This window comes from Hypanus sabinus, chromosome 8 (assembly GCF_030144855.1).
Source record: "Hypanus sabinus isolate sHypSab1 chromosome 8, sHypSab1.hap1, whole genome shotgun sequence".
NCBI classification, from domain to species: Eukaryota; Metazoa; Chordata; class Chondrichthyes; order Myliobatiformes; family Dasyatidae; genus Hypanus; species Hypanus sabinus.
Window position 1 is genome coordinate 104585380 of NC_082713.1, and position 285935 is coordinate 104871314.

The 285935-nt window shown below is 50.9% G+C and overlaps 1 protein-coding gene and 1 pseudogene across 8 annotated transcripts; both read left to right on the top strand.

The window, feature by feature from the left end:
- Positions 1–16909: 16909 nt before the first annotated feature.
- Positions 16910–148952, top strand: LOC132398302 (ubiquitin carboxyl-terminal hydrolase 15-like). Of its 8 annotated transcripts, XM_059977523.1 has the most exons (23): positions 16925–17030; positions 29819–29968; positions 31269–31396; positions 33890–34020; positions 40070–40196; positions 46506–46651; positions 70046–70107; positions 88977–89063; positions 109089–109233; positions 116794–116967; positions 122302–122460; positions 123217–123441; positions 125801–125884; positions 125970–126064; positions 129778–129969; positions 130378–130493; positions 134274–134552; positions 136128–136198; positions 136760–136875; positions 139681–139830; positions 142822–142925; positions 145866–145954; positions 147635–148952. In XM_059977523.1, the coding sequence occupies exons 3-23, from the start codon at positions 31342–31344 to the stop codon at positions 147812–147814; spliced, it is 2787 nt and encodes a 928-aa protein (XP_059833506.1). In that variant the 5' UTR covers positions 16925–17030; positions 29819–29968; positions 31269–31341; the 3' UTR covers positions 147815–148952. The 8 variants fall into 8 exon arrangements, 6 of the variants coding, with proteins under 6 accessions (XP_059833504.1, XP_059833505.1, XP_059833508.1 ...); XM_059977521.1 differs by lacking the exon at positions 29819–29968 and having other exon boundaries at positions 16910–17030; XM_059977522.1 differs by lacking the exons at positions 29819–29968; positions 88977–89063 and having other exon boundaries at positions 16910–17030.
- An 11166-nt stretch (positions 148953–160118) lies between these two features.
- Positions 160119–285935, top strand: part of LOC132397651 (uncharacterized) — a 191382-nt pseudogene continuing 65565 nt past the window's right edge.

The window sequence follows — 285935 nt, forward strand, 5'->3', positions numbered from 1 at the left end:
GCTCCATGTAGCCATCCAGGAGTCTCTTAAAAGACCCTATCATTTCCACCTCAACCACCACTGCCAGCAGCCCATTCCATGCACTCACCTTTCGCTGTGTAAAAAACTTACCCCTGACATCTCCTCTGTACCTACTTCCAAGCACCTTAAAACTGTGCCCTCTCATGCTAGCCATTTCAGCCCTGGGGAAAAGCCTCTGACTATCCACACGATCAATGTCTCTCATTATCTTGTACACCTCTATCAGGTCACTTCTCATCCTCCGTCGTTCCAAGGAGAAAAGGCTGAGTTCACTCAACCTATTCTCATAAGGCATGCTCCCCAATCCAGGCAACATCTTTGTAAATCTCCTCTGCTCCCTTTCTGTGGTTTCCACATCCTTCCTGTATTGAGGCGACCATGACTGAGCACAGTACTCCAAGTGGGGTCTGACCAGGGTCCTTTCTAGCTGCAATAGAATAATAACTATAATAGAATCAATGAAAAACCACACCAACTTGGTCATTCAACCAGTGTGAAAAAGACAACAAACTGTGCAAATACAAAATAAAAGAAATAATAAATAAATAAATAATTAGATAGATAGATAGATAGATAGATAGATAGATAGATAGATAGATAGATAGATAGATAAATAGATAGATAGATAGATAGATAGATAGATAGATAGATAGATAAATAGATAGATAGATAGATAGATAGATAGATAGATAGATAGATAGATAGATAGATAGATAGATAGATAGATAGATAGATAGATAGATAAATAGATAGATAGATAGATAGATAGATAGATAGATAGATAGATAGATAGATAGATAGATAGATAAGGAATAAATACCGAGAACATGAGATGAAGAGTCCTTGAAAGTGGATTGGTTGTGGGAACATTTCAATGATGGTGGGAGTGAAGTTGTCCCCTTTGGTTCAAGAGCCTGATGGTTGAAGGGTAGCAACTGATCCAGAACCTGGTGGTGTGAGCCATGAGGCTCTGGTACCTTCTTCTTGATGGAAGCAGTGAGAAGAGAGCACGTCCTGGGTGGTGGGGGTCCCTGATGATGGATGCTGCTTTCCTGCAACAGTACTCAATGTAGATGTGCTCAATGGTAGGGAGGGCTTTACTAGTGAAGGACTGTGCCATATCCTCTATTTTTGTAAGATTTTCTGCAAGGGCATTGGTGTTTTCATACCAGGCTATGATGCAGCCAGTCAATATAATCTGCACCACACATATACTGAAGTCCGTCAAAGGTTTTGATGTCATGCCAAACCTTCGCAGAATCCTAAGGAAGTAGAGACAGTGCTGTGCTTTCTTCATAATTGCACTTACATATTGGGCCCAGGACAGATTCTCTGAAATAATAACAGGGAGGAATTTAAAGTTGCTGACTCTCTCCACCTGTGATCCCTCGATGAGGACTGCTTCATAGTCCTGCAGTTTCCTCCTCCTGAAGTCAATAATCATCTCCACGGTCTTGCTGACGTGGAGTAAGAGAATGCTGTGGTGGCATCAGAATCAGATTTAATGTCATGGTATATGTTGTGGGATTTGTTACAGATCACTCAGTCAGGTTTTCAGTCTCCCTCCTATATGCTGATTCATCACCACCTTTGATTGTGCCTGTGATAGTGGTGTTGCCTGCAAACTTGAAAATGGCTTTGGAGCTGTGCCCGTGCTAATGGAGGTTGTGGAGGACAGCAAAGATTCATGCATCAGGATGTTCTCTATCCACTAAAGCTCAGCATTCAAAGCCATCATTCCCCCAAAACTAATCAGTAAGGCCTCAATACCCCCTTGAGCAATTGGATCCTGGATTTCCTCAGTTGTAGACCCCAGTCAGTTTGGATTAGCAACAACATCTCCTCCACCTCGTCTTTGATGGTAGAAATTAGAAGGGGGCATATCCATGTCCTGTGCCAAGGTCAATGTATGTGAAATATTCTTTTCATCTAAACTACAGCTACTTTGGCCTGTTGTGTTGCCTCTTCACAGGATCTTGAAGAATTAGGTGAAGTCTATTGGACAGAGTTTAATTTCTCTGCCACAGCTCTGTGTAACAGTTAGTTCTGTCATTGATTTCACTTTGGAAATGCATTAGATGTTCAGAATGTCCTCAGTGAGGAGCTTCATTGCATCGTCAACACTTTGAGAAGCTTTTGACAGTGTTTTATTCAGAATCAGAATCACATTTGTTATCGCTGACTTAGATAGGATGAAACTCGTTTTGCAGCAGCCATCATACTCATTGTTACCATGGTGTCACTTTAACTTTCTTTTGTCTTCTGCACTTCACATTTTCAGCTGCTGTAAACTTCCTTTGATAATTCAAACCGCAGAGTTCAAAGTAAATTTATTACCAATGCCACCATTTACTACCTTGAGCTTCTTTCTCTTGCGGGCATTCACAGTAGAACAGAGAAATTCAACAGAATCAATGAGGAACTGCACACAAAGACCGACAAACAACCAATGCGCAAAGACAAACTGTGCGTTGATGAATAGATAGATGGATAGACAGGTTGACAGGTAGGTAGATAGTTAACACTGAAAATATGAGTTGCAGAATCTTTGAAAGTGAGCCCATATTCTCCCTGTGAGTTTCAATCAATTCCACCACATCAGCCTCCTTCAAATCTGCCTTTTCTAATATGATCATGTAGGTTTTCGCAAATAAAACAACGTGAGGAATCTTATGTTTAAGAAAAACTGTAACAACTCACTTATTGTACTTCAAATCTGAACACAAAGTGCAGTAAACAAACCATAGTCAGACCAGCCATTAAAAGTGAACCCCAACTCTACATTGGTGTTTGTGAATTATGTACTTTTCTCCCAGTTACATCACCCTACAAGGCCCCCCTAGTATTCACTAAAACCAGAATTGTGAGCCTGTCCACAGCTCGGATGAGCTGCCCGGCTTGGATGGAGGAACAGCAGGTGCCTCTGCTCGAACTGAAACGTGATGATATGGTCACATCATGATGACAGGGGCATGGTTGCAGAATCCTCCAAATCTTGGAGGGCCAGTTGAAGGCAATCTACCAAAATACTTTCAGATTTACGCCTCTTAACTATGACAAAAGTCTTTTCTCCCTGTTCCAAAATGCGAAAAGAGCCATTGTAAGGGGACTAAGGGGTACAAAATCAAATGAGGTGGAATGTAGGCCAACAGGAATCCAGTGTGCTGTACGCCATCATGGGAGTGGGAATATGTGCAAAGGAATTAAATTTGCTGAGGAGGGTGGAACCCTGTTGAGAGGCCGACCAGGTGGTCATGACACCAGAATTAGAATCACCTGGTCCTCGTAACGGCTGCCTGTGTACCAACACAGACGTGGATGACCACAGGCCCTCTTTTGGAGCTGTTCTGAGCCTCAGCGGGACCCACAATACTCATCTGTCAGGGAAGCCCCCAGAGCAGCCTTTTGCTCAAAGAAACCATTTGCATAGGCCAGTAAACTGTGGGTGATACTCCGTGGTGTGATGTAGCCTAATGCACAGGTTCTGGGCCATCGCTGCCCAGAGGTCAGATATGAACTGGGGATCGCAGTCAGAGGAAATAACAGATGGGGTACCAAACCGAGTAACCCAGGTGCTGTTGAATGCTCGAGCCATGTCTGTGGCCATCGTCGATGCTAGGGAAACGACTTCTGCCCACCTGGTAAAGAGGTGTGCAAACCATGGGGGGGTGGGGGACGAGGATCAACCAGGTCCACATTGACATGGTCAAACTGTCACTCAGGGACCTCTAAAAGCGCCAATGGCATCTGAACATGACAATTAAGTTTTGCCCACTGGCACTCCACACAGGCTGCAGTCCAATCACATATATCCTTTCTAAGGCCATGCCACACAAAGAGCAACTAGTTTCTGTGAGGCCTTCCATCTTGGCCACGTAAGGAGTCAAAAACAGTCAGCATCCAGTTTGTGGGCACTGTGAGGAGAGGGCAGACGGTTGAGACAGGACAGAAACCCTAACTTCCCTGAACTTAAGATCAGCCAACCACAGGCTGGCGATGGCTGTTCAGTTAGCTTGGACTTCTGGGTTAGTCACTTGCTGCCTGCATGGTCAGCTGGCAAACTCAACTCCTCTGTGTAGGGCGTTGATGGCTAGACGTGAGAGGCAGTCAGCCACAGCATTACTTAACCATATAACAATCACAGCACGGAAACAGGCCATCTCAGCCCTCCTAGTCCATGCTGAATTCTTAATCTCACCTAGTCCCACCTACCCGCACTCACCCATAACCCTCCACTCCTTTCCTGTCCATATACCTATCCAATTTTACCTTAAATGACACAACTGAACTGGCCTCTACTACTTCTACAGGAAGCTCATTCCACACTTTTCCCCTTGGTGTGTTGTATATCCGTTGTGAACTCGGATACGTGGGCCAGGTGGCATTGCTGCCGTGTGGATGAAGGGTCAGATATTTTGGCCATCGTGTGCACGAGAGGTTTGTGGAATGCTGTGAATTAGCGACGAAAATAGCCAGAAAGAGACAGAGAAGCTCACAGTCAAACGTGCTGTACTTCCTTTGGGGGGACGGAGCTACCGGCCAAAGAAAGCGAGTGGCTGCCACACACCTCCAGCCAACTGTTCGTGCAGAGCACTCACAGCATGGTCTGAGGCGTCAGTTGTAATGGCTGTGGGAAATGGCACTGTGGGAATTAGCTAGCTTGTCTGGTGCTATCAAATGTGTTGCTCATGTCAGCTGACATATCAAGCACATGATTAAAGGTATTGCCTTTAAGCACACTATAGTATGAGTTCAATAGCTCATGGAATGAAACAGTGATGGAAATTCACTATGCATAAAAACTCCTGTAGCTTTTCAGTAGTGCAGGGTGGTGGGAAATCCATAATAGTGGCTATTTTTGACAGCAAGGGTTTCCCACCTTTTTTGGAGATATGATGGCTGAGAAAGTCAATGGCTGGCATCCCAGACTGGCATTTAGCAGGGTTAGTAATCAACCTGTGTTGGTGTAAGCCCTCAAAAAGCATGTGGAGCTGAGAGACATGTTCAGACGTGGATACACTGGTGACAAGTCAGCCAGATAAACAAAAAGGAAGTCGAGCCTTTTAATACAGATTGCATCAGCTGCATTTTTCAGCCCAAACAGCATACACGGAAACTCAAAGAGGCCAAACGGTGTTATTTCACCCAATTTGGGAATGTTCTCCAAGCACACAGGCACCTGATGATGGCCCCTAACTAGACTGACTTTGGGGAAAAAATGACTTTCTGGCTAAACGTTCCAAAATGAGTGGGACCGGTTAGCTATGGGGTGGTGGTTTCAGTAATCGCACATGGGCAGCAACCACCATTGGACTGAGGGACCATATGGAGAGGCAAAGCCCAGGGGCTAGTCAAATGACGAACAATGCCAAGTATTCCCAATTTGGTAAACTCAGCATTTATGGCTGCCAGCTTTTCTGGGTCCAGTCGACATGCGCGGGCATGGACTGGCAGTCCAGATGTGGGAATGTGGTGCTCGACCCTGTATTTTGTGACTGTAGTGGAGAATGTGGGCTTGCTGAGGTTTGGGAATTCACCCAGCAGTCGAGTAAACTCACATGTGGTGGTGCATGCACTTGGCAGAGTCGTTGTGGGAAACTTACTGGGGGAGCAGGGTAACGATCCAAAGTCCTTGACATCCACAAGCCAAGAATTCATAAGATCAACTAATAGTTCTTGGGCACACAGGAAATCAGCCACTTCCTTGCATTCCAAAGTGAGCGTGGTGAAAACACAGGCCCAACATAGTCTGTTTCGCAGCATTAGTTAGTAGACTGTCATGTTGGAGGACTTGCTGACTGGGCTTAGTGAGGCAGAGAAAGGAGGAGGAATGATGCACCTCTGTCTCACTGACTATCAGCCATTTTAGCAAGCTCCCTATAGTCCTTCACGGGTGAACTAGCAAGGGCTATGCAAACTTGACCAGCCATTTGATGCATAAAGAGTTCCTTAAAAATAAAACAAGGATGGTGATTTCCCAGGAAAGACAGCATGTGGTCAATTATCTCTGACAGTTTATCATCGCCGAGACCAGACAAGGAGAGCAACTGTTTGGCACTCTGACTCCAAAAGTCTGTAAAAGGTGAGTTTTCAGCGATCAGTATTTATCGTCTTCAGGCGAGTGTTCTAGTAGACTCACCACTCTCGCAGAGCCAGAGTTTCCAGGCAACACCACCGTTTAGTAGAATTTGATGTGGCCCATGGTGATTTCTCACGGGGCAAATTAAGCAACAGCTTGTACAAACCAAGCAACGGCATTTTGCTCCCCCAACTCCAGCAATTTCAAAGTGACTGTGTTGGCAAACATGTTCAATAAGTCTGGAATCGTCCAAGAGCATTCGGGACCATCAACGTAGACCTTCTCAAATCAAACAATGTGAGGTTTTTTACGTTTAAGAGAACTGTAAAAAATAATTTATTGTACTCGAAACACTGAACACAAAGAGGGATAACTAAACTTCTCATGATTACATCATCAAGTCAGACCAGACTCTTAAATGAAACCCCAATTCAATGTTGGTGGTTGTGAATTATGCACATTTCCACCAGTTCTATTACCCTACAATAATCTTCCATTGAACTTCTTGAAGTTGCTTACATATTTGATAATGCTGTTTTCTACATTTACGTATATCATCCCATGAATCAGCAATATTTTCAGTACATGTAGCCCCATCATACATCCCTGATTAGTGACTTGAATGCCACAATCGCCCATTGATGTGCGGTCCATGGCAACATGGTGTTGGATCCTGACGATTTTATGATCCAAAGGTTCTTCAGAAGTCAAGAATGAGGCATAAAACTTGTTGCTTACAGTCGTTTAATTAAATATTACAACAGCAAAGAACTGAAAGGAAGAAACATAGCGAGAGACAAAAGAAAGAGAGGGAGAACAGACAAAGGGAAGAGAGGGCAAGAGAAAGACAAAGGTGGCATGGCCTTCTTATACCGGACTGCTGATAACAGTAAATTCCATTGATAAATGTCAACCAATCAAATAGCCAGATTCAAGTAATGTGACATGCACCACTGAAACCAAGAAGTTTCCAGAAATATACAAAGGCAACTGTAACCACCGAAAAATTCACTGAATAATTATGTGAATATCAGTGATTTTATAAAAGTACAAACAAGCATAAAAAAGCTAAACTACAAGAAATAAAACAATTTTACAGCCCAATCCAACATGGGTCCCAGTGAGTGACAGGTAAACATTATTAACCTTTTCTGATTAGTCATCATGGTTGTTAGGAACTCCTAATGACTTTTGCTATCTTGAACAAGAAAGTTTATCTTGCATATTATGCATTCTACACAGAGTTGGCATTTAGAGAGAAGTGTCCGGGAACACATATTGCCATTTTTTAAATCTTTTTGACCTCTGAAATACAATCAGTTCTCCTTTAGAATAGCTTTCAAGTCCTTGGTCTCCAACTTTAATGCTTGAGCATGTTATCTCCAACATTACTAACAAACTGAGGAGATTGGGCCATCTGGGTTAGGTTTAAATTCTTTTGCCGTTTTTTTTCCCACTTTCAACAGGTATATTCTTTGCAACATGTATTTTCAATAAAGTTCTTTTGTATAATTCAAAAATAAACTTTATTCATAATAAAATACCTAATAGGTGAGGAACAGTGCAAAACCTTTACATTCAGACCCATTATATTCAGTAGTATAATTCACTTTGAAGACCATTGTGCCACTACCACTCATGGGTAATACACCTGTCATTGCAGAGGGGCTTCCCCACACAACTCAGTAGCAGAAAGAGGTCCTTCTCCACAGGGTTCCTGTGTTGGCTGCACCAACTTTCAATGTATTCTTGCACCTCAGCGCATCCTCCTGCAGCGTGGAATGTGCCAGTCGGCAGCACTCTCTTACCGATGTCTCACTCTGCTGGAAGACCAATAAGTGTCCGGTAGACCAACGAGGGTCCTTCACCAAACTGGTGATCTTCCAGAAGCACTTCAAGTTTATTGTCATTCAACCATACAAATGTATACAGCTAGATTAAACAGCATTCCTCTGGGGCCAAGGTGCAAAACACCATATATAGAGTCAGACACAGCCCATAAACTTATGATCCTGCACATATGGTGTGTGCTCTGGGTTATCAATACTGCCTACTAAAGCCACATGCCTATGATACTGCAGCAAGTAAGCTTTTTATTGCCTCTGTGCATACACGTACTTATGCAGATGACAATAACCTCAACTTTGCCTTGTTTCAGTGAATAGACATTTCTTCAACTTCTTCAGAATCAGGACCATGTCCATCATCTGCCACATTTTTAACATTGCCAATTGCAATCAAACCAGGTACATCGTTGTTTTAATCATAAAGTCTCATTCTTAAGTCAACATGCAAGATTTTAGTTTGGACTCAAATGAGCATCACAATAAGGGGTTACAGTGTATTGTCTTTGGAATTTGATTCAGAGTCTCTGTCCAAAATATTGTTTCCCACTATGTTGCTTGCAATGGTTTGAGGGCTGATACTCAATGTGTTTTATTTGACATTATCAATATTACCTTAACTTAGTGAGTTAACAGAGCATGACCTGTTTGTCCTGACTAAGGGTTTTGGTCCTAAATGTTGACTCTTTATTCCTCTCCATAGATGCTGCTTGACCTGCTCAGTCCCTCCAGCATTTTGCGTGTGTTACTCTGGATTTCCAGCATCTGCAGAATCTCTTGTGTTTATGATATGTTTACTTGTTTCCTTGTTTATCTTATTGAAATCTATCGAAAATTGAAAAGCCTAGATAGAGTAGATATTGAGAAGATGCTTCCAATATTGGGGGCATCTCAGACCACAGGGAACAGCTCTAGAATACAAGAGTGAAGTTGAGTGAAATAATCTCCTTTGGCTCAAGAGCCTGATAATTGAGACATAATATCTCTTCCTGAACCTGGAGGTGTGAGTTTTGAGGCTCCTGTACCATCTTCCTGATGGCTGTAGTGAGAGAAGAGCATCACTTGGGTGGTGAGGGTCTCCCTTGATAGGTTCTTGATTAGTAAGGGTGTCAAAAGTTATAAACAGAAGGCAGGAGAATTGGGCTGAGAGGGATAATAAATCAGCTACAACCAAATAGTAGAAAAGATTTGATGAGCCAGATGGCATAATACTGCTTCTATATCTTATGATGCTATTTATTTATTTATTTATTTATTTATTTATCTATCTATTTATTTGTTTATTTATTTATTTATTTATTTATCTGTCTATTTATCTATCTATCTATTTATTTATTTATTTATTTATTTAATAGACCCTTCCAATCCAATGAGACTGCATTGCCCAATTACACCCACATGACCAATGAACCTACCAATCCAGTCATCTCTGGAACGTGGCAGGAAATTGGAGCACACAGAGGAAACCCGAGAGGATGTACAATCTTCTTGCAGCGGAATTGAAGCTAGGTCACTGGCGCTGTAATACCTCCATCCTCATCCTCATTTTTATCCCTCCCCTGCATTCTCATTCTGTCTTCCTGTTACCCACACAGTTCACCCATCAGATCCCATCTGGCTCTGCTTCAACTTGCCTTTCCCCTTCTCCCCATCAGTATTACCTTCCCTGCTTATCCAGCACTAGCAGCCCTTTGAGTTGGTAATAGGAAGAAATTATTTCCACCAGCAGATTCAAGGAATGATTTAAAATTTAAGTTAGAAGATAAAAGGAAAGTATTCTTATTTGGCAGGTCTGACACCCTGGATATTGGAAAGAGACCCAATCAGTGTCTTTGAAAGGAATTGCACAATTTTTTTTTTGAGAAAGATTCGTATGTATAGTAGTGCTAAAAATAAAGGTGAGCAGAGTAGGGCTGAAGGGAGCCATCTCAAACTCAAAAGTCTCTGATTTATGATTTCAACTCATAACTTTCATGATACCATTGCAACATACATTTTAGTGATAACCATATGGGTATGTGTACAAAATTGGGAGCTGGATTTCTCTAAATACAAAAGTGCCCCTTGTTCAGAAGTGATCAATTGATAATAAAGTGCTGTATAACCAAAGTACAAAGTAAATTTATTATCAAAGTATATATAGGTCACCAAATACAACTCTGAGATTCATTCTACTGTCGGCATTCACAGTAAATATAAAGAAACACATAGCATCAATTGAAAGACCGCACCCAACAGGACGGGCAAGCAACAACAAATTGTGCAAATACAAAATAGATAGATAAATAAATAGATAGATACACAAATAAATACATACATATATATAGTATTGAGAATATGAGTTGTAGTGTCCTTGAAAGTGAGTCCTTGGTTGTGGTCTTATACCATAAGATATGGGAGCAAAATTAGTCCATTCAATCATGGCCAATTGTTTGGTCAACCCCATTCTCCCACCTTCTCCTTATAACATTAACCCCTTTACTAATCAAGAACCTAACAATCTCTGCGTTAAATACACCCAGCGGTTCGGGTTCCACAGCAGTGCTCTGTGATACTGAGTTCTACAGATGCACCTCAGCTGAAGAAATTCCACCTCAATGCAATTTTAAAGGGATGTTTCTATTCTGAGGCTGTGCCTTTGGATCCCAGACTCTCCTACTAACGGATACACCCTCTCCTTGTCCACTCTATCCACATTTTTCTGTGTTCGGTAGGTTTCAATGAGAATACCCTTCACCCTTCGAACACAAAATCCAGAGATGTCAAATGCTCATCATACGTGAATATAAACAGATCAAAGAAACTCAGTGTGAACTTATAAAGAGTGAACTGTTATGTTTTGTAAGTCCAAAACATAAAACGAATCCAAAGAAAAACACAGAGACGGGTGAGATGTCTCTACTCGTTCTTTACGCACGCTTATGATGTGGTGGTGTAATGACGTGTGCCATTCACATACTTTTACATGTTTTAAATTAATATTTACTGTATACCTGTAACTCCAGAATACACATTAACATACATATATAAGCCATAATGAATTAAACAAACAAAGAATGCTTAATCAAACAACATATTTACAATATTACTCGAATATTGCTGAATATTAAATGCACAAAATGAACCTCCTCAAATGAAAACAGCTGTTTGTGTTCGGCGCAGACATCATGGTCCAAAAGGTTCTGCTTCTGTGTTGTACTGATCTATGCTGAAAATATTAAAGTAATACAGTAATTACATTACTTAAAATTCAGAATCCTGGACAATTAGTCTGAGAAGATAAGTTCAAAACTCCACCAATACTGGTATGATTTTAATGTTTTGCTTGAGTGATATTTGTCCTCGAGACAGTCATAGAGTTACACAACATGAAAACAGGCCATTTGGCCCAACTGGTACTTGTTGACCATGATGTCTTATCCAGGCCAGTTCCACTTGCCAACATTTGGCTCATAACCTTCAAAATCTTTCCAACTGTATGTCTCCAACTCTTTTAGAAGTTGTTATTGCACCTGCCTCAACCATTTCCTTTGGTGGCTGATTCCACAAAGATACTACCCTTTGTGTAAAAACATCTCCCCGAATTCCTCTTAAATCTTTCCCCACTCACCGTAAACCTAAGCCCTGTAGTTCTTGATTTCACCAATTCTGGGAAAAAGACTGAGTGCATTCACCCGATCAATGCCCCTCATGACTTTATAGACCTTTGTATGACTATTTTTCAGCTTGCTATGTTCTAAGGAATAAAGTCCCCAGCCTGTCCAACATCTCCCTATAACTCAGTCCCTCAAGTCCTGGCAGCATCCTTGTAAATCTTTTCTGCACTCTTTCCAGTTAGTAATATCTTTCCTATAGAGGGGCAACCAAAACTGAACATGATTTTCCAAAAGTAGCCTTACCAGCATACTGCAAGAACACAACGCAACATCCAAACCATTAAATTCAGTGTACTGACTCATGAAGGTCAGCTTGCCACACTGCATATCTGTGACTTCATTTCCAGTGAGCCATTTCAGTGAATGATCCGGTATCTCATGATGGAACCTTACCATTTGAAGTAGGAACAGGGCATATCGGTAGGGAATTTTTATCTTGGGAGATTCCTCAATTCTGCCGTTTAGCAAGAATAAGGAGCACATTTTAAAGAGTAGTGGATTCTGGTTAATTAGTCCATCAGTTCATCAGTGAAAGCTGCTTACTTGGGACAACTCTTAAAGAACAAGAGCTAGTCAGGGAAGTGGGTGGGATTTCTTTCACATCTGGGACACGATGCCTCTTAGTTGGGTCAGGACACCGTTGCCTAACAGCTTCTAACTAGTGCCAGTCGTGTCGCTTATGTGACCGGTAGACACTACACCATGCTCAGAGTGAACAGTTTTTAAATTGCATCAGTGGCATATGTTTGTGTTCAAAAAGCAGTGATTTGGTGAGAAATAAGCTGTCAGACAAATTAGACCAGTCTCGCTCACTGCAGTTTCAAGCATTCAGTCTTGGAGATGCCAGAAATGGCCGGGAGGGAAAATGAAATGAGTTCAACGTTAGGAACGGTGTAGAATTTGAAGGTATTGACAATGATCTTGAATGTTACAATGCAAATGAAGATTTGGAGGACACAATTAACAAAAGCATTGTATGAAAGCAGTCCGTTATTCCCAGTAGGTGTTGCAACACTGATATTGTTCATTTATAATCAATCATCGGACATGATGGACAACACATTGTCCGTCGTGTTCGATGACAACAGTGAGAACTGTGTGGGAGAGTTTTTTAAATGGAAAAAATGTTGCACTGGGTCAGCTCCACTCTCAGACCTAGGAAGTCCAGTTCTAGGTATGAGTAGTCATCGCAAACTGAAGTCTTCCTCGGTTACAGTGGATGACCATGACTCCTTCTGTGCCTTATCAAGACTCCACAAAGCGCTGCTGAGCCACTGCTTGGCCATTGGATCTCACTGTAGATCTCATCTGCCTAGTCCAGCAGATTTGACTTCACATGCAAAGACAGCCATGTCCCTGTTTCACCGGGGTCTGAGATCCACCAACAATCCTCACCTGGTTTAGCCCGCTGGTCAAAGCGGTATACTGGGATGTGGCCGCTGTCTCATGTAAGCAACATGAACTTGGACCAGTGGGGATCAGAGGTGAGTGAGCTCCCCCGAGAATGGACATGACAAGCCCCTTCACCAGAGGGGCCACCCTTCTCTGGACACCCCATACACGGGCAGCATGCATGGGATGAATTCCTCCATTGATAACTATTGGAAAGTAATACAAACCATTCAGTACTGTAGTAGCAATGGCAGTGTTCTAATTTGTTCTGTATTTCATTTAAACGCGTAATGTTTTACTCAGTTAAATGGTAGTTTGCCTTTTTTTAAGCCTTTTTAACTATTTCCATGAAACTTCGTCTAATTGGGACAGCCACTTGATTGGGCCAAACAGTGCTGGTCCCAATGCGTCCCCATTAACTAGCATCCACTGTCTCTCGTTACCTCCACCAACATCACTAATACTCTCAGCAGCCAGGTTGTTCAGTACACCTGCACATCAGCAACTTAATACAATTATCTAATCAGCCAATCACGTGGCAGCAACTCGATGCCGAAATGCTCGCAGACATGGTCAAGAGGTTCAGTTGTCGTTCAGACTGAGCATCAGAATGGGGGAAGAAATGTTATCAGTGACTGTGACTGTGGAATGATTATTGGTGCCAGACGGTGGTTTGAGTATCTCAGAAACTGCTGATATTCACACACCAGTCTCTGAGAATGGTGTGAAAACAAAAAAAAAAATCACCCAGTGAGCAATAGTTCTGTGGGCAAGAACACCTTGTTATTGAGAGAGGTCAGAAAAGACTGAGCAGGCTGATTCAAACTGACAGAAAGGCAACATGAACTCCAGTAACCACGCGTTACCGCAGGAGAGCTTCTCTGAATGCACAACACGTTGAACCTTGAAGTGGATGAGCTACAGCAGCAGAAGACCACATCTGGGTCCACTGGCTGTAGAACACAGAAATGTACAGCACAGTATGCAGCCTTTTAACCAAGACATTTGAATTAAACTAGATCTTTTCTGCCTGTACATAACCTATAATCCTCCTTTCCCTGCATATCCATGAGTCTGTCTAAAAGCCTCTTAAACACCATTCTGCTATCTGGTTCTACCATTACTGCTGGCAGCCTGTTCCAGGTCCCCACTGTATACCTCTGTGTAAAAATAAAACTTGCCACTCATTTAAGCTTCCCAGTCTCACCCTAAATATATGTTCTGTAGAATTTGAAATTTGTACTCCAGGGAAAAGATCCTGGCTGCCTACCCTACTTAATACACTACTTGGTCATTCAAGATTATATATATGATAAAGTAGTGGTGGTCGAGGGTGTAGAGGGGTCAATGGGCTGATCGCCCTTACCACTTGGGGAAAGGAACTGTTTCTGAGTCTGGTGGTCCTGGTGTGGATGTTATGTAGCCTCCTCCCTGATGGGAGTGGGTCAGAGTTCATGAGGAGGGTGAGTTGGATCTTTCATGATGTTACTGGCCTCTTTCCAGCACCTTCACGTAGATATGTCCTCAGTGGTGGGTAAGTTGATGCTGGTGATGAGTTGGGCAGTTTTTTCTACTCATTGTAGAGCCTTCCTGTCATCCACAGTGCAGTTTCCGTACCAGGCGGTGATGCAGCCTGTTAGGATGCTCTCTGCTACACATCTGTAGATGAGGTGAGTACAGATGTGTATGGTCCAGCTGGCCTCAGCCTCCTCAGAGTGTGAAGGCATTGGTGAAGAATGTGTTCTGGGACTGTGTAAGGTTGTGTGTGACGTATACTCCCAGGAGTGCTCTGGTTGCCTGGCACCAGAACTCGACCTCTTCCACCTTCGCTCTGTAGGCTGTCTCATCGTCGGTGATGACCCCACCACTGTCGTGTCATCAGCAAACCTGACAATGCGATTGTTTGTGAGTTTGGCCGTGCACTCACTCATGTGTGAGCAGAGTGTACAACAGTGGGCTCCGCACGCAGCCCTGGTGGGGACCCGTGTTGAGGATGATGGGGAGAGAGGAGCAGTTGAGATCCTGACTGAGGTCTGTTCATTAGGAAGTCCAACACCCAGTTGCACAGTGGAGTATTTAGACAGAGGGGTAGGAGTTTGTTCACCAGGGTCAGTGACACAGTGGTGCTGAATGCTAGACTGAAATGCAGAATCAGCATTCTGACATCAGTGTCCCTTGTTGTCTCGGTGTGTCAAGTCAGAGACATGCTGTGGCATCTGTCGTAGAGTGTTCCATCAGTAAGCATATTGGTGAGTGTCCAATGTGGCAGGAATGAAGTGCCATTTTCAGCCATCAAAGCACTTCATGTTGATTGGTGTGAGTACCACCGGGCATTAGTCATTTAGTTCTGAAGGTAGAGTTCTTTGGTACAGGGATAACGGTGGCTGATTTGAAGCATGTGGGGACAACAGCCCGGATGAGTGAAGTGTTGGAGATGTCAGTGAGCTGGTGTGCACACTCCCTGAGTACTTGGCCTGGGATGTTGTCTGGCCTGACACCTTAAGGAGGTCAACTCTCTGCAGAGTCCCTCTCACATCTGATACAGTGCCTGGTTCCCCTGGAAGGAGGGTGGCTATTGTGGCTGGCATTGCGTGGCATGTCTTCAGTTGCCCAGTCACATATGCCAGGATCATTATCAGACAGGTGTTCCTGAATTTTTTTGTGCATAGGTGGTCTTTGCCCTCTTAATTCCTAAAAGGAGGCTTCTCATGGCGGTCTGAAAGCTGGTCTGTCTCCAGACTTGAAAGCAGCATCCCGGGCTTTTGGTAGGGACTGCAGCCCTGGGTTCAGCCAGGTCTTCTGGTTGGGCCGTGGGATGATGGTTCCTGAGGTACCAACATCAGCCGCACAATCAACGATGTAGCTGGCGACAAATGAGGCCTATTCCTCAAGGTCTGCGGCAGCCCAGCCTCCTCGAACAATTAGACTGTTCAAAACAGTCCTGAAGCCTACAGATTGCCTCATTAGCCGTACAGTGATGGTCCACTTGACCGGTTTCTCCATGCTGGGATTAACGTCATGGAGATTTGGTCACATTGAGGCCGTGGGCAGCTTTATAAGTACCGCCACAAACAAGAGAAAATCTGCAGTTGCTGGGAATCCAAGCAGCACACACAAAATGCTGGAGGAACAGGGCAGGCAACATCTACAGAAAAGAGCAGTCGACATATCGGACTCTCCATCAAGACTGGAGATAAAAGAAACGTGCCTGCTTGTTTCTCTCGTGGCCACAGTGATGTGTGAGTGGAATTCGGGTGAAGTAATCTGTCCTGCCGGTTAACATGACTGAAGTCTCCTGAAATTATTGAGAGACTGTCCAGAAGCGTGTTTTGATGTCTTGCTGTTTGTGCTCGGGGGAACGTAGACAATGGTGATCAACACAGCAATAAACTCTCAGAGCAGGTGATGTCAGATGTTGAACTCAAAGTCCTGTTTATTGTCAGGTGCACAAGTACACCTGTCAGGTTTATTATCAGAGCCTCGTAAAATGTGAAATTTGTTATTTTGCTGCAACAGTACAGCTCAAACACAAAAAATACAAAATAAAGATAAAATAAAAGTAAAGGAATACCGAGGTGCTGTTCATGGACCATGCAGAAATCTGATGGCGGAGGGGAAGAACGGGTGCAATGAAAAAGAGCAGCAGATGCATGAAAATCACAAGAAAAACATTAACAAACATCATAAATTACGCAAGAAACAACACAAACAAAAAAAGTAATCACATTTCCAAAAAAAAAGCCGCAAAACGCAAGTGCTGAATGCAAACGCAAGTCCTCCAGCAAATGTGCAGGGTCGCTGTGAACTTGAAGTGCGGGAAGACTGGGAGGTGCGCTGGTCCTCCAGCGGGGCGATCCACTCGGTCCGCCCAAGGTGTTCTCTTGCCCGCTCGTTGGCGCGGGCGGCATGACGTGGGCTCCCGGCATGCCCCAGCCGGTTGCTGGCGAACATGGCGGAAGGCGGAGTGGCCGAGCTGGAGACGCAGCGCGCTGACACGGCGGCTCTGATGAAGACCCCGCTCAAGAAGGGGGACACCTGGTGAGGACGAGCGGAGGAGGTGGGGAGGGTGGTTGGCGGGTAGGAGATGGGCGCTGAGCGGGCGGGCCGTCTCCCTGAGACCGGAGCGCAGCGCTCGCCGGGGCTCCCAGGCCGGTATTCCCCCCTCCCCCCGCGGTTACTCCGCGCCCGGGCGGGCGGGGAACCCTGCGGCCGCACCCACCGCCATCCCAGCACTCTAAAGGCCCTGGCGCCCTCCGGGACAAGTAAGCGCTGGCTGTGCGGGGCCGTGGACAGCTGCAGTCGGCCCCGCTGGTTCTTGGGACGCTCCGTCGTTGTTTCAACATCGGCTGTTTAAACGGTCCAACAAAGCAATAAATTGCATGGTTACCAAAGGGGAAAGAGAAACGAGTCGGATGTGCACAGAGTTGAGTGACCAACTCCTGTAGACTCTTCAGTTTTGAGAAGTGATACCGTCATTACTTCCTTTTTTTATTCCAATACCTTGAAGAGTCTGTATTTATAATTTGAACTTGTCTTCCCGCATTGTATCATTGTCAGACCGCCAGAAGGAACTTGCTCACTGAAAGGAAGTACCTCGCAGAGAATGTCTTTTATATTGGTTGATGTAAGATCTAGCAAGGACAGTGGGTGAACTCTCTCCATGTCATTGACTTGTACGGAGATGCCTTTGCTAAAGATGTTGTTTGCATTCGAGCGTTGCCCTAGATTTTTGTGCAGTCGAAGCCTCGTCCAAGGCATTTTAACTCTGAGACAAGTGTTCTACAGACGGAGTTGTGGTTGTCATTATGAAGTGATGTGAAAAATAAGCAATGTGAATCAGGGCACTTTTGGTTGAATTGCCACTGTACATAATGCAAACTAAAATGGAGTCAGAAATACAGCGTGGAAAACAGGTCCTTCGGCCCAGCTTGTCTGTGCTGATCGTTTGCCAATGTAATCCCATTTGCCTTTGGCCCAATACCCCTCCCATCCATGTACCTGTTCAGATGTCTTTTAAGTGTTGTTAATGTACCTGCCTCAACTACTTCCTTTGGCTGCTCATTCCACATATGCATTACCCTCTCAGTGAAGAAGTTGCCAGTCGGGTCTCTTTCAAATCTTAAACCTATGCCCTCTAGATTTCAGTTCCCTTTCCCTGGGAAAAGCACTATGTGTATTCACTCTATAGCCCTCTTGATTTTATACATCCTTGCACCTCTATATGGCATGAGACCCTTTGCCTCCACTAGAGAACTACTAAGGCTTCCGAAGCCACTGATTTGGTATGAGGCATGGAAAAGATGCTAACTCTGTCCCACATGCATTTTGGTTTGGAACAAAGAATGACTTGCTCATAATGAATATTCTGATAATGTTGTTGCAGTTTAGGCAAACGTCTCTTATTTAGACCATAAGACGTAGGAGCAGAATTAGTCCATTCAGCCCATTGAGTCTGCTCTGGTATTCCATCATGGCTGATCCCGGATCCCACACAACCCCATACACCTGCCTTCTCACCATATCCGTTAATGCCCTGACAAATCAGGAGACTGTCAACTTAACATGGACTTGGCCTCCAGCATAGTCTTGCAGAGCCACTGTCTGGCTAAAAAAGAAATTCCTCCTTACCTCTGTACTAAAAGGTTGCCGCACAATTTTGAGGCCGTGCTCTCTAGTTCTGGATATTCCACCATAGGAAACATCCTTCCCACTTCTGCCTTATCCAGTCCTTTTTAACTTTCAGTGAGATCCCCCCCCAACATTCTTCTAAGTTCCAGTGAGTACAGGACCAAAGCTGCCAAATGCTCCTCATATATTAACCCCTTCTTTCCTAGAATCATCCTGGTGAACCTCCTCTGGACTCTCTCCAAAGACAGCTTATCCTTTCTGAATGGATGATATCTGTACATTCGAAGTGAGGAGATTTAAAGGAGTACTTCAATAATGTGGCAACATTATCAAAGTGACTGAAATGCCACAGTTACAATTTGCATTGTCAGTTTGCAAGTTCAAAGAACATTTATTATCAGAGTATGTATACCATATGCAACCTTGAGATGGGTCATCTTTTCAGGCAGCCACAAAACAAAGAAACAGTAGAATTCACGAAAAACCCCACACCGCAAAGGCAGTCAAACATGCAGTGTATGCAAAACAAAAGAACAAATCATGCAAACAATTTAAAAAATAATCCATAGACCATGAACTGCAGAATCCTCAAAAGCAAGTCCGCAGCCATGTAACCGATGCAACGCTGAGGTGGGTTGAGTCTCATGGAATAGTGAGCTGAACACCAGTTTGCATTTCGCCCTTGGTCTCGACGCTTTAATCTTTTTAATCTGGCTTGGCAGTTAAATCGACCAATCATCGGTTCATTACCCGCTCTCAGGCACAAGCTCCGCTGCTTCAATCCAGCCTGAAGCTTCAGTTCAGCTCCAAGTCCACTCCAGCAATGGCCACAGCTGTACCTGCATTCTCAAATCCTTCAGGACACACAAAAACACCACGTCGTGCAGACAGTTCAAAGCCATTCCTTCCAGCAGGAAATTGCAGGCTGCAGATCGTAGTCCTGGAAAAGGTAGAATTGTTAGTACTTTTGTTAGCTGCTTGCAAAGAATCACCTTGTCTCACCAGTGCCATCATCTTCCAGCTTGTCTTTGCTGACCATGGTGCTTGCCAATCTAACCGGCAAATCAAGTATATTCTATTAAAGGTTAGCTTTACTTCTTGCATGTACATCAAAGCATACGGTGAATTGATTCGCTTTCTGTGAATGACCAGTACAGCTGGGAGCAGTGCACAAGTCACCTTGCTCCTGGTGCCACCATAACATATCTACAACTTTTTAACCCTAACCTGTATATTTTTGGAGTGTGCGAGGAGACCCACGTGGTCATAGGGAGAATGTACAAACTCCTTACAGACAGTGATGGAATTGAACTGCATTGCTGACACTGTGTTAATGTTACACTAACCGTTATGTCATCAGGTACTGCTGTTGAGTTGCTTTACGGATCTGTTACCATGTAATCTGTGTATGGAAACTGACATTCTCATTTCTGCTATGTTAAAGAACCAGAAGAAAATACTCAAACGGAAAGTTCTCTAACTGTGATACCGTGCTGCCTGTACAGCAGCCTCCATTTACATTGTCTTTAACAGCACCAAAGTTGGAACAAGCGTCTCAAAAACATTTATTACAATCTTTGAATCAGAGGTGGAGAGGGTCAACAGTTTTACATTCCTCAGTGTTATCATTTCAGAGGACCTGTCCTAGGCCCGGCATGTAAGTGCAATTGCAAAGAAAGCACAACAGCACCTCTACTTCCTAAGGAGTTTGTGAAGATTTGGCATGACCTCTAAAACTTTGACAAACACCTATAGATGTTTTGTGGCCAGTATATTGACTGGCTGCACCACAGCTTGGAATGGAAACAACAATGCCCTTGAATGGAAAATCCTACAAAAAGTAGTGGATGCGGCCCAGTCCATCACGGGTAAAGCCCTCCCACTGTTGAGCACATCTACATGGAGCGTTGTTGCAGGAAAGCAGCTTCCATTATCAAGGACACCCCCCCCCCCCCTTCCAGGCCATGCTCTCTTCTTGCTGCTATCATCAGGAAGAAGATACGGGAGCCTCAAAGCTCACACCACCAGGTTCAGGAACAATTTTTATCCCTCAAACATCAAGCTCTTGAACCAAAGGAAATAACTTCACTCAACTTCACTTGTCTCATCATTGAACTGTTCCCACAATTTTTGGGCTCACTTTCAAGGACCCTTCATCACATGTCTTCAGTATTTATTGCTTATTTATTATTATTTCCTTTTTCTTTCTGTATTTACAGTTTGTCTTTTGCACACTGGTTGATGTGGTTTTTCATTGATTCTATTATGGTTGTTGGATTTATTGAGTATGCCCGCAAGAAAGTGAATCTGAGGGTTGTATTTGGTGACATGCATGGACTTGGATATTTATTTTGAACTTTGAAAAATGGAATCTGTAATCGGCTCACTGAAAGAGCCGGGATTTGTGTCGACATTGCATGCAAATTTGACATGTCCAGCAAATCATCACCCAAACACATAACGTTGGGAATTGAGGCTGAAGTCACTGTTAAAGAGATATGTTGAAGATTTTTTTTTTGAGAGGAACTGTCAGGATCTGGGAATTTGCATCATTATGGGGGAAATGCTGTCTATGGTGAATGACAAATGGAGAGATTTATTTTTAAAGAAAGATTAGCTTTATTTGTCCCATGTACATCAAACAGTACAGTGATAGGTGTCGTTTGCATCAAAGCAAATCAGTGAGAGCAGCTGGCAATTGCCATGCTTCTGATGCCAACGTAGCATGCCACAACATTCTGACCTGACTGTACATTTGGAACCCCAAAAGGTGATTGCTTGTGTTGTAAAACAATTGCGCTAACAGCTAGACTATGGTGCCACCCTTAGTAATTCAGAGTTAAAGGAGGATATTTAGAGTCAAAGAATATTACAATACTGGAGGTTTGAAATAAAATCAGGAATGTTTGAAATACTTGTAAGTTGGACAGGATTGAATGGAATTGCCATTTAGCCTGGTAGAAGCAGTGGAACATTTTGCAAAGTTGGATGGCAGCTGAGAAGTTGTGTTAAGTTGTTTGTAAAATTTAATTTTGTAAAAGATGATGAATTGGCAGGAAAGTCTTGGCAAATGTCTGTTCTTACTGGGAGTGAATCTGCCTATTTAATTGGTTTGTGCAAGACTGGAATGACATTTGAACTGCAAGTAATATTGAAACATAGATGTGCTTTAAATAAGGGTGTGTATATTGCCAATAGTTACCATTGCCAAATTCTCACTCTCATCTTCCCAGGGTATCACCATTGGCCAGTACTGGAATCAGCCACAAATGTAAGCAGGTTAGAGCCGATAACTTTGTTGCAAATGGCTCCCCTCTTATTAACTTTAAGCAAGTACAACAGCACTTTTTGGATGAATATAACAAGAACAAAGCTCAAGGACCAGAGCGCCATCCATGGCAAAGTAACCCAATTGATTTGTATCCTTTCAGCACCCTTGTATTTACTCCCTGCACCTACTATAGCAATACAGCTATAAAGTGCAGCATCATAAAGTGGCCTTCAACATCTTGATAAGGCTTCTCTGACATTATCTCACAGACCAGTGACTTCTATCAGCTGGATAAATAAATGCAGCCTGCTTATGGGGTTACCACTGCTATGACATACATGTTTCTGAAAATATCACCATTCTTCATTAGTTGGTCAGAATTCTGAATCTTTTTACCTAAAAAGTACTTGTATTCCGTCATAACCAACTGATGAATTTTCTATTCCATTCCACTTTAATACTGCTAGTTTACAGCAGGCAATACTATTTATAGCTTGGTGGTGCCCTTTAATTCACATATTGGTCAGTGAGATATGGTTTGAGACATCTTGTGTTAGCAATCCAACAATCTTGAAATTCAGCAATGAAAAATTAATACAAATATTCAGCCACAAAAGAGCAAATGTTGCCATGACAACATTTATGCCACCAATACACACACTGTACAGTTTAACATGAAATCATGACACAAGCACAATTCTGTTACCTAATTTCAGAGACATGAATCCTCATGAATTGATGTGTATGTGATTTGCCATCACCAATGTGGCTTTTCTTGGAATATTTTCAGGTTATATAAATGGCATGAGAGGAATGTATACAGTATAGTTGTAATGTTGAAACTAATTTCATAAGACTTGGTTGCCCTAGTGGTGGTCATGTTTAACTGGTAGCATTGTTTTAGGTATTGTGCTCCCTTTCCAGTCTCTGGTATAAAATGTTAGCTGCCGCCTGTGGCATTTTTGGAGCTATCCATCTTTGATTAAGAAATTAAATTGATTTTCTTGACACTTAGTCTAGTTAGAGGTCCTGTGGCATGTTTGAAGAAAAATGGGGAGTTAACTTAGTGATCGGCCCTTTCTGGCTCAATGTCAACAAGTCATTTGTTCAGTTTGAGTAATCATGCAGCATAAAACTTGTATCATGATTGCATTCAATAGTTACTGTACTGTAATTCATTTTTTGGTAAAAAGATATAAAGAAAATTCTAGTGGAGTGGCTGCGCAGTAACTAATGCTCCTGCACAGATAACCTTTGTTGCTGTGCAGCTGGGATTTTCTTTTATGTAGTGTTAATTTGTCATTTCTGAGAAAGTTAAGTTTGGTTCAGTTAAGATGTCCACTGCTTAGAAACAAAGAATTTGAAGAACTGTCAATTCTTGTTGACATCGTTGGAACATTTCAAACTTCTAGTGGTGACTGTGAGCCTCAGCTTTATGAATTCAGTCAAACGTAAATCCAGAAACAGACTAGAAGTGGAACCTTTGGATGATTCAATGAGAATTGGATGTATCTTTCATTTGGATGTGAAATTAGTCTGGACAGTGTTTACAAGCAATGGATTTGTAATAAAGACAGACAAGAAAAAGTTTATGAAACAAAAAAGATTTTCTTGGTTCTACTTTATTCCATTATTCCATTTAATAAATACAATCAAAAGTATGATTATTTTCATTCTAAATATTCATAGTATGCATTTAAAAGCATTTAAAGTGCAGCGCGGTTTTCAGATGTGTTAAAATTTCTTGCTCAAAGCAATCGTTGGTTTGCACAACCTTTGCCCGTGACCATAATGGATATCTCCAATAATGTGACTAAACGTTAATTTAAAAAAGTGACTTCATTGTTAAACACTTCCCTGTTGATTAAAGCATTTGAATGCCATAAAGTTTCATTTTACAGTAGTGGAAAATTGTGCAAAGTAAATGTCTTAAAGTTTGAAAAACTAGGAATCGTCACTGCAGAAAGTGAAGGTACATGCAAACCAAGTGGTGTCTTGTGTTAAAGTGTGAGAAGAAAAGTACATCAGGCAGCTCCATTTTTTAAAAAGTTTGTCTTCACTCATTTTGTACTGGCCTATTTATGATGTTTAATTTTTGCTTCTCAAGTAACACATGGCAATATTGGAAATCAGAAAATTGTTGAGTCGGAAATGATAAACAAAAATCATGCTGGAAATCCAAAGTAACATGTACAAAATGCTAGAGGAACTCATCAGGTCAGGTAGTATCTATGGAAATGAATAAACAGTCAATATTTTGAGATATGACAGCCAGAGGGCTGAGCGCCATGAATGACTGAGGCATGTTGTGGTATGAGTGACAGTCCTGGTGAAGGGTCTCAGTCCGATATGTTGACTGTTTATTCCTCTTCATAAATGCTGCCAGACTTGCTGAATTTAGCAATATTAGCATGGCTGTACATTGTTTGACTTTCAGATAAATGTGTTTCTATTTATGTTATTTGAAAAGGTGATATAAGAAATTATAGGCAACCAATAGTGATATTTAATTTGCTCCAATCTTCATTACAGAGGTCTAGCACTTAACACATTTATAATTCTAACACATTGTGCGTTGTCTTCATTGTGCCCGACATTTTGCTCTGAACTTTGGTTTATAGCAATATGTCGCAACCTTGGGCATTGTAGTTAAGGCCATTACACCTTGCTATAAATAAAGGCACACTTAGCAGAGAACAGATAACCAGCCAACAATGTTATCTTAATGTTCCTGATATTCCTGGATTGGTGATGGTGTTTGAATTTTATTTAGAGTTTGTTCCACCATGATCCCTTGACATTAAATGTCAAAAGGTATTTCCTTCTATGGTTACAACTTGATAGAAACACATGGCAACATCAGAAACAAGGCAAGAACAAGTAAAGAGGGGAAAATATATATTTTATTACTTCATTTGTAATGTAGCGAGGAAATTAACTCACGTTTAGTCCATTAGTCAAACTATGAGCAATTCCCCTATATTTTGTTAGGAAATGTAGCTAGATTGGGTAGCAGGTGTTTCATGACAGGGAACTAGACTGTCAGGCTCTTTTTAAATGAACCAATTTATTGATTATTGTGTTATTGTTTGTTTATTCAATCAAACTAAATCAAGGTTATTGGGAAATTTTAATGGGCATAGCAATCAAGTATGCTGTTTAAACATAAGTCTAGAACTATAAATGATTAATTCTAGTTGCATTTTTCATTAATTTTACTTTATAGTATAACGTGGAGTCCACAGGCCCCCTCTATTAATGGTAGGGGTCCATGGCATAGAAATAGTTGGGAACCCCTGTCTTATAGCAATACTTGTGTATCTCCCCCTGCACAGTGAAATAGCAGGATGGCAGTATTGCCTTGCTTAAGGATCTAATTCTGCTTGCTACCTTCCATAAGTGATGCTGCTAAGATAGAGGAATTACCTGTTATCAGGACTTTGTTTAAAGATTCACTATGTTTTGCAAGCTGGTACCATCTCAGTTTAATATCATTTTCAAGGGAATATGCTGATTTTTGTTTGAAAGTGCTAATTAGACAACTTTCCAGTGCCTGCATATTGATTGGCAGCTAAATATTGAAAAGGAGGTTGTATTTCGTGCTGAGCTGCTACTCTAGAATATCGGTGTTAGTTTGGTACTTCTCAAAAAAACTTGGCCGTGAAACCTGCAGTGGAATAAAGTACCCATCACTTGAAGGATAGATATCAGAAAAAGTAAATTTTTCAAACCTATTGAGATGGAGTTATGAATATACAACCTCTGGCACAGAGAACCAACTTTTGCATTTACAGAATTTCATTTCTTAATTGCCAGAAATGTTATCATCTTTATTATACTTTTATCCCAACCCCATCTATCTTTCTCTCACAGTGTGGTTGGGCATTAAATTCACATATCTAATTTTCACCTCATGGCTTAATTTTCCACAAGCTGTGGTAAGAATTTTTCAATCTGGTTAGATATGGAGATAATGTTTGCCTGCTCTGCTTTCCCAGGTAGACATTGCACTTGTTTTGAATTTTTAACTATTGCAGACCATACCATGAAGATGCAGTCTGAGCAAGTGTAGATGTATGAATGTGAGCACAAGTCTCTGTGCATTGCTACTTGGTGAAAGCATCTGGATTCCTCACTTAGAGGAGTATGATGCATGTTCTGCAACTGTAGGTTAATGTTTCTTTTAATCCATTTGTTCTAAGGATTTTGTAGCGGCTGTCAGATCTTCTTTCACTAGATAGTGAATAAGGAATAGAGTGATCATTTGATCGATTTAGTTAATCAGTTGACTAATCTGTTTACATCCTGCTATCTCCCATCACATCATTAGTTCCAAAATAATTCCCTAGCTCTCTTGGAACTTCAGTCCATATTTTGTCTTCTCTGTGATGAGACACTTCTTGATATTGATCATACTTTTACTGTTACCTAGTTTTAATATAAAACAAAAGCAGAAAATTCTGGAAATAGATTTTCTAGTTTCAGTTTAGTCCCCTTGTCTTGGTCTGACTTGTTTCAATTTTTGTTTTTTGTTTTACTATAAGAGTAGTATGGTTTTGAGAAGAAAATAGTAAACTCTGGAGGTATACCTGGATTTTTCAAGAAAAAAATAAATTACTTTAAGGCAAGCCAATAGTAATTGTGAATTAACTTTAAAAACTGTTTCCCTCTGAGGAACTTAATATGTGGATGGAAATTCTAATTTGACATGGTTTATAGAGCTTGTTCAATAAAAAGCATAGCAGAATCTTGTCACTAGAGACAGATAAAGGTAGGCACAATGATACAAAGGTTTTCACAAGACAACAAGGCAGCATAACACAGTTACAGCTTGGATGTCGGGAGTTCAGTTCTGGTAACATTTAGAAGGAGAATGTATGTTCACCCCACGACCGCATGGGTTACCTCCAAGTGTTCCGTTTCCTTCCACAGTTCAACATGTGCGGGTAAGTAGGTTAATTGGACATTGTAAATTGTCCTGTGTTAAATAGGTGGGTTGCTGCACCGTGCATCTCACTGGGCCGGAAGGGCCTGTTCTACGCTGTGTCTCTAAATAATAAATACCAGGAAAAGGTTAAAGTGTTGTACTTCAGTGACTAGTGAAAAATGAACCTCTATTTCCATAGAATTTGCCGATGTAGAGTATTATATTGGCAGCTGGGTGTGCTGACCTTGGGCTTGAGCTTTGCTGACAACATTAGTGGAAGAGTTTAGACAATCAAAGCTATAAAATACCTCACTGATTTAGACTGGTAACAGATGGAGAAATGAGAATATTGTGTGAAGTAATGTATTCCCTCTTTGAGAAGGTGCAGAATGCAAAAGCCTGGAGGTGAGTTATACAACTCAACAGTTCCATGCAAATGTAATTGCATTTCATAAGTTGGGTATGAAATGCATATGAAAAGGTTTGAGACCAGGCATAGGTCAAGAATCATGCTGTTTATTGGTTCTGTCATGGAAAATGCCTGGATTTGCTGGTGAAGTAATGACCTTCAGAGCAGTTCACAAATTCATGTCACTTGATCCCTGACATCCAGTAACATCAAACTGGCTGAAGGGCCAACCATATTGAAGAATTCCTGCATCAAACCACATCATTTTCTAAGAAATATGTTTATTCATTTTTATGCAAGAAGTAATTTTGGAGCATTTGATGAAGATAAAGTATAAGAATTTTGGAAAAAAGTATATATTTTTTAAATCCAAGATATATTTTCACAAACAGCAGAACAGGTAGAATTTGTTAGGTGATAACTTAATAAATAAATAATCTGTACGGATGACATGCAAAATGGAAGTTTTTCCATGCACTTATAAACTTTGTTTTGTATGTCATCCATACAGATAATTTCATCATATCAGTGCATTGAGGTTGTACAAAAGAAATAACTGAATACAGTGTTACAGTTGCAGAGAAAGGCTATATGCGTAGGAGCATTTCAGTTACTGCACAGCCATACACCAGTGCAGCTTAGAGGGAACAGTGCTTGCAAATCTATTTAAGCATTTATCAACATTTCATATACAAAGCATAGATTTATGGAATACCCTTTTAGCACTGGCATTTTATAAATATAGAAGTTTTGTTAGTTCTCTGTTTTCAGGTCATTATGTTAGAGAAGGCTGCAAATTGATCTGGAGAACTTTCCTCTGGTTAACAATAGATTGGTGAAGTTTAAATTGGTTACAGGATAAGTGAATGTTACCTATAATTAAATTATCTTTGCATACACACATTGAAATAAAAATTAAGATGAGAGTATTTAATATTCTCTCCCAGCCATCATAAATTTGAGGACATCTTAATTCTCACAAGCTAGTTCATCTGTTGTTTCTATTCTAAACAGCAGCTCTTAAGTTCCTCCATGCCAAGCCCATTTGTCCTCTCCACCATCACCTCTAGATCTACACCCTTTCATGTTCTGGATTCTTCTCCACCATTGGCAACCAATTCGTCAGCTGCTTATAACCTAAGTTTGTTTTCTCCCACCTCCGTTTCTCAGTATTTCTTTCTTTATAACACACGGGTTAAAAGCAACTTGCCGATGATCCCTTTATACTCCTTGTGCAACTTTGTACTAAATTTAGTTTGGGAAACACATTGAGACTTTCCACTTCATCAAAGGCTATACAAGTTGTCATATCCAGAGATTATTAGAGCGCCAAAGAGTTTGCTACAGGAATTGTTGAGTCATACATCATTGTTTGCATCTCTGATCGAAATCTCATTAAATATTTGAAGCATGTAGGTGGAGGAAGAGGGTAAGGAAGGTGTTGGAATTCACCCGGAACGTTCAGAAATAAACCAATGTGGTGCTCACACTAGACTTTTTAGAAATTAAACATATTCTTAACTTTGTTAACTTGGGATCTCTGATATTCTCAGTGCTTGCATCTTTACTGATGCAAGTGTATCTGTAATTTTAAAATGAGGTTTCTAATGATCTGTTAATAAACTTCACTAACATTTGTAGATTTCACTTGAAAATTGTGTAAAGATTTCTTAAAAATTTGCAAATCAATAATTGGCTAAAATATCTTTAGAGATTATATATATATGTGTGTGTGTGTGTGTGCATGCATGTATATGTTTGGAATGCCATGAAGTTTCTTAATTTTGAGCCAACTTTGCAGATAAGGTGCTTTTTGCATTGGTTTAGGTGTCACTTGCATGTGTTTGACTATGCAGATAATTTTATTATAGGAAATAATGTTTTGCCTTCTGCTGCATATGAGCATATTTTGTTAATGTCAGTTAAACAAATAAAAGCTTGCATAATACTCAACCAAGTAGCTGTGTTTGGAAATGTTTGTCCCAGGCAGCTTACTAAAACAAAATTTCTGATTTCTTTTCTAAAAAAAAGATTTAAGACAAAAAACTGGAACGGTCTTGACTTGAACTATATTGGGTCTTTTGTTGTGTACAGGTTCAGCACTGCTGCGGTATAATCAAGCAAGTGTAAAGAAACTGAAAGACAAGGGACATAAGGGAGGACAGATTGTTCAGATTTTAAAATGTTTTAAGATAATGGGGGGCGAAATGGCAAATGAGATTTTAAAATTTGTATTTTCTGCTTTTTCTACATTTGATTCTGGGGTTTGAGATATTGGAAGAAAATGAGCATTGAGCAGATTTTGCTCAACTCACTTTGGATTATCAGATGTATTCTGTGTCCAACTCAGGAGAACATTTCTGGACAATGTATGTGGCTTACTCAACTGTTTGTAGAAAAGTTGTGGAATTGAGGCGATGATATTTTTTGCCTTTCTTGTTCAGAGCTGTGCCCAGGAACTCCCTTTATCTCACTTCTTACAGATTGTTAATTTATACTTTTGTAAAAGATTTCTATTCAGTTGTACATGAATTTAAAAGCAGTTAAAATTCAGTAAATTCCATAGCTCTTTTTGGTTGTTCCCAAAACAGGAAGTGATGCAAAAGAACTTCCTGGGCACATCTGCGAAGAAGAAATACAAAATGGCATCTCCTTGTGTTCATAGCCTAAGTGAACTATCTCCAATTACTGATACCAACAAATTTTGTCAATTGGACAAGGGGAAAAAAAATGAAATAGCGGTAAGTAATTATTCAGCATGCCCTATTGGAATTTATTTCCTACCCCATTTTGTATCTAATGAAAGTGCCAGATGTTCAAAGGCTAGTCAATGTATCAAATTCTGGACACGCAGAGCAAAGGTATATTTCGCTTGAACAGCACAGTAACTTCAAACCTGAGCATGGTGCACACTGCTCTGTAGTACCTTCCTTTGAACTTTTCCAAAGATTGATTTTTTTTCACCACTTTCCCCTTCACCTGAACTTGATCTATGCAATGAATAGAATTGTGGAGCATGTAATCCTCTTCACCTGAACTTGATCTATGCTAGGAATAGAATTGTGGAGCATGTAATGTGGGTGGTCAGTATTTCCCTGAAGCCTTGTCCAAATTGTGGTCTGAGTGATTGTAATCAGCTGTTAAGTCATTGGTTGTCTTAAGATAAGTTTTTGTGTTGCATTTGGTGCTCATAATGTGGTCTCCTCAACTTTGGAGAAACCAAACATAGATTGAGTGACTGCTTTGCATTCCACAAGGGCCATCATGAGCTTCAAGTCATCTGTCACTTTAATTCTCCTTACCTCTTTCACTCAAGCAGAATAAAGGCCTTTCTTCATTCTCCTATGTTGCTCCAACAATTCCCAATGTCAGCTCAGGGAAACACCACCTTATCTTCTGCCTTAGGCATATTAAAGCCATTGGAACTTAATGTCTGAACTTAACAGTTTTAGATCACTTTTTTTTCTCTTTGATTTCCACAGATATGGGTATACCTTCATTTTTTTTTCTGTTTTTCCAGTCTTCATCTAGTTTTTAAAATTATTATTAATAATTATCACTCTTGGTTTGTATCTCTTCTCTATCCTTTCCACCCTTCCCTTTTCCTCCCAATGTTAGCTCACTTTTCCAAATCTAATGATGAAACCTTGATCTGAAGTGCAGATGACATCTCTCCCCAGCTTGACCTGCTGAGTGGTTCCAGTATTTGCTGTTTTGGTTCCTCTTTTTCTATCATTCATTTGTGTTTTTAAGCAAACAAGGAGCATTGGCCAAGGTTGATTTCTATCCTCCAAACTGGTAATTCCAAACTATATGAGCCTGGGTCCTTTCTAATCTTATCTAATTCAGTTCCAAGCTGGTTCATGTCACTGAGTCATCTGGATAACCTTTAACAGTACTTGTTTACCTAAGGTGTAGTTGCTTATTAATCAAAGCTTTGATTATTATATATGTAATCCAATTTGAAAACCCCTCTCCTTTTAAGTTTTCTTACCTATGACAACAGCGTTCTTTTAACACAGCTCTCATTTATCATCACAGGTATCTGGTGGATAGCCGCTGGTTTAAGCAGTGGAAGAAATATGTTGGTTTTGATAGCTGGGACAAATACCAGATGGGAGATCAAAATGTGTATCCTGGTCCTATTGACAATTCTGGGCTCCTGAAAGGTTTGGCTACTTGTTTTTTTTTAATGCAAAAAAATCCATGCATGAATAACTTGATAATTTGTTTACTTTGTAATATAAGCAGCACCATAGAAGATTGGTGTGTAGTTGCTAGCCAATATGTCTTCAAGATACATAGATATATGTAGAGTGGTTAAAAACAGTTGTGGATAAATACTGTTCAATTAGCTCTGCCAAAGATCATTTTAAGTCTTCACAAATAATACTTGCCTTGCACTGAAAACTTTAAATATTAAGCTGACCTACCTGAGCTGATGAACTGGGCACCAGTAATATTATTAATATATAAATTATTATCTGCAATTATTGTTCTCTGTTTTTGGTCATCTTTAATGCATTTTCATCACTTTACAAATGCAACAACCTGAAACCTCTTTGGGCCTAAACTTATGCTTGTTATTGAATAGAGATGACGGCAGCATTGGCTCCAGTCCTAAGAGTCTGAATGTGGTTGAAATGGAATGAGACCTTCGGCTCACTTTCACCAACTAGTATGCCGCATCAGTTAGTGTCGACGTAGTTGTGTTTGCGTTTGTGGAAAGGTGTACTAGTTCCGTTGTTAAATGTGTACCTTCACATGAAACACACCTATTTTACTTAATCATTTATTCAGTCACATAAACAGTTTGAAAACAATTAATGTTAAGCGGATTTTCACTTGGAAGCCCTGTCATAGAGCATCAGCAGCTGGCATGTTTAGTTGTGTTAAGCTTCAATTGTTCATGTTGTTCTAGCCCAATAGTATGTTGCTGCCGTGTGGTACTCTGCAGTGCAGTACTTGCTTTCTGGCAAGGCAACTGAAAAAAAATCTTCAAGATTCTGGATTATTTAATGTCATTTCTAGCACAGGAGAATGAAATACAGGTAATTGTGACTCCAGATCTGATATAGCACAAAAAGAAATTCTATTAGATAAAGAACAAGATAATAATTTAAAAAGTACAATAAATATAAGTACATAAGAAGGCTTTACTATACATTGACTGTATGTACATAAAGTAACACTAGGTACAGGAGTATCTGTGCATAAGGTGACTGATAGGAAAAGATGAAGTAGTGGTGATGGGGGTGCGGAGGGGTGGATTATTTGAAATAAATCATTATTAAGTCATTGTCAATGAAATGGGTTATGCTCATAAGTGTACTATTTGTGGGTGCTGACTATGCACATTGGCTGCTTCATTTCCTATCTCACAGTCATTGAGAGATAAAATTAGAAATAAAGCCAGGATGTAGTATTACATAGTAATATATTTAATATGAAAAGATTGCAGTGGAAAATAAAGTACAACTTTTTATTTCAATTAATATGCTTCCAAATAGACATTAAAATCAGCAAGTTTACTTCAGAGATTGTGCAAAGGTGTCTAGTTTAATCTCTTTTCATACTAGAGGAAGAAAATCAATATGTGATGTTTGTTGACTGGAATGAACTATTTGGGGAGAAATGCAAAAATAAGAGTTGTTGCAGAATGTAAAGCTATGCAAAATTAGGAGGCTGTAAGGAAGGATTTAGAAGTGGGACCTGGAATGAGTCTTAACCAAGAGACCCTGCAGATGCTGAAAATCCAGAGCAACACACACAAAATGCTGAAGGAACTCAGCAGGTCAGGCAGCATCTATGGAGAAGAATAAACAGTGGACATTTCGGGCTGATACCCTTCATTGACTGTTTATTCCTCTCCATAGATGCTGCCTGACCTGAGTTCCTCCATCATTTTGTGTGTTGACCTGGAATGAATCTCCACTGTTACCTAGAGGTGAGGAGATGGATTCCTGCAGGCATACCTGCACAAAAATTTGCTGAATGGTTGGTACATGCATGGAATGGACTTGTTTAGAAAGTGGTGGTGTCCGTGCACAAATTCCATCCTACCCCATTCCCCCCCCCCCATTCCAAAACTAAAGCACTGTAAGATAAAGCCCATCTATAGCGAAGTTACACATAGGGAAGGTGAATAGTTGGATATTTTTTAGGCAGAATGAATGTGCTTAATGATTTGCTCATTATAAATGTTTAATTTTTCACATTTGATTATAATTTATACTCAGAAATGATATTGTAGGTTTAATGTAAATTTTACATTATTGAAAGCAATTACAAAGCATAACTGTATGCTTAGAAGTGGTAAAGTAAACACTGGTATGTTTAGTATCAAATTTACTAGGATGCAAAAAACCGTTTGTACAGAATGATAAAGTTAGTACAGTTTAGAATCTGGCCATTCAGTCCACCGTACCTGTTCTTTCTCTTTGGTAGAGCTATTGAACAAGTCCAATTCCTCTATCTTATGGATATAGCGAACATTGTCTCATAAGACGCAAAGCAGGTGCAAAACTATGTAAATGTTATTAAATAGACCTAATTCTAGCTTAATTGATGATTTTACTGTGTTGGATTTCTGAATGAGCAGATTAGAATATATTGACTTTGACCTTTCTGAGATTTGTGTTTCTGCATTTGCTCTATTGTAGATGGTGATTCACAGGCCCTAAAGGAGCATCTCATAGATGAGCTGGATTACATACTGGTGCCTACAGAAGGCTGGAATAAGCTGGTCAGTTGGTATGGACTGACAGAGAGTCAGGAACCTATTGCACGAAAGGTATGCAGTCTGTCATGGTACAGTGTTTTGCTTCAATGATAGAAGTCATATATTTTGTGGATGTTAGGTAAGCAATTTGTAAGGGAAAGAATAGAATGGTATTCTGATAGAAGGATGAGAGATGAGTCATGTGGCACATATGTCGGCATTGGCAATTAAGCCCAAAAGGTCTTTGTGCATACTGTAGATTCCATGCAAAACCTGACTGTCTAATAACCTTAAGAGTAAAAGTATTTACATCACTATTTTTGATTTTGACATTAGATTTCCAGAAGAGCTGGGCTAAAATATTGCACTGTTTAATAAACAGTAATTCATTTTATTTTAAAGATTAGCTTTATACATTGAACTGTAAAGTGAAATACATTGTTTTGTGTCAGCATCCAACACAGTGCATGGATGTGTGAGGGCAGCCTGCAAGTCTTGCCAGGCTTCCTGCGCCAACATAGCATGCCCACAATTTACTAACCTAAAGTGTAACCATACTTTGGAATTTTGGAGGAAACCAGAGTACCCAAAGGAATCCCAAGCAGTACATGGGAGAACATTCAAACTCCTAACAGCAGAAGGAATCAAACCCTGATTAGTGATTGCTGGCACTGTAAAGTGATGGCACTAATTGCTACACTAACCATATAATCTAGAATCTGTTCATGTTCATAACTCTTCAAATACTGCTGAAATGTGTTATGATAATGCTGTTCTGATACTGATTAAGTCAAAGTGTGCATTGTTATTTTATTAATTCCTTTCTAGTGCATGTATTAAGTGTCAGAAAGATTTTTGTGCTAGGTATTCTAGAGTGAGTTCTAGTATCTTCCATCACCATCTATATCAGGACTGTTGCTAAATTATGCTAGAAGTAATTGGGATTATAGTTTTCCTGAGAATTTATTATAGGTTCATTTTTTAATTAAGTTTCTTACTCCTTGCAAACAGCTTATTACGCAGTTGGATCTTTTTGCTTCCTTGATATAAATTTATTACATTCGATTTGATATACCTGTGTATGTGATTGTACTTGTTTCCCTGCATAGATAGATCTCACCCCGTGATTGCACGTGCATTTTGTCTTACAGCTACTTGGAAGCCAAGTCTAACAATGATGGTTGAATACGTAAACATTGAAATAAATGGTCTATTCCATGTAAATATTGTCTTCTGATCACAAAACATTTCTGTGCAATGATGCTAGCCTGCTATTATGCTTTTTGACATGATTTCCTTTCTACTGAATTACTTGAAAATGGAAATAAGCTTGCAAATGGAAAGCTGCTTACATGTAAAGGCATCTTTATGGCCAGTTACTCTTTAACGTTGAAATGCATTTAATAGATGCTAGTCTTTAATGAACTTACTAACGTCTTGGGATCCATGTCCATAGCCCCTCAAAGTTGGTAGGGTGATTAAGAAGGCATATGGTGTGTTGGCCTTCAGTAATTGAAGGATTGAGTTGGAGCCATGAGGTAATATTACAACTCTACAGAACATTAAATTGTACTTTGTAACTGGTAGACCACACTTGAAGTATTGTGTTTAGTTCCAGTTGCCTCATCATAGGAAGCTTTAGAGAGGGTTCCAGAATTTATCAGAATACTACCTGGATTAGATAGCATGTCTTTTGAGGAAAGGTTGCACAAGCTAGGGCTTTTCCGATTGGAGCAGATGCTGAGAGGTTACTTGTTAGAGGTGTATAAGGTAGTAAGAGGTATACGTAGAGTAGGCAGCGAATGACTTTTTCCAGAGTGGAACTAACTAATATGAGGTGTTGTGGTGACCCATTTCCTGGCACATCCGAACCGGCTCACAATTAGATAGCCTACAGGGGTTTGCGAGCACAGAGCTTTGGAGCCTCTGCGCCACGGGGGGCAGGTTGAGGGAGGCTTAAAAGTGAGGCTGAAGATTTTGAATAAAGTTTTTTCCTTCGACTGCAGTTACCGACTCCGTGTCGTAATTTTAGCGCTGCATGTAGCACACCGCTACAGTGTATTGTTTTAAGGTGATTGGAGGAAAGTATAGGAAGTAGCTTTTTTTTTTACACAGAATGGTGGGTGCATCAAATGTACTAAGGGGATGGTGATAAAGGTGGATACCATAGGGACATTGAAGAGATTCGTAGGCACATAGATAATAGAAGAATGGAGGGCTTACAGCACTGTGCAAAAGTCTTAGACCACTAGATTTTTATATATATTTTGTCTTAGGTATTTTTTGTCTTCTGCAGTAGTGTGTCAATAGAGAAGAGCAAATTTTAAGATTTCTAAACATGCATTTTCCAAAAAAATTCAGTATTACAGAGAAATTTTTGTTAAAGAAAGTAACATATTGAGTAATAGACCACTTTTCAAATTTAAAACTTGGTTACAGCCCAGTGCATGATTAAACAAAGATAACAAGCAGGTGCTAATGATCAATGGCATAGTAAGTTGAATGAACTAAAGTGATTAATTAAAACAGAAGCGAATGTAGAGGAACTGGGTGAAGGACAACCGAACTAAAACATGGGCAAGAGGCCAATGTGACAGTTTAACCTCCAAATCATCGAGTCTTGCACTCTGGCAAGAGTGAGCATAACAACACGCACAAGGTGGTCATCTTGTGTCAGCAAGGAATTGTCCCTCCCAAGCACCATGGGTGGGAGTTCCAAGATGCGCTGTCCAAGCTCTTCTGAAGAAACATAAAGAATCTGGCAAGTTTGAGGACCAGAAATGCAGTGGTCGGCCAAGGAAACTGTGCAGCGGATGAGAGAACATCAAACTGGTGTCCCTATTAACTCGGAAGAAGCCCAGCACTGCTATCAGCTCGAAACTCTCAGAAACCACTGGAACCCCAGTACACCCCTCTACAGTCCGGCGAAGTCTTGTCAGAAGTGGTCTTCATGGAAGAGTTGCTGCCAAAAATCTAGTCCTCCAAATTGGAAACATAGCTGAGAGACTCATCTTTGCACAAAAGCACAAGGACTGGGGTGCTGAACAATGGCAGCAAGTGCTATGAAGTGAGAAGTCAAATTTTGAAATTTTTGGCCCAAACAGGAGGCAGCTTGTCCAAAGAAGAGGTGAAGAGCGCTACATGGATAAATGTCTGCAACCAACAGTGAGGCATGGCGGAGGTTCCCTGCAGGCTTAGGGTTGCATTTCTGTAAATGGAGTTGGTGATCTGGTCAGAATTAATGGAATCATCATTGCTGAGTACAAGCAGATTCTTATCCATCACATAATACTAGAGCATCTGATTGGTCCCTAGTTCATTCTGCAGCAGGACATTGACCTCAGTCACACGACCAAGGTTATAAAGAACTAACCGGTGAAAAGAAGAATGAAAGAGTTTTGCAACAGGTGGTATGGTTTCCATAGAACCCTGATCTCAGCATCATCAGAACTGTTTGGGATTACCCAGAGAGACAAAAGCATGCGAGACAGCCAAAGTCTGCAGAAGAATTGTGGCAAGTGAAAGTGAAAATTTGGCAATTTGCCACATTTTCTTAAATCAGCTGATTTTCTAATAAAACTGCATGGCAGTGTATCAATGAAATATGACGCAGTTTTAAAAGCAAAGGGTGGCCACACTGAATATTGACTTGATATGATGCTTTTTTTTTACTGTTTACTGCTCTTTGTAATTTTTTTTGGTGTTTAGAGACTTTTCATTATTTTTGAAAGCATCTTTGCTTTTCAATTTTTTTTTCCTCATCCCTATGACTTTTTGCTCAGTTCTGTATTTGAGAGGGAAGAGTTAGTTTGATCTTAAAGTAGGTTAAAAGATCAGCACATCTTCATGGGCCAAAAGGCCTTTACTGTGCTGTGTGCTGTTCTATGTTCTAAGGGTGAGATAAATAGCAAGTTGGTAATGATGCTGTAAGTGGTTGATGTGTAGTCACTCAACACCATTATTTGGGTGCAAAGTATTGGCCTGAATAACGCCCAGGATGTGTCTTGAATTGGGTAAGAATGTTATCACTTTCAAAACGGATAATTTGATTTATGCAGGTGCTCTTTACATCCAGTATACTGTTTCCACTTTAAAAGGGAAGATGATTGCAGGAAAGCCCACTTGACTGACTACATAAATCTTCCCATGCAATATTAAAGCAAATAATAAATGGAGTAAAATTGTTTCTTCTGTACAAAAAAGCTGTAATGGTGGTATTCACTTACTATAAAACATGTACAGTGCCTTGATAAAGTATTCAGCCCCCACAACTATTTTCACATTTTTACTATCTCATTTTCTAAATTAAAAATATATTGAAGTAGGATTTTTGAGCTAATCTGCAAAACATTGTGTATCATGTCAAATCATATGAAAATTTCCAAAACCCATCAACAACTAACTAAAAATTAAAAACCAAAATTGTGAGGCTGAAAAAAAGCATTAATTCCCTTTGTAACTATGTTAACTTCCCTCAGGTGCAATACTATATATTACCTTACCGACTCACCCAATTTGTTGATGTAAAAGATTGGAGTATTATTGGTTTTCAATGAATTCATACAAATAAATACCTCCACTATTTGTAAGGTCCAACAGTATGGTAGATTTTCAACAGACTAAACCAAAATGAAAACGAAAGAACATTCAGGACAAGTCATGGTAATGGTAATAGAGAAGCACAGATTTAGGGAAGATTACAAGACCATCTTAAAGTCATTGAACATACCTTGGAGCTGAAAAAGTGAAAAAAATATGAAAGCACCATCACACTGCCTAGATCAGGCTATCCTTTAAACTAAGTCACTGAAGAAGGACGGCACTTGTAAGAAAGGCTGCTGTGATGGCGACAGTCAGACTTGAGTGAGCTGCAGCAGTCAACTGAAGATGAAGTTCGTGGCTCCACAATCTCTTAAGGTCTTGCTCAAAAAGTGTATTTATGGAAGAGTGGCAAGGAAGAAGCCCTTGCTTTCAAAAAAGCTAATCTTTGTCCATCAAGACTTTACAAAACATCACTTAGAAGATGCTGTGAAGATGTGGAAGAAGGTCTTGTGATTGGATGAGACTAAAGTGCAACTTTTTGACCTCAACAGTTAGTGATCCAATACTGTGTAACACCATCCCTACCTTGACCCAATTTTACATCTCTGGCAAGACCTCAAGGTTGCTGTCCATCACTACTCCTCAACTAACCTGACACAGCTCGAGCAGATCTTGCAAAGAGGAATGGGTAAATCTTGCTCCATCACAAGGTGATAGGGATTTTTCCAAAAAGACTACAATATCTGCAAGAGGTGCAATATAGATGCAAAATTTGCAAGAGGTGCTTCAACTAAGTACTGAGCAAAGGGGGATGAATACTTTTCAACTACTGACATTTCATGTGTATTTTTAGTTTTCCACTCATTACAATGTTCCTTGTTTTTTGGATTCTTACTGTGGGGGCGGGGGAAAGAGCATGTGATTTACAAATTAAAAACTCTCAGTTAAATTGATCAAAATCCCTGATTGTATACTTGATTGCCTAATTTCAAATTTCCCACGTCACCACACCAACCCTTTTGCCTGTACCATACTTCAGTCAATTTCACTTGCTTTTCATTTGTCGTTTCTTTTTCTTTATTATTCAAGGGTGAGGTGATCATCAAGTGGGTTAGAGGTTTATTTAACCTAACTACTTGTGATTTGGCACTGCACAGGTTCCAATTCCAGATTTGTGTGAACAAAGGGTTGAGAGCTGAATACTTTTCCAAAGCACTGTAACTGTTGGTACGTAGAATTAGGAGTGCGCTGGAGTTTGGGACTGAACGTAAGGAACACAAACAAGTTTGAAATTTAATTTGTTTCACACTACTTCAAACTTGTTAATGAGTTCCTTTTTAAAAGAAAAAGTCTCGGTATTCTGCACAGAAATGGAGTAAACGTATGAAGACTGACTTTTCATGCTCTTCTACTGATCATTGCTTCAGAGTGCAGCAGTTGTAATTTACTACATGAGGCAATTATAAGAGTTCAGGTTAATGAACATTAATCTGGTGTTAGCGCTACAGTATTTCAAAGAAACTTGAATGGAATGTTATTTCTATGGCTTGATTGCAGATATATTGATTTATCTTTTCAGGTAGTGGAACAGGGTATGTTTGTGAAGCACTGCAAGGTGGAGGTGTATCTGACTGAACTGAAATTATGTGAAAATGGAAATATGAACAGTGTGATAACAAGGCGATTTAGCAAAGCCGACATCATAGGTATGTGATTAGTCTCAAGTGTTTAATTTTTCTTTTTGCTGCTCTACTTTGCTTCCTTTTGCTGAAGACATTGTTTTCTCTTGGATGCAACTTAAAAACTACTAAATGGTTTATGGTACTGAAGCATGTGAAAATCTTTGTTTTACATGCCATCCATGCAGCTCATTCCATTACACCTGTGCAGTGTGGTAGTATAGCACAAAGCAATGACGAATGCAGAACAACAGTGTTACAGTGGAAGTGCAGTGCAGGTAAAACTGCAAGGTGCAAGGCTATAATGAAATAGATTATGAGATCAAGAGTAATGTAGCAGGATTGAAGCAGATCTCGACCCTGGGATATATACTTCCAGGCTTTTGTATTTTCAGCCCAATTGGATGGGAGAGAAGAGAGAATGTCCAGGCTGGGTGGAGTCTTTGATTATGATAGCTGTCCTATCGAGAAGTGCAGGCAGAGTCCATGGAGTGTAGGCTAGTTTCCGTTATGTGCAGGGCTATATCCACAGATCTAAGCAGGTTTTCATGCAGTCTATATGGTTGGACCAGAATAGGCTGTTGGATATGTCCACTCCTGGGATATTCTTGTTCCTGGCACCATTGATGTAAACAAGGGTGTGTGTGCATCGACCACCCCCCATTTCCTGAGTTAATGGCCAGCTGTTTTGCTTTGCTGAGATTGACAGAAGGTTGTTATCACAGCACCATGCCACTAGGCGAGCTCCTTTGACTCATAACTTGAGAGTTGATCCACTACCTTGGTGTCATCTGCAAGCTGAAAGATGGGGTTCAAGCAGGATCTGGCCATGTAGTCCTGTGCAAATGGGCAGAACAGACACAGCTTACTAGAAACTTGGAACAGAATCATTTTGTATGGGTCACTTCACTCAGTAAAGGAAGCTGGATGGACTCTACAGTTTTAAAAAAATGTCACAGCTGCTGGGATAATCATCCAGAGGCACATGTTCAAATCCCACTCTGCTAACTGGGGATTTAAATTCTGTTAACAATGTGGGTATGGAGTAGAAATAATATCTGTAATAGTATGCATGAAGCTGCCAATTTGTTATTAAAATCTTGTCTGAAATACTGTTTTGGCAAGTAAATCTGCCATGTTTGTATTATGTGGTCTAGGTGTGACGAATAATAGTTGTGCATAATCGGAGTGATATTTTTATGGAAATTATTTTTAAAAGACATTTCTTAGAAGTTCTTTAAGGCAAAAACTCACCGTCTGGATGGCAATTATAAAATACTAAATTTATTTGCGTCTACTGTGTGTGGCAGACAGATCTCACTAATTTTGTATCTTCATCGATGCTGCATGACTTGCTAAATTTTCTAATGTTTTTTTACTAATCGAAATCATTCATCAGAACTGTCACTTACTTATCAACCTTTAATAATAGGGTAGAACCATAGAACGTTACAGCACAGAATCAGGCCTTTTGGCCCTTCTTGGCTGTGCCGAACCATTTTTCTGCCTAGTCCGACTGACCTGCACCTGGGCCATATCCCTCCAAACCCCTTTCAACCATATACCTGTCCAAGTTTTTCTTAAATGTCAAAAGTGAGCCACATTCACCACTTCATCTGGCAGCTCATTCCACACTCCCACCACTCTCTGCATGAAGAAACCCCACTTAATGTTCCCTTTAAACTTTTCCCCCTTCACCCTTAACCCATGACCTCTGGGGTTTTTTTTCTCCCCTGGCCTCAGTGGAAAAAGCCTGCTTGCATTTACTCTATCTATACCCATCATAATTTTATACCTCTATCAAATCACCCCTCATTCTCCTACGCTCCAGGGAATAAAGTCCTAACCTATTCAACCTTTCTCTGTAACTCAGTTTCTCAAGTCCCGGCCACATCCTTGTAAACCTTCTCTGCACTCTTTCAACCTTATTAATATCCTTCCTGTAATTAGGTGCCCGAAACTGCACACAATACTCCAAATTCGGTCTCACCAATGTCTTATACAACCTCACCATTACATTCCAACTCTTGTACTCAATACTTTGATTTATAAAGGCCAATGTACCAAAAGCTTTCTTTACAACCCTATCTACTTGTGAAGCCACTTTTAGAGAATTATGTATCTGTACTCCCAGATCCCTCCTTTCTACTGCACTCCTCAGTGTCCTACCATTTACCTTGTCTGTTCTACCTTGGTTTGACCTTCCAAAGTGCAATACCTCACACTTGTCTGCATTAAACTCCATCTGCCATTTTTCAGCCCATTCCTCCAACTGGTCCAAATCCCTCTGCAAGCTTTGAAAACCTTCCTCACTGTCCACTACACCTCCAATCTTTGTATCATCAGCAAATTTGCTGATCCAATTTGCCACATTATCATCCAGATCATTGATATAGTTGACAAATAACAATGGACCCAGCACTGATCCCTGTGGCATACCACTAGTCACAGGCCTCCACTCAGAGAAACAATCCTCCACTACCACTCTCTGGCTTCTTCCATTGAGCCAATGTCTAATCCAATTTACTACCTCTCCATGTATATCTAGCAACTGAATCTTCCTAACTAACCTCCCATGTGGGACCTTGTCAAGGTCCTTACTGAAGTCCATGTATACAACATCCACTGCCTTCCCTTCATCCACTTTCCTGGTAACTTCCTCGAAAAACTCTTAATAGATTGGTTAAACATGACCTACCATGCACAAAGCCACGCTGACTTTTTCTAATAAGTCCCTTCTATCCAAATATTTGTAGATCCTATCTCTTAGTATTCCTTCTAATAATTTACCTACTACCGATGTCAAACTTATTGGCCTATAATTTCCCAGTTTACTTTTTGAGCCTTTTATAAACAACGGAACTACATGAGCTATCCTCCAATCCTCCGGCACCTAACACATGATATCTACATTTTAAGTATTTCTGCCAGGGCCCCTGCAATTTCAACACTAGTCTCCTTCAAGGTTCGAGGGAATACCCTGTCAGGTTCTAGGGATTTATCTACTCTGATTTGCCTCAAGACATCAAGCACCCCCTCCTCTTTATTCTGTATAAGTTCCATGACCTCCCTACATGTTTGCCTTGTTTCCATAGACTCCATTCCAGTTTCCTTACTAAATACAAATGCAAAAAACCCATTTAATATCCCTCCCATTTCTTTTGGTTCCATACATAGCCGACCACCCTGATCTTCAAGAGGACCATTTTTGTCCCTTACTATCCCTTTGCTCTTAACATCCCTGTAGAAGCTCTTAGAATTATCCTTCACCCTGACTGCCAAAGCTACCTCCTGTCTTCTTTTAGCCCTCCTGATTTCTTTCTTAAGTATTTTCTTACTCTTTTTATACTCCTCAAGCATCTTATTTCCTCCCTGTTGCCAATACATCTCTCTCTTCTTTATCAGAGTTCCAATATCCCTTGAGAACCAAGGTTCCTTATTCTTGTTCATTTTGCCTTTAACCCTGACAGAAACATACAAACTCTGCACTCTCAAAATTTCTCCTTTGAAGGCCTCCACTTACCAATCACATCCTTGCCAGAGAACAACCTGTTCCAATCTACGCTTTTTAGATCCTTTCTCATTTCTTCAAATTTGGCCTTTTTCCAGTTTAGAACTTCAACCCGAGGACCAGATCTATCTTTATCCATGATCAAGTTGAAACTAATGATGTTATGATCACTGGAACCAAAGTGTTCCCCTACACACATTTCCGTCACCTGCCCTAACTCATTTCCTAATAGATCTAATATTGCATCCTCCCTAGTTGGTGCATCTGTATATTGATTTAGAAAACTTTCCTGAACACATTTCACAAACTCTAACCCATCTAGACCTTTAACAGTATGGGAGTCCCAATCAATGTGTGGAAAATTAAAATCCCCTACAATCACAACTTTCTGACTCCTGCAGTTGTCTGTTATTTCTCTGCAGATTTGTTCCTCCAATTCTTGCTGACTATTGGGTGGTCTATAATACAACCCTATTAATGCGGTCATATCTTTTCTGTTTCTCAGCCCCACCCATATGGCCTCAGTAGACAACCCCTCTAATCTGTCCTGCTGAAGCAGTGCTGTAATATTTTCCCTGACTAGCAAAGCTATCCCCCCCCAACCTTCATCCCTCTGCCTCTATCACATCTGAAACATTGGAACCCTGGAACATTAAGCTAATGCCTATGATGTCATAATTCCACGTGTCAATCTAGGCCTTCAGCTCTTCTGCCTTTCCCACAATACTCATATATATATATATATATACACACCTCAGAAGATTATTACCACCACACACAACGTTACTATTTGTGACTTTGCATGAACTACTAATATCATTTATTTTTACCCCCATTCCACTATCTGCTCTAGCACTCTGGTTCCCATCCCCCTGTAAATCTAGTTTAAACCCTCCTCAATAACACTAGCAAACCTCCCTGCAAGTATATTGGTCCCCTTGTAGTTCAGGTGTAACCCATCTCTCTTGTACAGGTCCCACCTGCTCTAGAAGAGGTCCCAATGATCTAGAAATCTGAAACCCTGCCCCCTACACCAGTTTCTTAGCCACGTGTTCAACTGCCAGAGCATCCTACTCTTACCCTCACTGGCACGTGGCACAGGCAGCAGTCCGGAGATTACTACCCTCGAGGTCCTGTTTTTCAACTTCCTACCAAACTCTCTGTACTCACTTTTCAGGACCTCCTGACTCTTTCTACCTATGTCATTGGTACCAGTTGTGTACCACGACATCTGGCTGATCACCCTCCCACTTCAGAATGCTGTGCACGCGATCAGAGACATCCCTGACCCTGGCACCCGGGAGGCAACAAACCATCCGGGAGTCTCTGTCATGACCACAGAATCTTCTGTCTGTACCTCTCACCATGGAGTCCCCTATCACTACCGCTCTCCTCTTCTTCCCCCCTCCCTTCTGCACTGCAGAACCAGACTCAGTGCCAGAGATCCGGCTGCCGCAGCTTGTCCCAGGTAAGCCATTCCCTCCCCCCCCCCCCCCCCCCCCCACACAACTGTATCCAAATCAGTATACCTGTTTTGGAGGGGAATGGCCACAGGGGAACCCTGCACTACCTGCCCTTTCCTCTTCCCTCGCCTGACGGTAACCCAATTACCTGTACCCTGTTCCTTAGGTGTAACTACCTCCTGGAAGCTACTATCTATAAACTGCTCAGTCTCCCAAATGATCCAGAGGTCATCCAGCTCCTGCTCCATTCCCTAACGCAGTCTGTTAGGAGCTGCAGCTGGTTGCACTTCTTGCAGGTATCGTTGTCAGGGAGACCAGAGGTCTCCCTGACTTCCCACATCCTGCAAGAGGAGCATTCCAACATCTTGCCTGGCATTTTCTCTAGTCTGAACAAAAAAAAGAAGAAAACAGAAACTTACCGGAACCTATTCTCGCCTCTGCCTGTTTCTTGCCAAAGCCTGATTGAGCCAACGCCGTCCCACTCAGACTCAGGGTGCATTAATTTTAAATCTTAGTTACCCAAGATGTAGGCTAACAGTCTAGGTGCAGGGTTACTGCCATGTGGGTGTCATTTGTGAATTATGAACATTTAAAGTTTTGTTCCTTCCAAGTGGTTTTCAGTTCTGGATTGAAAGTGCACATTGTATCCAGGATCACAGATTGAGGGAGCCTTAAACATCAAATATTCAGAGGCTAATAACCAGTGGTAGGGGGTGGTAGACAGGATAAGCTCCTACTACCTATTAAATCCTCCCAGTGGTGTGTGTCTCAAGTAGTCTTTGACAACCAAGTCCAGCTCCTGGCCTTCACATGTGGCTTAGCTACTAAGCCTAGCGGAACTGTGTCTACTGACAAGAGAGTGGGCAACAGTGGGTTACTGATGCCTTAAAACCAGTTGCTTCAGTCTGGTGGGGCTCAGCAACCATAGTTGGCAGCTCATCTAGGGGAAGGAAAACTAATCTCAAACTACCACTGCCTTGCGGCTATATCCACTCATGGGAAAGGTTTCTGGACTAAAGCCCGAGGAAAAGTCCAGAGCCGGAGTCTATGTTGAGTTTAACACTGAGTAGCAACTCCTGTGACACTGCTGGTAGCAATCTGTATCAGTGTCTGCTATTCCTCAGTGTGCATGGACAACATCTTACTTTCTATTATCATACTGCCCTGGTTTGCATGTCACATAGACAGCTGGGACGCAACATCCATGGTCGACCCCAAACAAATGTGGGGAGCCTCAAATAATGAGAAAACACAGTTCACACCACTGAATAAGTAAACTGATTACTTTTGTCAAACGCTTGAGAGTCTTGCAGTAATTCCTGGGAAGAAATTACTAATGAATGATTCTGCTTTAAATTTCAGATACAATTGAAAAGGAGATGCGAAAATTGTTTAGTATCCCAGATGAAAAGGAAATAAGATTGTGGAATAAGTACATGAGCAACACATTTGAACCCCTGAATAAGCCTGATAGCACAATACAAGATGCAGGACTATATCAAGGGCAGGTATAGTAGTTTAAAATATGGTGTTTTACAATTAAGAATGAAAAGACTTGTTTGATTCCTAAAACCAATGACAGTTTCTGATCCCAAATGTCATAGTGGATTTTAACAACTTCAAAAGAAATGAGTAACAGGAAGGAAAATAGACTTGAGGCAGAACCTTATTGGACTAGATGAGCTTATTCATTTTTGATTTTGCATGGTCTCTTCAACAGTAGAAATATCAAAGACACTTTCTGAATTTACTGTATGTAAGCTTAATTTCTTGATGTTATGATTTTTGATTTTGCTTGTATCCAGTTCCTAATTTTCTCAGCCGCTAGATGGTGCCATGGAGTCACTCAGATTTTAACAAAACAAACTAGGTATTGCCATGCTGCAATATAAATTTACCTAAAGTAGTTGTTCTCAGCATCTTTAATACCATTTAAGATCATTCTTTAAAAATCTAAAGCCTTCAATACAAAACGCTGAGCTGTAAAGTATTGAAACTATGCCTACCAATTTATCTAACATAAGCTCTCCAAGTCACATGTGCATTCAATGTCCTTAATTTTGGATTATAAATCAGGTGCCACAGTAGCACAGCAGTTAGCATGATGCTATTACAGATCAGGGCGTTGGAGTTTGAAGTTAATTCTGATATCTTCTGTAAGGAGTTTGTTCGTCCTCCCTGTGGAATGCATTGGTTTCCTTTGCATGCTCTGGTTTCCTCCCACAGTTCAAAGACGTACCGGTTAGTAGGTTAATTGGTCATTGTAAATTGTCCCATCATTAGGGTAGTGTAAAATTGGGGTTTTCTAGGCAGCGCAGCTCAAAGGGATAGAGGGACTTGTTCCCCACTGTGTCTCATTAAATAATCAAACAAACAAGGTTAAAGTGGCAAGTTGCACCTCTCTCTTTCAGTTTAACTAATCCTTTCAGTCTATGCAAAATCTATATTTCTCCATTCTCAACACATTCACATGCCTATCTGAGATCCTCCTAAGTGCCTCTTGTCATATTTGTCTCTGGTGGAGAAATGTCTCTACCAAAAGAGCTATAAGACACTCCTTCCCTCCACTAGCCTGCAGGTCACTCTTGGACAAAGTGTAGCACCTAGTTAGCACCCCTCTTCCCCAATCAGGGCAATTTAAAGACATGGGAGCAGCTGCTGGATGGTTGTATGAGCAGCTGATGCATATCACAAGTCCTGGTTATGCAACCACTGACGCCAGACAGACAATCTCTGAAGAGTATTGATAATAGCAGGGGTCATCTGTCTTGTAAAGACATTGTCTAGAGAAATACAATGGCAGACCATTTCTGTAGAAAAATTTGCCAGAAACAGTCATGTTCATGGATATGGATAGACCCATCATCTCCCACATCATACGACATGGCACATGATGATGAGTGCCATTGGCAGTACATTTCAGGTACCCACTACTTGCTGTGTATAAATGGATAAATAAAAAAATAATTCCCTGCACATACCCTCTGAATTGCCCCCGTCACCTTAAATGCATGTGCTCTGGTTCATTTTGACCCTGGGAGGGAAAAAAAAAAGATAGTGGCTGTCTATCTGTGCCTCTCATAGTCTTATAAACTTGTAGGACATGGGAGGAAACTGAATCATCCAGAGGCAATCTGCATTCTCACAGGGAGAATATAGAGACTGAACACAGACAACATCAGAGATCAAGTTCAGGCTTGGCTCTTTGAAGTTTAGAAACATAGAAAATAGGTGCAGGAGTAGGCCATTCAGTATGATCCTGGCTGATCATCCTACTCAGAACCCTGTACCTGCTTTCTCTCCATACCCCCTGATCCCTTTAGCCACAAGGGCCATGTCTAACGTCCTCTTAAATATAACCAATGAACCGGCCTCAACTGTTTCCTGTGGCAGAGCATTCCACAGATTCTCCACTCCCTGTGTGAAAAAGTTTTTCCTCACCTCAGTCCTAAAAGGCTTCTCCTTTATCCTTAAACTGTGACCCCTCGTTCTGGAGTTCCCCAACATCGGAAACAATCTTCCTGCATCCAGCCTGTCCAATCCCTTTAGAATTTTATACGTTTCAATAAGATACCCCCTCAGTCTTCTAAATTTCAGTGAGTATAAGCCTAGTCGATCCAGTCTTTCTTCATATGAAAGTCCTGCCATCCCAGGAATCAATCTGGTGAACCTTCTCTGTACAAGAATGTCTTTCTTTAGATTAGGGGACCAAAACTGCACAAAATATTCTCCCTGCTCCTGTACTCAAATCCTTTTGCTATGAATGCCAACATACCATTTGCCTTTTTCACTGCCTGCTGTACCTACCTGCCCACCTTCAATGACTGGTGCACAGTGACACCCAGGTCCCTTTGCAACTCCCCTTTTCCTAATTGGCCACTGTTCAGATAATAATCTGTTTTCCTGTTCTTGCAACCAAAGTGGATAACCTCACATTTTATCCACATTAAATTGCATCTGCCATGAATTTGCCCATTCACCTAACTCATCCTGCATCCTGTTGGCATCCTCCTCACAGCTAACACCGCCGCCCAGCTTCGTGTCATCCGCTAACTTGGAGATGCTGCATTTAATTTCCTCGTCTAATTCATTAATATATATTGTAAACAACTGGGGTCCCAGCACTGAGCCTTGCGGTACCCCACTAGTCACTGCCTGCCATTCTGAAAAGGTCCCGTTTACTCCCACTCTTTGCTTCCTGTCTGCCAACCAATTCTCTATCCACATCAATACCATACCCCCAATACCGTGTGCTTTAAGTTTGCACACTAATCTCCTGTGTGGGAGATTGCTCCTTGTCAAAAGCCTTTTGAAAATCTAAATATACCACATCCACTGGTTCTCCCCTATCCACTCTACTCGTTACATCCTCAAAAAATTCTATAAGATTCGTCAGACATGATTTTCCTTTCACAAATCCATGCTGACTTTGTCCGATGATTTCACCTCTTTCCAAGTGTGCTGTTATCACATCTTTGATAACTGACTCTAGCATTTTCCCCACCACCAATGTCAGACTAATCAGTCTATAATTCCCCGGTTTCTCTCTCCCTCCTTTTTTAGAAAGTGGGGTTGTATTAGCCACCCTCCAATCCTCAGGAACTAATCCAGAATCTAAGGAGTTTTGAATAATTATCACTAATGCATCCACTATTTCTTGGGCTGCTTCCTTAAGCACTCTGGGCTGCAGACCATCTGGCCCTGGGGATTTATCTGCCTTTAATCCCTTTAATTTACCTAATACCACTTCCCTACTAACATGTATTTCCCCCAGTTCCTCCATCTCATTAGACCCTCGGTCCTTTACTATTTCTGGAAGATTATTTATGTCATCCTTAGTGAAGACAGAACCAAAGTAGTTCAATTGGTTCTGCCATGTCTTTGTTCCCTATGATCAATTCACCTGTTTCTGATGGTAAAGGACCTACATTTGTCTTGACCAATCTTTTTCTTTTCACATATCTATAAAAGCTTTTACAGTCAGTTTTTATGTTCCCTGCCAGCTTTCTCTCATAATCTTTTTTCCCTTTCCTAATTAAGCCTTTTGTCCACCTCTGCTGGTCTCTGAATTTCTCCCAGTCCTCAGGTGTGCTGCTTTTGTTTGCTAATTTATATGTTTCTTCTTTGGACTTGATACTATCCCTAATTTCCCTTGTCAGCCACGGGTGCAATACCTTCCCTGGTTTATTCTTTTGCCAAACTGGGATGAACAATTGTTGTAGTTCATCCATGCGATCTTTAAATGCTTGCCATTGCATATCCACCATCAACCCTTTAAGTATCATTTGCCAGTCTATCATAGCTAATTCACGTCTCATACCTTCAAAGTTACCCTTCTTTAAGTTCAGAACCTTTGTTTCTGAATTAACTATGTCACTCTCCATCTTAATGAAGAATTGCGCCATATTATGGTCACTCTTACCCAAGGGGCCTAGCACGACAAGATTGCTAACTAACCCTTCCTCATTGCTGAATACCCAATCTAGAATGGCCTGCTCTCTAGTTGGTTCCTCGACATGTTAGTTCAGAAAACCATCCCGCATACATTCCAAGAAATCCTCTTCCTCAGCACCCTTACCAATTTGGTTCACCCAATCTATATGTAGATTGAAGTCACCCATTATAATTACTGTTCCTTTATTGCACGCATTTCTAATTTCCTGTTTAATGCTATCCCCAACCTCACTCCTACTGTTAGGTGGCCTGTGCACAACTCCCACCAGCGTTTTCTGCCCCTTAGTGTTATGCAGCTCTACCCGTTCACGGACCACAAACCGTTGACCTTCACATTCACGAAGGTGTCCGCTCCCTAGTCAGCTCACCAGCAGCGACATCTGTCCTGCATCTCCGAATACACGACGGACATCCAGTATGCCTTGGGAAAGGACAATGTCGTGGAGGATGCACTCTCCAGACCTGCTGTCCAGGCCCTGTCCCGGGGGGTGAACTATGCAGCACTGGAAAATGCGCAGCAGGCAGGCAGACGAGATGCCCAGCTACAGGACCGCAGTCTCAGGTTTGCAGCTGCAGGACTTTCTCGTAAGCCCAGGTGATAGGACCCTCCTGTGCGACGTGGCTACCGGCCGACCTCGCCCCATCGTCCCGGCAGCGAGTTTTCAACTCCATACACGGTTTGGCGCACCCATCTATCAGGACAACCGTCCAGCTGGTCTCCAGCAAGTTCGTGTGGCACGGACTTTGCAAGCAGGTCAATGAATGGGCCAGAACGTGCGCGCAGTGCAAAACAGCCAAGGTGCAGCGGCACACTAAAGCCCCGCCGCAGCAGCTCGAACCCACCCACTGGAGTTTCGACCACATTCATGTGGATATCGTGGGCCCCCTACCAGTGTCCTGAGGAGCGTGGTACCTCCTAACTATGGTAGACCGGTTCACGAGGTGGCCAGAGGCGGTCCCGCTCACTGACACATCTGCCGATTCCTGTGCCCGAGCACTGATTGCAACCTGGGTAGCACGTTTCGGGGTACCAGCTGTCGTGGTTTCTCGTGCCCCACAAACGACCAGGAGATGCAGAAGATTCTTTAAGAAATATTAAACTTTAATTTGCAAATCAAAGCTGAGACAGTCATTGAGCTAGTCTCCGATTGCCCACCGATCCTTGTACATAGCATTTTTATAGCAATCTCCTGGTTTAGTTGTATTAGCATATCCAATCGGTCTATAGTTGCGTATCACAGCCACTATTGTTTCTACCTATTGACTTAATCATGTTCTAAATCTACATCTCTTAGCTACCTCTCATTAACACACCATTGTCTTCTAGATTCTTAAGATTTCATTCTCCTACTAAATTGGATACATGCATAGCAAATAGCAAACTCAGACTACATAATCTACATCAAAGCTGACTACATAGTTTTGGTTACACAGCAAACAATGCAACTTTTATACTCCAATATATCCCCCCTTCTCTCATACAGAGGAAGAAGACTAAGAGTCCGCGCACAAAAGCCCCCTGCGCCAAGACCTCGAAGTATTCTCTCCCTGTTACCCTGGGCCGCTGAGCCAAAAACCTGTCCCTTTGTTCCTGAGACAGGGAAAAAAACTCAGAAGCCCTTACAATCTACTCCCACACTGTTGTTTTGCTCTTGTTCATCCTGCAGGTGTTGTAGGCTGTAACGATACATTTTCGGTGTTTCTTTCTCCACTAAGCTTGCTTCAGTAATTGCCACGAGCATCGGAAATTGTTTGGTTGCAACACGCACTACAAGAGATTTGAGACAAGGGAGATAACAGCACAGCACAAGCACACAGCTCAACAATACAATACTGACAGTTATTGCCATTTTAGTCAGCCATGCTCCCCATTTTAGTCAGCCATGCTCCCCATCCTCCAAGTCTACTTTCTAACCCAGGGGTGGGCAAACTTTTTGACTTGAGGGCCATTCTAAAATTTGACAGGAGCAGATGGATGGGCATATGCCAAATCGGTATAGATGTCTACTTTCTCACCTTCCATTATTTCACACGCAGCTGTCAGGGCTTTGATTTCCGCTAGTTGGGCAGAACACGGTTGGGGACAGGACTCCATCCTAATAATCTTATAGCTCAACTGATCCTGCTGCACTACTGGGAACCCTGCATGATTTCCATCATAATCCCTATAACAAGAGCCATCTACGAACAGAACCTTCTTATCTGCATCCTCTAGTGGTTCTGACCGTAAATCTGCTCTCAATTTGGCAAATGCCATCGTCTTCTCTACACAATCATGGGGTTCTCCTTCATAGCCCAAAGGGACAAAATCGGCTATATTACTTGGTAGTGCATCTTTGTATAGTTATGTCTGGAAATGTCAATAGCATCTAATACGCTGCTATCCTGGCTGGCGTCGGTACAAATTTCCCTCTTTCCAGCAATTCTGCTACTTTGTGGTGTGTGTACAGAGTCACAGGATAGCCCAGGGTTACAGATGATGCCTTTTCATATGCATAGTACAGAGCCGCCAATCCCTGATAACAGGGTGGATACCCCTGAGCCACCTCAACTAGTCTGGTACTGTAGTATGCTATCGGCTGCTTTGCTTTTCCTGTGCCTGTCTCTTTTGTTAGAACTGCTGTGACATAACCCTCCTGTTGGTTGGATACGTACAAATGAAAAACCTTCTCGTAGTCAGGCAAAGCTAATGCTGGTGCTGACTGCAATTCCTGCTTAATAGTATTGAAAGCTATCTCCGCCTCTTCATTCCACTGTAAGCCGTTCTTCAAATTTGTATGTCCTGCTTCTTTCGTTATCTTTCTCAAAGGTGCCACAAACTCAGCATATTCTCCTATCCAATCTGAGCTGTACCCTGCCATTCCCAAAAACGTCATTATCTGCCCTACAGTCTGGGGTTTTGGGGCCTTAGTTATTGCCTCAATCTGATCTGTTGCCTTCACTCCCTTGGGTATTACCCTGCCTAAGTATTCCACTTGCTGCGTGCAAAATTGCAGTTTCTTTTTGAATACTTTACGTCCTCCGTGCGCCAGCTTCTCTAATAGAGTTATAGTGTCCTGCTCACACTGTTCCTTACTGTGGGAGCAAATCAACAGGTCATCCACATACTGTAACAATGTACTTACCAATGGTATGCCCTTTAGGTCTGCCTTCAACACCTGATTAAAAACGTGTGGTGAATGTTTAAACCATTGCGGCATTCTGGTATAGGTATACTGAGCACCTCTGTAAGTAAATGCAAACAGATACTGACACTGGTCGGCCAGTGGAATGCTGAAGAAAGCCAAACACAAATCAATCACTGAAAAGTAACTTGCTTCTGGTGGAACATTAGTCAAAAGTGTGTGTGGGTTGGGGACTACTGCTGGCCAGTCCTCTACCACATCATTTACCGCTCGCAAATCATGCACCAATCTCCACTTAGATTTATCTGCTTTTAAGACCAGCAGCAACGGGGTATTGCATGGACTGTGTTCTTTTAAGCACTCCTATTTCAAGCAACCCCTGTACTGTCGATGCTATTCCCTCTTCTGCTTCTGGTCTTAGAAGGTATTGTGGTCTCCTGGGTGGAATTGCTCCCCTTTTCAGCCTTATTTCCACCGGGCTAGCTGTTTTTATTTTCCCTACGTCCGTGTCATGCTGTGACCACGGAATAGATGGCAACTCATCTAACCTTCTATCTTTCTGCTGGCCTCTTTCCTTTCCCAGCAAGGGCAGGTGTGGTTGGGGAGTTATTTCGACCTCTCTCACTGTCCCTACCATATCTACACTTACCATTATTTTAATGCAATTGTTGTCTTCTGATATCCACACTTCTGGCATGATTTTCCTCCACACTGTTATGGTTTCCGCACTCTTAACTAAGGGTCCTAAGTCTTTAGACTGATATCCCTTGTTTACCAACAACGTTACGTGGGGCGCAGCCTCCGGTATCCTGTACCATTTTTCTAAAAAGGTGTTCCACTTAACTTGTAAAGCTGCCCCTTGCTTTCCAATTATCACAGCCTCCCCTTCCAGGTGCTGTTGGGTACATGCCTCCAGGTGCCATCTCTCCTCTAACTCCCTGTTCTCAGTCTCGTCAAAAATCACTGTACAATGTAGCTCAGATTTGGGCATTACAGCCCTGGGTAATATAGCCTGCACGCCCTTTTTCCATTTTTCCCAGTTTTCCTGAATCTGATCTGCGATGTCTCCTATCCAAAAGACATTAGCCGCCTTGTCTTCTCGCACTATCAATTGAGCCCCTGCTCTTTCCACACTCAGCTCATTTCTAGTGCATTCTAATTTTAATTCCAGTTTCAATAAGGCCTCTCTGCCTAACAAATTAATCGGAGTTCCTTTAAATACTAGCACCGGCAAAGCAATTCCTTTGTTTCCCATTCTCAGCTGCACTGGAGCCGTGCACTGTGTCAGCTGTGTTTTCCCCGAAAACCCTACCGTCTTAATAAACTTTCCTGACATGGGAAGGTGAAGGGCATACTGTGGCTGTACACAAGTGTACGTGGCTCCAGTATCTGTCATCATTGGCGTCAGTTGCCCTTCTAACATAACCTGAACAATGGGTTCCTCATCTGCCTCCCTTGTTATCATTTGGTAATGTCCCTTCCCACTCAAGTTCTCGGGGCACCCCTAATACCTCGCATAAGGGTTCACAGGTCCGTTGGGCCTGTGGGGGCTGGTCCTTGGCTAAACTTTAGTTCCCTTCTTATCGGTTCCTGCTGGTGTGTGACAGGCCATGGTGTAAATGGACAATCTCTTCTCATGTGACCTGGCTGATTACACCCCCAGCACAATCTCTCTACCTCTCTTTCCCCCTGTTTCCTCACTGGTCCCCTCTGCCCATAGCTCCTCTGTCCCCCTCCTTAGGACTTCCAGTCCTGACTGGGCTGTTTGAATTTAGTCTGTTCCTGATAGGGCATTGGTGGGAATGCTCCTCCAAAGACGTTGATTGTTGGCATGGGGTTTTCCAGCCCTTGTCTTACAGTATGATCGGTTCCTCCATATAGCAGTGCTTCATCCAGTTCGATGGCTGTACTCGGACCGGTGGTTGCTGGCAGCATCTTTTTGCTTTTCTCTTTTTCCTTCTTTTTGAGTTCTTCAAGCTGCATTTGTATTAACTTTCTTTGCACCTCTTCCTGCTGCTCAGCAAACCTTCATTTGTCTTTCCGGTATTTCTCAACCGCATGGACTACATGGTCTCTAAATTCTTGTGGGGTCATTGACGTTAGCCCAACCACTTCCTCCAGTTTGGATTTTACTTGCGGAGGCATTGCATCCAAAATGCTATGTCGGAACAGTGAGGTCATAAATAAGCTATACTCCACCTCTTGCTCAGTCTCCAGTCTCCACCTTTTCAACTGGTTTTCTACGTAGGCTGCTGGGTTTTCAGTGTCTCCCAGTGGATCCTCCTTTAAGGCTTTGGGGTCCACTTTGGGTGGATAAAGCTTTCTGAGGGCCTGCCATACCCTCTGCCTCACTCTCAAACCCGTCTCCATCAGTTCTCGGGTCGTTCAAGTTTACTATGCCAGCCATTTCCATTAGTTCGTTAAATTTAGAGGTTCCCATCAACCTTATCAATAGTGCCTTCAAATCTCCCATAGCCAATAATCGTCCCGCCGTTTCTTCTTCAAAGGCTCTAATCCAGTTCCCTGCTCCTTCATGTAGATTGGGCAGAGTGTTGTTCAGCCCTTCTAGGTCCTGGGATCCCCAAGGGATGTACTGCACTTGTCCTGATCCTTTAACTGACAATGGCAGCATTCTTCCTCCTCCTTCCCACCTGCCCTGGCTCTCCTCCTCGCCTGACTCCCATCTGTCTCAGGGTACGTCTTTACTGCCTCCCACACAAATTTCTCCGGGGTCGTCTTCTTCTTCCCTCGGTCTCCCTGTGGAGTCCTTCCTTTCTGTCTTAATTCAATACTTGGTTGGCCCCTGGAGTATTTTTCGCATCTCCTCTGGCAATCCCCTCTCAGTAACTTATCTAGCTCTCTCTCTACTTCCACAAGTCGCTCCCCTACCGCCTCCTTCTGCTCTTCTAGGCTTCTGCCTACCTCTTCCCCACAAATTCTCACCTCCTCTCTCTCTCCACTTAACTCTTGCTCCTCCAATGAGTCACTTTCTCTTTCTTCCTGTCCGTGTCTGTACACCTGTGGCAGGGACTCCTCATGATCCTTACTCGTGCTTGATTCCCTTCTCTCGTGTTTTTCCAGGACTCTCATTTCCTATCTTTTTTCTACTTCCTCTTGAATGCCTCATCTCTTCCTGCCCTGATGAGCCACTTTCTTTTCTAGTCTGTTTATTTCTATGGTATAATCGATACTCCTCGTACTCCTTTTCCTCTCTCAAGTATTTCATCCGTTCAATCTCTTCTTTCATTTCTCTCTTTACCTGTTCCACCTTTATCCTTTCTGCCTGTATCTCTTTCCATATTGCCGCTTTTTCCTTCTCGTATTGTTTTTTATCCTCCTCATTATCCCAAACTTGTACTTCTCCCTGCATGTTTACTGTTCCCGTCAGCAGGGGGCACTGCTTAGGGGTTCCTTCCTCACTATAGGGAGGGGGCTTTTCTGTTTCTTTAGCATCCGGGTACGGAGCTGAAGCCAGTTTCTCACTGTACCTTCCTCTCTCTCTAACAGGCTGTTTCTCCAGCACCTTAGTGTCTTCCTCGCTTGTAACCAATATTCTACCTGTCCTCCTCAGCCTTTCTCCCTCCGTTCTGAAGAGTTTCAGCACTTCCATTTCTCGTTCTCTTTTTTGCCCTCTTTTCTTAGATTTATCTTTTGGTTTGTAATTTTTAATTAGTGCCTCCATTTCTTTGCACAAGCTTACATCAAACGTTCCTTCTCTTGGCCATTTTGTGACCAGGTTTTTGGTTCTCTTTTCCCATTTTTCTGAAGTTTTTGTGATCTCATATTTATTTACTGGGATTTTTTGCTCAGAATCTCTACTGCCGTTTGTTTACTGGATAATATTATTTACTCTAATTCTATGCCCAGTCTATAGTCTATCTACCAGCACTTTAAACTATATATTGGACTGTTCTTGTTTCCTATTCTGTTCTGCCCGTACAGACCTCTATTCAGAGCGGTATACACAGAACTTTCTCTTTGCACCTCGTCTATTCAGACCCTTATTTCTTAAGGCAGTATCCACAAGGATTTTCTCTATTTTCCTTTCCCTGCCCGTTCAGACCTTCGTTTCATACAAAGCAGTATCCACAGGGATTTACCAACACCACGTGGAATTTTTTTTAACTTCTTATTAACTTATTTGTACTTACCCTCACTGCAGTGTTCTTGATCAATCCTCTAAGCCTCCTGTTAACCCCCGATTCTGCCAGATTCTTTGGACCGGAGAGACCCTTCGGCAGTGGTTCCACACTTCTGAGACTCCAAGACCTCCCCAAAACCAACAGAATTCTTAGTCCAAATTGTCGCAAAAAGCGCTTACCTTTTGTTTGGGTGCACCCTTAATTCTGTTAGCCTTGTGGGGGTCCCTAGAGGACTGGGAAGCGTCCCCGATCTGCCGTTTCCTTTCCGCGGGTCTCTTTCCGGTCCTGCCGCGGTCGCCAATTTTGTCGTGGTTTCTCGTGCCCCACAAACGACCAGGAGATGCAGAAGATTCTTCAAGATTACACTTTAATTTGCAAATCAAAGCTGAGACAGTCATTGAGCTAGTTGCCGATTGCCCACCAATCCTTGTACATAGCATTTTTTATAGCAATCTCCTGGTTTAGTTGTATTAGCATATCCAATCGGTCTATAGTTGCGTATCACAGCCACTATTGTTTCTACCTATTGACTTAATCATGTTCTAATCTACATCTCTTAGCTACCTCTCATTAACACACCATTGTCTTCTACATTCTTAAGATTTCATTGTCCTACTAAACTGGATACATGCATAGCAAATAGCAAACTCAGACTACATAATCTGCATCAAAGCTGACTACATAGTTTTGGTTACACAGCAAACAATGCAACTTTTATACTCCAATACGGCCCACGTGACCTTCGACAGAGGCGCCCAGTTCACCTCCAGCCTGTGGTCGGCTGTGGCCAGCCTGTTGGGAACGCAGCTACACCACACAACTGCCTACCACCCACAGTCGAATGGACTAGTGGAACGCTTCCACCGTCACTTGAAGTCGGCTCCCATGGTCCGCCTGAGGGGACCTAACTGGGTGGACGAGCTTAGCTAGGTCCTGCTTGGAATTCGCACAGCACCCAAAGAGGATCTGCATGCCTCGTGGGCCGAGTTGGTGTACGGCGCACCCCTGGCCATCCCAGGAGTTCATACCAGCCCCAAGGGGGCAAGAGGAAGAACCCACAGCAGTCCTGGACAGACTACAGGAAAGGCTTAGCAACCTGGCCCCCGTGCCGACTTCACAGCACGGACAGACCCCGACCCATGCACCCAAAGACCTGCAGGACTGTAAGTTTGTGTTTGTACGAAGGGGCAGACACCGGGCACCGCTACAGCAGCCGTACGAGGGGCCGTTCAAGGTGATCAACAACAACAGGTCCACGTACGTTCTGGACCTTGGGGGGAGAGAGGAGGTATTCATGGTGGACCGACTCAAACCAGCCCATGTGGACTTGGCGCAGCTGGTCGAGGTTCAGGCACCGCGGCGCAGAGGCAGACCTCCCAAACAGAGGCTGATCCAGACTGTGGACATTGGGGGGTGTATCGCCGGTTCTGGGGGGGGTGGTGGTTATGTGGCGACCCACTTTCTGGTCAGGTGAACTGGCTCACAAATAGCCAGTGCGCGGGGAGAGACTTTGGTAATGCACCTCTGATGTCATTTCTGTCTGGAGAGGGCGGGCTCTAGGGATTAAATGCCAGTGCCACGAAGTTTGAATAAACTAGTCTCAAAACGACTTACCGACTGCGTATCGTCTCTAGCTCTGTACATCGCTACAGTACATTTATTATCAAATTATGTATACAACATAAAATCTCGAGATTCATCTTCTTACTGGCAGTCACAAAACAAAAAAAAACAAGAATCCATACTAAAAATGTCTTTAATTCCTTTTTGATTGTTAATGTTAAAATAAATTATTTTTCCAATATATTTAAATCTGATAAAATTGTTCCAGCATTTTGAAAATCATTTTTCATTTGAAGCATTAAAAGAGACTAATGCACTGTATTCTAAACATAGAAACCCTGTAGCAAAATATAGGCCCTTCGGCTCACAATGCTGTGCCAAACACGTACTTACTTTAAAAATTACCTAGGGTTACCCATAGTCCTCTATTTTTCTAAGCTCCATGTACCTATCCAGTAGTCTCTTAAAAGATCCCATCGTATCCGCCTCCATCACCATCACCATCACTGGCAGCCCATTCCATGCACTCACCATTCTCTGCGTTTTACCCAAAAAATTTACCCATTGCATCTCCTCTGTACCTACTTCTAAGCACCTTAAAACTGTGCCCTCTCATGCTCGCCATTTCAGCCCTGGGAAAAAAACCTCTGACTATCCACACAATCAATGTCTCTCATCTTACACACCTCTATCAGTTCACCTCTCATCCTCCGTCACTCCAAGGAAAAAAGGCTGCGTTCACTTAACCTATTCTCATAAGGCATGCTCCCCAATCCAGGCAACATCGTTATAAATTTCCTCTGCACCCTTTCCATGGTTTCCAAATCCTTCCTGTAGTGAGGTGACCAGAACTGAGCACAGTACTCCAAGTGGGGTCTGACCGAGGTCCTATATAGCTGTAATGTTACCTCTCGGCTCTTGAACTCAATTCCACAGTTGATGAAGCCAATACACTGTATTGCCTTCTTAACCACGCAGTCAACCTGCACAGCAGCTTTGAGTGTCCTATGGACTCAGACCCCAAGATCCCTCTGATCCTCCATACTGCCAAGAGTCTTACCATTTATACTATATTCTGCCGTCATATTTGACCTACCAAAATGAACCACCTCACACTTAACTGGGTTGAACTCTATCTGCTTCTTCTCAGCCTAGTTTTGCATCGATGTCTTGCTGTAACCTCTGACAGCCCCCACACTATTCACAACACCCCCAACCTTTGTGTTATCAGCATATTTACTAACCCATCCTTCCACTTCCTCATCCAGGTCATTTATAAAAATCACGAAGAGTAGGGGTCCCAGAACAGATCCCTGAGGCACAACACTGGTCACCAACCTCCATGCAGAATATGACCCATCTACAACCACTCTTTATCTTCTGTGGGCAAGCCAATTCTGGATCCACAAAGCAAGGTCCCCTTAAATCCCATGCCTCCTTACTTTCTCAATAAGCCTTGCATCAGGTACCTTATCAAATGCCTTGCTGAAATCCATATACACTATATCTACTGCTCTTCCTTCATCAATGTGTTTAGTCACATCCTCAAAAAATTCAATCAGGCTTGAAAGGCATGACCTGGCTTTGATAAAGCCATGCTGACTATTCCTAATCATATTTTACCTCTTCAAATGTTCAGGATCTTCTCCATCAGCTTACCAACGACTGAAGTAAGACTCACTGGTCTATGATTTCCTGGGCCATCTCTACTCTCTTTCTTGAATAAGGGAACAACATCTGCAACCCTCCTGTGGAACCTCTCCTGTCCCCATTGATGCAAAGTTCATTGCCAGAGGCAATGGTGGTCCCAGTGACGTATCCGACTTGGCAAAAGCTCCAGCTCTTCCTCTTTCTTAATATCTATATGCTCAAGCTTTTCAGTCAGCTGTAAGTCATCCCTGCAATTGCCAAGGTCGTTTTCCGTAGTGAATACTGAAGCAAAGTATTCATTAAGTACGTCTGCTACCTCCTCCGGTTCCATACACACTTTTCCACTGTCACACTTGATTGGTCCTATTCTCTCACATCTTATCCTCTTGCTCTTCACATACTTGGAGTTTTCCTTAATCCTACTCACCAAGACCTTCTCATGGCCCCTTCGGGCTCTCCTAATTTCATTCTTAAGCTCCTTCCTGCTAGCCGTATAATTTTCTAGATCTCTACCTAGTTTTTTTTTAACCTTTTGTAAGCTTTTCTTCTTGACTAGATTTTCAACAGCCTTTGTACACCATGGTTCTTGTACCCTACCGCCCTTTCCCTGTCTCATTGGAATGTACCTATTCAGAATGCCACGCAAATATCTTCTGAACATTTGCCACATTTCTGCCGTACATTTCCCTGAGAACATCTGTTCCTAATTTATGCTTCCAAGATCCTGCCTGATAGCTTCATATTTCTCCTTACTCCAATTAAATGCTTTTCTAACTTCTCTGTTCCTACCCCTCTCCAGTGCTATGGTAAAGGAGATAGAACTGTGATCACTACCTCCAAAATGCTCTCCCACTGAGAGCCCTGACAGCTGACCAGGTTCATTTCCCAATACCAGATCAAATACAGCCTCTCCTCTTGTAGGCTTATCTACATATTGTGTCAAGAAATCTTACTGAACACACCTAACAAACTCCACCCCATCTAAGCCCCTTGCTTTGGAGATGCCTATCAATATTAGTGGAATTAAGATCTCCCATCATGACAACCCTTTTATTGCACTATTCCAGAATTTGTCTCCCTCTCTGCTCCTTGATGTCCCTGTTACTATTGGGTGGTCTATAAAAAGCACCCTGTAGAGTTATTGATCCCTTCCTGATCCTAACTTCCACCCACAGAGACCCAATAATCCCTCCGTGACTTCCTCCTTGTCTGCAGCCATGACACTATCTCTGAACAGCAGTGCCACACCCCCAGCTCTTTTGCCTCCCTCCCTGTCCTTTCTGAAACATCTAAAGCCTAGTACTCTAAGTAACCATTCCTGCCCCTGAGCCATCCAAGTCTCTGTAATGGCCACAACATCATAGCTCCAAGTACTGATCCACACTCTAAGCTCATCTGATTTGTTCATGATACTGTTGAAAGTCTCATGTTCCAGATGGAATTTCTTAACTCATCTGCTCTGAGGTAAATTGCCACCAGCAATATCTCTGTTTTAGAATCCATTGCAGGGTAGCATTGAATGCTTTTTAAGTTCAAAGTAAATTCATTATCAAATTACATATTTGTCACCATATACAACCCTGAAATTCATTTTTTCCCTGCAGGCAGATGCATTAAATCCAAGAAACACAATAGAATTAATAAAAATAATAAATAAGCAATAAATATTGAGAACATGAGGTAAAGAGTTCTTGAAAGGGAGTCCATAAGTTGTGGAAACAGTTCAGTGGTGGTGTGAGTGGTAGTTGAATGAAGTTACCCTCTCTAGTTCAAGAGCCCGATGGTTGAGCAGTAATAACTGTTCCTGAATTTAATGGTACTGGGTGGCTCCTGTGGCTCCTGTACAGTTGCAGAAAGGAAGTTTGTGAACCTTTTGCAGTTCCCTGGTTTTCTGCATTAATTACTCATAAAGTATGGTCTGATCTTCATCTAAGTCACAACAATAGACAAACAATCTGCCTAAGCTAATCACACACAAACAATTATATTTTTCATGTCTTTATTGAACACAATCATTTACAGTCCAGGCTGGAAAAAGTATGAACTGTTGTATTTAATAACCAGTAGAACCTCCTTTAGCAGCAACAACCTAAACAACTAAGCATATCCTGTAGTTGCTGATCAGACTTGCACAATGCAAGGAGGTATTTTAGACCATTCCTCCATATGAAACTGTTTCAGTCCATCAATATTTCTTGGATACTTTTCATGAACAGCCCTCTTCAAGTGATGCCACAGCATCTCAGTTGTGTTAAGGTCTGCACTCTGACTTGGCCATTCCAATACATGAATTTCCTTCTTTTTAAACCATTCTCTTGATTTACTCTTGTGTCATTGTCTTGTTGCATCATTCAACTTCATTTAAGCTTCAAGTGATGAACAGCTACCTTGACATTTTCCTGTAAAATGTCTTAAGATAATTTTGAATTCAGTGTTCTCTCAATGATTGCAAGCTGTCCAGGTCCTGAGGCAGCAAAGCAGCCCTAAACCATGATGCTCCTTCCACTATGCATCACATTTGGGATGAGGTTTTGGTGTTGGTGTTCAGTGCCCTATTTTCTCCAAACATAGCGGTGTGCATTTTTGCAAAAAACTTCAATTTTTGTCTCATCTGTCCACAGAACATTGTTCCAGAAGGTGAGCTTTTGCAAACTTGAGACATGCAGTAATGTTTTTTTTTGAAGAGCAGTGGTTTCCTCCCTGGTGCCCTTCCATGAACACCACTCTTGTTGAGTGTTTTTCTTACAGTGGACACATGAACAGCTGCAAGTTTGAGAGATTTCTGCAGATCTTTGGCTGTTACCCTTAGGTTCTTTTTCATCTCCTTCAGCATTGCATTTTGTGCTCTTGGTGTGATCTTTACAGGGCGCCCATTCCAATGGAGAGTAGTAGCAGGACTGAATTTCCTCCGATCGTAGACAATTTCTTGCTATGGACTGGTCTTTAGAATTTTAGAACACTCAGGTCTTTAGAAATGCCTTTGTAGCCTTTTCTAGCTTCATGCATCTCTACAATTATTCTTCCTATGTACGTCTGAAAGTTATTTTGATCGTGGCATGGTACACGTAAAAAAATCTTTCTTGCAAAGAGCAGACTCTGTCAGTGTATCTTTTGTTGTAAGGCAGGATACCTCTACAACCCACGTCTCCAATCTCATCCCATGTGTTAGTCCACCTGACTCCAAATAGAAGGCATTACCCTGGAAGTTAACATACTTTTTTGAACCTAGGCTCTAAGTGTTTAAATAGAGTACTCAGTACTGACGGGAAGTTAAGTTGTTTGTATGTTATTAGTTCAGGCAGATTGTGTTTATATCTATTATTGTGACTTAGATGAAGATCAGACCACATTTTATGAGTAATTCAGCAATCCAGGTAATAGCAAAGGGTTCGCAAAATTTTCTTGCAGCTTCCTGATGGTAGCAGCGAGAAGAAAGCATGGCTTGGGTGGTTGTGGTCCTTGATGGTGGATGCTGCTTTCCAGTGACAGTGCTCCACGTAGATGTGCTCACTACTGGGGAGAGCTTTACCCATGATGGACTGGGCTGTATGCATTGCTTTTTTTTAGGATTTTCCATTCAAGGGCATTGATATTTCCACACTAGGCTGTGGTACAAACATTATCACTAGTTTTTAATATTTTGTATAGTTACTTCGGCACAAATTCAATAAGTTGAGTACTCTAACAAGGAGAAAATGTAGACATTTCAGACTGGTGGACTAGTTGGTGGATATATACAAATACAAATGATAAGAAACTCAAACTGGGAGGAAATTGTCGAGTTGAATGCGATGAAGTATATTCAAAGTAATTGTGAGAGTCATTGGGGTTGCTTCAATGTCATTGTAACGTTCTCCTTCGGGTGTAACGAAACGCCGAATTTAACGTCCGGATAAACCACAGCCAATGCAAACCAGATCGCAGTAAGATTAACCATTTACTGTTCACTCTTCACATTAACATATGGTGAAAACTGTTGATAAAACAATACAAGATTGATACAGTATTTGTTCCTTCCTTAATATCACATTTCAAGTGTAAATACTTGCAAAGGTGACTATAACTACATTACACTAAGGTGCAGTATACAGGGAGAGTTTACCTGCTCCATTGACTACTTTAAATACACTTCCATGCAAACTATCCGCGACTCTTTAACTAACGAAAGCATAAACATTATCTACCGTCGTTACTTCTAACAGGATCGGCATTAACATCTTAGTTCAATATATCGATTATCTATTAACTTACAGCGTTGCTCTCACTGTGATTTCTCATGCCTGCAAACAACTTCTGCTCAGGTGAGCCTCGTGGAAAGCCCCCACCCTCGCGCTAATTTCAAACCGGTATTTTCCCACAAGACGCGGCGGAACCGGATGTGACGTCATCGCATGCCGATATATTTTACATGCAATGAATACACTTTAAACACTTCTAATTCTAACTAGAAAATACTATTGAATGAATTACTAAGCGAAAATATTATAAACTAAATAACTGTCGTAAAGACAGCACACTCCCCGCTTGACCTTCGTAAGGTCACAATGAGCAGAGTACAAAACTTAGTCTCTTAATCAGTCATTGGGTAGAAGTAGAATAACTTCTGTAACTGGCCCTTGATAAATTTTCACATCGCCTTGGTCGGTAGTCTTCAATTCGATCTTCCTGACATGTCCATCCTCGCTAGGGAATGTAGCAGTGATTCTGGCCATTGGCCTGCTGTTGCGGGTGGCTTGCTTGTCCCTGAGCAGGACTAAGTCTCCAACTTGAAGATTCCTTCGGGGTTCTGTCCACTTTTGTCTCTGTTGCAACGAGTGTAGATATTTTTGTCTCCAGCGAGGCCAGAACTGATTTGCCAGAGCCTGGACTTGTCTCCATTGCTTTGTGTACAAATCCTTGTCTGAGAAGTCTCCTGGTGGAGGAGGTGCTCCTGCCTTCTGCGTAAGGAGCGTTGATGGCGAAAGTATAAAGGGGTTTTCTGGGTCAGAAGACACAGGTAGGAATGATTGTGCGTTTATAATGGCTGTGACCTCTGCCATTAGGGTGCACAGTACCTCGTGGGCCAATCGGGTGCGTTGCTGCATCTCGGGTTTCCTTTTCCGGGTTTTCCGTAAGGACGTGAACCGTTTGACTGCCTGCTCTTTGTTATCTGGTGAGCGCTGGCGTGGTTCTCTGATTGGCAATGGGGCAACCCCATTATTTGCTTCATCTCTGAAGACCTTGGTGTCTTTGGTTTTTAAAGAAATGGTATCTTGAGCTGATTGTGCAAGTTTGTTGTCATACTTCGTTAGAGCGAAGACTGACTGGCCCAGCGACTCGTCGCTTGCCTCGCGCTTGTTAACGCCTTGTTGTGCTTCCTTGATGCACGGGACACTCGGGCAGGGTTGAAAGATTGAATGGCGGCCACTCTCTAGCACATTGGTCTTGAGTGTGTTAACCATCGGTTTGTGTACGTCACCGAGACACACCTCTCCTATCACCACCCAGCCCAGATCCAGACGTTGCGCGAAGGGGGCGTTGAGTGGTCCATTGATCTGCTGCCTAACCTTGTGTACCTGGATAACATCTCTTCCTAATAGCAGGAGTATTTCCGCTTTCGGATCCAGTTCTGGGATGTGTTTGGCGATGTGGTGGAGATGCGGCTGGTGTAGCACCGCACTTGGTGTCGGGATCCCAGCGCGGTTATTCATGATTTCATTGCACTCTAAGAGCGGAGGGAGACAGATGACGACTTTACCATCCAGGGACTCGATCTGGATGCCTTCTGCCTTCCTTCCTTGGGTTTCCATGTTGCCTGAGCAAGTTTTGAGGTAGTATGGGAACCGCTCACTCTCAATGTTGAACAATTTAAAGAACTCTGGACTGACTAGTGAACGATTGCTCTGATCGTCCAGAATCACATAGGCTTTGATGGCCTTGTCTTTGGCTCCTTTAGGGTACACCTTAGTGAGGCAGATCTTGGAACAAGAACGACTTGACTGAGCTTGACCGCAAACTTCTGTACAGTTCGTGCTGACAGCTATTGACCTAGAGTGAGCCTCTCCCTCCCCGCCGTCCTGTTGTGGGGGTGAAGGAGCGCTCTCGGTTTGTGGTGACAGGTCGGGATGCATGGCCTCGACGTGATCTGGGCTGCCACATTCCGGACACTTCACGGCGATCGTACACTCTCTGGCAAGGTGAGAGGTTGAGGAACAGCATCTAAAACATATTCTTTTCTCCTTGAGAAGAGCCGTCCTCTCTTCAAGGGGTTTTTCCCTAAACATTCTGCATGCTTTCAGGGGGTGAGGTTTGTTATGCAATGGACAATACTTGCCAGGGTCGTTGTTAGTCGTAAGGGCTTCGGTCTTGAGCACTGACACGGGTTTATCAATGTTGAAAACATTCGAAACGGATCTGCCTGGCTTGGTGTAAATCGAACTGCTTCCTGGACCTACAAGGCTAGGGTCGTTTCGCCTCTTCGCCTCCTTGCACACAAACCTAGTGAGGTGCTTAAAGGGAGGAAATCGACCATCGTGGTCTTCCTTGTACTCTGAGGCAACAGTCAGCCACTTGTCCTGCAGCCCAAATGGAAGTTTGTCCACAATTGGTCTAATCCCGGATGGAGTATCTAGGAATACTAGACCAGCTGAATAGCCATCTTCTTTGGCGCCTTGGATCTCCATGAGTAAATCTCCGAATTCTCTTAACTTAAAGTGATCTTTGGCTGACACCTTAGGAAAGTTTTCCAGACGTCGATATAGCGCCGCTTCAATAATGTCGGGGGCCCCATATCTCTCCCAAAGTCTCTCCCACGCTTCGCTTAAGGCTAGCTCAGGTTTGTTGATGTACACTGAACGCATGCGTCTCACCTGGTCGCGTGATTCTTTCCCCAGCCATTTCGCCATAAGGTCCAACCTTTGGGTTGCACTGAGCTGGACCCCGTCAATCACGTTGGTGAATGTGGAGAGCCAAGCACGGTAATTTTCGGGTTTATCGTCAAACTGGTACAGTCCCGAAGTGACGAGATCCCGTCGTGCTAAATACTGCAGCGTGGGATCTGCTGCAAGCGGCATGCGGGCTGGAGAAGTACGTTGGCGCCTATATGACTGAGAACGCACGTTTCTCATGGAATTTGCCATCCTGGATTCAACCTCCGCGTCTCTTCGCATCGAACTTTGTAACTTTGGTGTCAAAGTATATTGGTTGTCAGCTCTTTCATTCTTGACTTCATCGCGGGGCCGCGAGGGTAAATTCTCTTCCTCGTAGCTGGGGAAGTTATCGAATAGGTATGGAGAGGGGAGACGAGCCTGCCTGTCTGCTTGATATTGTACATAGTCGCTCGTGCGTTCCAGTCTGGTCCTTTCTAAAGCAGAACTTGTTTCGGTCAGATCACGCGACCCTTCAGCTTCTTCTATGTACTCTGCTTCCACCATGGCAGCTTCTCCTTCTCCTTCCAGCTGCAGCACTTGCAACTCTGTCGATATTTTTGCCATTTCCAACTGGGTTTCGGCTTCTCTGGCGGCCTTTTCGGCTTCTTTGGTGGCCAGTTTCATTTTCAAAACTGCTTCTTGTTTGGCGTAATGCAGTCGCACCTTGGCGGCTTCTGCCTTGGCTCTTGCCTGTGTGGACTTACTTGATGTCGTTCTACTGCCCTTGTCGCTGGGCGCCATCGACTTGATCCCGGATCGAGCTGACATTGCAGCACTTGGAACACCTGATAATGCCGCTTTTTCACTGTAACGTTCTCCTTCGGGTGTAACGAAACGCCGAATTTAACGTCCGGATAAACCACAGCCAATGCAAACCAGATCGCAGTAAGATTAACCATTTACTGTTCACTCTTCACATTAACATATGGTGAAAACTGTTGATAAAACAATACAAGATTGATACAGTATTTGTTCCTTCCTTAATATCACATTTCAAGTGTAAATACTTGCAAAGGTGACTATAACTACATTACACTAAGGTGCAGTATACAGGGAGAGTTTACCTGCTCCATTGACTACTTTAAATACACTTCCATGCAAACTATCCGCGACTCTTTAACTAACGAAAGCATAAACATTATCTACCGTCGTTACTTCTAACAGGATCGGCATTAACATCTTAGTTCAATATATCGATTATCTATTAACTTACAGCGTTGCTCTCACTGTGATTTCTCATGCCTGCAAACAACTTCTGCTCAGGTGAGCCTCGTGGAAAGCCCCCACCCTCGCGCTAATTTCAAACCGGTATTTTCCCACAAGACGCGGCGAAACCGGATGTGACGTCATCGCATGCCGATATATTTTACATGCAATGAATACACTTTAAACACTTCTAATTCTAACTAGAAAATACTATTGAATGAATTACTAAGCGAAAATATTATAAACTAAATAACTGTCGTAAAGACAGCACAGTCATTGAGAAAAAAAGTATGAGGTGGTTAATAAAATGGAGAACAGGAAAAATATCAGATGATTCAAGGATTATGTTCCTAAAACAATATAACCCAGTTAATCTCTTCACAGATGGACCGATACATTTTGACATGTGCAGACTTTTGACATTTGCATTGCTTTATATTATATAACTGGTTCCATATCAGAAATGCAAGTATAGTCATTAGACTGGGGTGTAAAACATTATCAATTTTCCATTTGGGAATTTTTTATGTAAATATATATACTACTTTTAGGTTGCCTTTTTAAATTACCATGCCATGATTAGTAATCAAAATTTACTACATAAATCTGTTGTACTATAGTTGAAATTTAGCTACAAATGGGAGGAATGTACAGTAATTGCAAGATGCCATGCTTATATTGGGATTTTACGCTAACTTTTTTTTGACAAGAAGGGAAAAATAGATGTAATATTTGGGATGTTTATAATTTACCCTTCATAAAGATTAATGCACAATTTGCCAAGCATATGCACATAATTGACTTCTGGATTCATTGTTTTCAGTAGCCTAATTTAACTCTAATTTTATTGAAAGGTATTGGTAATAGAGCAGAAAAATGAAGATGGTACCTGGCCAAGAGGTCCTTCTACTAACAAGTGAGTTTCCTTTCTGTCACATTTTCGTTGTTTTAAAATATTTCTTAGAAATTTGTTGCTAAAATATCTGAACAATGTCAATTCAATTTTCAATACCCATGACCTCTATAAACAGCTAGTAGCTTTCTCACATATATTTCTGCTTTATAAGCAATGGCAACTTAACAGAATTCATTTAATTTTAACTTGTTGTAGCATTTATTGCCTCAAGAAGTTGCTGAAGATGCTATCTTCTTGAAATTGGGAAATCTACTGTGTTGTTTGAGGCTGAGATGTTTGCTGTCTGACAAGAGCCAGCAGAAAGGAAGGTGGTTGTTGGACACCAGTGCTTTTCTGAGGGAATCAAAGCTGAAAGTGGTGGTGGAACTGTGGGGAGAGGAGCAGAGCCAACATTTCAGGTTGATCAGGGAAAGGGAGGAAAAGAGCGATGCTAGAACAGATAATGCAGAACACATTTGGAAATCTGAAATAACTCCTGACCTTAATCCTATAGAAATGTTGTGGAAAGACCTGAAGCAAGCACTTTGTACAAGGAAGTCCACTAACATCCCAGTGTTGAAGCAGTTTTGTAAGGAGGAATGGCCTAAAATTCCTCCAAGCTGATGTGCCAGCCTGACCGATGGTAACTGGAAACGTTTGGTTAAAGTCAATGCTGTACAAGGGGGTCACGCCAGTTACTGAAAACAAAGATTCACATAATTTTCCCACAAATACATGTAATATTGGATCATTTTTCTCAATAAATGAATAAGTATAATGTCTTTTGTGTTCTTTATTTAATTGGGTTCTCTTTATCTAATTTTAGGACACTTGAAGATCTGATCACATTTTAGGTCATATGCAGAAACAGAAAATTCTTCACGGTTCACAAATTTTCTAGCAGCACTTTATGCTAAATGTCATCTTCACTATCTGGTCTATATCTTGCAGATTTTGGAGTTCCCTGTACTTGTACACTGGGCTCTGTTAGTCCTTCAATACACCTTAGGGCCCTCTCACTCATTGTCTGTGAAGTACTCTTACAAACAGTTCTTGCAAGGATCAGAATTAAATTCTGTTTGGCAGTTTCTGCTCACCTTACCACTATTCAATATCATACAAGACTATTCTCAATCAATACAAAATGTTGGTGGAACACAGCAGACCAGGCAGCATCTATAGGGAGAAGCACTGTCGACGTTTCGGGCCGAGACCCTTCGTCAGGACTAACTGAAAGGAAAGATTGTAAGAGATTTGAAAGTAGGAGGGGAGGGGGAAATGCCAAATGATAGGAGAAAACCAGATGGGTGGGGTGAAGCTGAGAGCCAAAAAGGTGATTGGCAAAAGGGATGCAGAGCTGGAGAAGGGAAAGGATCATGGGACGGGAGGCCTCGGGAGAAAGAAAGGGGGAGGGGAGCACCAGAGGGAGATGGAGAACAGGCTGAGAGGGGAAAAAAAAGGAGAGGGGGGAAACTAACTGAAATATTTAGTTTTATTCTCCCCTCTTTTTTTCCTCTCTCTCTGCCCATCACTCTGCCTTTTCTTCATCTCCCTCTGGTGCTCCCCTCCCCCTTTCTTTCTCCCGAGGCCTCCCGTCCCATGATCCTTTCCCTTCTCCAGCTCTGTATCACTTTCTCCAATCACCTTTCCAGCTCTCAGTTCACCCCACCCCCTCTGGTCTTCTCCTATCATTTCGCATTTCCCCCTCCTACTTTCAAATTTCTTACTATCTTTCTTTAGAGTTAGTCCTGATGAAGGGTCTCGACCTGAAACGTTGACAGTGCTTCTCCTTATAGATGCTGCCCGGCCTGCTGTGTTCCACCAGCATTTTGTGTGTGTTGCTTGAATTTCCAGCATCTGCAAATTTCCTTGTGTATTCTCAATCAATAATTCTGTGTCATTAGCAAACTTGCTAATGATACTTCCTATGTTCATATTCAAATTGTTAATATGTGTAACAAACAACAAGGGTCCAGGCACAAATATCTGTAGTACATCATTGGTCACTCGCTTCCAGTCACAAAAGCAACCTTCTGTGGCAAATGAAAGAGGAGTAGTTACGGAAACAAGAAAATTAAAAAGGGTTTGTGAAGTGCACAGTTGACTCCAGATGTTGAAATGGGAGGGAGCAATCTGTCTACAGGTGAAAATTCTTTAAAAGCAGTCAAAATAATATTGAATTTAAGGCATTGAAAACAAAAACAGTGAAAAACATTGAATCTGATAGTGGGTAGAAGATGATCTCTGTCGCTTTCCCCCTTACATATTGTTTTCTCATCTTTGCGAATTTTGGTGGAAAGTCATTGATTTAAAGCATGAACTTCAGCCATTGTAGCCCTGAAAGGAGATTGAGCTGAAGAGTTAATTGCTTTTCTCCGTCTCTAAAATACAGACCAAGAGGAACTGTTAGGAAAAAAGGGCAACAGGTTAAGTTAATGACAAAAAATCGCTTAAATTTTGTAACTCTTTGTAAAATGGTGTCTTTGGACATGGATTGTGAATAATAGCTCAAAGACATTGCTCTTGAGTCTGATCAGAACAAAGTGGATGTTGAACCAACACACACAAAATGCAGAAGGAACTCAGCAGGCCAGGGAGCATCTATGGAAAAAAGTACTGTCGATGATGAGAAGTCACAGTAAGAAGGTGGGTGGGGGGGAGTGAAGGAAGAAATAGAAGGTAGTAGGTGATAGTTGAGACTGGCCTAGGAGGAGGAATGAAGTAAAGAGCTGGCAAGTCGATTGGAGTAAGAGATAAAGGGCTGGAGAAGGGGGATTTTGATAGGAGAGGACAGAAGGCCATGGAAGAAAAGGAAGGGAGAGGAGCACCAGATGAAAATAAGGTGAAAGATTGCAATAGGGATCTCCCAGTGGCCACCCACTTTAACTCTACTTCCCATTCCCATTTCAACAAGTCAGTCCATGCCCTCCTCTACTGCCGCAATGAGGCCACCCTCAGTTTGGAGGAGTAACAACTTGTATTCCGACTGGGTAGCCTCCAACTTGATAGCATGAATATCGATTTCTCGAACTTCCGGTAATGGCTTCCCCTCTCCTTCACATTCCCCTCTGACCAATCAACTTCCCTGCTCTTTACTTCACCCTCCCTTCCCCCCCCCGCCCCCCACCACCTTCTTACTCTGACTTCCTGTCTTTTTTCCTCCAGTTGTGATGAAGGGTCTCGGCCGGAAACGTCAACTGTTTACTCTTTTCCATAGATGCTGCCTGGCCTGTTGAGTTCCTCCAGCATTTGGTGTTTGGGGCTTGGATTTCCATCATCTATAGATTTTCTCTCATTTGTGATTGAATGTTGAACCAATGGAGATTTTCAAGGGGCAACTAAACACTTGACTAGAAAGATGAGTTTTAAGCTGCCTTTTGGAGAGGAATTGCCTATTAAGTAGTCTCAGCACCTAAAGTTAACCTGCCAGAGGAGGATTAGTGGATGCATGCACAAGAAGGCAGAACTGAAGTTAAGAGTTGTGCATAAGTTTGAAATGTGATTGTGAAAATTACAAAGATATTTAAGAGAAAGTGAAGCACTTCAATTAACTGAGGTAGAACAAAGATGTTCAGTATTTACCCTTTCTCTATGTCACATTGTAAATAATGTCAGTTTTATTATCTTCCTCTTGTATTAGTATTATGTTACTGTGGCGACCCACTTCCTGCGCAGGCGAACCGGCTCACAAATAGCCAGCGCACGGGGGAGACTTTGGTAATGCATCTCTGACGTCATTTCTGCCCAGAGAGGGCGGGCGCTAGGGATTAAATGCCAGCGCCGCGAAGTTTGAATAAACTAGTCTTCAAATGACTTACCGACTGTGTGTCGCTATCTCAGCACTGTGTGTAGCACACCGCTACATTGGTGACCCTGACGGTCCAAACAGGATTTGAACCAAAGATGACCAACACTTCATCTGTTCACGCAGTTTCGCTAAAACTGCCGACTTTCTGGACGCTGCGACCACGCGTGTGGTTTAGCCAAGCAGAAGCCCAGTTCCAGATTTGGCAGATATCCTCTGATTCCACACATTACTACCACGTGGTGAGCGCCCTTGACCAGGAGAATGCCGCCCAGGTTGCGGATTTCATACAGTCGCCCCCGGAAGAAGGCAAATATGAAGCATTCAAAGCTCTGCTCATTGGGACCTTTGGCCTCTCACAGTGTGAGCGAGGTGCCCACCTGCTTCACCTGGACGATTTGGGAGACAGACTGCCATCAGCATTGATGAACAAGATGCTGTCCCTCACTGACAGACACAAGCCCTGCCTCATGTCCGAGCAAGCATTCCTAGAGTGACTGCCCGAGGACATACATCTGCTGCTGGCCGACGCAGATTTCAGCGACCCCCGGAAGGTGGCGGGCCAGGCAGACGTGCTGTGGAAAGCCAAGAGGGAGAGCGTGGCGTCCATCGGTCAGATTACCAGGCCACGCACCCAACAGCAGATCAGACCAGGCCTGGCAGGAGCTGCACACAACACAGAGGCAGGAGCGAGGAGGCCAGTGGTGGTGTTTCTACCACCAGCGGTGGGGCACAAAAGCCTGCCGTTGTCGCCTGCCCTGCAAGGGCCAGGGTCAGCTGCCGCTAATGACGATGGCAGCTGGCCACCAGGACAGCCTCTTGTACGTCTAGGACAAACAGTCGGGACGCCGGTGTTGACCGGTTTCTTGGTCAACACCGGAGCAGAGATCAGCGTCTTGCCCTCGACGGGGTACGACACCCGCAACAGGAAGCCAGGACCCACCCTGAGGGCCGCAAACGGCAGCACGATACGGACCTACGGCACCCGCACAGTGCAACTGCAGTTCAGCGCCAGCTGGTTCTCATGGGACTTCACACTGGCCGCTGTGGCCCAACCGCTCCTGGAGGCGGACTTCTTGCGAGCTCACAGCCTGCTGGTCAACTTGAAAGGGAAAAGACTGGTACATGCCAAGACTACAGGTGTTCTCCCTGGTGAAGCCAAGTTGCCAACCCCACACCTGGAGTCCATTATACTGTCAGACAACGAATTCACCAAAATCCTGGCGGACTTTCCATCAATTCTGGCACCGCAGTTCACAGCAGCCATGCCCAGACACGGGTTACAGTACCACATCCCTACCAAGGGATTACCCCTCCACGCCCACGCAAGAAGGCTCCCCCCGGAAAAGCTCCGCCTGGCGAAGGAGGAGTTCAAGAGGATGGAGGAATTGGGGATCGTACAGAGGTCTGACAGCCCATGGGCCTCCCCCCTGCACATGGTGCCCAAAGCAGCCAGGGGTTGGAGACCATGCAGCGACTACCGCAGACTGAACAAGGCTACCACTCCAGACCACTACTCCATGCCGCACATACAGGACTTTGCAGCAAACCTGCACGGTACAAGAATCTTTTCCAAAGTAGACCTCGTACGGGGATACCATCAAATCCCGGTGCACCCTGAAGACATCCCCAAAACAGCACTCATCACCCCGTTCGGCCTGTTTGAGTTCCTCCGAATACCGTTCGGCCTGAAGAATGCCACACAGATGTTCCAGCGGCTAATGGATGCGGTGGGACGCGACCTGGACTTTGCGTTCATCTATTTGGATGACATCCTTATAGCCAGCAATTGTCGTCAGGAGCATCTGTCCCACCTCCACCAGCTCTTCTCCCGCCTGAGTGATTTTGGCTTCACGATCAACCCGGCCAAGTGCCAGTTTGGTCTCGATACCATTGACTTCCTGGGCCACAGGATTACCAAAGACGGGGCAACACCTCTGCCCACCAAGGTAGACGCAATCCGCCACTTTGCCTGGCCCAACACGGTCAAAGGCCTGCAGGAGTTTATTGGTATAGTGAACTTCTATCACCGTTTCCTCCCCTCAGCAGCCCGTATCATGCGCACTTTGTACACCCTGATGTCGGGTAAAGGGAAGGACATTACTTGGGACGAGGAGGCTGCGGCCACTTTCGTTAAAACCAAGGAAGCCTTGGCAGATGCCACGATGCTGGTGCACCCCAGAACGGACGTTCCAACCGCACTCATGGTGGACGCATCCGACACAGCAGTCGGTGGGGTGCTGGAGCAGCTCATCGAGGGGCGCTGGTAACCCCTGGCGTTCTTCAGCAAGCACCTATGACCGCCCGAACTCAAGTACAGTGCTTTTGACTGGGAGCTGTTGGCACTGTATCTGGCAATCTGGCATTTCAGGTATTTCTTAGAAGGCAGGCCGTTCACTGCGTTCACGGACCACAAACTGTTGACCTTCGTGTTCACAAAGGTGTCCGATCCCTGGTCGGCTCGCCAGCATTGACATCTGTCCTACATCTCCAAGTACACGACGGACATCCAACATGTCTCGGGGAAGGACAACGTCGCGGTGGACGCACTCTCCGGACCAGCTGTCCAGGCTCTGTCCCTGGGGGAGGACTATGCAGCACTGGCGGAGGCGCAGCAGGCAGACGACAAGATGCCCAGCTACAGGACCGCAGTCTCGGGTTTGCAGCTGCAGGACTTTCTCATAGGCCCAGGTGAGAGGACCCTCCTGTGCGACGTGGCTACCGGCCAACCTCGCCCCATCGTCCCGGCAGCCTGGAGGCGGCAAGTTTTCGACTCCATACACGGTTTGGCTCACCCATCTATCAGGACAACCATCCAGCTGGTCCCCAGCAAGTTCACGTGGCACGGACTTCACAAGCAGGTCAGTGAATGGGCCAGAACGTGCACGCAGTGCTAAACAGCCAAGGTGCAGCGGCACACTAAAGCCCCGCCGCAGCACTTCGAACCCACCCACCGGAGGTTCAACCACATTCATGTGGATATCGTGGGCCCCCTACCAGTGTCCCGAGGAGCACGGTACCTCCTAACTATGGTAGACCGGTTCACGAGGTGGCCAGAGGCGGTCCTGCTCACCGACACATCTGCTGATTCCTGTGCCCGAGCACTAATCGCAACCTGGGTAGCACGCTTCGGGGTACCGGCCCAAATTACCTCCGGCATAGGGGCCTAGTTCACCTCCAGCCTGTGGTCGGCTATGGCCAGCCTGTTGGGAACGCAGCTACACCACACAACTGCCTTCCACCCACAGTCGAACGTACTGGTGGAACGCTTCCACCGTCACTTGAAGTCAGCTCTCATGGCCTGCCTGAGAGGACCTAACTGGGTGGACGAGCTTCCCTGGGTCCTGCTTGGAATTCGTACAGTGCCCAAAGAGGATCTGCACGCCTCGTCAGCCGAGTTGGTGTATGGCGCGCCCCTGGCTGTCCCAGGAGAGTTTATATCAGCCCCAAGGGGGCAAAAGGAAGAACCCGCAGCAGTCCTGGACAGGCTACGCGAAAGGCTTGGCAGCCTGGCCCCCGTACAAACTTCACAGCACAGACTGACCCCGGCCCATGCACCCAAAGACCTGCAGGTCTGTAAGTTTGTGTTTGTACGAAGGGGCGGACACCGGGCACCGCTACAGCAGCCGTACGAGGGGCCGTTCAAGGTGATCAACAACAACGTACGTTCTGGACATTGGGGGGAAGAGAAGAGGTTTTCACTGTGGACTAACTCAAACCAACCCATGTGGACGGCGCAGCCGGTCGAAGTTCAGGCACCGCGGCACAGAGGCAGAACTCCCAAACAGAGGCTGATCCAGACTGTGGACATGGGGGGGGGAGGGTGTATCGCTGGTTCTGGGGGGAGGGGGTTATGTGGTGACCCACTTTCTGCGCAGACCAACTGGCTCACAAATAGCCAGTGCGCGGGGGGAGACTTTGGTAATGCACCTCTGATGTTATTTCCACCTGGAGAGGGCCGGCGCCGTGAAGTTTGAATAAACTAGTATCGAAATGACTTACCGACTGCGTGTCGTTATTTCAGCGCTGTGTGTAGCACATCGCTACATTACACATCAAATAGTTTGAGATACTTATGCAGTTTTTCAGGCATCTATCTCCTAGACAACACTAAATTTATGCAAAGTTAATCTGAGTTATGACTTGAATAAAACTTTGTTCTAGGCATTATGTGAAATAAGGGAAATAAGACCATAAGACATAGGAGCAGAATTAGGTTATTTGGCTTATTGAGTCCGCTGTGCCATTTAATCATGGTTGATCCTTTTTTTGTTCTCCTCAACCTCATTTTTTGGCCTTCTCCCCATAACCTTTGATACCATGTCCAATCAAGAACCTATCAATCTCTGCCTTGTATACCCTACAACCTGGCCTCCACAGCTCCACATGGCAACAAATTCACCACCCTTTGGCCAAAGAAATTCCTCCACATCTGTTTTGAATGGAAGCCTTTCCATCCTGAGACTGTGCCCTCTTGTCCTAGACTCTCCCACCATGGGAAACATCCTTTCCACATCTACTCTGTCTAGGCCTTTCAACATTTGAAAGGTTTCAGTGAGATTCCCCCCCCCCCCCCATCCTTCTAAATTCCAGCGAGTAAAATAGGTCATGATGTTATCAGTTAAAAGGCATTTTAAAGAGATGATCAGTTGATAAATTTATTATAATTTATAATGCAAACCTAAAAATGGCAGGAAGGCTCAAGATACAAGGCTGTGTTATTGTTCCATGGTCATCTTCATCTACATACTTATCTAGCTGAAGCTGGAAAGTGCAAAAACATGGAAAGTTATTATGCTTGATGTTCAATGCCATATTCAAATAGTTTGCTAATAGTCACTGATCAGGCAGAATGGCTGCTGGGAGGCATTAACAAAAGCTTGTCGCATCAAAGGGAGCAATTATAAAATTGCTATACCAAAAGGATCTGGGGGTGATACAGGGTTCTCTTATAAAGAATTGACTTGAAATCAGGTAGGTGATTTTACTCCTTTAGCTTATCTAGTTTCTGCTTCACACTGCGACTTCCACTATAATTCTTGCTCAGATGATCTCTTCCAATAGTGAAGAAAATCTGAGTGAAGCTGAAGCTTCCATAACTTAGTTGTGTGCTTTTCTCATCTTGTACTTTTGCATTATTATTATTATAATTAACTTTATTCAATAGATAAAAGCAAATGTCTAGAAATACAATTATATTGCATGTATTGTTTCAAATGAATGAGGACCACCACCTTGATTGCAGTGTTGAACGATATTGAATTGTTCAGGGTCTCACTACCATAGTGTCATTTTGTTGATGATTTCCTCCTTGTGTTTTCATGGAACAAAATTAACTAGATTTATCTTTTAATAAGTATGCATTTGCAAATCTTCTCTGGGCATTAATAGCACTTCAGTGCTTTCAATGGACCATCTTAAAAGAGAGTGTGTAGCCATTTCATATTTTCTTATTACTTAGAAAGAGCCCATTTGGCCCGCTTAATTTATGCTGACTTTCAGAGCATTCTCCCCAGTTATATTCTCCCATTTACTTCCCTGTAACCTTTTCACTCTTGCAAAAACCCCTGACTCTCCTGTTATCCACCTTTACTCGAAGAGACTTACTCTAGTCAGTTAACCTAACAGCATGATTTTGGGGTATGGGAAGAGACTGGAATATTCAAAGGAAACCCAACTCAACGTTGGAAAATCTTGCAAACTCAACACAGTGACCAAGCTCATAAATTTTACACTAGACCCAAATGTTGATGCATATTGACATATGTGATTCTGAATGTCACAAACCACTGAGAGTTAAAATTTAATCTCTTTTTAGACTTTTAAATAAGAAGAGTTCATTGGATGTACTTTAGTTAGCATGGTGTTGATTTGAAGTGTAGTTATTTCTTTATTTCTGAGTACACAAACCCTGAAAGGAAAGACTCCCCTTGGCAGTTTAGAACTTTGTATGGATTCCAGTTCCTTATTTTGAAGAAAAAGACAGTAAAACTGAGTTAACATGGAGTTAGCAGTCAGAATGCATACTGACAGCATTTATTGTTGATTTTGCTTTACGGAGTTAGTAACTGTCAGGTAACATGAGAACAGCACACACAAAATGCTGGAGGAAAGCAGGCCAGGCAGCATCTATGGAAAGGAGTACAGTTGACGTTTCAGGCTGAGACCCTTCAGCAGGACTCAAGGAAAAAACATGAGTAGATTTAAAAGGTGGGGGCAGAGGAGAGAGACACACACAGGGTGCTAGATGAAACCGGGAGGGGTGAAGTAAAGAGCTGGGTAATTGGTGAAAGAGGTACAGAGCTGAAGAAGGGGGAATCTAATAGGAGAGGACAGAAGGCTATGGAAGAAAGAAAAGGGGGGAGGAGAACCAGAGGGAGTTGCTGGGCAGGCAAGGTGAGAGAGGGGAAGGAGGGTGGGGGGAAGGCATTACTGAAAGTTCAAGAAATTGATGTTCATGCCATCAGGTTGGAAGGTAAGGTGTTGTTCCTTCAACCTGAGTGTGGCTTCATTGCAGCAGTAGAGGAGGCCATGGATTGACATATCAAAATGGGAATGGGAAGTGTAATTAAAATGGGTGACCACTGGGAGATCCTGCTTTTTCTGGAAGACGGAGTGTAGGTGTTCGGTGAAACAGTCTCCCAATCTACGTCGGATCTCCGTCGTACTGGGAGCACCAGACACAGTAGATGACCCCAACAGACTCACAGGTGAAGAGCCGCCTCACCTGGAAGGACTGTTTAGGGCTCTGAATGGTAGTGAGGGAGGAGGTATAGGGGTAGGTTTAGCACTTGTTCTGCTTGCAAGCAAGTGCCAGGAGGGAGATCATTGGAGAGGGATGAATGGACAAGGGAGTTATGTAGGGAGCAATCCCTGCGGGAAACAGAAAGTTGGAGTGGGAGGGAAAGTTGTGCTTGGTGGTGGGATTCCGTTGGAGGTGGCAGAAGTTCCGGAGAATTGTGTGCTGGATGTAGGGGCTGTTGGGGTGGTAGGTGAGGACAAGAGGAACCCTACCCCTGGTAGGATGGTGGGAGGATGGGGTGAGAGCAGACATTCATGAAATGGAAGAGATGCAGTTGAGGGCAGCATTGATGGTAGAAGAAGGGAAGCCAATTTCTTTGAAAAATGAGGACATCTCCTTTGTTCTAGAATGAATAAGCCTCATCCTGAGAGCTGATGTGGTGGAGATGGAGGAATTGGGGGGGGGGGGGGGGTTGGCATTTTTACAAGTAACAGGATTGGAAGAGGAATAGTCAAGGTAGCTCTGAGAGTTTGTAAGTTTATAATAGACATCAAGATAAGCTGTCTGCAGAAGTAGAGACAAAGAGATTGAGAAAGGCGAGGGAGGTGTTGGAAATGGCCCAGGTAAATTTGAGGACAAAGTGGAGGTTTGAAGCAAAGTTGATGAAGTTGACAAGCTCCGCATGGGTGCAAGAAGTCCCACCAATGCAATTGTTGATGTAGTGTAGGAAAAGTGGGGGGCGGACATAAGTGTAGCTAACACTTATTTAATGGAAATATAGTTTCCCATGTTACTCCATTAACTTAATTTCCCAAGCTGCTTCTGTCTCTTGAATCTTTACCATGTCAAATTATATTTAAGACTGATGACTTTGAGATTTCTCAGCGTTAAGAGATGGAACAGATAATGGGTTCATTACGGACAACAAATACACACGAGGTATACGAAAGAACTATATGATCAGTAACTGATGTTTGTCTGTCAAGCGACAGCATGATTGTATGGTTCAGTTCTGCAGCAGGCAGAGAGTAACACCTTTTTTCTGCAGTCTCCTTGAGCTAGTTGAGGTGAGGTTAGCATGAGCTCTATCTCAAAGCTTCCTTTTAGATTCTGGTCAATTTTAGGGACAACAAAGACCTTCAGATCAATCACAGATTTAGAAACTCACCTATGCAATTATAAGAAATCTGATTGAAATAGTTGTGGACTTTCCTCAAATACTGTTCCAAAACACCTTTCTTTAGGCATCTAATTTACATAGGAAGATGAATTATGTTTGAAATTACATCTTTTTCTACCTTTATCAAACATATGTGCCCATGCCCCATCCCCATTTAATAACTTCTTTAAAGATTTTTAATCTATAGTCTCCAGCCCATCCACCCACCCAGTGACCCTCCCCCCCCATGACCTCTGGTCAATACAAACATTATTATGCTGTATCAGGAGTTGCATAAAATTAAACTGGCAATTATTGATCACAATCCTAGTTAATGTTTACTTTAATATTATTACTTACAATTGAATATGTTATGGTGGCATAGTGGTTAGTGTGATGCTTACAGCTCAAGTCGTTCCAGAGTTTGAAGTTATCCCTTTGGAGGCTATTGCTGTGCCATTCTATGAAGATTCGCTGTACGCCTTCTTTTGGAATATGTGGGTTTTTCCACAGGTCCTCTGGTTTCCTCCCATGGTCCAAAGACACATTGGTTAGGTTAATTGGTCATTGTAAACTGTCCCATGATTAGGCTAGGGCTGATTGGGTTGTTGCGGGTTGCTGGGGTGGCATGGCTCAAAGAACCAGAAGGGCCTACTCAGTGCTGTATCTCAAAATAAACAAATAAACATAAATTGGTGCACTTGCATTAAGTGGTGGAATATTTACTGTGAAAGGAACAAGCTGTAAGTGTTGCCTTACCATGAAACTCCCAAGTGTAGAAATAAAAACTAACCTAGACATTTCTTTCCAGTCCTGATGAAAGATCTTGGCCCAAAACATCAACTGCTAATTTACCTCCAGAGATGCTGCCTGACCACCTGCGTTCCTTCAGCATTTTGTGTGTGTGGCCTGGAAGTTCTTTTCTAATTACATCGGATTTCTTCCAGTGCATTTTGATGCACCCAGCTTAAAGATGCATAATTTTAAGGGCAAGTTATATTCAGCCATCTTTCAAGTTTTCCAAGCATCCCACTACATCAGGCTCAAAAAACAAGTCAAATCCTCAGGTTGAATTCATAACCATTAGGAGTTTCAACTACTATTTATTTCATGTCTTTAACAAGGCTACTAAAAGTTAAATAGATACAAGATGCTAAGGTATATTCAATAGTTTTCAATATTTTTGTATCCTTTGAAACTACCATTGAATCTTTAATCATACGTGCTGTAATTTTGCATTTCTTCCCCATCCCATCCCATCCCAACCCTAGAAAATTGCTTATGACATGTCTGCAACTGTCCATAATTTTGAGGCATTGGATATATTTCTTGTATGGTCTTTGTCAAAACTTGAGACATTGTGATAAAGTAATTTAATGGCATTCCATGTTTCCAAGTATGGAACTTTTGAGATAACAATTAAATCTTTGCTTTATCTTTAAGAAGGGTACTTATTAATACCCTAGCAACATTAGTTTTCAATAAATATGTGAGCTTACACTTTCATTAAGATTAGATAAAGCCCAAGCCTTCACTGTCAGAGTCCTTCACTTTGTATTTTCCAAAATGAAAGCTATTTGCCAATCTTTGGCCCACTTATCCAACTGATCAAGGTTTCTCTATAATTGTTGATGACCTTCTTCACTATCTATGAGACTGCCTATTTTGGTAGTATCCAGATTGGATCTCCGGTCTAAGAAGCAAACTTTGACCATCATTATCTGCTTCCTACTATTGAGCCAGTTACAAATTCAATTAACTATCTGTCCCTGGATTCCATGCTACTTATTCTTCCAGATTGGCCTGCCAAGCGGGACATTGTCAAAGGCCTTGCGTTCATGTAGTAGTTTTTGTTTTCAGCTTAAAATATTCCCTGCATTGTTTAAAAGCAGAATTGTGCTTGAAATGCTCACCAGGTAGTTTGCTCATTTTTGGTCAAAGCTGTGTTACATACCCCGTAACTGGGTCACTTACCAGCAAAGATAGAGAGGTCTGTTGAAGTCTGATGGTACTATTTTTAACAGTATTTATTGATAAAAATACACAAAAATAATATCAATGAAAACATACATATAATATACGTCGTCAATACTAAATCTAAAAGCGCGGGTATAATAATAATCAATAAAAAATAGCTCTATCGTTGTCTAGGGGATAATGTATTGTCCGATGGAAATATAAAAGTCATTAGCTCATTAGCAGCCTTTGGTTGGAGTCAAGAGAGACAGATGTTTAAACTTGCCAGCTTTTCCTTTTTATGATGTCGATCCTTCGAGAGTTCCGTTTTTTGTAGTCGGTCCTTTTATCTAAGCCGCTCCGTGGAAGCCCGCCAATTTCTAGGCAAAGGAAAAGGACGCATGCGAGCCCCACCGGCTGTCGCTATTAAATGCTGTCACGGGATTTCTAGCGTTTCTCCGGGTGCGTCTAAAGGGGCTGTTCCCCAGACCCTCTTTTATCCTGACTCACAGGGTCTCAGATGTCAATCAGGTTGGGATGATGCAATCCCTCAACCAGACCACTCTGGTCATTCCCTGAGGGCTTCCATGAAGTACAGTACTCAATACACAATTCCGTCTCCAAGAGACAATGGCCATTTCCCGTGGCTTTGTATCGCTGAGGGGCCAGGACATCCCAAACCCCTTTGGATTTGAATTAACATCGATCTTGTGATACTCAAAAAGGAGTGGGCTACTTTGTACCCTTCGGCCCCTCAGAGCTGGGGCACAGGCGTAACAGCTGAAACGGCATCTGTGGTGCATGCTATTACTTCAGTCTCCAGTTATAATTACAGGCAAGGTAGACTTTTGCAAATCAACATGTTGATGAAGCTTCCACTTGAATGTTTTTGATGACTGTAGCTAAAAGTGTGTACATGTGCAGTATTGTGAAGGTCAAGACTAGGTTTGGCTGTTCTGCCACTTGGGGTCAGCTCACTGTGTTACACATAACTAATGGGTACAGAGAATGTTTGTTATGGAATTGTTGCATAATTAAAATCAGGAAAGCAGATCAGGAGAAGCCTGACTAAAGGTGCATGTTACACTGAATAAAAAGGGATGAAATTGTCTTCAAATGCATCTTTACAATACTCTGCAAAAGTCTTTGAAACATGTAAAAAAAATGTTCTGTAAAGCAAATATGCTTTCAAACATAATGAAATGAAAAGTTTCTAAATATCAAAAACATTGCTATGAAGAGCAGTAAACAGTAAAAAAAAACTAAATCAAATCAATGTTTGGTATGACCACCTTTAAAACTGTGTCAGTTCTCTTATGTACACTGTTGTACAGTTTTATAAGAAAATTGGCTGCTGGTTGTTCCAAGCATCTTGGAGAACTTGCCACAGCTTTTCTGCAGATATTGTCTTGCTTGCTTGCTTCCGTTTCTCCAGGTAATTCCAGATAGTTTTTTATTACTTTGGCCATATGTTTGTGGTCACTGCCCTGCTGTAGAATAAAGTTGAGACCATCAGATGCCTCCCTGATGGTATTGTGTGATGGGTGAGAATCTGCTTGTACTTCTCAGCATAGAGGAATCTAGTAATTCTGACCAGATTACGAACTCCCTCTGCAAAAATGCAGCCCCAAATCTGCAAGAAAACTTCATCGTGCTTCACTTTGTTGCAGACACTCACCCATATAGTGCTTACCAGCTCTTCTATGGACGGACCGCCCCCTGTTTGAGCCCAAAATGTCAAGTTTTGACTTGTCAGTCCAGAGCACTTGCTGCCATTGTTCACCCCAGTCCTTGTGTTTTGTGCATAGATGAGTCTCTTGGCTTTGTTTCCACTTAGGATGATTGGCTTTTTGGCAGCAACTCTTTCATGAAAACGACTTCTGACAAGATTTCTCTGGATTATAGAGGGGTGTACTTGGGTTACGGTGGTTTCTGTAAGTTCAGAGCTGATGGCAGTGCTGGAAGGGACATCAGTTTGATGTATCTCCCGTCTGCCACACTTGGCTTCTGTGGTTGACCAATGTAATTCTGGTCATCAACCTTGCCCATTTCTTTGTGCTTCTTCAGAAGTGCTTGGATAGCTCATCTTGAAACTCTTGGATGACCACTTTGTTTCTTGTTGCTATGCTCACTGTTGACATGGGGCAAGAATTGATGATTTGTAAGTGAAACTGTACATCTACCACACCCTGACCTTTTAGTTTGATTGTCCTTTGCCCAGTTTGATTCCTTCTATACCAGTTTCTGTTTCGGGCTACATCCACACTAGACCTGATAATTTTGAAAACGCCAGTTTCGCGTAAAAACGATAGGCATCCACACTATGCATTTTTAAAAAGTTCTCTATCCACGTTGAAACGGAGATTTCAGCGAATCTCCTCCTCCTGCGCATGCGCAGGACACATCTACAGAAAACAAGTGACATGTTTGGTGTCGAATCTTGCTGTAGAAGTGCGTGTTTGTGTAGTTACAGACTAGAAAAACTTAAAACGACTGACAGCTGTTGGCTTTCGTGCTGGAGAACTTAAAAGTTAAAAAAAAAAACAAATACTGGAGCATATGGAGGCAACCGACAGGGAGTTCATGGACAGATTGACCTGGCTGATGACAAACATTGAAAAACTGACTAACTCTGTTGCATTAATAAAACACCTTGTTAGATGTATAATGTCTGCTTCAGTGTTATCTTGTATTTCCATACAGTGTTACATTAGGCTGTTACACATCTATTGACAGAGAAGTACTTGCATGAATAAGTAAACCACGTTCATACAAGCAAGGACAGAAAACAGGGCAAAATGAGTATACTTATTTATTCAGTAAGTTATGGGTCAAAGTATTTGGTGAGTACATTTCTAACTCTTCTGGCGTCAGTCTCATTGCCGTCTGTTCTGAAATTGTTAGGTTGCGTTCAAGAAAACAATGAAATAGCGTGTTGCCGTCTGACAGTGTTTTCAGAAGTCTACGGTTACCCCATCCACACTGATCCAGCCAATCTGGCGTTTTCAAAAATACACACTTTGGTGAGCATTCCTGAAAAGCTCCAGTTTTGGGGGACGAAAATGCCGTCTTAGTGTGGACAAAGAATAAAAACAAAGAGAAAAAGCTTCGGTTATGGATTTATCCGGTGTAGTGTGGACGTAGCCTCAGTTACATTTTAGTTCATTCAACTGATTGTTGATCATTAGCACCTGCTTGTTATCTTTTGTTTGAACATGCACTGGGCTATATTCCTATAAAGTAATTAAGTTTTTATTTGAAAAGTGGTCTAAAGGGTCCTAGAACAAAACGTCGACTGTTTACCCTTTTCCATAGATGTTGCCTGGCCTGCTGAGTTCTTACAGCGTTTTGTGTGTTGCTTGGATTTCCAGCATCTGCAAATTTTCTTGTCTTTCTTTTTCTTAATATGTTACTTTATTTAATGAAATACAAAAAAATTCTCTGTGGCATTTGAAGTTTTGAAAAATGAATGCTTGGAAATCTAAAACCTGCTCACTTCTACTGACAAGATGACACTGGCAATCATTGGCAATGTGGGCCACAGAAAATTGTACACAGGGAGGAAGCTTCTAAAAATTCTCTGGAGGTTCAGGACTAAACTTAAATAGATTTTAAAAGTTATGAAATTTTATAATTCTTTAAATTATAAATTGAGTGGAATTATCAATGGAAGAATGAAAAGGGGAGTAATTTTTTATGCCATATGGTATTGGAATACTCAGTGCTGAGAGTAATACTGTTTAAAAACAACAAAATTTACAAAGGAACAATTGTGAAAGATAGTATAGGAATGTGTGGGAATCCTACATGACAGCAAATCAATTTCTATTAGTGCTGAGTTCTGGTCAATAGCAAGGAGAGAAGGAAAAAGGGTGTAGCAAAGCCAGTTAGCATTGTAGAGATCTAAACAAGTTATAGTTGGATGCTTCTAAAATCTTCAGTGCAAATAGGAAAACTTTTTAATTGCTTTGAAATTTGACATGTTCATAGTTGAGCAGAAACTTGGGGGGGGGGGGGTTGAATGATAAAGCAATTTTTTTATGACTAGGGGATAAAAGAAACATTGGAAGTACTCTAGGTTAAGCAGCCTTTGTGAAGGCAAAGGGATGGCCAACGTTTGGGTCAAATCCCAATACTGGGACTGAGAGTGTAGAAGGAAGATGTCCAGTATATAGAAGTGAGAGGGAGGAGTAAGGCAGAGATTAGTGGCAGATAGTGGAACCAAACTAAAGGGAGGGGAGAAGAGAATGATAGGCAGATAGAACTAGGAAGGGAGTGTAGATTCAATGGATGGTAGGTGGAAAACATGAGAAGAAGAGAAAAGAAGCAAATGGAGTTGTGGGAGAGGGAGTAAAGGGTGACTGAAATTTTTCTGTTGTATATCAAGTTCATATTCATAAATGAGCTCATTACCTCTTTAATTCCAGTCTCATTTCACCCCAGAAAGAAGGCCAATTTGTGTTGAGTCTTTATCAGGCCAGAAATTATGTTAAACTTCCACTTCTGCAGAATCAACTTCAGCCTAGGATCTGTGATGTTTTCAGTTTTTGCTTCACTGGGGATAAAACCATTAAATGGACTGATGAAGGCAAGAAATAACCAGGCTTTTCCAGGATGGCCTGGTAATTTTAGATCCATTCTATTGGAAGATATTTGAGTTCTTAACTAGTTTAGTGGGAATAAATCTCTTCCTGGTATAACTCAATGACAAAAAGAAACAGTTTGTATGACCTCTGGAGCATCTTCAACTGTTCAGCAAAATCATGGCAAATGCCTGCCTTGATCTTTATTTTCAGTCCCGTCATTCTTAGTTTAAAAATTTATTTCAGCCTCAACAACCAAGTCTTCAAAAACTTTGGGGTATTATGCTCCAAAGATTCACTGATGGCTGAATAAAGAAACTTGGCTAAATGCCCAAGCCATTACCCTAAGATTAATGCTCCCTTGTTCTTAAATTGCTAAGTAGGAGAATCAACTTCCTGTTCCCCCCCCCCAGAATCTTGTGTTTTCTTGAAAGTGTTCCTCATTTTGGTAAACCCATCCTCTTGATTAAAGAAAGTTCATAAACTTGCTATCATTTGAATTTTGTGCAAGTATTAAAGAGATTTATCCAACATGTTTTTTATTTATCTTATGCATTGATGCTTTTAACGTTTGTCATGAGCATCTATGTAAAAAAGATTGTTTCCCCATTTTTATCAATTGTCATAATTTCATTATTTTTCAAGGTCTCCAAGTACTTCAAATTTTTCAACATTGCAAAAGGTTTCCCCTTCATCTCTGTCAAATAATTATAGCAATTTCAACAACAGAAAGTAAGTAGCCTCTCTTCAGACTTGTGTGTAAATGTCTCTGCATGCCTTTATTGAATACATTTTGGTTTGTAAATGGTGTGATGACCACTTTTGGATGTTCTTGGTCACAGTTCTTGGTTGTGTAGCAGGAGCACTTGTCATCTATATTAACATTTTTAGCAATGCAATAAAAGTGATAAAACAGTTTTGGTGAAATGTGATTTATGAGGAGATCATGAATGTTACATTTGTATATATTAGGGTGAAATTGGCAGAGATAATTTGTCCCTGAGAAGATGGTACTGAAGGTGATTCAGGAGCTTTATGATGAAAGAATACTGAGATATTTCTAAATTAAGATGATGTGTGACCTGAAATTGATTCTGTTACTGCTTGAATGTATCTCTTGCTGTTGGTCAAAGGCTTGGATTTGGAAGGAGTTGTCAAAATAACTTCTATTAAGCAGTTACAGTGAATCTTTCAAATTGTATTAAGTTTTGGTTCAGCCATTGTGGTACAAGTTTGTACTTTCATACAAAGTTTGTACTTTCAGATTGTACTAAGTTTGTATTTAAGGGTATAACACCTGGCAAGCAGATTGTTTTGTGGTTTGTGCCTATTTTTGAGTTGTAGACCTGCTCACGTTCATTAAAGTGGAGAACATTCCATCACATTTTTGCATCTCTTGCAAACTATGAAAAGATTTTGAGTCTAAATGTAAATTATTCACAGCAAGATACCTAAATTCTGATCTTCTCTTCCAACTATGTTGTCGATGCAGCTAAGTTGCTGGTGGATTCATTTGCAATAATACCATTGAAAGTCATAGGGTACTTGTGCACTACAAAGCATTTATCATGCTAAACCATGAACATAGTTTGTTTTTAATTATATTCAATAGCACTGTTCTGCTCATCATTCCACTACAGGCCTGCCCTGGGTAATGAAGACCCAACCCATACATACAAGCATGCTCCCCTTAAATATTAAATTCAGATGAGAACCAGTCCTGCAGGGGGTCAGTGGTGGTTTGGAGGAAGAACCTTCAGCAGTAATCAGATACGATTGTCCCTGAAGAACATGGGCTACCAGTTTCACTCAGGAGGTCAGTTAAAAGAGTTGTAGCAATCACTTCTGTTGATGCTTTTAATCACTATTAAACAATGAAATTGCCACTGATACTTCAAGGCTTTTCAGGTGCGCTAGGTCTGCTCCTTGTATGATCCTCAGCACTCCCTAATGAACCAACATTGATTGTCTTGATGTTGATGATTAGACAGTTTAACGGAATGTAACTCCTTACTACTGCCAATGGCATTTGGCACTTCATTGGTACTCTTGTTTTCAGTTGCCATCCCAATCCTAGTCAGATTGTGTATGTCCTTAGTGTGAAGTAGACTTCATTTCCATATGTACTGTGCTGTAGTCACTATTTCTGTGTTGGTGAAGAATACATGCATCGAGCCCATTCTGGTAGCTGAATCATTGCCATCTCTAGATGAGGGAAGTAGAAGGCTAAAAGTGCATTTGACCTCTTTGCTGTCATAGGTGGTGATCTGCTAATGTTTGACATGCTTGTGGGAATAACCCCCTCAATTTTGGGGCATGTACTGAGATCATGCAGACAGGCAGACATACTTTATTAATCCCGAGGGAAATTGGGTTTCGTTACAATCGCACCAATCAAGAATAGTGTAGAAATATAGCAATATAATTAAATAATGATAGGTAAATTATGCCGTGGAAATAAGTCCAGGACCAGCCTATTGGCTCAGGGTGTCTGACACTCCGAGGGAGGAGTTGTGAAGTTTGATGGCCACAGGCAGGAATGACTTCCTATGACGCTCAGTGTTCCATCTCGGTGGAATGGGTCTCTGGCTGAACGTACTCCTGAGCCTAACCAGTACATTATGGAGTGGATGGGAGACATTGTCCAAGATGGCATGCAACTTGGACAGCATTCTCTTTTCAGACACCACCGTCAGAGAGTCCAGTTCCACCCCCACAACATCACTGGCCTTACGAATGAGTTTGTTGATTCTGTTGGTGTCTGCTGTCCCAGCACACAACAGCAAACATAATAGCACTGGCCACCACAGACTCGTAGAACATCCTCAGCATCGTCCAGCAGATGTTAAAGGACCTCAGTCTCTTCAGGAAGTAGAGACGGCTCTGACCCTTCTTGTAGACATCCTCAGTGTTCTTTGAGCAGTCCAGTTTCTTGTCAATTCGTATCCCCAGGTATTTGTAATCCTCCACCATGTCCACACTGACCCCTTGGATGGAAACGGGTCACTGGTGCCTTAGCCCTCCTCAGGTCCACCACCAGCTCCTTAGTCTTTTTCACATTAAGCTGCAGATGATTCTGCTCACACCATGTGACAAAGTTTCCCACCGTAGCACTGTACTCAGCCTCATCTCCCTTGCTGATGCATCCAACTATGGCAGAGTCATCAGAAAACTTCTGAAGATGGCAAGACTGTGTGCAGTAATTGAAGTCAGAGGTGTTGATGGTGAAGAGAAAGGGAGACAGGACAGTCCCCTGTGGAGCCCCAGTGCTGCTGACCACTCTGTCTGACACACAGTGTTGCAAGCGTATGTACTGTGTCTGCCAGTCGGGTAATCAATAATCTATAACACCAGGGAAGCATCCACCTGCATCGCTGTCAGCTTCTCACCCAGCAGAGCAGGGCGAATGGTGTTGAACGCACTGGAGAAGATAAAAAGCGTGACCCTCACAGTGCTTGCTGGCCAGGTGGGTGTAGACACGGTTCAGCAGGTAAACGATGGCATCCTCAACTCCTAGTAGGGGCTGGTAGGCGAACTGAAGGGGGTCTAAGTGTGGCCTAACCATAGGTTGGAGCTGCTCTAGAACAAGTCTCTCCAGGGTCTTCATGATGTGGGAGGTCAATGCCACTGAACTTGACAGTGCAGCGTGAATTGCTTAAACGTTCTGATGTGTGTGAATCTAACGCCTAGATTATTGTAGGTGGTCTATCTGGTTCCATCCCTTCCTAATTTTTCTTGTAACAATGTTATACAATTATGTGGATTTCGTAGATATTCCTCTTAACTATTGGTGTGGAGTTATGAAAAATGTTTGGCAGGGAAGGGCAGTTCTTTGTGGGATCTGATCTCTGTCAATATCTAATCAAGTCTTTGGGATTTCCACTATCATTAATTTGTTACTGGACTGTGGCAGAGTTTACGATTGACGTCATGGTTAGAAAAATATCCTTTTGCATGTGTGTGTCTTAAGTAAACAACACTGATAATTTTGACCACTTTGCTCTGAAATAGATGTTTTTTGTACTAATTGTGCATTCTTGTAAAAAAGTGTAATTTATAATTAATTTGTTTTTTGCTCATATGAAGTTCTGTGCCTGTGATGAATCTGTAAGTATATTTCTCTTTGCACCTGTGCAAAGATATGCATAAGACAATAAACTGGACTTTGTACATCACAGCTTGGAAAATTAACCATATTACAATCACCTCTCAAGTGGAGATTGAAGAACTTGCTTCTGCCATCCAATTGCTCAAAACGATCTAGATCCACGGTTACCTGAGCGTTGTATTGTTCAAATAATCTTGTCCCTCTGAATTTCCATTTCAACAGAAATGACCCATTAAAGCTCTGGTTCCTCTCTGTGTTAAAAAAAATGTGTCCTGTTGAAGGGTCTCTACCCGAAACTTCAACTGTTTATTGTTCTCCATAGTTCTCCAGCATTTTGTGTGTATTTCTTGGGATTTCCAGCACCTGCAGAATTTCTTGTATTTATGCAGCCAGTCACTGCAGCTTTGTCTTTTTCTCTGGAGTGTACCAAAATAGGCTTCTGCATCTCTGCATCTTACACAGTTGGATTTGGCAGTTTAAGCTGTCTTGGGAATTAAACACAAACAAGAGAAATCTGCAGATGCTGGAAATCCAAGCAACACACACACACAACGTGCTGGAGGAATTCAGCAGGCTAGGCAGCATCTATAGAAAAGAAAGTACAGTCGATGTTTTGGGCTGAGACCCTTTGGCAAGACTCAGCCTGAATCATTGACTGTACTTTTTCCCATAGATGCTGTCTGGCCTGCTGAGTTCTTCCAGCATTTTGTGTGCTGTCTGAAATTAAACAGATTCTTTTTATGGAACCATTGTTGTATGACATAGTTGGCAAGAGAGGGACAGCATAAATATTTGGGAGAAATGATCAAAAACTGCATGAATTTACTTACTTGTGCATGACTTTATGAACTGATTTGCCTTGTTAAATTATTAAGCAAGCAGGTTTATGAACTGAGGGAGAGTGAGGTTGGATTTTGGTGATTGCATGCACAGTATTCATATATAGACACTTGTTCAGACCTTTGTAATATTTGAGTAGACAGAGTATTAGGACACAAGCTGTTATTACATGCAGAATGCCACTAGGTGGTGCTTGATGTATGGATCAGATAAAATGCTATATTGCAAGTACACCGTTTAAAATACTTCTATATTTTTAGTGAGTTATAGTACTTTGGTGTTTTACATTTTATGTATAAATTGCATAGAGTTTTACAGATTCATTGAAATCCAAAAGCATCAACAAAAATGAAAATCTAAAGGCATAATGCAATTTTAAGAAGGGAATGATTCATGTAAAAGAGACAAAAGATTGACAGGTAGTATTTGGACACAAACGGAAATCAGGGGAACCTTGAATGTAGCAGGATTGATGGTGACTGACCAGAGTGTCTTCAGTAATGAGTATCACAGTTGAAAGTTTCCACCCCACCCTGTATCTGAGTAGTGAATGCAAGAGTCCCAGTCCCAAGAATCCAAGTCCCAGATTTCATTTGTGCAAGTACAAGACTTCGTTTAAATCTGAATAGGTGAAGCCTCCTTAGGACAGTTTAAGAAACGCTGAAAGGAAATCTTTGGTTTGGAAGAGGAAAGAAGTTCCTTTACTGATGTCGGAAGTTAAATTATGCCATTTGAATCAAGAAGTGAGTGCTAGACCAAGAGGAGAACGATCCAAGATGTCCTGACAGAATCTTCAAGGAAGAAAAACATGTTCCATTGTCCTTTTTTGAAAAAAATGTTGGTTTTGCATTTAAATTTTTTATAATTATTTGAGTAATATTGGAAATGTTTGATTAAGCATTCTTTGCTTACATAATTCATTGTGGGTTATATGTACAAAGTACATGAAAGCATGTATCATTGCGCCTGCCACACTGAAGTAAAAACGTACACAAGTTGCCTCTGTGCTCCTGTGTTTTTATTGTTAGGTTTCACATTGTAAATCGCAACAGTATCCAGTCCTATGTCATTTTTATAGTTATCAGAATTTTCAACAATATGCAGATTAGTGCTCTTTCTGAAACTACTTGATTTTTTAAATCTTTTTCTCTTTTCTGTGAAGTCTGCCTGCCATGCTCTTTGTATGTGTTCTACTTTGTTGCATTTTCTGCAAGTTTCACCTACAAACCTGCATTGGTCTGGTGCATGTGAGCTTCTGCCGCAACAGTGACACATCTTGCTCGGCCAGGCAGGCCTCCATCTAGACACTACAATTTTGTTCGCGCTTACTTGCATTTCTGATTATACTCAATTGTGTCTCTGCTGTTTCCATTGATAGTTATTTCAACTGCTTCTTCAGATGTGAGATGTACTTCAGTTAGGAGCTTTTTTCTTAAATGTTTTCTTGTAGAATTCCACAAACTAAACAATCTCCCGGTGCATCAATAGGCCTATCACTGAAATAACAATGTACAGTCTTTTCAATTCAACCATGCAAGCTGAAATGGATTCCCCTTTTTTTCATTCTGCTTACGAAACAAAGTGTCCTGCAATCACCAATGGTTTCAGATCTAAATGTTCATGCATTACTGCCACAATATCAGAATCGTTTAATATCACTGGCATATGTCGTGAAATTTGTTAACTTTACGGCAGCAGTACAATGAAATTGATAATAAATAAATAGAGAAAAAAGCTGAATTACGTTAAGTAAATGCATGTCTATTAATTAGTTAAAATAATGCAAAAAAAAAGAAATTAAAAGTAGTGAGATAGAGCTCATGGGTTCAATGTCCATTTAGAAATTGGATGGTGGAGTAGAAGAAGCTGTTCCTGAATCACTGAGAGTGTGCCTTCAGGCTTCTGTACCTCGTTCCTGATGGTAACAATGAGAAGAATGCATGTCCTGGGTGGTGGTAATTCTGGTGGGTTTGGTTGTAGTAGTCAAGCTTCTAAGCAAACTGTATGCTTTTCCACTTATTACACTCAGCACTTGTGTCTCACTGGCTCTTTCATTTGCTTCAAAATACTACTCAACTCGTTCAGTATACATCAGCCACTTATCTTTAGCGAAATCAAACTCATCTATCTTTCCAGATGTAGCTAGCCATTTCTGTTTTTATCTTTAATTATGATTATCATCATCCCGTACTCACTGCTTATGAACCCATGAATTTTGTCTGTTTTCTGTTTTATTTTTAAATCAACTGTCTTTCTCCCTTTGTGAAGAAAATAATGTGGTGTGCGTCTTGCTGTGCTCCAGCTGGTAGGTAGTTGTTTCGAGCTTGTTTTAAAACTTATCGCCACTTTTATGTTTTGTAACTCCTGAAATTAATGTCATACCCCTTGGGAAAGGGCATGAACGGTAGGGCGAGAGAGCGCATCCGCCACGACATTGTCCTTACCCGAGACGTGCCGGACATCTGTCGTGTATTCAGAGATGTAGGACAGGTGGCGTTGCTGGCGGGACGACCAGGGGTCGGACGCTTTCGTAAACGCAAAGGTAAGCGGTTTGTGGTCCGTGAACGCGGTGAAGGGCCGACCTTCTAGGAAGTACCTGAAATGCCGGATTGCCAGGTAGAGCGCCAGCAGTTCCCGGTCGAAAGCACTGTACTTGAGCTCGGGTGGCCGCAGGTGTTTGCTGAAAAATGCCAGGGGTTGCCAGCGACCTGCGATGAATTGCTCCAGCACCCCACCGACTACCGTGTTAGATGCGTCCACTGTGAGGGCGGTAGGGGCGTCCATTCTGGTATGTACTAGCATTGCGGCGTTCGCCAAAGCTTCCTTCGTTTGAACAAAAGCGGCGGCAGACTCCTCGTCCCAGGTAATGTCCTTGCTCGGTCCCGACATCAGGGCGAACAGGGGGCGCATGATCCGTGCAGCTGAAGGGAGGAAGCGGTGGTAGAAATTGACCATACCTACGAATTCCTGAAGGCCTTTGATCGTGGTGGGTCGGGGGAAGTGGCGTTCCGCATCTACCTTAGCGGGCAGAGGGGTTGCCCCGTCTTTAGTAATCCTGTGGCCCAGGAAGTCAATGGTATCGAGTCCGAACTGGCATTTGGCGGGGTTGATTGTAAGACCGTACTCACTCAGTCGGGCGCAGAGTTGACGGAGGTGGGACAGATGCTCCTGACGACTGCTGCTGGCTATGAGGATGTCGTCCAAATAGATGAATGCAAAGTCCAGGTCCCGTCCCACCGCGTCCCATTAACCGCTGGAATGTCTGTGCAGCATTCTTCAGGCCGAACGGCATGCAGAGGAACTCGAAAAGGCCAAACAGGGTGATGAGAGCCGTTTTGGGGACGTCGTCAGGATGCATCGGGATTTGATGGTACCCTCGGACGAGGTCTACCTTGGAGAAGATCCGTGCGCCGTGCAGGTTTGCTGCAAAGTCCTGAATGTGCGGCACAGGGTAGCGGTCCGGTGTGGTAGCCTCGTTCAGCCTGCGGTAGTCGCCGCACGGTCTCCAGCCTCCCGTCGCTTTGGGCACCATGTGCAGGGGGGAGGCCCATGGGCTGTCGGACCGCCGGATGATCCCCAATTCCTCCATCCTCTGGAACTTCGCCTTCGCCAGTCGGAGCTTGTCCGGGGGAAGCGGGCGTGGAGGGGTGGTCCCTGGGTCGGGATGTGGTGCTGTACACCGTGTCGGGGCATGGCCGCTGTGAACTGCGGTGCCAGAACTGATGGGAAATCCCCAGGACCCTGGTGAAGTCGTTGTCGGACAGTGTGGTGGAGCCGAGGTGAGGGGCTGGCAACTGGGCTGCACCCAGGGAGAACGTCTGAAAGGTCTCGGCGTTTACCAGTCTCTTCCTGGGCAGGTCGACCAGTAGGCTGTGAGCCCGCAAAAAATCCGCACCCGGAAGCGGTTGGGCTACGCCGGCCAGTGTAAAGTCCCACGTGAACTGGCTGGAGCCGAACTGTAGCTGCACCTGACGGGTGCCATAGGTCCTTACTGTGCTGCCGTTCACAGCCCTCAAGGGGGGCCCCGGTGCCCTGCTGCGGGTGTCGTAACTCATCGGACTTAAAACGCTGATCTCGGCACCAGTGTCAACCAAAAACCGGCATCCCGACCTTCTGTCCCACACATACAGGAGGCTATCCCGATGGCCAGCTGCCGTAGCCATCAGCGGCGGCTGGCCCTGGCGTTTCCCGGGAACTTGCAGGGCGGGCGACAACGGCGGGCTTCTGCGCCCCACCGCTGGTGGTAGAAGCACCAGTGTTCATTGGGCTGGGGGTTGGCGGGCTCTGTGGCCGGGCCTGGACTGGTTTGATGCTGGGAGTGTGGCTGGGAGATCTGTGCGATGGACGCCCCACTCACCTTTTTGGCGTTCCACAGCAAGTCCGCCCGGGCTGCCACCTTCCGGGGGTCACTGAAATCCGCGTCGGACAGCAGCAGGTGTATGTCCTCGGGCAGCTGCTCCAGGAATGCCTGCTCAAACATGAGGCAGGGTGTGTGTCCGTCGGCTAGAGACAACATCTCATTCATTAAAGCCGATGGAGATCTGTCGCCCAAGCCGTCCAGGTGCAGTAAACGGGCAGCCCGCTCGCGCCGTGAGAGTCCAAAAGTCCTGAGGAGCAGGGCTTTGAATTCCGTGTACTTGCCGTCTGCCGGGGGCGACTGTACGAACTCCGCGACCTGGGCCACTGTGTCCTGGTCAAGGGAGCTCACCACGTAGTAGTAGCGGGTGTCTTCTGAGGTGATCTGGCGAACGTGGAATTGGGCTTCAGCTTGCTGGAACCATAGGTTCGGTTGCTGTGTCCAGAAACCCAGCAGTTTCAACGAAACCGCATGACAGAGGCGGCGTCGGTCATTTCTGGTCCAAAAATCGTTTGGACCGACAGGGTCACCGATTGTAGCAGTGTGCTACATGCAGCGCTAAAATTACGACACGGAGTCAGTAACTGCAGTCGAAGGAAAAAATTTTATTCGAAATCCTCAGCCTCACTTTTAAGCCTCCCTCAACCTGCCCCCCCCCCCCCCCCCCCGTGGCGCAGAGGCTCCAAAGCTCTGAGCTCGCAAACCCCCGTAGGCTATCTAATTGTGAGCCGGTTCGGATGTGCCAGGAAATGGGTCGCCACATTATCAAGTTTTTCCATCCAAACTCCCTCCACTTCCATTGATATCTCCATATTGTTCATTCTTCCTCAGATATAATTATCCCTCCTTCCTTCTCCCATTTTGTCTTAATGTATGAAGTCGAATGTGTTTTAAGATTTGAGAACCCCTTATACATGCTTGAAATGATTCTACTCCCATTATCTGAATACTATGTTTTTCTAAAGAGCCCTATCAAGCATGTATTTGCCTTGGTTACATTTTTAAGCGTCTTATTAACATATTGTCGCATCTGTAAATACTGATAAAAATCTTAAATAAGTGTTTCTCTTTAAGCATTTCAAAACTGAACAGTGTTCCTTCTTTCATTATGTTGCAAAGAACTGTCATTCCTTTAGCTGTCCGGTCCTTAAATCTAGCATCCAATTTAATTGGTGTGAAATCAGAGTCATATGCACACCATTTAAGAATTGCAGTATCTCCTTCTAGATTATATCCTTTTATAGTAGGTTTTACCCCACCAAATATACCTTGATAGCATCTTGTTCCATTCATTGAATTGATTTTGATTAATCTCTATTGGTAGGGTCTGAAAGAGATATAACAGTCTGGGCAGTATATTCACTTTAATAGACTCAATCCTTGAACTGAGACTGAAAAAAGAAATCAGGTTCTATCTTGCCACATCTTCCTTAATTTTTTTTTATATAAAGGCTGATAATTACATTCTGATAATTTTGCCAAATCTTTTGGTATAATGATGCCCAAATATTTGAAAGACTCTGTGTGCCATGCCCTGGGGTATCGACTTTCAATTTCTCTTGGTGGGCTACAGTAATATGAAAGTAATTGCGTTTTATCTATGTTGATCTTGTATTCTGATAATTGACCATTTGTTCAAAGGATTGCATCAATTTAGGTAAAGAGTATGTTGGTTGCCCTAGATCAGGGGTCAGCAACCTTTACCACTGAAAGAGCCACTTGGACCCGTTTCCCACAGAAAAGAAAACACTAGGAGCCACAAAACCCGTTTGACATCAAAAATGAAATAACACTGCATACAACATTTTTTTTACCTTTATGCTATGTATAAACAAACTATAATGTGTTGCATTTATGAAATTGATGAACTCCTGCAGAGAAAACAAAATTACATTTCTGCATGCAACAAAAACATTTTGAACTCCGAAAAAAAGACGTTGGGTTGAAGGTTACTTTTAAGTAAAATACTCAACGTCTATTTGAGTCCTTCTTGTATTTATGAAAAACGCCGAACTTAAATTTTCTGCCAGCAGCAAACCAAAAATAACGTCAGCCAGCTGTCAACCTGAAAAATAAAAGGACTATTTCACTGAACAATGAAAAAATATGAATATATGTAAAATAATAGGCAATTAAAATATTTATCATACTTGGTTAATAGGATTTCTGCTCCTGGACCTCAGCGCACAGCGTCTGCACATTAGGGCTGTATGACATCACCTTCATCTTTACACAGGATCGCAAGCTGTCATCTGTGAGGCGTGCACGATGTTTGTTTTTAATAAAGTTCATGTTGGAGAACACCTGCTCACATACGTATGTGGATCCAAAGATCGACAGGACTCCAAGCACATACTTTTTAATGTTTACATAAATGTCGGGGATAGCATTCCATGTTTCGAACACAAGTTTGTCCGGTTTTGGGAGGTTTTCAATATCACTCCATTTGTTATTCTGAGCAAGAACGGCCTTCTGACGGGCAACATCTTCAAGGTCTGCTGTCAAGCGTCTAAACTTGGACACCCATATGTCTTTGTCGGCCAGTTCCATCTCAAGATCAGGTTGACTCACACCTGCCAATGCAGTCGTATTCAGTAGGGATGGATCGATGCTTAGGGGAGTGACCGGGAAGGATAATGTGTTTTTTTCCTCTCTGAACTCACAGAAGCGTTTCCCAAACGATGTTTGCATTGCGATGATTGCAGAATGTAAATACTCCCAAGTTTATCATGTCGTGACCTTGTTTGAACTCTGTCAAATTGGGGAAGTGAGACAAAGTGCCTTTCTGTAAATCTCTGGCAAGCACTGTCAACTTGCGCTCGAATGCCAAAACATCCTCCAACATGTGTAGGGCTGTACGTCCTTTCCCCTGAAGAGCTGTGTTCAGCGTGTTCAGGTGCGCTGTCATGTCTACCATGAAGTGTAGCTTTTCCAGCCACTCTGGCTGTTCCAGCTCAGGAAAGGTGAGCCCTTTGCTACCCAGGAAAGTTTTCACTTCTTCCAGACACACGACAAAGCGTTTCAGCACCTCCCCTCTGGACAGCCACCGGACTTTGTTGTGCAGCAGGAGATCAGAATATGCGCTTTCCAGCTCGTCCAGTAACAAACGGAATTGACGGTGATTTAAACTTTTTGCCATTATTTTATTGACAATCTGAATAACAACATCCATTACTTCTGTGCATTCTGGAGGAAATGTTTGAGCGCACAGTGCCTCTTGGTGCAAGATGCAGTGAAAAGTCAGCAGCTTTCTGTCCAGCGACTTCTGCAGTGAAGCCACAAATCCCTTGTGCGCTCGCTGCTATCATACCCATCAGTAGCTACTGACACCAGGTGGGTGGTCTTTATTCCTTTGGCTCTTAAACAATTCAAGACAGCCTCACAGATGTCCTCCCCCCGTGTTTGGTCTTTTAGAGGTATCAACTCAATCAGTTCTTCCTGTGGCCCAGCAGAGTTTACATACCGGCAGAACAGCACTATTTGTTCAATACCACCTTTGTCTTTAGACTCGTCACAGGCAATCGAGTAGGCCACAGCTGAATTGATGTCTTTAATTTGCTGTCTTGTGATGTCTTCTGCCATTTTTATGGTTCTGTCTTTGACAGTCTTTGCAGAGAGGGGCATATCCCTGATTTTCTGCACAATTTCACTCTTGTTTTTAAAGTCCGTGAATAGATGTTCTGAAATCTTAATGAAAGATTCTTTTATATATTCACCATCTGTAAACTGCTTCCCGTGCCTGACTATTTCCTGAGCGGCAATATAACTAGCGTATGTAGTTGATTTTCCAGACTTCATCCATTTCTTGAAATGATTTTTGCTCAACCTTCCGCATCAGTTCCGAAACGGCTTTTTTTCTCTCATCTCCATCCGGATATTTTTGAGCAAAGGCTGCGTGTTTACTCTGGAAATGCCTTGCGACATTTGACTTTTTGTTGTTCGCTAGTTTCTCATTGCATATTAAGCATACCGGTAAACCAATCTCGTCAACAGTGAAAGCAAATGAATCTGTCCACTTATCATTAAACGTTCTGTTTTCTTCAGTCACTTTTCTTTTTTTAGAATTCTCCATAGTTAGCCTACCTTGGATCGAAAAATTAAAGAAATCGCGCACTGACGGGTGTCAGGTATTGGCAGTGGTGACGTATATTAATAGCGATAAAAACACGTTGTAGCGGTGTGCTCACGCAGTCAGTAAACAGTCGAATAACTTTATTCGAACTAAACAGCCTTGCTTTTAAGCCTCCCTCAACCCGGCCCCCATGGGCGCGGATGCTCCAAAAGACACATACTCACAAACCCCCGTAGGCTATCTCCCTAGCCTAATTGTGAGCCGGTTCCAATGTGCCAGGAAATGGGTTGCCACAACGTCTTATTTAGATTGTACAAGATCAGCATAATCTTCAAATTTAGAATTACATTTCAAAAACTAACAAACTAACATAAAATACATTTTAATTAAATACTGACCATTTATTTTCCAAAGCCACAGGGAGCTTCAGCACAGAGGTGAAAGAGGCGCATGCGGCTCCGGAGCCGCGGGTTGCCGACCCCCGCCCTAGATAGATCAAAATGTCATCTGCATAACAAGCCGATTTATGCTCTGTCCCATTAATAGTAATTCCCCTGATATCTTCATTTTGTCTGATGTATTGAGCTAATGGTTCCAGATATAACGCAAAGAGTAGTGGTGACCATGCATAATCCTGTCTCGTGCCCCTTTCTAGGGTAAGACTATTTGATAAATATCCATTGATTTTAATCCTAGCAGTAGGATTGTCATATAGTATCTGTATAGTTTTAATAAATGTGTCTTGGAAACCAAATCTATGTAAAACTCTGTAAAGAAAATTCCATTTAACCGAATCAAATGCTTTTTCAGCGTCCACGCTTATCACTATTGCTTCGATTTTATTTTTTTTGTATATGATCCATAATGTGAAGTGTCCTTCGTATATTGTCTTGAGTCTGGCATCATATAAAACCTGTCTGATCATTACATATCAGTATGGGTAGAAACTCATTTGGCCATGTTTCTACCCATATCATTTGACCATGATGGAGGTAAATAACCTATAATCTACATTAAGAACGGATATTGGTCTAAATGATCCGCATTCCATTTTATCCTTGCCTTCTTTCAGTATAGCTGAGATTATCGCTTCCTTCCAGCTGGGTGGCATTTGTGTCATTTTTAGAGCCCAGTTCAGTGTGGGGAGTAAAACAGGAATTAACTCATTTTTAAATTCTTTGTACCACTCTGCTGGATACCCATCTGATCCTGGTGACTTGCTTAATTTAAGCCTACTAATTGCAGCTTTTAATTCAACTTCAGTTACGTCAGCAGTCATCCTTCTATTTTGTTCTTTGCTTAAAGTGGGTAACTCTAGAGAATTCAAGAAGGTGTCAATTTGGGTTATGCTTCCCCTGGAACTTTGGAATATAGAGTTTTGTAAAACACTTCAAAAGCTTCTTGAATTTCACTTAGCTTATTTTTTTTATTATTTTTGTTCTTGGGTCCCTAATTCTATAAATTTGTATTTTCTGCTATCTTTTTTTTTCAGTTTCCATGCCAGTATTTTCATATATTTCGATTCACTTTCATAATGTCTCTGTTTCAGAAACATTAAGTTTTTCCTGATTTCTTGCGCAGCCAAATTATTTATTTTATTCCTAATTCTTTTAATTTCCCCTAATGTATCCTGTGCCAAATTCAGTTTGTGTTTTTTCTCTAGTTCCTTCAGCTTATTTTGTAATTCCTCTAATGTTTTATTACTTTTTTTTCTTATATGAAGACATCGCTATAATTTTCCCTCTTAAGACCGTCTTCAGAGTATCCCACAAAATGGAGGTGAAATCTCTCCATTATCATTAAATTCTAAGTAGAGACCAATTTATTTTTTAGTTTGTTCCTTAAAGTACGGATCATTGAGTAGACTTAAATTTAGTTTCCAAATAGTATTCTTTGGTTGTAGGTCAAAATCAACAGATAAATATATGGGTACATGGTCACTTACATCTATTGTCTCAATTCCACAGGTGTTTATTTTGTCTTTGTCTTTTCCAAATGTTATGAAATAGTCTATTCTTGTATATACAGAATGGGGAGCAGAATAATGAGTGTAATCCCTTCTGTCAGGGAAAAGGTCCCTCCATATATCAATTAAACCAACATCCTCAAATAGTGGATTAACTTTCTTATGTAAAGATTTTGTTTCATAGGTTTTTCTGTTGGAAGAGTCTAAGTTTGGTTGTAATTGTAAATTTAAGTCTCCCCCACATATCAGGAGACCTTCTGTTTCTGTGACCATAATATCAGTAATTTTCTGAAAGAAACAATTATCACTTCCCGGGGGTGCGTATATATTCAATAGAGTAACTGAATTGCCATCTATATTCCCCCCGTACCAGAATATACCTGCCCTCTTTATCTCCCATTTCGAATACTTTTTCAAAATTTAGCTTACTTGAGATAATAGCAAATCCTCTCCTATGTCCTGATTTATATGAGAAAAGCAGATTAGTGAAGCCCATTCTCTTTAGTTTTTTATGCTCATTATCACTTAAGTGAGTTTCCTGTAAATATACTACATGGGCTTGTTCTTTTTTCATTTTGGATAAAATTCTCTTACGTTTGATTGGATTTAATAGCCCATTTACATTAAAAGAAATTAATTTTACGTTGTCTTTAGCCATCTGTATTTATCTGTCAATGTATCATTGAAATTAGAATAAAACTTAATCAATCTACTCACTGAACAAATAAGAAACATGAAATGCAAATAATAACAAAAATGGCAACGAACTTGTGATTCCAAGGCGGAGGTCTCTAGTAGATGACCCTGCGTTGAGCTAGAGGAAATGTCTAGCTGTGGAGGATAATCCCTCCTACTTGTGATTTGAGGGCCCCCGTTGCAGTATTCATAAAAGTCAATGGACAAATCCATTACACAGAAAAGATTTCCCTGTGTACTCCTCCAAAATATATATATCTGTGTGTGCGTGTGTAAAATATACACACACACATATACATATATGCACACATATATATATTCTCATTTTGGTGGGGTTAAAGGAGTAAGTGAGTGAATAAAGAATAAGTAATATAAAATCTACATTATAATAAGTATTTCTCGAGATAGGTATATCACCGTGTACTTTTGCTTCTGTTTAGCTTCTCAACATTTTTAAGGTTAGCCAAACTTTATGGCTCTTCTGAAGGGGGTGAGGACTGACTTTGGAAAACTCCCGGTCTCTTCCTGATATATTTCCCTCGGCCGCCTCCCATCTCCTGCCTTCTCGATTCTCGCATTATTTCCCAAGCGGAGCGGGATAATTCCTCAGTCAGGCTTTCCCTCGTTTTGGTCATGCTGATGGGCAACCCTCTGGCCGTCATGTCTGTAGTCACCTCTTCCACTGTCTGGTACAACCGCGTCCCGTTGTCATAAGACACTCGAGGTTTAGCAAGGTACGGAGTTTGAAATCTAATCTTATTTTGCTTTTATACTCTCTTTACTTTGGAGTATTCTTTGCGTTTCTGGAGGACCGCAGGGGGGTAACCTTGGTCGAAATATATTTATTTATCCTCTAAAAATACTCTCTTCTTACCCCATGCCCTTCGTAGAATCTCCACCTTGGTGCTGTACTGTAGGAATTTAATTATTATTGAACGTGGCTTTCTATCCTGGGTAGGTTTTGGGACTAATGAGCAGTAGGCTCTTTCGACTTCCAGCTTCGTAGCCGGGGGAAGATCCAGCGCGTCTCACAGTAACTTTCTGACAAACTCCGTCACAGACAAGCCCTCCGCTCTTTCGGAAACGTTGTAGATTCTGATATTTTTCTGCCGTGATCCTCCGTCCAGGTCAAGCAGTTTACCTCCTTGGTGATGTATTATTTTTACTGTCTTGCTCAGTATCCGTTCCACATTTTGAACACCACCTTCCACCTTCTCAATTCGAGTCACCACTATTTTTTGATTAACGCTTGCGAGCTCTGCCTTAATATCACGGAGCTGCTGCTTTATATCTTTCTGGACCTCCATTATTTCTTTCAGGATTTCGAAGATATTCGCCACTTCGCCTGAACGAGGCCCAGCGTCCGCCTCACTAGCACACGGTCGGGTAGGAGAGCCACTCACTGCACTGCTCTCGGACGCAGGCTCCGCAGTGTTGCTTATTTTATTTCCATTTCTTTTCCCCATTGTTGCCCCTATTTATACCAAATATTTTTTGAAAAATATTATATTTGATGGAATAACGGGGCTTAATATGCGTTTTTCCAGAGGAGCTAATGACTTAAGCTGCCATTCTCGATGATAACGTCACCGGAAACCTCTTCAACCACACTCTTAAGTTATGGACACAAGATTCTGTAAATGCTAGAAATCTAAGCAATGCACACTAAATGCTGGAGGAACTCAGCAGGTCAGGCACCATTTAGGAAGAGAAATAAACTTTCAGCATTTCGGGCCAAGCCCCTTCATCAGGATGGGGACTGAGTTATGAGCTTGTATAGTATGGCACCGGGTCTTTTGGACCAGTGAGGCCAAGCCAACCATCAACACCAGTTTGCACTAATCCCATTTTTCATTCTCCTGATATTTCCACTGACTCCTCCAGAAGCTACCACTCCTCGACAAACTGTGGCCAATTTACCTACCAACCTGCACCCCTTTGAGATGCATGAGGAAAGCACGGAGTCCTGTGTTTGTATGATCATTGGGAGAAGGTGCAATCTCCACATAAACTAGATCAGAATCAGATTGTGCCTGGGTTGCTGGAACTGTGGGGTAACAGCTCTACATCTTAGAGGCTGCTTTGGTTGCCAATTGGATTTCTTTATCTTGTTCTGTAATTTGGATATTTCTCACATGGAAATATTCTGTATTTACTGTATCCAAACCTTGCATCAATTATTAAAATAAAGAAGATCCAGGCTGTTCATCCTATCTTGATTTTATATTAAATATCTGGTTTTATCTCTGTTAATCTCTGCATCCTCTTCATTGTCTCTGTTATCCGATGATCAGGATTGCACATGGTATTCCTAATGTAGCCTAGTCAATAGCTTCCATACCTGTCAATTCTATCACCAGTGCTTGTTTGACTTTATAACCTGGCAGCCTCATGTCTTTACATATTTTTTTCTACCCCACCTACACTTGCACCTTCTAAGTAACAAGTGATCTTGCTATTCTTACTTGCAAAATGTACACCCCCAACATTCCCTTTGATTTGTGTTTTACAGCTGCACAGACCAACCATTGCTTCGAGCAGAAAATTTGTACACTGCCTGATAACTGTGCGGTGCTTTAATAAAATATATAAAAGCAGTGCAATATAGGCAATGTGCACCACAGGATTTCAGTTACTATGCGGCCACGCAACTGGGAGGGAACGGTGTGGGCATCCATAGAATTATGTGATTATCTCATTCCACTTAGCATGGATGTTGCCCAAAAACTTCCTTCCCACCATTCTCGTCCCATTTACAGTTGCAAGTTCTCCAGTATATACCTTACAATGGAGCTATACACTCCACTGGAAAGCTGATCTGATGGAATCTTTCCTCCAGTATACAAATCTGAGCTTCGTGGTCCTTGTATATGTGAGAATGCAACCAGTGATCGGTCAATCTATACACTTGAATCAGTCCCTGGAGCTGTCATATTCATTAGTGGAAAGTACTGTAACATGCACAAGGTTTGCCCATGTATCTTTTTATTGCCTGGGACAATATTCTTCCTCTGTATTGTAGTTGCTGTGTTGTAATAATTAAGCTTTGATTTTTTTTAAACCTTGGACTTGGTTACATTCTTCAAACTGATATTATTTAACGTAAGCAATCCAACATCAAAGAAAGGTCAATCTACTGTGCTTCAAGTGAGATATTCAAATGAATACTTGGAACTATTCACCACAAAGGGTTGGTGGATTGAGGGCTGGAATCATGTATTTAAGACTGTATGATCAGTGAAGGAATCAAAGTATATGGAATTGGACTTTAGTAATGTCAGATAAGTAATAATGCTATTGAATAGCCTACTCCTGTTCTTTCTACTTAGCCTTAATACTTTTCAAGATAACTGCTGGTTATCTTGCTTCATATCTGCATGAAGGTTGTGCAAGGTTGGAATGAATTTTAAATATGCAGAATCAAATGAATTTAAAGATGTATTTGGTAATTGCTTGCCCCTCCTCTTTCTCATCCACCCCATCCATCCCATTACTTCCAAACCCTCATACATCAATCTTAACTTCAAAAAATAGTTCTCTGCATGCAAGTTCTCAAAAAATGTACTACAGTAACATCTATCTTGTGCATGTGTTTTAAAGAGCACAAATTAGCAAAGGGGCAGGAAAATGAGGTTATCCAAAATGGTATGTTCCTTTGCTGTATAGAGGTGGGGTTGGGGAATGAACTGCAGTAAAATATTTGTGGGAGTATTTATAAAGTTTTAGTGTGTTTTTATTTTGCTAGTTTCATTTTGGAGCATCCCTTTAACCAGAGAAATCTGACTTTAAGCTGGTTCTTTGCAGTTACTCTGCTTGTGTACCAGAGTGATGCCTTCAAGTCAGTGCTCAGTGTAAGTCACCTTGAAAGACTTAATTGATTCAGTCTTTGGGTGGATTGTTTAACAAATGCTAAAAAAAAAATAAATTGTAGTCGTATATTATTTGTTTTTATGATTTCTATAATAATAGAGATGTCTTGGAATTGCTGATATTGAAGCTCCTGAGATTATAATGCTTATTTACTATGAGTGCAATCTACAGTTCATTGCCATGTTTTCTCTCCAAACCTTTGTATCCTTTCCCATATCACTGAAGTAAGAGCAGTTTTTATTTCCCTCTTCTCAAATTGACAGAGGCGTTGCTTTTCTGCACAGCTTTTTTGGCAGGATGCATTAGTCAGTCCCCTGTTCCACCACAGGCTTCTCACTGCATGTGAAACCCAGATTGTGCTGCCTTAGCAGAGTACACTATAAATAGAAGCTCTAATGTACTGAGTCAGTGATGTCATGGAGGCCCTTTGGAATGCCTGCACCCTCACCTGGAACCGAAGTACTCTCTCCTCTCCTAGATTCCTTTCAGCCTTGCCTCCATGATGGTTTCATGCTGTAAGAAGGAAGAAATGAGATGATTCTATGTTGCTGGTGTATAAAGTCAAACTGTTTAAACTTAGACGGAGAAGTGGAAAAGAAAGTGAGCTGTGAGAGAGCCTCTATAGATGAATGGTAGAGATCCCAGTAATTTTGTGGGAGATCTGGTGGCGCTATAGATTTATGCATTATGACAGTGATACTTGCAACTATTTCTGTGTCCTGCAGTGCATTTCTGAACTTAAGTTTAATATTTCCAACTATAGTTGTAAATAATCCCTATTTTAAATGTTGTCCAATGAAAAGGGGCATTTAATCTTTTGACTAAATACTCCATCTTTTTTCTTTCAGTGTGAAAAATTCAAACTACTGTATTCCCCCATACTCTGGCTATAACAGCTACGATTACCTAGAACCAGGAAGACACAGTGAACAAGCTGGTCTCTGTGGCCTCAGTAATTTGGGTAACACGTGTTTTATGAACTCAGCAGTTCAGGTAGGTCATTATGGAGAGACCTCGTATCATTCAGTGTTGTAAATACTTAAGGACTTGAAGGCTGTGTCCCATAGCCTAGTTTTGAAGATTCTTGTCATGAGAGTGAAAGAAGTAGAAAAAATATTCTACTATTAATTGACCATTTTGACTATTCATGGTTGAGCTGAGGGAAGGGCTGGGATTTGCAAGTAAATTCCACTTATTAGGATATAATTTGCTTCTGATAGGTGGACAGCATCAAAAATGTAAACTTGCATTCCTCTCAATCCAGTAGTCTAACAACGTGTAAAAGTTTTTTTTTTCCTTTCCTATAAAATGATGAGGTTAAAAGTGGTAACCTGGATCAACAGTTAATACTAAAAAATAAATAAGATATTTAATGTGTTGTGTGCTAGAACTGTAACTGACCTTTCCCTTAAATCACAGAAGGTGGTTTAATTGAGTTTTTAATGAATGAAATGAATGAATGAAATACCTTTACTGTCATTGCACAGTACAATTTGTCATGCGCCAATACAGCGAAAATGTGTTTGCAACTCTCGTACTCAATGCTATAAAACAACAAATAAATAAAATAAAATAAATAAGCAATAAATAAAGTCAAGTAACCAACCAGTACAAGCAATGTCCAGCAGTACAAAAGTGCAACTCAGGTGCATGACAGCCATAAAACCAGTATTAAAAGTAGCAATACAACAAATTTATGGATGATGCTTGATCGTTTGGTTCAGAACAATTATAGCTCTGGGGAAAAGGCTATTTTTCAGTCTGGAAGTGCGGGCATAGAAAATCTTATAACATCTGCCAGATGGAAGAAGTTCAAACAGATGATTGCATGAGTGTGTATTGTCCTTACAGATGCTTGTAGCTTTCCTTAGGCAGTGTGAGCTGTAGGTGTCCTCTAGGGCTGGGAGCTGTGTCCAGATGATCTGTGCGCTAGAGATGACCTGTCGAAGTGCTTTCCTATCAGCTGCTGTACAGCTGAGATACCACACAGAGATGCAGTATGTTAAGATGCTCTCTATGGTGTAGCGGTAAAAGGTCACCAGCGTCTGTTCAGGTAGACCAGCTTTCTTCAGTGTCCTGAGGAAAAACAAGCATTGCTGTGCTTTCTTAACTATTGTGGTGTTAGTGGACCATGTAAGGTCTTCTGAGATGTATATTCCCAGAAACTCCATCCATTGTGTACATTACTTGGTTTTGAAATTAAGTATGTTTTAAATGAATACTCTCAAGTTGTCCATTAGTCCCTACCTCTCTAAGAAATTGGATGTCATTTGAATTCATTCCTGAACTAACCCTATCTATAGATACATAGATACTTTATTGATTGTAAAGGAAATTACAGTGTTACGGTAGCATTACAAGTGCACAGATAAACAAATATCAGAAGAGAAGTAAGGAAGAATAAAAAATAAGTTACCTCAACCAGTCTAAAAGGAGGAGGGAGGGGTCCTCACTTCCCTGGCTATAGGTTGACTTATTATAGAGCCTAATGGCCAAGGGTAAGAATTACCTCATATAGTGCTCTTTGGAGCAGAGCAGTTGTCTTAGCCTCCTCTGTTCAGCCAAGCTGGCATGCAGAGGGTGAGAAACATTGCCCAGAGTTTCCAGGATTTTCCGTAGGTTTGTGTGTCCAGTTTGACTCCCATAACAGAGCCAGCCTTTCTAATCAGTTTATTGAGCTTTTTGGTATCACCCATGTTGATGTCATTGCCCCAGCTGGCCACCGCATAGAAGATTGTACTGGTGACAGCAGACTGGTAGAACATGTGAAGGAGAGGCCTGCATATGACAAAGGAGTTCAGTCTCCTCAGGAAGCAGAGGTGACTCTGGCCCTTCTTGTACACAGCTGCTGCGTTGGTGCTCCACTCAAGTTTGTCATCCAGGTACGCCCTGTAGAAGCCTACAATCAGAATGGAAGGAGGAGTGTCCATTTAAAAAAAACTGCTTTTCAAATAATGTAAAAGATTGCAGAAAACAAACAAGATTTTCCTGTCATTAGTAGACAGTGAAGGAACAAACTTCCATTTCAGTACTGAAGAAGGAAACTGAGGTAATTAACAAAAATTTTATCAGAGTTGAGAGCTTTAGTTAACGTTGTCTCTATTTTTTTCCGCGGCACAGATCAACCATTGTTGTGAGCAGGAAATTTTCACATGGTCTGAAAACTGCACGGCACTTTAAATTTTTTTTGTAATGAGCATACTATGAATATTTATGATAAAAATTGAAAAAGCATATCCTTTTTGAACTATTTATTAATTGAAAGGTGTAATGAAATTTACAGAATTATTTACAGTTTTTCCACATCAAATAAACACAAACCGCAGCTCACATCCCAAGTAAGTAACGTCAAGCAGTCAAAACAATTGACAGGCACAATGGCAAAAGTAAAATGTTGTGACTGGGCAGTGTCAGCATTCAGGGGCCAGCGGTTTATTACCAGTGAGCTACCAACTTCCATTCTGTGTTTATTGTTACAATTTGTAACAGTGTTGTAACTTGTATCTCTGACAATGTGAATACGTTAAAGTTCTAATATGTTTCTAAGTAAAGGCTGTGGTACATTTATTATTTAGAAACTTTATGGATAATATTTATTAGCATGTAGTTACAGTGGATTTCACAATTATATTAACATATAAAAGGAAATTCCAGCTGCACTGGAACAAAGGCTGTGTGTGCAGGAGCATTTCAGTTGCTGTGCAGTCATGCACCCACACAACTTAGAGGGAACAGTGGCTTTAGTTATGGGAGTTGATTGCCATTCCCACTTTGTTTTCCGCAGAACCAAGGCTGATCGAAAAATTAATTCAGCTGCTTAAAAACAGATAGGACTAGATTTGGTACGTAGGAAGAGCTAATTGTCCTTTAGTTCGTAGTGTTTTTCATGCAAATTGTGGGTGTCTTGCTTATGAAAGGGTAATGGAGACAGAAACTGTATCCACTTAAAAGGAAGCTGCAGTTAATGAACCCTGTCCTTCAGAATAAGAACAGGAAGGATTAGTCTCGGTAATTTCTTATCAACAGGCATCAGCACAGTGGGCCAAATGCTAACCTTCTATGCTATAGGTTCATTAGTCTATCCCAGAAACTCCAAAGAATTATTTTTGTTGAGACTTACTGATCCTGAAATATCTTCTGTGCAGTTTTTCTAACTCATTTTTACATTTCCGCTTGTACCCGTAAAATTGTTTTTGAAGTGTTTCTGGAGATGTAAGTAGAATTACAGAAAGTGAAATCAATTAAGTAGCCATTTCACGTTTAACTTTCTAAACCTTCTGTCTTGTTTTCAGACAATCTATTTAAAGAAAGTTATCCCATGTGAATTTTGTCGATGTTAAACAGATTTTATAGGTTCTGTAAAATTGATAAGTTAATTGACAAGTGAGAGAGTACACAGTGCCTTTTCCACACTTGTAGAAGGCAGGTAGAGTTTATTTCACACAGAGAGTGTGGTGGGTGTGTGTAACACGCAGCCAGGGTTAGTAGTGGTGGAGGGAGATACATTAGGGGCATACAGGCACTTGTTGCATGTATGTTAACAGAAGAAATGAAGTGTTCTTTTTTCACTGCAATTTGTCTTTGGCATTTTTAATAAAATTCTAAGGCAGCTGCTAAGTATGTTCAAAGTGCATTGAGGATAACAAGTAGAATAGGTTGTAAGCCACTCTTCATCTTCAGAGACTTATCAAGCACTCTGTACTACTTCATGGATTTGTAAACTGAAAGATTTTCCGGTCTGGAGAATTGGGACTTGTGGCTCTTTAGTGAAAGGTTGTTCATTTGGGACCAGATTTGTTTACTCAGAGGGTTAGGGTAAAGTCAATGAATTTCTCCACCTTTTGAGAGCAGAGGATGTTCCTTCATTGTGCAGAATTTTGAATTGGAAGGAATCTTGTAAAAAGAGGAATTGGAAGTGTTTTCTTGCTTGAGCATTAATCCATAATGTTCATGCTGCGGGGAAATAAAATTATTCATTACCAGGCTGTTTTAGGAAGTGGGCAAAGTTTAAGAAAGTCTGTCCAGTTTGTATTTGAGTCCATCTGAAAAATTAAGGAAGACTTGCATTTATGGATTTCAGAACATATGCAAAGCACTTTACTGTAAGGAGAAAACTTCTGTTGTATATCCACTGTCATAATGTAGGAAACTGAGCAGTCATTTGGGCATAGAACACTACAGCCCTTCAGTACAGGATTCTCAGCACATGATGTTGCAACGACCTTTGAACCTACTCCAAAATCAATTTAACCCTTCCCTTCCACAAAGCCCTCCATATTTCTTTCATCCCTGTGCCTATCTAAGAGTCTCTAAAATGCCCCTAATGTATCTCCCTCCACCACTACTAACCCTGGCTGCGTGTTACACGCATCCACCACACTCTCTGTGTGAAATAAGCTTAACTCTGTCATCCTGTTAAAAATGTCAATTGAATAATAATTATCCGGTAGGATGCCAGGGTTCACTCCCATGCTCTTCAGAATAGTGCTGTGGCATTCTTTTTTTCCATCTTGGGCAGCAGATGGGGCTTTGATTTAATAATTCACTTCCAAATGTGCAGCACTCCCTCTAAACTGCAGAGGAGTCTTGGACTAGGTTTCTCTAGACTGGAACTTAAGGTTCCAGTGGAACCTGACTGGAACAAGAGTGATTCAAGCTGATATTTAGTTATATATTACAGATTCTTTGGATTTGTTGATACTTGCCTACTGGAATTCAAACTGAACAGGGTTTGTATTTAACCAATACTGTCCAGTCCAGTCTGATACAGTGCCTCAACCTGACTGTCTGAGTAGGCCGATTGATTCTGCCTGCTCCTGCCCCACTAAACTCGTGTCTTCATACTAAGACCCCATTCTATCCTGCTTGTTTCAGTCCCTTCCCACCTACATCCACAACACTTCTCATGCTCTCAATCTCCTCATTAACTTTAAATTCTCTGGTCCTGACTGCCTTGCTTTCACGATGGATGCCCAGTCCCTATGCATTTCTCTCCCCCTTCAAGAACGCCTTAAAGCTCTTAGCTTCTTTCTCAATAAAAGAGCCAACCAGTTTCCCTCCACCACTCCCCTTCTCCATCTGGGAGAACTGGTCTTCACCCTTAACCATTTCTTCTTTGGCTTCTTCCACTTTTTCCAGACTCGAGGAGTAGCCATGGGCACCCATATAGGCTCCAGCTATGCCTGCCTTTTCATTGGCTATGTGGGACAGTTCATGTTCCAAGCCTTCCCCAATAATGCTCCCCAGCTCTTCCTGCGCTACATGCACCCATGCTGAGCTCATCAACTTTGCCTCCAACTTACACCCTGCCTTTAAATTCACTTGGCCCATTTCTGACATCTCCCCTTTCTCGATCTTGTCTCCATCTCTGGAGATAAATTGTAAACCGACATCTTTTATAAGCCTACTGATTCCCATGGCTGAATTCACTATACTTTCTGCACAGCGCTTATCCCTGCAAGCTGACAAAATGTTCCTGTCCATTCACTTCCTCCCTTACCTCCATTTAGTCCTTCCAGCTGAGGCAACACTTAAACTGAAGATCTGCTGGGGTTGTCCATTTTAACCAGCGCTCCTGATGTAGCCTACTCTACACTGGTGGGCTGCTTTGTCAAGCACCTGTGCACCATCCACCAAAAGTGGAACTTCCCAGTGACCCAACATTTTAATTCCCATTCCTATTCCTGTTCCAACATGTTGGTCTGTGATCCCCTCATGTCACGATGAGGCCAAACTGAGTGGAGGAGCAACACATTATTCTGTCTGGGTAGCTGCCAACCTGATTTCTCCTTCCATTTAAAAAAACAAAAATTCCTTCCCCCTCCCCTCTTACTCTATTCCCCATTCTGGCCTCTTACCTCTTTCTCACTCACCTATCATCTCCTCCTGGTGCCCCCCACCTCCCTTTCCTTTCTCCCATGGTCCACTCTCCTCACCTATCAGATTCCTTCCTCTTCAGCCCTTTACCTTTCCCACCCACCTGGCTTTACCTACCACCTTATAGCTTGTCATCCTTCTCCTACCCACCCCGTCTGTTCTTGTGTTTCTGATACATTAATTGCCTCTCAAATGGTGTAAAATGATGCTTCAATTGTACTATACAACTAAGAGATACCTCTGTTACTATTTTGCTCTAATTACACATGCACCTCAGCATGTTTTTTTTTCTTTTTTTGGCCAATGTTTTTTATTTAAGCTGTGACTTTTTTAATCTACATTTGACTCTTTGACCATTCCTTTCTTCTTTTGAGATACTGACTGACCCATGTTTCACCCATGTTGTTTGCTCAAGATGCCCACTGAATATTTCTGTCCATGTTCCAAATCTCTAGAGAATATATTTAATACATGTCCCTGATAAGTTCAGCATTTAGACTGAAAACTAAATTTCCATAAGAAGTGGCCAACAAGCAGGCATTAACGGATAAGAATTTTGTTTTCCTCAACATTTATTGAATTAAATTATTCCTATCAAACTTTATTATTTTGAGCCATATGAATTGTTAAACAACAGTGCTTTATTTACAGTAATTAGAGAGGGAATGGATAAACACAACAAGGTGACTTTGTCTCTTAGGACTTGCTTCGCTTTTCTCTGGTTGATATGGTAACAGTGTTTTCAATTATTGGTTGTGTTTTTCATTTCTGCTGTACATTGTCTGGTTTGTTAATCCGGTTGTTGCTACTTTTGGAGAAACACCAGTACATGTTGCCTAGAGTAGGGAATATTTGCACTCTTGAATGAAAATCGAATTACCTCTATTGGTTATTTACATCTGTAAGATGAAATTGGACCTTTGGCCCATCAAGAATGGTTCAGGGATGAAAAGGTGAGAATCATTTCACAGTTCTCAACTTGTACTTGCAGGAGTCTAGAAGGATGAAGAGGGATCTCATTGAAACCTACCACATATTGAAAGATCTAGAAAGAATGGGTGTGGAGTTTACAGTGGTAGGAAAACCTACAACTTGAGGACACAGCTCAGAATAAAGAACATCCCTTTATATCTAAGATGAGGAATGATTTCTTTGCCAGGGAGTGCTGAATTTGTGGAATTCATTGCCACAGTTGGCTTTGGAGGCTAAGTCATTGGGTATGTTTAAAGCAGAGGTTGATGTGCCCTTGGATAGTAAGGGTATTAAGGATTACAGGCCAGAGAATGTAGTTGGAGAGGGAATAATAAATCAACCATGATCAAATGGGAGAGCAGACTCAATGGGCTGAATGGCCTGCTTCAGTGTCATATCTTTACCCGATAAAGACCGAAGTCAATGCCAGCTCAAGTTCAAGTTTTCATTCATTCACAGCCAATTATTCTGCCAGTGACACATTCATGGAGCAACTAAAACACCAAGTGTAATTTTATTCCTTACTAAATAGCTAAATCATTGGAGGAAGATGATGTAAACACTTCCTTAACAGGCATTCCACAACACCATTGCATCAACTGTAGTGAAGCTAAAGTGGTCCATCTTGTCAATCAAAATGACTAGTTGATAAAAAGTGATTATTTTGTATCTTACTCTTTTGTGTTTGTCTTTGCTTTCTTTAAGTGTCTAAGTAATACCCCGCCACTGACAGAATACTTTGTGTCCGATGAATATGTGGATGAATTAAATCATGATAACCTACTGGGAATGAAAGGAGAGATAGCCAACGCTTATGCAGATCTCATCAAACAGATGTGGTCAGGCAAATATAGCTATGTTACTCCAAGGGCATTTAAGGTATGTATGAAGTAAAAATAGCTGTCTAAAGTTAACTTCAGTATGATGGAATTTCACACTGCAAGCTTAATACAATTTACTTTAATCCTTTTGTTTATTCAGTAGTAACAAAAGACATGTTTAATTGTAGCGTTCTTTTTCTTCTTGACTGTCATGGTCTGTTGCAACTGAAGGAAAAAGCTAATAATTGCAGAATTGTTAATTGAACAGCTAAGCTGGCACTGACTTTAAAGAACAAAAATAGTCTGGTCTCAATTTCATGTACACTTCTTACTACTGCATCCTGCTTGTTGCTAATCCATGGTATCTCATTGAAGTTCAAAGTAAATATATGTCACCATATGCAACCCTGAGATTAATTTTCTTGCAGGCATAGTCAATAATTCCATTATAGAATGATAACCATAATAGAATCAATGAAAGACCACACCAACTTGGGCGTTCAGCCGGTGTGCACGTGACAAGAAGCTGTGAAAATGCAAAAAAAAAATAATAAATAAATAAATAAATAAACAATAAGTATCAAGAATGTGAGATGAAGAGCCCTTGAAAGTAAATCCATAGACTATATCAAATTCTTTGGGAACACCATCTTGTCAGCCTGGACCTTATGCAGCTACCCCAACAAGCTCTGGATCACCAGTGACCTGAAAGAACTTTTGAACAGGAAGAAAGCCTTCATGTCCAGAGATAGGCGAGTACAGAGTGAACTGAGGGTAAAACTGAGGGCGTGCAAGAGCAAGCTGGAGTACAAGCATAAGGGACATGTGGTCGGGCATGAAGCTGATCACTGGCTTCAAGGTTAAGAAAAGGAAGATCAAGGACTGCCTGGATAGGGCCAACGAATTGAACTTGTTTTTCAACAGGTTCAACACTGGACCTCTTGCTGTCCCCTCCCCCACTCGCCCAAACCATATACCCTCCCTGCCCCTGAAGCCTTCTCCCTCCATCCACACCCCCTCCAGTGAGTGCTTGTGTTCCAAACCCCCCCCCCCCCAAACTTTGGAGTATCCTGCCTCCATGGGAAGGACTGCCCTCTCCTGCCTCACTGTGACTGCAGGTAAGATTAAGAGACAGCTGGAGAGACGACATCATGGCAGGGCTTCTGGACTGAACAGTATCAGTCCCAGGGTACAGAAGGTCTGTGCGAGCCAGCTGTTTGGCATTTTGCAGCACCTTTACAATCTGAGTCTGAGTCAGGAGAAGATACCGGTGCTATGGAAGACTTCCTGCTTGGTTCCTGATCCAAAGAAGACAACTCCATCTGAACTTAATGACTACAGACCAATTCCCCTCACATCTCATATGTTAAAGGTGCTGGAGAGGTTGGTCCTGACTTACCTTGGACCACAGGTGAGGTCTTCATTGGACCCTCTACAATTTGCCTACCAGCCTCATGTGGGAGTGGATGATGCCATCATCTGCCTGTTGCAGAGACCTCACCCCCACCTGGATGATGCTGGTGGCATTGTGAGAGTCACATCTTTCTCTAGTGCCTTCAATAGAATCCGGTCACTTCTGAGTGTGAAGCTACAAAGGATGGGTGTAGATAAACCCACTATCTCCTGGATTACTGACTGACAGATGAACCCCAACTTGTACGGCTGGGTAGTTCTCTGTCTGAGATGGTGGTGAGTGGCACTGGGGCGCCATGAGGGACTGTCCTGTCTCCATTTCTGTTCACACTGTACACCTCAGACTGTCAATACAACCCTGAGCCTTGTCACTTGCAGAAGTTCTCTGATGACTCTGCGGTGGTTGGGTGTATCAGAGATGGGCAGGAGTCAGAGTACAGAGGACTGGTGGACAAGTTGGTGGAGTGGTGTGGAAGGAACCACCTGCCCCTGACCGTGGCCAAAACCAGAGAAATGCTGCTTGATTTTAGGAGGAAGAGGACTGTGACGAGTCCTGTATACATTCTGGGAGAAAGGTTGTGGTGGAGAAGTACAAATACTTGGGTGTTTACCTCAACAATAGACTTGACTAGAAGACAAACACCAAGGCTGTTTACAAGAAGCGGATGAGCAGACTCTTTTCTAAGGAAGCTGAGATCCTTCAATGTGTGCAGCAGGATGCTGGAAATCTTTTACCAGTCTGTCGTAGCGTGGGCAGTCTTCTTTGCGGCTTTATGTTGGGGGAGCAGCATGGTGATGCAAAAAGACTAACTAAACTCATCAGAAAGGCTGAATCCATCCTTGGTTACAACCCAGACTCTTTTGAGTTAGTGATGGAGAGGTCACTAAACAAACTGTTACCTATTATGGACAATCAGGCACATCCTCTCCATGAGCTACTGAATAAGCAGCGGAGCACCCTTTCGAACAGACTCATTCAGCTCTCCTATCACAAGGATCATCACAGAAAATCTTTCCTACCAAATGGAATAAGCATATACAAGAGTTCATCTCTGTGTGACAGGAGTCACACATCATAGTGCAATAGTCTCTGTTTTATTATTTCGTACATTATTATTGCACATTGGTAAATTATTACAGTGACTGTTATTCTGTATTTATTGTTAGGTCTGCACCCTGCTAAGTGTGTTTTTAAATGTTGCTGCTGTAATGAAAGAATTTTCCACTCGGGATCAATGAAGTACTTATTATTATAGGTTAAACATAGAACAATACAGCACAGTACAGGCCATTTGGCCCACAGTGTTGTGCAGACCCTTAAACCCTGCCTCCCATATAACCCTCCACCTTAAATTCCTCCATATACCTGTCTAGTAGTCTCTTAAACTTCACTAGTGTATCTGCCTCCACCACTGACTCAGGCAGTGCATTCCACGCACCAACCGCTCTCTGAGTGAAAAACCTTCCTCTAATATCCCCCTTGAATTTCCCACCCCTTACCTTAAAGCCATGTCCTCTTGTATTGAGCAGTGGTGCCCTGGGGAAGAGGCATTGGCTGTCCACTCTATCTGTTCCTCTTTATATCTTGTATGCCTCTATCATGTTTCCTCTGATCCTTCTTCTCTCCAAAGAGTAAAGCCCTATCTGATCGTAATGCATACTCTCTAAACCAGGCAGCATCCTGGTAAATCTCCTCTCTACCCTTTCCAATGCTTCCACATCCTTCCTATAGTGAGGTAACCAGAATTGGCCACAGTACTCCCAAGTGTGGCATCATTACCCCGCGACTCTTAAACTCTATCCCTCAACTTACGAGAGTTAACATTCCATAAGCTTTCTTAACTACCCTATCTACCTGTGAGGCAACTTTCAGGGACCTTGTGGACATGTACCCCCAGATCTCTCTGCTCCTCCACACTTCCAAGTATCCTGCCATTTACTTTCTACTCTGCCTTGGAGTTTATCCTTCCAAAGTGTACCACCTCACACTTCTGGGTTGAATTCCATCTGCCACTTCTCAGCCCACTTCTGCATCCTATCAATGTCTCTCTGCAATCTTCGACAATCCTCAACACTATCCACAACACAACCAACCTTTATGTCGTCTGCAAACTTGCCAACTCACCCTTCTACCCCCGCATCCAGGTTGTTAAGAAAAATCACAAAAAGTAGAGGTCCCAGAACTGATCCTTGAGGGGCACCACTAGTCACAACCCTCCAATCGGAATGTACTGACTGATTGAGGTTGTGGGAGCAGTTCAGCAATGGGGCAAGTTCTCTGAGAAAGCAGATCAAAGCAGTGGTTAGAAATTACAAATGGGCAATGATAGCATATGATCATTTATTACAAGGGGACTGGAGTTAAGGGTACTTGTGAGGACACATCTGGAGTATTGTGCATAATTTTGGACCCCTTATTTAAACAAAGATAGCGGAATTGGAAGGAATCCAAAATGATTCACTCGGTAAACTTCTGGAATGTGGGTTTTGTTTGATCATTTGGAGTTTAGAAGGATGAGGACTGATCGTGTTGAAACATAATAGGAGCAGGCAGTTTGGGTTAGATGTCAAGATATTTCCACAGGCAGAAAAATCTTTAATGAGGGGACATACAGTGCCTTGATAAAGTATTCAATCCCCAACCCTGTGTTCACATATGTGAGTATTAAAACCAGGGATTTTCATCAGTTTAACTGAGAATTTATATCTGTCAATCATGTGCTCCTTTTTTCACAGCAGAGCCCAAAAAATATGGAAAATTATAAAGCATAAAAAACTAAAAAATGTCAGCATTTTAAAAGTACTTTGTTCAGTACTTAGTTGAACCACCTCTTGCAGCTATTACAGCCAATAATCTTTTTGGATAAGTCTCCTAGCTTTGCACACTTTGATGGAGCAAGATTCACCCAATCCTCCTTGCAAAATTGCTGAAGCTATGCCAGGTTAATTGGGGACTGATGGTTGACAGTCATCTTGAGGTCTTGCCAGAGGTATTCTATCATGTTAAGATCAGGATTCTGACTGGGCCTCTCAATGACATCAATCTTCTTCATTTGAAGCCATTCTATGGTTCCATTGGCTGTGTGTTGTGGGTTGTTGTCTTGCTGAAAGATGAGCTTCCTCCCCAGTTTAATCTTTCTGGCAGAGGCTAGCAGGTTTTTATCCAGGACATATATATATTATGTGATTGAAGAACAGCAACCAACCATCTCTCTCCCCCCTCTCTCCCTCTCCCCCCTCTCTCCCTCTCCCCCTCTCTCCCTTCCTCCCCCCCCCCCCCCACTGGAAGTTTATTTTGAATTTTAGACATGGATAGTAGAATTAGATATTTAAACACAAGGCTAATTTCACCAAGTAAGTTTAATATTCAGAGAGTACTTGTGTAGTGGTTGACCCATTTCAGCCACAATATTCGCTAGGCACTTTCAGGACTTGAGTCTCTAAAGACCTTGTGTTAATTAGTCTGGTGCTGTATTTCTGCAGAATCTGTGTTTTTGTGAATATATCTCTCTTCCTGAATTTCTGGAAATAGGGATCAGATTGACCAAAACCACTGTTGTTTGACCTTCACGATCAGGGGATTGTTGTCATGATTTACAAGTGATTTGTTGCATTTAGGCCTAGTGGCATCCTGATTTATGAGCCTGGTTCTAAATCTGTCACATATCAGGTTGTCTTTCCCTGGAAATAGATATAATGAGTTGTTCCTCGATCATTAAAACAAGAAAGACAAAAAATTGGTTCATTGGTTAAATGCTTCAGGTCATGACGTGAAAGCATGAATAGTTACTGCAAAAGGCAAAGGAAACAGGACTAATGTCCTCATTGTCACAAGCGCAAGGGCCAACTGATGGGTGTGACGATGTCTGTTTTATACCTCATTAATTGAAACTATGCCTCTGCCATTCTTCCTTGTTGGTTGCTGTACTTCAGTCACATAATTAACTATATAAAAGCTTTTATCCATTTCATCCTCTAGACTCAAGTGGGTCGATTTGCTCCTCAGTTTTCTGGCTACCAGCAACAGGATTCTCAAGAACTTCTCGCCTTTCTGCTTGATGGTTTACACGAAGATTTGAATAGGATTAGAAAAAAGCCATATATTCAACTGAAAGATGCAGAAGGAAGGCCTGATGAGGTGCAAACAATTATATTTTCATATTTTAGTAAGGAACTGTTTTGAAGTAATTTCAAGTTGAAATATTCTCCCTCCACCTTCGGTTCATTGCTAAACTTGGTGCTTAGACTCCACAGTGATTTAAGACATCAAAACCATCTCATTAGCCTGTGAATCTTTGGCCCTTATCCTCCTTAACCTTTTCTATCTATGTACCTGTCCAAGTGTATTTTAAATGTTTTAATGTACATTTAAATGGCAGAGTGGAGATGTAAAGAAGTGTAAGGCACTCCTTCCCTCTGCTAGCCTGCAGGTCACCCTTAGGCAAGGTGCAGCAGTCTGAAGACTATTGATAATGGCTGGGGTCACTTATCTCGTAAGACACTGCCCAGAAGGTAATGGCAAACAACTTCTGTGGCAAAATTTGCCAAGAACTATCATGGTCATGGAAAGACCATGATCGCCCACGTCATACGAGGCGACACATGATGATGATATACAGTACCTTTCTCAACCACTTCTTCTGGCAGCTCATTCCATTTACTAACTATCCTCTGAATAGAAAAAGTTGCCCAGTTAGGTTTCTATTAAATCTCCACTCTCATCTTAAACCAGTTTAAAGAAAACTTGTCCATAAATGTCTCTGACCAAATTTCATTCCTAGAATGAAATGGTAATTTGTGAAATAGTCATTGATAGATGAATAGTTGGATCTTTTGTTTTATGCTCCAGTAGCGTCTATCTCAGTTTGTTTTTTCTCCCCCCATCTTTTCTAAGGTGGTTGCTAAGGAGGCATGGGAAAACCACAGAAAACGAAACGATTCCATCATTGTAGATATTTTCCATGGTCTTTTTAAATCTACACTCGTTTGCCCTGAATGTTCAAAAGTTTCAGTGACGTTCGACCCATTTTGTTATTTAACGCTTCCATTACCCTTAAAAAAGGAGCGCACCTTGGAGGTTTTCCTTGTTGGAAATGATCCACTCAGCAAACCTATGCAGGTATGAGAAGCACAGTCTGATGCAACATTCTTTATAGTCATCTAGCTGCTGAATAGATTCAATAAGGCATTATATTTAAATAGTAAAATTTAAAATGTAAAATTCCTGAAGTCTTTTTTTCTGAGACAAAAAAAGGACAAGAGAAATAAGGATTGAATTAGCTGGGTTTTAAGGGAGGGGTGTAAGTTGGGGAAGTAATGGACAAGTATCAGCAACAAAGTCTTGGCAAAATCCTCTAAATCCATTGTGAGAATGGGTGAATCAGTGTGCGCATACTTACCAGCGGCAAAGCATGTTTAACAGACCTGATTTTTCCTGAAATGTGAGTTCCTATGGGAATATGATGAATGTTTGCAGCAGGACATCAGAAATGCTTTAAAGGTTTTCTCAAAACCCTGAAGTTTTTAAAAACTGTCACATCTATGCCAACTCATGAAGTTCCCTGAGCCACAATCATCAAATGGAGGAGTATTTGAGAAGGCATTTGGCCACTACTAATCTCAGTGATGAGAAAGCCATTCCCAAACAGTAGAAGTGGTGCACGATATCTGAAACTTCCACCACCTAGGGCAAAGGTCTACAACTTCCACATCAACCTTAACCACCTCAGAGCGAGTGGAAGCACGAGACTCTGACTGAGGGGGTGCCTAATGGGCCACCGGTAGGAGTAGGGAATAAAGGGTAAAGTGAGTGCGTTTAGTGTATAGTAATGAAGATTCAGCCTTGGTGTGAAGTAAAAACGCAGAATGGAGAGGTGAAATGATCATGGCAGGAATTGCAGGTGATTGCATAAAGAGGACTGGTGTAGAGGGGAGGAGGAGAGAGGGCCAGTGACAGAGAGAGGAGAAATGCAGATTATCATGCCTTGTTCTTTTCTCAGTTTAAATGTTCTGTTTTAAAGTAAAAGGTATTCAGTCACGGTGAGGGTATCTGAGATTGAGTTTTAAGGTATTTCTAAGATAACTTTTTAATACTCTAGCTCCTCTCATACTCTAATTTGCTAACTTGTTTCAGTAATCATTAAACACCATAAATGTATCATTTTAGAAAAAAATTTATCCCATTTTGGGATGAGCACAGAAGGGTGCCAGTACAGTTTGATTAATTAAGGAGAAAACTGGGGCTTTCTCTATATATTGGTGGTATGTTAATTCATGTAAGCTGGTTAATCCTTATGAGCTAGCATGACTTTCTTTGACAGGTTGACATAGGTTGTATTGTTTTAACTATGTAAGTCCAATCATTACTGCTGCTCTGCACTTTCCTGCCCTATGCCAGAAAGTAGCAGGGTCATAGGATCAGCCATTTTACCTGGCCCAACTTCAGTGAGATTAAACAAGTGAAAGACAAAAGTTACTGGATAGGATGACAGGGTAGTAAGCACGCTTTGCAATAATCACAATTTGAAATGCAAAGATTTGGATGTAGTAATTTAGTAATTATCAAAATGCACTGGAGGTGAGGTGGGCACTTGTGTGGAGTTGGTAATTTGGACTAAAGACTTGAGGTGGAGGGATATGTGACTTTGACAAATGTTTAAGAAGGAGATGTAATTGGTGTAAAGCAAGCATACCTCATTGTAGTTCCATAAAACTACTTCTCAGCTGACAGAAATTTGATGTATCTATTACCCTGTATTGGGATAATAATAACAAAAATCATGGCACTTGGCACAAAATGAAAATCAAAATCTTCAGATGCTGTAAACCTGAAACAGAAACAAAATGTTGGAGGCAGACAGATCAGGCAGAGCATGTAAAAAGAGAAACCCTTGACATTTGTCAAACAAAACTTCTCTAACCTGAAGTTCTTAACTCTTTTTCATGCCATCGATATTGCCTGCTTAATTGTTTCTTACATTTTCTGAAAGTTAATTGGACAGAATATTTATGGTGTGCAGCAGTTAATGTTTAGATGTGATGTCCTTTTGTCACAGCTGGAGGATTTTGAGGGTAGGGAATAGATTGCGTAGATTCACAGGTAACCATTGAAGACTTAAAGATACTGGACCGTGTTGTAGAGGACTATGCCATCATTAGTGTTGAACAGACAGTTTGATGGCACCAGAGTGTCTCTAAGTAGTGGACTGATCCCGTGCTTGTACATAACATCACCAGAAAATAGGTAAGCAAAGGTCATAACTACAATTTTTAGGGGTACCTGAAGTGGTAGTGAAGCAATGGGAGTGAATCCACTGGGAGAATCTGTCAATACCAAATAGATATGTCTTATTATGTAATGTATACTGGTTTATATAACAGTTCACTAAAATCTTGTATGATATATTCAAAAGTGCAGAACATGTTTTCACCAAAGACAAAATAAACAAATGTTGAATTGAAGTTCTTTTTTCTTCCAGTATAAAGTAGTTGTTCCAAAAATCGGCATAATTTCTGATCTGTGTGCTGCACTCTCTACTCTTTCCCATGTCCCTGCAGACAAGGTAAGAATTGCAGTTATTCCACGTTTGAATAATTGATTTTTTATGCTTTGGGATAATTGAATCATCTTTTAAATTTCATATTCAGATGGTTGTCACGGATATATACAACCACCGGTTTCACAGAATATTTTCCATGGATGAAAACCTGAGAAGCATCATGGAACGAGATGATATCTTTGTGTAAGTAACTGTATATTGCAACTCTTTAGTATTGTCCTTTTAATACTCCTAAAAGCAAGGGACAAAGGGATTTGCAAATCAAGACTTTTCATTTTTAAAAGTACACCTAACATGGAAATGGGAGTGATCACATAGCTTAGGACTTTATTACTGGAATGTAGAAGATTACGGAGAGATTTGAGGTAGACAAATTTATGATGGGTATAGATAAGGTAATTGCAAGTGTCCTCTGAGGTTGGGTGGGACTACAATTAGAGGTCATGGGCTACGGGTGAGAAGTTTAAGGGGAAAGGAGGGAAAGCTTCTTCATTTAGAAGATCGTGATAGTGTGGAACGAGCTGCCAGCGCCAGTGGTGAATGCATGCTCAATTTCACTGTTTAAGAGAAGTTTGGATAAGTACGTGGGTAGTAAGGGTATGGATGTCTATGGTCCAGATACAGGTCAGTGGGACTAGGCAGGCAGTTTAAATGGTTCAGTATGGACTAAATGGGCCATAGGGCCTGTTTCTGTGCTGTACTTTTCTATGACTCCATACCATAATACGCATGTGCCAAAGAGCAATGTACAGTTCACATATCTTAGAATGAGACTGATAGCTTGATTACCACAATGAAATAGGTGAGTTGTTTTTGAACTGAGGTTTGTATTTACAGTTCTGCTGAAAGGAAGATCTCAGTGATGCTATTGATTAGTCCTAAATCACATTTTGCAACCCACCTCTCTCCCCAACACCACCCCAAAGCTCTGTGCCATATTCCATCTGCTGCCAACCCTTGGGCAACCTATTTCCAGTTATTCATTTATTCCACCTTTATACACATAAGAGCAGCCAAGAATCAATAATGCCTTTTGTAGAACAGTCAACAACATTAACCTGGATGTAAAAGGGGCTTTTATTGTATATCAATGGAAAGTAGCAGTAAAGATGTGCTCTTAAATAATGCCTTTCACAATAACTTGCATTTCTATAGAAATACATGAATTATGTTTGAGACTGGGTTACTTGGCTTCTGAAAAAGGAGAGATTGAACAACCAAAAGACCCAACCAGTAACCACAGATACCAATTACTCATGCCCTCACTGCATTAGAATATGTGGATTCTGGGTCAGCTTCTAAACTGAGGGCCCATCAATATACACCCTTCGGAAAAGCACCACACTCAACTTGAGTGATCACCTTTAATTCCTGCTACCATTTGTTAAGAGCATGATGGATCTGATTGTAACTTCAGTTCAACATTTCTTTCTATTGAGAGCTATCCTTTAATCCCCTTTCTTAACTATCTGCCTTAAAGGTGTTCAAATATTAGTTATATCATCCTTCAGAAGAAAGTGTTAGTGAGTAACAACCTTACAATTGACAGAAAGAACTCTGCCTCATCAAATGAGGTAAGTCACCGAACGTAGGAGTGTTGTATGACTCAACTTGTCTTGAGTTAAGTTTTGATCAACCTTGAATTTACAGTGGAGAACAAAAAACATTTAGCCAAGAGTGTAGTGGAATTATCAATTCTGGAGAAGAGAGGCATTCACCATCAAATCAACTGAGGGCTTGGGAAGTCCTGAGTGTTTTATTGCCATTTAACTGCTTTAAAGTCTTTGTTCTTATTACTTAACTAGATAAATTTGTTGAACTCTGGTGTTTAAGTCCAAGGTTATTTTAGAAGTCAGGAATGAGACATAAAATGATCATTTTATTAAGAGCTGATGGAACAAAAAGAACAGGAACAAAACAGAGACAGGAATCTTACTACTTGGAAGAAGAGAGGATCTAAAGATGGTGCTTGGCATAAAACAGTTACTTTTATACCCAGAGATAAGATTTTTCTTTAGATACCAATAATCCAATTAGAAAATACTTAATTCAATACTGCTGTAAAATCAACCAATAAGAAGATACTAGCCGCATAACATAGGACAGCCAGAGCTTTCCAGAATTATACTTTTGTATAACCACTAGAGGCATACTAGGCTGTTATGAATATAAAATACAAACAAATAATTAATTGTCAAACTGCAAAGAAAAGGACAATTAAACAGTCAGATCCAATACAGTCAAAATAGTTCTTTCCATGACTGTTAATAGATGCAAAATTAATTCATCTCAACTGCATCACAGGCTCTTAATTACTACTGTCAATTTAAAACTTACACAAATATTTGCTACTTTATAACACTTCAGAAATTACTTCATTGGTTACTTTATACAGCCAATCAGTGTTATCCAAATGATCTCTTTAAAAGTCACAAGAAATTCCTACTTGCCTTTAGGCCTGTTTACTGGCAGTTGGTGACTGTTTCACTGGAGGGAGGAGGGGTGTTCTTGCAGTGCCCTGGTTCCGTGCAAAAGTTTTCCTTTAGGGCTTAGATTTTTCTGGTTTTTACCTTTTTTTAAAAAGCTCAACTTAGGAAGACAAATCTAGCTTTTCATTGATCACCTTTGCACTGGTTAGAATATACTGTATATATCTTGTCATATTATCCATGCATTTTTACTTCGAGAATGCAGCTTCCAAAATCTGAATGCAGCTATTTATTTATCTATTTATAAATATTCTCTTCAGAATTTTCTTCAAGGTACTTGCCTTTAATGTACAAAACTAATCTTCACTATCTGCCACTCTTAAGCATAGCAGTATCCCATACTTTAAAAAGTCAAACTGCATTTTACAGAGCTTTTTTAATTTATTAAAATTTTATTGAAGATACATTTCAGGAACTGAATCCGTTCATAAATAGACAAATACTTGCATTGTCCATTGACTACTGACTAATTGTATTTATTTGTGCATTTAGAAGTTTATAACTTGGTAGCTTAGAAAAATTAAAACATTCATAAAAGCATGGAAAATTATGAATGTGTAGATATTATTTATTGTCATTTCCAGCTTGTTTGTGTAACATTTGTAATAGCTAATTCGGCTCTTTGATGACAAAAAAAAATCTCTGAACTGAACTAAAAATAAGAAATGAAAAATTCAAAGCCTAGTTGCATAATTTAGCTTTGCTCCCTGTAGTGATCATCCACTGTATGTATACGTGATTAACTACTGCACCGCGGCTAGGTCTGAAATAAAAGAAGGAGATGACAGATTACTTAATTTGTTAAGCGAAAAATACTGCTGTAACTTAGAAGTCCCATTGGAACAGTTAACATGCACTTCAGCATCAGAATCAGTCGATGGGACCTTGATTGTAACCTTCCAGCAGAGCACATTTTCAGTATTACATTTAATTTGGCTCAATATTGACAAAATTCAGAATTGGCCATTGCCATTTCAAACATTCTGATCAAAAAATAAAAAATAATGATGAAATTGAAAATTGGAGATGTAATAAGATTGCTCTTTGTTTATGATTCATTGAAATAGTTCAAATTGGAAGGATAGCTATTTCCTGTAATGACAGCTCACCTTTCACAACCCCATTTCCCCATTTGTTGTAGTGTTTGGATGCTTGAAGTATTTGAATAATTAAATACTTTTTGCTTTTCATTCTGAAATCTTGTGTGATTCCATTCAGTATTTTAAAGTTGCACACCTTTGTCAAAAAGTAAGCAGCTTGTTAGGTTAGCCATATTCCCTGAAAGAATATGCAGGTCATTTCATTTCTTGACCGTCCCACACACCTGAAGGTTAATATTTTAATACCCATTGATTTCTAAAGAAGGATAATATAATGTTTAGTGAAATGAAACTTTATTGGTTGCAGTTTTGAAGTGAGTTGCAGTAGAACGGATGAAACGGACACAGTTGTAATTCCAGTCTATCTACGGGAAAAATATCGGCAGTCGGGCTATGGCCACCACAGCAACACCTGCTTATTTGGCCAACCGTTTATGATATCTGTGCCGAGAAGCATAACAGAGGAAAAGCTTTACAACCTGTTACTTATGAAAATGTGGTAAGTAGCATCCCAATTATTATCCTCTGAAAACTTGTGCTTACCATCTTATGTCACGGTAGGAGATCCAGTTCAGTTTGGTTAATATTAGCATATATCTGCTGCCATCTTAGTATGTTACAGCTAGTCTTGATATTCCATCCCCCACCTGCATGATTATTTTGGAGATAAGGTTGCACAAAAGTGGCCATGTGCAACATACTTGCCATACAGGGTAAGCCACTTGCACATAACTTTTACTTTTAATTTGATCCATTGCTGCTGTTTTTGTGTGCCGGAGTTCTTGCTGCTTCACTCCCCACCACCTTGTGCTACTCATCTCCCTGCTGTTCCCTCACAGTCTCACATTTTTAATCATTAAGAAAATTAATTTTCTGAAATATTTTTACACTGTACCTTTGATTTTAGCCGGTACATTAGAAACTATAATGAAAACGAAGATGAGGAAGGAACTCTTCATTTTTCCAAAGACCTTGGTATCAATGGGAACGGGCAAAATGGTGTTCATGAGGAAGGATCTCCAAGTAAGAATCGAGTATTTCTAACTTGTTAATACGATCAATCTTATTGGGAGCTAAGTGACTGTTCTTTTGGCAATTTTCCTTCCTTCTAACAATAGGGCAATATATATTAAATATGAATGCTTAAATACTAATTGATACAGTCATATTTATTTAACCACAGTGACTGCTCGTAAAAATATTTTTACAAGTTTGGTTCTCTCATTGGCAAAATATTATGAGTAGTGATACACAACACAAAAAAAAACAAGCTGTTGGGGGAAGTTATTGGGTAAAGCATCATCTCTGGAGGAACATGCACAGTTCATGTTTCAAGTTGAGACCCCTCATCTGGAGTTGGTAGTTCTTTCCCTGAACCATCAACTCCAGCAACACTGCCTGACCCTCTGAGTTCCTCATCCAGTTTGTTTATGATCTGCAGTCCCTTGTGTCTCAGTAATTTACAGTTACTGGCTTGGCATTTGATAATCTGTTATATATTAAAGATTTTATAGTACAATGTTTCCACAAATTGCATTTGCCCTTGTTTGATTCTGTTCCAGTTCTATCCATATACCGTTCATGGACACGTAATGTAACCTGACAGATTGGTTTAGACTGACTAGGTGTGAGGCAAGTGAAATAAATAAAACTGAGTTGTAGATACTGAACTAACCTAACACATGTTAAAGTGATAACTTTTTTCATGTCTGTCATGATAGATAGATTTTATTTTGTATGTGTGGAAAGATTAAGGTGTGTTATTGAGGCTGCAGGACAGGATAATTCTATCTTCCATCATTTCAAAATAGTTGTATTAGTTTCTTCATAAATACAAATCCATATCAATAAATGGAGGTATTCATTCTCTTCATCTTTTGACTTTCAGATACAATAATAGATTTTTTTTTACAAGTTTTCATATAGTACTTGGGCAATGATTCATCAGTTATAATACAAAAATTGGCCCTTCAATTTACTACATACAGTTTTGGCCCTTTATATTATTCCCATTTTCCTGCTTTGGGACTGTATTCTTCTACACCTTGGCTATCTAAATGCCTCAAGTGTATTTAATTCCACCTCCTCCTCGGTCAGCATGTTTCAGAGATAAACTACAAAATGTATCATTAACATCTCATCCTTTCACCTTAAACTAGGCCTCTTATTTTTGACAACCCCATCCAAGGGAAAAGATTTTGATTACCTACTCTATCCATCATCTTGTTTTCCTCTATCAAATCAGCCCTCAGCCTCCTTCACTCTAAAGTTCAAAGTACATACAGTATATATCACCATATATTACCCTGAAATTCATTTTCTTAGAGGCATTCATAGTAAATACAAGAAACATAGTAGTATCAATGAAAAGTCACACACACCAAGACAGACCGACAATCAGTGCAAAAGACAACAAACTGTGCAAGTACAAAAAGAAAAACATAATAACAATAATAAATAAACAGTAAAAATTGAGAAACATGAGATGAAGGACCCCAGCCTTTCCAATCTTTTCCCATAATTTAAAGTCCTCCAATCCAGGTAACAATGTTATACTGCTGTTCTTTTATGTGAAGTAGGAAGTACACAATTCAACAGTGAGTCAAACTCCACTCAGCTGAACACAGGAGTCAGGATGTAGTGTATTTGGATAGCACTCACACATACAATTGCTGTTTCTTTAGCATTTGTCTGTTTTTTACGAGGCCGAGTTATTAACTCAACATTCAATCCAGCAAGGATGGAAAGTGTGTAAGGAGCTGGCTGGATTCAAACCCGGTATCACTTGCCCCGAAGTCCTGTGCAGCTGTCACTACACCACCGGTGGGCTAAACATACTATTGAGTAAGAATAAAAGTACGATGATTTCAATGGTGCAAACAAAAGAAAGACAATAGGATTGTGTATATGTATAATAGTATGTCCGAAAAACTCTGCCAAAACAAATGGCTCCCACCCCCCACGTGGTCCTGCTGAATTTCAGAATGAAGGTCAGCAGGGTTATATTTCAAAATAAAAGCCTGGAACAGTCCTGGTGAATCTGTTCTGCATTCTGTCCAATGTAGTTACATCTGATGATGTGTTGACTAGAACAGTGCATAAGACTCTTTTAAGTGAAGCTGAAATAGTCTTTTATAAAGTTGCAACATTCAGTACTGTGGAAAAGTCTTGGGCACACATATCTGGTTAAGGTGCCAGAGACTTTTGCACTGTACTGTTGCAACTAAAAAACACATTTCCTGACATGTGAGTGATGATAAACCTGATTCTGATACGGGTCTCTGTTGTGGACTGAGAGTGGGAAAGGGGTAGGGAGATGGGAATCATAGTTGGGAAAGGGAAAAGGAGGGGGAGTGAACAGGAAACAACAGAAGGACATTCTGTAAAGATCAATGAACCCATTATTTGGAATCTTATTATCTCACCTGGTGTCTCAAGGCTGGGTTTGTCTGTACTCACACTACCCCCTCCACCCCTGACGCTCCTCTACCACCTGTCCCACACTGCTCCACCCTCGCCATTCCCAACATCCTTTGCTCCTGCTAGATTTAGAAACTCACTCATTACTCCCAAGTTGACAAATATATATATAGACCGAAGACTTCTGCACAGTACTGTACGTGGCTGAAGTTTGATATTCTGAACTCTCTCTCCTAGGAAAGCAAGCATGCTGTCTGCTGTCTTCACTGCTTGTGTTGTCAGTTTTGGGCAACTATGGCTTTAAACACCAAAGTATCTCTGTTCATCAGTGTTCCTTTGTGACCTATCATTTACTGTATTGTATTGTTCCTATCTGATTTCTCAAATACGTTCCCTCACAGTTGTCAGGGTTAAGTTCCATCTACAATGTTCCACGTAACCTTCTACCTAGTCTGTAGCTTTAGACAGTTTTCCTCACACACCAATTATTGTGTCAACCATAATCTTACTAATCACACCTTCTGCTTTCACACCCAAGTCATTAGTAATACAATATTGTACAAGCATCTTAGGCAGATATGTATAACTAGGATGCCTAAGATTTTTGCACAGTACTGTATGTGTCAGCTTTATTCCTCTCATTATTGCAATGGTTAGGTTAGTTTAACAGACTCCACACACCAGACGACTGGGTGACATTTGTACACCATCACTACCTGTTGTCACCAGAATCCGATCTTCAAACAGAATTATTTATTAGCATTTATCAGATATTAACTTTATTAGTCAGTGAACAATAGATCTTTCCACATTTACCTTCTGTAGGTGCCTTTGACACTGCTTGAATCAATTGAAATGACCCCAGTTGTTTCCAGCTAAGGACCGATATTTAGCTTTGTCGACTAACCTTCTCCTCAGTAGCTGATGGTATAAGATTTGACTTTGCAGAGTTGTGTTTGCATTGGTAATGTACTGCCCTATCCTGCTACAATTTAGTATGATTAATTTATCCTGATGGGGATTAATCATATTGTGGTTACTTGTGTATAACTTACTGCAAAGAAAGAAAGTGAAATAATGAGACATGTTGCAGCAGCCAGACAAGTGTTGCACTCATCGAAATGCTTTGGAATTCTTAGTTGAAGGTACCACTTCATGCTATCTGCAGTCCATTGCCTTTGAAATGTACCTATTCCAGCATTAATGTTCTTACTGTGCAAAATCTAGTTGGCTTTCTCTCTAATGTTGCTCAAGAGCTCTGTTGTGTAGCACAGTAGGTGTATGCTTAATTACAGTGAGAAGCAGCAAGGCACATGCTTCTTAAAGCAAGCGATGGTGTAATGACTGGCAGTGATTTCTACAATGGATTCTTTCTGTGAGCAGGTGAAATGGAGACAGATGAGCAGGATGATGAATCCAGTCAAGATCAAGAACTTCCTTCTGAAAATGAAAACAGCCAGTCAGAGGACTCCGCTGGGGGAGACAACGAGGACTCTGAAAATGGCATTTGCACTGATGATTCTTGTAAAGGGCAGATATTTCAGGGACACAACAAACAGCTCTTTACATTCCAGTTCAATAATTTGGGAAATCCGGATATCAATTATGTCAAGGATGACAGGCATATCCGATTTGAAGATAGCAGGCAGATCAGGCTCGATGGTAAGTGTTGCAGGCTGGATGTGTAGGGCATTAATGTAATCTTGCATGGTGCCCGAAGTATCTCAGTTCACCCATCTATCACAAACTACTTTAGTGTTGGTTTGCCTTACGTCAGGAAGCATCTCAACCTACTATTATGTACTGTTGTGGCACAGCATCATTGAACGATATTGTAGCAGGTTTTGTAGCACTCTGTACTTGAATATTTATACTGCTATTTATAGAACACACCACAGTACTGGGCTTTCAGCCCACAAAGTTGTGCCGACCTTTTAGCTGACACTCAGATCAACCTAACCCTTCCCGCTTACAATCTAACCCTACCTTTTCACATAGCCTTCCATTTTTCTTTCATCCATGTGCCTTGTAATGTCCTCAAAGTATCTGCTTTTACTGCCAGTCCAGCACCGTAATCCACACACCTGTCGAAAAAAAAATTCCTCTAACATCCAATTTAACATCCTTTAATTCCCTCCAATCACCTTAAGATTATGTCCCTCTAAATATCTGTATTCAGCTGGACCCTATTAAAATGATTTTTCACTTTTCCACATTGAAATTGTGTTGAGCACTTGTAATTCTACCAGTGGTAAAGTTTTCTACTGTGTTGGCTGAATGGCCACATTCCTTTTAGTTGAGCATTAAGCAGGCTTTGATGCGTATTAGCGAACATTTCAATCTTCATATTCCCTTCCTCAGCCAGGGAATTCTCAGTCGACATGTCCAAGGATTAGCTAACTCAACGATTTGCCCATTGAAACATTCCAGAAGAAGTTATACCCTACTGCCTCTTACCCATTCAGCACAGTGTTGTGTTCCTACGCTTTGATAGAGGCAGATATTCTAGTGTATCATTGCCTGAGGCTAACAAAGTAGTCCACCATTCCAGCTCCTGAACTCCATATTGAGGAGTTGATGTTTCCATTGTGTGATGATTCTCAACATGAGATTTCTATTGCACACCAGCTAATGCACAGGCTTTTCAGAACAAAGTTTTGGTCCAATTGTAAGGGAATTCAAAGTAACTGACAACCAGACTTTTCTTCATGGATATGGTACACAGGTACAATACTGGATGTGAGTACACAGGTGTAATACTGGATGTGGGCACTCAGTTGAAGGTATTTCTTGTCTTGTCATTGTTAATTTGAACTAATTTTTTATTGCTTGTTGAATTTAGCTGTTTTTGCTCCTCTACTCTCTCAAACCCAGCTTCATTGCTCAGCTGTTCTGCCTTACAGACGACTTCACATCATGGTGATGTCAGTCTGCTGAAGCGTTGAGTATCACAGCTGAAACCAGACTTGCAAAAACCTTCTGCTTTGCAGACATTCCCTGGAATAGGTCACTGGATGGTTGTCAGGATGAGGAAACCCTGACTGATTTCCATCTCACTCTCGGTCCGTAGACTGGGAATCAAGCTATATCCAGCTAAACACTGCTGGATTTTCTCATCAAGTGAGCCATTGCTTTCTGATGGATGCACCTGTATGGAGACACTTCAAATGATTAACAATTTACTATCTGTGGTATTGCGTACTTTTCAGAATTTACTTTTCGTTCCTTTATCCCCAGAGCGAACATATCTGGCATTAGACTGGGATCCTGAAGTACGAAAGCGATGGTTTGATGACAGTGCAGCAGAGGTAATTATATCCCAAGACGTATGCAAAGTAATGGTTTTTACTTTGTGGGAGAAAAAAGAAAATGAACAGGGCGAAGTGTAGGAAATGCTAAGAACATTGGTCCAATTTTTAAACTTAAGTATACAGTACATAACAGAAAATACATTGTAAACACACAACTTACAGGGTTATAACTGAAATGCAGCACACAAGCCATGTGCTCAAAGCTGCTTTTAAGTAATAGTTTCATATACAGTGTGGAGTAAATTAGAATATTTTTTAAGGGCATTCAGTGATCAGGTCCTGAAATTATTGGCTTAATTCTATCTTTACTTATCAGTCTTTAAAAAATATGCTAATACATTATTAAGAGAATAAGATATGATGCTTAACATTATACAAAAAATAATGTTTTATCTATTGCCCCATAAGGCAAACCCGGAGATAGTTAAATGTATTTTCAGCAATACACTCAAATTGGCATTCCTTTAAAAACATAGGAAGCAACTTTGTAGGTGACAAAGTAATTTTCTTCATATTTTGCAAACTGATCTTAGAAATGCTCCTTTTCTTTTAATATAGGAATTTGAGAAACATGAAAGCATGGAATATAGGCCTCAGAAAAAAATGTTTGTTAAATTAAAAGACTGTATTGAACTTTTTACAACGAAAGAAAAACTTGGTGCAGAAGACCTCTGGTGAGTGATTTTGCATAAAAACTCTCAACTAAATGCATTTGTTGAGTAAGTTGATGATATTCCTAACTGCTTACCAGACCGTTGCCTATCCACCCGAGGGAGAAACTGTGTAAATGAAACAAAAGGTGTGCCTTGCTCAACCTTAGGCATTACAATAGGCCACCGACACTTTAATTGATGGCAGCAAAGCAGCCCAGGTATTAAGAATCAGTAAGCGCATTAATTGAAACCACCAGAGTAGAAAGAGTGGAGCTTTGTAGATGAAGCTGCCCCCCCCCCCCCACCCCGCTGAGGTTAACAAAGCTTTGGCTGACGACCTTAATACCTTTTACTGTAGATTTGAGAGAGTCCATCTTACACCTGTCCCTCCCCCCCCCCCCCTTCGGTCTCTCTTCCTGTCTTCCCTCGACCATCACTCACTGGCACTCATCCCCCAATCACTGCAATCACCTCCCCACCATCTCTGCCCAGCCCCCCTAGATCACAGCTTAGAATCAGCGAAGGAGAAATATGTTGACTGTTCCAGCGACTTAAGACCCGAAAATCTCCAGGCCCAGATGGGGTCTCCCCTCCTGTCTACGAGCCTGTGCTGATCAGCTGGCTCCCATCTTCACTCAGCTCTTTAATAGATCTCTGGAGCTGAGTGCGGTTCCGACTTGCTTCAAGCGCTCTACCATCATCCCGGTCCCCAAGAAACCCACCATCACAGGACTGAACGACTACAGACCTGTCGCACTGACATCTGTGGTCATGAAATCCTTTGAACGCTTGGTGTTGAACCACCTGAAGACCCTCACCAGCAGCCTGCTGGATCCCCTGCAGTTTGCCTACCGGGCAAATAGGTCAGGAGACGATGCAGTCAACCTGGGACTGCACTATATCCTGCAACATCTGGATCGTCCTGGGACCTATGCTTGGATACTGTTTGTGGATTTCAGTTCGGCGTTTAACACCATCGTCCCTCATACCCTCTGCTCCAAATTGTCTCACCTCACTGTGCCACCTGACCTCTGCGATTGGATTTACAGCTTCCTGACCAACAGAAGTCAGCAGGTAAGGATGGGACAGGTCACCTCGGATACTCGAATCACCAACACCGGCGCCCCCCCCCCAGGGGTGTGTCCTCTCTCCACTGCTGTTCTGCCTCTACACCAATGACTGCACCTCCTCCAACCCCTATGTGAAGCTTTTGAAGTTTGCAGACAACACCACCATCATCAGACTCATCCAGAACAGTGATGAGTCTGCATATCGACAGCAGGTGGACCAACTGGCACTTTGGTGCAGTCGGAACAATCTGGAGCTGAACGTGCTCAAGACAAAGGAGATGATAGTGGATTTCAGGAGACATCCCCCCGTTATGTCCCCCCTCACGGTCCTCAGCAGCCCTGTGTCCACCATGGAGAACTTCAGGTTCCTGGGAACCACCATCTCTCAGGATCTGAAGTGGGAGCAGAACATCAGCTCCATCCTGAAGAAGGCCCAGCAGCGGATGTACTTCCTGCAGCTCTTGAGGAAATATGGTCTGCTGCAGTTCTACACTGCAGTCATTGAGTCTGTCCTGTGCACCTCCATGACTGTGTGGTTTGGAGCCGCCACCAAGCAGGATAGAACCAGACTACAGCGCACAGTGAGGACTGCCGAGCGCATCATTGGAGCTTCCCTGCCCTCTATTGTGGACCTGTACTCTTCCAGGTTGAAGAAGAGGGCGGGAAACATCATAAAGGACTCCTTCCATCCTGCGTACGGACTGTTTGAACTGCTTCCATCTGGTAGGCGCTTCAGATTCCTCCAGACTAAGACTAATAGGCACTGGAGAAGTTTTTTCCCTACTGCGGTCACTTTGCTGAACAGTTAACTGCCGGTTAACTGTCGGCTAACTATTACTTGGATTGCACTACCTGTATGTATAATCTATATTTTCATTTATATTTATCATTATTATTGTTATGAGTAGAGAGACAACATCTGCCGGAAGTAAATTCCTTGTATGTGCACAGGTACTTGGCGATTAAAGTCTGACTCTGATTCTGAATGATTGTAATGTCAGGTCAATAAGCTGTTATTAGCACTTTTGATATATTTAGTGTTTGTGAAGATTTGTGCTGTTTAAAATGTGATATAACTCCTTTTCCTGCTTATGTTTGTGGCTCAGCATCTTCTTCCAGCTGTGCCTCTGTTTCCTTTACCTAATCTCCACGTGAGTTTATTGCTGGTAGTGTGGTGATGCAAGCATCTGCCACAAATGATTTTTATAGCAGGCCGTGTTGATTATTCAGAAGATTTTGCCCACATATGCAAAATATAATAGATTCACTGATAGATGAACCTGCCACTCATTTACTGAGTTCAACATAGATTGTGCAGTAGAGGTGTGCTTTTGAATTTTTATAAATGTACTTTGTTGTATATTTGCAGCTAGAAATAAAAGATATTTGTAAGTCACAATCATCAGAAGAAGTATAGATCCAATGTACTTGTTGATTGTTATGTCAAAAGAGAGTTGTTTACACCATCAGGTGTAAACTTGTATATCAGTCAGGAGCAAGTTACCCATCCTTATTCTTTGAACACTGAATTCCTTTGAGAGTTTCTGCCCCCAGTCATGCTGGCCACTATACACACAAAACCACATGGTGGAACCAAATTTGGAGAGGATGACACAAGCACAGCAGAAACTCCCACATTTAGCTCTATACCTCATGATAGCTTGCTGCCCCGTGGGTTTTCTGCTGGATTGTTGTTTGACTGACAAAAGCAATGGAAGTAATACATTTGTAAGTTTCTTGATATGTTTTTATTCAGGTACTGTCCAAACTGCAAGCAACATCAGCAAGCCACCAAAAAATTAGATCTGTGGTCATTACCTCCTGTGTTAGTGGTCCATTTGAAGCGATTTTCCTATTGTCGATACTGGCGAGATAAGCTGGACACTCTTGTTGATTTTCCTATTAGGTAAGTCATAGACTGCAAATTATGGCTATCAAATCTGTAGGATACCTCTGACTTGCTAAGAAAATAATGTGATTATCTCTGGATCAAATACACGCCGTCTTAAATTCATTCAAATCTCACATTGTCGAAGCTGTGTTTACAAGTCCCAGGCTGTTGTGTGGATATTAGTTTGACCAATTGGAAACCATGGTCCTAAGCTTTGGCAGGGCATGAATGTAAATCTGATGGGCACATGGATGTTTGTAAGGAAGCGAGTGAAGCCTGTTTTGTCAGCATCTCCAAAGCTGGTTATTTGATCTATTCCAGTGATGGAAAACAGACATTTAATAGTGTTCCAGGAACCCAATACCCTCTGTATTAAAAACCCTACCTCTGACATCTCCCCTAAGCTTTCTTCCACTCACCATAAACAGATGCCCTCTAGTATTGGCCTTTGTCATCCTGGGAGTAAAGTGCCGGCTGTCCACTTTATCTAAGCCTTATAATTTATATACCTGTATTAAGTCATCTCTCATCCTTCACTGCAGAGAGAAAATCACTAGCTTGCTTAATCCTGGTAAATCTCCTCTACACCTCCAAAGCTTCCACATCCTTCCTATAATGAGACAACTTGAACTGAATACAATACTCCTAATCAGAGTTTCATGCAGTGCCTTGTAAAAGTTCTTTCCCCTCACCCTTTTGCTCATTTAAATGAGTATTAAACCAGGGATTTTGATCCCAAAAAACAGGGAAATTGTAAAGTATGAAAAACTAAAAGTTCAACAACTGAAATGTCAGTAGTTGAAATGTATTCACCCCACTTCACTCAGTACTTAGTTGAACCACTTCTAGCAGCTATTGCAGCTAGTAGTCTTTTTGAATAAGTCTTTATTGGCTTTTCACAATGTGTTGGAGCAAGATTTGTCCAATCCTCCTTGCAAAATTTGCTCGAGCTGTGCCAGGTTAGTTGGGTAGCGGCAATATACAGCAACCTTGAGGTCTTGCCATAGGTGTTTGATTGGGTCAGGTCAAAACTCCAAATGGACCGCTCAAGGACATCAATTTTCTTTCATTGAAACCACTCCATAGTTGCTCTGTCAATGTGCTTTGGGTTGTTGTCCTGCTGAAAGACAAACTTCCTCCCCGGTTAAGCTTTTTGGCAGAGACAAGCAGGTTTTTATCAGATTCTTTTTGTATTTAATTGCATTCTCAAAGCATGATGCTACCTCCACCAAACTTTACAGTAGGGATGGTGTTACCTGGCTGATGTGCAGTATTGCATTTATTTACTGTTGAGGCCAAAAACTTACACTTTAGTCTCATCCGACCACAAGACCTTCTTCCACATCATTCCATTATCTTCTAAGTGACCCTTTGCGGATAAGGATATACATTTTTTAGCAAGAGTTTCTTCTTTCCCACTCTTCTATAAATGTTCTTTTTGTGAAAGGTCTTGGAGCTTTACTTCATCTCCAGTTGCAGCCACGGACTTCTGCAGCTTACTCAGAATAACTGTTGGCCTCACAGTTGCCTCTCTTACAAGTGCCTTCCTTCTCTGGCAACTGAAGGGTGGCCTGACATAGGCAGTGTGGCTGTAGTTTCATATTTTTTCCCAATGGACCCCCGGTATATTCGGTGCCCTTGAGATGGTCTTGTACTCTTCCCCAGATTTGTGCTTCTCTATTATTATTTCCCTAACTTGTCTTGGATGCTATTTTGAGCAGAGAGATTTTGGGATCCAATAGCTTCTTGAAAGTGGCTATACAGGTTGATAAGGTGGTACAGAAGGCTTATCGAATGCTTGCCTTTATTAGTCAAGGCATTAGGTTCAAAAGTCAAGAGGTTATGTTGCAACTTTATAAAACTCTGGTTAGACTACTTCTGGAGTATTGCATACAGTTCTGGTTGCCCCACTATAGGAAGGATGTTGAGGTTTTGAAGAGGATGCAGAAGTTGTTTACCAGAATGCTGCCTGGTTTAGAGGTTGTATACTATAATGAGAGGCTAGATAAACTTGGGTTGTTTTCTTTGGAGTGGCGGCGGCTGAGGGGAGATCTGATAGAGGTTTACAAGATCATGAGAGGCATAGACAGAGTGGACAGAGAGTATCTGTTTCCCAGGGTTGAAATGTCTAATAGCAGAGGGTGCACATTGAAGATGAGAGGGGGCAGGTTTGAGGGGGATGTGAGGGGTAAGTTTTTCACTCAGTGGTGGGTGCCTAGAATGCACTGCCTGGTATGGTGATAGAGGCAAATACATTAAAGCCTTTTAAGAGACATTTGGATCGGCACATGGATGTAAGGAAGATGGAGAGATGGGGGCATGGTGTGGGTAGTGGGGATTAGTGTTTGGGTGTTTTTGATTTGCTGTTTAGCTGGTTCAGCACAACATTGTGGGCGGAATGGCCTGTTCCTGTGCTGTACTGTTCTATATACTAGGTCTTCATTTTGGTTTGGTCTGTTGAAAATCAACCATATTGTTGGACTTACAGAAAGGTGGGGTATTTATTCAGGTGATCCTCTAATTTTCTACGTCAACAAATTAGGTGAGTTGGTAAGGTAATATATAGTATTGCACCTGAGGAAAGTTAGCAGAATAATTACAAGAGGGGATTAATACTTTATCAACATCATAATTTTAGTTTTTAATTTTCACGGGTTTTGGAGTTTTTCTTTTGATTTGACATGATGCTCAATGTTATGTAGATTAGCTCCAAAAATTCTACTTTGATATATTTGAAATTCAGAAAATGAGATAGAAAAAAATTGTGGGGCTGAATTCTTTATCAAGGCATTGTAGAGCTTGCAGCATCTCCTCATATAATCTTGTATCTCCATAAATGTTACCTGATGGAGTTAACCAGCGATTGAACAGGTCAGAGGGCGTCTTTGACTTCAGAATGGACTTTCAGAGAGCTTTTCTAATGTTAGATTTGTTAGGCTGGATGTAAATGAAGCATTTTTGACTCATATACAAGAAAGTTTCTAACTATGTTTCTCTCTGTTTTAGTGATTTAGATATGTCTGAATTTCTTATCAATCCAAATGCTGGCCGCTGTGAATATAATTTGATTGCTGTGTCTAATCACTACGGTGGAATGGGTGGAGGGCATTGTAAGTATTACCAATCAGTTTTCTTTTTAATTGTCTACCAGAATGTGGAATCTATTGTGATGATGTAATCTTTAACCTTTAAACCAATTTCATTCACGAAGCTTGTAAATCAGTTGTACGGTTTCCCAGTGTGGCTATCCATATCATTTCAACTTCTCATTCCTATCTCGACACGTCTGTCCATGGCCTCCCCTACTGCCAAGATGAGGCCAAACTCAGCTGGAGGTAACACCTCCATATTCCGTCTTGTTAGTCTGCAACCTGATGGCATATCGATTTCTCCAACTTATGGGAATTTCTTCCCCCTCCCCTTCTCACACTCCCTATTCTGGTATCCCTTTCACCCCTTCTCCTCACCTGTTCAACACTGGTTGAACTGGTTACCCTCCTCCTTCCCTTTGCCCCATGGTCCACTATTCTCTCCTATAAGATTACATCGTCTTCAACCCTTTACTTCTTCTACCTATCACCTCCCAGCTTCTTATTTCATCTTCCCTTCCCCCATCTACCTATCTTCCCCCTCACCTGGTTTCACATATCACCTGCCAGCTTGTTCACCTCCCCATTCCACCCACTTCCTTATTCTGGCTTCTGTTCTCTTCCTTTCCAATCTTAATGAAGGGTATCAGCCCAAAATATCAGCTGTTTATTCTCCTCCATAGATGCTGCATGACCTGCTGATTTCTTCCAGCATTTTGTGTGTGTTGCTCAAGATTGCCAACATCTGTAGAATTGCATGTATTTATGCATGATTTTCTGTTGGATCTGGTTCTGTAATTAATGTATTTAATTCTGATTCATTTCTCCTACAGTAGCTCTACTGTTTACAAGTTCCCCACTTTATTATATAAATATATTTGATGGTAATTTCTTAAAAAGTGAGGATGAAAATCAGTCTAAAACAAAAAGGATCATGGGCATCAAGTGATAGATAATTTATCATCCATGTGCAAATTCCCTAGCATTGACTTACTCAAACTAAATAAAACAAAAGATGCTGGAAACACAGCAAGTTAGGCAGTACACACAAAATGCTGGTGGAACACAGCAGGCTGGGCAGCATCTATAAGTTGAAGCACTGTCGACGTTTCGGGCCGAGACCCTTCGTCAGGACTAACTGAAAGGAAAGATAGTAAGACATTTGAAAGTAGTGGGGGGAGGGGGAAATGCGAAATGATAGAAGACTGGAGGGGGTGGAGTGAAGCTGAGAGCTGGAAAGGTGATTGGCAAAAGTGATACAGAGCCGGAGAAGGGGAAGGATCATGGGACGGGAAGCCTCAGGAGAAAGAAAGTGGGGGGGAAGCACCAGAGGGAGATGGAGAACAGGCAAACAACTAAATATGTCAGGGATGGGGTAAGAAGGGGAGGAGGGGCATTAACGGAAGTTAGAGAAGTCAATTTTCATGCCATCAGGTTGGAGGCTACCCAGCCGGTATATAAGGTGTTGTTCCTCCAACCTGAGTTTGGGTTCATTTTGACGGTAGAGGAGGCCATGGATAGACATATCAGAATGGGAATGGGACGTGGAATTAAAATGTGTGGCCACTGGGAGATCCTGCTTTCTCTGGTGGACAGAGCGTAGATGTTCAGCGAAACGGTCTCCCAGTCTGCGTCGGGTCTCACCAATATATAAAAGGCCACACCGGGAGCACCGAACGCAGTATACCACACCAGCTGACTCACGGGTGAAGTGTCACCTCACCTGGAAGGACTGTCTGGGGCCCTGAATGGTGATGAGGGAGGAAGTGTAAGGGCAGGTGCAGCACTTGTTCCACTTACAAGGATAAGTGCCAGGAGGGAGACCAGTGGGAAGGGTTGGGGGGGGGACGAGTGGACAAGGGAGTCGCGTAGGGAGCGATCCCTATGGAAAGCAGAAAGGTGGGGGGGAAGATGTGCTTGGGAGTGGGATCCCGTTGAAGGTGGCGGAAGTTACGGAGAATTATTCTTTGGACCTGGAGGCTGGTGGGGTGGTAGGTGAGGACAAGGGGAACCCTATCCCGAGTGGGGTGAGGGCAGATGTGCAGGAAATGGGAGAGATGCGTTTGAGAGCAGAGTTGATGGTGGAAGAAGGGAAGCCCCTTAGTTTAAAAACGGAATTCATCTCCTTTGTCCTTCGTCCTCTACTGTCAAAATGAATCCAAACTCAGGTTGGAGGAACAGCTTTTATACCAGCTGGGTAGCCTCCAACCTGATGGCATGAACATTGACTTCTCTAACTTCCGTTAATGCCCCTCCTCCCCTTCTTACCCCATCCCTGACATATTTAGTTGTTTGCCTGTTCTCCATCTCCCTCTGGTGCTTCCCCACCCCACCCCCTCTTTCTTCCGAGGCCTCCCGTCCCATGATCCTTTCCCTTCTCCAGCTCAGTATCACTTTCGCCAATCACCTTTCCAGCTCTTAGCTTCATCCCACCCCCTCTGGTCTTCTCCTATCATTTCGCATTTCCCCCTCCCCCCACTACTTTCAAATCTCTTCCTATCTTTCCTTTCGGTTAGTCCTGACGAAGGGTCTCGGTCCGAAACTTCGACAGTGCTTCAACTTATAGATGCTGCCTGGCCTGCTGTGTTCCACCAGCATTTTGTGTGTGTTGTTTGAATTTCCAGCATCTGCAGATTTCCTCGTGTTTGCTCTTTAAGTTAGGCAGTATATGTGAAGGAGAAGTGTTTAATGTTTCAGTCTGAAGCCCTTTAAAAGAAACTTCTGAAACATTAATTTGTTCTCTCTCTACCCAATTTTCTAGTGTTTACAGCATTTTCTGCTTTTATTTCAGATTTCCAGTAACTGCTGTCCTTGATTTTCTAAAGCATTGAGCTAGCTAATTGGGCTGCTTTCCTTGTGTTGAACTGCTTTTTTCTCTGTACTATCAATTAAAAAGTGGGATCTTTTATCCGGTAAACATTCAGATATTCAACTACAGACTTGACATTTTTTATTTTGTAGACACGGCTTTCGCCAAGAACAAAGATGACAACAAGTGGTACTATTTTGATGATACCAGTGTTTCATCTGCAACAGAAGATCAAATAGTAGTAAGTATTTTCAATAGTATTGTCTCCTACAACACAATTACTAGCCTACTGTACCTTTTCTTTCTAAGCAGGAATGCATGTAGGTAAATTTTGGGATTTTTGCGGAAGTTTTATTTCTTTATTGACATACAACCCAGAGTAGGCACTGGCCAACAATTCCCCAATTCAATCTTGGCCTAGTCTTGGGACAGTTTACAATTATCAATTAACCTACTAACCAGTACATCTGTGGACTGTGGGAGGAAACCAGAGTACCTGGAGGAAACCCACGAGGTCACAGGGTGAACATGCAAACTTCTTACAGGCAGTGGCAGGAATTGAACCAGCTCACTGGTACTGTAAAGTGTTATGCTAACCACCATGCTACCCTGCCACCTCGACTTTCTTCTCATCCTGCAGTGTATATAAAACTTCACAAAATCTTGAAATGAATTCATAATTTGTTTTTGTCGTTCTTCAGTACATGAGTGTAAAGGGGAACAAATTGATTGTTACTCTGGCTGTCATGTAGCATAAAAATATTTTGCATAAAAATGCAATAAAAGTACAATCTTATAAAACACAGTCTACAAGTTAAGTGGTAGTGCATGGGAGGGTTGAAGGGTGCTGAGTGACTGATGTGGATGTAGTGGTGGCAGGATAAGTTAATGGGTGGAGGTGTTGATCACCTGACTGCTTGGGGGAAGTAACTGTGATGCCAAGTAAAGTTTCCTCGGCATTGTCCTTGTAAAAACCCAAGGAAGTGTCAAAGAAGCAACTTGGAAGTGTTGTCATGCTCAACTGAACTGGATTTTGTTGCCAAACGAAACAACTGGCTTGGACAGTGCACACAACACCCATTTTTGCATGGCATGATAGCCAGGAACCCAGGACACCAGTATCAAAACAATGGAATCCACAATTTCACTCTGGTTCAACATTTCATTGAAAATGTGTTTGCCAGACTTGGTGCTTGGTCAGGATTGGTTTTTCATTTTGTGGATTTTCCATTGTGGAACTACTGTCTTTGGGCCTTTTGATTTCTAAGTCGATCACGGGGCTTTTGATGTCAAAATAAGCCTATTGTGATGTGAACTGCATTTTGCTTCTCTTTCATGCCTATTCCTACTCCTCACCTCACCGTCCAGTTAAATGGGTTTTGTGATTAGCCCAGTTAAATGGGTTTTGTGATTAGCTTGTCCATTAAATAAAAGGAAGCTGGAATCATTGAACTTGTATTTTTCTTTTTGTCTTAAGATTATTCCAATCTATAATTAAGTAAAGCAGCTTGTGTAACTTTATTACAGTGCCAGTGACCCGGCTGCTGTCTTTAAGTTGTTTGTATATTCTCTCCGTGACCGACTGGGTTTCCTCCAGCTGCCCCAGTTTCCACTCACCGTCCAAAGACCTGTGGATTAGTAGGTTAGTCAGTCACACGGGTGTAATTGGGCAGCACAGTCTCACTGGCCGGAAGGGCCTGATACCATACTGTATCTCCAAATATAAATATTCACAAATAAAAAGCATGAAGTTAGTAGATGGAGATTATGTTTGATGTACACCGGGGCCATGAAAATTCATCTGTAACATGAATGCTGGTGATACTTCGGTCCATTTAACTTTGTAAAAGTGTCATGGCATCAGAGACTGGTTAGTGATGAGCTGTGAGCAATATATTAATAAATTATCTTCTTTCAACAGTCCAAAGCAGCTTACGTGCTTTTCTACCAGAGACAAGACACAATCAGTGGCACGGGCTATTTTGCACATGACCACAGTGCCAAGAAGGAAGATGCTGCTGCTTTAGGCCTCGCTCAGGACAGCGACGAGGACTGTAATGAGAACGACGTAGAGAATGAAAGCTGCATGCACACAAACTGACCTGTACAATTGCCATGTTAAAACTCTCCAATGCAGACTTCTGCACAAACACTTAAAAAGATAGAAGCAAGCCACAAACTAGGAGTGAGACGTCACCTGGGGAAGAGGTGCTGCATCAGTCTGAGCAAGAAGCCATTTGGGGTCTGTGTCAAAGTAGACTTAAGGTGAATTACTTGAAGCTGATAATGTGTTAGAAATGCAAGTAGAAGCTAACTGCAATATAAGATCCATGAAATCTATTTGTCTTACTGATGTATGCAGGTTCTTCACACTAAATATATGCAGAAATATTTAAGTGATCCCTGTTTTCACTCTTCTATAGTTTTTGAAAATATACTGGCTAATGTTTTCCCAAAAATGCCATTTTTAAGTTAGTTTTGTGTCTGTGTGCTAAAGTGTGCAATGTATGTGCCCTGCTTCAGCAACAGAGAATGAGCACTTAAACTGAACAGACGACTGCTTCACTAATTCTGTGACAGTTTGCTGTCCTCCTTGGTTTAAACAATCAATGCAAAGGGCCATAAAAGTTAAGGACTAGTGTCAGCTACCATTTGAAAGTGTTGTGCTGTGACTTCTAACTTGCTGTAAAGTTGACCCAGAGAGGATTGCACCCACATTGTGAGCCTTGACAACACGTGCTGCTTGTGGATGTTTAGAAACTCTACTTTAACCCTTTGAGGACTGCAGTGGCATTTCTGCACCGAAACATGAATCACAACTGTGTTCGTTCAACAAATCAAAGGCGGTCCCACTAAATTTCTCGAATTCTCCTTTCCGAATAGTTGTGAGGTGCAGCGTTAGAAAACCATTTCTGCAGCTGTTCTGTGACGGAAAACTTCTTTTTGAAAACTGCAAAGAGCTTGCAGTACTCAGGGTTAAAAATAGAATGTCGTAACAAATAAATTGATGTGCTAGAAAGTTTTCCTTTCTTCAGTGAACTGAAGTTTGCACACTCTCATTCTACTGTACAGCCAGGGGGCTATTCAAATTTCCTTCACATGTCTAAGTTAGTGTATTAAAATTAGACAACTTTAGAATATATCAAATTTGATAGAATGTGAGCAAGTGGGTTGATTTTATTTTAATTCCTGTTTGGAAATCACCATAGCCTTACTGCATATTAAATTATGTACTTGCATGTTGTATTTACCAATTTGTATGTGTGTGTGTGTGTGTGTGTGTGTGTATATATATATATATATATATATATATATATATATATATATATATATATATATATATATATATATATTACAAGGTACATTGCATTTAATTTACGAGAGCTGTATTCAAGGGGCCAGGTTGCCAACAGCTAGAGTGGGATTTTCAATGTTTATTTTGGTGAATTGCTGCTTTTCATTCATTGTAGTTCAAAGGATGTCTTTCTCTTGGTTTATTACTGCCAGTGGCAGAACCTATAGAATGCTAAAGGATTGCTCCTCTCTACCTAAGTCAATTGCTATTGTGTCCAATTGCCATAAAATGAAATGATGGTCTTCACTTAGAAAAAAACACATTAAAACTGATTTGAATGTTGTAGTGTATAAATAAGTTCACTCTGTGAGTGCACACTTGGTAAATTATTTTATTGAAATATTATAGCTAACAGATATAGAAACACTATAGGCCAGGATGAGTTACATATGTCAAGAATGGCTTTGCTGGGTAACTTGATGTTAGTACTGATATTCTTCTTGATGTTTTACAGTCAGTATCTTTGAGTTTTTTTCCTTTTTTTTGGTAAAATGGAAGATACAAACCTCCAGCATGTCTGAGGTAAATATTTTGGCTGCACTACTTTTCATTTAATTTTACATTTGAAACTTGCATGTTTATTTATATAGATCTACAGTAAAGTTATTCTGCGCCTTAGTTATGACACTGTGCTGGTGGCTGTGTAAAGAGACTGCCTAACTCAGTTCTCACTGGTACTTTGAGGGATGGGGGAGAATAACTGCACTGGTGTGGCCAGGTATAGTGTGGTAATGTAAAATGTTTTTCAATGAAGGTTTACAAAGTTTCGTACCTAGCGATAAACAATTTGCTTAATTCATGTGTCCTTTACAGGCAATTTATTGTTAAGATATATTTGTGGCAACTTTGAAATAAAGCTGCATAACTCTTGCATATGCAACAATTGTAATCTTTACATATCAATAAAAGTAGAAACAAAATATTTAGAATAAAGACGCTGGAAGATTACGTTGTTTCATGGATAGTGCTGACATCTCAGAACCTTCTCTTTAAATGGCTGTTTGAACCATAATAAGTTCAGTATCTGTCTTGAGAGAAAGAAAATTAGTAGGTTAGCTACAACAGAAATTGTGTAGTTCTGCAGCCCAGTGATAAATCTTAAGACAAGAAATGGCTAAATTGCAAATTGAGTGACGACACAGTGCATCATTTGTTTTTTTCTAATAAGCAAAATAATAATCAGCCTTGCTCTGGAACTAATGACTGGTTCACTCTGGACTTGAGAGTGGCCATGTTACTGAACTATCTGTAGATTCAGCCCTGCTTCACCTAAGGGAAAGTGTTTGTCTTCAGTCACTGGTTTCTCCTGTTGGGGCAGGATGGCAAATTTGAAGTGTGTCCATTTCCAAAGGTGCAAAAGGAAAGTGACTCATTCTGTTGAAAGAATTCTGCCTGAGTGTTTGGAGTTGTGTTAGGATGTGTGGGTGCTGGGTAGTTGATTAGAAACTTGGAACATAATTATTATTCCACCATAAGCAATGTGTCAATCTTTTTACTGTGAGAAGTCCTTTTTATTTCCTCTGCTACTTGAAGCATCGATAATTGTAGACAGGAGTCCGTGCTGCATTTCTGCTGGGGAAGCTGCTGGTATTGATCTGCTTTGCAAAATATGAAGATTCCAGGGTGTTCTTCCTTCTGAAGAGAAACCACCTTATCCCCCACACATTGATTAGGACTGTGTTTACAGTGCCTATTATTTTTGACTTGCAAACTTATAGATATCGCAGTTAATTCAGTTTTTCACATTCTAAGTTATGGAATAAAAATCAGTCGCACAGTGCGGATGCAGATAGCCCAGCCCATTTGTCTGTCCAGCTTTTCCAAACAGCTGTCAGGCAATGCACTGCAAATCATGAACTTGCATGCTGCCTTTAAAGTGTGTCTGCCCACATGCCTGCAAATTCTTGTAGTAATTTGTATGCGTTCTGCTTTTAGTGGCCTCTACATCATGCAACTTAAGTTTATCCCATTTAAAGCTTTCCTTCCAGACCAGGTCTGACACAAATTAACAATGGCGTAAAGTTTGTACCTCAATGATTGTACTTAGAATTAAATAATATAGGATTTATGTCCAAAACTGATGAAAATAATGGTCATGATTACTATTTGGCTTCTCAGCTCATTGAATCTTATGTGCGAGGGAGCCATACAGCTATACATACTGATTACAGCTCTCTAAATGAGCTGTTGTATTAGTGCCAAGGTCCTGAACAATGTTTTCTTGTGTATGCCATATTCTGAACGATAATTCCGATGATGCGCTGAGCAATTGTATCTCATAGTGAGTTGGTTTCGGTGAGTGGTTTGCTTACTTGGCAGTTCAGCAAAGTGTGGAAACAAGTGCTGGACCTCTCTCAGCTAAGCAGGAAAGGGCAGAGACTGCAGGCAGCTTCTCTGAGGGGTGAAAACACAGTTAATGTCAGAGGCCTTGTGGTTCATGTTAAGAGATGAACAGCAAACATAGAGGTGGGACAATAAAAGAACATGACAGAATGTGGAAATCACAGCTAATTTTTAAATAAGTGGTACAGAACAAAGGGAGTTGAACAAGCTGCAAAGCGGTAGATATGAAGGAGATGGGGCCAGGTATGATGGTTAAAAGCAGCTGGGGTTCAGATTGCTGGTTGTCCCAAAGGATTCTTACCCCTGTGTCTCTGCTGTAGGATACTGCGTTTGCAGAATGTGGATGTTGTGGTCAGTTTCTAAAGTTTGTTGGGCCTGGCATTAAGGCTGGAAGGTAGTGAAGGAGAAATGCTGGTCCTTCAGTTGCATTAAGTTTCTTTGTTGAAGCAGGAAAATCAGGGTCATAAACATAGTCTTTTGTGAGTCAACTCCTCAGCTCCCATTTCCATTTTGCTTCCCAGTTGTAGAAGAGCTTTACATTATAACAGTGCAATCACTCGGGCTGAACCTGATGTTCTAAGGGGTTGTCCATTGCTGGGTCTCAGTTAGCTGGAAAGGGCGATCTGGGATCCACATTCTGGTGTAGTGTGGGCAAGAGTAAGTGGGGGGCTGCAGTTAGCAGCTATTCAGTCCCTCCTTTCACAGTTCCCATTTGTTCTCCACAGCACAGGGTGGGGGGGTGTCACCTTCATGTAGTGCAGCTCGCTCTTGGGCAGACTTCCTCCAGGTGTATAATTCCTGGGAGCTTTGCAACTGTTTGAATGAAACGTGGCTTTAAAAATGGCTCAGGGTTGTTGCAATGTAATTACAGATCTCTCTCATCATTTGGCTATTAGAAACATCTCACTATAAAGGAAGATGTTGATTTGCCTGAAACCACTGAAGAAATTGGCTAGTTGCAGTTACAAATATCCCAAAACAAAATTGCCAGCCTGACAGCCTCTATTCACGTTTCTTTGGAATTTTGAAATGTTTTTCAGCTGATGTCGAATGTTCTGCAGTAAATGTGAATGATTTAATTTCAATATATACCTAACGAATGAACATTTATCAAGAAAGTCAAGAAAAAAAGATGTCTTCAGGTTGTTCATAGTTTGAGATTTATGAGCATATATCATAAAGCAAAGTACTCGATGTAAATCAATTACATAAACAGCTGCTGTGTATCTGAGTTTACAATAAAGATGTGTTTGCATATATAAAGGCTTATTGTTTTGAGAATGGATCTATATTCCACCCAGTGGAATTTCCAGTTTAAACTCCTATATTTCTCCTGTTTTTTTTTAAAAAGTCTTGCTTAAAATGCAGCACAGTGCTTGAAGTTACTAATTCCCCCTTTTTTGGTGTGCTGATGGTTTTACTTATGCCTTCCAAGATCCAGGAATAGTTTTGCTATAGAAAGCATGCTCACTTCAGCCTTTACTGTCTGGTTTAGTGCAGCATCCTCTCACAGCATAGGAAAAATACAGTGATCTGTCAGGTCAGCAGAAAAGTTCACGGGCTGCAGGCTACCATCACCGCAGGACTTGCATGTGTCCAGGACAAAGAAATGGGCAGGAAAGATCATTGCAGACATTACCCAGCCTGCAAACTGCCTTTTGCAAAATCTCCCTTCTTGAAAGCACTACAGGCTATTAAAACAAAAATTTCATTCCACTTTAAACGTTTCTGCCCCCAAGCAGTTAATCTGATTGGCTATTCTAGTTAGTCCATCCCACCCCCTCTGGGGCTAGCCTCCATCACTGCACTGTAATCACTTTAAAACCACTTTTTATAATGTTTTACATTGTAAATACTTGCTGGTATTTATGTACTTGTGCACATTTTAGACCATTTTTATATTTCTAACATTTTTACTTTCTACTTTATGATTGTTGAATGTTTTTACTGCATGTTAAGCCACAGGCCACAGCAAATTCCAAATGTATGTAAATGTTGATGACGATTAAGTTGATCTTCAAGTTGCAGAAGAGAACAGTGACACTCACCAAACACTCACAAGCAAACATGGAGAGCAATCAGACTAACCGGTTATCCAGCATTCTCACTGTTGTACTCTGTGTGTTACCACCTGCTGTTTCCAAAACAAAGTGAACTGATAAACTGTTTCCACTCATAAAGCCTGGAGCGAGGGATCTTCATGGTTAAAAACAAGACATTCAATAGAACGCAGAGATTTGGAACTTCCTGCAAATGGTAATTGACCATAGATTACGGTACAAAAGCCCTAAGCAAGCGCATGCATGTGTATGTATGTATATGTGTGTATGTTTTATGTGTTGCACTGTACTGCTGCCACAGAAAACACAAATTTCACAAGGTGTGTGAGTGGTGATTACCTGATTCTGATGTGGACTGAGAGTGGGAAGGAGAATCATGGTTGGGAAAGTGCGGAGGGTGAGGGGAGAGATCAATAACCTCATTGCAATCAAATGACTGTGCCTGGTGTCTCGGGCTGGGTGCATTTGCAGCTATGCCACGCTCCCCCCGTGGCACTCCTCTGCCACCTGTCCCACACCCATCCTGTGGCGCTCCAGCTTCGCCAGTCCCAATATCCTCTGCTCCTGCCAGGTTTACCAACTCACTGTTGCCAAATACAGTACTAGGCAAAAGTCAGTCTTTCCCTCTCCCCCTTTCTCCCTCCCTCTCCCCCTTCCTCCCTCTCCAGCTTCCTCCCTCTCGTCCTTACCTTAGAAATTACCTGGGGTTATCCATTGCCCTTTATTTCTCTCTCCATGTACCTATCCAGGAGTCTTATTAAAAGACCCTATCGTTTCCACTGCCGCCAGCCCATTCCACACACTCACCACTCTCTGTGTAAAAAAACTTACCCCTGACATCTCCTCTCTACCTACTTCCAAACACCTTAAAACTGTGCCTTCACGTGTTAGCCATTCCAGCCCAGGGAAAAAGCTTCTGACTATCCACACAATCAATGCCTCTCATCATCTTATACACCTCTATCAGGTCACCTCTCATCCTCCGCTGCTCCTAGGAGGAAAGGATGAGTTCACTCAACCTATTCTCATAGGGCATACTCCCCAATCTAGGCAACATCCTTGTAAATCTCCTCTGCAACCTTTCTATAGTTTCCACATCCTTCCTGTAGTGAGACGACCAGAACTGAGCACAGTACTCCAAGTGGGGTCTGACCAGGGTCCTATATAGCTGCAACATTACCTCTCGGCTCCTAAACTCACTCCCACGATTGATGAAAGCCAATGCACCATATGCCTTCTTAGCCAGCAGCTTTGAGTGTCCTATGGACTTGGACCCCAAGATCCCTCTGATCCAACACACTGCCAAGAGTCTTACCACTAATGCTATATTCTGTCATCAAATTTGACCTACCAAATTGAACTACCTCACGCTTATCTAGTTTGAACTCCATCTGCCACTTCTCAGCCCAATTTTGGATGTCCACAGTAACCTCTGACAGTCCTCTACACTATCCACAATACCTCCAACCTTTGTGTCAGCAAATTTACTAACCCATCCCTCCACTTCCTCATCCAGGTCATTTATAAAAATCACGAAGGGGGCCACTGGCCTCCAAGCAGAATGTGACCTGATTACAACCACTCTTTGCCTTCAGTGGGCAAGCCAGTTCTGGATCCACAAAGCAATGTCTCCTCAAATTCCATGCCTCCTTACTTTTTCAATAAGCCTTGCATTGCATACCTTATCAAATGCTTTGCTGAAATCCATATACACTACATCTATTGCTCTTCCGTCATCAATGTGTTCAGTCACTTCCTCGAAAAATTCTATCAGGCTCGTGAGGCATGACCTGCCCTTGATAAAGCCATGCTTAAATCAGTTTATTTTTGGCACATATACTAAAGTGCCCTGAAAAATGGATTTTTTAAGAATGTTTATTGTAATTTTTCAGTACACAGTAAAGGAAAACAAAATGGTTGTCATTCTAGATCCAATGCAGCACAAAAAACGCAATAAACAAAGAACATAACATTAAATATAAATATTTGAAATCCTATAAGCACAATGTACAAGTAGCTTATATATATTGACTGATTGTACATAAAGTGACACTAGGTCATAATGGATGGGCTGGGTTAATGGGTGTTAATCAGCCTGACAGCTTGGGGGAAGTAACCACTTTTGAGTCTAGTTGTCCTAGTGTGGATTATACGTAGCCTCTTCACTGATGGAATGGTACAAACAGCCCATAAGCTAAATGATATTACCACCCACACAGATCATTCTGTTACATCAATACATCCAGGTAGTACAATGAAAGGCAATAGTTCAATGCAGAATGAAGAGTTACAGAGAAAGTGCAGTGCAGGCAGGCAGACGAACAATAAGGTGCAAGGTCATGTAAGTTAGACTGAGCCCGGTGGTAATTGAGGCAAAGGGTAATTAATACATCTCAATGGCTCCAGCCTGATTCAGTTTCTATAACCCACCCAAAGTGATGGGATCTAGGGCTAAAAGCCCAAGACAAAGTGGAGTCGGTGATGGAATGTGAGAAATTCTGCTCTAACTTTGTGAGATTGGCTCTTTTTTGGGTTGATAGCCAAGTAGGATTATTTTTTGGTCCCTTGTAGAAGTAGAAGTGCTCAGTGGTCAGTAGTACAAGAGAGGGCAGTGGTTACTCACAAGTAGTCAATGGTGATACACTAGTGGTCAGTATGCACAAATGGCCAGTGGTTGTACGAGAGAGGTCAGTCAGCTGTTGCACATGAGTGGTCAATGTTGATACAAGATTGGACCCTGGTGATCTGATGTTGATACTTTGTATTATACACAGGAGGCTGGAGGAGCCTTTGTTTTAAATATCTCACCTGCAAACAGGTACTGCTTGCATTGGGAGGAATTAGTTGACATTCATGACTCCATCGAGAGCTGGAGTTTTGAAGAATAAGGGGTGATCTCATTGAAACTTACTGAATATTGAAAGGCCCAGATAGAGTGGACATGGAAAGGATGTTTCCTGTAGAGGGAGACTCTAGGACCAGAGGAATGGCCATAACATAGAAAAATACCCCTTTACCACAGAGGTAAGGAGAAATTTATCACAAACAAGAAAATTGGTGGTGCTGGAAATACAAGTAACACTCACAAAATGTTGGAGGAACTCAGCAGGCCAGGCAGCATCTATGGAAAAGAGTACAGTTGACATTTTGGGCCAAAACTCTGCTGTGAAGACCATATCATTGGGCATAGTTATGACGGGAGTTGATAGTTTCATGATTAGTAAGGACTTCAAGGTTATACACAAGTGGTCAGTTGTTGTCCAAGAGAGGGCAGTGGAGAAGGCAGGAGAATGGTGTTGAGAGGGAAAATAAATCAGCTGAGGCTAAATGGCAAAGCAAACTTGTAGAGGTGAGTGCCTAACAACTCCAATATTTTATGATCAGTCTGGTAATCTGATCCATCTGAAAAATCCTAACTGTCCTTTTGCACATCTTGGAAATAATTTCCTGGTTTTATGTGATAGACTAATGATATGTCCTTCAAAGAAAGGGACTTTCCTTCCTCTACCATCAACAATGCTCTCACCCACATCTCTTCCATTTTGCGCAAGTCTGCCATCTCCAACAGGATCCCTTCCTAAGTGACTCCCGTGCCCATTTGTCCCTCCTCACTAATGTCCCTCCTGGCACTTACCCTTGCAAGTGGAACAAATGCCACATCTGCCCCTACACCACCTCCCTTGCTACCATTCAGGCTCCCAAACAGTCCTTCTGGGTAAGGTAGCACTTAACCTGTGAGTCTGCTGGGTTCATTTACTGTATTCGGTATTCCCTGTATGGCCAGTTGTATATTGGTGAGACCCGATGTAGATTGGGAGACCATTTTGCCGAGCACCTTCGTCTGTCAGAAAAAGCAGGATCTCCCGGTAGCCACCCATTTCAATTCTACTTCCCATTCCCATTCCAACATGTCAGTCCTTGGCCTTGTCCACTGCCGTGATGAGGCCACTCTCGGGTTGGAGGAACAACACCCTGTATCCCATCTGGGTAGCTTCCAACCTGATGGCATGAATTTTGATTTCTCAAACTTCCAGTAATTGCCCCCCTCTTCACCATTCTCCATTCCTGTATTCCTTTCTCTCCTTAACTGCCCATCATCTCCCTCAGGTGCTCCTCTCCTTGCCTTTCTATCATGGTCTCTCCTATCAGATTCCACCCCCAGCCCTTTCACCAATCAACTTCTCAGCTCATTACTTCACCCCCCCCTCCCCTCTGGTTTTCTGATGACTCTGCCATAGTTGGATGCATCAGCAAGGGAGATGAGGCTGAGTACAGGGCTACGGTGGGAAACTTTGTCACATGGTGTGAGCAGAATCATCTGCAGCTTAATGTGAAAAAGACTAAGGAGCTGGTGGTGGACCTGAGGAGGGCTAAGGCACCAGTGACCCCTGTTTCCATCCAAGGGGTCAGTGTGGACATGGTGGAGGATTACAAATACCTAGGGATACGAATTGACAAGAAACTGGACTGCTCAAAGAACACTGAGGCTATCTACAAGAAAGGTCAGAGCCGTCTCTATTTCCTGAGGAGACTGAGGTCCTTTAACATTTGCCGGACGATACTGAGGATGTTCTACGAGTCTGTGGTGGCCAGTGCTATTATGTTTGCTGTTGTGTGCTGGGGCAGCAGGCTGAGGGTAGCAGACACCAACAGAATCAACAAACTCATTCGTAAGGCTAGTGATGTTGTGGGGGTGGAACTGGACTCTCTGACGGTGATGTCTGAAAAGAGGATGCTGTCCAAGTTGCATGCCATCTTGGACAATGACTCCATTCCACTCCATGATGTACTGGTTAGGCACAGGAGTACATTCAGCCAGAGACTCATTCCACCGAGATGCAACACTGAGCATCATAGGAAGTCATTCCTACCTGTGGCCATCAAACTTTACAACTCCTCCCTCGGATTGTCAGACACCCTGAGCCAATAGGCTGGTCCTGGACTTATTTCCACTTGGCATGATTAACTTATTATTTATGGTTTTATATTGCTATATTTCTACACTATTCTTGGTTGGCACGGCTGTAACGAAACGCAATTTCCCTCGGGATCAATAAAGTATGTCTGTCTGTTCTGTCACTGACCTCATCTATTTTTTCCAGTCCTGATGATTTGGCTTGAAATGTTAACGGTTTATTCATTTCCATGGATGCTGCTTGACCTGCTGAGTTCCTCCAGCATTTTGAGCATGTTGCTTGGATTTCCAGCCTCTGCAGATTGTCTCTTGCCTGGATTTATCTAATCCATTGAAACACTAGTCCAGAATTCACCACAGTGAGCTTGGGCATTTGTTTATGACTTAATATATCTGTAAAAATTGACCTGAACCAGTTGTAGGAGAGAGGGATCTGAATCCCTCATTAGGAGCCCCTACGCATTTGAAGGATCTCCCTTCAGATTACATGGGATGGGAGTGCGTGGAGAATTGACTGAGAAAATTACAAAATTGCAAAAACCTTTGCTAGCTCCACATCCACATCCCCTTCCTGTTCCTGTTTCTGGTTAAATTCAGAAACAAACCCAATTCTTTTTTGTTTAAGAAGTTAAATTCTAAAAAAAAACATGCAAACATTTAAATACAGTGGATTGAGACACATCAAGACTGGTTCATTTTGGCTCAATAAAAAGGCTGCCCCAATTTGCCAAAGTTTTATGGAAATAGTTAAAAAGGTATATTAAAAAAGACAAACTACCATTTAACTGAGTAAATTTATGAATTTAAATGAAATAGAGAACAAATTAGAACACTAACAAAACCTCTTGCAGTACTGTACTATAAAATTGTATTTTAGTTCCTAACAGTTATTAATGGAGGAATTCATCTGCCGTGTTCTTTTGATTGACTGTAAATGAACAAGTTCAGTGCAGATAATGGACTGCCTTCATACAATGTTTCAGACCAGGCTTCTCCAACACTTCTCCAACCTGGGGTCCATGGACCCCTTGCTTAATGTTATTGGTCATGGCATAGAAAAGATTGGGAGCCCCTGCTTTAGACGATTACATCCTCTAAATCTTCATTTTCATAGTAACATTCAAGATGATTGTAGATATCTTCAAATTTTTCGTAGTTCCGACCTTGAAGTAGTGAAATTATTTTATTTTCACTCTGTATCCAGAGATACCGGCCACGTGACAGACGCACTGCCACCTGGCTGGTCGGAGGACACGCCACACGCCAATCAACATTTGGTCCCTCCCAAATAATCAATGCACACCTAAATTATTGGTCACCTTAATTGGATTATCTCACCCAGCCCCATGCTATAAAAGGTGAGACATGTGCCTGGCTCGGTCTCACTTACAGACCACCTCATTGGAGGTAAGTGCATTGATTTATGTTTGGGAAGGTCTATTGTTTGTCCTGGTAAGGGAGCCGCGGCTATCCAAGGTCAAGGGGGATAGCTGTTGTAGTGCTTTTCCCTTGTTCTTTGTATGTGTAACCTTACCCTGTCCCCACACCGCTTTCTGTGTATTGTAGTTGCCTGTGTTGACCCGACTTCCCCTTGTAAATAAATTCATTATTAAAACTGTGTGTGTCCAGGCCTCTACTGATGAGACTCAAAGAACTAGTTATTTTCCATCACAACATTTGGTTCTGCGAGCAGGGTCTGATAGATTTTGGTTGGACACAAGCACAGGGGATAATGTTCTGGAATAAGGGGAAGAAAGCCAGTACAGGCACTCAGGATAAGATCCCCGGGTGGGCTGATGAAAGGGAGGGATTTGAGAGTCCGGCCAGCATGCTGTCAGACCACGGAAAACCAGTGGACTGGTCTGAGCAGTTAGAGCCCTGTGGAGAGAAGCTGGGCCCTCATGCGGTCTCCCTCCTGAAGGAATCAGGGTTCCCCAGAGCCAGGGGGAGTCAAAGGGGTGCCTTTTGGTTGTTTGCGTCCCTGCTGAGACGCCAGGTTAGAATTCGACATCACCTGCAGCACTTGAGTGGTCAGAAGGACAGGGAAATTGAAGACCTCAGTCAGCATTGTTGCACGCTGAAGGAAGCAGCACAGGCTGCCCAGGCCCGAGCCAATGACCTTGAAGTTAGGGGAACTGAACTTGCCTGTTGCCTCACAAAACTTCAGCAGGCCAGGGCAGCCCGTCGGTCTGGCTGGCAGCCGGACCCATTAAGGATTCGAGCCTTAGTCCAGTGTGGCAACAAGCTGGACGCAGGGCTGGGGATGGGGACATCTGGCTGGATAGTGGTGACGAGGGGGTGCCCGAGGAACCAAGGCCCCACAACCACCCTTCCCCCTTCTCACCCAAGCTCCAACATACCCGACCCGTCACCACGCAGTCCCAGGTTCACCGCAGGGAGGAAGGGGACGAGGGGGAGATGGCCGGACCTTCCCCATGTCACTCTGAGACCACGGAGACCCGGGACTTCTCCCCCAAGCAGCTGACCCAACTGGCCGATCGGGACAGCCAACGACCAGGCGAGCACCTGGCCGCCTGGCTACCGGCTGTGGGCCCAGGAGCCATCAGGAGGCAAGCGGCCTGGGAAGCCTCTCCCATCAGGAGGCAAGCGGCCTGGGAAGCCTCTCCCATCAGGAGGCAAGCGGCCTGGGAAGCCTCCCCCATCAGGAGCCAAGTGCCCTGGGAACCCTCTCCCATCAGGAGGCAAGCGTCCTGGGAAGCCTCTCCCATCAGGAGGCAAGCGTCCTGGGAAGCCTCTCCCATCAGGAGACAAGTGCCCTGCGAAGCATCTCCCATCAGGAGGCACGTGCCCTGGGAAGCCTCCCCCATCAGGAGACAAGTGCCCCGGGAAGCCTCTCCCAACTGTGAAGCCTCTCCCAGCAGGAGACAAGTGCCCTGGGAAGCCTCTCCCGTCAGGAGACAAGAGGCCTGTGAAGCCTCTCCCGTCAGGAGACAAGTGCCCTGGGAAGCGCCTCCCATCAGGAGACGTGCCCTGGGAAGCCTCTCCCATCAGGAGACAAGAGGCCTGTGAAGCCTCTCCCGTCAGGAGACAAGTGCCCTGGGAAGCCTCTCCCGTCAGGAGACAAGAGGCCTGGGAAGCCTCTCCCGTCAGGAGACAAGTGCCCTGGGAAGCCTCTCCCATCAGGAGACAAGTGCCCTGGGAAGCCTCTCCCATCAGGAGACAAGCGACCTGGGAAGCCTCTCCCGTCAGGAGACAAGAGGCCTGGGAAGCCTCTCCCGTCAGGAGACAAGTGCCCTGGGAAGCCTCTCCCATCAGGAGACAAGTGCCCTGGGAAGCCTCTCCCATCAGGAGACAAGCGACCTGGGAAGCCTCACCCATCAGGAGACAAGTGCCCTGGGAAGCCTCTCCCATCAGGAGACAAGTGCCCTGGGAAGCCTCTCCCATCAGGAGACAAGAGGCCTGTGAAGCCTCTCCTGTTAGGAGACAAGTGCCCTGGGAAGCCTCTCCCGTCAGGAGACAAGAGGCCTGGGAAGCCTCTCCCGTCAGGAGACAAGTGCCCTGGGAAGCCTCTCCCGTCAGGAGACAAGTGTCCTGTGAAGCCTCTCCCGTCAGGAGACAAGCGGCCTGTGAAGCCTCTCCCATCAGGAGACAAGTGTCCTGGGAAGCCTCTCCCGTCAGGAGACAAGTACCCTGGGAAGCCTCTCCCATCAGGAGACAAGCGGCCTGGGAAGCCTCTCCCATCAGGAGACAAGTGCCCTGGGAAGCCTCTCCCATCAGGAGACAAGCGGCCTGTGAAGCCTCTCCCGTCAGGAGACAAGTACCCTGGGAAGCCTCTCCCATCAGGAGACAAGCGGCCTGGGAAGCCTCTCCCATCAGGAGACAAGTGCCCTAGGAAGCCTCTCCCATCAGGAGACAAGTGCCCTGTGAAGCCTCTCCCGTCAGGAGACAAGTGCCCTGGGAAGCCTCTCCCATCAGGAGACAAGTGCCCTGTGAAGCCTCTCCCATCAGGAGACAAGGGCCCCGGCAAGCCTCTCCCATCAGGAGACAAGGGCCCCGGCAAGCCTCTCCCATCAGGAGACAAGCGGCCTGGGAAGCCTCTCCCATCAGGAGACAAGCGGCCTGGGAAGCCTCTCCCATCAGGAGACAAGTGCCCCGGGAAGCCTCTCCCATCAGCAGACAAGCGTCCAGGGAAGCCTCTCCCATCAGGAGACAAGCGGCCTGGGAAGCCTCTCCCATCAGGAGACAAGTGCCCCGGGAAGACTCTCCCATCAGGAGACAAGAGGCCTGTGAAGCCTCTCCCATCCGGAGACAACCGGCCTGGGAAGCCTCTCCCGTCAGGAGACAAGTCCCCCGGGAAGACTCTCCCATCAGGAGACAAGAGGCCTGTGAAGCCTCTCCCATCCGGAGACAACCGGCCTGTGAAGCCTCTCCCATCAGGAGACAAGCGGCCTGGGAAGCCTCTCACATCAGGAGACAAGCGGCCTGGGAAGCCTCTCCCATCAGGAGACAAGTGCCCTGGGAAGCCTCTCCCTTCAGGAGACAAGTGCCCTGGGAAGCCTCTCCCTTCAGGAGACAAGCGCCCTGGGAAGCCTCTCCCTTCAGGAGACAAGTGCCCCGGGAAGACTCTCCCATCAGGAGACAAGCGTCCAGGGAAGCCTCTCCCATCAGGAGACAAGCGGCCTGGGAAGCCTCTCCCATCAGGAGACAAGCGACCTGGGAAACCTCACCCATCAGGAGACAAGTGCCCTGGGAAGCCTCTCCCATCAGGAGACAAGTGCCCCGGGAAGACTCTCCCATCAGGAGACAAGAGGCCTGTGAAGCCTCTCCCATCCGGAGACAACCGGCCTGGGAAGCCTCTCCCATCAGGAGACAAGCGCCCTGGGAAGCCTCTCCCATCCGGAGTCAAGCGCCCTGGGAAGCCTCTCCCGTCAGGAGTCAAGCGCCCTGGGAAGCCTCTCCCATCCGGAGTCAAGCGCCCTGGGAAGCCTCTCCCGTCAGGAGTCAAGCGCCCTGGGAAGCCTCTCCCATCAGGAGGCAAGCGCCCTGGGAAGCCTCTCCCATCCGGAGTCAAGCGCCCTGGGAAGCCTCTCCCATCCGGAGTCAAGCGCCCTGGGAAGCCTCTCCAATCAGGAGACAAGCGCACTGGGAAGCCTCTCCCATCCGGAGACAAGTGCCCTGGGAAGCCTCTCCCATCAGGAGACAAGTGCCCTGGGAAGCCTCTCCCATCAGGAGACAAGCGCCCCGGGAAGCCTCTCCCGTCAGGAGACAAGCGCCCCGGGAAGCCTCTCCCGTCAGGAGACAAGCGGCTTGGGAAGCCTCTCCCGTCAGGAGACAAGTGCCCTGGGAAGCCTCTCCCGTCAGGAGACAAGCGGCTTGGGAAGCCTCTCCCGTCAGGAGACAAGAGCCCTGGGAAGCCTCTCCCGTCAGGAGACAAGCGCCCCGGGAAGCCTCTCCCGTCAGGAGTCAAGCGCCCCGGGAAGCCTCTCCCGTCAGGAGACAAGCGGCTTGGGAAGCCTCTCCCGTCAGGAGACAAGTGCCCTGGGAAGCCTCTCCCGTCAGGAGACAAGCGCCCTGGGAAGCCTCTCCCGTCAGGAGACAAGATTCCTGGGAAGCCTCTCCCATCAGGAGACAAGCGACCTGGGAAGCCTCTCCTTTCAGGAGAGAAGGGCCTGGGAAGCCTCTCCCATCAGGAGACAAGCGGCCCGGGAAGCCTCTCCCGTCAGGAGACAAGTGCCCTGGGAAGCCTCACCCATCAGGAGACAAGCGGCCCGGGAAGCCTCTCCCGTCAGGAGACAAGTGCCCTGGGAAGCCTCTCCCGTCAGGAGACAAGTACCCTGGGAAGCCTCTCCCATCCGGAGACAAGCGGCCTGGGAAGCCTCCCGTCAGAAGACAAGCGGCTTGGGAAGTCTCTCCCGTCAGGAGACAAGCGCACTGGGAAGCCTCTCCCATCAGGAGGCAAGTGCCCTGGGAAGCCTCTCCCATCAGGAGGCAAGCGGCCTGGGAAGCCTCTCCCGTTAGGAGACAAGCGCCCTGGGAAGCCTCTCCCGTCAGGAGACAAGCGCCCTGGGAAGCCTCTCCCGTCAGGAGACAAGCGACTTGGGAAGCCTCTCCCGTCAGGAGACAAGCGCCCTGGGAAGCCTCTCCGGTCAGGAGACAAGCGCCCTGGGAAGCCTCTCCCGTCAGGAGACAAGCGCCCTGGGAAGCCTCTCCCGTCAGGAGACAAGTGCCCTGGGAAGCCTCTCCCATCAGGAGACAAGTGCCCTGTGAAGCCTCTCCCGTCAGGAGACGTGCCCTGTGAAGCCTCTCCCATCCGGAGACAAGCGCCCTGGGAAGCCTCTCCCATCAGGAGACAAGCGCCCTGGGAAGCCTCTCCCATCAGGAGACAAGTGCCCTGGGAAGCCTCTCCCATCAGGAGACAAGCGCCCTGGGAAGCCTCTCCCATCAGGAGACAAGCGCCCTGGGAAGCCTCTCCCATCAGGAGACAAGTGCCCTGTGAAGCCTCTCCCATCCGGAGACAAGCGCCCTGGGAAGCCTCTCCCATCAGGAGACAAGTGCCCTGGGAAGCCTCTCCCATCAGGAGACAAGTGCCCTGGGAAGCCTCTCCCATCAGGAGACAAGCACCCTGGGAATCCTCTCCCATCAGGAGACAAGTGCCCCGGGAAGCCTCTCCCATCAGGAGACAAGTGTCCAGGGAAGCATCTCCCGTCAGGAGACAAGCGTCCAGGGAAGCCTCTCCCTTCAGGAGACAAGGGCCTGGGAAACCTCTCCCATCAGGAGACAAGCACCCTGGGAATCCTCTCCCATCAGGAGACGTGCCCCGGGAAGCCTCTCCCATCAGGAGACCAGTGTCCAGGGAAGCCTCTCCCATCAGGAGACAAGCGACCTGGGAAGACTCTCCCTTCAGGAGACAAGGGCCTGGGAAGCCTCTCCCGTCAGGAGACAAGTGTCCTGAGAAGCCTCTCCCGTCAGGAGACAAGTGCCCTGGGAAGCCTCTCCCATCAGGAGGCAAGTGCCCTGGGAAGCCTCTCCCATCAGGAGGCAAGCGGCCTGGGAAGCCTCTCCCGTTAGGAGACAAGCGCCCTGGGAAGCCTCTCCCGTCAGGAGACAAGCGCCCTGGGAAGCCTCTCCCGTCAGGAGACAAGCGACTTGGGAAGCCTCTCCCGTCAGGAGACAAGCGCCCTGGGAAGCCTCTCCGGTCAGGAGACAAGCGCCCTGGGAAGCCTCTCCCGTCAGGAGACAAGCGCCCTGGGAAGCCTCTCCCGTCAGGAGACAAGTGCCCTGGGAAGCCTCTCCCATCAGGAGACAAGTGCCCTGTGAAGCCTCTCCCGTCAGGAGACGTGCCCTGTGAAGCCTCTCCCATCCGGAGACAAGCGCCCTGGGAAGCCTCTCCCATCAGGAGACAAGCGCCCTGGGAAGCCTCTCCCATCAGGAGACAAGTGCCCTGGGAAGCCTCTCCCATCAGGAGACAAGCGCCCTGGGAAGCCTCTCCCATCAGGAGACAAGTGCCCTGTGAAGCCTCTCCCATCCGGAGACAAGCGCCCTGGGAAGCCTCTCCCATCAGGAGACAAGTGCCCTGGGAAGCCTCTCCCATCAGGAGACAAGTGCCCTGGGAAGCCTCTCCCATCAGGAGACAAGCACCCTGGGAATCCTCTCCCATCAGGAGACAAGTGCCCCGGGAAGCCTCTCCCATCAGGAGACAAGTGTCCAGGGAAGCATCTCCCGTCAGGAGACAAGCGTCCAGGGAAGCCTCTCCCTTCAGGAGACAAGGGCCTGGGAAACCTCTCCCATCAGGAGACAAGCACCCTGGGAATCCTCTCCCATCAGGAGACAAGTGCCCCGGGAAGCCTCTCCCATCAGGAGACAAGTGTCCAGGGAAGCCTCTCCCATCAGGAGACAAGCGACCTGGGAAGACTCTCCCTTCAGGAGACAAGGGCCTGGGAAGCCTCTCCCGTCAGGAGACAAGTGTCCTGGGAAGCCTCTCCCGTCAGGAGACAAGTGCCCTGGGAAGCCTCTCCCATCAGGAGACAAGAGGCCTGGGAAGCCTCTCCCATCAGGAGACAAGCAGCCTGGGAAGCCTCTCCCATCAGGAGACAAGTGCCCTGGGAAGCCTCTCCCATCAGGAGACAATTGCCCTGGGAAGCCTCTCCCATCCGGAGACAAGTGCCCTGGGAAGCCTCTCCCATCAGGAGACAATTGCCCTGGGAAGCCTCTCCCATCCGGAGACAAGCGGCCTGGGAAGCCTCTCCCATCAGGAGACAAGTGCCCTGGGAAGCCTCTCCCGTCAGGAGACAAGTGTCCAGGGAAGCCTCTCCCATCAGGAGACAAGTGTCCAGGGAAGCCTCTCCCATCAGGAGACAAGCGTCCTGGGAAGCCTCTCCCGTCAGGAGACAAGCCCCCTGGGAAGCCTCTCCCGTCAGGAGACAAGCGACCTGGGAAGCCTCTCCCTTCAGGAGACAAGTGCCCTGGGAAGCCTCTCCTGTCAGGAGGCAAGTGCCCCGGCAAGCCTCTCCCATCAGGAGACAAGTGCCCTGGGAAGCCCCTCCCATCAGGAGGCAAGCGCCCTGGGAAGCCTCTCCCTTCAGGAGACAAGCGCCCTGGGAAGCCTCTCCCGTCAGGAGACAAGCGGCCTGGGAAGCCTCACCCTTCAGGACACAAGAGCCCTGTGAAGCCTCTCCCATCAGGAGACAAGTGCCCTGTGAAGCCTCTCCCATCAGGACACAAGAGCCCTGTGAAGCCTCTCCCATTAGGAGACAAGTGCCCTGGGAAGCCTCTCCCATCAGGAGACAAGTGCCCTGTGAAGCCTCTCCCATCAGGAGACAAGTGCCCTGTGAAGCCTCTCCCATCAGGACACAGGAGCCCTGTGAAGCCTCTCCCATCAGGAGACAAGCGCCCTGGGAAGCCTCTCCCATCAGGAGACAAGCGCCCTGGGAAGCCTCTCCCATCAGGAGACAAGCGCCCTGGGAAGCCTCTCCCATCAGGAGACAAGAGGCCTGGGAAGCCTCTCCCATCCGGAGACAAGAGGCCTGGGAAGCCTCTCCGGTCAGGTGACAAGTGCCCTGGGAAGCCTCTCCCATCAGGAGACAAGCGGCCTGGGAAGCCTCTCCCTTCAGGAGACAAGTGCCCTGGGAAGCCTCTCCCATCAAGAGACAAGTACCCTGGGAAGCCTCTCCCATCAGGAGACAAGCGCCCTGGGAAGCCTCTCCCTTCAGAAGACAAGTGCCCTGGGAAGCCTCTCCCATCAGGAGACAAGTACCCTGGGAAGCCTCTCCCATCAGGAGACAAGCGCCCTGGGAAGCCTCTCCCATCAGGAGACAAGTACCCTGGGAAGCCTCTCCCATCAGGAGACAAGCGCCCTGGGAAGCCTCTCCCATCAGGAGACAAGCGCCCTGGGAAGCCTCTCCCATCAGGAGACGACTGCCCTGGGAAGCCTCTCCTGTCAGGAGACAAGTGCCCTGGGAAGCCCCTCCCATCAGGAGGCAAGCGCCCTGGGAAGCCTCTCCCTTCAGGAGACAAGCGCCCTGGGAAGCCTCTCCCGTCAGGAGACAAGCGGCCTGGGAAGCCTCACCCTTCAGGACACAAGAGCCCTGTGAAGCCTCTCCCATCAGGAGACAAGTGCCCTGTGAAGCCTCTCCCATCAGGACACAAGAGCCCTGTGAAGCCTCTCCCATCAGGAGACAAGTGCCCTGGGAAGCCTCTCCCATCAGGAGACAAGTGCCCTGTGAAGCCTCTCCCATCAGGAGACAAGTGCCCTGTGAAGCCTCTCCCATCAGGACACAAGAGCCCTGTGAAGCCTCTCCCATCAGGAGACAAGCGCCCTGGGAAGCCTCTCCCATCAGGAGACAAGCGCCCTGGGAAGCCTCTCCCATCAGGAGACAAGCGCCCTGGGAAGCCTCTCCCATCAGGAGACAAGAGGCCTGGGAAGCCTCTCCCATCCGGAGACAAGAGGCCTGGGAAGCCTCTCCGGTCAGGTGACAAGTGCCCTGGGAAGCCTCTCCCATCAGGAGACAAGCGCCCCGGGAAGCCTCTCCCGTCAGGAGACAAGCGCCCCGGGAAGCCTCTCCCGTCAGGAGACAAGCGGCTTGGGAAGCCTCTCCCGTCAGGAGACAAGTGCCCTGGGAAGCCTCTCCCGTCAGGAGACAAGCGGCTTGGGAAGCCTCTCCCGTCAGGAGACAAGAGCCCTGGGAAGCCTCTCCCGTCAGGAGACAAGCGGCTTGGGAAGCCTCTCCCGTCAGGAGACAAGAGCCCTGGGAAGCCTCTCCCGTCAGGAGACAAGCGCCCCGGGAAGCCTCTCCCGTCAGGAGTCAAGCGCCCCGGGAAGCCTCTCCCATCAGGAGACAAGTGCCCTGGGAAGCCTCTCCCATCAGGAGACAAGCGCCCTGGGAAGCCTCTCCCATCAGGAGACAAGTGCCCTGTGAAGCCTCTCCCATCCGGAGACAAGCGCCCTGGGAAGCCTCTCCCATCAGGAGACAAGTGCCCTGGGAAGCCTCTCCCATCAGGAGACAAGTGCCCTGGGAAGCCTCTCCCATCAGGAGACAAGCACCCTGGGAATCCTCTCCCATCAGGAGACAAGTGCCCCGGGAAGCCTCTCCCATCAGGAGACAAGTGTCCAGGGAAGCATCTCCCGTCAGGAGACAAGCGTCCAGGGAAGCCTCTCCCTTCAGGAGACAAGGGCCTGGGAAACCTCTCCCATCAGGAGACAAGCACCCTGGGAATCCTCTCCCATCAGGAGACAAGTGCCCCGGGAAGCCTCTCCCATCAGGAGACAAGTGTCCAGGGAAGCCTCTCCCATCAGGAGACAAGCGACCTGGGAAGACTCTCCCTTCAGGAGACAAGGGCCTGGGAAGCCTCTCCCGTCAGGAGACAAGTGTCCTGGGAAGCCTCTCCCGTCAGGAGACAAGTGCCCTGGGAAGCCTCTCCCATCAGGAGACAAGAGGCCTGGGAAGCCTCTCCCATCAGGAGACAAGCAGCCTGGGAAGCCTCTCCCATCAGGAGACAAGTGCCCTGGGAAGCCTCTCCCATCAGGAGACAATTGCCCTGGGAAGCCTCTCCCATCCGGAGACAAGTGCCCTGGGAAGCCTCTCCCATCAGGAGACAATTGCCCTGGGAAGCCTCTCCCATCCGGAGACAAGCGGCCTGGGAAGCCTCTCCCATCAGGAGACAAGTGCCCTGGGAAGCCTCTCCCGTCAGGAGACAAGTGTCCAGGGAAGCCTCTCCCATCAGGAGACAAGTGTCCAGGGAAGCCTCTCCCATCAGGAGACAAGCGTCCTGGGAAGCCTCTCCCGTCAGGAGACAAGCCCCCTGGGAAGCCTCTCCCGTCAGGAGACAAGCGACCTGGGAAGCCTCTCCCTTCAGGAGACAAGTGCCTTGGGAAGCCTCTCCTGTCAGGAGGCAAGTGCCCCGGCAAGCCTCTCCCATCAGGAGACAAGTGCCCTGGGAAGCCCCTCCCATCAGGAGGCAAGCGCCCTGGGAAGCCTCTCCCTTCAGGAGACAAGCGCCCTGGGAAGCCTCTCCCGTCAGGAGACAAGCGGCCTGGGAAGCCTCACCCTTCAGGACACAAGAGCCCTGTGAAGCCTCTCCCATCAGGAGACAAGTGCCCTGTGAAGCCTCTCCCATCAGGACACAAGAGCCCTGTGAAGCCTCTCCCATTAGGAGACAAGTGCCCTGGGAAGCCTCTCCCATCAGGAGACAAGTGCCCTGTGAAGCCTCTCCCATCAGGAGACAAGTGCCCTGTGAAGCCTCTCCCATCAGGACACAAGAGCCCTGTGAAGCCTCTCCCATCAGGAGACAAGCGCCCTGGGAAGCCTCTCCCATCAGGAGACAAGCGCCCTGGGAAGCCTCTCCCATCAGGAGACAAGCGCCCTGGGAAGCCTCTCCCATCAGGAGACAAGAGGCCTGGGAAGCCTCTCCCATCCGGAGACAAGAGGCCTGGGAAGCCTCTCCGGTCAGGTGACAAGTGCCCTGGGAAGCCTCTCCCATCAGGAGACAAGCGGCCTGGGAAGCCTCTCCCTTCAGGAGACAAGTGCCCTGGGAAGCCTCTCCCGTCAGGAGACAAGTGTCCAGGGAAGCCTCTCCCATCAGGAGACAAGTGCCCTGGGAAACCTCTCCCATCCGGAGACAAGCGGCCTGGGAAGCCTCTCCCATCAGGAGACAAGCGGCCATGGAAGCATCTCCCATCAGGAGACAAGCGGCCTGGGAAGCCTCTCCCATCAGGAGACAAGCGGCTTGGGAAGCCTCTCCCATCAGGTGACAAGCGGCCTGGGAAGCCTCTCCCATCAGGAGGCAAGCGCCCTGGGAAGCCTCTCCCGTCAGGAGACAAGTGCCCTGGGAAGCCTCTCCCGTCAGGAGACAAGCGTCCTGGGAAGCCTCTCCCATCAGGAGACAAGCGCCCTGGGAAGCCTCTCCCATCAGGAGACAAGTGCCCTGGGAACCCTCTCCCATCAGGAGACAAGCGCCCTGGGAAGCCTCTCCCATCAGGAGACAAGTGCCCTGGGACGCCTCTCCCTTCAGGAGACAAGCGCCCTGGGAAGCCTCTCCCATCAGGAGACAAGCGCCCTGGGAAGCCTCTCCCATCAGGAGACAAGTGCCCTGGGAAGCCTCTCCCGTCAGGAGACAAGTGCCCTGGGAAGCCTCTCCCGTCAGGAGACAAGTGCCCTGGGAAGCCTCTCCCATCAGGAGACAAGTGCCCTGGGAAGCCTCTCCCATCAGGAGACAAGCGTCCTGGGAAGCCTCTCCTGTTAGGAGACAAGTGCCCCGGCAAGCCTCTCCCATCAGGAGGCAAGCGGCCTGGGAAGCCTCTCCCATCAGGAGGCAAGCGCCCTGGGAAGCCTCTCCCATCAGGAGACAAGTGCCCTGGGAAGCCTCTCCCATCCGGAGACAAGCGGACTGGGAAGCTTCCCCCATCCGGAGACAAGCGGCCATGGAAGCCTCTCCCATCAGGAGACAAGCGGCCTGGGAAGCCTACCATCAGGAGACAAGTGCCCTGGGAAGCCTCTCCCATCCGGAGACAAGCGGACTGGGAAGCCTCCCCCATCAGGAGACAAGCGGCCATGGAAGCCTCTCCCATCAGGAGACAAGCGGCCTGGGAAGCCTCTACCATCAGGAGACAAGTGCCCCGGCAAGCCTCTCCCATCAGGAGACAAGCGGCCTGGGAAACCTCTCCCATCCGGAGACAAGCGGCCTAGGAATCCTCTCACATCAGGAGACAAGTGGCCATGGAAGCCTCTCCCATCAGGAGACAAGCGGCCTGGGAAGCCTCTCCCATCAGGAGACAAGCGGCCTGGGAAGCCTCTCCCATCCGGAGACATGCGGCCTGGGAAGCCTCTCCCATCCGGAGACAAGCGGCCTGGGAAGCCTCTCCCATCAGGAGACAAGTGCCCTGGGAAGCCTCTCCCATCAGGAGACAAGTGCCCTGGGAAGCCTCTCCCATCAGGAGACAAGCGGCCTGGGAAGCCTCTCCCATCAGGAGACAAGCGGCCTGGGAAGCCTCTCCCATCAGGAGACAAGTGCCCTGGGAAGCCTCTCCCATCAGGAGGCAAGCGGCCTGGGAAGCCTCTCCCGTCAGGAGGCAAGCGGCCTGGGAAGTCTCTCCCATCAGGAGGCAAGCGCCCTTGGAAGCCTCTCCCATCGGGAGACAAGTGCCCTGGGAAGCCCCTCCCATCAGGAGGCAAGCGCCCTGGGAAGCCTCTCCCGTCAGGAGACAAGCCCCCTGGGAATCCTCTCCCATCAGGAGACAAGCGTCCTGGGAAGCCTCTCCCATCAGGAGACAAGTGCCCTGGGAAGCCTCTCCCATCAGGAGACAAGCCCCCTGGGAAGCCTCTCCCATCAGGAGACAAGCGTCCTGGGAAGCCTCTCCCGTCAGGAGACAAGCCCCCTGGGAAGCCTCTCCCGTCAGGAGACAAGCGGCCTGGGAAGCCTCTCCAATCAGGAGACAAGCAGCCTGGGAAGCCTCTCCCATCAGGAGGGAAGCGCCCTGAGAAGCCTCTCCCATCAGGAGACAAGCGGCTGGGAAGCCTCTCCCATCAGGAGACAAGCGGCCTGGGAAGCCTCTCCCGTCAGGAGACAAGCGGCCTGGGAAGCCTCTCCAATCAGGAGACAAGCAGCCTGGGAAGCCTCTCCCATCAGGAGGGAAGCGCCCTGGGAAGCCTCTCCCATCAGGAGACAAGTGCCCTGGGAAGCCTCTCCCATCAGGAGACAAGCGGCCTGGGAAGCCTCTACCATCAGGAGACAAGTGCCCCGGCAAGCCCCTCCCATCAGGAGGGAAGCGCCCTGAGAAGCCTCTCCCATCAGGAGACAAGCGGCTGGGAAGCATCTCCCATCAGGAGACAAGCGCCCTGGGAAGCATCTCCCATCAGGAGACAAGTGCCCTGGGAAGCCTCTCCCATCAGGAGGGAAGCATCTCCCATCAGGAGACAAGCGCCCTGGGAAGCATCTCCCATCAGGAGACAAGCCCCCTGGGAAGCCTGCCCCGTCAGGAGACAAGCCCCCTGGGAAGCCTCTCCCATCAGGAGACAAGCGTCCTGGGAAGCCTCTCCCGTCAGGAGACAAGCCCCCTGGGAAGCCTCTCCCGTCAGGAGACAAGCGGCCTGGGAAGCCTCTCCAATCAGGAGACAAGCAGCCTGGGAAGCCTCTCCCATCAGGAGGGAAGCGCCCTGAGAAGCCTCTCCCATCAGGAGACAAGCGGCTGGGAAGCCTCTCCCATCAGGAGACAAGGGGCCTGGGAAGCCTCTCCCGTCAGGAGACAAGCGGCCTGGGAAGCCTCTCCAATCAGGAGACAAGCAGCCTGGGAAGCCTCTCCCATCAGGAGGGAAGCGCCCTGGGAAGCCTCTCCCATCAGGAGACAAGTGCCCTGGGAAGCCTCTCCCATCAGGAGACAAGCGGCCTGGGAAGCCTCTACCATCAGGAGACAAGTGCCCCGGCAAGCCCCTCCCATCAGGAGGGAAGCGCCCTGAGAAGCCTCTCCCATCAGGAGACAAGCGGCTGGGAAGCATCTCCCATCAGGAGACAAGTGCCCTGGGAAGCCTCTCCCATCAGGAGGGAAGCGCCCTGGGAACCCTCTCCCGTCAGGAGACAAGCGCCCCGGGATGCATCTCCCATCAGGAGACAAGCGGCTGGGAAGCATCTCCCATCAGGAGACAAGTGCCCTGGGAAGCATCTCCCATCAGGAGACAAGTGCCCTGGGAAGCATCTCCCATCAGGAGACAAGCGGCTGGGAAGCATCTCCCATCAGGAGACAAGTGCCTTGGAAGCCTCTCCCATCAGGAGACATGCGGCCTGGGAAGCCTCTACCATCAGGAGACAAGTGCCCTGGCAAGCCCCTCCCATCAGGAGGGAAGCGCCCTGAGAAGCCTCTCCCATCAGGAGACAAGCGGCCTGGGAAACCTCTCCCATCCGGAGACAAGCGGCCTGGGAATCCTCTCACATCAGGAGACAAGTGGCCATGGAAGCCTCTCCCATCAGGAGACAAGCGGCCTGGGAAGCCTCTCCCATCAGGAGACAAGCGGCCTGGGAAGCCTCTCCCATCCGGAGACATGCGGCCTGGGAAGCCTCTCCCATCCGGAGACAAGCGGCCTGGGAAGCCTCTCCCATCAGGAGACAAGTGCCCTGGGAAGCCTCTCCCATCAGGAGACAAGCGCCCTGTGAAGCCTCTCCCGTCAGGAGACAAGCGGCCTGGGAAGCCCCTCCCGTCAGGAGACAAGCGGCCTGGGAAGCCTCTCCCATCCGGAGACAAGCGGCCTGGGAAGCCTCTCCCGTCAGGAGACAAGCGCCTTGGGAAGCCTCTCCCATCAGGAGACAAGCGGCCAGGGAAACCTCTCCCATCAGGAGACAAGCGGCCTGGGAAGCCTCTCCCATCAGTAGACAAGTGCCCTGGGAAGCCTCTCCCATCAGGAGGCAAGCGGCCTGGGAAGCCTCTCCCATCAGGAGGCAAGCGCCCTGGGAAGCCTCTCCCATCAGGAGACAAGTGCCCTGGGAAGCCTCTCCCATCCGGAGACAAGTGTCCTGGGAAGCCTCTCCCATCAGGAGACAAGTGTCCTGGGAAGCCTCTCCCATCAGGAGACAAGTGCCCTGGGAAGCCTCTCCCATCAGGAGACAAGCGGCCTGGGAAGCCTCTCCCATCTGGGAAGCCTCTCCCATCAGGAGGCAAGCGGCCTGGGAAGCCTCTCCCATCAGGAGACAAGCGTCCTGGCAAGCCTCACCCTTCAGCAGACAAGAACCCTGGGAAGCCTCTCCCCTCAGGAGACAAGCATCCAGGGAAGCCTCTCCCATCAGGAGACAAGTGCCCCGGCAAGCCTCACCCTTCAGGAGACAAGAACCCTGGGAAGCCTCTCCCGTCAGGAGACAAGTGCCCTGGGAAGCCTCTCCCCTCAGGAGACAAGCGGCCTGGGAAGCCTCTCCCCTCAGGAGACAAGCGGCCTGGGAAGGCTCTCCAATCAGGAGGCAAGCGCCCTGGGAAGCCTCTCCCCTCAGGAGTCAAGCGGCCTGGGAAGCCTCTCCCATCAGGAGACAAGTGCCCTGGGAAGCCTCTCCCCTCAGGAGACAAGCGGCCTGGGAAGCCTCTCCCATCAGGAGACAAGTGCCCTGGGAAGCCTCTCCCATCAGGAGACAAGTGCCCCGGCAAGACTCTCGCATTAGGAGACAAGCGCCCTGGGAAGTCTCTCCCATCAGGAGACAAGCGGCCTGGGAAGCATCTCCCATCAGGAGACAAGTGCCCTGGGAAGCCTCTCCCATCCGGAGACAAGCGGACTGGGAAGCCTCCCCCATCAGGATACAAGCGGCCATGGAAGCCTCTCCCATCAGGAGACAAGCGGCCTGGGAAGCCTCTACCATCAGGAGACAAGTGCCCCGGCAAGCCTCTCCCATCAGGAGACAAGCGGCCTGGGAAACCTCTCCCATCCGGAGACAAGCGCCCTGGGAAGCCTCTCCCATCAGGAGACAAGCGGCCTGGGAAGCCTCTCCAATCAGGAGACAAGCAGCCTGGGAAGCCTCTCCCATCAGGAGACAAGTGCCCCGGGAAGCCTCTCCCATCCGGAGACAAGCGCCCTGGGAAGCCTCTCCCATCAGGAGACGAGTACCCTGGGAAGCCTCTCCCATCAGGAGACAAGTGCCCCGGCAAGCCTCTCCAATTAGGAGACAAGTGCCCTGGGAAGCCCCTCCCATCAGGAGGGAAGCGCCCTGAGAAGCCTCTCCCATCAAGAGACAAGCGGCTGGGAAGCATCTCCCATCAGGAGACAAGTGCCCTGGGAAGCCTCTCCCATCAGGAGACAAGTGCCCTGGGAAGCCTCTCCCATCAGGAGACAAGCGTCCTGGGAAGCCTCTCCTGTTAGGAGACAAGTGCCCCGGCAAGCCTCTCCCATCAGGAGGCAAGCGGCCTGGGAAGCCTCTCCCATCAGGAGGCAAGCGCCCTGGGAAGCCTCTCCCATCAGGAGACAAGTGCCCTGGGAAGCCTCTCCCATCCGGAGACAAGCGGACTGGGAAGCCTCCCCCATCCGGAGACAAGCGGCCATGGAAGCCTCTCCCATCAGGAGACAAGCGGCCTGGGAAGCCTCTACCATCAGGAGACAAGTGCCCTGGGAAGCCTCTCCCATCCGGAGACAAGCGGACTGGGAAGCCTCCCCCATCCGGAGACAAGCGGCCATGGAAGCCTCTCCCATCAGGAGACAAGCGGACTGGGAAGCCTCTCCCATCCGGAGACAAGTGGACTGGGAAGCCTCCCCCATCAGGAGACAAGCGGCCATGGAAGCCTCTCCCATCAGGAGACAAGCGGCCTGGGAAGCCTCTACCATCAGGAGACAAGTGCCCCGGCAAGCCTCTCCCATCAGGAGACAAGCGGCCTGGGAAACCTCTCCCATCCGGAGACAAGCGGCCTAGGAATCCTCTCACATCAGGAGACAAGTGGCCATGGAAGCCTCTCCCATCAGGAGACAAGCGGCCATGGAAGCCTCTCCCATCAGGAGACAAGCGGCCTGGGAAGCCTCTCCCATCCGGAGACATGCGGCCTGGGAAGCCTCTCCCATCCGGAGACAAGCGGCCTGGGAAGCCTCTCCCATCAGGAGACAAGTGCCCTGGGAAGCCTCTCCCATCAGGAGACAAGTGCCCTGGGAAGCCTCTCCCATCAGGAGACAAGCGGCCTGGGAAGCCTCTCCCATCAGGAGACAAGCGGCCAGGGAAGCCTCTCCCATCAGGAGACAAGTGCCCTGGGAAGCCTCTCCCATCAGGAGGCAAGCGGCCTGGGAAGCCTCTCCCGTCAGGAGGCAAGCGGCCTGGGAAGTCTCTCCCATCAGGAGGCAAGCGCCCTTGGAAGCCTCTCCCATCGGGAGACAAGTGCCCTGGGAAGCCCCTCCCATCAGGAGGCAAGCGCCCTGGGAAGCCTCTCCCGTCAGGAGACAAGCCCCCTGGGAATCCTCTCCCATCAGGAGACAAGCGTCCTGGGAAGCCTCTCCCATCAGGAGACAAGTGCCCTGGGAAGCCTCTCCCATCAGGAGACAAGCCCCCTGGGAAGCCTCTCCCATCAGGAGACAAGCGTCCTGGGAAGCCTCTCCCGTCAGGAGACAAGCCCCCTGGGAAGCCTCTCCCGTCAGGAGACAAGCGGCCTGGGAAGCCTCTCCAATCAGGAGACAAGCAGCCTGGGAAGCCTCTCCCATCAGGAGGGAAGCGCCCTGAGAAGCCTCTCCCATCAGGAGACAAGCGGCTGGGAAGCCTCTCCCATCAGGAGACAAGTGCCCTGGGAAGCCTCTCCAATCAGGAGACAAGCAGCCTGGGAAGCCTCTCCCATCAGGAGGGAAGCGCCCTGGGAAGCCTCTCCCATCAGGAGACAAGTGCCCTGGGAAGCCTCTCCCATCAGGAGACAAGCGGCCTGGGAAGCCTCTACCATCAGGAGACAAGTGCCCCGGCAAGCCCCTCCCATCAGGAGGGAAGCGCCCTGAGAAGCCTCTCCCATCAGGAGACAAGCGGCTGGGAAGCATCTCCCATCAGGAGACAAGCGCCCTGGGAAGCATCTCCCATCAGGAGACAAGTGCCCTGGGAAGCCTCTCCCATCAGGAGGGAAGCGCCCTGGGCAGCATCTCCCATCAGGAGACAAGCGCCCTGGGAAGCATCTCCCATCAGGAGACAAGCCCCCTGGGAAGCCTGCCCCGTCAGGAGACAAGCCCCCTGGGAAGCCTCTCCCATCAGGAGACAAGCGTCCTGGGAAGCCTCTCCCGTCAGGAGACAAGCCCCCTGGGATGCCTCTCCCGTCAGGAGACAAGCGGCCTGGGAAGCCTCTCCAATCAGGAGACAAGCAGCCTGGGAAGCCTCTCCCATCAGGAGGGAAGCGCCCTGAGAAGCCTCTCCCATCAGGAGACAAGCGGCTGGGAAGCCTCTCCCATCAGGAGACAAGGGGCCTGGGAAGCCTCTCCCGTCAGGAGACAAGCGGCCTGGGAAGCCTCTCCAATCAGGAGACAAGCAGCCTGGGAAGCCTCTCCCATCAGGAGGGAAGCGCCCTGGGAAGCCTCTCCCATCAGGAGACAAGTGCCCTGGGAAGCCTCTCCCATCAGGAGACAAGCGGCCTGGGAAGCCTCTACCATCAGGAGACAAGTGCCCCGGCAAGCCCCTCCCATCAGGAGGGAAGCGCCCTGAGAAGCCTCTCCCATCAGGAGACAAGCGGCTGGGAAGCATCTCCCATCAGGAGACAAGTGCCCTGGGAAGCCTCTCCCATCAGGAGGGAAGCGCCCTGGGAACCCTCTCCCGTCAGGAGACAAGCGCCCCGGGATGCATCTCCCATCAGGAGACAAGCGGCTGGGAAGCATCTCCCATCAGGAGACAAGTGCCCTGGGAAGCATCTCCCATCAGGAGACAAGTGCCCTGGGAAGCATCTCCCATCAGGAGACAAGCGGCTGGGAAGCATCTCCCATCAGGAGACAAGTGCCTTGGAAGCCTCTCCCATCAGGAGACATGCGGCCTGGGAAGCCTCTACCATCAGGAGACAAGTGCCCTGGCAAGCCCCTCCCATCAGGAGGGAAGCGCCCTGAGAAGCCTCTCCCATCAGGAGACAAGCGGCCTGGGAAACCTCTCCCATCCGGAGACAAGCGGCCTGGGAATCCTCTCACATCAGGAGACAAGTGGCCATGGAAGCCTCTCCCATCAGGAGACAAGCGGCCTGGGAATCCTCTCACATCAGGAGACAAGCGGCCTGGGAAGCCTCTCCCATCAGGAGACAAGCGGCCTGGGAAGCCTCTCCCATCCGGAGACATGCGGCCTGGGAAGCCTCTCCCATCCGGAGACAAGCGGCCTGGGAAGCCTCTCCCATCAGGAGACAAGTGCCCTGGGAAGCCTCTCCCATCAGGAGACAAGCGCCCTGTGAAGCCTCTCCCGTCAGGAGACAAGCGGCCTGGGAAGCCCCTCCCGTCAGGAGACAAGCGGCCTGGGAAGCCTCTCCCATCCGGAGACAAGCGGCCTGGGAAGCCTCTCCCGTCAGGAGACAAGCGCCTTGGGAAGCCTCTCCCATCAGGAGACAAGCGGCCAGGGAAACCTCTCCCATCAGGAGACAAGCGGCCTGGGAAGCCTCTCCCATCAGTAGACAAGTGCCCTGGGAAGCCTCTCCCATCAGGAGGCAAGCGGCCTGGGAAGCCTCTCCCATCAGGAGGCAAGCGCCCTGGGAAGCCTCTCCCATCAGGAGACAAGTGCCCTGGGAAGCCTCTCCCATCCGGAGACAAGTGTCCTGGGAAGCCTCTCCCATCAGGAGACAAGTGTCCTGGGAAGCCTCTCCCATCAGGAGACAAGTGCCCTGGGAAGCCTCTCCCATCAGGAGACAAGCGGCCTGGGAAGCCTCTCCCATCTGGGAAGCCTCTCCCATCAGGAGGCAAGCGGCCTGGGAAGCCTCTCCCATCAGGAGACAAGCGTCCTGGCAAGCCTCACCCTTCAGCAGACAAGAACCCTGGGAAGCCTCTCCCCTCAGGAGACAAGCATCCAGGGAAGCCTCTCCCATCAGGAGACAAGTGCCCCGGCAAGCCTCACCCTTCAGGAGACAAGAACCCTGGGAAGCCTCTCCCGTCAGGAGACAAGTGCCCTGGGAAGCCTCTCCCCTCAGGAGACAAGCGGCCTGGGAAGCCTCTCCCCTCAGGAGACAAGCGGCCTGGGAAGGCTCTCCCATCAGGAGGCAAGCGCCCTGGGAAGCCTCTCCCCTCAGGAGTCAAGCGGCCTGGGAAGCCTCTCCCATCAGGAGACAAGTGCCCTGGGAAGCCTCTCCCCTCAGGAGACAAGCGGCCTGGGAAGCCTCTCCCATCAGGAGACAAGTGCCCTGGGAAGCCTCTCCCATCAGGAGACAAGTGCCCCGGCAAGACTCTCGCATTAGGAGACAAGCGCCCTGGGAAGTCTCTCCCATCAGGAGACAAGCGGCCTGGGAAGCATCTCCCATCAGGAGACAAGTGCCCTGGGAAGCCTCTCCCATCCGGAGACAAGCGGACTGGGAAGCCTCCCCCATCAGGATACAAGCGGCCATGGAAGCCTCTCCCATCAGGAGACAAGCGGCCTGGGAAGCCTCTACCATCAGGAGACAAGTGCCCCGGCAAGCCTCTCCCATCAGGAGACAAGCGGCCTGGGAAACCTCTCCCATCCGGAGACAAGCGCCCTGGGAAGCCTCTCCCATCAGGAGACAAGCGGCCTGGGAAGCCTCTCCAATCAGGAGACAAGCAGCCTGGGAAGCCTCTCCCATCAGGAGACAAGTGCCCCGGGAAGCCTCTCCCATCCGGAGACAAGCGCCCTGGGAAGCCTCTCCCATCAGGAGACGAGAACCCTGGGAAGCCTCTCCCATCAGGAGACAAGTGCCCCGGCAAGCCTCTCCAATTAGGAGACAAGTGCCCTGGGAAGCCCCTCCCATCAGGAGGGAAGCGCCCTGAGAAGCCTCTCCCATCAAGAGACAAGCGGCTGGGAAGCATCTCCCATCAGGAGACAAGTGCCCTGGGAAGCCTCTCCCATCAGGAGACAAGCGGCCTGGGAAACCTCTCCCATCCGGAGACAAGCGGCCTGTGAAGCCTCACCCACCAGGAGACAAGTGCCCTGGTAAGCCTCTCCCATCCGGAGACAAGCGGCCTGGGAAGCCTCTCCCATCAGGAGACAAGTGCCCTGGTAAGCCTCTCCCATCCGGAGACAAGCGGCCTGGGAAGCCTCTCCCATCAGGAGACAAGCGGCCATGGAAGCATCTCCCATCAGGAGACAAGTGGCCTGGGAAGCCTCTCCCATCAGGAGACAAGTGCCCTGGGAAGCCTCTCCCATCAGGAGACAAGTGCCCCGGCAAGCATCTCCCATTACGAGACAAGTGCCCTGGGAAGCCCCTCCCATCAGGAGGGAAGCGCCCTGAGAAGCCTCTCCCATCAAGAGACAAGCGGCTGGGAAGCATCTCCCATCAGGAGACAAGTGCCCTGGGAAGCCTCTCCCATCAGGAGACAAGCGGCCTGGGAAACCTCTCCCATCCGGAGACAAGCGGCCTGGGAAGCCTCTCCCATCAGGAGACAAGTGCCCTGGTAAGCCTCTCCCATCCGGAGACAAGCGGCCTGGGAAGCCTCTCCCATCAGGAGACAAGCGGCCATGGAAGCATCTCCCATCAGGAGACAAGTGCCCTGGGAAGCCTCTCCCATCAGGAGACAAGTGCCCTGGGAAGCCTCTCCCATCAAGAGACAAGCGGCCTGGGAAGCCTCTCCCATCAGGAGACAAGTGCCCTGGGAAGCCTCTCCCATCAGGAGACAAGTGCCCTGGGAAGCCTCTCCCATCAGGAGACAAGCGCCCTGGGAAGCCTCTCCCGTCAGGAGACAAGTGCCCTGGGAAGCCTCTCCCATCAGGAGACAAGCGTCCTGGGAAGCCTCTCCCATCAGGAGGCAAGCGCCCTTGGAAGCCTCTCCCATCAGGAGACAAGCGGCCTGGGAAGCATCTCCCATCAGGAGACAAGTGCCCTGGGAAGCCTCTCCCATCAGGAGACAAGTGCCCTGGGAAGCCTCACCCTTCAGGAGACAAGTACCCTGGGAAGCCTCTCCCATCAGGAGGCAAGCGCCCTGGGAAGCCTCTCCCATCAGGAGACAAGCGGCCTGGGAAGCCTCTCCCATCAGGAGGCAAGCGCCCTGGGAAGCCTCTCCCATCAGGAGACAAGCGGCCTGGGAAGCATCTCCCATCAGGAGACAAGTGCCCTGGGAAGCGTCTCCCATCCGGAGACAAGTGGACTGGGAAGCCTCCCCCATCCGGAGACAAGCGGCCTGGGAAGCCTCTCCCATCAGGAGACAAGTGCCCTGGGAAGCCTCTCCCATCAGGAGACAAGCGGCCTGGGAAGCCTCTCCCATCAGGAGACAAGCGGCCTGGGAAGCCTCTCCCATCAGGAGACAAGCGGCTGGGAAGCATCTCCCATCAGGAGACAAGTGCCCCGGGAAGCCTCTCCCATCAGGAGGCAAGCGCCCTGGGAAGCCTCTCCCATCAGGAGGCAAGTGCCCTGGGAAGCCTCACCCTTCAGGAGACAAGTACCCTGGGAAGCCTCTCCCGTCAGGAGACAAGCACCCTGGGAAGCCTCTCCCATCAGGAGACAAGCGGCCTGGGAAGCCTCTCCCATCAGTAGGCAAGTGCCCTGGGAAGCCTCTCCCGTCAGGATTCAAGCGCCCTGGGAAGCCTCTCCCGTCAGGAGACAAGCGCCCTGTGAAGCCTCTCCCGTCAGGAGACAAGCGGCTTGGGAAGCCTCTCCCGTCAGGAGACAAGCGCCCTGGGAAGCCTCTCCCGTCAGGAGACAAGCGCCCTGGGAAGCCTCTCCGGTCAGGAGACAAGCGCCCCGGGAAGCCTCTCCCATCAGGAGACAAGAGGCCTGGGAAGCCTCTCCCGTCAGGTGACAAGAGGCCTGGGAAGCCACTCCCGTCAGGAGACGTGCCCTGTGAAGCCTCTCCCATCAGGGGACAAGAGCCCTGTGAAGCCTCTCCCATCAGGAGACAAGCGCCCTGGGAAGCCTCTCCCATCAGGAGACAAGCGCCTTGGGAAGCCTCTCCCATCAGGAGACAAGAGGCCTGGGAAGCCTCTCCCGTCAGGTGACAAGTGCCCTGGGAAGCCTCTCCCATCCGGAGACAAGTGCCCTGGGAAGCCTCTCCCATCAGGAGACAAGCGCCCTGGGAAGCCTCTCCCATCAGGAGACAAGCGGCCTGGGAAGCCTCTCCCATCAGGAGACAAGCGGCCTGGGAAGCCTCTCCCATCAGGAGACAAGTGCCCTGGGAAGCCTCTCCCATCAGGAGACAAGCGGCCTGGGAAGCCTCTCCCATCAGGAGACAAGTGCCCTGGGAAGCCTCTCCCATCAGGAGACAAGTGCCCTGGGAAGCCTCTCCCATCAGGAGACAAGCGCCCTGGGAAGCCTCTCCCGTCAGGAGACAAGCGCCCCGGGAAGCCTCTCCCGTCAGGAGACAAGCGCCCCGGGAAGCCTCTCCCGTCAGGAGACAAGCGCCCTGGGAAGCCTCTCCCGTCAGGAGACAAGCGGCTTGGGAAGCCTCTCCGGTCAGGAGACAAGCGCCCTGGGAAGCCTCTCCCGTCAGGAGTCAAGAGCCCTGTGAAGCCTCTCCCATCAGGAGACAAGCGCCCTGGGAAGCCTCTCCCATCAGGAGACAAGTGCCCTGGGAATCCTCTGCCATCCGGAGACAAGAGGCCTGGGAAGCCTCTCCCGTCAGGTGACAAGTGCCCTGGGAAGCCTCTCCCATCCGGAGACAAGCGGCCTGGGAAGCCTCTCCCATCAGGAGGCAAGCGCCCCGGGAAGCCTCTCCCATCAGGAGACAAGTGCCCCGGGAAGCCTCTCCCGTCAGGAGACAAGCGCCCTGGGAAGCCTCTCCCGTCAGGAGACAAGCGCCCTGGGAAGCCTCTCCCGTCAGGAGACAAGCGGCTTGGGAAGCCTCTCCCATCAGGAGGCAAGCGCCCCGGGAAGCCTCTCCCATCAGGAGACAAGTGCCCCGGGAAGCCTCTCCCGTCAGGAGTCAAGCGCCCTGGGAAGCCTCTCCCGTCAGGAGACAAGCGGCCTGGGAAGCCTCTCCCGTCAGGAGACAAGCGGCTTGGGAAGCCTCTCCCGTCAGGAGACAGGCGCCCTGGGAAGCCTCTCCCATCATGAGGCAAGTTGCCTGGGACGCCTCTCCCATCAGGAGGCAAGTGCCCTGGGAAGCCTCTCCCGTCAGGAGACAAGCGCCCTGGGAAGCCTCTCCCATCAGGAGACAAGCGCCCTGGGAAGCCTCTCCCATCAGGAGACAAGCGCCCTGGGAATCCTCTCCCATCAGGAGACAAGCGTCCAGGGAAGCCTCTCCCATCAGGAGACAAGCGGCCTGGGAATCCTCTCCCATCAGGAGACAAGTGCCCCGGGAAGCCTCTCCCATCAGGAGACAAGTGGCCTGGGAATCCTCTCCCATCAGGAGACAAGCGACCTGGGAAGCCTCTCCCATCAGGAGACAAGCGACCTGGAAAGCCTCTCCCTTCAGGAGACAAGGGCCTGGGAAGCCTCCCCCTTCAGGAGACAAGTGCCCTGGGAAGCCTCTCCCATCAGGAGACAAGTGCCCTGGGAAGCCTCTCCCATCAGGAGACAAGTGCCCTGGGAAGCCTCTCCGATCAAGAGACAAGTGACCTGGGAAGCCTCTCCCGTCAGGAGACAAGTGCCCTGGGAAGCCTCTCCCATCCGGAGACAAGCGGCCTGGGAAGCCTCTCCCATCAGGAGACAAGTGCCCAGGGAAGCCTCTCCCATCCGGAGACAAGTGCCCTGGGAAGCCTCTCCGATCAAGAGACAAGCGGCCTGGGAAGCCTCTCCCATCAGGAGACAAGTGCCCAGGGAAGCCTCTCCCATCCGGAGACAAGTGCCCTGGGAAGCCTCTCCCATCAGGAGACAAGTGCCCTGGGAAGCCTCTCCCATCAGGAGGCAAGCGCCCCGGGAAGCCTCTCCCATCAGGAGACAAGTGCCCCGGGAAGCCTCTCCCGTCAGGAGACAAGCGCCCTGGGAAGCCTCTCCCGTCAGGAGACAAGCGCCCTGGGAAGCCTCTCCCGTCAGGAGACAAGCGGCTTGGGAAGCCTCTCCCATCAGGAGGCAAGCGCCCCGGGAAGCCTCTCCCATCAGGAGACAAGTGCCCCGGGAAGCCTCTCCCGTCAGGAGTCAAGCGCCCTGGGAAGCCTCTCCCGTCAGGAGACAAGCGGCCTGGGAAGCCTCTCCCGTCAGGAGACAAGCGGCTTGGGAAGCCTCTCCCGTCAGGAGACAGGCGCCCTGGGAAGCCTCTCCCATCATGAGGCAAGTTGCCTGGGACGCCTCTCCCATCAGGAGGCAAGTGCCCTGGGAAGCCTCTCCCGTCAGGAGACAAGCGCCCTGGGAAGCCTCTCCCATCAGGAGACAAGCGCCCTGGGAAGCCTCTCCCATCAGGAGACAAGCGCCCTGGGAATCCTCTCCCATCAGGAGACAAGCGTCCAGGGAAGCCTCTCCCATCAGGAGACAAGCGGCCTGGGAATCCTCTCCCATCAGGAGACAAGTGCCCCGGGAAGCCTCTCCCATCAGGAGACAAGTGGCCTGGGAATCCTCTCCCATCAGGAGACAAGCGACCTGGGAAGCCTCTCCCATCAGGAGACAAGCGACCTGGGAAGCCTCTCCCTTCAGGAGACAAGGGCCTGGGAAGCCTCCCCCTTCAGGAGACAAGTGCCCTGGGAAGCCTCTCCCATCAGGAGACAAGTGCCCTGGGAAGCCTCTCCCATCAGGAGACAAGTGCCCTGGGAAGCCTCTCCGATCAAGAGACAAGTGACCTGGGAAGCCTCTCCCGTCAGGAGACAAGTGCCCTGGGAAGCCTCTCCCATCCGGAGACAAGCGGCCTGGGAAGCCTCTCCCATCAGGAGACAAGTGCCCAGGGAAGCCTCTCCCATCCGGAGACAAGTGCCCTGGGAAGCCTCTCCGATCAAGAGACAAGCGGCCTGGGAAGCCTCTCCCATCAGGAGACAAGTGCCCAGGGAAGCCTCTCCCATCCGGAGACAAGTGCCCTGGGAAGCCTCTCCCATCAGGAGACAAGTGCCCTGGGAAGCATCTCCCATCAGGTGACAAGTTCCCTGGGAAGCCTCTCCCATCCGGAGACAAGCGGCCTGGGAAGCCTCTCCCATCACGAGACAAGAGCCCTGGGAAGCCTCTCCCATCAAGAGACAAGTGTCCTGGGAAGCCTCTCCCGTCAGGAGACAAGTTCCCTGGGAAGCCCCTCCCATCAGGAGGCAAGCGCCCTGGGAATCCTCTCCCGTCAGGAGACAAGCGGCCTGGGAAGCCTCTCCCATCAGGAGACAAGTGCCCTGGGAAGCCTCACCCTTCAGGAGACAGGTACCCTGGGAACCCACTCCCATCAGGAGACGAGTGCCCTGGGAAGCCTCTCCCATCAGGAGGGAAGCGGCCTGGGAAGCCTCTCCCATCAGGAGACAAGCGACCTGGGAAGCCTCTCCCTTCAGGAGACAAGGGCCTGGGAAGCCTCCCCCTTCAGGAGACAAGTGCCCTGGGAAGCCTCTCCCATCAGGAGACAAGTGCCCTGGGAAGCCTCTCCCGTCAGGAGACGTGTCCTGGGAAGCCTCTCCCGTCAGGAGACAAGTGCCCTGGGAAGCCTCTCCCGTCAGGAGACGTTTCCTGGGAAGCCTCTCCCGTCAGGAGACAAGTGCCCTGGGAAGCCTCTCCCATCAGCAGACAAGTGTCCTGGGAAGCCTCTCCCGTCTGGAGACAAGTGCCCTGGGAAGCCTCTCCCATCAGGAGACAAGTGCCCTGGGAAGCCTCTCCGATCAAGAGACAAGTGACCTGGGAAGCCTCTCCGATCAAGAGACAAGTGACCTGGGAAGCCTCTCCCATCAGGAGACATGTGCCCTGGGAAGCATCTCCCATCAGGAGACAAGTGCCCTGGGAAGCCTCTCCCATCCGGAGACAAGCGGCCTGGGAAGCCTCTCCCATCAGGAGACAAGTGTCCTGGGAAGCCTCTCACATCAGGAGACAAGCGACCTGGGAAGCCTCTCCCATCCGGAGACAAGCGGTCTGGGAAGCCTCTCCCATCCGGAGACAAGCGGCCTGGGAAGCCTCTCCCATCAGGAGACAAGCGGCCTGGGAAGCCTCTCCCATCCGGAGACAAGCGGCCTGGGAAGCCTCTCCCATCAGGAGACAAGCGGCCATGGAAGCCTCTCCCATCAGGAGACAAGGGCCCTGGGAAGCCTCTCCCATCAGGAGACAAGTGCCCTGGGAAGCCTCTCCCATCAGGAGACAAGTGCCCTGGGAATCCTCTCCCATCAGGAGACAAGCACCCTGGGAAGCATCTCCCATCAGGAGACAAGTGCCCTGGGAAGCCTCTCCCATCAGGAGACAAGTGCCCTGGGAAGCCTCTCCCATCAGGAGACAATTGGCCTGGAAGCCTCTACCATCAGGAGACAAGTGCCCCGGCAAGCCTCTCCCATCAGGGGACAAGCGGCCTGGGAAGCCTCTCCCATCAGGAGACAAGCGGCCATGGAAGCCTCTCCCATCAGGAGACAAGCGGCCATGGAAGCCTCTCCCATCCGGAGACAAGCGGCCTGGGAAGCCCCTCCCATCAGGAGACAAGCGGCCATGGAAGCCTCTCCCATCAGGAGACAAGCGGACTGGGAAGCCTCTCCCATCAGGAGACAAGCGGCCTGGGAAGCCTCTCCCAGCAGGAGACAAGTGCCCTGGGAAGCATCTCCCATCAGGAGACAAGTGCCCTGGGAAGCCTCTCCCATCCGGAGACAAGCGGCCTGGGAAGCCTCTCCCGTCAGGAGACAAGTGCCCTGGGAAGCCTCTCCCATCAGGAGACAAGCGACCTGGGAAGCCTCTCCTTTCAGGAGACAAGTGCCCTGGGAAGCCTCTCACATCAGGAGACAAGCGACCTGGGAAGCCTCTCACATCAGGAGACAAGCGACCTGGGAAGCCTCTCCCATCAGGAGACAAGCGGCCAGGGAAGCCTCTCCCGTCAGGAGACAAGCGGCCTGGGAAGCCTCTCCCATCCGGAGTCAAGCGGTCTGGGAAGCCTCTCCCATCCGGAGACAAGCGGCCTGGGAAGCCTCTCCCATCAGGAGACAAGCGGCCTGGGAAGCCTCTCCCATCCGGAGACAAGCGGCCTGGGAAGCCTCTCCCATCAGGAGACAAGGGCGCTGGGAAGTCTCTCCCATCTGGGAAGCCTCTCCAATCAGGAGACAAGTGCCCTGGGATGCCTGTCCCATCAGGAGACAAGTGCCCTGGGAAGCCTCTCCCATCTGGGAAGCCTCTCCAATCAGGAGACAAGTGTCCTGGGAAGCCTCTCCCATCAGGAGAAAAGTGCCCCGGCAAGCCTCTCCCATCAGGAGACAAGTGCCCCGGCAAGCCTCTCCCATCAGGAGACAAGTGCCCTGGGAAGCCCCTCCCATCAGGAGACAAATACCCCGTGAAGCCGCTCCCATCTGGAGACAAGCGCCCTGGGAAGCCTCTCCCATCAGGAGACAAGCGCCCTGGGAAGCCTCTCCCATCAGGAGACATGTGGCCTGGGAAGCCTCTCCCATCAGGAGACAAGCGACCTGGGAAGCCTCTCCCTTTAGGAGACAAGGGCGTGGGAAGCCTCTCCCATCAGGAGAAAAGCGCCTTGGGAAGCCTCTCCCATCAGGAGACAAGAGGCCTGGGAAGCCTCTCCCGTCAGGTGACAAGTGCCCTGGGAAGCCTCTCCCATCAGGTGACAAGTGCCCTGGGAAGCCTCTCCCATCAGGAGACAAGTGCCCTGGGAAGCCTCTCCCATCAGGAGACAAGTGCCCTGGGAAGCCTCTCCCATCAGGAGACAAGTGCCCCGGGAAGCCTCTCCCATCAGGAGACAAGCGCCCCGGGATGCCTCTCCCATCAGGAGACAAGCGCCCTGGGAAGCCTCTCCCATCAGGAGACAAGTGCCCTGGGAAGCCTCTCCCATCAGGAGACAAGCGCCCCGGGAAGACTCTCCCATCAGGAGACAAGCGCCCCGGGAAGCCTCTCCCATCAGGAGACAAGTGCCCCGGGAAGCCTCTCCCATCAGGAGACAAGCGACCTGGGAAACCTCTCCCTTCAGGAGACCAGGGCCTGGGAAGCCTCTCCCATCAGGAGACAAGGGCGCTGGGAAGCCTCTCCCATCTGGGAAGCCTCTCCAATTAGGAGACAAGTGCCCTGGGAAGCCTCTCCCATCAGGAGACAAGTGCCCTGGGAAGCCTCTCCCATCAGGATACAAGTGCCCTGGGAAGCCTCTCACATCAGGAGACAAGCGGCCTGGGAACCCTCTCCCATCCGGAGACAAGCGGCCTGGGAATCCTCTCCCATCAGGAGGCAAGCGCCCCTGGAAGCCTCTCCCATCAGGAGACAAATGCCCCGGGAAGCCTCTCCCGTCAGGAGACAAGCGCCCCGGGAAGCCTCTCCCATCAGGAGACAAGTGCCCTGGGAAGCCTCTCCCATCAGGAGACCAGGGCCTGGGAAGCCTCTCCCATCAGGAGACAAGCGGCCTGGGAAGCCTCTCCAATCAGGAGGCAAGCGCCCCTGGAAGCCTCTCCCATCAGGAGACAAGCGCCCCGGGAAGCCTCTCCCATCAGGATACAAGTGCCCTGGGAAGCCTCTCCCATCAGGAGACAAGCGCCCCGGGAAGCCTCTCCCATCAGGAGACAAGCGGCCTGGGAAGCCTCTCCCATCAGGAGACAAGCGACCTGGGAAACCTCTCCCTTCAGGAGACCAGGGCCTGGGAAGCCTCTCCCATCAGGAGACAAGGGCGCTCGGAAGCCTCTCCCATCTGGGAAGCCTCTCCAATCAGGAGACAAGTGCCCTGGGAAGCCTCTCCCGTCAGGAGACAAGCGGCCTGGGAAGCCTCTCCCATCAGGAGACAAGTGCCCTGGGAAGCCTCTCCCGTCAGGAGACAAGTGTCCTGGGAAGCCTCTCCCGTCAGGAGACAAGCGCCCTGGGAAGCCTCTCCGATCAGGAGACAAGTGCCCTGTGAAGCCTCTCCCATCAGGAGACAAGTGCCCTGGGAAGCCTCTCCCATCAGGAGACAAGCGCCCTGGGAAGCCTCTCCCGTCAGGAGACAAGCGGCCTGGGAAGCCTCTCCCATCAGGAGACAAGTGCCCTGGGAAGCCTCACCCTTCAGGAGACAAATGACCTGGGAAGCCCCTCCCATCAGGAGGCAAGCGCCTTGGAAGCCTCTCCCGTCAGGAGACAAGCGCCCTGGGAAGCCTCTCCCGTCAGGAGACAAGCGGACTGGGAAGCCTCTCCCATCAGGAGACAAGTGCCCTGGGAAGCCTCTCCCATCAGGAGACAAGTGCCCTGGGAAGCCTCTCCCATCAGGAGACAAGTGCCCTGGGAAGCCTCTCCCATCAGGAGACAAGCGGCTGGGAAGCCTCTCCCATCAGGAGACAAGTGCCCTGGTAAGCCTCTCCCATCAGGAGACAAGTGCCCCGGGAAGCCTCTCCCATCAGGAGACAAGTGCCCCGGGAAGCCTCTCCCATCAGGAGACAAGCGCCCCGGGAAGCCTCTCCCGTCAGGAGACAAGCGCACTGGGAAGCCTCTCCCATCAGGAGACAAGTACCCTGGGAAGCCTCTCCCATCAGGAGACAAGCGCCCCGGGAAGCCTCTCCCATCAGGAGACAAGCGGCCTGGGAAGCCTCTCCCATCAGGAGACAAGCGACCCGGGAAGCCTCTCCCTTCAGGAGACAAGTGCCCTGGGAAGCCTCTCCCATCAGGAGACAAGTGCCCTGGGAAGCCTCTCCCATCAGGAAGACAAGTGCCCTGGGAAGCCTCTCCCGTCAGGAGGCAAGCGCCCTGGGAAGCCTCTCCCGTCAGGAGACAAGCGCCCTGGGAAGCCTCTCCCGTCAGGAGACAAGTGTCCTGGGAAGCCTCTCCCATCAGGAGGCAAGCGCCCTGGGAAGCCACTCCCGTCAGGAGACAAGCGCCCTGGGAAGCCTCTCCCGTCAGGAGACAAGCGGCCTGGGAAGCCTCTCCCATCAGGAGACAAGTGCCCTGGGAAGCCTCACCCTTCAGGAGACAAGTGACCTGGGAAGCCCCTCCCGTCAGGAGGCAAGCGCCCTGGGAAGCCTCTCCCGTCAGGAGACAAGCGCCCTGGGAAGCCTCTCCCGTCAGGAGACAAGCGGCCTGGGAAGCCTCTCCCATCAGGAGACAAGTGCCCTGGGAAGCCTCTCCCGTCAGGAGACAAGCGGCCTGGGAAGCCTCTCCCTTCAGGAGACAAGTGCCCTGGGAAGCCTCTCCCATCAGGAGACAAGTGCCCTGGGAAGCCTCTCCCATCAGGAGACAAGCGGCTGGGAAGCCTCTCCCATCAGGAGACAAGTGCCCTGGGAAGCCTCTCCCATCAGGAGACAAGCGACTTGGGAAGCCTCTCCCATCAGGAGTCAAGCGCCCTGGGAAGCCTCTCCCATCAGGAGACAAGCGCCCTGGGAAGCCTCTCCCGTCAGGAGACGTGCCCTGTGAAGCCTCTCCCGTCAGGAGACAAGTGCCCTGTGAAGCCTCTCCCATCAGGAGACAAGTGCCCTGTGAAGCCTCTCCCATCAGGAGACAAGTGCCCTGGGAAGCCTCTCCCATCAGGAGACAAGCGCCCTGGGAAGCCTCTCCCATCAGGAGACAAGTGCCCTGTGAAGCCTCTCCCATCAGGAGACGTGCCCTGGGAAGCCTCTCCCATCAGGAGACAAGCGCCCTGGGAAGCCTCTCCCGTCAGGAGACAAGCGGCCTGGGAAGCCTCTCCCATCAGGAGACAAGTGCCCTGGGAAGCCTCACCCTTCAGGAGACAAGTGACCTGGGAAGCCTCTCCCATCAGGAGACAAGTGCCCTGGGAAGCCTCTCCCATCAGGAAGACAAGTGCCCTGGGAAGCCTCTCCCTTCAGGAGACAAGTGCCCTGGGAAGCCTCTCCCATCACGAGACAAGAGCCCTGGGAAGCCTCTCCCATCAAGAGACAAGTGTCCTGGGAAGCCTCTCCCATCAGGAGACAAGTGTCCAGGGAAGCCTCTCCCATCAGGAGACAAGTGCCCTGGGAAGCCCCTCCCATCAGGAGGCAAGCGGCCTGGGAAGCCTCTCCCATCAGGAGGCAAGCGCCCTGGGAAGCCTCTCCCGTCAGGAGACAAGCGCCCTGGGAAGCCTCTCCCGTCAGGAGACAAGTGTCCTGGGAAGCCTCTCCCATCAGGAGGCAAGCGCCCTGGGAAGCCACTCCCGTCAGTAGACAAGCGCCCTGGGAAGCCTCTCCCGTCAGGAGACAAGCGGCCTGGGAAGCCTCTCCCATCAGGAGACAAGTGCCCTGGGAAACCTCACCCTTCAGGAGACAAGTGACCTGGGAAGCCCCTCCCATCAGGAGGCAAGCGCCCTGGGAAGCCTCTCCCGTCAGGAGACAAGCGCCCTGGGAAGCCTCTCCCGTCAGGAGACAAGCGGCCTGGGAAGCCTCTCCCATCAGGAGACAAGTGCCCTGGGAAGCCTCTCCCATCAGGAGACAAGTGTCCAGGGAAGCCTCTCCCATCAGGAGACAAGTGCCCTGGGAAGCCCCTCCCATCAGGAGGCAAGCGCCCTGGGAAGCCTCTCCCGTCAGGAGACAAGCGGCCTGGGAAGCCTCTCCCATCAGGAGGCAAGCGCCCTGGGAAGCCTCTCCCGTCAGGAGACAAGCGCCCTGGGAAGCCTCTCCCGTCAGGAGACAAGTGTCCTGGGAAGCCTCTCCCATCAGGAGGCAAGCGCCCTGGGAAGCCACTCCCGTCAGGAGACAAGCGCCCTGGGAAGCCTCTCCCGTCAGGAGACAAGCGGCCTGGGAAGCCTCTCCCATCAGGAGACAAGTGCCCTGGGAAGCCTCACCCTTCAGGAGACAAGTGACCTGGGAAGCCCCTCCCATCAGGAGGCAAGCGCCCTGGGAAGCCTCTCCCGTCAGGAGACAAGCGCCCTGGGAAGCCTCTCCCGTCAGGAGACAAGCGGCCTGGGAAGCCTCTCCCATCAGGAGACAAGTGCCCTGGGAAGCCTCTCCCGTCAGGAGACAAGCGGCCTGGGAAGCCTCTCCCTTCAGGAGACAAGTGCCCTGGGAAGCCTCTCCCATCAGGAGACAAGTGCCCTGGGAAGCCTCTCCCATCAGGAGACAAGCGGCTGGGAAGCCTCTCCCATCAGGAGACAAGTGCCCTGGGAAGCCTCTCCCATCAGGAGACAAGCGACTTGGGAAGCCTCTCCCGTCAGGAGGCAAGCGCCCTGGGAAGCCTCTCCGGTCAGGAGACAAGCGCCCTGGGAAGCCTCTCCCGTCAGGAGACGTGCCCTGTGAAGCCTCTCCCATCAGGAGACAAGTGCCCTGTGAAGCCTCTCCCATCAAGAGACAAGTGCCCTGTGAAGCCTCTCCCATCAGGAGACAAGTGCCCTGGGAAGCCTCTCCCATCAGGAGACAAGCGCCCTGGGAAGCCTCTCCGATCAGGAGACAAGTGCCCTGTGAAGCCTCTCCCATCAGGAGACAAGTGCCCTGGGAAGCCTCTCCCATCAGGAGACAAGCGCCCTGGGAAGCCTCTCCCGTCAGGAGACAAGCGGCCTGGGAAGCCTCTCCCATCAGGAGACAAGTGCCCTGGGAAGCCTCACCCTTCAGGAGACAAATGACCTGGGAAGCCCCTCCCATCAGGAGGCAAGCGCCTTGGGAAGCCTCTCCCGTCAGGAGACAAGCGCCCTGGGAAGCCTCTCCCGTCAGGAGACAAGCGGACTGGGAAGCCTCTCCCATCAGGAGACAAGTGCCCTGGGAAGCCTCTCCCATCAGGAGACAAGTGCCCTGGGAAGCCTCTCCCATCAGGAGACAAGTGCCCTGGGAAGCCTCTCCCATCAGGAGACAAGCGGCTGGGAAGCCTCTCCCATCAGGAGACAACTGCCCTGGTAAGCCTCTCCCATCAGTAGACAAGTGCCCCGGGAAGCCTCTCCCATCAGGAGAGACAAGCGCCCCGGGAAGCCTCTCCCGTCAGGAGACAAGCGCACTGGGAAGCCTCTCCCATCAGGAGACAAGTACCCTGGGAAGCCTCTCCCATCAGGAGACAAGCGCCCCGGGAAGCCTCTCCCATCAGGAGACAAGCGGCCTGGGAAGCCTCTCCCATCAGGAGACAAGCGACCTGGGAAGCCTCTCCCTTCAGGAGACAAGTGCCCTGGGAAGCCTCTCCCATCAGGAGACAAGTGCCCTGGGAAGCCTCTCCCATCAGGAAGACAAGTGCCCTGGGAAGCCTCTCCCTTCAGGAGACAAGTGCCCTGGGAAGCCTCTCCCATCACGAGACAAGAGCCCTGGGAAGCCTCTCCCATCAAGAGACAAGTGTCCTGGGAAGCCTCTCCCGTCAGGAGACAAGTGTCCAGGGAAGCCTCTCCCATCAGGAGACAAGTGCCCTGGGAAGCCCCTCCCATCAGGAGGCAAGCGCCCTGGGAAGCCTCTCCCGTCAGGAGACAAGCGGCCTGGGAAGCCCCTCCCATCAGGAGGCAAGCGCCCTGGGAAGCCTCTCCCGTCAGGAGACAAGCGCCCTGGGAAGCCTCTCCCGTCAGGAGACAAGCGGCCTGGGAAGCCTCTCCCATCAGGAGACAAGTGCCCTGGGAAGCCTCTCCCATCAGGAGACAAGTGCCCTGGGAAGCCTCTCCCATCAGGAGACAAGTGCCCTGGGAAGCCTCTCCCATCAGGAGACAAGCGGCTGGGAAGCCTCTCCCATCAGGAGACAAGTGCCCTGGGAAGCCTCTCCCATCAGGAGACAAGCGACTTGGGAAGCCTCTCCCGTCAGGAGTCAAGCGCCCTGGGAAACCTCTCCGGTCAGGAGACAAGCGCCCTGGGAAGCCTCTCCCGTCAGGAGACGTGCCCTGTGAAGCCTCTCCCATCAGGAGACAAGTGCCCTGTGAAGCCTCTCCCATCAGGAGACAAGTGCCCTGGGAAGCCTCTCCCATCAGGAGACAAGCGCCTTGGGAAGCCTCTCCCATCAGGAGACAAGAGGCCTGGGAAGCCTCTCCCGTCAGGTGACAAGCGCCTTGGGAACACTCTCCCATCAGGAGACAAGTGCCCTGGGAAGCCTCTCCCATCAGGAGACAAGTACCCCGGGAAGCCTCTCCCGTCAGGAGACAAGTACCCCGGGAAGCCTCTCCCGTCAGGAGACAAGTACCCCGGGAAGACTCTCCCGTCAGGAGACAAGCGCACTGGGAAGCCTCTCCCGTCAGGAGACAAGCGCACTGGGAAGCCTCTCCCGTCAGGAGACAAGCGCCCCGGGAAGCCTCTCCCGTCAGGAGACGTGCCCTGTGAAGCCTCTCCCATCAGGAGACAAGTGCCCTGTGAAGCCTCTCCCATCAGGAGACAAGCGCCCTGGGAAGCCTCTCCGGTCAGGAGACAAGCGCCCTGGGAAGCCTCTCCCGTCAGGAGACGTGCCCTGTGAAGCCTCTCCCATCAGGAGACAAGTGCCCTGTGAAGCCTCTCCCATCAGGAGACAAGTGCCCTGGTAAGCCTCTCCCATCAGGAGACAAGTGCCCCGGGAAGCCTCTCCCATCAGGAGACAAGTGCCCCGGGAAGCCTCTCCCATCAGGAGACAAGCGCCCCGGGAAGCCTCTCCCGTCAGGAGACAAGCGCACTGGGAAGCCTCTCCCATCAGGAGACAAGTACCCTGGGAAGCCTCTCCCATCAGGAGACAAGCGCCCCGGGAAGCCTCTCCCATCAGGAGACAAGCGGCCTGGGAAGCCTCTCCCATCAGGAGACAAGCGACCTGGGAAGCCTCTCCCTTCAGGAGACAAGTGCCCTGGGAAGCCTCTCCCATCAGGAGACAAGTGCCCTGGGAAGCCTCTCCCATCAGGAAGACAAGTGCCCTGGGAAGCCTCTCCCTTCAGGAGACAAGTGCCCTGGGAAGCCTCTCCCATCACGAGACAAGAGCCCTGGGAAGCCTCTCCCATCAAGAGACAAGTGTCCTGGGAAGCCTCTCCCGTCAGGAGACAAGTGTCCAGGGAAGCCTCTCCCATCAGGAGACAAGTGCCCTGGGAAGCCCCTCCCATCAGGAGGCAAGCGCCCTGGGAAGCCTCTCCCGTCAGGAGACAAGCGGCCTGGGAAGCCTCTCCCATCAGGAGGCAAGCGCCCTGGGAAGCCTCTCCCGTCAGGAGACAAGCGCCCTGGGAAGCCTCTCCCGTCAGGAGACAAGTGTCCTGGGAAGCCTCTCCCATCAGGAGGCAAGCGCCCTGGGAAGCCACTCCCGTCAGGAGACAAGCGCCCCGGGAAGCCTCTCCCGTCAGGAGACAAGCGCACTGGGAAGCCTCTCCCATCAGGAGACAAGTACCCTGGGAAGCCTCTCCCATCAGGAGACAAGCGCCCCGGGAAGCCTCTCCCATCAGGAGACAAGCGGCCTGGGAAGCCTCTCCCATCAGGAGACAAGCGACCCGGGAAGCCTCTCCCTTCAGGAGACAAGTGCCCTGGGAAGCCTCTCCCATCAGGAGACAAGTGCCCTGGGAAGCCTCTCCCATCAGGAAGACAAGTGCCCTGGGAAGCCTCTCCCGTCAGGAGGCAAGCGCCCTGGGAAGCCTCTCCCGTCAGGAGACAAGCGCCCTGGGAAGCCTCTCCCGTCAGGAGACAAGTGTCCTGGGAAGCCTCTCCCATCAGGAGGCAAGCGCCCTGGGAAGCCACTCCCGTCAGGAGACAAGCGCCCTGGGAAGCCTCTCCCGTCAGGAGACAAGCGGCCTGGGAAGCCTCTCCCATCAGGAGACAAGTGCCCTGGGAAGCCTCACCCTTCAGGAGACAAGTGACCTGGGAAGCCCCTCCCGTCAGGAGGCAAGCGCCCTGGGAAGCCTCTCCCGTCAGGAGACAAGCGCCCTGGGAAGCCTCTCCCGTCAGGAGACAAGCGGCCTGGGAAGCCTCTCCCATCAGGAGACAAGTGCCCTGGGAAGCCTCTCCCGTCAGGAGACAAGCGGCCTGGGAAGCCTCTCCCTTCAGGAGACAAGTGCCCTGGGAAGCCTCTCCCATCAGGAGACAAGTGCCCTGGGAAGCCTCTCCCATCAGGAGACAAGCGGCTGGGAAGCCTCTCCCATCAGGAGACAAGTGCCCTGGGAAGCCTCTCCCATCAGGAGACAAGCGACTTGGGAAGCCTCTCCCATCAGGAGTCAAGCGCCCTGGGAAGCCTCTCCCATCAGGAGACAAGCGCCCTGGGAAGCCTCTCCCGTCAGGAGACGTGCCCTGTGAAGCCTCTCCCGTCAGGAGACAAGTGCCCTGTGAAGCCTCTCCCATCAGGAGACAAGTGCCCTGTGAAGCCTCTCCCATCAGGAGACAAGTGCCCTGGGAAGCCTCTCCCATCAGGAGACAAGCGCCCTGGGAAGCCTCTCCCATCAGGAGACAAGTGCCCTGTGAAGCCTCTCCCATCAGGAGACGTGCCCTGGGAAGCCTCTCCCATCAGGAGACAAGCGCCCTGGGAAGCCACTCCCGTCAGGAGACAAGCGGCCTGGGAAGCCTCTCCCATCAGGAGACAAGTGCCCTGGGAAGCCTCACCCTTCAGGAGACAAGTGACCTGGGAAGCCTCTCCCATCAGGAGACAAGTGCCCTGGGAAGCCTCTCCCATCAGGAAGACAAGTGCCCTGGGAAGCCTCTCCCTTCAGGAGACAAGTGCCCTGGGAAGCCTCTCCCATCACGAGACAAGAGCCCTGGGAAGCCTCTCCCATCAAGAGACAAGTGTCCTGGGAAGCCTCTCCCATCAGGAGACAAGTGTCCAGGGAAGCCTCTCCCATCAGGAGACAAGTGCCCTGGGAAGCCCCTCCCATCAGGAGGCAAGCGGCCTGGGAAGCCTCTCCCATCAGGAGGCAAGCGCCCTGGGAAGCCTCTCCCGTCAGGAGACAAGCGCCCTGGGAAGCCTCTCCCGTCAGGAGACAAGTGTCCTGGGAAGCCTCTCCCATCAGGAGGCAAGCGCCCTGGGAAGCCACTCCCGTCAGGAGACAAGCGCCCTGGGAAGCCTCTCCCGTCAGGAGACAAGCGGCCTGGGAAGCCTCTCCCATCAGGAGACAAGTGCCCTGGGAAACCTCACCCTTCAGGAGACAAGTGACCTGGGAAGCCCCTCCCATCAGGAGGCAAGCGCCCTGGGAAGCCTCTCCCGTCAGGAGACAAGCGCCCTGGGAAGCCTCTCCCGTCAGGAGACAAGCGGCCTGGGAAGCCTCTCCCATCAGGAGACAAGTGCCCTGGGAAGCCTCTCCCATCAGGAGACAAGTGTCCAGGGAAGCCTCTCCCATCAGGAGACAAGTGCCCTGGGAAGCCCCTCCCATCAGGAGGCAAGCGCCCTGGGAAGCCTCTCCCGTCAGGAGACAAGCGGCCTGGGAAGCCTCTCCCATCAGGAGGCAAGCGCCCTGGGAAGCCTCTCCCGTCAGGAGACAAGCGCCCTGGGAAGCCTCTCCCGTCAGGAGACAAGTGTCCTGGGAAGCCTCTCCCATCAGGAGGCAAGCGCCCTGGGAAGCCACTCCCGTCAGGAGACAAGCGCCCTGGGAAGCCTCTCCCGTCAGGAGACAAGCGGCCTGGGAAGCCTCTCCCATCAGGAGACAAGTGCCCTGGGAAGCCTCACCCTTCAGGAGACAAGTGACCTGGGAAGCCCCTCCCATCAGGAGGCAAGCGCCCTGGGAAGCCTCTCCCGTCAGGAGACAAGCGCCCTGGGAAGCCTCTCCCGTCAGGAGACAAGCGGCCTGGGAAGCCTCTCCCATCAGGAGACAAGTGCCCTGGGAAGCCTCTCCCGTCAGGAGACAAGCGGCCTGGGAAGCCTCTCCCTTCAGGAGACAAGTGCCCTGGGAAGCCTCTCCCATCAGGAGACAAGTGCCCTGGGAAGCCTCTCCCATCAGGAGACAAGCGGCTGGGAAGCCTCTCCCATCAGGAGACAAGTGCCCTGGGAAGCCTCTCCCATCAGGAGACAAGCGACTTGGGAAGCCTCTCCCGTCAGGAGTCAAGCGCCCTGGGAAGCCTCTCCGGTCAGGAGACAAGCGCCCTGGGAAGCCTCTCCCGTCAGGAGACGTGCCCTGTGAAGCCTCTCCCATCAGGAGACAAGTGCCCTGTGAAGCCTCTCCCATCAAGAGACAAGTGCCCTGTGAAGCCTCTCCCATCAGGAGACAAGTGCCCTGGGAAGCCTCTCCCATCAGGAGACAAGCGCCCTGGGAAGCCTCTCCGATCAGGAGACAAGTGCCCTGTGAAGCCTCTCCCATCAGGAGACAAGTGCCCTGGGAAGCCTCTCCCATCAGGAGACAAGCGCCCTGGGAAGCCTCTCCCGTCAGGAGACAAGCGGCCTGGGAAGCCTCTCCCATCAGGAGACAAGTGCCCTGGGAAGCCTCACCCTTCAGGAGACAAATGACCTGGGAAGCCCCTCCCATCAGGAGGCAAGCGCCTTGGGAAGCCTCTCCCGTCAGGAGACAAGCGCCCTGGGAAGCCTCTCCCGTCAGGAGACAAGCGGACTGGGAAGCCTCTCCCATCAGGAGACAAGTGCCCTGGGAAGCCTCTCCCATCAGGAGACAAGTGCCCTGGGAAGCCTCTCCCATCAGGAGACAAGTGCCCTGGGAAGCCTCTCCCATCAGGAGACAAGCGGCTGGGAAGCCTCTCCCATCAGGAGACAACTGCCCTGGTAAGCCTCTCCCATCAGTAGACAAGTGCCCCGGGAAGCCTCTCCCATCAGGAGAGACAAGCGCCCCGGGAAGCCTCTCCCGTCAGGAGACAAGCGCACTGGGAAGCCTCTCCCATCAGGAGACAAGTACCCTGGGAAGCCTCTCCCATCAGGAGACAAGCGCCCCGGGAAGCCTCTCCCATCAGGAGACAAGCGGCCTGGGAAGCCTCTCCCATCAGGAGACAAGCGACCTGGGAAGCCTCTCCCTTCAGGAGACAAGTGCCCTGGGAAGCCTCTCCCATCAGGAGACAAGTGCCCTGGGAAGCCTCTCCCATCAGGAAGACAAGTGCCCTGGGAAGCCTCTCCCTTCAGGAGACAAGTGCCCTGGGAAGCCTCTCCCATCACGAGACAAGAGCCCTGGGAAGCCTCTCCCATCAAGAGACAAGTGTCCTGGGAAGCCTCTCCCGTCAGGAGACAAGTGTCCAGGGAAGCCTCTCCCATCAGGAGACAAGTGCCCTGGGAAGCCCCTCCCATCAGGAGGCAAGCGCCCTGGGAAGCCTCTCCCGTCAGGAGACAAGCGGCCTGGGAAGCCCCTCCCATCAGGAGGCAAGCGCCCTGGGAAGCCTCTCCCGTCAGGAGACAAGCGCCCTGGGAAGCCTCTCCCGTCAGGAGACAAGCGGCCTGGGAAGCCTCTCCCATCAGGAGACAAGTGCCCTGGGAAGCCTCTCCCATCAGGAGACAAGTGCCCTGGGAAGCCTCTCCCATCAGGAGACAAGTGCCCTGGGAAGCCTCTCCCATCAGGAGACAAGCGGCTGGGAAGCCTCTCCCATCAGGAGACAAGTGCCCTGGGAAGCCTCTCCCATCAGGAGACAAGCGACTTGGGAAGCCTCTCCCGTCAGGAGTCAAGCGCCCTGGGAAACCTCTCCGGTCAGGAGACAAGCGCCCTGGGAAGCCTCTCCCGTCAGGAGACGTGCCCTGTGAAGCCTCTCCCATCAGGAGACAAGTGCCCTGTGAAGCCTCTCCCATCAGGAGACAAGTGCCCTGGGAAGCCTCTCCCATCAGGAGACAAGCGCCTTGGGAAGCCTCTCCCATCAGGAGACAAGAGGCCTGGGAAGCCTCTCCCGTCAGGTGACAAGCGCCTTGGGAACACTCTCCCATCAGGAGACAAGTGCCCTGGGAAGCCTCTCCCATCAGGAGACAAGTACCCCGGGAAGCCTCTCCCGTCAGGAGACAAGTACCCCGGGAAGCCTCTCCCGTCAGGAGACAAGTACCCCGGGAAGACTCTCCCGTCAGGAGACAAGCGCACTGGGAAGCCTCTCCCGTCAGGAGACAAGCGCACTGGGAAGCCTCTCCCGTCAGGAGACAAGCGCCCCGGGAAGCCTCTCCCGTCAGGAGACGTGCCCTGTGAAGCCTCTCCCATCAGGAGACAAGTGCCCTGTGAAGCCTCTCCCATCAGGAGACAAGCGCCCTGGGAAGCCTCTCCGGTCAGGAGACAAGCGCCCTGGGAAGCCTCTCCCGTCAGGAGACGTGCCCTGTGAAGCCTCTCCCATCAGGAGACAAGTGCCCTGTGAAGCCTCTCCCATCAGGAGACAAGTGCCCTGGTAAGCCTCTCCCATCAGGAGACAAGTGCCCCGGGAAGCCTCTCCCATCAGGAGACAAGTGCCCCGGGAAGCCTCTCCCATCAGGAGACAAGCGCCCCGGGAAGCCTCTCCCGTCAGGAGACAAGCGCACTGGGAAGCCTCTCCCATCAGGAGACAAGTACCCTGGGAAGCCTCTCCCATCAGGAGACAAGCGCCCCGGGAAGCCTCTCCCATCAGGAGACAAGCGGCCTGGGAAGCCTCTCCCATCAGGAGACAAGCGACCTGGGAAGCCTCTCCCTTCAGGAGACAAGTGCCCTGGGAAGCCTCTCCCATCAGGAGACAAGTGCCCTGGGAAGCCTCTCCCATCAGGAAGACAAGTGCCCTGGGAAGCCTCTCCCTTCAGGAGACAAGTGCCCTGGGAAGCCTCTCCCATCACGAGACAAGAGCCCTGGGAAGCCTCTCCCATCAAGAGACAAGTGTCCTGGGAAGCCTCTCCCGTCAGGAGACAAGTGTCCAGGGAAGCCTCTCCCATCAGGAGACAAGTGCCCTGGGAAGCCCCTCCCATCAGGAGGCAAGCGCCCTGGGAAGCCTCTCCCGTCAGGAGACAAGCGGCCTGGGAAGCCTCTCCCATCAGGAGGCAAGCGCCCTGGGAAGCCTCTCCCGTCAGGAGACAAGCGCCCTGGGAAGCCTCTCCCGTCAGGAGACAAGTGTCCTGGGAAGCCTCTCCCATCAGGAGGCAAGCGCCCTGGGAAGCCACTCCCGTCAGGAGACAAGCGCCCTGGGAAGCCTCTCCCGTCAGGAGACAAGCGGCCTGGGAAGCCTCTCCCATCAGGAGACAAGTGCCCTGGGAAGCCTCACCCTTCAGGAGACAAGTGACCTGGGAAGCCCCTCCCATCAGGAGGCAAGCGCCCTGGGAAGCCTCTCCCGTCAGGAGACAAGCGCCCTGGGAAGCCTCTCCCGTCAGGAGACAAGCGGCCTGGGAAGCCTCTCCCATCAGGAGACAAGTGCCCTGGGAAGCCTCTCCCGTCAGGAGACAAGCGGCCTGGGAAGCCTCTCCCTTCAGGAGACAAGTGCCCTGGGAAGCCTCTCCCATCAGGAGACAAGTGCCCTGGGAAGCCTCTCCCATCAGGAGACAAGCGGCTGGGAAGCCTCTCCCATCAGGAGACAAGTGCCCTGGGAAGCCTCTCCCATCAGGAGACAAGCGACTTGGGAAGCCTCTCCCGTCAGGAGTCAAGCGCCCTGGGAAGCCTCTCCGGTCAGGAGACAAGCGCCCTGGGAAGCCTCTCCCGTCAGGAGACGTGCCCTGTGAAGCCTCTCCCATCAGGAGACAAGTGCCCTGTGAAGCCTCTCCCATCAGGAGACAAGTGCCCTGTGAAGCCTCTCCCATCAGGAGACAAGTGCCCTGGGAAGCCTCTCCCATCAGGAGACAAGCGCCCTGGGAAGCCTCTCCCATCAGGAGACAAGTGCCCTGTGAAGCCTCTCCCATCAGGAGACAAGTGCCCTGGGAAGCCTCTCCCATCAGGAGACAAGCGCCCTGGGAAGCCTCTCCCGTCAGGAGACAAGCGGCCTGGGAAGCCTCTCCCATCAGGAGACAAGTGCCCTGGGAAGCCTCACCCTTCAGGAGACAAGTGACCTGGGAAGCCCCTCCCATCAGGAGGCAAGCGCCTTGGGAAGCCTCTCCCGTCAGGAGACAAGCGCCCTGGGAAGCCTCTCCCGTCAGGAGACAAGCGGCCAGGGAAGCCTCTCCCATCAGGAGACAAGTGCCCTGGGAAGCCTCTCCCATCAGGAGACAAGTGCCCTGGGAAGCCTCTCCCATCAGGAGACAAGTGCCCTGGGAAGCCTCTCCCATCAGGAGACAAGCGGCTGGGAAGCCTCTCCCATCAGGAGACAAGTGCCCTGGGATGCCTCTCCCATCAGGAGACAAGCGACTTGGGAAGCCTCTCCCGTCAGGAGTCAAGCGCCCTGGGAAGCCTCTCCGGTCAGGAGACAAGCGCCCTGGGAAGCCTCTCCCGTCAGGAGACGTGCCCTGTGAAGCCTCTCCCATCAGGAGACAATTGCCCTGTGAAGCCTCTCCCATCAGGAGACAAGTGCCCTGTGAAGCCTCTCCCATCAGGAGACAAGTGCCCTGGGAAGCCTCTCCCATCAGGAGACAAGCGCCCTGGGAAGCCTCTCCCTTCAGGAGACAAGTGCCCTGTGAAGCCTCTCCCATCAGGAGACAAGTGCCCTGGGAAGCCTCTCCCATCAGGAGACAAGCGCCCTGGGAAGCCTCTCCCGTCAGGAGACAAGCGGCCTGGGAAGCCTCTCCCATCAGGAGACAAGTGCCCTGGGAAGCCTCACCCTTCAGGAGACAAGTGACCTGGGAAGCCCCTCCCATCAGGAGGCAAGCGCCTTGGGAAGCCTCTCCCGTCAGGAGACAAGCGCCCTGGGAAGCCTCTCCCGTCAGGAGACAAGCGGCCAGGGAAGCCTCTCCCATCAGGAGACAAGTGCCCTGGGAAGCCTCTCCCATCAGGAGACAAGTGCCCTGGGAAGCCTCTCCCATCAGGAGACAAGTGCCCTGGGAAGCCTCTCCCATCAGGAGACAAGCGGCTGGGAAGCCTCTCCCATCAGGAGACAAGTGCCCTGGGAAGCCTCTCCCATCAGGAGACAAGCGACTTGGGAAGCCTCTCCCGTCAGGAGTCAAGCGCCCTGGGAAGCCTCTCCGGTCAGGAGACAAGCGCCCTGGGAAGCCTCTCCCGTCAGGAGACGTGCCCTGTGAAGCCTCTCCCATCAGGAGACAATTGCCCTGTGAAGCCTCTCCCATCAGGAGACAAGTGCCCTGTGAAGCCTCTCCCATCAGGAGACAAGTGCCCTGGGAAGCCTCTCCCATCAGGAGACAAGCGCCTTGGGAAGCCTCTCCCATCAGGAGACAAGAGGCCTGGGAAGCCTCTCCCGTCAGGTGACAAGCGCCTTGGGAAGCCTCTCCCATCAGGAGACAAGTGCCCTGGGAAGCCTCTCCCATCAGGAGACAAGTACCCCGGGAAGCCTCTCCCGTCAGGAGACAAGTACCCCGGGAAGCCTCTCCCGTCAGGAGACAAGTACCCCGGGAAGACACTCCCGTCAGGAGACAAGCGCACTGGGAAGCCTCTCCCGTCAGGAGACAAGCGCACTGGGAAGCCTCTCCCGTCAGGAGACAAGCGCCCCGGGAAGCCTCTCCCGTCAGGAGACAAGCGCACTGGGAAGCCTCTCCCGTCAGGAGACAAGCGCCCCGAGAAGCCTCTCTCATCAGGAGACAAGCGCCCTGGGAAGCCTCTCCCATCAGGAGACAAGCGACCTGGGAAGCCTCTCCCTTCAGGAGACAAGGGCCTGGGAAGCCTCTCCCTTCAGGAGACAAGGGCCTGGGAAGCCTCTCCCTTCAGGCGACAAGTGCCCTGGGAAGCCTCTCCCGTCAGGAGACAAGTGCCCTGGGAAGCCTCTCCCGTCAGCAGACAAGCGGCCTGGGATGCCTCTCACTTCAGGAGACAAGTGCCCTGGGAAGCCTCTCCCGTCAGGAGACAAGTGCCCTGGGAAGCCTCTCCCGTCAGCAGACAAGCGCCCTGGGAAGACTCTCCCGTCAGGAGACAAGCGCCCTGGGAAGCCTCTCCCGTCAGGAGACGTGCCCTGGGAAGCCTCTCCCATCAGGAGACAAGTGCCCTGTGAAGCCTCTCCCATCAGGAGACAAGCGCCCTGGGAAGCCTCTCCCATCAGGAGACAAGCGCCTTGGGAAGCCTCTCCGATCAGGAGTCAAGAGGCCTGGGAAGCCTCTCCCGTCAGGTGGCAAGTGCCCTGGGAAGCCTCTCCCATCAGGAGACAAGTGCCCTGGGAAGCCTCTCCCATCAGGAGACAAGTACCCCGGGAAGCCTCTCCCATCAGGAGACAAGCGCCCCGGGAAGCCTCTCCCGTCAGGAGACAAGCGCACTGGGAAGCCTCTCCCATCAGGAGACAAGTACCCCGGGAAGCCTCTAGCATCAGGAGACAAGCGCCCCGGGAAGCCTCTCCCGTCAGGAGACAAGCGCATTGGGAAGCCTCTCCCATCAGGTGACAAGTACCCTGGGAAGCCTCTCCCATCAGGAGACAAGCGCCCTGGGAAGCCTCTCCCATCAGGAGACAAGTGCCCTGGGAAGCCTCTCCCATCTGGAGACAAGCGCCTTGGGAAGCCTCTCCGATCAGGAGTCAAGAGGCCTGGGAAGCCTCTCCCGTCAGGTGGCAAGTGCCCTGGGAAGCCTCTCCCATCAGGAGACAAGTGCCCTGGGAAGCCTCTCCCATCAGGAGACAAGTACCCCGGGAAGCCTCTCCCATCAGGAGACAAGCGCCCCGGGAAGCCTCTCCCGTCAGGAGACAAGCGCACTGGGAAGCCTCTCCCATCAGGAGACAAGTACCCCGGGAAGCCTCTCCCATCAGGAGACAAGCGCCCCGGGAAGCCTCTCCCGTCAGGAGACAAGCGCACTGGGAAGCCTCTCCCATCAGGAGACAAGTGCCCTGGGAAGCCTCTCCCATCAGGAGACAAGCGTCCTGGGAAGCCTCTCCCATCAGGAGGCAAGCGCCCTGGGAAGCCTCTCCCATCAGGAGACAAGCGGACTGGGAAGCATCTCCCATCAGGAGACAAGTGCCCTGGGAAGCCTCTCCCATCCAGAGACAAGTGCCTTGGGAAGCCTCACCCTTCAGGAGACATGTACCCTGGGAAGCCTCTCCCAGCAGGAGGCAAGCGCCCTGGGAAGCCTCTCCCATCAGGAGACAAGTGCCCTGGGAAGCCTCTCCCATCAGGAGACAAGTGCCCTGGGAAGCCTCACCCTTCAGGAGACAAGTACCCTGGGAAGCCTCTCCCATCAGGAGGCAAGCGCCCTGGGAAGCCTCTCCCATCAGGAGACAAGCGGCCTGGGAAGCCTCTCCCATCAGGAGGCAAGCGCCCTGGGAAGCCTCTCCCATCAGGAGACAAGCGGCCTGGGAAGCATCTCCCATCAGGAGACAAGTGCCCTGGGAAGCCTCTCACATCCGGAGACAAGCGGACTGGGAAGCCTCCCCCATCCGGAGACAAGCGGCCTGGGAAGCCTCTCCCATCAGGAGACAAGTGCCCTGGGAAGCCTCTCCCATCAGGAGACAAGCGGCCTGGGAAGACTCTCCCATCAGGAGACAAGCGGCCTGGGAAGCCTCTCCCATCAGGAGACAAGCGGCTGGGAAGCATCTCCCATCAGGAGACAAGTGCCCCGGGAAGCCTCTCCCATCAGGAGACAAGCGGCCTGGGAAGCCTCTCCCATCAGGAGACAAGCGGCCTGGGAAACCTCTCCCATCCGGAGACAAGCGGCCTGGGAAGCCTCTCCCATCAGGAGACAAGCGGCCTGGGAAACCTCTCCCATCCGGAGACAAGCGGCCTGGGAAGCCTCTCCCATCAGGAGACAAGCGGCCATGGAAGCATCTCCCATCAGGAGACAAGCGGCCTGGGAAGCCTCTCCCATCAGGAGACAAGCGGCTTGGGAAGCCTCTCCCATCAGGTGACAAGCGGCCTGGGAAGCCTCTCCCATCAGGAGGCAAGCGCCCTGGGAAGCCTCTCCCGTCAGGAGACAAGTGCCCTGGGAAGCCTCTACCGTCAGGAGACAAGTGCCCTGGGAAGCCTCTCCCGTCAGGAGACAAGCGTCCTGGGAAGCCTCTCCCATCAGGAGACAAGCGCCCTGGGAAGCCTCTCCCATCAGGAGACAAGTGCCCTGGGAAGCCTCTCCCATCAGGAGACAAGCGCCCTGGGAAGCCTCTCCCATCAGGAGACAAGTGCCCTGGGACGCCTCTCCCTTCAGGAGACAAGCGCCCTGGGAAGCCTCTCCCATCAGGAGACAAGCGGCCTGGGAAACCTCTCCCATCCGGAGACAAGCGGCCTGGGAATCCTCTCACATCAGGAGACAAGTGGCCATGGAAGCCTCTCCCATCAGGAGACAAGCGGCCTGGGAAGCCTCTCCCATCAGGAGACAAGCGGCCTGGTAAGCCTCTCCCATCCGGAGACATGCGGCCTGGGAAGCCTCTCCCATCCGGAGACAAGCGGCCTGGGAAGCCTCTCCCATCAGGAGACAAGTGCCCTGGGAAGCCTCTCCCATCAGGAGACAAGTGCCCTGGGAAGCCTCTCCCATCAGGAGACAAGCGGCCTGGGAAGCCACTCCCATCAGGAGACAAGCGGCCTGGGAAGCCTCTCCCATCAGGAGACAAGTGCCCTGGGAAGCCTCTCCCATCAGGAGGCAAGCGGCCTGGGAAGCCTCTCCCGTCAGGAGGCAAGCGGCCTGGGAAGTCTCTCCCATCAGGAGGCAAGCGCCCTTGGAAGCCTCTCCCATCGGGAGACAAGTGCCCTGGGAAGCCCCTCCCATCAGGAGGCAAGCGCCCTGGGAAGCCTCTCCCGTCAGGAGACAAGCCCCCTGGGAATCCTCTCCCATCAGGAGACAAGCGTCCTGGGAAGCCTCTCCCATCAGGAGACAAGTGCCCTGGGAAGCCTCTCCCATCAGGAGACAAGCCCCCTGGGAAGCCTCTCCCATCAGGAGACAAGCGTCCTGGGAAGCCTCTCCCGTCAGGAGACAAGCCCCCTGGGAAGCCTCTCCCGTCAGGAGACAAGCGGCCTGGGAAGCCTCTCCAATCAGGAGACAAGCAGCCTGGGAAGCCTCTCCCATCAGGAGGGAAGCGCCCTGAGAAGCCTCTCCCATCAGGAGACAAGCGGCCTGGGAAGCCTCTCCCATCAGGAGACAAGCGGCCTGGGAAGCCTCTCCCGTCAGGAGACAAGCGGCCTGGGAAGCCTCTCCAATCAGGAGACAAGCAGCCTGGGAAGCCTCTCCCATCAGGAGGGAAGCGCCCTGGGAAGCCTCTCCCATCAGGAGACAAGTGCCCTGGGAAGCCTCTTCTATCAGGAGACAAGCGGCCTGGGAAGCCTCTACCATCAGGAGACAAGTGCCCCGGCAAGCCCCTCCCATCAGGAGGGAAGCGCACTGAGAAGCCTCTCCCATCAGGAGACAAGCGGCTGGGAAGCATCTCCCATCAGGAGACAAGCGCCCTGGGAAGCATCTCCCATCAGGAGACAAGTGCCCTGGGAAGCCTCTCCCATCAGGAGGGAAGCGCCCTGGGAAGCATCTCCCATCAGGAGACAAGCGCCCTGGGAAGCATCTCCCATCAGGAGACAAGCCCCCTGGGAAGCCTGCCCCGTCAGGAGACAAGCCCCCTGGGAAGCCTCTCCCATCAGGAGACAAGCGTCCTGGGAAGCCTCTCCCGTCAGGAGACAAGCCCCCTGGGAAGCCTCTCCCGTCAGGAGACAAGCGGCCTGGGAAGCCTCTCCAATCAGGAGACAAGCAGCCTGGGAAGCCTCTCCCATCAGGAGGGAAGCGCCCTGAGAAGCCTCTCCCATCAGGAGACAAGCGGCTGGGAAGCCTCTCCCATCAGGAGACAAGGGGCCTGGGAAGCCTCTCCCGTCAGGAGACAAGCGGCCTGGGAAGCCTCTCCAATCAGGAGACAAGCAGCCTGGGAAGCCTCTCCCATCAGGAGGGAAGCGCCCTGGGAAGCCTCTCCCATCAGGAGACAAGTGCCCTGGGAAGCCTCTCCCATCAGGAGACAAGCGGCCTGGGAAGCCTCTACCATCAGGAGACAAGTGCCCCGGCAAGCCCCTCCCATCAGGAGCGAAGCGCCCTGAGAAGCCTCTCCCATCAGGAGACAAGCGGCTGGGAAGCATCTCCCATCAGGAGACAAGTGCCCCGGGAAGCCTCTCCCATCAGGAGACAAGCGGCCTGGGAAGCCTCTCCCATCAGGAGACAAGCGGCCTGGGAAACCTCTCCCATCCGGAGACAAGCGGCCTGGGAAGCCTCTCCCATCAGGAGACAAGCGGCCTGGGAAACCTCTCCCATCCGGAGACAAGCGGCCTGGGAAGCCTCTCCCATCAGGAGACAAGCGGCCATGGAAGCATCTCCCATCAGGAGACAAGCGGCCTGGGAAGCCTCTCCCATCAGGAGACAAGCGGCTTGGGAAGCCTCTCCCATCAGGTGACAAGCGGCCTGGGAAGCCTCTCCCATCAGGAGGCAAGCGCCCTGGGAAGCCTCTCCCGTCAGGAGACAAGTGCCCTGGGAAGCCTCTACCGTCAGGAGACAAGTGCCCTGGGAAGCCTCTCCCGTCAGGAGACAAGCGTCCTGGGAAGCCTCTCCCATCAGGAGACAAGCGCCCTGGGAAGCCTCTCCCATCAGGAGACAAGTGCCCTGGGAAGCCTCTCCCATCAGGAGACAAGCGCCCTGGGAAGCCTCTCCCATCAGGAGACAAGTGCCCTGGGACGCCTCTCCCTTCAGGAGACAAGCGCCCTGGGAAGCCTCTCCCATCAGGAGACAAGCGGCCTGGGAAACCTCTCCCATCCGGAGACAAGCGGCCTGGGAATCCTCTCACATCAGGAGACAAGTGGCCATGGAAGCCTCTCCCATCAGGAGACAAGCGGCCTGGGAAGCCTCTCCCATCAGGAGACAAGCGGCCTGGTAAGCCTCTCCCATCCGGAGACATGCGGCCTGGGAAGCCTCTCCCATCCGGAGACAAGCGGCCTGGGAAGCCTCTCCCATCAGGAGACAAGTGCCCTGGGAAGCCTCTCCCATCAGGAGACAAGTGCCCTGGGAAGCCTCTCCCATCAGGAGACAAGCGGCCTGGGAAGCCACTCCCATCAGGAGACAAGCGGCCTGGGAAGCCTCTCCCATCAGGAGACAAGTGCCCTGGGAAGCCTCTCCCATCAGGAGGCAAGCGGCCTGGGAAGCCTCTCCCGTCAGGAGGCAAGCGGCCTGGGAAGTCTCTCCAATCAGGAGGCAAGCGCCCTTGGAAGCCTCTCCCATCGGGAGACAAGTGCCCTGGGAAGCCCCTCCCATCAGGAGGCAAGCGCCCTGGGAAGCCTCTCCCGTCAGGAGACAAGCCCCCTGGGAATCCTCTCCCATCAGGAGACAAGCGTCCTGGGAAGCCTCTCCCATCAGGAGACAAGTGCCCTGGGAAGCCTCTCCCATCAGGAGACAAGCCCCCTGGGAAGCCTCTCCCATCAGGAGACAAGCGTCCTGGGAAGCCTCTCCCGTCAGGAGACAAGCCCCCTGGGAAGCCTCTCCCGTCAGGAGACAAGCGGCCTGGGAAGCCTCTCCAATCAGGAGACAAGCAGCCTGGGAAGCCTCTCCCATCAGGAGGGAAGCGCCCTGAGAAGCCTCTCCCATCAGGAGACAAGTGCCCCGGGAAGCCTCTCCCGTCAGGAGACAAGCACCCTGGGAAGCCTCTCCCATCAGGAGACAAGCGGCCTGGGAAGCCTCTCCAATCAGGAGACAAGCAGCCTGGGAAGCCTCTCCCATCAGGAGGGAAGCGCCCTGGGAAGCCTCTCCCATCAGGAGACAAGTGCCCTGGGAAGCCTCTTCTATCAGGAGACAAGCGGCCTGGGAAGCCTCTACCATCAGGAGACAAGTGCCCCGGCAAGCCCCTCCCATCAGGAGGGAAGCGCACTGAGAAGCCTCTCCCATCAGGAGACAAGCGGCTGGGAAGCATCTCCCATCAGGAGACAAGCGCCCTGGGAAGCATCTCCCATCAGGAGACAAGTGCCCTGGGAAGCCTCTCCCATCAGGAGGGAAGCGCCCTGGGAAGCATCTCCCATCAGGAGACAAGCGCCCTGGGAAGCATCTCCCATCAGGAGACAAGCCCCCTGGGAAGCCTGCCCCGTCAGGAGACAAGCCCCCTGGGAAGCCTCTCCCATCAGGAGACAAGCGTCCTGGGAAGCCTCTCCCGTCAGGAGACAAGCCCCCTGGGAAGCCTCTCCCGTCAGGAGACAAGCGGCCTGGGAAGCCTCTCCAATCAGGAGACAAGCAGCCTGGGAAGCCTCTCCCATCAGGAGGGAAGCGCCCTGAGAAGCCTCTCCCATCAGGAGACAAGCGGCTGGGAAGCCTCTCCCATCAGGAGACAAGGGGCCTGGGAAGCCTCTCCCGTCAGGAGACAAGCGGCCTGGGAAGCCTCTCCAATCAGGAGACAAGCAGCCTGGGAAGCCTCTCCCATCAGGAGGGAAGCGCCCTGGGAAGCCTCTCCCATCAGGAGACAAGTGCCCTGGGAAGCCTCTCCCATCAGGAGACAAGCGGCCTGGGAAGCCTCTACCATCAGGAGACAAGTGCCCCGGCAAGCCCCTCCCATCAGGAGCGAAGCGCCCTGAGAAGCCTCTCCCATCAGGAGACAAGCGGCTGGGAAGCATCTCCAATCAGGAGACAAGTGCCCTGGGAAGCCTCTCCCATCAGGAGGGAAGCGCCCTGGGAACCCTCTCCCGTCAGGAGACAAGCGCCCCGGGATGCATCTCCCATCAGGAGACAAGCGGCTGGGAAGCATCTCCCATCAGGAGACAAGTGCCCTGGGAAGCATCTCCCATCAGGAGACAAGTGCCCTGGGAAGCATCTCCCATCAGGAGACAAGCGGCTGGGAAGCATCTCCCATCAGGAGACAAGTGCCTTGGAAGCCTCTCCCATCAGGAGACATGCGGCCTGGGAAGCCTCTACCATCAGGAGACAAGTGCCCTGGCAAGCCCCTCCCATCAGGAGGGAAGCGCCCTGAGAAGCCTCTCCCATCAGGAGACAAGCGGCCTGGGAAACCTCTCCCATCCGGAGACAAGCGGCCTGGGAATCCTCTCACATCAGGAGACAAGTGGCCATGGAAGCCTCTCCCATCAGGAGACAAGCGGCCTGGGAAGCCTCTCCCATCAGGAGACAAGCGGCCTGGGAAGCCTCTCCCATCCGGAGACATGCGGCCAGGGAAGCCTCTCCCATCCGGAGACAAGCGGCCTGGGAAGCCTCTCCCATCAGGAGACAAGTGCCCTGGGAAGCCTCTCCCATCAGGAGACAAGCGCCCTGTGAAGCCCCTCCCGTCAGGAGACAAGCGGCCTGGGAAGCCCCTCCCGTCAGGAGACAAGCGGCCTGGGAAGCCTCTCCCATCCGGAGACAAGCGGCCTGGGAAGCCTCTCCCGTCAGGAGACAAGCGCCTTGGGAAGCCTCTCCCATCAGGAGACAAGCGGCCAGGGAAACCTCTCCCATCAGGAGACAAGCGGCCTGGGAAGCCTCTCCCATCAGTAGACAAGTGCCCTGGGAAGCCTCTCCCATCAGGAGGCAAGCGGCCTGGGAAGCCTCTCCCATCAGGAGGCAAGCGCCCTGGGAAGCCTCTCCCATCAGGAGACAAGTGCCCTGGGAAGCCTCTCCCATCCGGAGACAAGTGTCCTGGGAAGCCTCTCCCATCAGGAGACAAGTGTCCTGGGAAGCCTCTCCCATCAGGAGACAAGTGCCCTGGGAAGCCTCTCCCATCAGGAGACAAGCGGCCTGGGAAGCCTCTCCCATCTGGGAAGCCTCTCCCATCAGGAGGCAAGCGGCCTGGGAAGCCTCTCCCATCAGGAGACAAGCGTCCTGGCAAGCCTCACCCTTCAGCAGACAAGAACCCTGGGAAGCCTCTCCCCTCAGGAGACAAGCATCCAGGGAAGCCTCTCCCATCAGGAGACAAGTGCCCCGGCAAGCCTCACCCTTCAGGAGACAAGAACCCTGGGAAGCCTCTCCCGTCAGGAGACAAGTGCCCTGGGAAGCCTCTCCCCTCAGGAGACAAGCGGCCTGGGAAGCCTCTCCCATCAGGAGGCAAGCGCCCTGGGAAGCCTCTCCCCTCAGGAGTCAAGCGGCCTGGGAAGCCTCTCCCATCAGGAGACAAGTGCCCTGGGAAGCCTCTCACATCAGGAGACAAGCGACCTGGGAAGCCTCTCACATCAGGAGACAAGCGACCTGGGAAGCCTCTCCCATCAGGAGACAAGCGGCCAGGGAAGCCTCTCCCGTCAGGAGACAAGCGGCCTGGGAAGCCTCTCCCATCCGGAGTCAAGCGGTCTGGGAAGCCTCTCCCATCCGGAGACAAGCGGCCTGGGAAGCCTCTCCCATCAGGAGACAAGCGGCCTGGGAAGCCTCTCCCATCCGGAGACAAGCGGCCTGGGAAGCCTCTCCCATCAGGAGACAAGGGCGCTGGGAAGTCTCTCCCATCTGGGAAGCCTCTCCAATCAGGAGACAAGTGCCCTGGGATGCCTGTCCCATCAGGAGACAAGTGCCCTGGGAAGCCTCTCCCATCTGGGAAGCCTCTCCAATCAGGAGACAAGTGTCCTGGGAAGCCTCTCCCATCAGGAGAAAAGTGCCCCGGCAAGCCTCTCCCATCAGGAGACAAGTGCCCCGGCAAGCCTCTCCCATCAGGAGACAAGTGCCCTGGGAAGCCCCTCCCATCAGGAGACAAATACCCCGTGAAGCCGCTCCCATCTGGAGACAAGCGCCCTGGGAAGCCTCTCCCATCAGGAGACAAGCGCCCTGGGAAGCCTCTCCCATCAGGAGACATGTGGCCTGGGAAGCCTCTCCCATCAGGAGACAAGCGACCTGGGAAGCCTCTCCCTTTAGGAGACAAGGGCGTGGGAAGCCTCTCCCATCAGGAGAAAAGCGCCTTGGGAAGCCTCTCCCATCAGGAGACAAGAGGCCTGGGAAGCCTCTCCCGTCAGGTGACAAGTGCCCTGGGAAGCCTCTCCCATCAGGTGACAAGTGCCCTGGGAAGCCTCTCCCATCAGGAGACAAGTGCCCTGGGAAGCCTCTCCCATCAGGAGACAAGTGCCCTGGGAAGCCTCTCCCATCAGGAGACAAGTGCCCCGGGAAGCCTCTCCCATCAGGAGACAAGCGCCCCGGGATGCCTCTCCCATCAGGAGACAAGCGCCCTGGGAAGCCTCTCCCATCAGGAGACAAGTGCCCTGGGAAGCCTCTCCCATCAGGAGACAAGCGCCCCGGGAAGACTCTCCCATCAGGAGACAAGCGCCCCGGGAAGCCTCTCCCATCAGGAGACAAGTGCCCCGGGAAGCCTCTCCCATCAGGAGACAAGCGACCTGGGAAACCTCTCCCTTCAGGAGACCAGGGCCTGGGAAGCCTCTCCCATCAGGAGACAAGGGCGCTGGGAAGCCTCTCCCATCTGGGAAGCCTCTCCAATTAGGAGACAAGTGCCCTGGGAAGCCTCTCCCATCAGGAGACAAGTGCCCTGGAAAGCCTCTCCCATCAGGATACAAGTGCCCTGGGAAGCCTCTCACATCAGGAGACAAGCGGCCTGGGAACCCTCTCCCATCCGGAGACAAGCGGCCTGGGAAGCCTCTCCCATCAGGAGGCAAGCGCCCCTGGAAGCCTCTCCCATCAGGAGACAAATGCCCCGGGAAGCCTCTCCCGTCAGGAGACAAGCGCCCCGGGAAGCCTCTCCCATCAGGAGACAAGTGCCCTGGGAAGCCTCTCCCATCAGGAGACCAGGGCCTGGGAAGCCTCTCCCATCAGGAGACAAGCGGCCTGGGAAGCCTCTCCAATCAGGAGGCAAGCGCCCCTGGAAGCCTCTCCCATCAGGAGACAAGCGCCCCGGGAAGCCTCTCCCATCAGGATACAAGTGCCCTGGTTAGCCTCTCCCATCAGGAGACAAGCGCCCCGGGAAGCCTCTCCCATCAGGAGACAAGCGGCCTGGGAAGCCTCTCCCATCAGGAGACAAGCGACCTGGGAAACCTCTCCCTTCAGGAGACCAGGGCCTGGGAAGCCTCTCCCATCAGGAGACAAGGGCGCTCGGAAGCCTCTCCCATCTGGGAAGCCTCTCCAATCAGGAGACAAGTGCCCTGGGAAGCCTCTCCCGTCAGGAGACAAGCGGCCTGGGAAGCCTCTCCCATCAGGAGACAAGTGCCCTGGGAAGCCTCTCCCGTCAGGAGACAAGTGTCCTGGGAAGCCTCTCCCGTCAGGAGACAAGCGCCCTGGGAAGCCTCTCCCATCCGGAGACAAGCGGCCTGGGAAGCCTCTCCCATCCGGAGACAAGCGGCCTGGGAAGCCTCTCCCATCAGGAGGCAAGCGCCCCTGGAAGCCTCTCCCATCAGGAGACAAGTGCCCCGGGAAGCCTCTCCCGTCAGGAGACAAGCACCCTGGGAAGCCTCTCCCATCAGGAGACAAGCGGCCTGGGAAGCCTCTCCAATCAGGAGACAAGCAGCCTGGGAAGCCTCTCCCATCAGGAGGGAAGCGCCCTGGGAAGCCTCTCCCATCAGGAGACAAGTGCCCTGGGAAGCCTCTTCTATCAGGAGACAAGCGGCCTGGGAAGCCTCTACCATCAGGAGACAAGTGCCCCGGCAAGCCCCTCCCATCAGGAGGGAAGCGCACTGAGAAGCCTCTCCCATCAGGAGACAAGCGGCTGGGAAGCATCTCCCATCAGGAGACAAGCGCCCTGGGAAGCATCTCCCATCAGGAGACAAGTGCCCTGGGAAGCCTCTCCCATCAGGAGGGAAGCGCCCTGGGAAGCATCTCCCATCAGGAGACAAGCGCCCTGGGAAGCATCTCCCATCAGGAGACAAGCCCCCTGGGAAGCCTGCCCCGTCAGGAGACAAGCCCCCTGGGAAGCCTCTCCCATCAGGAGACAAGCGTCCTGGGAAGCCTCTCCCGTCAGGAGACAAGCCCCCTGGGAAGCCTCTCCCGTCAGGAGACAAGCGGCCTGGGAAGCCTCTCCAATCAGGAGACAAGCAGCCTGGGAAGCCTCTCCCATCAGGAGGGAAGCGCCCTGAGAAGCCTCTCCCATCAGGAGACAAGCGGCTGGGAAGCCTCTCCCATCAGGAGACAAGGGGCCTGGGAAGCCTCTCCCGTCAGGAGACAAGCGGCCTGGGAAGCCTCTCCAATCAGGAGACAAGCAGCCTGGGAAGCCTCTCCCATCAGGAGGGAAGCGCCCTGGGAAGCCTCTCCCATCAGGAGACAAGTGCCCTGGGAAGCCTCTCCCATCAGGAGACAAGCGGCCTGGGAAGCCTCTACCATCAGGAGACAAGTGCCCCGGGCAAGCCCCTCCCATCAGGAGCGAAGCGCCCTGAGAAGCCTCTCCCATCAGGAGACAAGCGGCTGGGAAGCATCTCCAATCAGGAGACAAGTGCCCTGGGAAGCCTCTCCCATCAGGAGGGAAGCGCCCTGGGAACCCTCTCCCGTCAGGAGACAAGCGCCCCGGGATGCATCTCCCATCAGGAGACAAGCGGCTGGGAAGCATCTCCCATCAGGAGACAAGTGCCCTGGGAAGCATCTCCCATCAGGAGACAAGTGCCCTGGGAAGCATCTCCCATCAGGAGACAAGCGGCTGGGAAGCATCTCCCATCAGGAGACAAGTGCCTTGGAAGCCTCTCCCATCAGGAGACATGCGGCCTGGGAAGCCTCTACCATCAGGAGACAAGTGCCCTGGCAAGCCCCTCCCATCAGGAGGGAAGCGCCCTGAGAAGCCTCTCCCATCAGGAGACAAGCGGCCTGGGAAACCTCTCCCATCCGGAGACAAGCGGCCTGGGAATCCTCTCACATCAGGAGACAAGTGGCCATGGAAGCCTCTCCCATCAGGAGACAAGCGGCCTGGGAAGCCTCTCCCATCAGGAGACAAGCGGCCTGGGAAGCCTCTCCCATCCGGAGACATGCGGCCAGGGAAGCCTCTCCCATCCGGAGACAAGCGGCCTGGGAAGCCTCTCCCATCAGGAGACAAGTGCCCTGGGAAGCCTCTCCCATCAGGAGACAAGCGCCCTGTGAAGCCCCTCCCGTCAGGAGACAAGCGGCCTGGGAAGCCCCTCCCGTCAGGAGACAAGCGGCCTGGGAAGCCTCTCCCATCCGGAGACAAGCGGCCTGGGAAGCCTCTCCCGTCAGGAGACAAGCGCCTTGGGAAGCCTCTCCCATCAGGAGACAAGCGGCCAGGGAAACCTCTCCCATCAGGAGACAAGCGGCCTGGGAAGCCTCTCCCATCAGTAGACAAGTGCCCTGGGAAGCCTCTCCCATCAGGAGGCAAGCGGCCTGGGAAGCCTCTCCCATCAGGAGGCAAGCGCCCTGGGAAGCCTCTCCCATCAGGAGACAAGTGCCCTGGGAAGCCTCTCCCATCCGGAGACAAGTGTCCTGGGAAGCCTCTCCCATCAGGAGACAAGTGTCCTGGGAAGCCTCTCCCATCAGGAGACAAGTGCCCTGGGAAGCCTCTCCCATCAGGAGACAAGCGGCCTGGGAAGCCTCTCCCATCTGGGAAGCCTCTCCCATCAGGAGGCAAGCGGCCTGGGAAGCCTCTCCCATCAGGAGACAAGCGTCCTGGCAAGCCTCACCCTTCAGCAGACAAGAACCCTGGGAATCCTGTCCCCTCAGGAGACAAGCATCCAGGGAAGCCTCTCCCATCAGGAGACAAGTGCCCCGGCAAGCCTCACCCTTCAGGAGACAAGAACCCTGGGAAGCCTCTCCCGTCAGGAGACAAGTGCCCTGGGAAGCCTCTCCCCTCAGGAGACAAGCGGCCTGGGAAGCCTCTCCCCTCAGGAGACAAGCGGCCTGGGAAGGCTCTCCCATCAGGAGGCAAGCGCCCTGGGAAGCCTCTCCCCTCAGGAGTCAAGCGGCCTGGGAAGCCTCTCCCATCAGGAGACAAGTGCCCTGGGAAGCCTCTCACATCAGGAGACAAGCGACCTGGGAAGCCTCTCACATCAGGAGACAAGCGACCTGGGAAGCCTCTCCCATCAGGAGACAAGCGGCCAGGGAAGCCTCTCCCGTCAGGAGACAAGCGGCCTGGGAAGCCTCTCCCATCCGGAGTCAAGCGGTCTGGGAAGCCTCTCCCATCCGGAGACAAGCGGCCTGGGAAGCCTCTCCCATCAGGAGACAAGCGGCCTGGGAAGCCTCTCCCATCCGGAGACAAGCGGCCTGGGAAGCCTCTCCCATCAGGAGACAAGGGCGCTGGGAAGTCTCTCCCATCTGGGAAGCCTCTCCAATCAGGAGACAAGTGCCCTGGGATGCCTGTCCCATCAGGAGACAAGTGCCCTGGGAAGCCTCTCCCATCTGGGAAGCCTCTCCAATCAGGAGACAAGTGTCCTGGGAAGCCTCTCCCATCAGGAGAAAAGTGCCCCGGCAAGCCTCTCCCATCAGGAGACAAGTGCCCCGGCAAGCCTCTCCCATCAGGAGACAAGTGCCCTGGGAAGCCCCTCCCATCAGGAGACAAATACCCCGTGAAGCCGCTCCCATCTGGAGACAAGCGCCCTGGGAAGCCTCTCCCATCAGGAGACAAGCGCCCTGGGAAGCCTCTCCCATCAGGAGACATGTGGCCTGGGAAGCCTCTCCCATCAGGAGACAAGCGACCTGGGAAGCCTCTCCCTTTAGGAGACAAGGGCGTGGGAAGCCTCTCCCATCAGGAGAAAAGCGCCTTGGGAAGCCTCTCCCATCAGGAGACAAGAGGCCTGGGAAGCCTCTCCCGTCAGGTGACAAGTGCCCTGGGAAGCCTCTCCCATCAGGTGACAAGTGCCCTGGGAAGCCTCTCCCATCAGGAGACAAGTGCCCTGGGAAGCCTCTCCCATCAGGAGACAAGTGCCCTGGGAAGCCTCTCCCATCAGGAGACAAGTGCCCCGGGAAGCCTCTCCCATCAGGAGACAAGCGCCCCGGGATGCCTCTCCCATCAGGAGACAAGCGCCCTGGGAAGCCTCTCCCATCAGGAGACAAGTGCCCTGGGAAGCCTCTCCCATCAGGAGACAAGCGCCCCGGGAAGACTCTCCCATCAGGAGACAAGCGCCCCGGGAAGCCTCTCCCATCAGGAGACAAGTGCCCCGGGAAGCCTCTCCCATCAGGAGACAAGCGACCTGGGAAACCTCTCCCTTCAGGAGACCAGGGCCTGGGAAGCCTCTCCCATCAGGAGACAAGGGCGCTGGGAAGCCTCTCCCATCTGGGAAGCCTCTCCAATTAGGAGACAAGTGCCCTGGGAAGCCTCTCCCATCAGGAGACAAGTGCCCTGGAAAGCCTCTCCCATCAGGATACAAGTGCCCTGGGAAGCCTCTCACATCAGGAGACAAGCGGCCTGGGAACCCTCTCCCATCCGGAGACAAGCGGCCTGGGAAGCCTCTCCCATCAGGAGGCAAGCGCCCCTGGAAGCCTCTCCCATCAGGAGACAAATGCCCCGGGAAGCCTCTCCCGTCAGGAGACAAGCGCCCCGGGAAGCCTCTCCCATCAGGAGACAAGTGCCCTGGGAAGCCTCTCCCATCAGGAGACCAGGGCCTGGGAAGCCTCTCCCATCAGGAGACAAGCGGCCTGGGAAGCCTCTCCAATCAGGAGGCAAGCGCCCCTGGAAGCCTCTCCCATCAGGAGACAAGCGCCCCGGGAAGCCTCTCCCATCAGGATACAAGTGCCCTGGTTAGCCTCTCCCATCAGGAGACAAGCGCCCCGGGAAGCCTCTCCCATCAGGAGACAAGCGGCCTGGGAAGCCTCTCCCATCAGGAGACAAGCGACCTGGGAAACCTCTCCCTTCAGGAGACCAGGGCCTGGGAAGCCTCTCCCATCAGGAGACAAGGGCGCTCGGAAGCCTCTCCCATCTGGGAAGCCTCTCCAATCAGGAGACAAGTGCCCTGGGAAGCCTCTCCCGTCAGGAGACAAGCGGCCTGGGAAGCCTCTCCCATCAGGAGACAAGTGCCCTGGGAAGCCTCTCCCGTCAGGAGACAAGTGTCCTGGGAAGCCTCTCCCGTCAGGAGACAAGCGCCCTGGGAAGCCTCTCCCATCCGGAGACAAGCGGCCTGGGAAGCCTCTCCCATCCGGAGACAAGCGGCCTGGGAAGCCTCTCCCATCAGGAGGCAAGCGCCCCTGGAAGCCTCTCCCATCAGGAGACAAGTGCCCCGGGAAGCCTCTCCCGTCAGGAGACAAGCACCCTGGGAAGCCTCTCCCATCAGGAGACAAGCGCCCTGGGAAGCCTCTCCCATCAGGAGACAAGCGTCCTGGGAAGCCTCTCCCATCCGGAGACAAGCGGCCTGGGAAGCCCCTCCCATCAGGAGACAAGCGGCCATGGAATCCTCTCCCATCAGGAGACAAGCGGCCTGGGAAGCCTCTCCCATCAGGAGACAAGCGGACTGGGAAGCCTCTCCCATCAGGAGACAAGCGGCCTGGGAAGACTCACCCTTCAGGAGACAAGTACCCTGGGAACCCACTCCCATCAGGAGACAAGCGCCCTGGAAAGCCTCTCCCATCAGGAGACAAGTGCCCTGGGAAGCCTCTCCCATTAGGAGACAAGTGCACTGGGATGCCCCTCCCATCAGGAGGGAAGCGCCCTGAGAAGCCTCTCCCATCAGGAGACAAGCGGCTGGGAAGCATCTCCCATCAGGAGGCAAGCGGCCTGGGAAGCCCTCTCCCATCAGGAGGCAAGCGCCCTGGAAGCCTCTCCCATCAGGAGACAAGCGGCCTGGGAACCCTCTCCCATCCGGAGACAAGCGGCCTGGGAAGCCTCTCCCATCAGGAGACAAGTCCCCTGGGAAGCCTCTCCCATCAGGAGACAAGTACCCTGGGAAGCCTCACCCTTCAGGACACAAGTGCCCCGGGAAGCCACTCCCATCAGGAGACAAGTGCCCTGGAAGCCTCTCCCATCAGGAGACAAGTGCCCCGGGAAGCCTCTCCCATCAGGAGACAAATGCCCCGGGAAGCCTCTCCCATCAGGAGACAAGTGGCCTGGGAAGCCTCTCCCATCAGGAGGCAAGCGCCCTGGGAAGCCTCTCCCGTCAGGAGACAAGTGCCCTGGGAATCCTCTCCCATCAGGTGACAAGCGTCCTGGGAAGCCTCTCCTGTTAGGAGACAAGTGCCCCGGCAAGCCTATCCCGTCAGGAGACAAGTGCCCTGGGAAGCCTCTCCCATCAGGAGACAAGCGCCCTGGGAAGCCTCTCCCATCAGGAGACAAGCGGACTGGGAAGCCTCTCCCATCAGGAGACAAGCGGCCTGGGAAGCCTCTCCGATCAGGAGACAAGCGGCCTGGGAAGCCCCACCCATCAGGAGACAAGTGCCCTGGGAAGCATCTCCCATCAGGAGACAAGTGCCCTGGGAAGCCTCTCCCTTCCGGAGACAAGCGGCCTGGGAAGCCTCTCCCATCAGGAGACAAGTGCCCTGGGAAGCCTCTCCCATCAGGAGACAAGCGGCCTGGGAAGCCTCTCCCATCAGGAGACAAGTGCCCTGGGAAGCCTCTCCCATCAGGAGACAAGTGCCCCGGCAAGCCTCTCCCATCAGAAGACAAGTGCCCTGGGAAGCCTCTCCCGTCAGGAGACAAGCGGCCAGGGAAGCCTCCCCCATCAGGAGACAAGCGGCCGGGGAACCCTATCCCATCCGGAGACAAGCGGCCTGGGAAGCCTCTCCCATCAGGAGACAAGCGGCCTGGGAAGCCTCTCCCATCCGGAGACAAGCGGCCTGGGAAGCCTCTCCCATCAGGAGACAAGTGCCCTGGGAAGCCTCTCCCATCAGGAGACAAATACCCCGTGAAGCCGCTCCCATCAGGAGACAAGCGGCCTGGGAAGCCTCACCCATCCGGAGACAAGTGCCCTGGGAAGCCTCTACCATCAGGAGACAAGTGCCCCGGCAAGCCTCTCACATCAGGGGACAAGCGGCCTGGGAAGCCTCTCCCATCAGGAGAAAAGCGGCCATGGAAGCCTCTCCCATCAGGAGACAAGCGGCCATGGAAGCCTCTCCCATCCGGAGACAAGCGCCCTGGGAAACCTCTCCCGTCAGGAGACAAGCGGCTTGGGATGCCTCTCCCATCAGGAGACAAGTGCCCTGGGAAGACTCACCCTTCAGGAGACAAGTACCCTGGGAACCCACTCCCATCCGGAGACAAGCGCCCTGGGAAGCCTCTCCCGTCAGGAGACAAGCGGCTTGGGAAGCCTCTCCCATCAGGAGACAAGTGCCCTGGGAAGACTCACCCTTCAGGAGACAAGTACCCTGGGAACCCACTCCCATCAGGAGACAAGCGCCCTGGAAAGCCTCTCCCATTAGGAGACAAGTGCACTGGGATGCCCCTCCCATCAGGAGGGAAGCGCCCTGAGAAGCCTCTCCCATCAGGAGACAAGCGGCTGGGAAGCATCTCCCATCAGGAGGCAAGCGGCCTGGGAAGCCTCTCCCATCAGGAGGCAAGCGCCCTGGAAGCCTCTCCCATCAGGAGACAAGCGGCCTGGGAACCCTCTCCCATCCGGAGACAAGCGTCCTGGGAAGCCTCTCCCATCAGGAGACAAGTCCCCTGGGAAGCCTCTCCCATCAGGAGACAAGTACCCTGGGAAGCCTCACCCTTCAGGACACAAGTGCCCCGGGAAGCCACTCCCATCAGGAGACAAGTGCCCTGGGAAGCCTCTCCCATCAGGAGACAAGTGCCCCGGGAAGCCTCTCCCATCAGGAGACAAATGCCCCGGGAAGCCTCTCCCATCAGGAGACAAGTGGCCTGGGAAGCCTCTCCCATCAGGAGGCAAGCGCCCTGGGAAGCCTCTCCCGTCAGGAGACAAGTGCCCTGGGAAGCCTCTCCCATCAGGTGACAAGCGTCCTGGGAAGCCTCTCCTGTTAGGAGACAAGTGCCCCGGCAAGCCTCTCCCGTCAGGAGACAAGTGCCCTGGAAAGCCTCTCCCATCAGGAGACAAACGCCCTGGGAAGCCTCTCCCATCAGGAGACAAGCGGACTGGGAAGCCTCTCCCATCAGGAGACAAGCGGCCTGGGAAGCCTCTCCCATCAGGAGACAAGCGGCCTGGGAAGCCTCACCCATCAGGAGACAAGTGCCCTGGGAAGCATCTCCCATCAGGAGACAAGTGCCCTGGGAAGCCTCTCCCATCCGGAGACAAGCGGCCTGGGAAGCCTCTCCCATCAGGAGACAAGTGCCCTGGGAAGCCTCTCCCATCAGGAGACAAGCGGCCTGGGAAGCCTCTCCCATCAGGAGACAAGTGCCCTGGGAAGCCTCTCCCATCAGGAGACAAGTGCCCTGGGAAGCCTCTCCTATCAGGAGACAAGCGGCCAGGGAAGACTCCCCCATCAGGAGACAAGCGGCCGGGGAACCCTATCCCATCCGGAGACAAGCGGCCTGGGAAGCCTCTCCCATCAGGAGACAAGCGGCCTGGGAAGCCTCTCCCATCCGGAGACAAGCGGCCTGGGAAGCCTCTCCCATCAGGAGACAAGTGCCCTGGGAAGCCTCTCCCATCAGGAGACAAATACCCCGTGAAGCCGCTCCCATCAGGAGACAAGCGGCCTGGGAAGCCTCACCCATCCGGAGACAAGTGCCCTGGGAAGCCTCTACCATCAGGAGACAAGTGCCCCGGCAAGCCTCTCCCATCAGGGGACAAGCGGCCTGGGAAGCCTCTCCGATCAGGAGACAAGCGGCCTGGGAAGCCCCACCCATCAGGAGACAAGTGCCCTGGGAAGCATCTCCCATCAGGAGACAAGTGCCCTGGGAAGCCTCTCCCTTCCGGAGACAAGCGGCCTGGGAAGCCTCTCCCATCAGGAGACAAGTGCCCTGGGAAGCCTCTCCCATCAGGAGACAAGCGGCCTGGGAAGCCTCTCCCATCAGGAGACAAGTGCCCTGGGAAGCCTCTCCCATCAGGAGACAAGTGCCCCGGCAAGCCTCTCCCATCAGAAGACAAGTGCCCTGGGAAGCCTCTCCCGTCAGGAGACAAGCGGCCAGGGAAGCCTCCCCCATCAGGAGACAAGCGGCCGGGGAACCCTATCCCATCCGGAGACAAGCGGCCTGGGAAGCCTCTCCCATCAGGAGACAAGCGGCCTGGGAAGCCTCTCCCATCCGGAGACAAGCGGCCTGGGAAGCCTCTCCCATCAGGAGACAAGTGCCCTGGGAAGCCTCTCCCATCAGGAGACAAATACCCCGTGAAGCCGCTCCCATCAGGAGACAAGCGGCCTGGGAAGCCTCACCCATCCGGAGACAAGTGCCCTGGGAAGCCTCTACCATCAGGAGACAAGTGCCCCGGCAAGCCTCTCACATCAGGGGACAAGCGGCCTGGGAAGCCTCTCCCATCAGGAGAAAAGCGGCCATGGAAGCCTCTCCCATCAGGAGACAAGCGGCCATGGAAGCCTCTCCCATCCGGAGACAAGCGCCCTGGGAAACCTCTCCCGTCAGGAGACAAGCGGCTTGGGATGCCTCTCCCATCAGGAGACAAGTGCCCTGGGAAGACTCACCCTTCAGGAGACAAGTACCCTGGGAACCCACTCCCATCCGGAGACAAGCGCCCTGGGAAGCCTCTCCCGTCAGGAGACAAGCGGCTTGGGAAGCCTCTCCCATCAGGAGACAAGTGCCCTGGGAAGACTCACCCTTCAGGAGACAAGTACCCTGGGAACCCACTCCCATCAGGAGACAAGCGCCCTGGAAAGCCTCTCCCATTAGGAGACAAGTGCACTGGGATGCCCCTCCCATCAGGAGGGAAGCGCCCTGAGAAGCCTCTCCCATCAGGAGACAAGCGGCTGGGAAGCATCTCCCATCAGGAGGCAAGCGGCCTGGGAAGCCTCTCCCATCAGGAGGCAAGCGCCCTGGAAGCCTCTCCCATCAGGAGACAAGCGGCCTGGGAACCCTCTCCCATCCGGAGACAAGCGTCCTGGGAAGCCTCTCCCATCAGGAGACAAGTCCCCTGGGAAGCCTCTCCCATCAGGAGACAAGTACCCTGGGAAGCCTCACCCTTCAGGACACAAGTGCCCCGGGAAGCCACTCCCATCAGGAGACAAGTGCCCTGGGAAGCCTCTCCCATCAGGAGACAAGTGCCCCGGGAAGCCTCTCCCATCAGGAGACAAATGCCCCGGGAAGCCTCTCCCATCAGGAGACAAGTGGCCTGGGAAGCCTCTCCCATCAGGAGGCAAGCGCCCTGGGAAGCCTCTCCCGTCAGGAGACAAGTGCCCTGGGAAGCCTCTCCCATCAGGTGACAAGCGTCCTGGGAAGCCTCTCCTGTTAGGAGACAAGTGCCCCGGCAAGCCTCTCCCGTCAGGAGACAAGTGCCCTGGAAAGCCTCTCCCATCAGGAGACAAGCGCCCTGGGAAGCCTCTCCCATCAGGAGACAAGCGGACTGGGAAGCCTCTCCCATCAGGAGACAAGCGGCCTGGGAAGCCTCTCCCATCAGGAGACAAGCGGCCTGGGAAGCCTCACCCATCAGGAGACAAGTGCCCTGGGAAGCATCTCCCATCAGGAGACAAGTGCCCTGGGAAGCCTCTCCCATCCGGAGACAAGCGGCCTGGGAAGCCTCTCCCATCAGGAGACAAGTGCCCTGGGAAGCCTCTCCCATCAGGAGACAAGCGGCCTGGGAAGCCTCTCCCATCAGGAGACAAGTGCCCTGGGAAGCCTCTCCCATCAGGAGACAAGTGCCCTGGGAAGCCTCTCCTATCAGGAGACAAGCGGCCAGGGAAGACTCCCCCATCAGGAGACAAGCGGCCGGGGAACCCTATCCCATCCGGAGACAAGCGGCCTGGGAAGCCTCTCCCATCAGGAGACAAGCGGCCTGGGAAGCCTCTCCCATCCGGAGACAAGCGGCCTGGGAAGCCTCTCCCATCAGGAGACAAGTGCCCTGGGAAGCCTCTCCCATCAGGAGACAAATACCCCGTGAAGCCGCTCCCATCAGGAGACAAGCGGCCTGGGAAGCCTCACCCATCCGGAGACAAGTGCCCTGGGAAGCCTCTACCATCAGGAGACAAGTGCCCCGGCAAGCCTCTCCCATCAGGGGACAAGCGGCCTGGGAAGCCTCTCCCATCAGGAGACAAGCGGCCATGGAAGCCTCTCCCATCAGGAGACAAGCGGCCATGGAAGCCTCTCCCATCCGGAGACAAGCGCCCTGGGAAGCCTCTCCCGTCAGGAGACAAGCGGCTTGGGAAGCCTCTCCCATCAGGAGACAAGTGCCCTGGGAAGCCTCTCCCATCAGGAGACAAGCGTCCTGGGAAGCCTCTCCTGTTAGGAGACAAGTGCCCCGGCAAGCCTCTCCCGTCAGGAGACAAGTGCCCTGGGAAGCCCCTCCCATCAGGAGGCAAGCGCCCTGTGAAGCCTCTCCCGTCAGGAGACAAGCGGCCTGGGAAGCCTCTCCCATCAGGAGACAAGTGCCCTGGGAAGCCTCTCCCATCAGGAGACAAGCGCCCTGGGAAGCCTCTCCCATCAGGAGACAAGTGCCCCGGCAAGCCTCTCCCATTAGGAGACAAGTGCCCTGGGATGCCCCTCCCATCAGGAGGGAAGCGCCCTGAGAAGCCTCTCCCATCAGGAGACAAGCGGCTGGGAAGCATCTCCCATCAGGAGACAAGCGGCTGGGAAGCCTCTCCCATCAGGAGACAAGCGGCTGGGAAGCATCTCCCATCAGGAGACAAGCGGCTGGGAAGCATATCCCATCAGGAGACAAGCGGCCTCGGAAGCCTCTCCCATCAGGAGACAAATACCCCGTGAAGCCGCTCCCATCAGGAGACAAGCGGCCTGGGAAGCCTCACCCATCCGGAGACAAGTGCCCTGGGAAGCCTCTACCATCAGGAGACAAGTGCCCCGGCAAGCCTCTCCCATCAGGGGACAAGCGGCCTGGGAAGCCTCTCCCATCAGGAGACAAGCGGCCATGGAAGCCTCTATCATCAGGAGACAAGCGGCCATGGAAGCCTCTCCCATCCGGAGACAAGCGGCCTGGGAAGCCTCTCCCATCAGGAGACAAGCGGCCATGGAAGCCTCTCCCATCAGGAGACAAGCGGCCTCGGAAGCCTCTCCCATCAGGAGACAAGCGGACTGGGAAGCCTCTCCCATCAGGAGACAAGCGGCCTGGGAAGCCTCTCCCAGCAGGAGACAAGTGCCCTGGGAAGCATCTCCCATCAGGAGACAAGTGCCCTGGGAAGCCTCTCCCATCCGGAGACAAGCGGCCTGGGAAGCCTCTCCCGTCAGGAGACAAGTGCCCTGGGAAGCCTCTCCCATCAGGAGACAAGCGACCTGGGAAGCCTCTCCTTTCAGGAGACAAGTGCCCTGGGAAGCCTCTCACATCAGGAGACAAGCGACCTGGGAAGCCTCTCACATCAGGAGACAAGCGACCTGGGAAGCCTCTCCCATCAGGAGACAAGCGGCCAGGGAAGCCTCTCCCGTCAGGAGACAAGCGGCCTGGGAAGCCTCTCCCATCCGGAGTCAAGCGGTCTGGGAAGCCTCTCCCATCCGGAGACAAGCGGCCTGGGAAGCCTCTCCCATCAGGAGACAAGCGGCCTGGGAAGCCTCTCCCATCCGGAGACAAGCGGCCTGGGAAGCCTCTCCCATCAGGAGACAAGGGCGCTGTGAAGCCTCTACCATCAGGAGACAAGGGCGCTGGGAAGCCTCTCCCATCTGGGAAGCCTCTCCAATCAGGAGACAAGTGCCCTGGGATGCCTGTCCCATCAGGAGACAAGTGCCCTGGGAAGCCTCTCCCATCTGGGAAGCCTCTCCAATCAGGAGACAAGTGCCCTGGGAAGCCTCTCCCATCAGGAGAAAAGTGCCCCGGCAAGCCTCTCCCATCAGGAGACAAGTGCCCCGGCAAGCCTCTCCCATCAGGAGACAAGTGCCCTGGGAAGCCCCTCCCATCAGGAGACAAATACCCCGTGAAGCCGCTCCCATCAGGAGACAAGCGCCCTGGGAAGCCTCTCCCATCAGGAGACAAGCGCCCTGGGAAGCCTCTCCCATCAGGAGACATGTGGCCTGGGAAGCCTCTCCCATCAGGAGACAAGCGACCTGGGAAGCCTCTCCCTTTAGGAGACAAGGGCGTGGGAAGCCTCTCCCATCTGGAGAAAAGCGCCTTGGGAAGCCTCTCCCATCAGGAGACAAGAGGCCTGGGAAGCCTCTCCCGTCAGGTGACAAGTGCCCTGGGAAGCCTCTCCCATCAGGAGACAAGTGCCCTGGGAAGCCTCTCCCATCAGGAGACAAGTGCCCTGGGAAGCCTCTCCCATCAGGAGACAAGTGCCCCGGGAAGCCTCTCCCATCAGGAGACAAGCGCCCTGGGAAGCCTCTCCCATCAGGAGACAAGTGCCCTGGGAAGCCTCTCCCATCAGGAGACAAGCGCCCCGGGAAGACTCTCCCATCAGGAGACAAGCGCCCCGAGAAGCCTCTCCCATCAGGAGACAAGTGCCCCGGGAAGCCTCTCCCATCAGGAGACAAGCGACCTGGGAAACCTCTCCCTTCAGGAGACCAGGGCCTGGGAAGCCTCTCCCATCAGGAGACAAGGGCGCTGGGAAGCCTCTCCCATCTGGGAAGCCTCTCCAATTAGGAGACAAGTGCCCTGGGAAGCCTCTCCCATCAGGAGACAAGTGCCCTGGGAAGCCTCTCCCATCAGGATACAAGTGCCCTGGGAAGCCTCTCCCATCAGGAGACAAGCGGCCTGGGAACGCTCTCCCATCCGGAGACAAGCGGCCTGGGAAGCCTCTTCCATCAGGAGGCAAGCGCCCCTGGAAGCCTCTCCCATCAGGAGACAAATGCCCCGGGAAGCCTCTCCCGTCAGGAGACAAGCACCCTGGGAAGCCTCTCCCATCAGGAGACAAGTGCCCTGGGAAGCCTCTCCCATCAGGAGACAAGCGCCCCGGGAAGCCTCTCCCATCAGGAGACAAGTGCCCTGGGAAGCCTCTCCCATCAGGAGACCAGGGCCTGGGAAGCCTCTCCCATCAGGAGACAAGCGGCCTGGGAAGCCTCTCCAATCAGGAGGCAAGCGCCCCTGGAAGCCTCTCCCATCAGGAGACAAGCGCCCCGGGAAGCCTCTCCCATCAGGATACAAGTGCCCTGGGAAGCCTCTCCCATCAGGAGACAAGCGCCCCGGGAAGCCTCTCCCATCAGGAGACAAGCGGCCTGGGAAGCCTCTCCCATCAGGAGACAAGCGACCTGGGAAACCTCTCCCTTCAGGAGACCAGGGCCTGGGAAGCCTCTCCCATAAGGAGACAAGGGCGCTCGGAAGCCTCTCCCATCTGGGAAGCCTCTCCAATCAGGAGACAAGTGCCCTGGGAAGCCTCTCCCGTCAGGAGACAAGCGGCCTGGGAAGCCTCTCCCATCAGGAGACAAGTGCCCTGGGAAGCCTCTCCCGTCAGGAGACAAGTGTCCTGGAAAGCCTCTCCCGTCAGGAGACAAGCGCCCTGGGAAGCCTCTCCCATCAGGAGACAAGAGGCCTGGGAAGCCTCTCCCATCCGGAGACAAGCGGCCTGGGAAGCCTCTCCCATCAGGAGGCAAGCGCCCCTGGAAGCCTCTCCCATCAGGAGACAAGTGCCCCGGGAAGCCTCTCCAGTCAGGAGACAAGCACCCTGGGAAGCCTCTCCCATCAGGAGACAAGCGCCCTGGGAAGCCTCTCCCATCAGGAGACAAGCGTCCTGGGAAGCCTCTCCCATCCGGAGACAAGCGCCCTGGGAAGCCTCTCCCGTCAGGAGACAAGTGCCCTGGGAAGACTCACCCTTCAGGAGACAAGTACCCTGGGAACCCACTCCCATCCGGAGACAAGCGCCCTGGGAAGCCTCTCCCGTCAGGAGACAAGCGGCTTGGGAAGCCTCTCCCATCAGGAGACAAGTGCCCTGGGAAGACTCACCCTTCAGGAGACAAGTACCCTGGGAACCCACTCCCATCAGGAGACTAGCGCCCTGGAAAGCCTCTCCCATCAGGAGACAAGTGCCCTGGGAAGCCTCTCCCATTAGGAGACAAGTGCACTGGGATGCCCCTCCCATCAGGAGGGAAGCGCCCTGAGAAGCCTCTCCCATCAGGAGACAAGCGGCTGGGAAGCATCTCCCATCAGGAGGCAAGCGGCCTGGGAAGCCTCTCCCATCAGGAGGCAAGCGCCCTGGAAGCCTCTCCCATCAGGAGACAAGCGGCCTGGGAACCCTCTCCCATCCGGAGACAAGCGGCCTGGGAAGCCTCTCCCATCAGGAGACAAGTCCCCTGGGAAGCCTCTCCCATCAGGAGACAAGTACCCTGGGAAGCCTCACCCTTCAGGACACAAGTGCCCCGGGAAGCCACTCCCATCAGGAGACAAGTGCCCTGGGAAGCCTCTCCCATCAGGAGACAAGTGCCCCGGGAAGCCTCTCCCATCAGGAGACAAATGCCCCGGGAAGCCTCTCCCATCAGGAGACAAGTGGCCTGGGAAGCCTCTCCCATCAGGAGGCAAGCGCCCTGGGAAGCCTCTCCCGTCAGGAGACAAGTGCCCTGGGAAGCCTCTCCCATCAGGTGACAAGCGTCCTGGGAAGCCTCTCCTGTTAGGAGACAAGTGCCCCGGCAAGCCTCTCCCGTCAGGAGACAAGTGCCCTGGGAAGCCTCTCCCATCAGGAGACAAGCGCCCTGGGAAGCCTCTCCCATCAGGAGACAAGCGGACTGGGAAGCCTCTCCCATCAGGAGACAAGCGGCCTGGGAAGCCTCTCCCATCAGGAGACAAGCGGCCTGGGAAGCCTCTCCCATCAGGAGGCAAGCGCCCCTGGAAGCCTCTCCCATCAGGAGACAAGTGCCCCGGGAAGCCTCTCCAGTCAGGAGACAAGCACCCTGGGAAGCCTCTCCCATCAGGAGACAAGCGCCCTGGGAAGCCTCTCCCATCAGGAGACAAGCGTCCTGGGAAGCCTCTCCCATCCGGAGACAAGCGCCCTGGGAAGCCTCTCCCGTCAGGAGACAAGCGGCTTGGGAAGCCTCTCCCATCAGGAGACAAGTGCCCTGGGAAGACTCACCCTTCAGGAGACAAGTACCCTGGGAACCCACTCCCATCCGGAGACAAGCGCCCTGGGAAGCCTCTCCCGTCAGGAGACAAGCGGCTTGGGAAGCCTCTCCCATCAGGAGACAAGTGCCCTGGGAAGACTCACCCTTCAGGAGACAAGTACCCTGGGAACCCACTCCCATCAGGAGACTAGCGCCCTGGAAAGCCTCTCCCATCAGGAGACAAGTGCCCTGGGAAGCCTCTCCCATTAGGAGACAAGTGCACTGGGATGCCCCACCCATCAGGAGGGAAGCGCCCTGAGAAGCCTCTCCCATCAGGAGACAAGCGGCTGGGAAGCATCTCCCATCAGGAGGCAAACGGCCTGGGAAGCCTCTCCCATCAGGAGGCAAGCGCCCTGGAAGCCTCTCCCATCAGGAGACAAGCGGCCTGGGAACCCTCTCCCATCCGGAGACAAGCGGCCTGGGAAGCCTCTCCCATCAGGAGACAAGTCCCCTGGGAAGCCTCTCCCATCAGGAGACAAGTACCCTGGGAAGCCTCACCCTTCAGGACACAAGTGCCCCGGGAAGCCACTCCCATCAGGAGACAAGTGCCCTGGGAAGCCTCTCCCATCAGGAGACAAGTGCCCCGGGAAGCCTCTCCCATCAGGAGACAAATGCCCCGGGAAGCCTCTCCCATCAGGAGACAAGTGGCCTGGGAAGCCTCTCCCATCAGGAGACAAGTGCCCCGGGAAGCCTCTCCCATCAGGAGACAAATGCCCCGGGAAGCCTCTCCCATCAGGAGACAAGTGGCCTGGGAAGCCTCTCCCATCAGGAGGCAAGCGCCCTGGGAAGCCTCTCCCGTCAGGAGACAAGTGCCCTGGGAAGCCTCTCCCATCAGGTGACAAGCGTCCTGGGAAGCCTCTCCTGTTAGGAGACAAGTGCCCCGGCAAGCCTCTCCCGTCAGGAGACAAGTGCCCTGGGAAGCCTCTCCCATCAGGAGACAAGCGCCCTAGGAAGCCTCTCCCATCAGGAGACAAGCGGACTGGGAAGCCTCTCCCATCAGGAGACAAGCGGCCTGGGAAGCCTCTCCCATCAGGAGACAAGCGGCCTGGGAAGCCTCACCCATCAGGAGACAAGTGCCCTGGGAAGCATCTCCCATCAGGAGACAAGTGCCCTGGGAAGCCTCTCCCATCCGGAGACAAGCGGCCTGGGAAGCCTCTCCCATCAGGAGACAAGTGCCCTGGGAAGCCTCTCCCATCAGGAGACAAGCGGCCTGGGAAGCCTCTCCCATCAGGAGACAAGTGCCCTGGGAAGCCTCTCCCATCAGGAGACAAGTGCCCCGGCAAGCCTCTCCCATCAGAAGACAAGTGCCCTGGGAAGCCTCTCCCGTCAGGAGACAAGCGGCCAGGGAAGCCTCCCCCATCAGGAGACAAGCGGCCGGGGAACCCTATCCCATCCGGAGACAAGCGGCCTGGGAAGCCTCTCCCATCAGGAGACAAGCGGCCTGGGAAGCCTCTCCCATCCGGAGACAAGCGGCCTGGGAAGCCTCTCCCATCAGGAGACAAGTGCCCTGGGAAGCCTCTCCCATCAGGAGACAAGCGGCCTGGGAAGCCTCTCCCATCAGGAGACAAGTGCCCTGGGAAGCCTCTCCCATCAGGAGACAAGTGCCCCGGCAAGCCTCTCCCATCAGGAGACAAGTGCCCTGGGAAGCCTCTCCCGTCAGGAGACAAGCGGCCAGGGAAGCCTCCCCCATCAGGAGACAAGCGGCCGGGGAACCCTATCCCATCCAGAGACAAGCGGCCTGGGAAGCCTCTCCCATCAGGAGACAAGCGGCCTGGGAAGCCTCTCCCATCCGGAGACAAGCGGCCTGGGAAGCCTCTCCCATCAGGAGACATGCGGCCTGGGAAGCCTCTCCCATCCGGAGACAAGCGGCCTGGGAAGCCTCTCCCATCAGGAGACAAGCGGCCTGGGAAGCCTCTCCCATCCGGAGACAAGCGGCCTGGGAAGCCTCTCCCATCAGGAGACAAGCGGCCATGGAAGCCTCTCCCATCAGGAGAAAAGTGCCCTGGGAAGCCTCTCCCATCAGGAGACAAGTGCCCTGGGAATCCTCTCCCATCAGGAGACAAGCACCCTGGGAAGCCTCTCCCATCAGGAGACAAGTGCCCTGGGAAGCCTCTCCAATCAGGAGGCAAGCGGCCTGGGAAGCCTCTCCCATCAGGAGGCAAGCGCCCTGGGAAGCCTCTCCCGTCAGGAGACAAGTGCCCTCGGAAGCCTCTCCCATCAGGAGACAAGCGTCCTGGGAAGCCTCTCCTGTTAGGAGACAAGTGCCCCGGCAAGCCTCTCCCATCAGGAGGCAAGCGCCCTGGGAAGCCTCTCCCATCAGGAGACAAGTGCCCTGGGAAGCCTCTCCCGTCAGGAGACAAGCGCCCTGGGAAGCCTCTCCCGTCAGGAGACAAGCGGCCTGGGAAGCCTCTCCCTTCAGGAGACAAGTGCCCTGGGATGCCTCTCCCATCAGGAGACAAGTGCCCCGGCAAGCCTCTCCAATTAGGAGACAAGTGCCCTGGGATGCCCCTCCCATCAGGAGGGAAGCGCCCTGAGAAGCCTCTCCCATCAGGAGACAAGCGGCCTCGGAAGCCTCTCCCATCCGGAGACAAGCGGCCTGGGAAGCCTCACCCATCCGGAGACAAGTGCCCTGGGAAGCCTCTACCATCAGGAGACAAGTGCCCCGGCAAGCCTCTCCCATCAGGGGACAAGCGGCCTGGGAAGCCTCTCCCATCCGGAGACAAGCGGCCTGGGAAGCCTCTCCCATCAGGAGACAAGCGGCCATGGAAGCCTCTCCCATCAGGAGACAAGCGGCCTGGGAAGCCTCTCCCATCAGGAGACAAGCGGACTGGGAAGCCTCTCCCATCAGGAGACAAGCGGCCAGGGAAGCCTCTCCCATCAGGAGACAAGTGCCCTGGGAAGCATCTCCCATCAGGAGACAAGTGCCCTGGGAAGCCTCTCCCATCAGGAGACAAGCGCCCTGGGAAGCCTCTCCCATCAGGAGACAAGCGTCCTGGGAAGCCTCTCCCATCAGGAGACAAGTGCCCTGGGAAGCCTCTCCCATCAGGAGACAACTGCCCTGGGAAGCCTCTCCCATCAGGAGACAAGTGCCCTGGGAAGCCTCTCCCATCAGGAGACAAGCGACCTGAGAAGCCTCTCCCGTCAGGAGACAAGTGCCCTGGGAAGCCTCTCCCATCAGGAGACAAACGGCCAGGGAAGCCTCTCCCGTCAGGAGACAAGCGGCCTGGGAAGCCTCTCCCATCCGGAGACAAGCGGTCTGGGAAGCCTCTCCCATCTGGAGACAAGCGGCCTGGGAAGCCTCTCCCATCCGGAGACAAGCGGCCTGGGAAGCCTCTCCCATCAGGAGACAAGCGGCCATGGAAGCCTCTCCCATCCGGAGACAAGTGCCCTGGGAAGCCTCTCCCATCAGGAGACAAGTGCCCTGGGAAGCCTCTCCCATCAGGAGACCAGCGGCCTGGGAATCCTCTCCCATCAGGAGACAAGTGCCCTGGGAAGCATCTCCCATCGGGAGACAAGCGACCTGGGAAGCCTCTCCCATCAGGAGACAAGTACCCTGGGAAGCCTCTCCCGTCAGGAGACAAGCGGCCTGGGAAGCCTCTCCCATCAGGAGACAAGCGGCCTGGGAAGCCTCTCCCATCAGGAGACAAGTGCCCTGGGAAGCCTCTCCCATCAGGAGACAAGCGGCCTGGGAAGCATCTCCCATCAGGAGACAAGTGCCCTGGGAAGCCTCTCCCATCAGGAGACAAGCGGCCTGGGAAGCCTCTCCCATCAGGAGACAAGTGCCCTGGGAAGCCTCTCCCATCAGGAGACAAGTGCCCCGGGAAGCCTCTCCCATCAGGAAGACAAGCGTCCAGGGAAGCCTCTCCCATCAGGAGACAAGTGCCCTGGGAAGCCTCTCCCATCAGGAGACAAGTGCCCCGGGAAGCCTCTCCCCTCAGGAGACATGCGGCCTGGGAAGCCTCTCCCATCAGGAGACAAGCGACCTGGGAAGCCTCTCCCTTCAGGAGACAAGGGCCCTGGGAAGCCTCTCCCATCAGGAGACACGGGCGCTGGGAAGCCTCTCCCATCTGGGAAGCCTCTCCAATCAGGAGACAAGTGGCCTGGGAAGCCTCTCCCATCAGGAGACAAGTGCCCTGGGAAGCCTCTCCAATCAGGAGGCAAGCGGCCTGGGAAGCCTCTCCCATCAGGAGGCAAGTGCCCTGGGAAGCCTCTCCCGTCAGGAGACAAGTGCCCTGGGAAGCCTCTCCCATCAGGAGACAAGCGTCCTGGGAAGCCTCTCCTGTTAGGAGACAAGTGCCCCGGCAAGACTCTCCCGTCAGGAGACAAGTGCCCTGGGAAGCCCCTCCCATCAGGAGGCAAGCGCCCTGTGAAGCCTCTCCCGTCAGGAGACAAGCGGCCTGGGAAGCCTCTCCCATCAGCAGACAAGTGCCCTGGGAAGCCTCTCCCATCAGGAGACAAGTGCTCTGGGAAGCCTCTCCCATCAGGAGACAAGTGCCCTGGGAAGCCTCTCCCATCAGGAGACAAGCGCCCTGGGAAGCCTCTCCCATCAGGAGACAAGTGCCCCGGCAAGCCTCTCCCATTAGGAGACAAGTGCCCTGGGATGCCCCTCCCATCAGGAGGGAAGCGCCCTGAGAAGCCTCTCCCATCAGGAGACAAGCGGCTGGGAAGCATCTCCCATCAGGAGACAAGCGGCTGGGAAGCCTCTCCCATCAGGAGACAAGAGGCTGGGAAGCATCTCCCATCAGGAGACAAGCGGCTGGGAAGCATCTCCCATCAGGAGACAAGCGGCCTCGGAAGCCTCTCCCATCAGGAGACAAATACCCCGTGAAGCCGCTCCCATCAGGAGACAAGCGGCCTGGGAAGCCTCACCCATCCGGAGACAAGTGCCCTGGGAAGCCTCTACCATCAGGAGACAAGTGCCCCGGCAAGCCTCTCCCATCAGGGGACAAGCGGCCTGGGAAGCCTCTCCCATCAGGAGACAAGCGGCCATGGAAGCCTCTCCCATCAGGAGACAAGCGGCCATGGAACCCTCTCCCATCCGGAGACAAGCGGCCTGGGAAGCCTCTCCCATCAGGAGACAAGCGGCCATGGAAGCCTCTCCCATCAGGAGACAAGCGGCCTGGGAAGCCTCTCCCATCAGGAGACAAGCGGACTGGGAAGCCTCTCCCATCAGGAGACAAGCGGCCTGGGAAGCCTCTCCCAGCAGGAGACAAGCGGCCATGGAAGCCTCTCCCATCCGGAGACAAGGGGCCTGGGAAGCCTCTCCCATCAGGAGACAAGCGGCCATGGAAGCCTCTCCCATCAGGAGACAAGCGGCCTGGGAAGCCTCTCCCATCAGGAGACAAGCGGACTGGGAAGCCTCTCCCATCAGGAGACAAGCGGCCTGGGAAGCCTCTCCCAGCAGGAGACAAGTGCCCTGGGAAGCATCTCCCATCAGGAGACAAGTGCCCTGGGAAGCCTCTCCCATCCGGAGACAAGCGGCCTGGGAAGCCTCTCCCGTCAGGAGACAAGTGCCCTGGGAAGCCTCTCCCATCAGGAGACAAGCGACCTGGGAAGCCTCTCACATCAGGAGACAAGCGACCTGGGAAGCCTCTCCCATCAGGAGACAAGCGGCCAGGGAAGCCTCTCCCGTCAGGAGACACGCGGCCTGGGAAGCCTCTCCCATCCGGAGTCAAGCGGTCTGGGAAGCCTCTCCCATCCGGAGACAAGCGGCCTGGGAAGCCTCTCCCATCAGGAGACAAGCGGCCTGGGAAGCCTCTCCCATCCGGAGACAAGCGGCCTGGGAAGCCTCTCCCATCAGGAGACAAGGGCGCTGGGAAGCCTCTCCCATCTGGGAAGCCTCTCCAATCAGGAGACAAGTGCCCTGGGATGCCTGTCCCATCAGGAGACAAGTGCCCTGGGAAGCCTCTCCCATCTGGGAAGCCTCTCCAATCAGGAGACAAGTGCCCTGGGAAGCCTCTCCCATCAGGAGAAAAGTGCCCCGGCAAGCCTCTCCCATCTGGAGACAAGTGCCCCGGCAAGCCTCTCCCATCAGGAGACAAGTGCCCTGGGAAGCCCCTCCCATCAGGAGACAAATACCCCGTGAAGCCGCTCCCATCAGGAGATAAGCGCCCTGGGAAGCCTCTCCCATCAGGAGACAAGCGCCCTGGGAAGCCTCTCCCATCAGGAGACATGTGGCCTGGGAAGCCTCTCCCATCAGGAGACAAGCGACCTGGGAAGCCTCTCCCTTTAGGAGACAAGGGCGTGGGAAGCCTCTCCCATCAGGAGAAAAGCGCCTTGGGAAGCCTCTCCCATCAGGAGACAAGAGGCCTGGGAAGCCTCTCCCGTCAGGTGATAAGTGCCCTGGGAAGCCTCTCCCATCAGGTGACAAGTGCCCTGGGAAGCCTCTCCCATCAGGAGACAAGTGCCCTGGGAAGCCTCTCCCATCAGGAGACAAGTGCCCCGGGAAGCCTCTCCCATCAGGAGACAAGTGCCCCGGGAAGCCTCTCCCATCAGGAGACAAGCGCCCCGGGATGCCTCTCCCATCAGGAGACAAGCGCCCTGGGAAGCCTCTCCCATCAGGAGACAAGTGCCCTGGGAAGCCTCTCCCATCAGGAGACAAGCGCCCCGGGAAGACTCTCCCATCAGGAGACAAGCGCCCCGGGAAGCCTCTCCCATCAGGAGACAAGTGCCCTGGGAAGCCTCTCCCTTCAGGAGACCAGGGCCTGGGAAGCCTCTCCCATCAGGAGACAAGGGCGCTGGGAAGCCTCTCCCATCTGGGAAGCCTCTCCAATTAGGAGACAAGTGCCCTGGGAAGCCTCTCCCATCAGGAGACAAGTGCCCTGGGAAGCCTCTCCCATCAGGATACAAGTGCCCTGTGAAGCCTCTCCCATCAGGAGACAAGCGGCCTGGGAACCCTCTCCCATCCGGAGACAAGCGGCCTGGGAAGCCTCTCCCATCAGGAGGCAAGCGCCCCTGGAAGCCTCTCCCATCAGGAGACAAATGCCCCGGGAAGCCTCTCCCGTCAGGAGACAAGCACCCTGAGAAGCCTCTCCCATCAGGAGACAAGTGCCCTGGGAAGCCTCTCCCATCAGGAGACAAGCGCCCCGGGAAGCCTCTCCCATCAGGAGACAAGTGCCCTGGGAAGCCTCTCCCATCAGGAGACCAGGGCCTGGGAAGCCTCTCCCGTCAGGAGACAAGCACCCTGAGAAGCCTCTCCCATCAGGAGACAAGTGCCCTGGGAAGCCTCTCCCATCAGGAGACAAGCGCCCCGGGAAGCCTCTCCCATCAGGAGACAAGCACCCTGAGAAGCCTCTCCCATCAGGAGACAAGCGCCCCGGGAAGCCTCTCCCATCAGGAGACAAGCGGCCTGGGAAGCCTCTCCCATCAGGAGACAAGCGACCTGGGAAACCTCTCCCTTCAGGAGACCAGGGCCTGGGAAGCCTCTCCCATCAGGAGACAAGGGCGCTCAGAAGCCTCTCCCATCAGGGAAGCCTCTCCAATCAGGAGACAAGTGCCCTGGGAAGCCTGTCCCATCAGGAGACAAGCGGCCTGGGAAGCCTCTCCCATCAGGAGACAAGCGGCCTGGGAAGCCTCTCCCATCAGGAGACAAGTGCCCTGGGAAGCCTCTCCCGTCAGGAGACAAGTGTCCTGGGAAGCCTCTCCCGTCAGGAGACAAGCGCCCTGGGAAGCCTCTCCCATCAGGAGACAAGCGGCCTGGGAAGCCTCTCCCATCCGGAGACAAGCGGCCTGGGAAGCCTCTCCCATCAGGAGGCAAGCGCCCCTGGAAGCCTCTCCCATCAGGAGACAAGTGCCCCGGGAAGCCTCTCCCGTCAGGAGACAAGCACCCTGGGAAGCCCCTCCCATCAGGAGGCAAGCGCCCTGGGAAGCCTCTCCCGTCAGGAGACAAGCGACCTGGGAAGCCTCTCGCATCAGGAGACAAGTGCCCCGGGAAGCCTCTCCCGTCAGGAGACAAGCACCCTGGGAAGCCCCTCCCATCAGGAGGCAAGCGCCCTGGGAAGCCTCTCCCGTCAGGAGACAAGCGACCTGGGAAGCCTCTCCCATCTGGGAAGCCTCTCCAATCAGGAGACAAGTGCCCTGGGAAGCCTCTCCCGTCAAGAGACAAGTGCCCTGGGAAGCATCTCCCGTCAGGAGACAAGTGCCCTGGGAAGCCTCTCCCGTCAGGAGACAAGTGCCCTGGGAAGCCTCTCCCATCAGGAGACGTGCCCTGGGAAGCCTCTCCCATCAGGAGACAAGTGCCCTGGGAAGCCTCTCCCATCAAGAGACAAGTGTCCTGGGAAGCCTCTCCCGTCAGGAGACAAGTGCCCTGGGAAGCCTCTCCCATCAGGAGACAAGCGTCCTGGGAAGCCTCTCCTGTCAGCAGACAAGTGCCCCAGCAAGCCTCTCCCATCAGGAGACAAGTGCCCTGGGAAGCCTCTCCCGTCAGGAGACAAGCGCCCTGGGAAGCCTCTCCCATCAGGAGACAAGCGCCCTGGGAAGCCTCACCCTTCAGGAGACAAGTACCCTGGGAACCCTCTCCCATCAGGAGACGAGTGCCCTGGGAAGCCCCTCCCATCAGGAGGCATGCGCCCTGGGAAGCCTCTCCCGTCAGGAGACAAGCGCCCTGGGAAGCCTTCTCCCGTCAGGAGACAAGCGGCCTGGGAAGCCTCTCCCATCAGGAGACAAGTGCCCTGGGAAGCCTCACCCTTCAGGAGACAAGTGCCCTGGGAACCTCTCCAATCAGGAGACAAGCAGCCTGGGAAGCCTCTCCCATCAGGAGACAAGTGCCCTGGGAAGCCTCTCCCATCAGGAGACAAGAGCCCTGGGAAGCCCCTCCCATCAGGAGGCAAGTGCCCTGGGAAGCCTCTCCCGTCAGGAGACAAGTGCCCTGGGAAGCCTCTCCCATCAGGAGACAAGTGCCCTGGGAAGCCTCTCCCATTAGGAGACAAGCGGCCTGGGAAGCCTCTCCCATCCGGAGACAAGTGCCCCGGCAAGCCTCTCCCATCAGGAGACAAGTGCCCTGGGAAGCCTCTCCCGTCAGGAGACAAGCGCCCAGGGAAGCCTCACCCTTCAGGAGACAAGTACCCTGGGAACCCACTCCCATCAGGAGACGAGTGCCCTGGGAAGCCTCTCCCATCAGGAGACAAGTGCCCTGGGAAGCCCCTCCCATCAGCAGGCAAGCGCCCTGGGAAGCCTCTCCCGTCAGGAGACAAGCGCCCTGGGAAGCCTTCTCCCGTCAGGAGACAAGCGGCTTGGGAAGCCTCTCCCATCAGGAGACAAGTGCCCTGGGAAGCCTCACCCTTCAGGAGACAAGTGCCCTGGGAACCTCTCCAATCAGGAGACAAGCAGCCTGGGAAGCCTCTCCCATCAGGAGACAAGTGCCCTGGGAAGCCTCTCCCATCAGGAGACAAGAGCCCTGGGAAGCCCCTCCCATCAGGAGGCAAGTGCCCTGGGAAGCCTCTCCAATCAGGAGACAAGCAGCCTGTGAAGCCTCTCCCATTAGGAGACAAGCGGCCTGGGAAGCATCTCCCATCAGGAGACAAGCGGCCTGGGAAGCCTCTCCAATCCGGAGACAAGCGGACTGGGAAGCCTCTCCCATCAGGAGACAAGCTGCCTGGGAACCTCTACCATCAGGAGACAAGTGCCCCGGCAAGCCTCTCCCATCAGGAGACAAGCGGCCTTCGAAACCTCTCCCATCCGGAGACAAGCGGCCGGGGAAGCCTCTCCCATCAGGAGACAAGCGGCCATGGAAGCCTCTCCCATCAGGAGACAAGCGGCCTGGGAAGCCTCTCCCATCAGGAGACAAGCGGCCTGGGAAGCCTCTCCCATCCGGAGACATGCGGCCTGGGAAGACTCACCCATCAGGTGACAAGCGGCCTGGGAAGCCTCTCCCATCAAGAGACAAGCGGCCTGGGAAGCCTCTCCCATCCGGAGACAAGCGGCCTGGGAAGCCTCTCCCATCAGGAGACAAGTGCCCTGGGAAGCCTCTCCCATCAGGAGACAAGTGGCCAGGGAAGCCTCTCCCATCAGGAGACAAGTGCCCTGGGAAGCCTCTCCCATCAGGAGGCAAGCGGCCTGGGAAGCCTCTCCCATCAGGAGACAAGTGCCCTGGGAAGCCTCTCCCGTCAGGAGGCAAGTGCCCTGGAAGCCCCTCCCATCAGGAGGCAAGCGCCCTCGGAAGCCTCTCCCGTTAGGAGACAAGCGCCCTGGGAAGCCTCTCCCGTCAGGAGACAAGCGGCCTGGGAAGCCTCTCCCGTCAGGAGACAAGTGCCCTGGGAAGCCTCACCCTTCAGGAGACAAGTGCCCTGGGAAGCCTCCCCCATCAGGAGACAAGCGGCCTGGGAAGCCTCTCCAATCAGGAGACAAGCGCCCTGGGAAGCCTCTCCCATCAGGAGACAACTGCCCTGGGAAGCCTCTCCAATCAGGAGACAAGCAGCCTGGGAAGCCTCTCCCATCAGGAGACAAGTGCCCCGGCAAGCCTCTCCCATTAGGAGACAAGTGCCCTGGGAAGCCTCTCCCATCAGGGGGGACGCGCCCTGAGAAGCCTCTCCCATCAGAAGACAAGTGCCCTGGGAAGCCTCTCCCATCAGGAGACAAGCGGCCTGGGATGCCTCTCCCATCCGGAGACAAGCGGCCTGGGAAGCCTCACCCATCAGGAGACAAGCGGCCATGGAAGCCTCTCCCATCAGGAGACAAGCGGCCTGGGAATCCTCTACCATCAGGAGACAAGTGCCCCGGCAAGCCTCTCCCATCAGGAGACAAGCGGCCTGGGAAGCCTCTCCCATCAGGAGACAAGCGGCCTGGGAAGCCTCTCCCATCAGGAGACAAGCGTCCTGGTAAGCCTCTCCTGTCAGGAGACAAGTGCCCCGGCAAGCCTCTCCCGTCAGGAGACAAGTGCCCTGGGAAGCCTCTCCCATCAGGAGACAAGCGCCTTGGGAAGCCTCTCCCGTCAGGAGACAAGCGCCCTGGGAAGCCTCTCCTGTCAGGAGACAAGCGGCCTGGGAAGCCTCTCCCGTCAGGAGACAAGTGTCCTGGGAAGCCTCACCCTTCAGGAGACAAGTGCCCTGGGAAGCCTCTCCCATCAGGAGACAAGCGCCCTGGGAAGCCTCTCCCATCAGGAGACAAGCGCCCTGGGAAGCCTCTCCCATTAGGAGACAAGTGCCATGGGAAGCCCCTCCCATCAGGAGGGAAGCGCCCTGAGAAGCCTCTCCCATCCGGAGACAAGCGGCTGGGAAGCATCTCCCATCAGGAGACAAGTGCCCTGGGAAGCCTCTCCCATCAGGAGACAAGCGGCCTGGGAAGCCTCTCCCATCCGGAGACAAGCGGCCTGTGAAGCCTCACCCACCAGGAGACAAGCGGCCATGGAAGCCTCTCCCATCAGGAGACAAGCGCCCTGAGAAGCCTCTCCCATCAGGAGACAAGCGGCTGGGAAGCATCTCCCATCAGGAGGCAAGCACCCTGGGAAGCCTCTCCCGTCAGGAGACAAGTGCCCTGGGAAGCCTCTCCCATCAGGAGACAAGCGTCCTGGGAAGCCTCTCCTGTTAGGAGACAAGTGGCCTGGGAAGCCTCTCCCATCCGGAGACAAGCGGCCTGGGAAGCCTCTCCCATCAGGAGACAAGCGGCCATGGAAGCCTCTCCCATCAGGAGTCAAGCGACCTGGGAAGCCTCTCCCATCAGGAGACAAGCGGCCTGGGAAGCCTCTCCCATCCGGAGACAAGCGGCCTGGGAAGCCTCTCCCATCAGGAGACAAGCGGCCTGGGAAGCCTCTCCCATCCGGAGACAAGCGGCCTTGGAAGCCTCTCCCATCAAGAGACAAGCGGCCTGGGAAGCCTCTCCCATCAGGAGACAAGTGCCCTGGGAAGCCTCTCCCATCAGGAGACAAGCGACCTGGGAAGCCTCTCCCATCAGGAGATAAGTGCCCTGGGAAGCCTCTCCCGTCAGGAAACAAGCGGCCAGGGAAGCCTCTCCCGTCAGGAGACAAGCGGCCTGGGAAGCCTCTCCCATCCGGAGACAAGCGGACTGGGAAGCCTCTCCCATCCGGAGACAAGCGGCCTGGGAAGCCTCTCCCATCAGGAGACAAGCATCCTGGGAAGCCTCTCCCATCCGGAGACAAGCGGCCATGGAAGCCTCTCCCTTCAGGAGACAAGCGGCCATGGAAGCCTCTCCCATCAGGAGACAAGTGCCCCGGCAAGCCTCTCCCATTAGGAGACAAGTGCCCTGGGAAGCCCCTCCCATCAGGAGGCAAGCGCCCTGGGAAGCCTCTCCCGTCAGGAGACAAGCGTCCTGGGAAGCCTTCTCCCGTCAGGAGACAAGCGGCTTGGGAAACCTCTCCCATCAGGAGACAAGTGCCCTGGGAAGCCTCACCCTTCAGGAGACAAGTGCCCTGGGAACCTCTCCAATCAGGAGACAAGCAGCCTGGGAAGCCTCTCCCATCAGGAGACAAGTGCCCTGGGAAGCCTCTCCCATCAGGAGACAAGAGCCCTGGGAAGCCCCTCCCATCAGGAGGCAAGTGCCCTGGGAAGCCTCTCCAATCAGGAGACAAGCAGCCTGGGAAGCCTCTCCCATTAGGAGACAAGCGGCCTGGGAAGCATCTCCCATCAGGAGACAAGCGGCCTGGGAAGCCTCTCCCATCCGGAGACAAGCGGACTGGGAAGCCTCCCCCATCAGGAGACAAGCGGCCATGGAAGCCTCTCCCATCAGGAGACAAGCGGCCTGGGAACCTCTACCATCAGGAGACAAGTGCCCCGGCAAGCCTCTCCCATCAGGAGACAAGCGGCCTTCGAAACCTCTCCCATCCGGAGACAAGCGGCCGGGGAAGCCTCTCCCATCAGGAGACAAGCGGCCATGGAAGCCTCTCCCATCAGGAGACAAGCGGCCTGGGAAGCCTCTCCCATCAGGAGACAAGCGGCCTGGGAAGCCTCTCCCATCCGGAGACATGCGGCCTGGGAAGCCTCTCCCATCAGGTGACAAGCGGCCTGGGAAGCCTCTCCCATCAAGAGACAAGCGGCCTGGGAAGCCTCTCCCATCCGGAGACAAGCGGCCTGGGAAGCCTCTCCCATCAGGAGACAAGTGCCCTGGGAAGCCTCTCCCATCAGGAGACAAGTGCCCTGGGAAGCCTCTCCCATCCAGAGACAAGTGCCCTGGGAAGCCTCTCCCATCAGGAGACAAGCGTCCTGGGAAGCCTCTCCCATCAGGAGACAAGCGTCCTGGGAAGCCTCTCCCATCAGGAGACATGCGTCCTGGGAAGCCTCTCCCATCAGGAGACAAGCGTCCTGGGAAGCCTCTCCCATTAGGAGACAAGTGCCCTGGGAAGCCTCTCCCATTAAGAGACAAGTGCCCTGGGAAGCCTCTCCCATCAGGAGACAAGCGTCCTGGGAAGCCTCTCCCATCAGGAGACAAGCGTCCTGGGAAGCCTCTCCCATCAGGAGACAAGCGGCCTGAGAAGCCTCCCCCATCAGGAGACAAGCGGTCTGGGAAGCCTCTCCCATCCGGAGACAAGCGGCCTGGGAAGCCTCTCCCATCAGGAGACAAGTGGCCAGGGAAGCCTCTCCCATCAGGAGACAAGTGCCCTGGGAAGCCTCTCCCATCAGGAGACAAGCGGCCTGGGAAGCCTCTCCCATCAGGAGACAAGTGCCCTGGGAAGCCTCTCCCATCAGGAGGCAAGCGGCCTGGGAAGCCTCTCCCATCAGGAGGCAAGCGGCCTGGGAAGCCTCTCCCATCAGGAGGCAAGCGCCCTGGGAAGCCTCTCCCATCAGGAGACAAGCGCCCTGGGAAGCCTCTCCTGTCAGGAGACAAGTGCCCCGGCAAGCCTCTCCCGTCAGGAGGCAAGCGCCCTGGGAAGCCCCTCCCATCAGGAGGCAAGCGCCCTGGGAAGCCTCTCCCATCCGGAGACAAGCGGCCTGGGAAGCCTCTCCCATCAGGAGACAAGCGGCCATGGAAGCCTCTCCCATCAGGAGTCAAGCGACCTGGGAAGCCTCTCCCATCAGGAGACAAGCGGCCTGGGAAGCCTCTCCCATCCGGAGACAAGCGGCCTGGGAAGCCTCTCCCATCAGGAGACAAGCGGCCTGGGAAGCCTCTCCCATCCGGAGACAAGCGGCCTTGGAAGCCTCTCCCATCAAGAGACAAGCGGCCTGGGAAGCCTCTCCCATCAGGAGACAAGTGCCCTGGGAAGCCTCTCCCATCAGGAGACAAGCGACCTGGGAAGCCTCTCCCATCAGGAGATAAGTGCCCTGGGAAGCCTCTCCCGTCAGGAAACAAGCGGCCAGGGAAGCCTCTCCCGTCAGGAGACAAGCGGCCTGGGAAGCCTCTCCCATCCGGAGACAAGCGGACTGGGAAGCCTCTCCCATCCGGAGACAAGCGGCCTGGGAAGCCTCTCCCATCAGGAGACAAGCATCCTGGGAAGCCTCTCCCATCCGGAGACAAGCGGCCATGGAAGCCACTCCCTTCAGGAGACAAGCGGCCATGGAAGCCTCTCCCATCAGGAGACAAGTGCCCCGGCAAGCCTCTCCCATTAGGAGACAAGTGCCCTGGGAAGCCTCACCCTTCAGGAGACAAGTGCCCTGGGAACCTCTCCAATCAGGAGACAAGCAGCCTGGGAAGCCTCTCCCATCAGGAGACAAGTGCCCTGGGAAGCCTCTCCCATCAGGAGACAAGAGCCCTGGGAAGCCCCTCCCATCAGGAGGCAAGTGCCCTGGGAAGCCTCTCCAATCAGGAGACAAGCAGCCTGGGAAGCCTCTCCCATTAGGAGACAAGCGGCCTGGGAAGCATCTCCCATCAGGAGACAAGCGGCCTGGGAAGCCTCTCCCATCCGGAGACAAGCGGACTGGGAAGCCTCCCCCATCAGGAGACAAGCGGCCATGGAAGCCTCTCCCATCAGGAGACAAGCGGCCTGGGAACCTCTACCATCAGGAGACAAGTGCCCCGGCAAGCCTCTCCCATCAGGAGACAAGCGGCCTTCGAAACCTCCCCATCCGGAGACAAGCGGCCGGGGAAGCCTCTCCCATCAGGAGACAAGCGGCCATGGAAGCCTCTCCCATCAGGAGACAAGCGGCCTGGGAAGCCTCTCCCATCAGGAGACAAGCGGCCTGGGAAGCCTCTCCCATCCGGAGACATGCGGCCTGGGAAGCCTCTCCCATCAGGTGACAAGCGGCCTGGGAAGCCTCTCCCATCAAGAGACAAGCGGCCTGGGAAGCCTCTCCCATCCGGAGACAAGCGGCCTGGGAAGCCTCTCCCATCCAGAGACAAGTGCATTGGGAAGCCTCTCCCATCAGGAGACAAGCGTCCTGGGAAGCCTCTCCCATCAGGAGACAAGCGTCCTGGGAAGCCTCTCCCATCAGGAGACATGCGTCCTGGGAAGCCTCTCCCATCAGGAGACAAGCGTCCTGGGAAGCCTCTCCCATTAGGAGACAAGTGCCCTGGGAAGCCTCTCCCATCAAGAGACAAGTGCCCTGGGAAGCCTCTCCCATCAGGAGACAAGCGTCCTGGGAAGCCTCTCCCATCAGGAGACAAGCGTCCTGGGAAGCCTCTCCCATCAGGAGACAAGCGGCCTGAGAAGCCTCCCCCATCAGGAGACAAGCGTCCTGGGAAGCCTCTCCCATCCGGAGACAAGCGGCCTGGGAAGCCTCTCCCATCAGGAGACAAGTGGCCAGGGAAGTCTCTCCCATCAGGAGACAAGTGCCCTGGGAAGCCTCTCCCATCAGGAGACAAGCGGCCTGGGAAGCCTCTCCCATCAGGAGACAAGTGCCCTGGGAAGCCTCTCCCATCAGGAGGCAAGCGGCCTGGGAAGCCTCTCCCATCAGGAGGCAAGCGGCCTGGGAAGCCTCTCCCATCAGGAGGCAAGCGCCCTGGGAAGCCTCTCCCATCAGGAGACAAGCGCCCTGGGAAGCCTCTCCTGTCAGGAGACAAGTGCCCCGGCAAGCCTCTCCCGTCAGGAGGCAAGCGCCCTGGGAAGCCCCTCCCATCAGGAGGCAAGCGCCCTGGGAAGCCTCTCCCGTCAGGAGACAAGCGCCCTGGGAAGCCTCTCCCGTCAGGAGACAAGCGGCCTGGGAAGCCTCTCCCGTCAGGAGACAAGTGCCCTGGGAAGCCTCACCCTTCAGGAGACAAGTGCCCTGGGAAGCCTCCCCCATCAGGAGACAAGCAGCCTGGGAAGCCTCTCCCATCAGGAGACAAGCGCCCTGGGAAGCCTCTCCCATCAGGAGACAAGTGCCCTGGGAAGCCTCTCCAATCAGGAGACAAGCAGCCTGGGAAGCCTCTCCCATCAGGAGACAAGTGCCCCGGCAAGCCTCTCCCATTAGGAGACAAGTGCCCTGGGAAGCCTCTCCCATCAGGGGGGACGCGCCCTGAGAAGCCTCTCCCATCAGGAGACAAGTGCACTGGGAAGCCTCTCCCATCAGGAGACAAGCGGCCAGGGATGCCTCTCCCATCCGGAGACAAGCGGCCTGGGAAGCCTCACCCATCAGGAGACAAGTGCCCCGGCAAGCCTCTCCCATCAGGAGACAAGCGGCCTGGGAAGCCTCTCCCATCAGGAGGCAAGCGGCCTGGGAAGCCTCTCCCATCAGGAGGCAAGCGGCCTGGGAAGCCTCTCCCATCAGGAGACAAGCGGCCTGGGAAGCCTCTCCCATCAGGAGGCAAGCGCCCTGGGAAGCCTCTCCCATCAGGAGACAAGCGCCCTGGGAAGCCTCTCCTGTCAGGAGACAAGTGCCCCGGCAAGCCTCTCCCGTCAGGAGGCAAGCGCCCTGGGAAGCCCCTCCCATCAGGAGGCAAGCGCCCTGGGAAGCCTCTCCCGTCAGGAGACAAGCGCCCTGGGAAGCCTCTCCCGTCAGGAGACAAGCGGCCTGGGAAGCCTCTCCCGTCAGGAGACAAGTGCCCTGGGAAGCCTCACCCTTCAGGAGACAAGTGCCCTGGGAAGCCTCCCCCATCAGGAGACAAGCAGCCTGGGAAGCCTCTCCCATCAGGAGACAAGCGCCCTGGGAAGCCTCTCCCATCAGGAGACAAGTGCCCTGGGAAGCCTCTCCAATCAGGAGACAAGCAGCCTGGGAAGCCTCTCCCATCAGGAGACAAGTGCCCCGGCAAGCCTCTCCCATTAGGAGACAAGTGCCCTGGGAAGCCTCTCCCATCAGGGGGGACGCGCCCTGAGAAGCCTCTCCCATCAGGAGACAAGTGCCCTGGGAAGCCTCTCCCATCAGGAGACAAGCGGCCAGGGATGCCTCTCCCATCCGGAGACAAGCGGCCTGGGAAGCCTCACCCATCAGGAGACAAGCGGCCATGGAAGCCTCTCCCATCAGGAGACAAGCGGCCTGTGAACCCTCTACCATCAGGAGACAAGTGCCCCGGCAAGCCTCTCCCATCAGGAGACAAGCGGCCTGGGAAGCCTCTCCCATCAGGAGACAAGCGGCCTGGGAAGCCTCTCCCATCAGGAGACAAGCGTCCTGGTAAGCCTCTCCAGTCAGGAGACAAGTGCCCCGGCAAGCCTCTCCCGTCAGGAGACAAGTGCCCTGGGAAGCCTCTCCCTTCAGGAGGCATGCGCCTTGGGAAGCCTCTCCCGTCAGGAGACAAGCGCCCTGGGAAGCCTCTCCCATCCGGAGACAAGCGGCCTGGGAAGCCTCACCCATCAGGAGACAAGCGGCCATGGAAGCCTCTCCCATCAGGAGACAAGCGGCCTGGGAATCCTCTACCATCAGGAGACAAGTGCCCCGGCAAGCCTCTCCCATCAGGAGACAAGCGGCCTGGGAAGCCTCTCCCATCAGGAGACAAGTGCCCCGGCAAGCCTCTCCCATTAGGAGACAAGTGCCCTGGGAAGCCTCTCCCATCAGGGGGGACGCGCCCTGAGAAGCCTCTCCCATCAGGAGACAAGTGCCCTGGGAAGCCTCTCCCATCAGGAGACAAGCGGCCTGGGATGCCTCTCCCATCCGGAGACAAGCGGCCTGGGAAGCCTCACCCATCAGGAGACAAGCGGCCATGGAAGCCTCTCCCATCAGGAGACAAGCGGCCTGGGAATCCTCTCCCATCAGGAGACAAGCGCCCCGGCAAGCCTCTCCCATCAGGAGACAAGCGGCCTGGGAAGCCTCTCCCATCAGGAGACAAGCGGCCTGGGAAGCCTCTCCCATCAGGAGACAAGCGTCCTGGTAAGCCTCTCCTGTCAGGAGACAAGTGCCCCGGCAAGCCTCTCCCGTCAGGAGACAAGCGGCCTGGGAAGCCTCTCCCATCAGGAGACAAGTGCCCCGGCAAGCCTCTCCCATTAGGAGACAAGTGCCCTGGGAAGCCTCTCCCATCAGGGGGGACGCGCCCTGAGAAGCCTCTCCCATCAGGAGACAAGTGCCCTGGGAAGCCTCTCCCATCAGGAGACAAGCGGCCTGGGATGCCTCTCCCATCCGGAGACAAGCGGCCTGGGAAGCCTCACCCATCAGGAGACAAGCGGCCATGGAAGCCTCTCCCATCAGGAGACAAGCGGCCTGGGAATCCTCTACCATCAGGAGACAAGTGCCCCGGCAAGCCTCTCCCATCAGGAGACAAGCGGCCTGGGAAGCCTCTCCCATCAGGAGACAAGCGGCCTGGGAAGCCTCTCCCATCAGGAGACAAGCGTCCTGGTAAGCCTCTCCTGTCAGGAGACAAGTGCCCCGGCAAGCCTCTCCCGTCAGGAGACAAGTGCCCTGGGAAGCCTCTCCCATCAGGAGACAAGCGCCTTGGGAAGCCTCTCCCGTCAGGAGACAAGCGCCCTGGGAAGCCTCTCCCGTCAGGAGACAAGCGGCCTGGGAAGCCTCTCCCGTCAGGAGACAAGTGTCCTGGGAAGCCTCACCCTTCAGGAGACAAGTGCCCTGGGAAGCCTCTCCCATCAGGAGACAAGCGCCCTGGGAAGCCTCTCCCATCAGGAGACAAGCGCCCTGGGAAGCCTCTCCCATTAGGAGACAAGTGCCATGGGAAGCCCCTCCCATCAGGAGGGAAGCGCCCTGAGAAGCCTCTCCCATCAGGAGACAAGCGGCTGGGAAGCATCTCCCATCAGGAGACAAGTGCCCTGGGAAGCCTCTCCCATCAGGAGACAAGCGGCCTGGGAAGCCTCTCCCATCCGGAGACATGCGGCCTGTGAAGCCTCACCCCCCAGGAGACAAGCGGCCATGGAAGCCTCTCCCATCAGGAGACAAGCGGCCTGGGAAGCCTCTACCATCAGGAAGTGCCCCGGCAAGCCTCTCCCATCAGCAGACAAGCAGCCTGGGAAGCCTCTCCCATCCGGAGACAAGCGGCCTGGGAAGCCTCTCCCATCAGGAGACAAGCGACCTGGGAAGCCTCTCCCATCAGGAGACAAGCGGCCTGGGAAGCCTCTCCCATCCGGAGACAAGCGGCCTGGGAAGCCTCTCCCATCAGGAGACAAGCGGCCTGAGAAGCCTCCCCCATCAGGAGACAAGCGTCCTGGGAAGCCTCTCCCATCCGGAGACAAGCGGCCTGGGAAGCCTCTCCCATCAGGAGACAAGTGGCCAGGGAAGCCTCTCCCATCAGGAGACAAGTGCCCTGGGAAGCCTCTCCCATCAGGAGACAAGCGGCCTGGGAAGCCTCTCCCATCAGGAGACAAGTGCCCTGGGAAGCCTCTCCCATCAGGAGGCAAGCGGCCTGGGAAGCCTCTCCCATCAGGAGGCAAGCGGCCTGGGAAGCCTCTCCCATCAGGAGGCAAGCGCCCTGGGAAGCCTCTCCCATCAGGAGACAAGCGCCCTGGGAAGCCTCTCCTGTCAGGAGACAGGTGCCCCGGCAAGCCTCTCCCGTCAGGAGGCAAGCGCCCTGGGAAGCCCCTCCCATCAGGAGGCAAGCGCCCTGGGAAGCTTCTCCCGTCAGGAGACAAGCGCCCTGGGAAGCCTCTCCCGTCAGGAGACAAGCGGCCTGGGAAGCCTCTCCCGTCAGGAGACAAGTGCCCTAGGAAGCCTCACCCTTCAGGAGACAAGTGCCCTGGGAAGCCTCCCCCATCAGGAGACAAGCGGCCTGGGAAGCCTCTCCCATCAGGAGACAAGCGCCCTGGGAAGCCTCTCCCATCAGGAGACAAGTGCCCTGGGAAGCCTCTCCAATCAGGAGACAAGCAGCCTGGGAAGCCTCTCCCATCAGGAGACAAGTGCCCCGGCAAGCCTCTCCCATTAGGAGACAAGTGCCCTGGGAAGCCTCTCCCATCAGGGGGGACGCGCCCTGAGAAGCCTCTCCCATCAGGAGACAAGCGGCCATGGAAGCCTCTCCCATCAGGAGACAAGCGGCCATGGAAGCCTCTCCCATCAGGAGACAAGCGACCTGGGAAGCCTCTCCCATCAGGAGACAAGCGGCCTGGGAAGCCTCTGCCATCCGGAGACAAGCGGCCTGGGAAGCCTCTCCCATCAGGAGACAAGCGGCCTGAGAAGCCTCCCCCATCAGGAGACAAGCGTCCTGGGAAGCCTCTCCCATCCGGAGACAAGCGGCCTGGGAAGCCTCTCCCATCAGGAGACAAGTGGCCAGGGAAGCCTCTCCCATCAGGAGACAAGTGCCCTGGGAAGCCTCTCCCATCAGGAGACAAGCGGCCTGGGAAGCCTCTCCCATCAGGAGACAAGTGCCCTGGGAAGCCTCTCCCATCAGGAGGCAAGCGGCCTGGGAAGCCTCTCCCATCAGGAGGCAAGCGGCCTGGGAAGCCTCTCCCATCAGGAGGCAAGCGCCCTGGGAAGCCTCTCCCATCAGGAGACAAGCGCCCTGGGAAGCCTCTCCTGTCAGGAGACAAGTGCCCCGGCAAGCCTCTCCCGTCAGGAGGCAAGCGCCCTGGGAAGCCCCTCCCATCAGGAGGCAAGCGCCCTGGGAAGCTTCTCCCGTCAGGAGACAAGCGCCCTGGGAAGCCTCTCCCGTCAGGAGACAAGCGGCCTGGGAAGCCTCTCCCGTCAGGAGACAAGTGCCCTAGGAAGCCTCACCCTTCAGGAGACAAGTGCCCTGGGAAGCCTCCCCCATCAGGAGACAAGCGGCCTTGGAAGCCTCTCCCATCAGGAGACAAGCGCCCTGGGAAGCCTCTCCCATCAGGAGACAAGTGCCCTGGGAAGCCTCTCCAATCAGGAGACAAGCAGCCTGGGAAGCCTCTCCCATCAGGAGACAAGTGCCCCGGCAAGCCTCTCCCATTAGGAGACAAGTGACCTGGGAAGCCTCTCCCATCAGGGGGGACGCGCCCTGAGAAGCCTCTCCCATCAGGAGACAAGTGCCCTGGGAAGCCTCTCCCATCAGGAGACAAGCGGCCTGGGATGCCTCTCCCATCCGGAGACAAGCGGCCTGGGAAGCCTCACCCATCAGGAGACAAGCGGCCATGGAAGCCTCTCCCATCAGGAGACAAGCGGCCTGGGAATCCTCTACCATCAGGAGACAAGTGCCCCGGCAAGCCTCTCCCATCAGGAGACAAGCGGCCTGGGAAGCCTCTCCCATCAGGAGACAAGCGGCCTGGGAAGCCGCTCCCATCAGGAGACAAGCGTCCTGGTAAGCCTCTCCTGTCAGGAGACAAGTGCCCCGGCAAGCCTCTCCCGTCAGGAGACAAGTGCCCTGGGAAGCCTCTCCCTTCAGGAGGCATGCGCCTTGGGAAGCCTCTCCCGTCAGGAGACAAGCGCCCTGGGAAGCCTCTCCCATCCGGAGACAAGCGGCCTGGGAAGCCTCACCCATCAGGAGACAAGCGGCCATGGAAGCCTCTCCCATCAGGAGACAAGCGGCCTGGGAATCCTCTACCATCAGGAGACAAGTGCCCCGGCAAGCCTCTCCCATCAGGAGACAAGCGGCCTGGGAAGCCTCTCCCATCAGGAGACAAGTGCCCCGGCAAGCCTCTCCCATTAGGAGACAAGTGCCCTGGGAAGCCTCTCCCATCAGGGGGGACGCGCCCTGAGAAGCCTCTCCCATCAGGAGACAAGTGCCCTGGGAAGCCTCTCCCATCAGGAGACAAGCGGCCTGGGATGCCTCTCCCATCTGGAGACAAGCGGCCTGGGAAGCCTCACCCATCAGGAGACAAGCGGCCATGGAAGCCTCTCCCATCAGGAGACAAGCGGCCTGGGAATCCTCTACCATCAGGAGACAAGTGCCCCGGCAAGCCTCTCCCATCAGGAGACAAGCGGCCTGGGAAGCCTCTCCCATCAGGAGACAAGCGGCCTGGGAAGCCTCTCCCATCAGGAGACAAGCGTCCTGGTAAGCCTCTCCTGTCAGGAGACAAGTGCCCCGGCAAGCCTCTCCCGTCAGGAGACAAGTGCCCTGGGAAGCCTCTCCCTTCAGGAGGCATGCGCCTTGGGAAGCCTCTCCCGTCAGGAGACAAGCGCCCTGGGAAGCCTCTCCCATCCGGAGACAAGCGGCCTGGGAAGCCTCACCCATCAGGAGACAAGCGGCCATGGAAGCCTCTCCCATCAGGAGACAAGCGGCCTGGGAAGCCTCTCCCATCAGGAGACAAGTGCCCCGGCAAGCCTCTCCCATTAGGAGACAAGTGCCCTGGGAAGCCTCTCCCATCAGGGGGGACGCGCCCTGAGAAGCGTCTCCCATCAGGAGACAAGTGCCCTGGGAAGCCTCTCCCATCAGGAGACAAGCGGCCTGGGATGCCTCTCCCATCCGGAGACAAGAGGCCTGGGAAGCCTCACCCATCAGGAGACAAGCGGCCATGGAAGCCTCTCCCATCAGGAGACAAGCGGCCTGGGAATCCTCTACCATCAGGAGACAAGTGCCCCGGCATGCCTCTCCCATCAGGAGACAAGCGGCCTGGGAAGCCTCTCCCATCAGGAGACAAGCGGCCTGGGAAGCCTCTCCCATCAGGAGACAAGCGTCCTGGTAAGCCTCTCCTGTCAGGAGACAAGTTCCCCGGCAAGCCTCTCCCGTCAGGAGACAAGTGCCCTGGGAAGCCTCTCCCATCAGGAGACAAGCGCCTTGGGAAGCCTCTCCCGTCAGGAGACAAGCGCCCTGGGAAGCCTCTCCCGTCAGGAGACAAGCGGCCTGGGAAGCCTCTCCCGTCAGGAGACAAGTGTCCTGGGAAGCCTCACCCTTCAGGAGACAAGTGCCCTGGGAAGCCTCTCACATCAGGAGACAAGCGCCCTGGGAAGCCTCTCCCATCAGGAGACAAGTGCCCTGGGAAGCCTCTCCCATTAGGAGACAAGTGCCATGGGAAGCCCCACCCATCAGGAGGGAAGCGCCCTGAGAAGCCTCTCCCATCAGGAGACAAGCGGCTGGGAAGCATCTCCCATCAGGAGACAAGTGCCCTGGGAAGCCTCTCCCATCAGGAGACAAGCGGCCTGGGAAGCCTCTCCCATCCGGAGACAAGCGGCCTGTGAAGCCTCACCCACCAGGAGACAAGCGCCCATGGAAGCCTCTCCAATCAGGAGACAAGCGGCCTGGGAAGCCTCTACCATCAGGAGATAAGTGCCCCGGCAAGCCTCTCCCATCAGCAGACAAGCGGCCTGGGAAGCCTCTCCCATCCGGAGACAAGCGGCCTGGGAAGCCTCTCCCATCAGGAGACAAGCGGCCATGGAAGCCTCTCCCATCAGGAGACAAGCGACCTGGGAAGCCTCTCCCATCAGGAGACAAGCGGCCTGGGAAGCCTCTCCCATCCGGAGACAAGCGGCCTGGGAAGCCTCTCCCATCAGGAGACAAGCGGCCTGGGAAGCCTCTCCCATCCGGAGACAAGCGGCCTTGGAAGCCTCTCCCATCAAGAGACAAGCGGCCTGGGAAGCCTCTCCCATCAGGAGACAAGTGCCCTGGGAAGCCTCTCCCATCAGGAGACAAGCGACCTGGGAAGCCTCTCCCAACAGGAGATAAGTGCCCTGGGAAGCCTCTCCCATCAGGAGACAAGCGGCCTGGGAAGCCTCTCCCATCCGGAGACAAGCGGACTGGGAAGCCTCTCCCATCCGGAGACAAGCGGCCTGGGAAGCCTCTCCCATCAGGAGACAAGCATCCTGGGAAGCCTCTCCCATCCGGAGACAAGCGGCCATGGAAGCCTCTCCCTTCAGGAGACAAGCGGCCATGGAAGCCTCTCCCATCAGGAGACAAGTGCCCCGGCAAGCCTCTCCCATTAGGAGACAAGTGCCCTGGGAAGCCCCTCCCATCAGGAGGCAAGCGCCCTGGGAAGCCTCTCCCGTCAGGAGACAAGCGCCCTGGGAAGCCTTCTCCCGTCAGGAGACAAGCGGCTTGGGAAGCCTCTCCCATCAGGAGACAAGTGCCCTGGGAAGCCTCACCCTTCAGGAGACAAGTGCCCTGGGAATCTCTCCAATCAGGAGACAAGCAGCCTGGGAAGCCTCTCCCATCAGGAGACAAGTGCCCTGGGAAGCCTCTCCCATCAGGAGACAAGAGCCCTGGGAAGCCCCTCCCATCAGGAGGCAAGTGCCCTGGGAAGCCTCTCCAATCAGGAGACAAGCAGCCTGGGAAGCCTCTCCCATTAGGAGACAAGCGGCCTGGGAAGCATCTCCCATCAGGAGACAAGCGGCCTGGGAAGCCTCTCCCATCCGGAGACAAGCGGACTGGGAAGCCTCCCCCATCAAGAGACAAGCGGCCATGGAAGCCTCTCCCATCAGGAGACAAGCGGCCTGGGAACCTCTACCATCAGGAGACAAGTGCCCCGGCAAGCCTCTCCCATCAGGAGACAAGCGGCCTGGGAAGCCTCTCCCATCCGGAGACATGCGGCCTGGGAAGCCTCTCCCATCAGGTGACAAGCGGCCTGGGAAGCCTCTCCCATCAGGTGACAAGCGGCCTGGGAAGCCTCTCCCATCAATAGACAAGCGGCCTGGGAAGCCTCTCCCATCCGGAGACAAGCGGCCTGGGAAGCCTCTCCCATCAGGAGACAAGTGCCCTGGGAAGCCTCTCCCATCAGGAGACAAGTGCCCTGGGAAGCCTCTCCCATCCAGAGACAAGTGCCCTGGGAAGCCTCTCCCATCAGGAGACAAGCGTCCTGGGAAGCCTCTCCCATCAGGAGACAAGCGTCCTGGGAAGCCTCTCCCATCAGGAGACAAGCGTCCTGGGAAGCCTCTCCCATCAGGAGACAAGCGTCCTGGGAAGCCTCTCCCATTAGGAGACAAGTGCCCTGGGAAGCCTCTCCCATCAAGAGACAAGTGCCCTGGGAAGCCTCTCCCATCAGGAGGCAAGCGGCCTGGGAAGCCTCTCCCATCAGGAGACAAGTGCCCTGGGAAGCCTCTCCCATCAGGAGGCAAGCGGCCTGGGAAGCCTCTCCCATCAGGAGGCAAGCGGCCTGGGAAGCCTCTCCCATCAGGAGGCAAGCGCCCTGGGAAGCCTCTCCCATCAGGAGACAAGCGTCCTGGGAAGCCTCTCCTGTCAGGAGACAAGTGCCCCGGCAAGCCTCTCCCGTCAGGAGGCAAGTGCCCTGGGAAGCCTCTCCCATCAGGAGACAAGCGCACTGGGAAGCCTCTCCCATTAGGAGACAAGTGCCATGGGAAGCCCCTCCCATCAGGAGGGAAGCGGCTGGGAAGCATCTCCCATCAGGAGACAAGTGCCCTGGGAAGCCTCTCCCATCAGGAGACAAGCGGCCTGGGAAGCCTCTCCCATCCGGAGACAAGCGGCCTGTGAAGCCTCACCCCCCAGGAGACAAGCGGCCATGGAAGCCTCTCCCATCAGGAGACAAGCGGCCTGGGAAGCCTCTACCATCAGGAAGTGCCCCGGCAAGCCTCTCCCATCAGCAGACAAGCGGCCTGGGAAGCCTCTCCCATCCGGAGACAAGCGGCCTGGGAAGCCTCTCCCATCAGGAGACAAGCGGCCATGGAAGCCTCTCCCATCAGGAGACAAGCGACCTGGGAAGCCTCTCCCATCAGGAGACAAGCGGCCTGGGAAGCCTCTCCCATCCGGAGACAAGCGGCCTGGGAAGCCTCTCCCATCAGGAGACAAGCGGCCAGGGAAGCCTCTCCCATCCGGAGACAAGCGGCCTGGGAAGCCTCTCCCATCAGGAGGCAAGCGGCCTGGGAAGCCTCTCCCATCAGGAGGCAAGCGGCCTGGGAAGCCTCTCCCATCAGGAGGCAAGCGGCCTGGGAAGCCTCTCCCATCAGGAGGCAAGCGCCCTGGGAAGCCTCTCCCATCAGGGGACAAGCGCCCTGGGAAGCCTCTCCTGTCAGGAGACAAGTGCCCCGGCAAGCCTCTCCCGTCAGGAGGCAAGCGCCCTGGGAAGCCCCTCCCATCAGGAGGCAAGCGCCCTGGGAAGCTTCTCCCGTCAGGAGACAAGCGCCCTTGGAAGCCTCTCCCGTCAGGAGACAAGCGGCCTGGGAAGCCTCTCCCGTCAGGAGACAAGTGCCCTAGGAAGCCTCACCCTTCAGGAGACAAGTGCCCTGGGAAGCCTCCCCCATCAGGAGACAAGCGGCCTGGGAAGCCTCTCCCATCAGGAGACAAGCGCCCTGGGAAGCCTCTCCCATCAGGAGACAAGTGCCCTGGGAAGCCTCTCCAATCAGGAGACAAGCAGCCTGGGAAGCCTCTCCCATCAGGAGACAAGTGCCCCGGCAAGCCTCTCCCATTAGGAGACAAGTGCCCTGGGAAGCCTCTCCCATCAGGGGGGACGCGCCCTGAGAAGCCTCTCCCATCAGGAGACAAGCGGCCATGGAAGCCTCTCCCATCAGGAGACAAGCGGCCATGGAAGCCTCTCCCATCAGGAGACAAGCGACCTGGGAAGCCTCTCCCATCAGGAGACAAGCGGCCTGGGAAGCCTCTCCCATCCGGAGACAAGCGGCCTGGGAAGCCTCTCCCATCCGGAGACAAGCGGCCTGGGAAGCCTCTCCCATCAGGAGACAAGCGTCCTGGGAAGCCTCTCCCATCAGGAGACAAGCGTCCTGGGAAGCCTCTCCCATCCGGAGACAAGCGGCCTGGGAAGCCTCTCCCATCAGGAGACAAGTGGCCAGGGAAGCCTCTCCCATCAGGAGACAAGTGCCCTGGGAAGCCTCTCCCATCAGGAGACAAGCGGCCTGGGAAGCCTCTCCCATCAGGAGACAAGTGCCCTGGGAAGCCTCTCCCATCAGGAGGCAAGCGGCCTGGGAAGCCTCTCCCATCAGGAGGCAAGCGGCCTGGGAAGCCTCTCCCATCAGGAGGCAAGCGCCCTGGGAAGCCTCTCCCATCAGGAGACAAGCGCCCTGGGAAGCCTCTCCTGTCAGGAGACAAGTGCCCCGGCAAGCCTCTCCCGTCAGGAGGCAAGCGCCCTGGGAAGCCCCTCCCATCAGGAGTCAAGCGCCCTGGGAAGCTTCTCCCGTCAGGAGACAAGCGCCCTGGGAAGCCTCTCCCGTCAGGAGACAAGCGGCCTGGGAAGCCTCTCCCGTCAGGAGACAAGTGCCCTAGGAAGCCTCACCCTTCAGGAGACAAGTGCCCTGGGAAGCCTCCCCCATCAGGAGACAAGCGGCCTGGGAAGCCTCTCCCATCAGGAGACAAGCGCCCTGGGAAGCCTCTCCCATCAGGAGACAAGTGCCCTGGGAAGCCTCTCCAATCAGGAGACAAGCAGCCTGGGAAGCCTCTCCCATCAGGAGACAAGTGCCCCGGCAAGCCTCTCCCATTAGGAGACAAGTGCCCTGGGAAGCCTCTCCCATCAGGGGGGACGCGCCCTGAGAAGCCTCTCCCATCAGGAGACAAGTGCCCTGGGAAGCCTCTCCCATCAGGAGACAAGCGGCCTGGGATGCCTCTCCCATCCGGAGACAAGCGGCCTGGGAAGCCTCACCCATCAGGAGACAAGCGGCCATGGAAGCCTCTCCCATCAGGAGACAAGCGGCCTGGGAATCCTCTACCATCAGGAGACAAGTGCCCCGGCAAGCCTCTCCCATCAGGAGACAAGCGGCCTGGGAAGCCTCTCCCATCAGGAGACAAGTGCCCTGGGAAGCCTCACCCTTCAGGAGACAAGTGCCCTGGGAATCTCTCCAATCAGGAGACAAGCAGCCTGGGAAGCCTCTCCCATCAGGAGACAAGTGCCCTGGGAAGCCTCTCCCATCAGGAGACAAGAGCCCTGGGAAGCCCCTCCCATCAGGAGGCAAGTGCCCTGGGAAGCCTCTCCAATCAGGAGACAAGCAGCCTGGGAAGCCTCTCCCATTAGGAGACAAGCGGCCTGGGAAGCATCTCCCATCAGGAGACAAGCGGCCTGGGAAGCCTCTCCCATCCGGAGACAAGCGGACTGGGAAGCCTCCCCCATCAAGAGACAAGCGGCCATGGAAGCCTCTCCCATCAGGAGACAAGCGGCCTGGGAACCTCTACCATCAGGAGACAAGTGCCCCGGCAAGCCTCTCCCATCAGGAGACAAGCGGCCTTCGAAACCTCTCCCATCCGGAGACAAGCGGCCGGGGAAGCCTCTCCCATCAGGAGACAAGCGGCCATGGAAGCCTCTCCCATCAGGAGACAAGCGGCCTGGGAAGCCTCTCCCATCAGGAGACAAGCGGCCTGGGAAGCCTCTCCCATCCGGAGACATGCGGCCTGGGAAGCCTCTCCCATCAGGTGACAAGCGGCCTGGGAAGCCTCTCCCATCAATAGACAAGCGGCCTGGGAAGCCTCTCCCATCCGGAGACAAGCGGCCTGGGAAGCCTCTCCCATCAGGAGACAAGTGCCCTGGGAAGCCTCTCCCATCAGGAGACAAGTGCCCTGGGAAGCCTCTCCCATCCAGAGACAAGTGCCCTGGGAAGCCTCTCCCATCAGGAGACAAGCGTCCTGGGAAGCCTCTCCCATCAGGAGACAAGCGTCCTGGGAAGCCTCTCCCATCAGGAGACAAGCGTCCTGGGAAGCCTCTCCCATCAGGAGACAAGCGTCCTGGGAAGCCTCTCCCATCAGGAGACAAGCGTCCTGGGAAGCCTCTCCCATTAGGAGACAAGTGCCCTGGGAAGCCTCTCCCATCAAGAGACAAGTGCCCTGGGAAGCCTCTCCCATCAGGAGGCAAGCGGCCTGGGAAGCCTCTCCCATCAGGAGACAAGTGCCCTGGGAAGCCTCTCCCATCAGGAGGCAAGCGGCCTGGGAAGCCTCTCCCATCAGGAGGCAAGCGGCCTGGGAAGCCTCTCCCATCAGGAGGCAAGCGCCCTGGGAAGCCTCTCCCATCAGGAGACAAGCGTCCTGGGAAGCCTCTCCTGTCAGGAGACAAGTGCCCCGGCAAGCCTCTCCCGTCAGGAGGCAAGTGCCCTGGGAAGCCTCTCCCATCAGGAGACAAGCGCACTGGGAAGCCTCTCCCATTAGGAGACAAGTGCCATGGGAAGCCCCTCCCATCAGGAGGGAAGCGCCCTGAGAAGCCTCTCCCATCAGGAGACAAGCGGCTGGGAAGCATCTCCCATCAGGAGACAAGTGCCCTGGGAAGCCTCTCCCATCAGGAGACAAGCGGCCTGGGAAGCCTCTCCCATCCGGAGACAAGCGGCCTGTGAAGCCTCACCCCCCAGGAGACAAGCGGCCATGGAAGCCTCTCCCATCAGGAGACAAGCGGCCTGGGAAGCCTCTACCATCAGGAAGTGCCCCGGCAAGCCTCTCCCATCAGCAGACAAGCGGCCTGGGAAGCCTCTCCCATCCGGAGACAAGCGGCCTGGGAAGCCTCTCCCATCCGGAGACAAGCGGCCATGGAAGCCTCTCCCATCAGGAGACAAGTGCCCTGGGAAGCCTCTCCCATCAGGAGGCAAGCGGCCTGGGAAGCCTCTCCCATCAGGAGGCAAGCGGCCTGGGAAGCCTCTCCCATCAGGAGGCAAGCGCCCTGGGAAGCCTCTCCCATCAGGGGACAAGCGCCCTGGGAAGCCTCTCCTGTCAGGAGACAAGTGCCCCGGCAAGCCTCTCCCGTCAGGAGGCAAGCGCCCTGGGAAGCCCCTCCCATCAGGAGGCAAGCGCCCTGGGAAGCTTCTCCCGTCAGGAGACAAGCGCCCTTGGAAGCCTCTCCCGTCAGGAGACAAGCGGCCTAGGAAGCCTCACCCTTCAGGAGACAAGTGCCCTGGGAAGCCTCCCCCATCAGGAGACAAGCGGCCTGGGAAGCCTCTCCCATCAGGAGACAAGCGCCCTGGGAAGCCTCTCCCATCAGGAGACAAGTGCCCTGGGAAGCCTCTCCAATCAGGAGACAAGCAGCCTGGGAAGCCTCTCCCATCAGGAGACAAGTGCCCCGGCAAGCCTCTCCCATTAGGAGACAAGTGCCCTGGGAAGCCTCTCCCATCAGGGGGGACGCGCCCTGAGAAGCCTCTCCCATCAGGAGACAAGCGTCCTGGGAAGCCTCTCCCATCCGGAGACAAGCGGCCTGGGAAGCCTCTCCCATCAGGAGACAAGTGGCCAGGGAAGCCTCTCCCATCAGGAGACAAGTGCCCTGGGAAGCCTCTCCCATCAGGAGACAAGCGGCCTGGGAAGCCTCTCCCATCAGGAGACAAGTGCCCTGGGAAGCCTCTCCCATCAGGAGGCAAGCGGCCTGGGAAGCCTCTCCCATCAGGAGGCAAGCGGCCTGGGAAGCCTCTCCCATCAGGAGGCAAGCGCCCTGGGAAGCCTCTCCCATCAGGAGACAAGCGCCCTGGGAAGCCTCTCCTGTCAGGAGACAAGTGCCCCGGCAAGCCTCTCCCGTCAGGAGGCAAGCGCCCTGGGAAGCCCCTCCCATCAGGAGTCAAGCGCCCTGGGAAGCTTCTCCCGTCAGGAGACAAGCGCCCTGGGAAGCCTCTCCCGTCAGGAGACAAGCGGCCTGGGAAGCCTCTCCCGTCAGGAGACAAGTGCCCTAGGAAGCCTCACCCTTCAGGAGACAAGTGCCCTGGGAAGCCTCCCCCATCAGGAGACAAGCGGCCTGGGAAGCCTCTCCCATCAGGAGACAAGCGCCCTGGGAAGCCTCTCCCATCAGGAGACAAGTGCCCTGGGAAGCCTCTCCAATCAGGAGACAAGCAGCCTGGGAAGCCTCTCCCATCAGGAGACAAGTGCCCCGGCAAGCCTCTCCCATTAGGAGACAAGTGCCCTGGGAAGCCTCTCCCATCAGGGGGGACGCGCCCTGAGAAGCCTCTCCCATCAGGAGACAAGTGCCCTGGGAAGCCTCTCCCATCAGGAGACAAGCGGCCTGGGATGCCTCTCCCATCCGGAGACAAGCGGCCTGGGAAGCCTCACCCATCAGGAGACAAGCGGCCATGGAAGCCTCTCCCATCAGGAGACAAGCGGCCTGGGAATCCTCTACCATCAGGAGACAAGTGCCCCGGCAAGCCTCTCCCATCAGGAGACAAGCGGCCTGGGAAGCCTCTCCCATCAGGAGACAAGCGGCCTGGGAAGCCGCTCCCATCAGGAGACAAGCGTCCTGGTAAGCCTCTCCTGTCAGGAGACAAGTGCCCCGGCAAGCCTCTCCCGTCAGGAGACAAGTGCCCTGGGAAGCCTCTCCCTTCAGGAGGCATGCGCCTTGGGAAGCCTCTCCCGTCAGGAGACAAGCGCCCTGGGAAGCCTCTCCCATCCGGAGACAAGCGGCCTGGGAAGCCTCACCCATCAGGAGACAAGCGGCCATGGAAGCCTCTCCCATCAGGAGACAAGCGGCCTGGGAATCCTCTACCATCAGGAGACAAGTGCCCCGGCAAGCCTCTCCCATCAGGAGACAAGCGGCCTGGGAATCCTCTACCATCAGGAGACAAGTGCCCCGGCAAGCCTCTCCCATCAGGAGACAAGCGGCCTGGGAAGCCTCTCCCATCAGGAGACAAGCGGCCTGGGAAGCCTCTCCCATCAGGAGACAAGCGTCCTGGTAAGCCTCTCCTGTCAGGAGACAAGTGCCCCGGCAAGCCTCTCCCGTCAGGAGACAAGTGCCCTGGGAAGCCTCTCCCTTCAGGAGGCATGCGCCTTGGGAAGCCTCTCCCGTCAGGAGACAAGCGCCCTGGGAAGCCTCTCCCATCCGGAGACAAGCGGCCTGGGAAGCCTCACCCATCAGGAGACAAGCGGCCATGGAAGCCTCTCCCATCAGGAGACAAGCGGCCTGGGAATCCTCTACCATCAGGAGACAAGTGCCCCGGCAAGCCTCTCCCATCAGGAGACAAGCGGCCTGGGAAGCCTCTCCCATCAGGAGACAAGTGCCCCGGCAAGCCTCTCCCATTAGGAGACAAGTGCCCTGGGAAGCCTCTCCCATCAGGGGGGACGCGCCCTGAGAAGCCTCTCCCATCAGGAGACAAGTGCCCTGGGAAGCCTCTCCCATCAGGAGACAAGCGGCCTGGGATGCCTCTCCCATCCGGAGACAAGAGGCCTGGGAAGCCTCACCCATCAGGAGACAAGCGGCCATGGAAGCCTCTCCCATCAGGAGACAAGCGGCCTGGGAATCCTCTACCATCAGGAGACAAGTGCCCCGGCAAGCCTCTCCCATCAGGAGACAAGCGGCCTGGGAAGCCTCTCCCATCAGGAGACAAGCGGCCTGGGAAGCCTCTCCCATCAGGAGACAAGCGTCCTGGTAAGCCTCTCCTGTCAGGAGACAAGTTCCCCGGCAAGCCTCTCCCGTCAGGAGACAAGTGCCCTGGGAAGCCTCTCCCATCAGGAGACAAGCGCCTTGGGAAGCCTCTCCCGTCAGGAGACAAGCGCCCTGGGAAGCCTCTCCCGTCAGGAGACAAGCGGCCTGGGAAGCCTCTCCCGTCAGGAGACAAGTGTCCTGGGAAGCCTCACCCTTCAGGAGACAAGTGCCCTGGGAAGCCTCTCCCATCAGGAGACAAGCGCCCTGGGAAGCCTCTCCCATCAGGAGACAAGTGCCCTGGGAAGCCTCTCCCATTAGGAGACAAGTGCCATGGGAAGCCCCACCCATCAGGAGGGAAGCGCCCTGAGAAGCCTCTCCCATCAGGAGACAAGCGGCTGGGAAGCATCTCCCATCAGGAGACAAGTGCCCTGGGAAGCCTCTCCCATCAGGAGACAAGCGGCCTGGGAAGCCTCTCCCATCCGGAGACAAGCGGCCTGTGAAGCCTCACCCACCAGGAGACAAGCGCCCATGGAAGCCTCTCCAATCAGGAGACAAGCGGCCTGGGAAGCCTCTACCATCAGGAGATAAGTGCCCCGGCAAGCCTCTCCCATCAGCAGACAAGCGGCCTGGGAAGCCTCTCCCATCCGGAGACAAGCGGCCTGGGAAGCCTCTCCCATCAGGAGACAAGCGGCCATGGAAGCCTCTCCCATCAGGAGACAAGCGACCTGGGAAGCCTCTCCCATCAGGAGACAAGCGGCCTGGGAAGCCTCTCCCATCCGGAGACAAGCGGCCTGGGAAGCCTCTCCCATCAGGAGACAAGCGGCCTGGGAAGCCTCTCCCATCCGGAGACAAGCGGCCTTGGAAGCCTCTCCCATCAAGAGACAAGCGGCCTGGGAAGCCTCTCCCATCAGGAGACAAGTGCCCCGGCAAGCCTCTCCCATTAGGAGACAAGTGCCCTGGGAAGCCCCTCCCATCAGGAGGCAAGCGCCCTGGGAAGCCTCTCCCGTCAGGAGACAAGCGCCCTGGGAAGCCTTCTCCCGTCAGGAGACAAGCGGCTTGGGAAGCCTCTCCCATCAGGAGACAAGTGCCCTGGGAAGCCTCACCCTTCAGGAGACAAGTGCCCTGGGAATCTCTCCAATCAGGAGACAAGCAGCCTGGGAAGCCTCTCCCATCAGGAGACAAGTGCCCTGGGAAGCCTCTCCCATCAGGAGACAAGAGCCCTGGGAAGCCCCTCCCATCAGGAGGCAAGTGCCCTGGGAAGCCTCTCCAATCAGGAGACAAGCAGCCTGGGAAGCCTCTCCCATTAGGAGACAAGCGGCCAGGGAAGCATCTCCCATCAGGAGACAAGCGGCCTGGGAAGCCTCTCCCATCCGGAGACAAGCGGACTGGGAAGCCTCCCCCATCAGGAGACAAGCGGCCATGGAAGCCTCTCCCATCAGGAGACAAGCGGCCTGGGAACCTCTACCATCAGGAGACAAGTGCCCCGGCAAGCCTCTCCCATCAGGAGACAAGCGGCCTTCGAAACCTCTCCCATCCGGAGACAAGCGGCCGGGGAAGCCTCTCCCATCAGGAGACAAGCGGCCATGGAAGCCTCTCCCATCAGGAGACAAGCGGCCTGGGAAGCCTTTCCCATCAGGAGACAAGCGGCCTGGGAAGCCTCTCCCATCCGGAGACATGCGGCCTGGGAAGCCTCTCCCATCAGGTGACAAGCGGCCTGGGAAGCCTCTCCCATCAAGAGACAAGCGGCCTGGGAAGCCTCTCCCATCCGGAGACAAGCGGCCTGGGAAGCCTCTCCCATCAGGAGACAAGTGCCCTGGGAAGCCTCTCCCATCAGGAGACAAGTGCCCTGGGAAGCCTCTCCCATCCAGAGACAAGTGCCCTGGGAAGCCTCTCCCATCAGGAGACAAGCGTCCTGGGAAGCCTCTCCCATCAGGAGACAAGCGTCCTGGGAAGCCTCTCCCATCAGGAGACAAGCGTCCTGGGAAGCCTCTCCCATCAGGAGACAAGCGTCCTGGGAAGCCTCTCCCATTAGGAGACAAGTGCCCTGGGAAGCCTCTCCCATCAAGAGACAAGTGCCCTGGGAAGCCTCTCCCATCAGGAGGCAAGCGGCCTGGGAAGCCTCTCCCATCAGGAGACAAGTGCCCTGGGAAGCCTCTCCCATCAGGAGGCAAGCGGCCTGGGAAGCCTCTCCCATCAGGAGGCAAGCGGCCTGGGAAGCCTCTCCCATCAGGAGGCAAGCGCCCTGGGAAGCCTCTCCCATCAGGAGACAAGCGTCCTGGGAACCCTCTCCTGTCAGGAGACAAGTGCCCCGGCAAGCCTCTCCCGTCAGGAGGCAAGTGCCCTGGGAAGCCCCTCCCATCAGGAGGCAAGCGCCCTGGGAAGCCTCTCCCGTCAGGAGACAAGCGCCCTGGGAAGCCTCTCCCGTCAGGAGACAAGCGGCCTGGGAAGCCTCTCCCGTCAGGAGACAAGTGCCCTGGGAAGCCTCACCCTTCAGGAGACAAGTGCCCTGGGAAGCCTCCCCCATCAGGAGACAAGTGCCCTGGGAAGCCTCCCCCATCAGGAGACAAGCGGCCTGGGAAGCCTCTCCCATCAGGAGACAAGCGCCCTGGGAAGCCACTCCCATCAGGAGACAAGTGCCCTGGGAAGCCTCTCCAATCAGGAGACAAGCAGCCTGGGAAGCCTCTCCCATCAGGAGACAAGTGCCCCGGCAAGCCTCTCCCATCAGGAGACAAGTGCCCTGGGAAGCCTCACCCATCAGGAGACAAGCGGCCTGGGATGCCTCTCCCATCCGGAGACAAGTGGCCTGGGAAGCCTCACCCATCAGGAGATAAGCGGCCATGGAAGCCTCTCCTGTCAGGAGACAAGTGCACCGGCAAGCCTCTCCCGTCAGGAGGCAAGTGCCCTGGGAAGCCCCTCCCATCAGGAGGCAAGCGCCCTGGGAAGCCTCTCCCGTCAGGAGACAAGTGCCCTGGGTGGCCTCTCCCGTCAGGAGACAAGCGGCCTGGGAAGCCTATCCCGTCAGGAGACAAGTGCCCTGGGAAGCCTCACCCTTCAGGAGACAAGTGCCCTGGGAAGCCTCCCCCATCAGGAGACAAGCGGCCTGGAAAGCCTCTCCCATCAGGAGACAAGCGCCCTGGGAAGCCACTCCCATCAGGAGACAAGTGCCCTGGGAAGCCTCTCCAATCAGGAGACAAGCAGCCTGGGAAGCCTCTCCCATCAGGAGACAAGTGCCCCGGCAAGCCTCTCCCATTAGGAGACAAGTGCCCTGGGAAGCCTCTCCCATCAGGGGGGACGCGCCCTGAGAAGCCTCTCCCATCAGGAGACAAGTGCCCTGGGAAGCCTCTCCCATCAGGAGACAAGCGGCCTGGGATGCCTCTCCCATCCGGAGACAAGTGGCCTGGGAAGCCTCACCCATCAGGAGACAAGCGGCCATGGAAGCCTCTCCCATCAGGAGACAAGCGGCCTGGGAATCCTCTACCATCAGGAGACAAGTGCCCCGGCAAGCCTCTCCCATCAGGAGACAAGCGGCCTGGGAAGCCTCTCCCATCAGGAGACAAGCGGCCTGGGAAGCCTCTCCCATCAGGAGACAAGCGTCCTGGTAAGCCTCTCCTGTCAGGAGACAAGTGCCCCGGCAAGCCTCTCCCGTCAGGAGACAAGTGCCCTGGGAAGCCTCTCCCATCAGGAGACAAGCGCCTTGGGAAGCCTCTCCCGTCAGGAGACAAGCGCCCTGGGAAGCCTCTCCCGTCAGGAGACAAGCGGCCTGGGAAGCCTCTCCCGTCAGGAGACAAGTGTCCTGGGAAGCCTCACCCTTCAGGAGACAAGTGCCCTGGGAAGCCTCTCCCATCAGGAGACAAGCGCCCTGGGAAGCCTCTCCCATCAGGAGACAAGCGCCCTGGGAAGCCTCTCCCATTAGGAGACAAGTGCCATGGGAAGCCCCTCCCATCAGGAGGGAAGCGCCCTGAGAAGCCTCTCCCATCAGGAGACAAGCGGCTGGGAAGCATCTCCCATCAGGAGACAAGTGCCCTGGGAAGCCTCACCCATCAGGAGACAAGCGGCCATGGAAGCCTCTCCCATCAGGAGACAAGCGGCCTGGGAATCCTCTACCATCAGGAGACAAGTGCCCCGGCAAGCCTCTCCCATCAGGAGACAAGCGGCCTGGGAAGCCTCTCCCATCAGGAGACAAGCGGCCTGGGAAGCCTCTCCCATCAGGAGACAAGCGTCCTGGTAAGCCTCTCCTGTCAGGAGACAAGTTCCCCGGCAAGCCTCTCCCGTCAGGAGACAAGTGCCCTGGGAAGCCTCTCCCATCAGGAGACAAGCGCCTTGGGAAGCCTCTCCCGTCAGGAGACAAGCGCCCTGGGAAGCCTCTCCCGTCAGGAGACAAGCGGCCTGGGAAGCCTCTCCCGTCAGGAGACAAGTGTCCTGGGAAGCCTCACCCTTCAGGAGACAAGTGCCCTGGGAAGCCTCTCCCATCAGGAGACAAGCGCCCTGGGAAGCCTCTCCCATCAGGAGACAAGTGCCCTGGGAAGCCTCTCCCATTAGGAGACAAGTGCCATGGGAAGCCCCACCCATCAGGAGGGAAGCGCCCTGAGAAGCCTCTCCCATCAGGAGACAAGCGGCTGGGAAGCATCTCCCATCAGGAGACAAGTGCCCTGGGAAGCCTCTCCCATCAGGAGACAAGCGGCCTGGGAAGCCTCTCCCATCCGGAGACAAGCGGCCTGTGAAGCCTCACCCACCAGGAGACAAGCGCCCATGGAAGCCTCTCCAATCAGGAGACAAGCGGCCTGGGAAGCCTCTACCATCAGGAGATAAGTGCCCCGGCAAGCCTCTCCCATCAGCAGACAAGCGGCCTGGGAAGCCTCTCCCATCCGGAGACAAGCGGCCTGGGAAGCCTCTCCCATCAGGAGACAAGCGGCCATGGAAGCCTCTCCCATCAGGAGACACGCGACCTGGGAAGCCTCTCCCATCAGGAGACAAGCGGCCTGGGAAGCCTCTCCCATCCGGAGACAAGCGGCCTGGGAAGCCTCTCCCATCAGGAGACAAGCGGCCTGGGAAGCCTCTCCCATCCGGAGACAAGCGGCCTTGGAAGCCTCTCCCATCAAGAGACAAGCGGCCTGGGAAGCCTCTCCCATCAGGAGACAAGTGCCCCGGCAAGCCTCTCCCATTAGGAGACAAGTGCCCTGGGAAGCCCCTCCCATCAGGAGGCAAGCGCCCTGGGAAGCCTCTCCCGTCAGGAGACAAGCGCCCTGGGAAGCCTTCTCCCGTCAGGAGACAAGCGGCTTGGGAAGCCTCTCCCATCAGGAGACAAGTGCCCTGGGAAGCCTCACCCTTCAGGAGACAAGTGCCCTGGGAATCTCTCCAATCAGGAGACAAGCAGCCTGGGAAGCCTCTCCCATCAGGAGACAAGTGCCCTGGGAAGCCTCTCCCATCAGGAGACAAGAGCCCTGGGAAGCCCCTCCCATCAGGAGGCAAGTGCCCTGGGAAGCCTCTCCAATCAGGAGACAAGCAGCCTGGGAAGCCTCTCCCATTAGGAGACAAGCGGCCAGGGAAGCATCTCCCATCAGGAGACAAGCGGCCTGGGAAGCCTCTCCCATCCGGAGACAAGCGGACTGGGAAGCCTCCCCCATCAGGAGACAAGCGGCCATGGAAGCCTCTCCCATCAGGAGACAAGCGGCCTGGGAACCTCTACCATCAGGAGACAAGTGCCCCGGCAAGCCTCTCCCATCAGGAGACAAGCGGCCTTCGAAACCTCTCCCATCCGGAGACAAGCGGCCGGGGAAGCCTCTCCCATCAGGAGACAAGCGGCCATGGAAGCCTCTCCCATCAGGAGACAAGCGGCCTGGGAAGCCTCTCCCATCAGGAGACAAGCGGCCTGGGAAGCCTCTCCCATCCGGAGACATGCGGCCTGGGAAGCCTCTCCCATCAGGTGACAAGCGGCCTGGGAAGCCTCTCCCATCAAGAGACAAGCGGCCTGGGAAGCCTCTCCCATCCGGAGACAAGCGGCCTGGGAAGCCTCTCCCATCAGGAGACAAGTGCCCTGGGAAGCCTCTCCCATCAGGAGACAAGTGCCCTGGGAAGCCTCTCCCATCCAGAGACAAGTGCCCTGGGAAGCCTCTCCCATCAGGAGACAAGCGTCCTGGGAAGCCTCTCCCATCAGGAGACAAGCGTCCTGGGAAGCCTCTCCCATCAGGAGACAAGCGTCCTGGGAAGCCTCTCCCATCAGGAGACAAGCGTCCTGGGAAGCCTCTCCCATTAGGAGACAAGGGCCCTGGGAAGCCTCTCCCATCAAGAGACAAGTGCCCTGGGAAGCCTCTCCCATCAGGAGGCAAGCGGCCTGGGAAGCCTCTCCCATCAGGAGACAAGTGCCCTGGGAAGCCTCTCCCATCAGGAGGCAAGCGGCCTGGGAAGCCTCTCCCATCAGGAGGCAAGCGGCCTGGGAAGCCTCTCCCATCAGGAGGCAAGCGCCCTGGGAAGCCTCTCCCATCAGGAGACAAGCGTCCTGGGAAGCCTCTCCTGTCAGGAGACAAGTGCCCCGGCAAGCCTCTCCCGTCAGGAGGCAAGTGCCCTGGGAAGCCCCTCCCATCAGGAGGCAAGCGCCCTGGGAAGCCTCTCCCGTCAGGAGACAAGCGCCCTGGGAAGCCTCTCCCGTCAGGAGACAAGCGGCCTGGGAAGCCTCTCCCGTCAGGAGACAAGTGCCCTGGGAAGCCTCACCCTTCAGGAGACAAGTGCCCTGGGAAGCCTCCCCCATCAGGAGACAAGTGCCCTGGGAAGCCTCCCCCATCAGGAGACAAGCGGCCTGGGAAGCCTCTCCCATCAGGAGAGAAGCGCCCTGGGAAGCCACTCCCATCAGGAGACAAGTGCCCTGGGAAGCCTCTCCAATCAGGAGACAAGCAGCCTGGGAAGCCTCTCCCATCAGGAGACAAGTGCCCCGGCAAGCCTCTCCCATCAGGAGACAAGTGCCCTGGGAAGCCTCACCCATCAGGAGACAAGCGGCCTGGGATGCCTCTCCCATCCGGAGACAAGTGGCCATGGAAGCCTCTCCTGTCAGGAGACAAGTGCCCCGGCAAGCCTCTCCCGTCAGGAGGCAAGTGCCCTGGGAAGCCCCTCCCATCAGGAGGCAAGCGCCCTGGGAAGCCTCTCCCGTCAGGAGACAAGTGCCCTGGGTGGCCTCTCCCGTCAGGAGACAAGCGGCCTGGGAAGCCTATCCCGTCAGGAGACAAGTGCCCTGGGAAGCCTCACCCTTCAGGAGACAAGTGCCCTGGGAAGCCTCCCCCATCAGGAGACAAGCGGCCTGGAAAGCCTCTCCCATCAGGAGACAAGCGCCCTGGGAAGCCACTCCCATCAGGAGACAAGTGCCCTGGGAAGCCTCTCCAATCAGGAGACAAGCAGCCTGGGAAGCCTCTCCCATCAGGAGACAAGTGCCCCGGCAAGCCTCTCCCATTAGGAGACAAGTGCCCTGGGAAGCCTCTCCCATCAGGGGGGACGCGCCCTGAGAAGCCTCTCCCATCAGGAGACAAGTGCCCTGGGAAGCCTCTCCCATCAGGAGACAAGCGGCCTGGGATGCCTCTCCCATCCGGAGACAAGTGGCCTGGGAAGCCTCACCCATCAGGAGACAAGCGGCCATGGAAGCCTCTCCCATCAGGAGACAAGCGGCCTGGGAATCCTCTACCATCAGGAGACAAGTGCCCCGGCAAGCCTCTCCCATCAGGAGACAAGCGGCCTGGGAAGCCTCTCCCATCAGGAGACAAGCGGCCTGGGAAGCCTCTCCCATCAGGAGACAAGCGTCCTGGTAAGCCTCTCCTGTCAGGAGACAAGTGCCCCGGCAAGCCTCTCCCGTCAGGAGACAAGTGCCCTGGGAAGCCTCTCCCATCAGGAGACAAGCGCCTTGGGAAGCCTCTCCCGTCAGGAGACAAGCGCCCTGGGAAGCCTCTCCCGTCAGGAGACAAGCGGCCTGGGAAGCCACTCCCGTCAGGAGACAAGTGTCCTGGGAAGCCTCACCCTTCAGGAGACAAGTGCCCTGGGAAGCCTCTCCCATCAGGAGACAAGCGCCCTGGGAAGCCTCTCCCATCAGGAGACAAGCGCCCTGGGAAGCCTCTCCCATTAGGAGACAAGTGCCATGGGAAGCCCCTCCCATCAGGAGGGAAGCGCCCTGAGAAGCCTCTCCCATCAGGAGACAAGCGGCTGGGAAGCATCTCCCATCAGGAGACAAGTGCCCTGGGAAGCCTCTCCCATCAGGAGACAAGCGGCCTGGGAAGCCTCTCCCATCCGGAGACAAGCGGCCTGTGAAGCCTCACCCACCAGGAGACAAGCGGCCATGGAAGCCTCTCCCATCAGGAGACAAGCGGCCTGGGAAGCCTCTACCATCAGGAGATAAGTGCCCCGGCAAGCCTCTCCCATCAGCAGACAAGCGGCCTGGGAAGCCTCTCCCATCCAGAGACAAGCGGCCTGGGAAGCCTCTCCCATCAGGAGACAAGCGGCCATAGAAGCCTCTCCCATCAGGAGACAAGCGACCTGGGAAGCCTCTCCCATCAGGAGACAAGCGGCCTGGGAAGCCTCTCCCATCCGGAGACAAGCGGCCTGGGAAGCCTCTCCCATCAGGAGACAAGCGGCCTGGGAAGCCTCTCCCATCCGGAGACAAGCGGCCTTGGAAGCCTCTCCCATCAAGAGACAAGCGGCCTGGGAAGCCTCTCCCATCAGGAGACAAGTGCCCTGGGAAGCCTCTCCCATCAGGAGACAAGCGACCTGGGAAGCCTCTCCCATCAGGAGATAAGTGCCCTGGGAAGCCTCTCCCGTCAGGAAACAAGCGGCCTGGGAAGCCTCTCCCATCCGGAGACAAGCGGACTGGGAAGCCTCTCCCATCCGGAGACAAGCGGCCTGGGAAGCCTCTCCCATCAGGAGACAAGCATCCTGGGAAGCCTCTCCCATCCGGAGACAAGCGGCCATGGAAGCCTCTCCCTTCAGGAGACAAGCGGCCATGGAAGCCTCTCCCATCAGGAGACAAGTGCCCCGGCAGGCCTCTACCATTAGGAGACAAGTGCCCTGGGAAGCCCCTCACATCAGGAGGGAAGCGCCCTGAGAAGCCTCTCCCATCAGGAGACAAGCAGCTGGGAAGCATCTCCCATCAGGAGACAAGCGGCCTGGGAAGCCTCTCACATCCGGAGACAAGCGGCCTGGGAAGCCTCTCCCATCAGGAGACAAGCTGCCTGGGAAGCCTCGCCCATCCGGAGACAAGCGGCCTGGGAAGCCTCTCCCATCCGGAGACAAGCGGCCTGGGAAGCCTCTCCCATCAGGAGAGAAGCGGCCTGGGAAGCCTCTCCTATCGGGAGACAAGCGGCCATGGAAGCCTCTCCCATCAGGAGACAAGTGCCCTGGGAAGCCTCTCCCATCAGGATACAAGCGACCTGGGAAGCCTCACCCATCAGGAGACAAGTGCCCTGGGAAGCCTCTCCCGTCAGGAGACAAGCGGCCAGGGAAGCCTCTCCCATCAGGAAACAAGCGGCCTGGGAAGCCTCTCCCATCAGGAGACAAGCGTCCTGGGAAGCCTCTCCAATCCGGAGACAAGCGGCCTGGGAAGCCTCTCCCATCAGGAGACAAGCGGCCTGTGAAGCCTCTCCCATCAGGAGACAAGTGCCCTGGGAAGCCTCTCCCATCAGGAGGCAAGCGGCCTGGGAAGCCTCTCCCATCAGGAGGCAAGCGCCCTTGGAAGCCTCTCCCATCAGGAGACAAGTGTCCTGGGAAGCCTCTCCCGTCAGGAGACAAGTGCCCTGGGAAGCCTCTCCCATCAGGAGACAAGCGGCCTGGGATGCCTCTCCCATCAGGAGACAAGTGCCCTGGAAGCCCCTCCCATCAGGAGGCAAGCGCCCTGGGAAGCCTTCTCCCGTAAGGAGACAAGCGGCCTGGGAAGCCTCTCCCATCAGGAGACAAGTGCCCTGGGAAGCCTCACCCTTCAGGAGACAAGTGCCCTGGGAACCTCTCCAATCAGGAGACAAGCAGCCTGGGAAGCCTCTCCAATCAGGAGACAAGCAGCCTGGGAAGCCTCTCCCATCAGGAGGCAAGTGCCCTGGGAAGCCTCTCCCATCAGGAGGCAAGTGCCCTGGGAAGCCTCTCCAATCAGGAGAAAGCAGCCTGGGAAGCCTCTCCCATTAGGAGACAAGCGGCCTGGGAAGCATCTCCCATCAGGAGACAAGCGGCCTGGGAATCCTCTCCCATCCGGAGACAAGCGGACTGGGAAGCCTCCCCCATCAGGAGACAAGCGGCCATGGAAGCCTCTCCCATCAGGAGACAAGCGGCCTGGGAACCTCTACCATCAGGAGACAAGTGCCCCGGCAAGCCTCTCCCATCAGGAGACAAGCGGCCTTCGAAACCTCTCCCATCCGGAGACAAGCGGCCGGGGAAGCCTCTCCCATCAGGAGACAAGCGGCCATGGAAGCCTCTCCCATCAGGAGACCAGCGGCCTGGGAAGCCTCTCCCATCAGGTGACAAGCGGCCTGGGAAGCCTCTCCCATCAAGAGACAAGCGGCCTGGGAAGCCTCTCCCATCCGGAGACAAGCGGCCTGGGAAGCCTCTCCCATCAGGAGACAAGTGCCCTGGGAAGCCTCTCCCATCAGGAGACAAGTGCCCTGGGAAGCCTCTCCCATCCAGAGACAAGTGCCCTGGGAAGCCTCTCCCATCAGGAGACAAGCGTCCTGGGAAGCCTATCCCATCAGGAGACAAGCGTCCTGGGAAGCCTCTCCCATCAGTAGACAAGTGCCCTGGGAAGCCTCTCCCATCCGGAGACAAGCGGCCTGGGAAGCCTCTCCCATCAGGAGACAAGTGGCCAGGGAAGCCTCTCCCATCAGGAGACAAGTGCCCTGGGAAGCCTCTCCCATCAGGAGGCAAGCGGCCTGGGAAGCCTCTCCCATCAGGAGACAAGTGCCCTGGGAAGCCTCTCCCATCAGGAGGCAAGCGGCCTGGGAAGCCTCTCCCATCAGGAGGCAAGCGGCCTGGAAAGCCTCTCCCATCAGGAGGCAAGCGCCCTGGGAAGCCTCTCCCATCAGGAGACAAGCGTCCTGGGAAGCCTCTCCTGTCAGGAGACAAGTGCCCCGGCAAGCCTCTCCCGTCAGGTGGCAAGTGCCCTGGGAAGCCCCTCCCATCAGGAGGCAAGCGCCCTGGGAAGCCTCTCCCGTCAGGAGACAAGCGCCCTGGGAAGCCTCTCCCGTCAGGAGACAAGCGGCCTGGGAAGCCTCTCCCGTCAGGAGACAAGTGCCCTGGGAAGCCTCACCCTTCAGGAGACAAGTGCCCTGGGAAGCCTCCCCCATCAGGAGACAAATGGCCTGGGAAGCCTCTCCCATCAGGAGACATGTGCCCTGGGAAGCCTCTCCCATCAGGAGACAAGTGCCCTGGGAAGCCTCTCCAATCAGGAGACAAGCGGACTGGGAAGCCTCTCCCATCAGGAGACAAGTGCCCCGGCAAGCCTCTCCCATTAGGAGACAAGTGCCCTGGGAAGCCTCTCCCATCAGGAGGGACGCGCCCTGAGAAGCCTCTCCCATCAGGAGACAAGTGCCCTGGGAAGCCTCTCCCATCAGGAGACAAGCGGCCTGGGATGCCTCTACCATCCGGAGACAAGCGGCCTGGGAAGCCTCACCCATCAGGAGACAAGCGGCCATGGAAGCCTCTCCCATCAGGAGACAAGCGGCCTGGGAAGCCTCTACCATCAGGAGACAAGTGCCCCGGCAAGCCTCTCCCATCAGGAGACAAGCGGCCTGGGAAGCCTCTCCATTCAGGAGACAAGCGGCCTGGGAAGCCTCTCCCATCAGGAGACAAGCGTCCTGGGAAGCCTCTCCTGTCAGGAGACAAGTGCCCCGGCAAGACTCTCCCGTCAGGAGACAAGTGCCCTGGGAAGCCTCTCCCTTCAGGAGGCATGCGCCTTGGGAAGCCTCTCCCGTCAGGAGACAAGCGCCCTGGGAAGCCTCTCCCGTCAGGAGACAAGCGGCCTGGGAAGCCTCTCCCGTCAGGAGACAAGTGCCCTGGGAAGCCTCACCCTTCAGGAGACAAGTGCCCTGGGAAGCCTCTCCCATCAGGAGACAAGTGCCCTGGGAATCCTCTCCCATCAGGAGACAAGCACCCTGGGAAGCCTCTCCCATCAGGAGATAAGTGCCCCGGCAAGCCTCTCCCATCAGCAGACAAGCGGCCTGGGAAGCCTCTCCCATCCGGAGACAAGCGGCCTGGGAAGCCTCTCCCATCAGGAGACAAGCGGCCATGGAAGCCTCTCCCATCAGGAGACAAGCGACCTGGGAAGCCTCTCCCATCAGGAGACAAGCGGCCTGGGAAGCCTCTCCCATCCGGAGACAAGCGGCCTGGGAAGCCTCTCCCATCAGGAGACAAGCGGCCTGGGAAGCCTCTCCCATCCGGAGACAAGCGGCCTTGGAAGCCTCTCCCATCAAGAGACAAGCGGCCTGGGAAGCCTCTCCCATCCGGAGACAAGCGGCCTGGGAAGCCTCTCCCATCAAGAGACAAGTGCCCTGGGAAGCCTCTCCCATCCGGAGACAAGCGGCCTTGGAAGCCTCTCCCATCAAGAGACAAGCGGCCTGGGAAGCCTCTCCCATCCGGAGACAAGCGGCCTGGGAAGCCTCTCCCATCAAGAGACAAGTGCCCTGGGAAGCCTCTCCCATCAGGAGACAAGCGGCCATGGAAGCCTCTCCCTTCAGGAGACAAGCGGCCATGGAAGCCTCTCCCATCAGGAGACAAGTGCCCTGGGAAGCCTCTCCCATCAGGAGACAAGCGTCCTGGGAAGCCTCTCCTGTCAGCAGACAAGTGCCCTGGGAAGCCTCCCCCATCAGGAGACAAGTGGCCTGGGAAGCCTCTCCCATCAGGAGACATGTGCCCTGGGAAGCCTCTCCCATCAGGAGACAAGTGCCCTGGGAAGCCTCTCCAATCAGGAGACAAGCGGACTGGGAAGCCTCTCCCATCAGGAGACAAGTGACCCGGCAAGCCTCTCCCATTAGGAGACAAGTGCCCTGGGAAGCCTCTCCCATCAGGAGGGACGCGCCCTGAGAAGCCTCTCCCATCAGGAGACAAGTGCCCTGGGAAGCCTCTCCCATCAGGAGACAAGCGGCCTGGGATGCCTCTACCATCCGGAGACAAGCGGCCTGGGAAGCCTCTCCCGTCAGGAAACAAGCGGCCAGGGAAGCCTCTCCCATCAGGAGACAAGCGGCCTGGGAAGCCTCTACCATCAGGAGACAAGTGCCCCGGCAAGCCTCTCCCATCAGGAGACAAGCGGCCTGGGAAGCCTCTCCCATCAGGAGACAAGCGGCCTGGGAAGCCTCTCCCATCAGGAGACAAGCGTCCTGGGAAGCCTCTCCTGTCAGGAGACAAGTGCCCCGGCAAGCCTCTCCCGTCAGGAGACAAGTGCCCTGGGAAGCCTCTCCCTTCAGGAGGCATGCGCCTTGGGAAGCCTCTCCCGTCAGGAGACAAGCGCCCTGGGAAGCCTCTCCCGTCAGGAGACAAGCGGCCTGGGAAGCCTCTCCCGTCAGGAGACAAGTGCCCTGGGAAGCCTCACCCTTCAGGAGACAAGTGCCCTGGGAAGCCTCTCCCATCAGGAGACAAGTGCCCTGGGAATCCTCTCCCATCAGGAGACAAGCGCCCTGGGAAGCCTCTCCCATCAGGAGACAAGCGCCCTGGGAAGCCTCTCCCATTAGGAGACAAGTGCCATGGGAAGCCCCTCCCATCAGGAGGGAAGCGCCCTGAGAAGCCTCTCCCATCAGGAGACAAGCGGCTGGGAAGCATCTCCCATCAGGAGACAAGTGCCCTGGGAAGCCTCTCCCATCAGCAGACAAGCGGCCTGGGAAGCCTCTCCCATCAGGAGACAAGCGGCCATGGAAGCCTCTCCCATCAGGAGACAAGCGGCCTGGGAAGCCTCTACCATCAGGAGATAAGTGCCCCGGCAAGCCTCTCCCATCAGCAGACAAGCGGCCTGGGAAGCCTCTCCCATCCGGAGACAAGCGGCCTGTGAAGCCTCACCCACCAGGAGACAAGCGGCCATGGAAGCCTCTCCCATCAGGAGACAAGCGGCCTGGGAAGCCTCTACCATCAGGAGATAAGTGCCCCGGCAAGCCTCTCCCATCAGCAGACAAGCGGCCTGGGAAGCCTCTCCCATCCGGAGACAAGCGGCCTGGGAAGCCTCTCCCATCAGGAGACAAGCGGCCATGGAAGCCTCTCCCATCAGGAGACAAGCGACCTGGGAAGCCTCTCACATCAGGAGACAAGCGGCCTGGGAAGCCTCTCCCATCCGGAGACAAGCGGCCTGGGAAGCCTCTCCCATCAGGAAACAAGCGGCCTGGGAAGCCTCTCCCATCCGGAGACAAGCGGCCTTGGAAGCCTCTCCCATCAAGAGACAAGCGGCCTGGGAAGCCTCTCCCATCAGGAGACAAGTGCCCTGGGAAGCCTCTCCCATCAGGAGACAAGCGACCTGGGAAGCCTCTCCCATCAGGAGATAAGTGCCCTGGGAAGCCTCTCCCGACAGGAAACAAGCGGCCAGGGAAGCCTATCCCGTCAGGAGACAAGCGGCCTGGGAAGCCTCTCCCATCCGGAGACAAGCGGACTGGGAAGCCTCTCCCATCCGGAGACAAGCGGCCTGGGAAGCCTCTCCCATCAGGAGACAAGCATCCTGGGAAGCCTCTCCCATCCGGAGACAAGCGGCAATGGAAGCCTCTCCCTTCAGGAGACAAGCGGCCATGGAAGCCTCTCCCATCAGGAGACAAGCGACCTGGGAAGCCTCTCCCATCAGGAGGGAAGCGCCCTGAGAAGCCTCTCCCATCAGGAGACAAGCGGCTGGGAAGCATCTCCCATCAGGAGACAAGCGGCCTGGGAAGCCTCTCACATCCGGAGACAAGCGGCCTGGGAAGCCTCTCCCATCAGGAGACAAGCTGCCTGGGAAGCCTCGCCCATCCGGAGACAAGCGGCCTGGGAAGCCTCTCCCATCCGGAGACAAGCGGCCTGGGAAGCCTCTCCCATCAGGAGAGAAGCGGCCTGGGAAGCCTCTCCCATCAGGAGACAAGCGGCCATGGAAGCCTCTCCCATCAGGAGACAAGTGCCCTGGGAAGCCTCTCCCATCAGGAGACAAGCGACCTGGGAAGCCTCACCCATCAGGAGACAAGTGCCCTGGGAAGCCTCTCCCGTCAGGAGACAAGCGGCCAGGGAAGCCTCTCCCATCAGGAGACAAGAGGCCTGGGAAGCCTCTCCCATCAGGAGACAAGCGTCCTGGGAAGCCTCTCCAATCCGGAGACAAGCGGCCTGGGAAGCCTCTCCCATCAGGAGACAAGCGGCCTGTGAAGCCTCTCCCATCAGGAGACAAGTGCCCTGGGAAGCCTCTCCCATCAGGAGGCAAGCGGCCTGGGAAGCCTCTCCCATTAGGAGGCAAGCGCCCTGGGAAGCCTCTCCCATCAGGAGACAAGTGTCCTGGGAAGCCTCTCCCGTCAGGAGACAAGTGCCCTGGGAAGCCTCTCCCATCAGGAGACAAGCGGCCTGGGAAGCCTCTCCCATCAGGAGACAAGTGCCCTGGGAAGCCCCTCCCATCAGGAGGCAAGCGCCCTGGGAAGCCTTCTCCCGTAAGGAGACAAGCGGCCTGGGAAGCCTCTCCCATCAGGAGACAAGTGACCTGGGAAGCCTCACCCTTCAGGAGACAAGTGCCCTGGGAACCTCTCCAATCAGGAGACAAGCAGCCTGGGAAGCCTCTCCAATCAGGAGACAAGCAGCCTGGGAAGCCTCTCCCATCAGGAGGCAAGTGCCCTGGGAAGCCTCTCCCATCAGGAGGCAAGTGCCCTGGGAAGCCTCTCCAATCAGGAGACAAGCAGCCTGGGAAGCCTCTCCCATTAGGAGACAAGCGGCCTGGGAAGCATCTCCCATCAGGAGACAAGCGGCCTGGGAATCCTCTCCCATCCGGAGACAAGCGGACTGGGAAGCCTCCCCCATCAGGAGACAAGCGGCCATGGAAGCCTCTCCCATCAGGAGACAAGCGGCCTGGAACCTCTACCATCAGGAGACAAGTGCCCCGGCAAGCCTCTCCCATCAGGAGACAAGCGGCCTTCGAAACCTCTCCCATCCGGAGACAAGCGGCCGGGGAAGCCTCTCCCATCAGGAGACAAGCGGCCATGGAAGCCTCTCCCATCAGGAGACAAGCGGCCTGGGAAGCCTCTCCCATCAGGAGACAAGCGGCCTGGGAAGCCTCTCCCATCCGGAGACATGCGGCCTGGGAAGCCTCTCCCATCAGGTGACAAGCGGCCTGGGAAGCCTCTCCCATCAAGAGACAAGCGGCCTGGGAAGCCTCTCCCATCCGGAGACAAGCGGCCTGGGAAGCCTCTCCCATCAGGAGACAAGTGCCCTGGGAAGCCTCTCCCATCAGGAGACAAGTGCCCTGGGAAGCCTCTCCCATCCAGAGACAAGTGCCCTGGGAAGCCTCTCCCATCAGGAGACAAGCGTCCTGGGAAGCCTCTCCCATCAGGAGACAAGCGTCCTGGGAAGCCTCTCCCATCAGGAGACAAGTGCCCTGGGAAGCCTCTCCCATCCAGAGACAAGAGGCCTGGGAAGCCTCTCCCATCAGGAGACAAGTGGCCAGGGAAGCCTCTCCCATCAGGAGACAAGTGCCCTGGGAATCCTCTCCCATCAGGAGGCAAGCGGCCTGGGAAGCCTCTCCCATCAGGAGACAAGTGCCCTGGGAAGCCTCTCCCATCAGGAGGCAAGCGGCCTGGGAAGCCTCTCCCATCAGGAGGCAAGCGGCCTGGAAAGCCTCTCCCATCAGGAGGCAAGCGCCCTGGGAAGCCTCTCCCATCAGGAGACAAGCGTCCTGAGAAGCCTCTCCTGTCAGGAGACAAGTGCCCCGGCAAGCCTCTCCCGTCAGGTGGCAAGTGCCCTGGGAAGCCCCTCCCATCAGGAGGCAAGCGCCCTGGGAAGCCTCTCCCTTCAGGAGACAAGCGCCCTGGGAAGCCTCTCCCGTCAGGAGACAAGCGGCCTGGGAAGCCTCTCCCGTCAGGAGACAAGTGCCCTGGGAAGCCTCACCCTTCAGGAGACAAGTGCCCTGGGAAGCCTCCCTCATCAGGAGACAAGTGGCCTGGGAAGCCTCTCGCATCAGGAGACATGTGCCCTGGGAAGCCTCTCCCATCAGGAGACAAGTGCCCTGGGAAGCCTCTCCAATCAGGAGACAAGCGGACTGGGAAGCCTCTCCCATCAGGAGACAAGTGCCCCGGCAAGCCTCTCCCATTAGGAGACAAGTGCCCTGGGAAGCCTCTCCCATCAGGAGGGACGCGCCCTGAGAAGCCTCTCCCATCAGGAGACAAGTGCCCTGGGAAGCCTCTCCCATCAGGAGACAAGCGGTCTGGGATGCCTCTACCATCCGGAGACAAGCGGCCTGGGAAGCCTCACCCATCAGGAGACAAGCGGCCATGGAAGCCTCTCCCATCAGGAGACAAGCGGCCTGGGAAGCCTCTACCATCAGGAGACAAGTGCCCCGGCAAGCCTCTCCCATCAGGAGACAAGCGGCCTGGGAAGCCTCTCCCATCAGGAGACAAGCGGCCTGGGAAGCCTCTCCCATCAGGAGACAAGCGTCCTGGGAAGCCTCTCCTGTCAGGAGACAAGTGCCCCGGCAAGCCTCTCCCGTCAGGAGTCAAGTGCCCTGGGAAGCCTCTCCCTTCAGGAGGCATGCGCCTTGGGAAGCCTCTCCCGTCAGGAGACAAGCGCCCTGGGAAGCCTCTCCCGTCAGGAGACAAGCGGCCTCGGAAGCCTCTCCCGTCAGGAGACAAGTGCCCTGGGAAGCCTCACCCTTCAGGAGACAAGTGCCCTGGGAAGCCTCTCCCATCAGGAGACAAGTGCCCTGGGAATCCTCTCCCATCAGGAGACAAGCGCCCTGGGAAGCCTCTCCCATCAGGAGACAAGCGCCCTGGGAAGCCTCTCCCATTAGGAGACAAGTGCCATGGGAAGCCCCTCCCATCAGGAGGGAAGCGCCCTGAGAAGCCTCTCCCATCAGGAGACAAGCGGCTGGGAAGCATCTCCCATCAGGAGACAAGTGCCCTGGGAAGCCTCTCCCATCAGGAGACAAGCGGCCTGGGAAGCCTCTCCCATCCGGAGACAAGCGGCCTGTGAAGCCTCACCCACCAGGAGACAAGCGGCCATGGAAGCCTCTCCCATCAGGAGACAAGCGGCCTGGGAAGCCTCTACCATCAGGAGATAAGTGCCCCGGCAAGCCTCTCCCATCAGCAGACAAGCGGCCTGGGAAGCCTCTCCCATCCGGAGACAAGCGGCCTGGGAAGCCTCTCCCATCAGGAGACAAGCGGCCATGGAAGCCTCTCCCATCAGGAGACAAGCGGCCTGGGAAGCCTCTCCCATCCGGAGACAAGCGGCCTTGGAAGCCTCTCCCATCAAGAGACAAGCGGCCTGGGAAGCCGCTCCCATCAGGAGACAAGTGCCCTGGGAAGCCTCTCCCATCAGGAGACAAGCGACCTGGGAAGCCTCTCCCATCAGGAGACAAGTGCCCTGGGAAGCCTCTCCCGTCAGGAAACAAGCGGCCAGGGAAGCCTCTCCCATCCGGAGACAAGCGGCCTGGGAATCCTCTCCCGTCAGGAGACAAGCGGCCTGGGAAGCCTCTCCCATCCGGAGACAAGAGGACTGGGAAGCCTCTCCCATCCGGAGACAAGCGGCCTGGGAAGCCTCTCCCATCAGGAGACAAGCATCCTGGGAAGCCTCTCCCATCAGGAGACAAGTGCCCTGGGAAGCCTCTCCCATCAGGAGACAAGTGTCCTGGGAAGCCTCTCCCGTCAGGAGACAAGTGCCCTGGGAAGCCTCTCCCATCAGGAGACAAGCGTCCTGGGAAGCCTCTCCTGTCAGGAGACAAGTGCCCCGGCAAGCCTCTCCCATCAGGAGACAAGTACCCTGGGAACCCACTCCCATCAGGAGACAAGCGGCCTGGGAAGCCTCTCCTATCAGGAGACAAGTGCCCTGGGAAGCCTCTCCCATCAGGAGACAAGTGCCCCGGGAAGCCTCTCCAATCAGGAGACAAGCAGCCTGGGAAGCATATCCCATCAGGAGACAAGTGCCCCGGCAAGCCTCTCCCATCAGGAGACAAGAGGCCTGGGAAGCCTCCCCCATCAGGAGACAAGCGGCCTGGGAAGCATCCCCCATCCGGAGACAAGCGGCCTGGGAAGCCTCTCCCATCAGGAGACAAGAGGCCTGGGAAGCCTCTCCCATCAGGAGACAAGCGCCCCGGCAAGCCTCTCCCATCAGGAGACAAGCGGCCTGGGAAGCCTCTCACATCCGGAGACAAGCGGACTGGGAAGCCTCTCCCATCAGGAGACAAGTGCCCTGGGAAGCCTCTCCAATCAGGAGTCATGCGGCCTGGGAAGCTTCTCCCATCAGGAGACAAGCGACCTGGGAAGCCTCTCCCTTCAGGAGACAAGGGCCCTGGGAAGCCTCTCCCATCAGGAGACAAGTGCCCTGGGAAGACTCACCCATCAGGAGACAAGTGCCCTGGGAAGCCTCTCCCATCAGGAGACAAGTGCCCCGGCAAGCCTCTCCCATTAGTAGACAAGTGCACTGGGATGCCCCTCCCATCAGGAGGGAAGCGCCCTGAGAAGCCACTCCCATCATGAGACAAGAGGCTGGGAAGCATCTCCCATCAGGAGGCAAGCGGCCTGGGAAGCCTCTCCCATCAGGAGGCAAGCGCCCTGGAAGCCTCTCCCATCAGGAGACAAGCGGCCTGGGAAGCCTCTCCATCCGGAGACAAGCGGCCTGGGAAGCCTCTCCCATCAGGAGACAAGTCCCCTGGGAAGCCTCTCCCATCAGGAGACAAGTACCCTGGGAAGCCTCTCCCATCCGGAGACAAGCGGCCTGGGAAGCCACTCCCATCAGGAGACAAGTGCCCTGGGAAGCCTCTCCCATCAGGAGACAAGCGGCCTGGGAAGCCTCTCCCATCAGGAGACAAGCGCCTAGGGAAGCCTCTCCCGTCAGGAGACAAGCGGCCTGGGAAGCCTCTCCCATCAGGAGACAAGCGACCTGGGAATCCTCTCCCATCAGGAGACAAGTGCCCTGGGAATCCTCTCCCATCAGGAGACAAGCGCCCTGGGAAGCCTCTCCCATCAGGAGACAAGCGACCTGGGAAGCCTCTCCCATCAGGAGACAAGTGCCCTGGGAATCCTCTCCCGTCAGGAGACAAGCGGCCAGGGAAGCCTCTCCCATCAGGAGACAAGCGGCCTGGGAAGCCTCTCCCATCAGGAGACAAGCGTCCTGGGAAGCCTCTCCCATCCGGAGACAAGCGGCCTGGGAAGCCTCTCCCATCAGGAGACAAGCGGCCTGTGAAGCCTCTCCCATCAGGAGACAAGTGCCCTGGGAAGCCTCTCCCATCAGGAGACAAGTGCCCTGGGAAGCCTCACCCTTCAGGAGACAAGTGCCCTGGGAAGCCTCACCCTTCAGGAGACAAGTGCCCTGGGAAGCCTCTCCCGTCAGGAGACAAGTGCCCTGGGAAGCCTCTCCCATCAGGAGACAAGTACCCTGGGAAGCCTCACCCTTCAGGAGGCAAGTGCCCTGGGAAGCCTCTCCCATCAGGAGACAAGGGCGCTGGGAAGCCTCTCCCATCTGGGAAGCCTCTCCAATCATGAGACAAGTGCCCTGGGAAGCCTCTCCCATCAGGAGACAAGCGTCCTGGGAAGCCTCTCCCATCAGGAGACAAGTGCCCCGGCAAGCCTCTCCCATCAGGAGACAAGTGCCCCGGCAAGCCTCTCCCATCAGGAGACAAGTGCCCCGGCAAGCCTCTCCCGTCAGGAGACAAGCGGCTTGGGAAGCCTCTCCCATCAGGAGACAAGTGCCCTGGGAAGACTCACCCTTCAGGAGACAAGTACCCTGGGAACCCACTCCCATCAGGACACGAGTGCCCCGGGAAGCCTCTCCCGTCAGGAGACAAGCGTCCAGGGAAGCCTCTCCCATCAGGAGACAAGCGTCCAGGGAAGCCTCTCCCATCAGGAGACATGCGGCCTGGGAAGCCTCTCCCATCAGGAGACAAGCGACCTGGGAAGCCTCTCCCTTCAGGAGACAAGGGCCCTGGGAAGCCTCTCCCATCAGGAGACAAGGGCGCTGGGAAGCCTCTCCCATCTGGGAAGCCTCTCCAATCAGGAGACAAGTGCCCTGGGAAGCCTCTCCCGTCAGGAGACAAGTGCCCTGGGAAGCCTCTCCCATCAGGAGACAAGCGTCCTGGGAAGCCTCTCCCATCAGGAGACAAGTGCCCCGGCAAGCCTCTCCCATCAGGAGACAAGTGCCCCAGCAAGCCTCTCCCATCAGGAGACAAGTGCCCTGGGAAGCCCCTCCCATCAGGAGGCAAGTGCCCTGGGAAGCCCCTCCCATCAGGAGGCAAGCGCCCTGGGAAGCCTCTCCCGTCAGGAGACAAGCGCCCTGGGAAGCCTCTCCCGTCAGGAGACAAGCGGCTTGGGAAGCCTCTCCCATCAGGAGACAAGTGCCCTGGGAAGACTCACCCATCAGGAGACAAGTGCCCTGGGAAGCCTCTCCCATCAGGAGACAAGTGCCCCGGCAAGCCTCTCCCATCAGGAGACAAGTGCCCCGGCAAGCCTCTCCCATTAGGAGACAAGTGCACTGGGATGCCCCTCCCATCAGGAGACAAGAGGTTGGGAAGCATCTCCCATCAGGAGGCAAGCGCCCTGGATGCCTCTCCCATCAGGAGACAAGCGGCCTGGGAAGCCTCTCCCATCCGGAGACAAGCGGCCTGGGAAGCCTCTCCCATCAGGAGACAAGTCCCCTGGGAAGCCTCTCCCATCAGGAGACAAGTACCCTGGGAAGCCTCACCCTTCAGGAGACAAGTGCCCCGGGAAGCCACTCCCATCAGGAGACAAGTGCCCCGGGAAGCCTCTCCCATCAGGAGACAAATGCCCCGGGAAGCCTCTCCCATCAGGAGACAAGCGGCCTGGGAAGCCTCTCCCATCAGGAGACAAGTGCCCCGGCAAGCCTCTCCCATTAGTAGACAAGTGCACTGGGATGCCCCTCCCATCAGGAGGGAAGCGCCCTGAGAAGCCTCTCCCATCATGAGACAAGAGGCTGGGAAGCATCTCCCATCAGGAGGCAAGCGGCCTGGGAAGCCTCTCCCATCAGGAGGCAAGCGCCCTGGAAGCCTCTCCCATCAGGAGACAAGCGGCCTGGGAAGCCTCTCCATCCGGAGACAAGCGGCCTGGGAAGCCTCTCCCATCAGGAGACAAGTCCCCTGGGAAGCCTCTCCCATCAGGAGACAAGTACCCTGGGAAGCCTCTCCCATCCGGAGACAAGCGGCCTGGGAAGCCACTCCCATCAGGAGACAAGTGCCCTGGGAAGCCTCTCCCATCAGGAGACAAGCGGCCTGGGAAGCCTCTCCCATCAGGAGACAAGCGCCTAGGGAAGCCTCTCCCGTCAGGAGACAAGCGGCCTGGGAAGCCTCTCCCATCAGGAGACAAGCGACCTGGGAATCCTCTCCCATCAGGAGACAAGTGCCCTGGGAATCCTCTCCCATCAGGAGACAAGCGCCCTGGGAAGCCTCTCCCATCAGGAGACAAGCGACCTGGGAAGCCTCTCCCGTCAGGAGACAAGCGGCCAGGGAAGCCTCTCCCATCAGGAGACAAGCGGCCTGGGAAGCCTCTCCCATCAGGAGACAAGCGTCCTGGGAAGCCTCTCCCATCCGGAGACAAGCGGCCTGGGAAGCCTCTCCCATCAGGAGACAAGCGGCCTGTGAAGCCTCTCCCATCAGGAGACAAGTGCCCTGGGAAGCCTCTCCCATCAGGAGACAAGTGCCCTGGGAAGCCTCACCCTTCAGGAGACAAGTGCCCTGGGAAGCCTCACCCTTCAGGAGACAAGTGCCCTGGGAAGCCTCTCCCGTCAGGAGACAAGTGCCCTGGGAAGCCTCTCCCATCAGGAGACAAGTACCCTGGGAAGCCTCACCCTTCAGGAGGCAAGTGCCCTGGGAAGCCTCTCCCATCAGGAGACAAGGGCGCTGGGAAGCCTCTCCCATCTGGGAAGCCTCTCCAATCATGAGACAAGTGCCCTGGGAAGCCTCTCCCATCAGGAGACAAGCGTCCTGGGAAGCCTCTCCCATCAGGAGACAAGTGCCCCGGCAAGCCTCTCCCATCAGGAGACAAGTGCCCCGGCAAGCCTCTCCCATCAGGAGACAAGTGCCCCGGCAAGCCTCTCCCGTCAGGAGACAAGCGGCTTGGGAAGCCTCTCCCATCAGGAGACAAGTGCCCTGGGAAGACTCACCCTTCAGGAGACAAGTACCCTGGGAACCCACTCCCATCAGGACACGAGTGCCCCGGGAAGCCTCTCCCGTCAGGAGACAAGCGTCCAGGGAAGCCTCTCCCATCAGGAGACAAGCGTCCAGGGAAGCCTCTCCCATCAGGAGACATGCGGCCTGGGAAGCCTCTCCCATCAGGAGACAAGCGACCTGGGAAGCCTCTCCCTTCAGGAGACAAGGGCCCTGGGAAGCCTCTCCCATCAGGAGACAAGGGCGCTGGGAAGCCTCTCCCATCTGGGAAGCCTCTCCAATCAGGAGACAAGTGCCCTGGGAAGCCTCTCCCGTCAGGAGACAAGTGCCCTGGGAAGCCTCTCCCATCAGGAGACAAGCGTCCTGGGAAGCCTCTCCCATCAGGAGACAAGTGCCCCGGCAAGCCTCTCCCATCAGGAGACAAGTGCCCCAGCAAGCCTCTCCCATCAGGAGACAAGTGCCCTGGGAAGCCCCTCCCATCAGGAGGCAAGTGCCCTGGGAAGCCCCTCCCATCAGGAGGCAAGCGCCCTGGGAAGCCTCTCCCGTCAGGAGACAAGCGCCCT

Coding starts and splice junctions, on each gene's coding strand:
- LOC132398302 (XM_059977521.1), top strand. CDS start 16,942: ATGGCGGAAGGCGGAGTGGCCGAGCTGGAGACGCAGCGCGCTGACACG. Junction 34,021..40,069: donor AGGAACCTATTGCACGAAAG/GTATGCAGTCTG, acceptor TTATCTTTTCAG/GTAGTGGAACAGGGTATGTT. Junction 123,442..125,800: donor CACTCAGCAAACCTATGCAG/GTATGAGAAGCA, acceptor TTTTTCTTCCAG/TATAAAGTAGTTGTTCCAAA.